Below are 262,628 nucleotides of genomic sequence, written 5' to 3'. Positions count from 1 at the left end.
AAAGTCTATTTTGTCTGATATGAGAATTGCTACTCCAGCTTTCTTTTGGTTTCCATTTGCATGGAATATATTTTACCATCCCCTCACTTTCAGTCTGTATGTGTCTCTAGGTCTGAAGTGGGCCTCTTGTAGACAGCAAGTATATGGGTCTTGTTTTTGTATCTATTCAGCCAGTCTGTGTCTTTCGGTGGGAGCATTTAGTCCGTTTACATTTAAGGTAATTATCGATATGTATGTTCCTATTCCCGTTTTCTTAATTGTTTTGGGTTCGTTATTGTAGGTCTTTTCCTTCTCTTGTGTTTCTTGCCTAGAGGATGATTCTGTGATGGATGCATGTCTTTGTCCTCTGGGCAACTTAATATTTCAAGTAACTGAATACCAGCCTACCTACCTGCCCATCTGCCTGCCCGCCTACTCAAGTCACAGTCCTGCTTTGTCGACTTGCTTATATTGCTGCTGCCACTCCAGTCCTTCTGAAGGTGCTGTGGCCCAAATTGCAGAACCCCGGGTATTCGTGATGGCGATGCCCCTTCCTCTCCCAGCACGTTTGCAGAGGAAACCCATGCCCTTACACAGGGTGACGTGCTGGCAGGGGCTTATCCGGTACAGGCTGGGGCTGGGGGTGGGAAGGGTCTCAGGTTGATCCTGAGGGACCAGATTTGGAGCCAGACATACTGAACCCCGGTCCACACGCAGGGGACAAGATGGCCTCTCTGGTGTGGCCCATTTAGGAAGCTCATGGGGTCTGGTTTTGTGGAAGCTTCCAGGTAGATAGTCTGCCTGGTTAGCTGGTTCTCTTCAGAGAATATGAAATGAGTGCTTTCAAGAGTGGCTCTCAAAGAGAAACCCAACAAGTTCTCTTGTGGCTGTGAAAGTAGCACAGTCACCTTGTATTGTATTGCTCTTTTTGTTTGTTTGTTTGTTTTGTTTTGTTTATTTATCTTTGGCTGTGTTGGGTCTTCGTTGCTGCGCACAGGCTTTCTCTAGTTGCGGCGAGCGGGGGCTACTCTTCGTTGTGGTGCACGGGCTTCTCACTGCGGTGGCTTCTCTTGTTGTGGAGCACGGGCTCTAGGTGCACGGGCTGCAGTAGTTGTAGCTCGTGGACTCTAGAGCGCAGGCTCAGTAGTTGTGGCGCACGGGCTTAGTTGCTCCATGGCATGTGGGATCTTCCCGGACCAGGGCTTGAACCCGTGTCCCCTGCACTGGCAGGCAGATTCTTATCCACTGCGCCACGAGGGAAGCCCTGTATTGCTGTTTTTTAATGATTGTTTGCCGAGTCATGAGTAGGTAGATGTTTTGTCACAAATATGGATGTGTTTGCTGTTTCCAGACTTTGAGCAGTGCAGATGGAGGCAATAAACAGCACTTAGAGAACGATGTGGCCATGTCACAGCAGCGCTCTTGGGAACACTGTGGGACTGCAGGCTCAGGGCTTCCAGCCGAACTAATTCACCCACACATAGTAGCGCTGCTGCTTGAAACTTTCCTACTCACCATGGAGCAAACAAGAAAAAAGTGGTTTGTTTTCATTTTTAAGCACAAATCACTCTTTCTTCCATGTTCTTTTGCCTTCCTGGTTTATTTGAATTGACTAGAAATACCCAGATCCTCACATCGGAGGCTGATCTGCCTTTCCTCTGACTGTCAAGACGGGCAAGCTATGCTTTCTGGCGCACGGAGCCCCTCAGGCAACAAGCCTGGGTGGAAAAATGCGCACTTGGCAAGGAGTGTAAGAGACATTTAGATTGTCCTAGCACTCGTGCCGGGTTGAAACGTAGAGGAGACAGCAGGAGCATCTTTTCTCAGTGCTGCCTCCATGCAGCAGTGACCACCTTCCCAGCCTTTACCTCTGAGGGCGGAGTTAGGGGCCGCCCTCTGCACTCACCATGCTGGGAACCGTGGCCTGGAATCTGGAAAACCAGGGAGCAAAGGGGGCGGGACTGGGAGTGGGGGGACTTGCTAAGTCCAGATGAGATACTGGAGAGTGAAAGGAAGAGCTAAAGCAACTGAGGATGGGGAGGGGTGTGGGGATGAGAGGGTGGGAAACCCACTCGGCTACGATCAGTTTTTCTTTTTTAAAAATTGCAGACAACATCGGAGGCTGCAATGTACAGTCCCTGTGCTAAGGGAGGAGGTATTTGTTCTGGCCAACGTACCGAAACAGCATAGATGTTCTTGACGGGAGGTTGTGGAAGCTTTGCTTCGTTAATTTTACTGCTCCGTCCCAAGAACCCCAAGAAAGAATTTCTGCAAGAAGCTTTCTTCCAGTAATAATGGAAGACAAACAAACAAAAAAAAAAACCCCAAAGAGCAGCAACAGAAACCCAAAGCAGAGAGACGCGTGGGCCCATCCCCTGTGGAGCTGGCCTTAGGAGAGTCTGCCTTTGCGTCTCCATTCCTCCCCATTACCCACATCTTCTCAGTTTGTTTCTTCTTTATAATCTCAGCGTCTAGGCTCCCAGATCGAGTCCCCCCACATGGCCATGTGGCCAAGCCACACAGCCTTAAATTGAGGACTTGTCCCCAAACTCCACGGGGTCAGGAATACATCTCTCACGAACACTCTAAAAACAAGCCTTAGGTGTGAGTATCACTGTGTTCTCAGGCAATGGATAATAAGACCACCCTGCATTTTGGCAAAACTTTGTATTTTTCAATGTACATTTGTGTTCATCTCCGTTGTTCATAAATAGTTCTTCAGTTTTTGAAGGCGTATTGGAGGGCAGACGTTATTCTAATTTCAGAGAGAAGGAAATAGACACAGAAAACCTTAAGTCAATCGCTCAAGGTTATCCAGTTGTGAGTGGTAGAGCTAGAGCTTTCCCTCTGAACAGCAGGCTTTGTATTTTCTTTCTGTGACACTGCCATGCCCTCCCAGTAAAGACTTTTTATCCCAATTTTGAATATAGCAGCACTTTGAGATAAAATTAAAAATGCAACAAAATGTGCATAGACAGAGGGAAAATCGTGCTGAACAGACACCATTCCATCAACCGGTCCATTTAACAATTAAACAGTACAGAACTGCTCTTACAAGCAAGACCCTCTTAAAAGTCTGCCAGAAGTTATAGATAATTTTCTGTTCTAAGGAGGGTTTTTAGCTAGCATGATCGTTTCTCCCCGACCCCTTCCCCAGATAGCTATGGGAGGGATGTTAAAGTTGAGACACATCTGGTTCTTGTCACAATGTCCACAAGATAAACAAGAAGAGTTCCATGAGGGAAAAACTAAAACCTCCAATGCACGAGTGATGATGAATTGCTCCCGGGCCGTAATCAGCCTTTGGGGAGCGTGCTGGAAATGACAGTGTTGCATTTTTCTTCCCCATGGAGTGAGAGGCTGTGTATTTTTAGGCAAGAAATCAGCGTGGGATGCTGGAGGTTTGGCTGCCAGGAACACTCACGATGGAAATTTCTCCGACCTGGGTATAATGAAAGAGAGATGAAGGTCTGCAGGAGGGGAGTCTATTTGCATGCCATCTAAAGAAAATGTCCTTAAGCAGCTTCCTGATTCTTCTGCAGAGGTATCAGGCCTTCGCTCGTGGTTTTGGAAGAGAATTTTTTAATTAGGCCGTAGTCAAAGAATCTGTTAAACAGCATTCTGGAGTGGAATGCTATAATCTAGAAGTTGATGCAGTGAGCAAGGGGGCCCAGACTTGGGGGATAATGGAATGGGCAGAAAAGCAGGGCAGATGGCTGTGGAGGAAACTCTCTTGGGAAAGTAGAAATAAAGTGGAAGTAAAGAAAAAGTAATACTGGTTTCGTTTGCCTCAGCTGAGCTAGTAGAGTGTGGAAAGACCAGGCAAATTTAACAGCATCCCAATCGTTAATGAAGAGAACCAAGCGTAATGCAATTTAAAATAAGAATTATATTGTAAAGCTACTGAGATCTACACGGAGGCACTCCTATCCTGACATCATTCCATTGCTTGTATCAGAATCTGCCTTTTTTCTAGTAGGAAACTATGCATTCCCTATCAATCTCTTTGACTATCAGGAATGTATAAGACCTGGGACAAACTGGCCAATATGCCATTTGGTACCATTTCTATGTATTTTAAATGCATAACTTAGGCCAAATAAGAATAGTTGATATGTGTATGAAAGCAGATTTTGCAATCTACAATACAATGCAAGCTACCATGGATGAATTTTAAGGCTGAATATATATTTAGCTCTTGTTGGTAAATAGACTTAACGAATGACTTGCCTCTTAATTCAATATATTCTGTAAGCCTGTGAATAAAAAGTAACCTGTGCCTAATATGGCTTTGATTTCTGGTCTGCTTGAATCTGGATAGAGCCCCTTGAGTCGTGGAGTTGAAGGGCTGCCCACAATGGGCTACTGGGGAAGGGCAGTGCGTGCCCATTTCTCGTGGTGGCTTCCTCCCCGTTTACGTGGAAGATGGGCATGGCAGGTGCCTCTTGCTTCTACTTGCAAACTAAAAAGTCACTGAAGAACTTTTATGGTTATACCTTGGCCGGATCAGCAGAATCGTAATCTTGACAGATTGACAAAGAACTCTAGGGATCTTTGGGTATTTTCTGATTCTGCTGGTGAGAAGGAGATGAGATTATAAGATCCCATTGGCTGTGTTGAGCCATGATCAACTTCAGGTCAGGACTTCTGATTTGTTCTCTGCATGTCTGAGGTCTAACCGGGTACCCAGTAGTCATGCAGTCAAAGTCGGCCACCTGCCTTTAATCTAAGACCCATTTGGTTTAGTTGAACAAATGAAGGGTCAAAACCTCAAATCACGTATGACTGTGTCCCTACTGTGTGTCAGGTACTTTGATACGCTGTGGGGCTTTTTAAAAAATACAAGACCAGAGTTCTTGCCCTCATTGGATTTACAATCCAGTGAAGAGGAAAAGTCATAATTGCATGAAGCTATAGTTACAATATGAGGTTTAAGGAATATTCTGCAAAACAGTGTGTGACTAACTGTGCAATGAATGGGACAAGTGAGGGTGACAACCAAATATTTAACTATTGGTATGGCGTGTGCCCTGAATTAGTTTAATAAATGACCACACATGTAGTGGCTAAAACAGAAGCACAGTCATCAGCTTCCAGTTCCCGTGGGTCAGGAGTCCTGGCCTGTCTCACCAGGTCCTCTGCTCAGGGCATCACGAGGCTACAATCAGGTGTCAGCCAGACCACATTCTCATTTGGAGGCTCAGCTAGGAAAAGATCTGATTTCCAGCTCATTCTGATGGTTGGTAGAATTCATTTCCTTGTGATTATGGGACTGAGGGCCCATTTCTTGCTGGCTGTGGTTGGGGGGACACTTCCAGCTCCTCGAGGCCCCTCATGGCTCCATGCCACTGACCTTCACCATAGCTGTCTTCACAACATGAACTGTTGGTTTCTTCATGGTCATCAGGAGTCTTGGGCATGACATTCCATCACCTTTGCCCTGTTATTGATTTGAAACAGGTCCCACCCTCACTCATAGGGAGGGAATTATAAAGAGCATGACTCCTGGAGACAGATCACCTTAGACTGTGTCCAAAACAGGCACCAGCCAAATAGAATGGATGCCCTGCTGATCAGAGTAGATACTAGTCATGAACAACCTTGACCAGTGCATTCCAGTGGAACATGAGCTATAAATACAGATAATAAATTTGTAGGAGAAAAGGTCACTTCATGCCAGGGCAAGAACTCTTGACCAGGATAGAGGGGAGAAGGGCCTCGTTCCTTTTCATGATTGTTTTGTGTTAGTGGAGACGTGGAGGAAAGGACTGAATTTTTCCACACCTGCAAGTCAGAAGCTCATTCATCCCAGTCTCTCAGCGCATTTCATCTTGGAACTAAAATGCTCTGTGCAAGTTGCCCGGTCCTGACCATGTGCCCATTAGCAAGGCAAGCACGCTTATTTTCTCTGTTTCTCAGAGAGCTGATTGAGGGGGACTAATTCTCTAAAAAGAACTGGAGGCATAAGTAATGTGTTACTTGCATTGATCACCTATTCTTGCAATTGGCTTCTCTACCTATCTCCCAGACACTACAGCCCTTTACTAACCGTGTCTAATTGGCACAAATGACTTCTTCCAACAAATTGGTAGCAGAGCTGAGACTGAAGGCCTTTGGCGAACCCCACCTCTTGGTCTATGCTCCAGGCAGCCTGTTGGTAAACCTGAGATTCTCCTTCACCCAGACAACAAACCAAAGCAACACAGGCAGAGAGGTCCACAGTAATGGAGGAACCACGCCAGAATCCCCAGGCCTTTCTGAAATTATATGTGAGCCCTGGAGAACATTCTCCTACATACATCTCCAGGTTCTGCTCCAGAAAGTCTACTAGAAACCGGCCACACCCTCCAGACCCCACCTCCCCACATCCAGCATCCCCAGAAATGACCCAGAGCCCCAGTCAGCATCTCCAGCAGTAGGGCTGGGAGATTCCAGGTTGTGTCGGCAGCCCAGTTAGCTCTGTCATCTCCCTATTTGCTCTCAAGGGCAGTAGGCCTGAAGAGCATCTGAAAGTAAGGTGGTGGCCTCGGGAAAAAATAGCAGTCTTGACATTTTGCCTGGCCCCAAGCGCAACTCTGCTCACCCCTGGGGTGATTCGCTCCTGATCTCCTGCCTTTGTTTTTGCTGACCCACCTAAGAATTCTGGACACGTTGCAACTCCAAAATATTTTCATTTCAAGTTTACCTTGTTCCTCTGTTCCTTTGGATTGTAGCATCTTGGTTCATAAATTATGTGAAAATCCAAATGAACTTTTTCACTTGATTCTTTTCCGATAATATTGAGTACCCACTATGTGAACAGTGCTGTGCTAGATACCAAGAATACAAAAGTCTTTAGTAAGAGGCAGAAGCATTTAAGAAGCTTTAAAAATAGTATTTCCTTGCCATTTCACGTTCATGGTGAAAATTCTCAGGAAGTGTGAACGTAACCCGAGTACATAATGAGGCCCATGTGATCCAGTCTCACCACAGTGTAGCACTTAATGAAACAGCCCCAAACCAAAGCGTTAACACGAGTGATTCTGATCTCTACTTGTGTCCCTGAAAGGAGTGGAAAGCCTGTTCATAACCTTCTACACACTGCTTCCTAAATCCAGTCTCCCTCAAGCCCTTCACTCTCCAACAGCTTACCCCCAGCAGCAGCCCCAGTCCTGAGTCTCCACTGTTCCAAAAACCTCCCCTCCATCACCTTGTCATCCGCTGCCTGGTCCTCTCTCCCATTTCTTCACCTCAGTTCTTCTGGGACAACAGTAGAGGGAAAGAATCACTAACGCTCAAACATTAATATATTTTATTGCTGCTGTAGTAAATTCAGAAAATTTTAAGATTCTTCTCACTTTGCTTCTCTCTTTCTGCACCATGTTACTCAGGGTGGTTTTAAAATATGTGTACAAATTCTTAGATTTCCCTCCCCCCTCCCAGGAGCTGGAGCCTGATTTCACTCTCTGAGTGCAAGTTGTAGTGACTCGCTTCTAAGGAACAGAATGTAGTGGAAGTGTCAGTGTGTAACTTCTGAGAATAGGTCTTAAAAGGCACTGTGGCTTCCTTCTTGTTCTCTCTTGGACTGCTCACTCTGGGAAGCCAGCTGCCATGTTGTGAGGACACTTAAGGAGCCTGTTGAGAGGCCCATGGGGGAGGAACTGCGGCTTCCTGCCAACACCAGCACCATGTGAGTGAACCACCTTGGAGGTGGATCTGTCGACCTCAGTCAAGACTTCAGATGACTGCAGACCTGGCCAACATCTTGACTCCAGCCTCATGAGAGGCCCTGTGCCACTGAGCCACTCCTGCATTTCTGACTCACAGAAACTGAGATAATAAGTGTTATTATTTTAAGCTGCTGAGTTTGAGAGTAATTTGTTGTGCAGTAATGAATAACTATATAATGTTTTTATTGGCTTATAGGAATGAGATTGTTGCCAAGTGAGTCCATTAATTTGAGGAAGTTTAATAGCCAACATATACACATGCCACACAGCCCCACACATACATACCACATCACACACACACTACATGCACACACACCACACTATACCACACTCCACCACACACTATGCCACATCAGACACACACACACACACACACACACACACACACATTGTTTAAGGGACAGGTGCCATTTCCACAAATAGTTTATTCTTAGGTTGGTATATGCCTCCTGAGTAAACAGCTTTATTAAAATTAAAAGGAGAAAATATTCAGTTTACCTAAAAAAATCAGGAGAGGTTGCCTAAAGACATATGATCAGAATCTTACCTGTGAATTGAGTGTGGAAGAGGAATGCAATTGCCTTAACTTCCTTAACCACTCCCGAGAAGAATTCTTAGTGACAGTGAGGCTTGTGGGTTGTGGTTGACCCAGAGAAAGATAGCGATGCTCTGAAGACCATCCAGGATACCTCAGAGACATCTTTGTCAACTCTTGGGCTTTGAGGTAAGCCTGTCACTAGCTGCTATGGACTGAATGTTTCCCCCTAAAATTCATATGTTGAAGCCAAATCCCCAATGGGATGATATTTGGAGGTGGGGCTTTTGGGGGGTGATTAGCTCATGAGGGCGGAGCCCTTAAGAATGGCATTAGTGGGCTTCCCTGGTGGCGCAGTGGCTGAGAGTCCGCCTGCCAATGCAGGGGACACGGGTTCGTGCCCTGTTCCGGGAAGATCCCACATGCCGCAGAGCGGCTAGGCCCGTGAGCCATGGCCGCTGGGCCTGCGCGTCCGGAGCCTGTGCTCCACAACAGGATAGGCCACAATAGTGAGAGGCCCATGTACCGCAAAAAGAAAACCAACAAAACAACAACAACAACAACAAAAATGGTATTAGTGCCCTTATAAAAGAGGAGGAGACACGGGATCTCTCCCTCTGCCACATGAGGATATAACAAGAAGACAGCCGTCTGCAAGCCAGGAAGCAGGTCCTCACCAGACACAAATCTGTCAGCACCTTGATCATAGACTTCCCGCCTCCAGAACTGCAAGAAATAAATGTGGTTTAAGCCACCCAGTCTATGGTATTCTGTCCTAGCAGCCTGAACAGACTAAGACACAAGCCCCTGTTCTCTGTCTGAAAGCTGTTCCCATTGAGAAATAGGAAAATGCCGGAATAGCACCTCTATAACTGATAAGGGCCACTTCAGAGACTGTGACTTATCTGCGGGCAAGTGGGCTTCTTAACACTGAACCCCAAAACAGACTGCCATACCTGGTCACAGACTTACAGTTTGGAGGAGCAAGGGACACGCTTGCTCTCTGCAGGCAGACCAGGAGGGAGAGGGTGTGACTGGGTTTAGCACGTCCAATTTCTCATCCTAAGTCACCAATTGCATTCAGACATCTCACCCCCCTTTCCAGGGTGGAGAGAGAAAGCCAACACGCGGGTGCCAGGAATACATGCTCCTGGGCTTCCTCCACGTGGAGGGCAACCTCAGGAGAAGGAAAGCAGCCTTTTCTCTGCCACCATCAACAGCTCAGGATAAGGCAATGTTTCTTGATCCTTGAGTGGATCTGGGGAGCTCAGCTCCCTGTTCCTTAACTCTGTTTGCAAGTCGTCCACAGAGACCAGGGGAACATATTCTTAACCATTTGGAAAAGATCTTTTGGTATAAGATAGACCAGAAGAAAAGGGAAATTTGCCAGCACTGAGGGAGGATCCTCCCTGCAGGTGATGGGAGTAGATATGACTCAGTAAAGCTCTGTTCTCCCCATAATCCCTTTCTCATTTTTATTTGCTATTTTATCAGCTTTTCGCATTGCATAGCACCAAATATAGTGAAATATAATGTCATTCCAGGGTCCTGAAAGAAGAAGCAGGTCAACTTTAATTGTCTTTCAGTAACACAGAAATTCAGAAGAATTTTCTGGCATTCCATATTTTCAGCAAAGTGGAGTATCTGCTCTACTTACTAAAAATGACAATCTCTCCCCACTGTTTCCATCTGCATTTACGTTCTGTGCGTACTGCTGAGGTAGCTTTTTGCCCTGATGTTTACTGCCAATGCATTTGCATTTTCTGTCACAATAAATAACCCAGTAAAACCCTCCAATGAGTAGGTTCTAGCCCTGGCTCTTTCTAAGCATGGAATCACAGACAATGATTTATAGTCGTGATGGCCCAGAGGAAGGGATAAGTGGACATTTGTAAAGGAAAAATAAGTGAATTCAAACAAAAGCTCAATGGCTGTTAGGAAATGAAAGGCGTGGAACTTCTATAACCATTAAAACCGTGAGTGGAGAAGGAGGTCATGGCAGGAGGAAGCTCTCATTCCACGGGCTGTGTCTGTGGGTCACCACTGTTTCCCCAGCACCCAGTAAGTCACGAGCCTGTGAAGCAGACACTCTCATATCCCCACTTCACAGACAAGAGAATGGAGTCACAAAGAGTTTGAGGGCTTCTCTGGGTCACACTGTTAGAGAGTGGCAAAGTCAGGTGACTTGTTCACATTTGTTCAGCGATTAAGACCTGGGTTGAGAACACAATTACATAGTTCACCTCCAGACTAGGGTTAAAAATTCAGGATGCCCAGTTAGATTTGACTTTCAGAGAGCAACAGTGTTTTTAAGCATAAGGATATCCCAAATATTGCATGGGGTATACTTATGCTAAAAAATTATTCTTTGTTTTTCTGAAATTCAAATTTCACAGGTACAGTGTCCTGTACTGTTTTTTTTTTTTTTTTTTTTTTGCGCTATGCGGGCCTCTCACTGTTGTGGCCTCTCCCGTTGCGGAGCACAGGCTCCGGACGCGCAGGCTCAGCAGACATGGCTCACGGGCCCAGCCGCTCCACGGCATGTGGGATCTTCCTGGACCGGGGCACGAACCCGTGTCCCCTGCATCGGCAGGCGGACTCTCAACCACTGCGCCACCAGGGAAGCCCTGTCCTGTACTTTTATTTGCTAAATCTGGCAACCCTAATCCAGAACCCACACTTTTAACCACTGCACTGCACTGCCTTCAAGATGCTCAGCTTCACTGCAGCTGGGGAGAAGGATCCCCCCGTCATTTTAGTTTGTATGTCTGGATAGTTTACGTCATATGTAAATTTTTGCATCTCATCTTCATAACCAATGTGCAGGGTCAATACTAAGAGGAATCTGAGGCCCAAAGAGCTCATGTCTTTTGCCTTAAAATCACACAGAAAATGCTAATTACATCTGTCCCTTACATGGCACTTGCCCAGTGCTGGTGCTCTTTTAAGAGCTTTATACCTATTTTCTCACTTAGTCCTCACAAGTCCTGCAAGACAGTTCCAATCATTATACCCTTTTCATAGATGGAGCAATAGCATCACAGAGAGGTTAAGGAACTTGTCTGGAGTCACACAGCCAGCAGGTGGAAGAGCCTGGCTTTGAACCCAGGAAAATCTGGCATCAAAGAGCATACTCTCATCCACTGTGCTACATTCACGCTTTAATTCACAAATACAAAAAAAGGGCTGTAGCTTTGTAAGTGCCGACTGCTGGTCCACATGTGTTTGACTCCATTCTAAGGAAAGCCTGTGTGTGTAGTATTGGATCGAGGAACACAAAGAGTGCTGCGTGGGGAACATGAAAAGCTGGAGACGTCATCCTTGTCCCCAGTCCTCACCACGGCAAGGACTCCCCTGATCAGCTCTGTCTGATTTTGTAAATAAAGTTTTATTAGAACACAGCCAGGCTCACCATTTATGTATCACCTGTGGCTGCTTTTGTGCTTCAACCACAGAGCTGAATAGTTGTGACAGAGATTCCACGACCAGCAAAGCCTAAAATATTTACTCTCTGGACCTTTATAGAAAATGTTTGTTGGCCTCTGATCTAAAGAACATACACTCGTGATCATCATTTTACATGTGAAGAAACTGAAGCCCTCGAGGGTTAAATAAGTTGTTCAAAGTCAAATAGCTAGTGAGTAGTAGCTCAGCTGCAATTCCAATCCAGAACTGTCTGAATCTCAAGTTTAGACCAAATAGTGCCTTTGATAAGCCAGGCTAGCATTGATGTTAAGCCGTAAGTTGACTTGCACTCCAGTTAAACATGCAAAAAATTAAGCTTCTGTATTTTCCTCTAATTGACTTAATATATTTTTAATGGATTCCACCCCAGGGGTAATGAGTAAACTAAGTGCAGCCCAATCTAGTAAACTCAGTCTAACCCAACAATTTAAATAGTCTCATTAGATCATTCAGGCTGTGGTGAGTCAAACACACAGTTTTACAGATTTCCACCCTCTCGGCTTCTCCTTCAGGAGAGCTTTCAAGGTCCTCATGGCAGTGGGATTGGGGTAGGGAGTGGTCCTCACGTACATGTAGAATTTTCTGGCCTCTGCCCTGCCCTGGTCTGGTCCCTGGCCCTGGGACCACTAAGGTCTGACTGATCCCATCTCTTCTCTCTGAGTGACCTTGCACAGATTCCCTCATCTACAAAATTGTGATCATAATAAAAGATCAGTGGCTTCTTTGTCCCCCTCGCAGGCCTCCCTGCCAGCCCTCTCAGCCTCTGCAACTCTGCTCCCCAAGGTGCATAGACGTTGAGAGCCCACGGGGCCAGAAGCTTCTCCGTCAGGGTCACCATCCCTCCCCTCGCGCCATATTGGAAGAAGCCACTAGGTGAGCTTCTCTTAGACCCTGCAGCCACCACTGGGACGTGTAGAGAAGTGGGTCACTGGCTCTGCTGAGTTGTTGGCCCTCACCTTGACCTTTGCAACACATCCTGCACAGCCAGGACCTTGACTGGTCCTTGGCTTCCCCTGCATCTTTCCCCTTTTCCATAATCTCCCAAAGTAGAAGAAATGGACTGCCCATCTTCTCTGTCTCATACCATGGCTTCTTCTCCTCTGTCTTAAGGTAAAACTCTCTGTTCTAGTCAGCCAAGCTCTAACACGTAATCAAACTAGAGGAATTTAGACAGTGCCTTTTGACAGCGCCTGGCCGTGAAGACTGTTGATTTGCCAAGGAGGTCAAGGAAGGGAGCTTAGAGACTCAAGCTGATGAATGGCCTCTTTCTTCCAGATAGAACCTGTTCTTTTCCTTCCCTGGGACAACTGGGGTTTATTATTATCCCCACTGGAGAAGCACTCCAGCAGACCCACTAGATGGGGATGTTGTAGAAGGGAACAGAGCCCAGATGTCTGGTTGGCCTAGAGGTCTCCAGGGGCCTTCCTAGCTGGGGGCACCTGAGCCAGGCTTTTTGTTATGCCCTCAGGTACCGTGCAAGCCCAGACTGGGGGCTTCTCACAGCAGATACCGCCTCCCACCCCCCGAGAACCTATGTCAGGGGCCACTTGACAGGGTGTTGAGACACATGCTTCCCATCACTCACCACACTCATGCTTTCCCAGCCTTGACAGATGGAATCAGCCACTGGAAACAGCAAAGGTGGGATGAAGAAAAATCTATGAAAATAAATCAATGTTTCTATCAAGGCACCATGAGAAAATGTCTGACTGAAGAGTCATAAAATGTGGGTGGTATGTTTGGAAAAGCCTGTTTTACAAGCCATGCTGGTATTATGTAAGTTGGGGGGTGTCCTCAAAGGAACAGACAAACATCCTCCAGAGGGGCTCAAACAGGTCTCAGTAGAGGCCCATGTGAAGACCGCTTGGAGAAAGCATGCAGTGTAAACTAAGATGATGTAGATAAAGAACAGGCTACCGTTTCAACCATGAGCCACAAATTAAAGTTTAATTATACAGGTGCTACAGGCTGTAGTTTCCAAATTCGGTCCCAGCAATAACTCCCATTTCAGTGTTTGAATCTGGGTGGGCTTATGGCTCACTTGTCCCCAGTGAGGTGCAGCAGAAATGATGCTGTGACTTCCAAGGCTGGATCAGAAAAGATGGGTTCAGTGTCTATGCTGCGTAGTCAATTACCACAAATACAGCAGCTAACCGCAACGCTCATTACGATTGCACACTCCCTGTGGGTCAAAAGTCCAGGCACAGCTTAGCTGGATTCTCTGCTCAGGGTCTCCCAAGGATGAAATCATGGCATTTGGCTCTTGTTCTTGTCTGGAAGCTCAACTAGGGAAGGAGCCCCTTTCCAGCTCCCTTGACATTCTGGCAGAATTTATTTCCTTGGGACTGTCCCATTCGCGGCAGCTGACTTGTTCAAGGCAAGGTCCTAGCTTGCTGGGGCTGCCATAACAAAACACCACAGCATCAGGTGGCTTAAAGAATGCAAATTTATTTCCTCCCAGTTCTGGAGGCTGGAAGTCTGAGATCAAGGTGTTGGCAAGTCTGGATTCTTCTGAGGTTTCCCTCTCTTTGGCTTGCGGGTAGTTGCCTTCTCGCTGGGTCCTCACATGGTCCTTTCTCTGTGTGTGTGCATCCTGGGTGTCTCTTTGTGTGTCCTAACTTCCTTTTCTTATAAAGACACCAGTTGGGTTGGATGAGGGACCGCTCTCATGGTCTCATTTTAACTTAATCACCTCTTTAAAGGCCCTATCTCCAAACAGTCACATTCAGAGATATGGTGGGGTGGGTTAGGACTTCAACATATGAATTTAGAGAGAACACAGTTCAGCCCATAACAGCAAGCAATGGACAGAGACAGTCTCTGCTTCTTGGAGTCCCTCACTTCTGGAAAGGTCTAGGCCTTCTTTTAGAGGGTACATGTGATTAGGTCAGGCCCATTCAGGATCCTCTCCTTTTTTATTAACTCAAAGTCAACTGATTAGTAACCTTAATTGCATCTGAAGAATCCTTACACTTTTCTCATATAACATAACCTAATCATGGGGGCGACAGTCTGTTGCCTTGGCCACATTCTTAGAATCAGGGCACAATTCCTGCTACTTCAAGGCATGGGGATTACACAGGGTGTAGACATTAGGGCACAACAATCATGGGGGCCTCCCTAGGGGATGTCCACCATGTGCACCCTAAAAGGTGTTACAATGTCCGTCTGGTTTGCTGGGATGCTCACCTGGAACTCTGTGCCATCATATGAGGGGTCTGATTGCACTGCGGCCTCCATGCTGTGAGGAAGCTCAAACTACCTCACGTAGACAGACCTTCTGGAGAAACTCGAAGCTTCCATGAAGAGAGACAGATGTCCAGGAGGCCCCCAGCTGCTCCAGCCCCCATCTGACTGCACTGCAGGAGAGACTCCGAGCCCAAACCACCTGGCTGTGCACTTCCCAAATTCCTAGACAACAGAAACAATGCGAGATGATGAAATAATTATTGTTTTAAGCCACTACAATTTGGGGCCTTTCGCTATGTAGCACTAGTGACTAGAACAGCAGGCATTCCAAATGAGAACCTGCCCCTCATAGACGATTCTGGGATGAGTATTATAAGGAATTTATTTATTTGGCAAACCTCCCTTGCCTCCTAACCTCCACATTCCTCAACCCTTTACTATCTGGCACACTCGATGTTTAGTTGTTTTCTTGCTGTGTATTCACCCACCCCCACCCCTAGCTCCTCCCAAAATGTAAATTTCATAATGGCAAACTTTGTCTCATCTGTTAAAGCCTGGCAGGTATGTATGCTCAGTGCAAACTTTATTATTTCAACTCTCAGTGGCTGATCTAACAGCTGGAGGAAGGCCAGGCAAGTAAACAAGTATTCAGAAAAGGTCAGAAGATCAGAAAACCATATAGAAATAGAGCAGAACTGGTCCTTAATGAGCACACAGTTCAATGCCACACTTTATCCTTGAGGAGACGGATGCCCGGAGAAAAGGACTCGAATGACACAGGAGGTTAACGGCAGAGCTGACTCCTAAAGCCAGGTCCCCGATCCTCCTTCCAGGTTCTTCCCACCAGGTCACATTCAAGGTGACTCCACAAGAAGGTGCTGGTATTCAGCCTGCTCATCTGGTCTCCTAGTAGAGTTTGGTCTGAACATGTACGAATTGAAAGACTTTTTTTTTTATTATTTCCTTTTATTTCTCCATTGAAATCCAGTTAGAACTCCATATTGATTTAAAAAAAAAAATACGTGTGGAGGTAGGTTATGATGAATGAATTTCATTTCAGGAGAGCCATGGGGATCGTCTCAGCCTGGGTCCCCAGAAAGCAGGGCCAGAGACAAAAGCTTTGGTTGCAAGGGCATTGTGACCCTCGGGAGGAGGAAGAGACAGGTTGGCCGGTGCTCTGGGGGCTGCTACCCGATCCTACCAGGGACATCTAAGTGGCCGTGTGACCTGAATTTCAGAGCTGCCTGCTGAGGGGATGGAAGTACTTATCCATCAGCTGTCACTCCCCATTGGCCAAGCGTTGCCTTGCAGGCATTCACTGTTGCCCACTTCTGGGTTGGGCAGCCTCTGGGGGTGCCCCGTACGATGGCATCAAGATGTATATGTCCTCCCAAGGAGGATTCCACACGATGTTTCCTGTTGCCCCTTGGGCAAAGCTGGTCAGGGTCTGCCTGGAACTGGTCACTTTAGAAGCAGCTGAAACAAGAGGCAAGGTCCAGAGAGCTTTTGTTTTGTTTTGTTTTGTTTTGTTTTTTGTGGTACGCAGCCCTCTCAATGTTGTGGCCTCTCCCATTGCGGAGCACAGGGTCTAGACATGCAGGCTCAGCGGCCATGGCTCACGGGCCCAGCTGCTCTGCGGCATGTGGGATCTTCCCAGACCAGGGCACGAACCCGTGTCCCCTGCATCGGCAGGCGGACTCTCAACCACTGCGCCACCAGGGAAGCCCCCAGAGAGTTTTAAGGAGCATTCAGGAGGGGTCTGATCCCTAAACCTCAGTTCTTTCCCACGCAGATGGATGTCGGCGTTCAGAAGAGGAAGGTGACTATGAGCCTGTGGCGTTTCCGGCTAATTACATGGCCTGGGTTTCTCATCGTGGAGTTCTCTAGGAAATTCCATCTGCAGCCTCAAACTCATAGAAGTTCAATGTGCCCTTACATTGGGAAAGGACTGAAATAAAATCTCACCTCTGGGAATTTTGAGTTGCCTAAGGTTTCCCACTTCCTTGATGCTGCGGTGGGTGTCATAGTTGTCCCCGGATGGGCCCTGACTATACGGAGGTTAGCAAGCGAGTGGGGACTTATCCTGCCAGGGAAGATGCCACATGAAAATTAACCTGTGCCAACATGGGGCAGTTATCATTTGCTGAGATGATGCTATTTCCAGGCACCAGGCTAAGCACGTAAGAGCTGTTTTCTCATTTAATTCTCATGGCAAACTTTTGAGGTACATATCATTCACATTTTATAAAGTAGCAGGACTACCTACATCATTTGCAAGGCCCAGTGCAAAATGAAAAGGCTGGGCTCCTTGTTCAAAAATTAAGAATTTCAAGATGGTGATAACAGAGCAGGAAACAAAGTGGGGACCCTTCTAATCAGAGTGGGCCCTGTGTGACCACAGCTTGCACGATCCAGAAGATGGTTCTGTAGAAGAGGAAACCAAAGCTCAGAGAGGTTACGTGTCCTGCCTACAGTCACACAGCGGTTTAAGTGTTGCTGCAACAATTTGAATCCATGCTATCTAACTCTATATACATTTCCTTAGGTTGAAGGCAGAGGGCTGAGCTGAAAAGTACACTTCATTTGGAGTCAGAAGGCTGAGGTTTGAGCAACTCCTCACTTGTTAGGTTTCCCTACAAAGGTCTGGTTTTTGCCTTAGTTTCCACATCAGTAACTTCAACTCAAAAAGCCCAGCATCGTGGTAGCCTCTGGGAATGAGATGGGTGGAGACACTAAGAACTGTCTTGCATTTTGTCTGTGTCACAGAAGTCCAAAGGAAGTGCCTGATCTCAAATCGGCCATTCCTGCTGAGGAGTCCAGGGCTCTTGTGTCCTTTCTTGAGGAATTGGAGTTTAATAGAGACTTTGGAGGAGCAGCGCTTTCACCAAGTCACAGCTGCGTATATTGGGCCTCTAGGTCGCAGGTCGTAGGTGCTGACTTGGGATGACTAAGCCAAAAAGGAGCTTACTAAAAGGCTACTGGGGCATAACCCATAGATCCCCTTCTCCAGTTTCTCTGAATTGAAGTCGCCCTTACATCAGTTTGATTGCCAGAGTCTCATGCTGGGAGGGGCCTGAGCATTTTTGTTTTCTGAGTTCTGCTGTGGGGAAGCCCAAGTCTAAATGTCAGAATTTCCCCAGACATACCGAGGATGCGCCAATGTTTGGGAAAAACTGAAAGTGGGATAAATATCCACTGTATTGACTCCAAAAGGTAAAGATGATAATGGGTTAGTCTCACGTTCAGCTCGTGGAAGAGAAACCCAGCTTCAGGGGCCTAACCAAAAGAGGTGTCTGTTCTGCTTACATCACGAAGAGTCCAGGGGTGGTGAGTGCTGGGCTGGTGATGCTGCACAGGGAACCAGTCTCTTTCCTCCTCCCACCATTCTTAGAGTGTGACTGTGAACCTCATGGTTCCAAGAAGGCTGCCTTACCTCTAGACATTGTGTCTGCATTCCAGGCTGGAAAAGGGGTGAAGAGCAATGGTCAAAAGTCACGTGTCAGCCAAATCCCCCTTTTCTCAGGTTAATGATAGCTTTCCCAGATGCCCCATCCAGTAGATTTCCATTTGTACCTTTTGGGCAAGAACTAGGTTACATGGGAAGCTAAGGAAAAGAGTATTTTTAACACAAGGCCATTCCAAACTCAATTAGGATATTATTAGCACAGAGGAAACAGAATACAGATATTTTCTGGGCTGGCCCAGCAGTGTGCCTCAGCAGCTCTGGACACCATTATGGCTCCAAAACCCTCTACAGCATCCCAGTCCATATTGGCAATGCCCAGTAAAAATATAACACAAACCACAAATGCAAGTTATGGGCTACTTTAACATTATCTCATAGCCACATTTTTAAAAGTAAAAAAGAATCCGGTGAAATTGAATTCATGTATCTTATTTACTACAATATTTCCATGGTATTATTATTTCATCATGTAATCAATATTACAAAACATTCATGAGATGCTTCAGGGTTTTTTCCATGCCAAGTCTTCAAAATCCAGTGTGTATTATTTTATACTCACGGCACATCTCAATTCAAACTAGCTTCATTTCAACAGCCCCATAGTCACATGTGGCTGGGAGCTTCCATACTGGACAGTACATGCCTACACTGTAGCAGACAGGTACTCAGCTGGATATTTTAAGAAGTGCAGGGGGTTGGAATGTCATATGACTGAAAATGCACTCGCTGCGCTGGGTGGGCAGAGAAACTGAGGGTCCTGCAAGAATCTTGACATTCACACAATGCCCAGGACGGTCCCAAAGAGGATGAAGAAGTGTCCTGCCCAAGTGCTGAGAGTTCTACTGAGACCCACTGCATGGATGGATTAATTAATTAATGCATGAAAAGTGCTCAGAGCAGTGCCTGACTCATAGTAAGCACTCAATGCAAGTTTATCATTATCATTATTATTATTAGGTAGTCAAGTCTGGACTTCATCTCCCGGCATATAAAACCCTCTATAATCTGATCCCTATTACCTAGAAACTACACACACATGCACACACAATACTCATAATAATATATATGGGTAGTTGCTATATTTACTGTACAAATTATACGTGTGTGTATCTATCTATCTCCATCTCTATCTGTCTACATCTAGCTATCTGTAGGTTCTTCAAATTTCTTTCCATTGGTCCTCAAATCTGTTTTGGGAATAGGAGAGTAAGTATTGTTTATCCCATTGTACAGATGAGAAAACTAAGGCCAGGGAAGTCAAGTTGCTTTCTTAAGCTGATGAGGGCAAAGCCACGACTTCAACTGTCTTTGTGAGACATAATCGTACACCTGGGAGCCATACCAAGACCAAGGCTACAGGCGTCATGGCTGAAGTCAGTGCATCTTTCATTTCCAATGATCTGCCAAGCCCTTCCTTGGGTGACAACCAGAACAGTCCTCCTCACCCTGGCCTCAGGCTCACCACACAGTTTCTCTACTGTCCTAGAAACGAGCTTGGAGCAGGCAACAGAGAAATATCCCAGCGCAATTGCAGCCCCGACAATGACAACTGATGAGGCACAATAGCAGGCTCTGGCCTGTAATCAGTCTCAAATGATACTCAGCTATTTAGGCGTCCATTCTGCTCGCTCCAGAGAGAGTGGGGGGAGAGGCACGCACCCCCCAACCGCAGCTCCTTGCTCATCATTGTGTGCACCGTTGCCGAGAAGGACCCCTTTGTGACAGCACCGCAAATTATAGCCCCAGCCGTCTGGAGTCTCAGCTAGAGCTGATTCTCCTCTTTCCTAAAAGAAAAATCTGTCTTAAGCTTAATTATAGTCTGTCATTACCAGCAATCTTATAATGATCCAAAGTCCCTGGCAAAATGATAATAATAATAAAGAGAGAGAGAGAGAGAGAGAGAGAGAAAATCAATTCGAATATGAGTTGACAAGACCCAGGCAAGTGTGGGGAAGGGAGGTGATGGTGGCATTCTTCATAAACAATTGTGAAATGAGGATCAGAGGTTTAGAATGGTAAATAGTTATTCTGGCACGATTGTCAATTTACCAGGCCAAGGGCTCAGTGGTAACTTTACCCTTCCTGAATATTTAATCTTGTTGCTCCAGAATTCACCTTGTAAAATGTAGGGGCAGCTCCCAAGATAAACTGATGCCCAAAATCAAATGACCTAGATTTAATAGGACAATGCTTGTCAGATCCCAGGAGGATGCATTGAACAGACTAAAAGTGTTCAACGATTGTTCTTGGCATGTTAGCAAGAAGACGCTGAGGTTTATCAGAAGACACCTTTTAAATCAAGTTTTCTTTGTCAGTTTCCATGGACTGGACAATCATTTCCTTTCAGGTACAGCCAATCATTGGGAGCTCCCTCTTGTGGCCATATCAGGAATGGAACTGTATCTCTTTTCCCACCTCCCCACTCATCCCCCAAAAGCAAAACTGAGAAGAGGAATTGCCCCAAGTTGGTGGATCCAGGATTGGATACTGGAGAGGCAGGCTTTCTGGGAGTCTCAGATGTTATGCTAAATCTTCCTAGAGCCCAGATGTCCTCCTGAATCTTTGTGAATCTTTGTGAAATGATGTGAATTTCAAGAGAAATTTCTTTTTCTAACTTCTTCCTTAGTTATTTTTCATAAATTATTTGTAGAAATAAGTATTTTATATTGTATACAAATAACTCCTTAGTTATTTTCCATTTATTGTTCTGTAAGAATCCCTGAAGCATCAAAGAAACCTTTTAAGCCTTTGTGCTCAGAAGCAAGATTTTTGATGTGAATTCAGTTTTCTGGAAGAAACACTAATGCATTGGACATGGGATTCAGTTTGGAACATGGAGCTGACTGTGTTTAGAGAGAGCTGGGTGGGTTCCCCAGTGAGCTCCTCTTCACTGGAAGGGCTGCTGGGTCACAAGAAGAACTCGGCCCCCACCTCCTGCAGCTCCTCATTCACTTACCATTGCACTCTGGTTTCAGGAAGGAAATAATGGCGTGACTTACCCGTCAACCCTGATTTTGAAACCATAGGGAGTCTTCTCAGTTGTGGGAACAAAGTTAAGAAAGAAACAAGTTAGGAATCAATATGTTGCCTATAAAGGAAAACTCTGCTTTTGTCTATGCTTAGTATCATTCTCATTCTCAGGCAGGCTCTCCCCACAAGATAGCAAAGATCACCATCCTGCCAGCTTGGTATCCTCAATGGCAAAAAAAAAAAAAAAAAAAAAAAAGAAGCCTCTTTCCCAACAGTTTCAGCAAAGGTCTGCAGAGGGATCTCATTGGTCTGGCATGGGCCCGTTCCCATCCCTGACCCAATAACTATATCCCAGGATTAAGTCAAGTGTCCACCTCTGGCGTCATGAAAGCAAGACAGAGTCGGGGGCAGGTCCCTAAAGGAGAAGGGAATAATGGGTACCGGGCAAGCAGGAACCACTGATGTTTCCCCCACAGATCTTGAGTGTCTGGCCTAGGGTTTGCCTCATTAGGGATGAGCCTTTTCTAACTAGTGCTCTGGGTTAACTCAAGCCTGGAAAGGAGAAACTGGGAAGTACAGTGACTGTGCTCTGGGGTGCTCCATGGACACTGCCAGATGTCCCCCTCAGTCAAGCATCACTTCCAGATCCCCCTTGGCTCCCAGCCGGCATGAACTGCACAGAGCGCTTGACGATGCTTCTGGTGACGTCCTTTGGACCAGGGCATGGAACCAGCATGGGCTAGAGGATGGCTCCGTGTGGGTAACTGTCCTGGTGATACCTCTCCTCTCATGTCCACCTTCCCCTGCCGCCTATTAGATTACACTTCTACCCTCCAGCCAGTCACCTCTACCCACACAGATGCGCTTCCAGGGCTAAACCGTGCCCAAGCACGGGGGCAACTGCAGGCTGCCTCAGCCAGGACTGCATTGCTCCCGCATTGCTTTTCTTGCCAAGTGGGCCCTGGGATGACTCTGCGGGGCCCAGATATATGAGCAGGATTCCTTTGAGTACAAGGTACTCTTCAAAAGAACTAAACTGACTTAAGGAAAAAGGTAATTTATTGACTCATGCAACTGAAAAATCCAAGGTAGACACAGCTAAACAGAGAGGACTCAAGTGACTGCTGCCACATCCCTTCCCTCCCCACTCGGCCTCTCCTGGTTCTGCTCTCCTCTGCTTGCCTCTTATTCAGTTGCTGCAGAAAAAGCCCCAGCGTGGGCTTTGCTTGGCCGTCCTTGAACCAGTCGCTGTGGCCAGGGAGTGGAATGAGCCGAATGGCCAGTCCTGGGTCCGATGGTCACCCGGATGGAGTGGGGGAGGGGAGGAGGAAGGTTCTCGAGGCCACATAGATTGGGAGTGAAGGAGAGTTGGCTCCTCGAGGAATCATTTGCTGGAAAGTGAGAGGATGGAGGCTGGGCGGGCAAAACCAGCCACGTCCTTCCTATGCCTACGTCGCAGACTCTTCTCTCCCCAGCTGTGGAGGCTCCGCTCCGAAGCTGTGTGCAGTCATCCGTCAGGAGCCCTGTCAGACCCGACCCCTGCTGCTGGGTCCCGCTGTCCCCACCCCAGCCCTGGAAGCCAGGGCCCTTCCAGCGGGCTGCCCACACGGGTGCCAAGTCTGAAGGGCTTCCTCCTGTCACCTTCCTGTTGGTTCATTCATTCATTCAGCAGCTACGACTAAGCTTGATTGGATGCCAGCACTATTCTAAGCACTGGGCCTAGGATTTGAACAAAATGGACAAACATTCGCATTTGGGAAAGAGAGACAAACAAGGAGCACACTCAAGGGAACAAGATCATTCCAGAGGTTGCACTGTTGAGGCAGGTGAGACAGAGATGGAAGGAGGGTCCCCTTGGGCAGGGAGGATGAGGGGGCGTCTCTGACGGCAGCTGAGCTGAGCCCTGAATGAGGGAAGGAGCCAGCCTCACACAAAGCCAGGGAGGGAATATTCCAGACTGAGGAAATGGCGGGAGCAGAGCAAACTCTGTGTATGTTTGAGGAACAGCGCTGCTGGAGCGCGGGGACCACACTGTTTGCAAGATGAGGCAAGTTCACGATGGCTCTGGTGATCATGTGAGGAGTTTGGGCTTTTTCTGAATGCCAGGGAAAGCGACCAGAAGGTTCCAAACAGGGAAGTGGTATGATCAGAGTCACACCCATAGGCCCTGCAGACTGAGGTTCTTGATGTGTCTGTTCTGAGGCCTCAACCTCGACCCCATGCAGACCTCAGTGAAGCGAACACAAATGGAGATTCAGAGATGCTTCACGCCGACTTTGAGTGGACGGTTGAAATAGAGACCCTCAGAATCAGCGTGCCTGGAGTGCCACAGAATTGCCCCAGCTGAGGCCAGGCAGTGCATACGGGAAGACGTGATTCAGTCCTACTCTTGTTCAGCAGACGTTTACTGAGCACCTACTGTGTGCGGGCATTGGTGTGGAGGTGGAGAGGTGACTGGGACACGCTCGCCCACCTACCCTCACCATATGGATACTTAAGAAGTTCAGAAGCCAGCAAGGAGGAAAAAGGGAAGCCCCACTGCGGGAGCCCTTCTAAGAGCTGGGGAAATATATCATTAAATCCTTGGCATAAGCCAGCCCGAAAGACACAGAAATTCCAGCAGTTTCCGTTGCCACAGAGGAGCTGGGAGTAGATGTCAGGTCTGCCTGGCTCCAAGGTGATCACACGTTTGCAACTCGACAAGACCACGTCTCCTGGAATTGCTGCGAGACAAAGCAGTGGGGCTTCCTTTTGTGGAACTCAGGGGATTTTCAGGCCTCTGGGTTCTTGATTGGGGTGGGGTTACACCCTCGTGGAAGTGGGGAGCATGGAGCCAATGACATCCCAGGTTTCTCCCAGGCCCGGGTGTCTCAAACCGCAGACGGCCGATTGGTGGGAAAGGCAGCAGGCACCTGCGGCTCACCTCCGGGAGCAAACTGTCAAAAGCAGTTGTGTACATATGTCCATGCCACTCTCTAACTTTGTCACAGCTTACACTACCAAACGTAAAACAGAGAGCTAGTGGGAAGCAGCCGCATAGCACAGGGAGATGGGCTGGGTGCTTTGTGTCCATCTAGAGGGGTGGGATAGGGAGTGTGGGAGGGAGGGAGATGCGAGAGGGAAGAGATATGGGGTATATGTATATGTATAACTGATTCACTTTGTTATAAAGAAGAAACTAACACACCATTGTAAAGCAATTATACTCCAATAAAGATGTTAAAAAAAAAGCAAAACACTATGACTCACGTATGAACACCAAATCCCAGAATATGATAAGCACCCCGTTAAAGTTCGAGAGAGGCAGTTTAGAGCAACCTAAAGGAATTCTTCAGCCAACAGTGAAAAGCAAATTTATCCACGTCAAGTTACCCCACAAGAAGTAATACAGGCAGAAAATGTAAATATATTTTTTAAATAAATGAATGCTGGAGTTCAAAAAAAAAAAAAAAGCAGTTGTTCCCGAGGCTGACCTAGTTTCCCAGTGGCCGCACACAGATGCTCTCCTTTTCAGGATTTGTTCCAGGTGTTTGTTTATCTGCAGACCACCCTACTTGCTGCTAAAAATACTCCTCCAAAGCAGATGCACAACTGACTGTGACTCTCTGGGAGACAGCCCAGCGTGCAAGCACTGAAGCCTCCCCCTCGGGCCTCTGCACTCAGGGACCACCGGGGAGCAGGGCACGGCCTTCCTGCCTGAAGACAGGCAGCACTGGTCACTCCCATAATCCCAAAGTGAATCCTTCCCTAAGATAGGTGCCTAACGTGCCTTAGGAAGGGCCTCTCTCAGTCTGTGTCTGACTGTGGACAGTGTTATATGGAACTCTTCAGTTGCAGCAGAGAAAACTCAACTCAGACTGAGTTCCACACACACACACACACACACACACACACACACGTGTTGTCTCAATAAGCAAAAATGTCAGGGATGGTTTCAGGCACAGCTGGATCCAGGTGCTCTATGGATCACCAGAATCTGGTCTTTTTCTGGCCTTCTTTCAAGTTCTATTTTCCTCTGGGTTGGCTTCATTCTCAAACAGGTTTACTCCTCATAATGTCAAGATGGCCACCAGTAGCCTCAGGCTTACATCCTTTGCTCCAAGTTGAACCAAATGAGAGCTTCTTTTCTTGGCTAATTTTTTTTTTTTTTTTTTGCGATACGCGGGCCTCTCACTGTTGTGGCCTCTCCCGTTGCGGAGCACAGGCTCCGGACGCGCAGGCCCAGCGGCCATGGCTCACGCGCCTAGTCTCTCCGCGGCATGTGGGATCCTCCCGGACCGGGGCACGAACCCATGTCCCCTGCATCGGTAGGCGGACTCTCAACCACTGCGCCACCAGGGAAGCCCTGATCCTCCTTCTTGATGGGTGTGGGGAAAAACACATTCACCATCTTAATAGCCACATACCATGATGCCAAGGCTGTATTAATTTGCTCTAGTAAAGATACCATATATGGCACATTAGCTGAAACTGGGGCTATTACTTGATTAAATTTGTGCTAGTGTCTTTCCATCCACCATGATCCATCTGATTTTTGCAGGGGCCAGACTGGTAAATTAAATGGGAATCTGATGGGGACCAGGACCCCTGCATCCTTTTAAGTCTTTGAAGATGGCACTGATCTCTCCATACCCCTTCCTCAAAGGACCAGATAGATATAGAGAGAGATTCATATTTATAAATGTCCATATAAAATATGTGTATTATCATGTCTTGGCAGGGCTGAAAAGATGCTGAAATTTTAGGAGCTTCCACTTGGTGTTTACAGACAAGAAACCAAGGTGATGGCTCTGTCAGTTGCTGAGTGTGCCTATTCACATTATACATTTGGAAACCAGAGAAGCTACCAGTGGGTAGTTTCATGGACCCAAAGTCTCACTGTGAAACAGACTTGCCCCAGGACTCCATTTATCACCTGACCCCGTATGTGTATACTAACAGTGATGCTTTTCACCTCTGAGTTTCAGTGTTAAGAGTGACCTTACCAAAAGCCCTTGGAATCTCTGGGTATCCCCCTCCCCCCGGTTACCTGAATTGATGGACATTGACCCTTGAGGAAGGATGACACTGGCTCAGCTGCTGCAGGATCCATCCTTACAAGACTTTTCCTCCAGGCAGCGGGTTCTGGGTCTGAGAAGTGGCTCAGGTCTGGAAACCGGCAGAGGGCCATGACTTTCTACAGTGGTGGCTGACCTCAGTCTTCTCACCCAACTTCAAGCTCTTGATTTTCCATTTTAAACAGTTACCCTTGTTGGCTGCCCATCCAGCACCATGTTCTGTGAGCCAGAAGGAGGCGGTGAAGGTCTGGAGTAGCAGGGGGAAGGTGTGAGAGTGGGGTGTGTGCTGGGGAGAATTGAGGTAACTGATCACTAAAATAATTTGCACTGAGAGCGTGAAGTCGCCTAGATCTGGTTCAGTCCTCACAGGATGGTCATATAGCAAATTCACAAGTTCAGGCTGGAGGATGGAGTCAGAAGCCTGTCAGCAGCCTTTAAACAAAACAGGACAGCTTTAGAAGTCACTTTGAAAGTCTTTACATATGTTAATAGAAGGTCACCAAGAGGGTGTGTTGGGATCATCAGGCCCAGGGCAAGTTCAGAGAAATCCTTGTTATGGGGTCAGGTTGGGTTAACTAGGTTTTGCGTCATTTCCCAAGAACCACTTTTGCTTCTACCTCAGCACCAGGAGAAATGACTCAGCACAGATCCAATTAATTTGGTAGAAGATACATGAAAACCTTGAGATTTATAGTTTGGCTTCTTACTATTCTAACGATGGTGTCCATTTTTTTTCAGAACCACCTCTAGAGTCTAATATATGCATTAAGCTTCCTTCCACCTTCTCGGGTGAAGATTAAAGCAAAGGTTGTTTTCCTCTCTTTTGGGGAGGAGGGCAGGTGTCATTCAACCAAAGTCCCTAGGAGAATTTTATCTTTGTTTCTTCAAAAAGCCTCCTTCAAATGTAACCTAGGAATGGCACTCTCCTCCTTTTCTTTCCACCAGGGGAAGTTGGTCTTATTGTCTCTCAGGCTGGAAGGAGTTACCCTGGCCCACATGGGGCTTCCAGGGCAGACGAAAACCTGGGACAGCACCTTGCTAATCCAGGCAGTGGACAGGAAGTTGCAGCGAGGGAGGCCTGTCAGCCTCAGCTCCGATGGAGTCCCCACCAGATGCGACAGAAGTGGTCTTCATTCCTTTCCCAGCTGTCACCCACTTGTCATCCTCTCCAGAGCAAAGAGCCAGTGGGTGACAACGGGAAGAGGAGCAAGCTTTGTCCCTGGGAGGTGAGCGCTTTACTGGAGGGTCTGCTGGACCTCACGGAGCCACGCAGAAGTATCAGCTATGTCTCCAGTGACATCATGACCGTCTCCTAATAGAAATTCTCAAATCCAACCTTCTTATAAAAGGCATTTACCAGAAGGCAAATACTCTATGAATCCACCTGTATGAGTTACCTAAAGTAGTCAGATTCATAGCAACAGAAAGTTGAGTAGTGGTTACCAGGGCCTGGGGGGAGAAGAAATGAGAAGTTATTGTTTAATGGGTACAGAGCTTCAGTTTTACAAGATGAAAAAATTCTGGGGAGGTTGGGGAGGGATGAATAGGCAGAGGATTTGGGGGGTAGTGAAAATACTCTGCATGATACCCTACTGACTGACACATGTCATCATACGTTCGTCCAAACCATAGAATGTACAACACCAAGAGTGAACAGTGATGTAAACTACAGACTCTAGGTGATCATGGTGTGTCAGTATAGGTTCATTGATTGTAACAAATGTTCCACTTTGGTGAGGGATGTTGACGAGGGAGGCTATGTAGGTCTGGGGGCAGGGGTCTATGGAAATATCTGTATCTTCCCCTGAATTTTACTGCCAACCTAAAGCTGGCTCTAGAAAACTGTCTTAATTTAAAAAAATCCTCCCCCCTGCCCACAAAGTTCTGGAGATCAGTTTTACAACAATGAATACACTTAACATTACTACACACTTAAAAATGTTTCTGATAGTAGATTTTATGTTATGTGTGTTTATCACAATAAAAAAATTTTTTTTAAGTCGTTTAAACTTCACAAACCCAGGTGGCTTCAGTTAACATACATATGCAGAGCGATATGTATGGACAAAGCTGTATGTTCAAGGCACGTCCATCTGCACACACTCCATATGGATGTACACACAGATGTCCCATAATACTTTCAGGAGAGTGGAGTTGTGAGCGCCCCAAAGCCAGATGGAGGAAAATTCTTTGGGACACTGGGAATCAGTGCTCCTGTGTTGGGGGCCATGAGAGCGCGGCGGTCTAGCTGAGCTCAGGGGCTGGAGTAGAGGGAGGTGGGACCCCCTGGAAGAGGATGGCAGAGAGAGAAAGGAAGGGCCTTGCCCTTCGCGGAACCTCTTCGTCCTCTAGGATCTGAGGAGCCACACTTTTTTTTTTAACATCTTTATTGGAGTATAATTGCTTTACAGTGGTGTGTTAGTTTCTGCTGTATAACAGTGAATCAGCTATACACATACATATGTTCCCATATGTCTTCCCTCTTGCGTCTCCCTCCCACCCTCCCTCTCCCACCCCTCTAGGTGGTCACAAAGCACCGAGCTGACCTCCCTGTGCTATGCGGCTGCTTCCCACTAGCTATCTAAACACGCCGATCTCCCTGTGCTATGCCGCGTTTTATTTACAGCGCGGACCCTCGGCAGAGATCCGGAGGATGCATCTGCAGTGTGAGCTTTTGTGAAGACTTGGATTATTAAGATGCAAATTAATGATCATAATGCCTGGCCCTTAAATGGCACCTCTTCCTGAAAGGCCTCAAAGAACTTTCCTATTTACTGATCCACACAAAATGCTGCTTTGTCTAATAACACTGTGAGGTATAAACGGCCACAAACAAATATTAAAGGAAAACATTTTAAATACAGTCACCATCGCAGGTGCGTTTGGGATGGGACATGTATTTGGTCGTATAAATTGTTATCAGCTAGGTTTTCCCTTCTTTTCTCCCTTTTTTTTTTTTTTTTTTTTTTTTTTTTTTTGCGGTACGCGGGCCTCTCACTGTTGTGGCCTCTCCGGTTGCAGAGCACAGGCTCCGGACGCGCAGGCTCAGCGGCCATGGCTCAAGGGCCCAGCAGCTCCGCGGCATGTGGGATCCTCCTGGACCGGGGCACGAACCCGTGTCCCCTGCACCGGCAGGCGGAGTCTGAACCACTGGGCCACGGGGAAGCCCCTTTTATCCCTTTTTAAGCCACCATAAAAACCCAGAGTAAGTTACCATGAAAATCTATAATGATGCTAATTTTGTTGCCATTTCCTGGCTTTCTCCACCAGACTTGAGGCTCTTTAATAGGACTTAACATTTTTTTTTTCCTATTAATAATACCCTTTCTCTTGGGCTCTGCACTTTTGAAGTTGTATTATTATTTCACTCTGTGACTGACTGCGGCATATTTGCTGTTTCAGATCAACTCTTAATGCATGAAAGCACATTCCCAAGGGCCACGCTGTCCACCCTGAAGTTTAAAAGCTTCCCCAAATGAGTGGGGATGCATCATTCTGAATGGAAACGTTGGGGGCAACTTGCCCTGAGACCTCCTTGGGGACAGGCAGATCTGGAGTAGGGGTCCTATGCAAATGATGAAGCATGAGTCTCATCTGTCACTCATCTGCCGTCCTGGTAACCGCCCAGGCACAAGTGGTACCCACACAGGGGGAAATCATCCACTGTGGGCAACAATTTCCTGCACATTCCTGCCCATCTCTCCCCCTCCTCCCCAGCATGGGAACAGCTGCTTTTTCTCCAGAAGGGGTTTCTGAGGGAACACAGATGCTGCTGAGGTGAGGTGTCCAGGGAATCTGAGTCCTTGAAGGCTGGATGTGAGAAACACAGGGAGCATCTAACTAAGAAATGAGAATTCTGTCAACTCCTTGTGGCAACTTTCATCTGGCCCTGCTCTTCAGAGGCTCTGAAGGATCATTATGTGTGCCTTAGACCCACCCCAAATTGAGAAACAAGTTTGTTACCTTAATAAACACATCTAGTTTGGTGGGGGAAAAAAATCTGTTTATTGAATAAATGAATGAGCAAATGAAAAATAAAGGAACAATTTGCATTAAGCCTCACCACAACCCTCAGAGGGGAACACTATCAGTATGCCCATTTTATAGATGAGAAAACTAAGGACCTGAGAGGGTGAGCTCTTGCCAAGATCACAGAGCTGGCTTGCGGCAGAGCTGAGATTCCAATCTTTGTCTTAGACTGGGAAGCTCCACTTTCCCTTCCAACCCTGTGCTCAAGCTTATGGGCCAAATTTCCACCTCCAAGTCCACTTGACTCGGGGACCATCTTGAAGCATTTTTAGGACTTGGCAATCAATAAATGAAAATAGTCAAGTGGCGTGGAGTAACAATAATTAATATTTGTATAGCGCTTACACGGTGTGGGCACTGAGTGCTTGTGTATATTAATTAATTAAATCTTCACAGCCCGCTTCTGAGGGATGGCTAGAATTCACCTTTACATGTGAGGAGACTGAAGACAATAAATGGCTTGTCCGCAAGAGGCAAAGACTGGCTTGGGAGCCGGGCAGTTTAGCTCTGGACCTCGTGCTCACCAACCGTGCTGTTGGATGTAATGGAGGGAGGCGCTCCCGCATCTTCCCTCCGCCCCCTCGTGCGACGGAGGGAGGTGAGGACCAGTCCTGCCTCTTCCCAGCAAGATGAACGCTCTCCCTCTTCACTTTGCCAGGTGAGGAGGAACCACGGCAGAGGAATGGCCCTGACATACACACGGTGCCTTCAGCCACGCACCACTCGCATGAACCCGGCTCTCTGGTCCTCGGCACAGCCCACGGACTCTGCAGCCCATCATTCTGTTCACAATCACCTCTGCCACTCCCTCTGTGGTCCTGCAGGTTTCTAAAGCAACCATCCACCAAAGCCAAGAGCCCCGGGGAGTCCGTGCTTGAATCTCTGATAGCTTCTTGAGGAGAAAAGCTCATCTGTCTCATCCTTCTGCCTCTGTCCTCTTCTCTCAGAAGGATTTGGGTCCTAACAGCAGGATTGACTCTTCTTGCTTGGAGGTGGGGCCTCCCTTTGACCTCGGGGGACTTTCTCAACCTCAGTGCAGACAGGGATGAGAATCTGAATCTTCAATATTCGCCTCGTGTGTTTCCAGAATGTGTGTGAGCCCTTGAGACCAGGCATCACGCCCTGTTTATCTCTTAACCTCAGAACCTAGCACAAAATCTGCCTCACTGAGGTGTCCTATTGACAATAGCTGAATACGTGAATCAATGAATATAGGAGCTCTCAGCAGATTTTGATTACGTCGGTGTCTGGTGAGAGCCCTCTTCCTGGCTTGCAGATGGCTACCTCTCCTTATGTCCCCAAGGTGGTGGAGAACAGAAATCCTGTGTCTCCCCCTCTTTTTATAAGGACATTAATCCCATTCATGAAGGTTCCTAATGACCTAATCAGCTCACAAAGACCCCACCTCCAAACACCATCACATTGGGGATTGGATCTCAACACATGAATCTTGGGGGATCACAAGTGTTCAGTCTGTAGCAGCTGGAGTATGGATCTAGAGAAGCAAATCAAACATTCAGCCCCGTAAGGTGAATTCATTGATAAAAAGCCTCCTACTATTAAAAAGACAAAACAAAACTTTGAAATCCCTTACTCTGATCCTTCCCCCTATTTCACAAGTAAGGAAACTGAGGTAGAAAATCAGGTCTTGAATTGATCCTCATTGCAAACCTAGAACCCTAGCCACCTGATTGCAAATTCCTAATTTGTCTTCAAAATATCCTTCTAGGGCTTCCCTGGTGGCGCAGTGGTTGGGGGTCCGCCTGCCGATGCGGGGGGTGCGGGTTCGTGCCCCGGTGCGGGAGGATCCCGCGTGCTGCGGAGCGACTGAGCCCGTGATCCATGGCCGCTGGGCCTGCGCGTCCGGAGCCTGTGCTCCGCAGCGGGAGAGGCCGCAGCAGTGAGAGGCCCGCGTACCGCAAAAAAAAAAAAAAAAAGAATATCCTTCTAGCTTCTCCTTGGGGACTTACTTCAGAGTCACATGCTCCTCTAAGCATTGGTGTTCGCAACCACTTGCTGATTTTTCGCGATAGGTCTCTTAAATCACCAGCTGTAACTCACTGCCTGGCCACTGTGATGCCTCTGAATTCACAGTTCCAGTTAAAGTCACATCCATGAAGGGGCAGGGAACGAACAGCTCTCCCGTCCCCTCAAACCCCCAAATTGATTTGGCACTCGAAGTCACTGTTATATTTTATACTGAGTCTTCTGAATCAGTTCATTGAATTTTAGCTATAGCTACACAAAATCCTCTCCAGTGAAATGATTTGGCCATATTGCAGATGATTCTGCCATGATCTATCAATGCCACTAACTACCAGCAATAAAGAAAAAAAAAGCCATCCGCCGCGCCTTCTCTTTTCATTATAATGAATTTTCTAAACTCAGAATTGAACCTTGGGAGGCACTTTACTGGCTTTTTAATTTTTAAAAGGTAGCATTTTGTATTTTTATATGAAACCCGTGAGACGGATGGTGGCAAATTTTGAAGATTTCCTATGATGTAGAAAAGTTGCTGGGGAGATTCAGGAAAGCTTGGCTTGTATTTCTTGGGAGGAAAGGACAGACCTGGGGAGGGCTCATTGGAGTCCAGTTTGATTTGAACGCCTGTGATGTAGTGCAGGGCAGGAGGGAGGCATTTGGGAAGCAAAGAGCAGATACGGAAACGCAGCTGGGATTATTTTAATGCATTAGTGCATTGATATAGGGGGGAAGTTGGCATAATGTATCCAATGCTTGTGAATATATATATTATTGTCCTTCTCAGGAACCTGAATTCCAGGTCAGAGAGGAAGCTATTGACAAAGTAGCTTAGGTGGAGGAAGCAGGTGGTATCACAAAGAGGAAATGATTCACAGTTCAGGGAGGAAAAGCTGTGAGTACGTGGAATAAATACATAGGCACTACAAATAATTGTCTGTTAAAAATCAAGTCAGATTCTGAGAATGTATCTGGAGTTAACATAAATAAGATTTTAAAGGCAAATCTTAAGGCTGATAATGAAGTTGGAGTTACTATTAACTTGCCCAAAAAGGTGGCAGAGAGAAAACTCTCACCCGTTACCAGGATAAAGTGGCCACATGTTCACCAGGACTGTGGTCTTTTTAGACAGCCGTTTGATATACATTTTCCTTCCTTAAGGGAAATCGTTTTAGTTAACTGAGATTTTATCCTTTCATTATCTATATAATGAAATATACAATGGCATTTTAACCAATGGAAAGTCAAGCAAAAAGACTTAAAAGAAAAAGAAAAGAAAAAACTTCAGAAATGTTGCAACATTTGCATTACTTTTATAATTAGGGGGGAAAACCCCAAGATTTTTTTTTTTTTTTTTTTTTTTTTTTGCGGTACGCGGCCTCTCCCGTTGCAGAGCACAGGCTCTGGACGCGCAGGCTCAGCGGCCATGGCTCACGGGCCCAGCCGCTCCACAGCATGTGGGATCTTCACGGACCAGGGCACAAACCCGTGTCCCCTGCATAGGCAGGCAGACTCTCAACCACTGTGCCACCAGGGAAGTCCCAAACCCAAGATTTTTTAATTGAAAAAGTGTTATGTTTGAATGATAGGAAATTTGAAGTAAAAAATCAAGTCCTCATTTCTCTTCAACTCAGCTAATGTAGAACCTTCAAGGGCACATATGAAGACAACAGATACTCTGTATTAGTTTAGGTTCTTTGGTTGCAAGCAACAGAAACTGACTTGGTAATTTAACTGAAAGGGATTTACTGGAAGGATACTGGGGACTCACAGAATCTCCAGGAGGCTGGAGAACTAGCCTAAAAATGGGCAGGATTCATCTGGAGAACCAGGCAACAAAACCATGACACCATCTCATAGAGCTGCCTGGTCACTGGGCTGGGAACTAATGCTGTATGATTGTGCCTGCATCTCTTGTTTACAATCCAAAGTCCAAGAAAAGAGTGTGATTGGCCAAGCACAGATCATGTGCCAAGCTCTAACTGTATTAGGTCAGGGACAAAAACGACCCAGCTTCACAGTAAAGCCTCCTAGAATGACCTTTTCAGTGACAATTCCGCAAAAGAAATGTAAGGTGCTTTGGGGCAACCCCAAAACAGCACAGGTCCACTACAGAACCCAAAAGAAAACAGGTTAGAACTTCCCTTTTCTCAAAAATATTTTATCATTCAAATTCTTCTATACTTCCCTTTGGAAAGGGACTTGGCCTTCCTTCGTTTTTGCCTAGAACAATAATTCTCAAGTTGTGATCCCCAGACCAACAGCATCAGCACTACTTGGTGTGTCAGTTTCCCAGGGCTGCTGTTAACAAATTACCACAAACTGAGGTGGCTTAAAGAACAGAGGGTTATTCTCTTACGGTTCTGGAAGCTCAAGTCTGAAATCAAGGTTTTGGCAGAACCATGTCCCCTCTGAAACCTCTAAGGAAAAAAATCCTTCCTTGTCTCTTCCTAGTTTCTGGTGGTTGCTGGCTGTCCTTGGTGTTCCTTGGCTTGCAGATATCACTTCGATCTCTGCCTTCACCATCACATGGCTTTCTCCCTGTGTGTCTCTGTGTCCCTTCTCCTTTTACAAGGACACCAGTCATATTGGATTTAGGTCCCAGCCTAATCTAGTAGGACATCATTATAACTAATTATTACACTTGCAAAGACCCTACTTCCAAATAAGGTCACTTTCTGAAATTCTGGGTGGCTATGAGTTGGGAGTGGGGGCGGTGATGGGACACACTCTTCAACTCTGAAGATCTGGGAAGTGCAAATTCTCAGAAATGCAAATTCTCAGGCCCCACTCTAGACCTACTGAGTCATCAACTTTCTGAGTGGAGCCCAGGAATCTGTGTTTAAACAAGACCTCCAGGGGATTAGAAGAGCCCTCTAAAAGTGTAAGGACCATTGTCCTGGAAGGAGCTGCACGTGCATCTCCCAAATTCAGCATTCATCCACACAGAAAACGTATGGAAAGTTATCATTTTAAGGAGAAGGGAGTGTCTGATGGGAAGGAGAATGAGGTAGTAGGGTAGCAGGGGAGTAGGAATGTGGGGCTTGACTTTGAGTCACGAGTAGACCTGCACTTGAACTCTGACAACATTGCCAATGGTTGTAAGCTACTGTGTATTTACACTTACCAAAAATAACCGCCTTCATAGCCATCATTATCATCATCCACTCAAGTCATATATGGCAGAAAACGAAAGTCATCACATAAAAGCTCTGAAAATTTGTTTATTAAAGTCAAAGGATGGTCCTTTGACCTTGGCAACCGATTTCATTTGTTGAAACTATATTTTTAGTCCTTAATGTTGCTTCTTTCTTCCAAAGAAATGAAGGCTTTTCTTAATAACCAAAAGAAAAAGAAATAATATTCTCTCTTAAGATTTCTGAACTCTTATTCCTCTGATTAGGGCTCTCTGTCGTTTCTCTTTAATGCCAGTAATTGATGTGTGGTATAGACTCATTCTCAGGGGTTGGCGGAATTGAATTTATGTGATGTGGAGGTCTTGGCTATTTCCCTGTGATTAAACTTTTATGCTACTTATCAGTCAATCTATCAGTCAAAAAGAAATTTCAAGCATATTCTCTGTGCTCCAACACTGTGTTAAGTATTTTTGGAAAGGAATAAGAAGGTACGTACAAAAATGTAAAATACCCCTGTTTACACATCACGTCCCCTAACCCCACCCGCACACAGACCTATAATCCTTAAGGAGGCAGTGTAGTATTTAGGAAAGAGTGTGAATTTGGTGTTTGAAGACCTTGGCTGTAGTGCTAACCTCCTCCTTCCTGCTCCGGAACAGCCTGTCAGCAGGGACATTTACTACGCGCTGAATGCCAGGTGTGCCTCCAGATGTCCCTGCCCCCTTCCAGTTAAGCAGAGTCACACGACTAATTCTGGCCAAAAGGTGTGAGCAGAAGGGATGTGTGTCATTTCCAGGCCAGAGCGTTGAGAAGCCAGCGTGTGCCCCTCCAGCTTTTTCCTTCCTCTTCTGCAGCAAGCTCTGAAGACATATATTGAGGCAGTGTGACCAGTACAACCTCTATCAGCCTGAATCTCTGATGACCAAATAGAACAGAGCCTTCTGCTTACTTACAAAGACTGAAAAAGAAATAAGTCATTGTTGGTTAAGCCTCTGAGATATGGGGTTTTGATATGTTATCGTAGCATGGTCTAGTCGATCCTGACCAATAGAGCCTCTGATCTAAATTTGATCAATAGGTTACTCTCCCAGAGCTTTGAGTCTTGAGTGCCTTTATACATGAATGATGCTGAGAGAACATTCATGGCAACCATGATGTGTCCATTAGAGTGTTCCTGCTACAAAACTGATACCACAGCACCCCATGTCCATCAGTCCAGGCTTCTATTTATTCCTGCCCATCTCCCAGCCAGGCTCTCTAGATTTTTGTCAATTCTGAGGGTCTCTTGATATCCGTCCAGTAAGTTCACCTTTGCTTTATTTAGTCAAGGTCTGTTTCTTTTGGCCTTCTAAGGCTCCTCCCCTTGGCTTTGGCACCACTGATCATGGGACTGAAAAGAGGTCCACCTGTGCCCTTGTTGAGACTCAGCACTCCTCTGCTATGAGCACTGCCCACCCCACACCAAAAATGACCTCAGAGACCAAGCCCCAGAAAGAGCCTGAAATTAAAACTGATTACCCTTTACCCCTCAGGAGACCATCAGGACCCATCTCATTACCTCAGACACCGCAAAAGAGTTCCAGCCCCCCAGGCCATCCCTCAATGATCTAATTCCCATACAGCTCTGGGTATTTCCTGATGTGACTCAAGCTGCCAACCTTTCCCAACCTCCAGGTTCTTCCAGCGTGCCTCTCAAACTCATGCATGATCAGCAGCAAAACCCCACTATCCTTAGCCTCTTCCCTTATTAAAGGCTGCCTTACCCAGAGAATGTGGTTTCCCTGAAGCCCTCTGCCATACCACTGGCTTTCTTCTGGAGGCATGGGGTATCTCCTCACTTCTCCTTCTAGACTACTACTTCCCATCCTACCTTGCCTCCCTCTCCTGAAAAGCTTTTTACTCACTGGAAGCACATCTACCCACTACTTTGCTATTGCACTTTCTACCAGCCTCCAAGGCTTACCTCCTCATGCAGTGAAGAGTTCAACTAGCTTGATTCCTTGTATTTTCTCTCTACCACTACTTGTCAGCAGTCTCAGAGGCTTTGGTACTAATGTAGATAGCTCATCCAACACTCTGGCCTCTCAGTTCTATCTTCCAGTCGTCTTTTTTCTCATCCCATCTCAGCTACCCATTCCCAGAATCATGTTGCAGATCTTGACATGATCAATAACTCCACCTCCAAAATCTCTATTTCAAGAATCTCTATCTCTAAATCTCCAATGCCCACTCTCTGATTACCTCCTTCCATCTTTCCAGCTCACCCTCTATCATCCTCACTCCAACCAAAACCTTCATTTCCATTGGCCCTACAAACTCTTCAGTGCCCATCACTTGCCTTGTGTCTCTGCTTCCTTCCTGACCCGTCCCTATTGCCTCTCTCTTGTACATTTCCTCTAGAGAAACATCACAGTGGTGAGCAGCACAGGCTCAGGGGCAGACTGCCAAGTTCAAATCCTGGCTTTGTCACTTACTAGCTGTATGCCCTTAGACAAGTTCCTTAATCCTCTGTGCCTCAGTTCATCATCTACAAAATGGGGAGAAATAATAGTATCTTTGTCATAGGGTTGTTATAAAGATCAAATGGGTTCCAGTATAGAACTTAGAATAGTGTCTGGCACATAGGAGTCACTATATACGTGCATGTTGAATAAATTTTTTAAACTCCTCAGTCATTTTTGGAAAAAAAAAAAGCATCTTATTCCCTCTCTTTTACTCATGTGGCAAAAAGCAACCCCCTGAATTAACCCAATTCTCCATTTACTTCATATATGCACCTTAGCAGGTACAGGTAGCTAGAGAAAAATACACAACCGTATTTTTTTAATTTATGACCACATACCTCATATGGGCCCAGAATCCTATCCCATTCTACAATCAATAAATTCTTTCACTCTACTTTTAAGGCATTCTCCTCTCTCCATGAATCTGTAACACCTCTACCTAACCCTTAGTTGATGGCCTTCTTTCTCCTTTCACTGAGAAACCAAATCAGCTAGAGAAGAACTGTCTTGTAATTTAACCACTATCTCAACCAAGCCATTTGCATCTGCGTCTGCATCTGCCTACTCTTCTGTTTCTAGCCAAACCTTCCTCTTGGGCACTGGATCCCATATCTCTTACCTATTCAAAGATTTGGTTTCTGCAAGTATCTTCTCCTTTCCCTGCAATATAAATTTCTCCCCATCAATGATGTACATTCCCATCAGTGTAAAAACATGCTCTAATATTGCCCATCTTAAAAAAAATTAAAACCTTGCTCATCCACACCCCCTACTGACCCATTTCTCTCCTGCCCTTTTAAGCAAAAGTCTTTGAAAAGGTTGTCTATATTAGCTGCCTCTACTTTCTCGTCAGTTCTTTCCCCACTACTCCACTGAACTTGCTCTTGTCAAGGTTACTCAAGACTTCTGCACTGGCCAAAGCCAATAAGCGAATCTCAGTTCTCATCTTACTTGACCATCATCAGCAACTTGGGTGAGCACTGCCTTATTCTCGAAACACCTTCTTTCCCCCTGGGCATCACTCTCTTTCTTGTTCCTTCTCCTTCACTGGTCACCTCTTTTCTGTTTCTTTGATGGCCCTCCCCTCCCCCTCTTCCTGACCTCTGAAGGTTGAGAATCCCAGGTCCCATTGAATTTCATGGCTTTAAGTGCCAGGTGTACATTGATGACTCCCAGATCTATGTCTTCAGTTCCCCCTGTCCTCTGAATTCTAGAGTCATGTGTCCAGTACTTAACTAAAATCTATATTTTGATTTCTAATAATCACCTTGAACTTAAAATGTCTAAAACAGAACTCTTTATGCTTACTACCCCTTACCCCAAACCTGCTCCTCTTATGTCTTTTCTATTCCAGTAAATGGCGCCATGATTAACACAGCTATTCAGGTCAAAAATTTTGAAATCAACCTTAATTCTGCCCTTTGTCTCAGTTCTATATCCAATCTGTCACAAGCCTTGCTGGGCCTAACTTGAAAATATGCCCAGAATCTGACACCTCCATCACTTCTACTATACTCTCAGCCACCATCATCTCTCCTGGATGACTGAGGAAGGCTCCCTGCTGGTCTCCCTCCTTCCACCTCTACTCCTTTCCTCTAGCCCATTTTCCACACAGCAGCCGGTGTGATCCTTCTAATACATACACCATTTCATGTTACTCTTCTATGAGAACTTCTCATTATATTTGGAACAAAATATAAAGACCTAGCCATGACCTTCAAAGCCCCTGGTAATCTGACTGCATCTCTGTCTCCTTCAATTGCCTACTTAACCTATTGCTCAGTCTTCTTTAGCTACTTTCCCTGCATCTTTGACCTCTTTGACCTTTTTATTAATTCCCAAACACATTGAGTGTATCCCATCCAAAGGCCTTTGTCCTCATGGTTCCCTCTGTCTAGAGCACACCACCCTGCCCCCTTCTTTGCCACGGCTCAGCCTCTCTCTTCATTCAGGTCTTTGTTCAAATGTCGTTTCCTAAGATCATTTTAACTAAAACAGCCTGGTCCCCCAACTCCAGTCAATTTCGGTACTAGGCATTTTCCAGCGATGGCTGCCATAGACTCTGCCCATCAGAAGGTAAAGTCTACCCTTGAGTCTGGGCTGGTCTTGTGACTTGCTTTGACCAATGAAACACAGAAAAGGTGGCAGAGTGCCCGTTCCAGGACTAGCCTTTAAGAGATCTGGAAGCTTCCACTTTTGTTTTCTCAGAGGAAAAAACAAGCTGCTCTGCTGTAAAGAAGATCAAATTGGCCTCCTGAATACCGTGTAGAGAGACAGCACACATAGAGGAGCATCTAGGCAACAAATGTAGGAATACATTCTTGGACCTTTCAGCCTAGTCCACTGCCAGCTGAATATGACCAAGTGATTGACTCCAGCTGATGCTACATGGAGCAAAAAAACCAGCCACCTGAGCCCTTCCCAAATTTCTGACCCACAGAATCATGAAACATAATAAGTCATTGTTTAAAGCCAGTAAATGTTGGGATATTTTGTTACAAAGCGATAGATAACTGAAACACTTTCTAATTCCTCACTCTGTGATAGATTGAGTTTGTCCTCCCCAAATTCATATGTTGAAACCTCTTCCCCAGTGTGATGGTATTAGGAGGTGGGGCTTTTGGAAGGTGATTAGGTCATGAGGGCAGAGTTCTCATGAATGGGATTAGAGCTCTTATAAAAGAGACCCCAGAGAGTTCTTTTGTTCCCTTTCCACCTTATAAGGACACAGGGAGAAGATGGCCATCTATGGACGAGGAATTGGGCTCTCACCAGACACTAAATCTGCCAGCACCTTGATCTTGGACTTCCCAACCTCCAGAACTATGAGAAATAAACTGTGTTATTTATAAGCTGCACAGTCTACAGTATTTTGTTATACCATATGTTTATGTATTTTGTTATAGTAGCCTGAACAGACTGAGACACTGCACTGCTTGTCTTCTTCATAGCAATTATTTCAGTAAGAAATTACACAATTATTACTTTATCTGTCTGTTGTTTATTATCAGGCTCTCCCTCAGAATATAAACTCTTTGAGGAAAAGGGCTTTGTTTTTTTTGTTCACCACAGCATTCCCGGTGCTTGGAACAATCCCTGGTCTATTTCAGGACTCAACAAATATTTGTTGAATAAATGAATATACCAAGAACCTGACTGTAGTGATAACCCTGACAGCTGATGGTTTCTTTTTTCTTTTTTGTATTGCGACTGCCTGACTTAAGCTTTGATTGCCGAGGCATCCACTTCAAAGAGGTGACCGCTTCTAAGACGTGACCTCCAATAACACATTGCCAGCCGTGGACTTGATAGAGAGGTAGGCCACCTCCCCCCACTGAGGTTCCTTTGCTTTAGAGACCTTGACTGGTTTTCATAACTGACCATTTGGGCCGCTTGTTTTTCTTCTCTTCCCATGCTCTAAATTCCCATGCTTATGTTTTAGATTCACCAATAAAGAGTGAGTCTTCAAAACCCTAGGCCACCACCGTTGACCCCAGTAAAGAGTCAGAACCCCAGGCCAACGCTCGCTTTTTCTCTCTCTCTCTTTCTCTCTTTACCCCAGACCTCACTGTGTGGCCCCAGCTGTATACTTTCTAGGTCCTGTAAGTAATAAATCTTTATTTTTTCAGTTTCCTGATGGTTATTGCTGAAGAGCATCTTGCAGTTATAATAAGAACCACAAGGGCTGGTCCAACCACAACACTGGTTATTGACAGCCTGAGATGGACACAGAACGCTGATACATCAGCCTTCCTTTTCCCCAAAATTTATATCCATCTTCATGGAAACATTTTCTTTTAAATCCCTACAGCCAATGACATTTGCCTTTTAAACCAGAGATCTCTATCAGGTTACTATTAAAATATCAGGAATTTTTTTTAGTCCAGAAAAGACATTAAATAGTCTGCAGTGCGTTTTAAGATGACTTGGGCATTAATACCATTCACTGGATAGTGCAGAACAAACCCGTGGGTGGTTTAATGACAAAGTACCACTTAGTCCCCTATTTTCCCAGGATAGACTTCTGGTGCCACCAACCCCTCCCATTTAAATACATACAAGTCCCCACTTACAGGATAAAATATCCGAGCAGGGGCTGATAGCTCCTTACTAATTCCTGAGATCCCACCAATTTTTCCATCAAAACATGAGAACAGTCCCTCTCTGTTAGTCACTGAAGATCCTTTTCTAGTGATTTTCCTCCCTGACTCACCGGCCCTCACCGTGCATGACATCGGACGCTGTCTCATTGGGGAATGCCTTCCTCTGGAATAGGTTTTACTGTGATTTCTTTCATGCCTGGTTGGAACACAGAGTCATAATTAGAATGAGGCTCTTCTCCCAGCTCATTGCTCTGATGCTTCTAAATTGGTTCGCACAACCCTATTTCTTTCTAAATGAACAAGATCTTTGCCTTTCTGATTGTAGACGTGTGAGATTGATCGAGGGTCCCTGCCACTTCCCTCTGATGAACATTTTCCCCCGTGTTTTCAGGTACTCTGCCCCGTACATTTCATTTGGGGAGCCACATTGCTTGGCTGTAATTTAATTTTTCTAAATTTAGTTTGTAGAAGGTTCACGGCCAGTGGAAGGGGATTACAGTTTACCGGGAATCCACATTCGAGCAAAGGAAAGTCCCCTCTGGGGATGCAGATTTATTTACGGGGTTTGGGGGCTCAAATGAGGACCACATAGACTGAGGAGCCACCCTCCCTGCAGCTATGTAACAATCTCAAAATCACACACAAAATCAAACACAACATAAATAAAGTGGCTCGAGTCTTTCCTGAGTGTCTTACCTTAACTTCTTCTGCCTTCTGTCTTGCTGTCCCCTAGATGTCCCCAAAGACCCCCTTCTATCTTCTTGGAAACCTGTAGCTGTTTAAGGAGAAACAACTGCATCTCCTAAGATGCTTCCTGATAACCTTAGAAGCAATCCAGCAATGCGGAAAGTGGAACTACTAAAAGTAGACGTGTTGAAGTAAACTGGCTGGGCTAGAATTCTGTTAGAATACTTAGTCTTTCTGTGCTTTAGTTTCCTTACTTGTAAATCAGAGAGAGTAAGAGTAGCTACCTCATAGGGTTATTATGGGGATTTAAATGAGTTAAGAAATGTCAAGAGGAGAGTGTCTGACATGTAGTCAGTGATTTCTATTTTATATAGATATAGATATGGATGTGGGTATGTGTGTGAGTATCCATACAACGTAGAAAATACTTATTACAAGAAAGGGACACGTACAGTGCTCTCAGAATTCAGAGGCAGGAGACGTTGTTTGCAGATGGAGGGAACCAGGGGGGCTTCCTGGAAGAATGGCAAAGACATTAATGTTCACTCAGTATTACATTTGCTTTACCTACTTTCCCGCTCTTTGGTCAGGGTCACATGAGAAGTCGAGATATGTGTGAAAACGCTGGGCTTATTTGGTCCCTCCTCTCCTGCTGCAGTGAAGGAGAAGGCCACCCATCCCAGATGCTGCAGCTATAAATGGTGGAAAGGCCATCTGCCTGGTACCTGAGGGTTGGCGGGGTGTAGGGATGCCTCCCCCAACCCAAACACTCATACTCAGCCCCCGTAATGGATGTGCAGCACGAGCAAAATAAAAACCTTTTATGTGCTAAGCCATCGGGACTTGGTGCTTAACTTGTCACTCTAGTGCAACCTAATCTGTCTTGACTAAGGTTTTATATATACGCATATATATCCTTATATAATAGATATAAATGTTTATTAACCTTATGCATATAACCTTATACACATAACGTCATACATATATGATGGCGCTGAGCCCAAGAAAAAGAATGGAAACAGGGCAGAGTCCAGCTTATTGGACAAATATTTGTTTGACTGGAAAGAAAAACTGGGGTCAGATCATGGAGGGCCTTAAATTCCAGGCTAAAGAGTTCAGACTTTAATCCATAAGGCAACAGGGAACAATGAAGTCTGTTTCCCGGGATAATTTCATTGGGCTGATAGTAGCAGAGAGAGCTCTTTGAAGTGCAAGAGGCTTTCATGAAGTCCAATAGTTTCAGGTGGTACCTGCTTGGGCCAGAGGTTCCTCCCTTTCCCAAATACTAGACATTTGTTCTGTAAGTCAATACCAAAAAGAATTGGGTTTTATGATCTCTAAGATGGATTTTTTTTTTTTTTTTTTGCAGTATGCGGGCCTCTCACTGTTGTGGCCTCTCCCGTTGCGGAGCACAGGCTCCGGACGCGCAGGCTCAGTGGCCATGGCTCACGGGCCCAGCCACTCCATGGCATGTGGGATCTTCCCGGACCAGGGCACGAACCCGTGTCCCCTGCATCGGCAGGCGGACTCTCAGCCACTGCACCACCAGGGAAGCCCTAAGACAGAAATTTTTTATCATGATTCCTCACCCATCTCCATAAACTCTCCCTGTCCACAGTAGAAGGAACCCTCTTTGCGTTTGCTATCCAAACTGGGACAACATCTCAGTATGACAGCTTCTAGGAAGAGTGACCCCAAACTGTCATGCTTCGCTTCATTGGGTAGGAGCATTGCTGAGTGAACACGTGTCTGGAAATGGAGTGGTCTTTAAATACCTCCCTCCACAACCAAACTTAAAAGGGGACATATTTGTGCCCAAAGTGGGAAACCAAGTTGCTTAAGTACCACCAAGAATCATGATTTTTGTACTTTTTTTCTAGAAACACTAAAACCTATTATATTGGTTAATGTAATCCTAGCTACTATAACCAATAAACCCCAAACTGAGTAATGGCTCAAATATGGTAGACATTTATTTCTTACACAAAATCCCAAAGCGGTGTTCCTGACGGGTAGGGGGACTTCTCTCCACGTAATGATTCAAGAACCCAGGCTCCTTCTAAATTGTGGCTTTGTGATAAACAAGCTGGTTTCCGAGGTCACTGTGCTCATCTGTATCAAGCTAGCAGAAGGGGAAAGACAACGGAGGGTCATACGTGGAGGTTTAGTGGGCCACGCCTTGAAGCGGTACACAGCATTTCTGCTCACGTTACACTGACCAGAACTTAGTAATCGGGTTTCTTCTAACTGCAAAATAGGCAGGTAAATGTCATTGACCTGTGTGTCCAGGAAGGAGAGGAAAGATGTTTGGGGAATAACAGCAGGCTCTGCCACAGCTGGCATTGCTCCCCCCAAGCCCTTTCCTCTTGACTTCTGTCTATTAAAAGAATGAGTTAGTAAACTTCTGGTTTCTCATTCTTTCAACAGACATTTATGGAACACCTACTCTGTTCAAAGCACACGCTTGATGGCTCGGGCAAGGGAGAAGAATGCAAAGAATGTCTTTCAAGGAGTTAATAATCTTTGCAGAGAAGAATGCAACGAATGTCTTTCAAGGAGTCAATAATCTAGTAGAAGGAAAAAACTATATATCTATCTTCTATCTATCTAGCTAGCTAGCTAGCTAGCTCTACCTGTCTATCTGCCTATCTATCTATGTATCCATCTATCTATCTATCAATATCTATGGCATACAATGACAAAAGCTCCAAGAGAGGTTCAGATAGGGCTTTTGGGGCATTCAGAAGAGAAGGCAGATGGAGGAGTCTGTGATGGGAGTGGAATACTACAGGCGAAGCAGAAGCAGGGTCACAGAGGTAGGTGATCAGGGAGTCTTTATGGTAGGAAGTCAGAGATTCAGTTTGACTGCGCTGAAGGGTGTAAGAAGACGAGAGAGCAAGTTTCAGTTGGAAAAGTTTCTTGGGGTCCAAGAATGCCCTCTAATTCTCACTAATCACATACGATCACGTGCATTTCTGAGAGAGGCTACTCAATCACCTATCTTCACAGTTTCTATTTTTTCCCATTTATTTTTCATTAAGCAGGTACCCTGCTTCCTTTGCACTTCAAATAATTATAAAGATGATTATGGAAATGATAGTAGTGGTGGGGCTAATGATTAGGAGGGAGAAGAGATTCTGTAAAATTTCCTAATCTATCCAGAAATCTTTCCGTCTCACTCTAAGAAGAATCCTTGAGATCATCATTCATGAACTGCCGCGGGCCGATTTCCGCTCCCTGGGAGCCCACATGAAAAAAAGTGCAGCAGATTCTGGACTGCTTTTGAGCATCAGCAGAGCAGGGCTGCTTGGCAATCCATTTGGAGAACACAGAGGTCACAAAACGGCACACTCAGGTCAGGTCTGAATGGGACCAAACATCTTCACGTCTGATGGGACTGAAAACCACTGCTGTTGAGACTGGTTTCCTCCACCATCAGCCTTTCAAAAAAGCACCAAAGAGCGCTATGCTAATAAGGGTACTTATTCATTTAAATTAGGCAGGCAGACCAGCTAAGTGCATGACACTGTAGCTACCTGGAAGATGAAGCTTAGCAATAATTCAAGATCATTTCCGTTGACCACACATGTCACCTAACAAAAGGGTGTCTGCTGAAATAGAGTTACAGATGTAGAAGACAAACCTATGGTTACCAGGGGGGAAGGGGGGGAGGGATAAATTGGGAGATTGGGATTGACATATATACACTACTATATATAAAATAGATAACTAATAAGGACCTACTGTATAGCACAGGGAACTCCACTCAATACTCTGTAATGGCCTGTATGGGAAAAGAATCTAAAAAAAAGTGGATATAGGTGTATGTATAACTGATTCACTTTGCTGTACACCTGAAACTAACACAACATTGTAAGTCAACTATATTCCAATTTTAAAAAAGGGTGTTTGCTGCCCAGGCTGCTATGTGTAGAGCAACCTATTCCTCTTGTTCTTTGCCTTCCTTGCCTTCTAGACTCAGTTCAGCTCCCAGACACATTAGGGAATGACAGGAAAACATCTCTATTCTGTGAAGACCATGGCGCATCTGTAGGAGTTTTCTGGGGCTACCACAACAAAGTACCACTAACTGGGGGACTGAAAACCACAGCAATTTATTCTCTCACAGTTTTGGAAGAGTATTCAAAGCAGGAGGAACAAAAATGCCAAGGCGCTGAGGTGGGAGCGTGCTTGGTCAAGGGTGATTGGAGCAGAGAAAGAGAATAAGAGCAGTGAGAGCTGAGGTGAGAGTTCTGCGTTGCTCAGTACTGGTCGGGTTCCCACACGGGCAGTGATAAGGAGTCAGGGAGTTCATTAAGAAAGGGAGAGAAATTCAGGACGTCAAGGCAAAGCCTCCTTTCTTTACACATAGCATCCACTCTGTTGGAATTCCTAGGCATCCTTCCAAACCAGTCTGTGCCCACCTCTCCTGATTCTGCCCCCTCCCCACTTCTCTTCCATCACCTCCTCCTTGCTGGGCATCTGCCCCATCTACACACAGGACACCTCTTGATCTCTTTTATACCAAACCATCCAAGGCACATATGTCTAGAAAAGCACCTAGCATGTTGCTATAGACACATTAAGCACTGAATGGTGTTTCCCTTCTTACCACAGCTGTAGGGATTTTCACTGCAAATCAAATTGGAACTGAGTTTTCAGAGAAGGTCTTCTGTGCAGAGAAGTTTATGAGCAAAGACATAAAGATGTAACAGCATCCTTACAAAGAGCTCTCTTGCTAATGATAAGTCGTAGGCAAGAATGCATTCCTGACATGTTCAGCTTCTCAGACCAGAGATAGAATATGATCAAGGGGGGAAAGGGGGGAGCGGTTCTATGAGGATCTTTGGTTCCATTCTCTTCCAGATGAAATCTGTATTCATGGGGCAAAAGGAAGAAATTCACATAGAGTAAAATAGACCTCATGGATGTCCACAGGTGTATGTGCCCTGACTTTTGTCCAAGCCAAGTCTTAGCTATGGAAAATGTACCTTTTCTATAAAGGATCTAAGGAATCCTAAAGGGCTCCAAGGGGATATAGGAAAGTTTGTGTATGTGAGTGTGTGCATGTGGAGAGAGGAGGGACTGAGTTCTTGTGTGTTGGATCAGGGGACGCATGAGGTTGGGGGAGGCGGGCAGGGAGGTTGGGTCAAGAAAGTTTAACAGACATTTGACTGCTTAGCCAAATATAGAAGCAGTACCTAGAGAATGACGTCATTATACGGGAAGGGGATTGTTTATAAGTGGAACACTTCAGACTAGGAGGTTTCAGCACCTGCTTTAATCAACCTTACTACTACTTTTATGATGATTTACACTTATAGAAGTTTGAGTAGTTTTCTCGAGTTCCTTCCCTTTGCTTATAGTTTGGAATTTTTCCATGTTTTTGGACCCAAATAAATGCAGCTGTTTGCTCTGTGAGAGCTGTGGAAAACATATATTTATGCTGCATTTGTGATATAGAGAATGTTCAATTGAAACTGAATTTGGCGTCTTGCCTTATGTTTCAACTTTTCTTTTAAATAACATAAGGACCTTCATTCATGCAAATAATGCTATTGACTCATCAGCACGGTACAGCGAAAGAACGGGGGTCTGGGCTTAAAAACCGAGTTTCAGTTCTGCTGCATCAGGAATGACCTTTCTGGATGGCAGATTACATTTTCAAAAGATGGCTTCAAAAATCTCACATCCCATGTACTCTTTTACAATGTGTCCTTGACACTCTTCCATCAAGAGGAAGAGTCTATGTCCCTTCCTTTAGAAACCAAATGGGCTGTGACTTCCTTATAACCAATGGAATGTGGCAGAAGTGCCCATACATGACTTGTGAAACTGTGTCATAAAAGGCAGTGCAGCTCCTGCCTGTTCACCAGAGAATTTGTACCTGGAGCCAGGCTGCCATGTAAGAAGTTGACTATCCTAAGGCTGCCATGCTGTGAGGGAGCTAAGCAGTGTGCAGTAGCCACACGTGGGCCCTCCAGTTAAAAGTCCTGGTCTTTGGGTTTCCCTGGTGGCTCAGTGGTTGAGAGTCTGCCTGCCGATGCAGGGGACACGGGTTCGTGCCCCGGTCCGGGAAGATCCCACATGCCGCGGAGCGGCTGGGCCCGTGAGCCACGGCCGCTGAGCCTGCGCGTCCGGAGCCTGTGCTCCGCAACGGGAGAGGCCACAACAGTGAGAGGCCCGTGTACCGCAAAAAAAAAAAAAAAAAAAAAAGTCCTGGTCTTTGAGTTCTTCCAGCCCAGGTGACAGACATATGATTGAAGAAGTCTGCAGATGATACAAACTCCCAGTCATGGAGTAACTCCCAACCTTCAAGTATTTCCAGTTAGGGCTCCAGACATGCAGGAGACAAGCTATCCCTGTCATGCCCTTTCTGAATTCCTGACTCAAATTATCTGTTGGCATAGTATTTTATGCCACTAAATTTGGAAGTAATAGGAATAGAATTGGCATCAATAGAAACAGAAAATTTGGAATCTGGAAATGGGGGCTACTGTAACAAAAAACTAAAATCTGTGGCATTAGCTTTGGGACCCAGTGGCAGATGGGTCCCAGGAGCCCCTTGTGAAGGCAGTTAGGGCAAGCTGGAAGGGCCTCAAGGAGAGCACTGATGAGGGTTTAAAGGAAAATGAGGGACATGTTATCAGAAACTGAAGGAAAGGAGATCCTTGTTATGTAGTGGAAGAATTTCAGCAAAACTGTTCCCTGTGATAATGTATAAAGTAAAAAGTATATCTAGTAAATTGACTTCCAGGCAGCGTACTGAGGGTGCTGCCTGACTTCTTCTAGTTGATGATAACAAAATGAGAGAGGAGTGAGATAGGCTAAAGAATAAATTCTTAAGTTTTCAAGTGTAATTTGGAGACTATATAGAGGTCCCAGAATAGTCTCTTCAGCTAGAAAGTATCTCAAAGTAAGAAGTGGCTTCTGGGACAATATAGATTCAAGATGTGGCTGTAAGATCCTTTGTTTAAATCTCAGAAAGATCTAAGGTGCTACCTCAGAGATTCTTCCAGGAAGATAAAAGTCCTTCTAAGGATCTTACTGTGTATCTTGTAGAACTTCTTCATTAAAAAATAACTTCTAAGAATCTTGAGGGTATTGTCTCACAATAGTCACACAAGGGCCCGAGAGAGAAGGGCCTGACTAAAAGAGATTTGTAAATGTGGTTTTGTCTAATGCAGTACATTACATATTGATACACACATACAAATTATATATTTGATACAAAAAAACCCACGAAGTTTTTTTTTAAACTATGCAACTTTGACTGAAAGGAATAGAGACAGTATAAAATGAAGAGAGGTTTTTTTGACTCCCAATCTTTTAAGGACAAGAAGCAGGCTGAAAAGGCTATTCAAATTCATGCACAGGTCATTCCTTATGGAAAAGGAGGGATAGCTCAGAGGGCAGAACCAAGAGCCACAAAGAAAAACCCAGAGAGTAGAGCTAAGTTCTGATATGAGCCCAGATTTCAGAATTGTTATGGACCAGTGACCACTGATGCCTTCTGTTTTCCCTACTTTTGAATGGGAATGTTGACAGCAGCTATACAACACCTGTCCTACTCTTGTCTGCTGCTTGTATGTGGGAGAGACAACTCATCTCTTTAGTTCATAGATGTACAGTTTAAGAGGATTGGTACTTAAGGAGATTGACTTAAAAACTGTACCTGAGGAGCATCATCCACACTTGGACATGACTTTTCATGACTTTTAAGATGAGATTCTGGACTTATACAACTGATGCAATAATGGGATACGACTTTGTGCATCTTGGGAGAGAGGTGATTCATTTTGCATGGGCAATGGGCATTGCGGCCAGTGGGTGTGGTCACTGTATTTCCACCATGTTTGCTGGAATAGTCATCCTTGCAACTCCACAGCCCCATGTGAGAAATCTCCACCCTGAGGCTGCCGTGCTGTGATAAAGAAAATCTACACAGAGAGATCACATGTAGGCGCTCTGGTCAACAGTCTTAGAGTCCTGTAAGACTCTAAGACTAGAGGACTTAGTCTTAGAGGACTAAGACTCAGGCATGCAAAAGAATGAGCCTTCAGATGATTCCTGACCCACTGTTGAGTCACTCTGCCTTTGAATCTCTCCAGCTGAGACCCCAGGCATCACAGAGGAGAACAAGCTGGCCCTGCTGTGCCCTTTCTGAATCTCTGAACATGGAATCCGTGAACATAGTGACATGTTTTACATCACTAAGTTTGGGATGGTTTGTCTTGCAGCAACACTGACTACTGCAAGAGAGCCCTGACCTCATTTTGTTTTCACATCTGTAATTTGAAGAATTTGGTCTACATGACTTGCAAGATCCTTTTTCAGTTACAAGAACTTGAAAATCTGATCTTATCACTTAAAAGCCTTTGGGTCAGCTTGCTGGCTGTTCCCCTCACCCCAAATCTGTTTTCTTCTTTATGGTCACAAGACCCCTCTGTTATTTCCCAGGCTCCTTTACAGTGGTATGTGACCACGATTCTAAGTTCTCATTGAGGGAACATGAGTAGAATGGATATCTACCACTTCCCTCTCACTTGCTTAGAAAAAAATCACAGGCCCTGGACTTTTTTCCCTTCCCACAAGCTGGAGCACAGTTAGACCAGCAACTCAGCTTCAAACCTGCACTTGAGGATGGTGTCCTAGGTGAAGGAAGAACCATAACATGTAAGGAACCCAGGACCCTGAACAGCTTTGGGAGCAGGGCTGCCTGCCAGCCTGTCATGTGCAGGAGAAATTAAATTCTTTCTTATTCAACCCACCATATATTTGGGTCTCTGTGACTGAAGCTTCACTTTAATCCTAATATACCCTTCAAGGACTCCCAGTGCTTGTGGGACAAATTCCAACTTCCTTAACATGGCTAAGGCTCTGGTCCTCCCTCCAGCCAGATCTCCTGTCACTCACTTCCCTGCTCTTTGGTTAAGCCAACGGCATGAAGTTCTTTTGTTCTCGTGTTGTTGTCTCTGCATGGTTGGCACATCCTCTTGCCTAGCTAACTTTTACACACCCCCAAGGTCTTGCTTTAAATGACACTTAACTTAGATTCCCTATCATGTTCTCTCAAAGCATCCCTGTATTTTTCTTTCACAGCACTTATCACCTTGCTACTTAAATAATCCTCTGTTTGATATTTGCTTCACCATGACATTGTAGACATCATAGGGACAAGGCTCATGTCCTTCTTGTTTCTTGCTCTATTCCCAGTTTCTAAACTGTGCACATAATAGGTACTCAAAGAGTATTTGTTGAATTTTATTGAATGAACTTGTAAGATAGCTGATCAAGTTTTGCAGTTTAGGCTTGTGGTCAGAGAAGTAAGCAAAAGATGAAACTGCCCATATGGGTATCAAGTTACGACCTTGGCTTCATGGTTAATTACGCTCACAAATCAGCTGAGCTCACTCCTACCAGGCTATGGGCCTCCCGAGTTTGCTCTCTAAGGGCCATCTTGACTGTCCTCAGGGATACTTCTGATAATAGAATCTCTCTCTTTAAAAAATTGGTTTATGGATGAAAAAGTCCCAAGTATATAGGATGCTGAGTTTAGCAGAATCTGTATGTAAATTGGTATTTTGCTGGTGATCAATCTTGTGCTAAAAATGGAAAATCAATACAAAAAAGAAAATCTAAGGGGAAAAATAAGTTGTAGACATTTTTGGTCCAATGAGTTTCCCAGTCCGAGGACACTGCATCTGAAACCAAGGTTACTGTCTGTTTCAAAGGCATGTACGAAAGCAGACCAGACCACCCTCTCACATACAGAGAGTAGAACTAAAGCTCTCAGTGACAAAAGAGTTTCAGATAGCACTTCCTGGGAAAGGCCTTTGCAGTAACTCATTGAGACTAAGAAGGGGCTCATTGTACATGAACTGCAGTTCCAGGGTCTCTCGAGCTGCAGAGTTCACTGAATGGCTGAAGGGACAAGTACTAACCTCATGCATCCGGCAGTGATTGCAGAAACAGCCACGAGCCCCAGGACATTGAAATAGCGTGAAAAAGAATAAAAATGAGCAAAGAACACCTCATCTCAGAGCCTGCAACTGGACATCAGAAGGGGTTGGCATAATGGAAAGATATGGACTGCATGGGGAGAAGGGCAAAAGTCGCTGAGTCAGTATCAATTCACACTACTTCTGATTGAAGTAAAGGGGGCCTTGGCAATGGTGAAGCATGGATTGGGGAGCTAGTTGACCTATCCATCATGGACTTTCTCCAGATAATTTATGTAGACACCTAATTAACTTTGTTACACAAAGATGAGGAAGTTGCATTAAAAAAAAAATTGTGTTCCTCCCCCCAAATTCCTATGTTTGAAGTCCTAATCCGCAGTACCTCAGAATGTGACCTTATTTGGAAATAGGGTCATTGCAACTGTAATTAGTTAAGATAGGGTCATACTGGAGTAGGGTGGGCTCCTAATCCAATATGACTGGTGTCCTTGTGAAAAGGAAAATTTTGGACACAGAGACAGACAGGCGTGGAAGGAAGACAATGTGAAGAGACATAGGGAGGGAATGGCCTCCAAAGCCAAGGAGGGAGGCCTGGAACAGATCTTTCCCTAACAGTCCTCGGAAGGAACCAACACGGCTGACTTTGATTTCACACTTCCAGCCTCCAGGTCTGCTAGACAATAAAGCTCTGTTGTTAAAGCCACCCAGTCTGTGGTCCTTTGTTAGAGCAGCCCTAAAATACTAAGATAGTAGCTTAGTACAATAGCAGAGCACGTGGTGCTAGAAGGCATTTAGTCCTGGGTCCACCTCTCACTAGCTGTGTGACTTTGGTCAAGTCATTTAAAAACTCTTTAGAATTCTCAGCTTCTTTTTCTATCAAATGCAGGTAATCAAGAGTGATATTCAAAATACCTAACGGCCCATAAAGCACTCTGTAGAGGCTGCCAATCCCATAAGTGGCCACAGGGCCTCCAGCACATTAGTTCTTGAAGATCCATCCATCCATCCATTCACTCTTGAAGATTCTTGGTTGGATGGGCACCAAGCACTTACCTGCTGAGGCACCAACACAACCACCAAGCTCTGTCTACCCCTTCAGCATGCGGTCAGCTTAGAACAGGGAGACACGCGGGGATGGGAGCCAAGGTGGGGGAGGCATACAGGGCTTCAGACGTGATGGGGGTTCCCCCTTGGCTGTGCCCACCTGGGTCCCTCTTGGTCTGGGGTGTTCAGTGGGGAGGTATAAAGGTCAGTGGTTTATTTCAGGGGCACAGAGCAGCTGTTATTTACCAACTCATATGGAAGTATTTTACAATTTCGACAACTAATAAGGCCTTCCTGGCTTTTACCTACTGAATATCAGGCCTGGGATAATTACAGATAATTATACAGTTTTGTGAAGATCAGACGAGGTGACACACGTCAAGTATTTAGCAAAGTGCCTGGAATATGGTAATTGCTCAATAAATGCTAGTTCACATTATTACTGAGAAGAATGGTATTTAAATAGAGCTCAAAACACACTTATTAAGCACCTGTTATCGTTTGTTGCATAGTAATAGATAACCAGAATCCTGCTCTTCAGGAACCTCAAGCTTCAGGGCATCGTGAAGCAGCCAGGGCATGGGAATTGGAAGTTCTGGACTCTGGCCACAGCTCTGTCCCTAACAAGCTCTGTGACCTTGGGCACAGTGTTTTATCACTCTGGGCCTCTACTTCTTCTCTTGTATAGTAAGGGGTCCAGCTATCTAAGATTCCTTGTCTTTGTAACACTTTATGGTGCTGTAATCTTTCTTCGATGATATTAACAGTACCTTCACTACCCTTTTGTACAGAGTTCCACCCAAATGTAAAATTAGGCTTAATTTCGTGGAGTCATAGACCTTCAAGGTCATCTGGCTTGATCTGCTCATTGTACAGTTAAGTCACAGAGAGATGAAGATACCCCAGCTCCCAGGGTCACTGCTCCAACCCACTGCTCCCTTTTGAAAGTATTTTTTGTCCACTTAAAACTTTCCTTAACCTTGGAAAGGGGTCACTGCTTCTTCTTTTTCAAATGTTCTGGGACTTGATGAGTAAACTCACCAACTCATGCTTCATGGGTCTGTGTCACCTTTGATCTTGCCCTCTCCCAGCTTGCCAAATGGACCTGGTTTTTCTTTTTTGTGTTTTTTTTATTTTTTCAAGTATTTTTTAAACTTTTTTTTATTATGGTAAAATATATATAATATAAAACTTGCCATTTTAACCATTATAAGCATACCAAATGAACCTGGTTTCATGGTTCATTCCCAGTCCCTGAAGATGCTGACTATATGATGTACCATAGTTGAAGGGTCCAATTCTGGAATACTTCTCCATGTTCTGCAGTGTTCAGCTGCTCGGGGAACTCAGCTACTAGACTAGGAGCCTCGAGGCTGGAGTGGGTCTTAGCCTCGTCGTCATCCCCACTGACTAGCTCAGCATTTAGGACAAGCTCAAGAAATGTTTGTCACGTGAATAAACAACCCTGCATGTTAAAGGAGACCCTCCTCAGGCTCACTTGTATCACCTTAAGATTATTTTTCCTGTCTCGTGGGAACAAACAGCGTTAATAAACGGCAATCGTTGTGTCACATGTGGGCATATAAGGGGCATATATGTGCCTCTCTCCCCAGAGGTAAACTGCTCAGTGAAACAGCAGGGGCATGATAGCTCGTAAATGCCCTTGTTGACGGTCTCTCTTTAGACATCATGTTTACTTGCCATGTTGTGTTCCTGTTAGAGAACAAAGAGAAATTTGCCCTTTGGTGACTGAATGAGGTCAAAGCATTATAAACAGTGTCACCAAGGGCTGACAGTTTCTACCCCGTGGATGTAATCCAAGTGAGCAGATCACTGCCATCCTTGGAAACATTTGCTCAAATACACCCACAAACCATGGCTGTGGGCTGTAGGCAAACGCCTCTGTCTGCCCCCAGACCAGCTCAGCACGGCAGCTCGGGACCTCACAACTGTTTGGATAGTGAAAGGAATCCCTGCTTTGGTGGAAAGCAAGAACCAGTGCCAGTAAACTTTCTCTCTAACGGGAATGAAGGGGCTCTAAAACCATTTGGCCTGGCTTTGTATCTTGGTCTCTTGAATTTCTTGTCTCATTGCAACTGCAAGTTGCAGAGTAAGGTCTGGCTCAGAGAAGCTATTCCTAAGCTGTGAAAAGTTCTCTTGGCTGTCAGGGTCACGGCCAAGCCAGAGAGGCTGCTACCCACTGGGAGAGGCACATCATTAGACAAATGCCATGACCTGGTATGAGGGGGAAAGATAGAAATCAACATCCAGCGTTCCGAAGGACAGCCTAATGGACAATAAATATTTGACCAGCTCCATCCATTTGTATGGAATGCCACCTTTTCACCCTCTCTAGCAAATTGTTTTCTTTCTTTCTTTTTTTTCTTTTTCTTTTTTTAACCCCAGGCCCCTGATTCTTCCACAGTACAGGAGGAAAAACACTTGTGTCACTTCACTAGCGAGCTCTGTGCACACAGTTGGTCCTAGATAATGTTAATTCTCTTCTTTGTTTTCCTCCCTTTCATTGGAATAAGCCTGCTCATCTCTACTGGGTAAAAATTCTTCCCCCCACCCTGAGACAAAAATCAGATAAGAAGACAGTGTAGGTGATACTATTTTAGACAGTCATTAGCCTTTTTTTTTTTTTTTTAACTAAGCCTTGCAGAGCGACAGGGTCAGTCCCTCTCTTGGCCTGTAGGAGAGGCCAGTGGCCCCCAAGTCAGACGTTTCTATTTTCAGCTCCCCAAGTCCAGAGAGTGGTAACCTCCACCTGGGTGAAGGCCGAGCTGCTAACCCGCCAGCAGCAGGGCCTGCAGCCGCTCTCTGCATTTCCATTTCCATAAATTTACATCAAATTTGTGCTGAATCATAGCCCCCCATGCAGAAGAAATGAAATACATTATCAATAAGTACAACAAATTTGAGTAATCTGAGAGCAGACTCACTTTCCCTGTCTCTTTTCCATTTAACTGCTTCCTTGGGCTACAGCTCACTCCACTCCCCCCATGGGCCAGGGTTGGATTTACCCCCATCCACTGCTGTGTCCAATGTTTTCCACTCTTCTCTTGTGGGTTGTTTTTTTTTTAATACATATATACATTCTTTTTTATATTCTTTTCCATTATGGCTCATCCCAGGACATTGAATATAGTTCCCTGTGCTATACAGCAGGACCTTGTTGTCTATCCATTCTATATGCAATAGTTTGCATCTACTAACCCCAAACTCCAGTCCATCCCTCCGCCACCCCCCTTGGCAACCACAAATCTGTTCTCTGTGTCTGTGAGTCTCTTTCTGCTTGGTAGGTAGGTTCCTTTGTGCCATATTTCAGATTCCACATAAAAGTGATATCATATGGTATTTGTCTTTCTCTTTCTGACTGACTTCACTTAGTATGATCATCTCTAATTGATTTCTCTAGTTGATTTCTTGGCCTCTTATCCGGAGCGCAAGCCCTGCATCTACCTCTGTCTCTCCTTTTCTTCCTTTTCTTCTCCAGCTCAGGGCCCTTTCCTCCTGACATCTTCCTCCCCCTTGTCGGGACCCTTCCACAGGTAGAGAAAAAAGCTGCCAGTCTGCCTCCGCCGGTCCCCAGCCTCCTGCCCTCAACGCTCCAGTCAATCACGCTCCGCCCCTTCCGGGGATGGCAATTGTGGGTCCACAGGCCATCATCAGCCCCACTCAGTCATTTTGAGCACCTCGGAAGAGATTCAGCGGGGAGTGGAACTTCCTGCCGCCCGCTGCTGCCCGGCTGATTGGCAGCTGGCTGGGCTGGGGGGCAGGGTGGGGAGGAGTAGCATGCAACTGATTGTTTGCTGCTGGGCAGGGAGGGCTTGGTGACAGCACAGAGACGGGCCAGGAGTTCAGGGGGCTAAGAGACAGAGAATGCTCTGAGTCAGGAACCCAGCCAGAATCCCCTGTCTGTCTGTCTGTCTGGTGTGTGGCTGCGGGCCCTGGTAGGGAAATGATGGATGAGGCCCTTTGCAGGGTATCCCCAGGTAGGGGAAAAGAAAGGAAGGGAAGAGGCTTACCTTTTACAGAATTGAGGCCAGTGGCCCAGAGGACCTCAGGTCTCAGGGCTCTGCAGGAGGCCTGACTGCAGTGCACACTGGGACCTGCAGTTCCCTGCCCTGGGTTAAAGTCACGAACAAAGGAAGCCATTTAGCAACCCGGTCATAGGGACTCCTGGCAGGACCTGTCAAAACGGCCCTCCCTTGACAAGAGAAAGAATTGAGGATCTTGGCTCATATGGAGCTAATTAATATATACATTAAACATACACACACACACACACACACACACACACACACACACACACCACTATAAACCACAGTCATTAAGAATCATTTTCTTCCCAGGCTCATCAGATTGGGTTTCCTAATTCAGGCAGGAGAAAAGTGATTGGAGAAATGAATGGCCATAAATATTGCCCCAATTGTACATTTCAGAGACAAGCTGAGCCAAAAATCTCTACTGGAGATTTGCTCAGTTTCCTTTAATGAGAATGCTGACATCCTGGCTTGGGCGGCCAGAATTTGAACTGAAAATGCTGTCTGGAGAAGTTGTATCAAAAGCTTTAGGGCTTTCCCGTGTGTCTGAGGCTGCTGAAACTTAGCCAAAGTTATCTTGCAAGTCGATAGAGAACCCGTAAGGAGAGGCTACGTTTCTAACAATAACTTCAAGCCATCCTTTCTTTCCCAGTCTCTCCAGAGATTTGTTTTGTTTTGTTTTCATCAGTATCTGCTAGTTCAATTTCTTAGATTAAGCTATTTTGGAGTTTCCATATCTAAAACCCTCCCAAACTTTTGAAAGTTTAAAGCATCACTCAAAAGCACCTAAGCACTTTCTTCTAACTACACGTGCAAATAAATATTGATAGAATTGGCCCTGGGGCTCTGAATATATATATAAGAAAAATTGGGTCCCTAGAGATTTGTCAGAGAGTTAAGGGGATGTGAAAATAGAGGCTGAAAACAATGTTTCAACAGTTAGTGTCAGGGTAGCAAATTTAAGACCAGGGCCCCTGGTTTTAAACTGGTCCCATGCAAATGGACTGTGGGATGGAACATTTAATGTACTGCTTTTATCAGAGGTGAGGACAGTTGATGAGCAGTTTTATTTTTTCCTCTGAAAAATGTAAACCACAATAGTATTAGCTTCGTTTCTGTCAGCCTGGGCTGCTGTTGATGAGGTGTCTAGAGGCCTTCTGGTATAGGTGCCTGAAAGCTTAAACTGCGTTTAATTATTATTATTACTCAATGTCAGGCTACATAAATGAAAAGAGATAAAAAAGAATCGTTCACAGCTACATTGCCGTGGTTTGTGATTTCATCACATCTCACAAGCTAAGCAGGTTCGACCTGGCACTTGGGGCATGAAACCTCTAAGGGAAACCCAGGCAACTGGAGGTGCCGTTTCAACTTGAGTTGAAAGTTTCTCCACACACTGGGGAGGGTAGAGCCTTGCCGCTCTTTGATTTTCCTCCCCAGTTTTATTTTTAAACACCTTCATAACTGGCTGACTTACTTCAGAGAAGGAAAGCAAGTAGGTGCAAAAAGTCGTCCAGAGAGTTGTCGCAAAGGTACATGATCCCTCTCGTGAAGGTCCCTTGGCTCCCAACAGCTTGCTGATTGTCCTGCGGCCTGAAATACCAGTGAAGGCTCCAAAGCCACAGCAGTACTGAAAGCCTCAGCTAAACATAGTAACTAGAAGGGGCGGGCTGCTGTCCCACCTGAATGCCAGCCGAGAGCAAGGCGCAGACCTCGAGGCAGTGGAAGGCAGATGGACCAAGTTATGCCCACTCTTCCTAAAGTCTATCTCATTGACAGGTTGGAATGAAACCAGATGGTTTGCCAGAGGGCAATATATTGGCAGACAGTACCTTTCTTCTTAGCATGAGACATCGATCAGGCTGTTAGGAACAAGTGTTTGGTGCTGAGTTAACCCTAGACATTCAACTCAGGGATGACCTTCTTTCCACCCTCTTGGATTACAAAGAATGGATTAGGTGGCCCAGCTGGTCAGAATACCAGAAACATTAGCTGTATTCTAGCCCCTTCTTTTTCTCTTGTTCCCTAGAGCACTTGTTTGCAAAACTTTAATGGTAAGCCTTGCAAATCCTCTAGGACAGGGACCGTGGTCTGCAATGCTATTGAATGTGTTCAGGATTTGTACACAATAGGCACTGAATAAAAGTGCTACCTACTAGACTGGCTCCTTCCTGTAGCCCCTGGTCTGCCAGAATCTGCTGTAGAATCTTCTTTAGATGAGGACCCAACAGGTCATGATGCCAGGGCTTCCAGAGAGAGTTCAGGCCATCCAGGCTCCTCATTAGTGGTGTCACCACTTATATCAGTTATCTATTGCTATATAGTAAACCACCCCAAAACTTAGGGGCTTAAAACGACAACAGCGTATTTAGCACGTGCTCTGTAGGTCAGCAAATTGGGCAAGGGTCAGCTGGGTAGTTCTTCTGCTGACCTCAGCTGGACTAATGCAGGCATCTGTGGCCGCTGGGGGTCAGTGGCCTCACTCACATGTGGCAGTTGGCTGGTTGTTGGCCATGAGTCCTTCATCATCCAGCAAGCTCTTCTGGGCTTGTTTCTATGGTGGTGATCAGAGGTTCCTAAGAGCGTAAGCAAGAATAAGCCCTACTGCACAGGTATTTTACAAGCCTCTTCGTGTAGCACACTTGCAAACATCACGTTAGCCAGAGCAAGTCACATGGCTGAGCCTAGAGTCAAAGACAGTGGGTGCGACATGGGAATTATGGACATCATTTTGCAAACAGCCAATAAAACAAGGCCAACAATAGAATGCAATATTTCCAACTCCCAGGGGTAATACTTCATTTTCAGGTTTCCAAGAGGCTGGGAAGTGTCTCGGGGAGCTAGGAGTCCTAGTTGAGTCTCTGTTTCTCCACCTTTGCTCATAAATGGAGGTAACATCCATCCTGCAGGATCGATTCAGGATCAACAGGGACTAAAACAAATAGATGTTGGTTGCGATGTGTCCACAACTAAAATGGGTTCACAACTTCTCAACCTACATGCTCATCTCTACAGGCAGCACTTCTGCAAGTATGGAAAGCTCACTACTGGTAGTGGTTCAGGACAGGATTTTAGGTGGCTGGGGAAAACCACCTTGAATAATATTGACTCACGTGTGAAGATTCCCCTGTCCTCTGTAATGTAATTCCCTTTTAGCCCTTCCTCTTAGAAGAAAGTCTCAGTTTGATGCTAATATGTCTTCAACACCTCTCTTGACCCATGTTAAGCATCACACGCAGAGCTTTCGGTCCTATTTAGAATTCATTATCGTTTTATTTTCAATGTTTTTATTTATGACAGGTGATGATTTAAGAAATAGAAATAAACATTAGTAGCTTAAAAAACCATGTTAAATATGTAAGAACATGTGGTTCATTCATCCACAGGTTCAGCAAATATTTGTAGGGTACCTACTGTGTGCCAGGCCCTGTACCCAACATTCATCCGAGAGGGAAGCAACCCTCTGCCCAGGTGGGGCTTACATTCTAATGGTGAGAGCCGTGATAGTGGTCAGGGAATGGCTGGCTTTGGGGATTTACTTCTAGTGGGGGACGCGGAGCCGCCTCCCGCCGGGAGAGCAGTAATCCTGCGGTCAGCAGCTCGGCCGCCACGAGCGCGGGGTCCGGGGGCTGCGCGGGGCCCGGGGGCTTCGTGGCGCTCTCCTAGGCCGGCTCGGCTCCGGCTGCGGCCCGGCACCGACCGCGGCTCCTCCTCCCCTTCCTCCCGCGGAGGCTGACGTTGAGTCAACAGCGCGGGCGGCCGCAGGAGGCGGCGGCGCGGCGGCTCGGAGGCGCCGGGCCCTCTCGGGGCCGCGCGGGGCCCGGGTGGAGGAGGCGACGGCGGCGGCGCGGCGGGAGGAGGAGGGCGCAGAGGAGGAGGGTGGCGTCCATGAGGCCGGCCCGTGCCTGGAGGAGGAGGCCATGAACGGCGACCGGACCGAGAGCGACTGGCAGGGGCTGGTGAGCGAGGTGAGGCCGAGGCGCCGGCCGGGCGGGATGGGCCGGACCGAGCGGTCCCCAGCCCCGAGCCCGCGCCCCCCGGGTGGCCGAGCCGGGCGGGGACTCGCGGGGGACGCGCACCCCGCGGCCTCGGCTGGCTGCTCTCATGCGCCCCTCCAGGTGCGCCGTTCCTCCCGCCCTTTGCGGTCTGCCCGGGCGCCACTTTCTTCCAGGCCAGCTGGTGCCAGCCTTTGGGGAGGGGCCTTCCCTCCGGGCAGGGCTGGGCACTGGATTGGCGAGAGGAGAGCGGGGATCCGGGAGTGGGAGCCAAGCCCCACCTGCCTTCTCGGTTGCCGCTGTTTTGGAGCCAAGCGATTGGACGCCCAGTGCTGAAGCGGAAAGGTGGTGCCAGGGGGAAATCCGGGTTCTGGGGCCACGGCCGGGCCAGGTGGAATCACCTGCAGCGGAGCTTTGTGGGGGAGGGGAGTTCCATAGGGTCCTCCGTAGCCTTCGTTCATTCAGTTATTCAATTAAGTCAACACGTTTACCGTGGGCCTTCTGTGTGTAAGGTGGCGCGCCGTTTATCAAAGGAGTGAAACACTGGTGCAGAAGTCATTCGATTTGTGGAAGCAGAGAATACCGTGCCTCCCCCCCCCACCCCCGCCCCCCGGCCCAGCGATTTTGTCAGAAACACCCCTGGGCTCGGCTTTTGGACTCCTATGCTATTCCCTCTTCAGCCCACCCTAAGAATGGTTTGGCCTGGGAGGGGCTGCCTGACTTCTCCAGGTGAGAGAGAGTGCTGGTGTCTCCCCCTCACAGGTAAATTGTTCGTCCTGACTTAACCACCATTTGTGATGGCGTTAGCCACTTACCCAGCTGTGCCGACCACGCCCCGGAAATTCTCCATTCTCTCCCTCCTGAGAACCATCCCCGTCCCCAAGGCCAGCTTGGGCCTCCGTTTTCTTACTTCTATACGCACAATGCAGGGTGTAATGGTTTGCTGGCTTCCTTCCCACGTTGGGTGCTGGAAGGGAAACGTTGTACCGTCTTTCTCCTTTCACCATTTCCTGGGCCTCCAGGTCAGTCTGATAACAGTACTTAATGTCCAGTGTATGCAAAGCGTTGTATTTCTGAAGGGGAATGGGGAATGGACTGTCACAGCTTCTCCCCAAGTTCAGTTTGTTCCCTCTTGATCTGTATGTAATAACTGGACAGTATTATGATATGTTGTCATGCAGCCTGTCCCCATCTCCTCTGTCAGGCTTTATGTTAAGGGACAGATCCTCTGGGGATCTTTTCTCTTGGCTCGTCAAGAATCATACCCAGTGGTCAAGGAGGCTGGAGGTGGTTCTTCATGGAAGTCCAGTGCTGGGCTCTGAAATAGCAGAATGTTCACTACTCCAGCAAATACTTGTCGAATGCCTATTAGGAGTCAGGTACATTGCTCGGTATTTTGGGGTACAATGGCCAGGAAGACAGATGACCCCTTCTGCCCTCAAAGAACTCCTGAAGCATATGGTATAGTGTGGAAGGAGAGTCACACCATAAACACTAAGAGAATCCTAAAGGGTGGACTGGGAAGGATGGGAAACCAAAGAAGGAAGTTCTTATTGGCATGGCTGTCCCTGGACCGAGGGTGCCTCTGTCTTGCCCTGACCACACAGTATTGCAGTCTAATGGTCTCCCCACTAGGCTGTGTATTTTATTTGGCTTTGTCCCAGGTGCCTACACGCTGAGCTCCATACGCAGCAGGTGCTCAAAAAATGCTTGTAGAATAAGTCAAGATCTGGATATGGGTCTTTCCGTAGTTGTCCTGCCTATCCCAGCTCTGTATCTCCAGAGTAATGCTGTCTTGCCTTCAGACATTCATTAAAGCTTAGGACGCAGAGGGCACACAGTTCGGGGCTGTGGGATGTGAAAATGAATGCAAGGCGCTTCCCACCTTCATAAGAGCTAACGGCCATTCCTCAAGTCCATCCTTCATATTTAACATTTACACAGCCTCATACTCACAATGGTATAAGGTAGGAATTATTTCTTATCTTACAGATAAGGAAACTGTGGCCCAAACATGCTAAGGAACTCGCTCAGAGCCTCACATCTGGAGGGGGCAGAAATTGAACCCTGGTGCTTGACTCCAGAGCTTGGGATCATTAGGCCACACTTTGTATCTTTTTTTTTTTTTTTTTTTTTTTTTTTGCGGTACGCGGGCCTCTCACTGTTGTGGCCTCTCCCGTTGCGGAGCACAGGCTCCGGACGCGCAGGCTCAGCGGCCATGGCTCACGGGCCCAGCCGCTCTGCAGCATGTGGGATCTTCCCGGACCGGGGCACGAACCCGTGTCCCCTGCATCGGCAGGCGGACTCTCAACCACTGTGCCACCAGGGAAGCCCCACAGTTTGTATCTTAATCACCAGTTCATCTGTGTGTATCTTCCCCTAGACAGCAGATTCTCAAAGGAGGGGTCTATGTCTTATTCATCTTTGAATCCTCAGCAACTGGATCATTGTTGCTCAGAGGACGATTTACAGATCATCAGAGTCATTTTGGGAGCAAAGAGTAAAAAGAGTCACTTGGCATTTGGGGGAAAAAATACAAGTTTCTGGGTCTCTCCTCAAATCCACAGTAGTGCACTGAATTGTGTTCTTCCCCCCATGGATACATCTAAGTCCTAACGTCCCAGTAGCTATAATAAGCCCTTATTTGGAAACAGGGTCTTTGCAGATATAATCAAGCTAAGGAACTCAAAATGAGATCATCCTGGATTTAGGATGGGCCCTAAATCTAATGATTAGTGTTCTTATGAGAAAGTAGAGATAGATTTGAGACACAGAGATACAAGGGAGAAGCCTATGGGGAAGCAGAGACACACAGAGAGGAAGTCCATGTGAAGAGGCAGAAACTGGAGATGGGCAGCGACAGCCAAGGGATGCCAAGGGCTGCCAGCAGCCACCAGAAGCTGGGAGAGGCTTGGAATAGATTCTCCCTCAGAGCCTGCGGAAGGAACCATTCCTGCTGACACCTTGATTTTGGACTTCTGGCCTCCACAACTGTGAGAGAATACATTTCTGTGTTACAGGCTGCCCAGTTTGTAGTGGTTTGCTGTGGCAACCACAGGAAACGAATTCCCTTACTTCATGAAAGTGCCTGGGGGTGTAGCCCCAAATCTGCTTTTGTTGCAAAGGGAGCTCACCAGGGGATTCCCCTGCACCCTCAAGGTCAGTTGCCTGGGCTTCCGTGGGCGTGGAGAAATCGTGTTGGCCCTAGGCAAGTAGGATTCAAGGAAGAGAATGGTCCGTGGCTAGTGGCGTTTGAAAGTGACTTTGGAAGCCAGTGGAAGGAACTGGGGAAGGCATCACCACACATGTGACCTGGGTCAAATGGGCTCCAGTCTGTTTCTACAGAAGTCCCCGGTTCTACCTCCCACCCTGGGTCCACACTCCATGGCCCTTCCTGCCCAGAGCCCTGTGCTCTCTTTCAATCAGTTTGCTTCCTCGGCTTGCCTCTAGGAAGCAGTTTTCATTTAAATGATCCTATAGAAATCAGTTTTATTTTCACATTTTTAGCGTAACAAGCTGAAATTACAGCCTTCTCTCAGGTCATGAAGTAAACATGGCCATGCGTGTAAAAGGGGTGTGGCTTCTGTTCTATTCTGGAAATTAAATGTCTGGGGAGGGGGAAGCATTCCTCTCATCACCACCTGAGGTGATCTTTCAAATCAGGGGGAAATCTTGAAACGCAGTCGTGCAGACAATCCGTAACTTTATTTCTAAGATAAAAATCCTGGTCATCTCTCAGCCTACTGCCCTGTGATAAACCATGACTAATTCAGTTTCACTACTTGAATTTTGGTGAATTAATTAGATAGCAATCGGTCCTGTATTCCGTGAGCATGCTGTATGCAGTGAGTGACTAGGAGGCAGATATAGAAGATGGTTAAGCCTGGGCCTCTGCCCGAAGTAGAGCCGCTGACATTTGCGGAGGGAAGCTGAACAGGCCTGCAGTCTGAGCCTGTGGATAAGGGCGCAGCTTTCGGTCTTGTTTGTTGACTGAGAACTGAGAGTAAGTCTTGGCTGTACTTCTTTCTCGGTGCAAAACCCAACCCAAGCAGGTTCAGCTCAAAGGGAATTTATCAGCTGATATTGTGGGTTGAATTGTGTCCCCGAAAAGATATATTCAAGTCCTAACGTCCTCCCCCCAATACCTGTGACTATGACCCTATTTGGAAACAGAATCTTGCAGATGTTCTCAAGATGAGGTTATTTGAGTGGGTTCCTAATCCAATGACCAGTGTCCTTATAAGAAGAGGGAAATTAGGCTGCAGAGGTGCACGAAGGGAAGACGATGTGAAGACACAGAGGAAGGAAGGCCGGGTGATGACAGAGGCAGAGATTGGAGTTATGCTACCACAAGCCAAGGAAAGCCAAAGATGGCTGGCAGCTACCAGAAGCTAGGAGGAGGCAAGGAAGGGTCTTCCCCTAGAGTCTTATTAGGGATCCTGGCCCTATGACACTTTGATTTTGAGCCTCTGACCTCCAGGACTATCAGAAATTAATTTCTATTGTTTCAGAAAACAATTTCTATTGTTCTAATAGAAATTAATTTCTATTGTTTCAGGCCACCCAGTTTATGCAGTTTGTTACAGCAGCCTCCAGCAAACTAACACAGCTGCCGTGACTAATCATTCCAAGATAGGGGTGGTGTGGGGCACAGCTGGATTCAGTGCTCAAACAGATGCTTTCTCTCCATCTTAGGCTCTGCTTGGGGCCTGACTTCAGTCTCAGCCTCCCACCCTCTCAAGCTCAAGTCCAGAGGGGAAGACAGAAACTCTTTTGCAGGAGACCCCATAGAACCCCAGGAATCACTCCCTTTGCACCCACTTAGATCCCCCACCTGCCCTGGAGGAAGTTACTCAGGAGCCCGGCGACCTGTCTCAGGCCTGCAGTTGTGCACGGGGCCCTGCCCAGGCCACATGGACTGAGAGTGGGTCGGGGGGTGGGAACGATTGCCAGAAGAAGGGGAATGGGTGTTGAGAGAATCACCGTGCCATGCAACTTCTCCGAGCCTCATTTTTCTCATCTTTAAACAGGATCGTAAAGCACCTACTCGTAGGTGCTCTAATTTGAGGATCCAGGGAAATCATGCTCGTTCGTGTTTTGCTGTCTTCCTGGCAAGCAGTAAATGTTCGGCAAACATTAGTACAGTGAGGGTGGAGCTCAGGGCACAAACTCAGGTGTTCACAAACTGAAAACTTTATTTTGCTCTAACACCTTAATTATGATTACAAACTCCCCTTGTAAGGCGGTGGGGGGGAACGTAATCTGGATTGGAATCGCACCTCTGCCTGAACTTGTATTTGAGTTCGAGGGGTGGTAAGCAGTACTCAGCCACTGGCAGGGGTGATGGGGTAGGGGGCACACAACTGGTCTGGGCTGTTTTTGTTTAGCCACACTCTCCTCATTTCAGTCTAGCATCTGGTCATTGGTCACTGTCAGTCACTGTTGTGTCTGCCCTTGTTCCCCTCTTCTGGCCCTTTGGTGTCTGTACCAGACCCATGCTACTTTGGGTGAATGAAGAACAAGGTGACCTACTGCTACTTCACTACTCTGGGCATGGGGGGCTTTGCTCCCTTGCCCAAGGTGGGGGAATTCAGTCGTGTTCTGCTGTCTCTGAATCACTCCTGAGCTGAGGGAAACTTTGAGAAACCATGGTGCAATTTTCCGCATAGACACACCACACCACACGAGGCTGGGACTGGGGAATTGGGGATTATTTTTTACTTCCTAAGAAAGAAGTGTATATTTTTTAGGGTAAAGTCTAAGCCACTTAACAAAGATACCTACTCCCAAAATATAGTGGTTTCAGTGAGGTAGATATTTAGGTCTCTTTCGTGTCATAGTGTGGTGGTCCAGGCTGGGAGAGCAGCCCTGCTCCATGAGTCATTTAAGAACCCAGGTTTCTCCCATCTTGTTTCTCTACTGTTTCTTAGGGGATGGTCCTCAACTGTATAGTTAAAGCTAGGTTGTTGCCATGTTCTGTCCCAGTCCATGGAAAGGGGAAGGAGAGAAAGGGGAAGTCCAGGGCAAAGGGCTTTTCTTTAATTAGGGATGACTAGAAAGCTATACGTATCACTTCTCGCATCCCATTTGTCTGAGTGTAGTCACACGGCCACATGTAGCTGCAAGAGAGGCTAGGAAATGTCATCTTAAGCTGGGTATGCCCAACTTAAATTTGGGAGGGTTCTATTAAAAAGTTAGAAAGGTATACAGGACAGGAAAAACACAAACTTATAAAGGGAAAAAAAGGATAAATTGGACTTTATCAAAATAAAAAATGTCTGCTCTTTGAAATACTCTGTTAAAAAAAATGAAAAGACAAGCCACAGATGAGAAATTTTGTGCAGAACACATATCTTATATCCAGAATATACAAAGAACTCTCATAAAACAATAGTAAGAAAACAATCTAATTTTAAAAATGGGCAAAAGAGTTAAATAGACACTGCACTAAAGAAGAGATTCAGATGGTAAATAAGCACATGAACAGATACGCAGCATCGTCAGCCGTAAGGAAAATGTAAGTTAAAGCCACAATAAGATGCCACAACGAATCTGTTAGAACGGAAAACAGACACAGAAAGAAAAAATGGGAAAACCAAGTGCTGATAAGGATGCAGAGTGACTGGAAGTCTCCTGCGTTGCTAGAGGAATAAAAAATGGTACAACCACTTTTGAAAACAGTTTTTCAAGTTCTCATAAAGTCAAACCTACACTAAACCCAACAGCCCAGCAATCCTACTCATAGGTGTTGACCCAAGAGAAATGAAGACACGTGTCCACACAAAATCCTGTATGTGAATGTTTATAGCAGTTTTATTTATAATTGCTGAAAACTGGAAACACAACAGTGTCCACTAACTGGCACGTGGATAAATTGCTGCATCCACATCATAGAATCCTGCTTAGCATTAAGATGGAACAGACTACTGATGCATGCAGAAACATGTCAAGTGAAAGCAGGCAGAGACTCAAATGCACTGACTGTAAGATTCCACTTATATGAAATTCTTGAAAAGCCACAACGGAAAGGACAGAAAAACCAATCAGTGGTTGCCAGAGCCTGGACTGAGTGAACAGATTGACTGCAGGGGAACACGAGGGAGCTTTTTAGAGTGATGGACATAGTCTATGCCTTGATTGAGTTGATGGCTACATGATTGTATAAGTTTGTTAAAATCCATAGATCTGTACACCTCAAAAGGGTGATTTTTTTTCTCTACGTAAATTATACCTCAGTAAACTTAAGTCTTTAAAAAGGGGCGGAATGGATATTGAAGACAGTCATCACTATAGAGAGCTTTACTCTTTACCTCTCTGATTCCCCAACTCATCAGGTTTCCGTCAAAACTAGCCACGGCCCCTACATCTCAGACCCACTGTCCTTACTCCACTCTCCTGACACCAGGCTGATAAAGTGTTCATTCTTAGACATTCAATGATAACCAGGCTCTCTTTCCTTGCACTCTGTCTGCCTTTTCCTCAAATTTGGAGATCTTTTCTAGTCTTTTGGAGAGTCATGGGGGAGGGAGTTATGGGGAGACTCTTCTTTGCTCTGGTATCTTCTGGTGAAGGACAAGGCCTTCAAAACTGAAAAGCCAGTCACTTTGCTACCAGTGTTCTGCTGAGCACTCTCTTCCTTGGAGAAGGCAAAATGTCTGGCTTTTAAAAGGGAGAGAGAGGGGCTTCCCTGGTGGAGCAGTGGTTAAGAATCCACCCGCCAATGCAGGGGACGCAGGTTCGAGCTCTGGTCCGGGAAGATCCCACATGCCATGGAGCAACTAAGCCTGTGCACCACAACTACTGAGCCTGTGCTCTAGAGCCCGCGAGCCACAACTGCTGAGTCTGCGTGCCACAACTACTGAAGCCCGTGTGCCTAGAGCCCGTGCTCTGCAACAAGAGAAGCCACTGCAATGAGAAGTCTGCACACCGCAATGAAGGGTAGCCCCCGCTCTCTGCAACTAGAGAAAGCCCGCGCGCAGCAACGAAGGCCCAATGCAGCCAAAAATAAAATAAATAAATTTATTTTAAAAATAAATAAATAAATAAAAAATAAAAGGGAGAGGGATATGTGGAGAGTAACAGGGTAGGAGTTATAGGAATTTGAGGCAAGGTAAATAGAGTACCATTTAATATTTCAAAGCATTATTCACATTCATAATACTAAATGAAAAAAATAGTGCAAAATAATGAACAATATATCTTAGATACATATATAGGCAGTTGGTGAAGGTGAAGAAGTGGGGAAAAGCTTCTTAGAAGAAGTAGAACTGGGTCCCTCCGCTTTGGCTGAAGAGAGCGTGGTGGTGGTGACAGGAAGCAGGCCTGAGCACTGGACTGGTGGTTGGCCTTTGAGGAAATGCTCCAGATAAAGCCTGAAACTAGTGGGTTGAGGTATAGCAGAAATGGCGGTTGGATAGCCAGGGTAGACCAGATGGTGAACAACTTCAAAAGCAAGACAGAAGGGTGTACTCTAATGTAGCTGGTAATAGCCTCTGAAAGTTTTTTTAGCTAGAGTGTAAGTTGATGAAAGTACTTGGGAAAGATTCATTTCCACTGAACTCAGTAATCACCGAGCCTTTGTCATTCACAAGGCACTGTGCCAGGCAGCGGGAATATAAAGACAAATTTGGTAGCTCTCCCAGGAGTCAGGGAAAGACAAGTGAAGATGAGCTACCAGTAATCTAGTCTCTTCTCTGTCACCATCAATATTCCCAATTACCTCTGTTGCACCTGGGTCATACCACTTATCATATGGTTCTTTGATAAACCCTTGACTTCTCTCTCTCTCCACTGGGCCCAAAAGATCTTGAACTCCTTGAGGGTAGGGACCACATGTTATTAATTTGTGACCTTAACGCTTCACACTGTACCTTGCCCTTTGCAGGTACTCAGTGAGTGTCGAATATGTGAATGCTTGACTATTTGAATAAATGAAGTGATAAGGAGTTATGGCATCAGTGGAGAGAGAGAAAAAGGGATGGCTATGAGACAGATTTTAAAGGAAGACCCATACAGGATTTCATAGCCAATTGGATTGGGAAGATGCAATAGCGTGAGTCCAAGATGACCCTCGAAGTGTGGCTGGAGAGTGGTGGTGATGGGTCTGACAGAGGGTTGGGGGTGACTGAGTCTGGTGAGAAGAGGACAAGTTCTGCTTAGAGCTCCGCATTGTTCAGAGTTTCCTAGGAGCGCTTGAACTCTTGCGAGGCAAGCTTAGTGCTTCCTGGGAACATTTTTGATGAGCAGCTATCCTCATAGTGGCAGGCTAATTTTAGAGTAAGTTTATTAAAATTAGCATGTGGGGGAAAGTGAGCACAACTGCTATTTTTAAGTAATGGGATTCATGTTCTCTCCTGTGCAGGGAAATTCGCATATGTGCTTCTAAAATTGACAATTGCTACTCTTATCATGTTAAAAAAATTAATTTAGTGACTTTCACATTGAATAAAATACATTGGCTGAAGATAAGAAGAGGACTTTGGCTAGTCCCTGAATGAAAATGACCGGAGTGAGCAACGTTTCTTACCCACTGCCTGGTTTTCCACCAATAAAACCATAGCGGGGCTTTGGGTGCCTCCTGGCAGAGGACTTTGCTTAGTTGAGAGTCTGCATCTCTTTCTGGTCCTTCAGGTAAAAGGGCACCGGTGGTAGGGGACACCTGGTCCCCAAGGAACGCAAACCTTTGGCAGATTTTTTATTTTGAAGTCTTCTCATTTTCATTTCACTTCTTCTAGGCTACTCTGTTTCCATTACCTTATGGTATTTTTATTGTAATGAACATCTTACGTTTGTTCAAAATATCATATCTTCTTCAAGCCAATATACCTTCTATACGACTAGCCTATTAAACTACCTTAAAAAAGATACTTCACCAGGACCTCTTACTCAGAAGCCTTCAGTGGCTCCCCATTACTGGGTATTCAAGGCCTGCCCCAAGCTGGCCTATCTTTCTAGCCTTACGCCTCGTTTTCCCTCATAAATTGGTTGTTCCAGCCAAACTGATCTGTTCCGCATTCTGGCTTCTACTTTATTATCCTGACCTCATCTGGGTGGGCCTTCCACTTCTTCCCTGACCACAGCCTTCACCAGTCCTTCCAGATGGAATAGACACCAACATCCTTCATAAAATCGTCCATGACCACCCAAGCTTGAAGTGAGCTCTTCCTCCTGTTGCCTTATGTAGTGTAGCTTACAAACCACTCACGTAGAATTTCCATGCTCCCTGAGAAAGGAAAGGACCTTCTCTTTGTGTGGATCTTAACTCCTACACAAATTAGTGAGCTCCTAAGGGGAGGGACCATGACCACCTGTGTTGGGGTAGGAGACAGGAGTTCTAGAATGATGAGGCTTCGCGCTATGACTCAAGAGGTGCAGGACCTGAGTGAGGATACTGAGAGAACATCCCCCAAATGACCTAGTTCTGGCCCATTTGCAGGGCCTCGACTTTGATTTCACATTCTCATTTATGGGAAGAGAATCTTGGACGTGCCACCTATAGTTTACTAGTGACAGACACACAGGTGGGGGGTCAGTGATGTCAGGATGGATCCATCACTGTGATAGGTTGGTCGGTTGGCGTAAAAGAAGAATGAGGCACAGCCCGGAGGTATTTCAGTGGGACAGGTGGATAGCAAAGAAGAAGGTCAACTATGTTGTGTTGTGTTGTGTTGTGTTGCACACAACTATGTTGTATGCATAGCCTTGTGCTTTGCAAGGAAGTTCATTTGGATTGGGGGATTGAGGAAGGTTCTTGATGACGGTAGCACTTGGGCCAGGAAGGTTAGGCAGGACTTCTGCAAGTGGAAATGTAAAGGAAAGGTGTTCTAGGCAGAAGGAGTGGAGATAGCAAAAGTGCATAGATGGCAAAATACAGGGCTTGTTTGGGAAATCCCAGATGTGTTTCTGTGATTGGAGACACACAGTGGGGCATCAGCTGATGATTGTTAGGCTGACCTTGAATGCCCGGTTAGCTGTCTAGAGAGTGCTGGGGTCCTGAGTGGCCTTCATTCTAGAGGCAACTCAAAGGGCATGACTGTACGCTTTGAACAGGGAGAAGCTGCCTGGGGATGAGGGCTGAGCAGGACCCAGGAGGCCCCCTGTACCTGCACCTGTCCCTCTGTGCCCTTGTCCTCCTCCACTCTCAACCCACCTGAGCCTGCCTTCCACCCCACGTTTACTCCTGAAAATGCTCTTGCCAAGGCCGCCCAAGACCAGCCTCCTACTTGCCACATACGGCAGTCTTTCTTCAGTCCTCTACCTACTTGACACCTGGCTGTGCAGCCTCTGACGCTCCGCTGTTCTCCCCCTACACGCTGGGCTTTGCATCCCTCCACAGGGCTACTGGACGTGTCCCCCAGGCACCTCGCACTCGGCGTGCCCTGAACTGAATTTACCCTCCCTCTGTCTTCAGCCCTTCCCATCTCTCTTCCCTTCTTCTATCCCATAGTGAATGACATCACTGTGGAATCTGCCTTGATTCTTCTTCCCAACTTACCCCACACCCATCTAATTATCTACAAAGACCCATATTTTCTGCTTTGGTACAAGTCCTTAATAAGGGCTCTGTGTCACCTTTCCTACTATGCCACCATGGCCCAGGTTCTCATCCACTCTTCCCAGAATATCTGCATAAAGACCCTCTAAGATCTTCTTTATTCCCTGCAGTTACTTGAGTTGTCATTCCAAGCGCTGAAATGATTTACCACTCCTTTGCCTAAAGCCCCCGATGGCTTTCCAGGGCCCACAGAGTGAAAGCCATTCCTCAGGTGGCCTCCAAGGGCCTGCTCTCTCCTCATCTTCAGTAACTCCTCTGTACCCCTTATGCTACCGCCTCCCTCACGCTCTATAGAATTCCTGTTACCAGATCATTCCGTACCCTGAGACATCTCTAAGCCTTTGCTTGTGTCCAAAGATGATCTCCTACTCACACTTCACAGCCCAGCTCAGATGTCATAGCCTCCACTTGGGTTTCCTACCTTTTGTGGGTCTCAAGAGATCGGGACGTGGATGGTATATTTCAGTTGGGAAGCCAGCGTGGGGCCTTGTGAGCAGGTATGGCAACTGGGGTTCCTGAGGATGAGGGGCCTTCAGAGGGGTGGGAGGTCACCAGTGTCTAGCACAGTGCCTGGCACATGATCCTTGGCAGGCACTCGTGGAAGAAAGGAAGGGAAGGAGGGGAGGAATGAAGAGAAGGAAACAAGGAAGGAAAAATGGTTCACCTCGTCATTTTCAACATTCTCTTTGAAGCCAGCCCTACTCACCTGCCAGTGTGCCCCACTTCCAACGTCTCCCTGGGCTGACCATGGCTGTGAAGGAGCATGAGTGTCCACATGGCCTGGCAGATGCCTGGTGTCCCGGGCAGCTTCCGGGTGTCCCGGGCAGCTTCCTTTCTCAGGCAGCAGTGGGTTATGTAAGTCATCAAGCCCCACCACTACATAGCTACACGGTCTTGGCCAAATCACCTTACTTGTCCAGACCTCAGTTTCTCTGGACTTTGTACAATGAAGAAAACAATACCTGCCTTGTGTCTCTCATCTAAGATGAGAATAAAGTGAGATGATGTACGTGAAAGTGTGTTTTAAAGTCCCCCACCCTCTACAGCTGAGGGGGTGGTCCTGTCCTTGCCTAGGCTTTAGGAAGAGGCTTCCCAGGGCTTCAGGGATGGTTCAGCCCAGGGAGGTGATGTGTCAGCTGCCGCTGTCAACATGATGCCATTGAAAATTCATATTGATGAAGAGCAGATTGACGTACCTGCTTGCTCTGCCGTCTGTAGACCCCACGACCAAGGAGATATTGGAGGTGGCAGCGATGGGACTCCCTTTTATTTAAGCCAGTTCCAATTTGCTTTTTAATTTGCTCCAGACTGGTGAATGCTGTCAGGGTCAATCTGTAACCTTTTCTGCTTTCCCAACAGTCTCCAGCTTTGCCAGACCTTCTAATGTGTTTGCAGACTGCTCGATCAATTCCTGGGCAACTTCCATCCCATGGCCTCTTCTGCGCTCACCTTGTTCACCTTGTGACTTTGCACCCTTCTCACTCTCCCTCAGTCCAGTCTCCTGCTGACCACTTTACCTTCCTCATTTGTTGGGGTTTTGAATAAGCCTCGTATTCAGCCGATTTCGGTGCCCGAGACCCAGCACTTGCTCACAAAGAGCCAGCAGTCAGCTCCCCACCCTGGATTCTTGCAGGTGCCTCCTCATCAGCTTCCCTGCCTCCTGCATCTCTTTCTGCCTTTCCTTCCAGTCCATCCCTGCCTGGTCAAGGGTCTGGAAGCAGGACCGTGATCCTGACCTTCCCCCTCCACGGCCCTATTGGCTCTGCCTTTGGCTCGGACTCCACTGTCATTTAAGGCCTTTCTTACTTTCATCCAAACCAAACATTCCAGCCTTATTTTGCGTTTCTCCTTTTCACATGTCCCGTATTCCTGGCAAACAGAACCACTTTGGGGGTCTTTGCTGGAAGCCTGTGTTTCCATGTACCTGGCCTTTGCTCAGGCTGTGCCCTCTGCCAGGAACTCTTGTTCTCTCACTTCTCCTCACCCTTCCTTCAAGGTTTCGTCATGACCACCTTGACCCCCAACGGAAAGGTCTCCTGCCTTCTGCAATCCCAAGCGTCTAGACACACCTCTGTGACCAGCGTCTGCCGGGTTGCCTCACATTGGAATTATTTATGTATGTCTTGCCTCCAGCCTGGAGTTACTCAACGCAGGATGGGTACATTCATTTTTTAAATTTCCCACTGTGCCCAGAACAATGTGCTACATGTAATGAACAAACGTAAAAGAGACGACAACCCCACTGGATTCTCAGCTAATACTTGAATTGAAAAACTGCTGAATTAAAACAAGGACATCTTTTTTTTTTTTTTTTTTTTTTGGTCAGAACAATATTCTTATCTCTTTTTCTCCCCCCAAGTCCCCTTATCTCCATTTGATCTTACAGGCCTTCTGACTCTCAAAATACAGATTGTGATCTTTTAAAGGTAGTTAAGTCAAATCTCCTTTTAATAAGCTCTAAGGGATTTATGAATTTACTAGAAGTCAAGTCCCTCCCACTCTCCCTCCCACCTTCCCTTCTTTTCCTTCCTTTCTTTCAAACTAGAATTTTATTCTATCAGATATATTGCTTGAAAAGAGTCAGGCAGAAGCTGCGGGTGGGAAATCATTTGGTTATAAAGAGCTACTTTCTGTATTGGACTCTGACCTGTACTATAGTGTGTCTGAACAGATGCCAGCCTTTAACTCTGCTCTGGACTAGAATTTAAGTTTGTTCCAAGGTTATTTGCCACCCACGGTTGACTCTCATGCAAAGAAAGTGTGCGATTATTTTTTTTTTTGGTCCCTATGGCCATCTTCTCATCATGAGCTGTAACAAATAAAAATAATTCCTTACACTTGCCTTCCCTCCACTGATATTTAAGAGAATTAACTATGTCCCAGGCACTTTGCTAAAAGTTGGGGTACAAAATGCAACACGATGTTGTCACCCTCCTCTGTATTCCTTAATCAATGTCTTATAACTACTTTACCAGTTAGCATGAGCAGGGGGTAGGGTCTTTATAGATGAAGAGATGGAAATTCAGAGTGTTTACGAAATATTCAGAAATTCAGAGTCCTTTTTTATGGTCACTCAAAAAGAAGCAAGTGTGTGGAGCTAGGCTTTTAAACTTGAAGGTTAGAAGGTTTTCCCTCTGGGAGCCTTGGGTTCAGACCCTCTGTACACTCACGTCAACTGACCTAGCTCTAAACCTAAAAACCTGAGCTGAAAAAGAGGCTTTTTGGGTCTGGTTCCAGACTCCTGCCATGACTTCAATTTCAGTTGGAAGTTGAGCAAAAGTGGTGTCAGGAGACCTGCAGTCGTAACCACATCCCGAAGGACGGGCAGGACACCACCTCTGTGCTGTGGGTGGAAGGCAGGTGTGCCAGGTGACCCAGCCCTGTCCAAGCACTGGCTCCGTGGAAGTGAGGGGCTCCAGCCTTCCACCCCTGCCTGTTCACCCCCATCACAGAGTGTCCTCATCGCAGCAGCGAGTCCCTGCCCTTGATGGCCTGAATCTGTGAACGAGGAAAGGTTGGGGAAGAAAACTGAGTGGCTGAAGGTATTATTGATGCCTAGAGATGATAAAACCTTGAGTCGTGGTGGATGTAACTTGAAATATCCAAGTAATCTTGAGTTCACTGCACCCCTCCACGCCAGATTTGGAAAATATAGATATGTGCTATGGGGGATCACCATTTGTCAGGGATCCAGGCACCTTCTGTCTCTCTACTCTATCACTCCATTCCAAGAGTGAGTACTGCCTATGTTTTCTTCTAGAAGTGTTGTGGTTTCAGGTCTTATACTTAAGTCTTTAATCCATTTTGAATTTATTTTGCATATGGTGAGAGGAAGTAGTCCAGTTTGATTCTTTTGCATGTAGTTGTCCAGTTTCCCCAACACCATTTATTGAACAGGCTGTCTTTTCTCCATTGTAAATTCTTGCCTCCTTTATTATAGATTAACTGTCCATATAAGTGTGGGTTCATTTCTGAGCTGTCTGTTCTGTTCCATTGACCTATGTGTCTGTTTTTGTGCCAGTACCATATAGTTTTGATGATGTAGCTTTGTACTATAGTTTGAAATCACCTTTGTTCTTTCTCAAGATTGTTTTGGCTATTCAGGGTCTTTTGTGTTTCCATACAAATTTTAGAATTGTCTTAGTTCTGTGAAAAATGCCATTAGTATTTTGGTAGGGCTTACATTGAATCTGTAGATTGCTTTGGGTAGTATAGTCATTTTAACAGTGTTAATTCTTCCAATCCATGAACATAGTCTATCTTTCCATCCATTTGTGTTGTCTTCAATTTCTTTCATCAGTGTCTTACAGGTTTCCAAGTACAGTTTTTTTTTACCTCCTTATTTAGATTTATTCCCAGCTATTTTATTAGTTTTGATGGGATTGCAAATGGGATTGCTTTATTAATTTCCTTCTGAAATTTCCTCAATATCAGTTGTTTGGCATATCAGTATATTATTTAGGATTAATTTTAATGTAATAGAAATAACAGTGGTTTAAATAAGATAGAATTATCTGTATTTCTCACTCACATTGTTGAAGGTCAGAGGGAACAAAAAGTGCCCACTGAATTGAGAAGGCATCTGGAGACCAAAAAAAAAAATGAGGCAAACAGCTCCATACAGTCAATGGATCAGTTTATTATAGGGTAATTTACTCACAGGGTGGGATGAGTTAGGGGACAAGGATCTGGAAGCATTCACAGCTGCACCTGCACTGCGTAGGGGCCATGGGGACAGTTTTATAGTTAAAGGGGTATTGGGTTAGGTGCTGGGAAACAGGACGTGCATTTCTAAGTCAAGATTCATGAATGAGTAACTAGTCTCGTGGGCACAAGGAATACGTCAGTGAAGGTTTTCATCATTGTTTGGGGACTAACAGAGCATAGAGGCCACCTGGTCCTAATGATTATTAAACAATATCTATTAACTATCAATACAAAGCCCTTGATGACAAAGAAGTGACTTACTGCACAGTACAGTCCTGGTAGGGTCAGCAAAAGGGCAGGAGAAACTTTAAGGGCCCAAGATTGCCTCAGTTATGCTAACAGCCATACACACACATGTACAATAAATTTGGAGGTAGACAGTTTGGGCTGATATGGCAGCTCACTGTTTGTCAGGGATCCAGGCACCTTCCATTTCTCTGCTCTACTGCTCCATTCCAAGAGTGAGGTTTTCTATCTTGTGGACCATATATTTCAGGATGAGGAAGACATGCAAGGGTGTACCTCTCCCCTTAAGGCAGCAGTCCCCAACGTTTTTTGGCACCAGGGACTGGTTTCGTGGAAGACAGTTTTTCCACGGACAGGGTTGGGGGGAGGATGGGTAGCAGCAGATGAAGCTTCGCTTGCTCGCCCACCACTCACCTCCTGCTCTGCAGTCCGGTTCCTAACAGGTGCGGACCGGTACAGGGGTTGGGGACCCCTCCCTTAAGGAAACTTCCCAGAAGTCCCAAAGGTCACTTCTGCTTCCATCTTACTGACCAGCACTTTATATGTATATAGGGGATCATAGTAGTACCTACCTTGTAGGGTCTCATGGTGAGGACGAATGAGCTAATGTGTGTAAAGTGCCTGGTGCACCGTCACTGATAGAGGAGGGTCTGCCCTCTGTGTTTGACTGACGCTTCCATGGTCATATCTGGGTCTCCAGATCAGGGTCTTCCTCAGCATATCCACTGTCCTCCATATACTTTTAGGTCTCTCTGCCTCTGAAATGTCATCGCCTTTTGGAGCGGTCAGCCCGATCATATATTTAGCAATTAGCAATTTGTTGCTGCTGTCTGTGGTGATGCTGTGATTATCACTGAATTTTCTTTAGTGAAAGAGAAATGCCCAAACTTGGATATTACCTGCATCAGTGATGTCTGTGCATCCTTCTCCAAGGAATATTTTGAGTGTCAGGTCTTAATTCTGTACTAGGAGAAGAGTAATCACTTTATTGTCATTTAAATGCTATCCTGAGGAACGATGATGACAGAGGTAGTGGTGTTGGTGGACCAACTGACTGTCAAGGAAAGCAAGTACAATTATACCCAATACTGCCTTGTGGTCCATTGGTGATTTGTAGCTAGTGAGGATTTTGCCATCTTCCCTGAAAGCCATAATTAACTCAGGTCGCCCACGGGAGCCTTTCACTAACATAATCAACTCATTTGCACAGTTATCAGCCAGAGAAACAGACCTGGACAGAGTCCCCGCCTTAAGAAGCATTTACAATTTAGTCTGGTCTCTGAGATCTCTGGTGATTCGACTCACCAGGATCGCACACCCATCCGTGTTCCAGAATGAAGCCCCACCTCACTTTTTGCTGTGGGGCTGAGTTCTGAGCTGACAGTTCTTGGGGAGGAAAATTTCTCACTAATCAGTACTGCCTGGAGTTGGTGGAAAGGAAGTAAGAACAACAAAGATGAAGTTACTTTGAAGGAGCAAATTAACGGCTTTCAGAAAAATGTGAGCAAGGTGTAGAGAGGGGAAAAAACAGCTCCGAGACACATGCTTCAGCTGGGGACACCTTCATCCTGTAGGCGGAAATTTGGGCCCAAGTGGCCCTTTAGCAATGACTCCACGGTTCTCATCCAGAAAGAACTGCTGGGGGAGCTTAATGAACACGACTGGTTGAAATCTTGGCAGATGGTGGTAAGAGCTCTATTTACTTGGATAATTAAAATGGTGACGGATTTGCATGGCTGATTTCAAGATCTCTAGTTTGCAGATGACTGCCTTCTGGGGCAGACGGGGATGGAACACCTCCTTGCTTTAGAGCATCTGCACCTGACTCAAGTATCAGAGAGAAGGGAGCCAGGGAATAGTCCCACAGAACGCACCATCTTGAGCTGACTCTTCATCTTGAGTACTCTGGCCCTCTTATGGAACTATTCATCCCAGCAGGGAGCTAATATTTTTCAGAGAGGCAAGGTCTGCTGACAAACTTAGGAGTGGAGATTGTTTTCTTTCTTTGAATAGGGCAGACACAGTTCTCTTGATTCTTTTGATACTGTGATAATAAGATTGATGCCCTTAGACTTTATTGAGTGCTTTTTCTTTCTTTTTAACATGCATTGCCTTATAAAATCCTTAGCGTGTTCTGTAAGAGAGGCAGTGCACTGCAACAGAAAGGACATGGGGCAGACTTGTGTTCAAATCCCACCTTTGTCACTTACAGGCTGCACGCCTTTTTTTTTACCCTCTTAGAGCCTCAGATTCTGTATGTGTAAAAGAGGGTAATGACATCTACCTTTTGGAGTTGTGATAAGGATTAATGATTTATATATGTGAAATGATGACTCATCTTTGGGCACTGAGTAGCTTCCATAAATGATGGTGGTTATTGATATCATCATTTATAAAAGAGGAAACTGAAGCGCAGAGTGGGTGCGGGGCTTCCCATGGCCCAGTGGTAGGTGATGGCAGTGAAACCCACATTTCAGTTCTGAATCCCACGTGCCACATTGTTTCTATTAATGGCTCCTTTGTCTGTATCTCCCGAATTCCCTCTTGTTAAAGGATGGTCCAGGAATCAATTCTGGTTCTGCAAATGCCCCCAGTTAGTCCTCTCAGCACCTCATATATAAAGTGAAGACATGGCCACAGGCCCCTCTGCTCCTGGTGTTTCGGGGCAGAGCTGAGAGGTTAAGAGCTGATAGATATACAAGGCGGCGCCTTATTGGGGAATGTTAGGGTTTTTTATGGTTTCTTTTTTGAGACAAGGGGAAGGAGAGCCACAGCATTTTTACAGTTTTGACAGGCAGTTTGACCGAAGTGTTGTCCATGCTTTGCTGGCTTTTTGCTGCCACCCAGCCCACAGGGGGAGCCTTCTGCAACTGAATCGAATTATTATCATATAATGACGTAACCAGCGAATCTATCATTACATTCCATATGTGACTGTTATATGTTATAATGGGTCATTGCATATGTGGGAGTTGGTGACGTGGGCTGTCACCTTCATGCAGCATATCCCAGGCTCTTGGCAACCTGGATGGAAAAGGGAGAGCCTCAGATGCACAGGTAGTTTTTGTGCTCTATCCTGAACACCCAGTCTCTGAAACGAACCAGAGTTGCAAGCTCCACCCTCAGCATCTCGGCCCAAGGCAAGGTCGGATCAGCCTAGCACAGGGGAGAGAGCAAATTCACTCCAGGCAAGGGATGATTTTTAAAAACATATGCTCTCTTCAGCAAATGGGAAGGGGTTTCCTAGCCCACGTACAGCCAACTATAAGGAAACCCAATCTTCTTCCCTTGCTTTTTTCTCATCTTTATCGGCCTGAAAAGAATAAGAATACACTCTTTGGAGAGTGAGAAGATGGGTAGAGGGAGGAAAGGAGAAATAACAGGAGTGAAAGGATTGAAATAGATATTCAGGCAAACCTTCTTACTCAAAACTGCAGTTAACCAAGACTGTCAGTGAATTTCACATACCCCCCAGCTACAGTGGTTCACATTATAAACTCTTCCAATTACCTGAAATCTCACTTAACTTAAATTTCAGCACATCCCCTGGGGCGTTCAAATAATCAAAGTTTGCCTGTCGAAAGTAATACCAGAGAGGGGAAACTGCCGTGGTGACTCTGAGAAAGGTAAATCATAAAAAAAAAAAAAAGAAAAAAAGTCTTCTTAGAGAAGAGCATTAGAATCATTAGGTTACAAACTTGAAATTGCTGAAATGTTATCTAAAAATCACAGAAGCGAATGCAGATTTAGAAGAAGGCTGTGGACTACTCAGGGAGCTGTACAATTGGAGACAGGAGATAGGCATGGACAGGAAAGACTCACACGAAGGCACCAGCGGGTTAGCGGTGCGTGGCTGGGATCGCCGCAGCTGGAGGACTTCAGCCAAGTGGACATCAGCGTATGGTGGGCCCCAAATGGCATGTACGCTGTAGATGCCCAAACTTGGTCTGGTGGAGTTATAAGTATACACACGTGTTATCTGCAGGTCACAGTCCTATATTCTATCTAGAGCAGTGATTCTGCAAGACTTCGAACAATAAAGGTGGTGAATGGAGTATATGCCCAGATGATGTAGGGAAGTGCTCATTTGAAGTGATAAAAATGAGGTTAAATACAAACACCATTTTGCTAATTCTATAGGAGCTATCCTGTGCCCTCTCCATACACATCGAGTTTATATAAAACTGGACGTTTTTCCCCCAAACATGGTGCTAAAATGGAATTTAGAGATTTAAGCTTAATAAAAATTGGTGGCTATCTTGCTAAAAATATATATTATAAATATCTATAAATAAATTTATAGATAATATGTATATAAATATTTTTCAGCTTCATGGAAACTGAAATTCATTTATTTCTCAGATATTGTGTGGGTATTCACTCTGGGTCAGGAGCTGTGCTTGGCTTTGGAGATGCAAAGGTGAATGAGTTGGCTGCAAAGAGACCTCAGTCTGTGGGGAGGCAGGTGGGTGGGCAGGTGACAGTGATGCAGCGTGTGATACTCTAATCAAGGTGTACCCAGAATGCCGTGTGGCCGCCAGCTCTTACTCTGCCTGGGAATGGCAGAGGGCTTCCCAGTCAGGGGCTTGTGAGCTGGGTCCAGGAGCTGACAAGAAAAGAGAGAGGTTAGGGAGAGCGAGTTTGGGGTAGCAGTAAGTGGGCCTTGATAGAACCATAGTGGGCGGGAAAAGTCAGGGAATTGGATTTCAGCCAGACATTGAAGGGCTTTTGTTTGCCTCTCTCCTTAATGGAGATGTTTTTAAAGAAGAGTGGCAGGTCCCAGTTATGGTTTTCAAAGGGACTGGTACCTGGACTAGACAGGTAGGCAGACAAATGATGGTTCCAGCTAGCGATCACTGAGCAGCACAGAGTAGGGGTTCCAGGAATGGAGGGAGTAGCTTTTTGAGGTTGGTGCAGGTCTGTTGATTGTTGAATACTGTTTACCTAGCGCTACTTAGTGGATGGGGGAGGAGGTATCCCTGAATGGGGGAGAGAGGGTAGGGTAGGAAGAGGAAAGTAACAGTAGAAAGCAGAGGGGCACCAGGGGAGGAAACACCTCTCAGAGTAAGAGTGAGTGTGCTGTTGAGAAGTTTCTAAATTATTCCTGAACATGAACCCTTCAGCCACATGTGTTTATCGTCACGCGGAGAAGCCTTTCTGGATTAGCAAGCCATGTTCTTGCAGCAGTTAATGAGAGCTAGCCTGATCCCATCAGTAAAAGCCTCCAAGGACCATGAGTCATTGTTTGACAGAGAGGGTCACTTGGCGGAGAGGTCCCCTCCCTGACGCCCAGGCTACCTTCATCTCTCTCAGCCGTTATCTGGTTGTAAAGCCATCCAAATAGTAATGTAGTATGTCAGATAGTCCTTTAATTATTATGATCTTCCTTGTAGCAATTATGACTTGCTTTATTGCAGATAACAGTAAATGGGTAGATAAAAGCCACTCAGTGGTGAAAACAGTGGGTTTGGGTTCTTGAGAAGCACAAGGCTACCTTCAGGTGTTTGCACGTGGGCATGAATTAACATCCACAAATGAGCTATAAGCTCTGCTTTAAAAATATAATTGAAATGCAATTCAAAAGAGATCTGTTTTTGAGAGGATAATGAAAACATTTCATGATATCTAGTATACATTATTTTACCAAGTTTATTCCGTTCATGTTTCACTGATTACCCATTGTACTTGGTGGTGTCTTCTTTTTTTTCCTTTCTCCAGTTGGTAGGTTTATATACCCCACTGGAGCCATGTAAACTTCACCACTGTATCTGTGTTTCTGTGTATGATGAGTAGAGGCTCAGAGGTTAGTTCAACTAAAACTTGCTATTAAATGCTCACCATTTTTTTTTTTTTTTTTTTTTGCTTGCCACGAGGCTTGTAGGATCTTAGTTCCCTGACCAGGAATTGAACCCGGGCCCTCGGCAGTCAGAGTGCCGAGTCCTAACCACTGGGCCACCAAGGACTTCCCTAAATGCCCACCATTTCTTTTCCACCCTTTATTCATGAAGCACTGGAAGGGGAACCTTAGCAAGGTTGAGAAATAAGCTCAATAGGATGGATCTACCTAGGAGTATGGTCAGGCCACTCAAGATGGCTGTTCTCTTGCTCCCTGTGCATCCCCTGCCCAGCCAGGGCCTGCTTCACCTACACCCTCCTCATAGGACTGACCTTCCTACACACTTGCCCCAGGTCCCAGCCAGTGATTGTTCTTATCAAAGGAGTGGTGAGGGATGTGCTCCTCTGCTGGTTTCCCTGGTAACCGATGAGCCAACCTGACATCAGTTCCCCCTGTAACTGGCAATCTCCCCCTTCCCCCTCGGAGCGAAGCCTGCCGCCAAGTCCTGCCTGCCAGCTGCTGCGCACAGGGTGTCGCTCCAGGACCTTGCTTCAGATGTGTGAGCTCCTGCATCCGTTAAACCACTGATGTCTCTGTTGCTGACTCCGGGTTCTTTCTTTGGTCTTATGGGCCTGTGGGGAGCAGCCCAACACTAGGTTATCGTGGTGAACATTTGCTGTTTTCTCACTTCCTAGCATTCATCTGTCTTTCTCAACAGCACCCCAATTTGGAGGGTATTACCACGGGGTATAATCTGGAGGGACAGGTTGGAGGGATACAGTCTGGGTGTCCTGTCCCCCAGGCAAAGGATGGCACGTGATCAGCATTAGGCCAGTTGGAGAAACACTTGAGCAGAGAGACAAGGAATCTGAAACATAACGGAGTTCATCTCTACCCCATTCAGTAGCCTCTAACCCAAGCTTTCTTGCACTGAGACCTGGTGGTTCCTGGTCCTGCCTCCAGAATCACCTCAGTGCCTACCTGTTTCTAGGTCTACTTCTCTGTCTTCCTGCCAATTCTGTGAGTTCCAGTATCCTTCCAACATGTTCCCATGAGAGAGTGTGAGTTACTGTTGCCTACAACCGAAGGATCCTAACAGATACATGCAGAGAACGGTCTGCTCGGCTACTGATTACCTTTGTGATGAAGGATAAATTGACCTCTTTGAGAGCCTCAGTGTCCTCAGCTCAAAATGGGGCTAATCAAACAACCCGTTTCACAGGGTTAAATAGGATGTTTCAAATAGAGCGTCTGGCACAATTTGGAAAATAGTAATGTTCACTAAATAGCGGCTGCCCCACTTACTCTTATCATCAAATAAAGGTCGTCTTCTCATTATTATTACTCCTAACAGTGTCTAGCACATAGAAGACATTCAAAAAGATACTAATTTGTTTTCTCCCTCCCCTCTCCTGAAAACAAACCCTCCTTTTCCAGGGGAGAGAAGAGTGCAAGTATCCCTGGTCTGTACACTACACATGAACTTGACAAGCTGAATTACACCTTAACTGTAGAGCAAAAATGGAGACCTAAGGAGAACCCAGTGTGTATCCCTTGGTCCCACCCGAGTGACCACAAAGTGCTGCATTTGCCTGTTCAGCTGAGCCCTTTGGAGTGTGGTTGGGCACCCACTCGCCCACTGATGTGATTCTGATGCCAGCTGCTGAGGCTGAGGCTAAACCCATGAGTGCATCTGGTTGCCCGGGTAGCACCCTGCCTGTCCATATTGCATTAGACAAGGTGATAGCAGGCCCCGCATTAAGAAACAGCAAAGCCGGTGCGTTCTTTGTAGGCCCGAGAGTTTGGATCAAAACGCAGGATCCAGAGTTGTGTCTACACAGGGGACCCTGAACCTCAAATCCTTTCCCTCCCCTTGTGAGCTTGGCAACCAATTCTACCCAAACTGTATAGTCCAAGATAATTTCCACCACATGATGTCAGGATGAAACTGTCTTCCTAAAAGGATTCTTAGTGTCACTCCCTTCTTCAGAAACCCTCAGGGCTCCTGCTTGCTGACAGAATAAAATCTGTACTGCTCAGCAACACTTCCAGGCCCTTTCTGACCCAGCCACCATCTATCTCTCCTAGCTTTATCTCACACAGCTTTTATTCCCACCCCTCCACCGAAGCCAGCCCAGCGCGTTGCTCGTTGCTTGCTGTTCTGACAATATGTCTTCCTACTTCTCACCTTTGTGCTTTGCTGTGGCTCTTTCCCTGCCAGCAGTATTGTTTTCTCATCACCACTACCTGTCACAACTCTGTCTATCCCCAAACAAAACACATCCTTCTACCTATTCTTTGGAATCCATTTCAAATGTTCACATCTTGCTCCAACTCTTTGAGTACCTTCTTTGCCAAGCTATGATCACTTGCCTCGTGATAGAAATAGTAGTAATAACAATGAATGTGGATACAGCACTTACTATTTTAAATGTTTTACATATGCAAATTCTTTTAATTCTCACATCTGCCCTGTGAAGATACTATAATTATACCCATTTAATAAATGGGGAAACTGAGGCATGGAGAGGCTAAGTAATTGATAGCTAGTGAGTGGCAAAGCCAAGATTTGAACTCAGGCATTCCAGCTCTTTCTGCCATGCTCCCAACCATTACGCTAAACTCCTTTTCTCTGTGTTCTGGGAGCTTTGTTTTCATCTCTTTATAGAACTTAACATACTATAGTTAGTAAGTATTCATGAATGATCATTTGGCCCCTTACTATCATCTATTATTATCTATTTTATTGTAATAATTATTATGACTATAAAAAAGTACCAGGTACCCTTGTAAGTTTATAGACATTATGTCTCCCCAGCCAGGAATGTGTACCTCAACTTGGTAATGTGAAAATTGTGCTGAACTTGGAATGAGAAGAGTCCTCAGTTTAGGTTTTAACTCTGGGGCCTACTAGCCAGCCTTGGATAAGTCAGTTCACCATTCTGAGTCCCAGTTTCCTCATCTGTAGAATGAGGGGCCTGACTTAGATCATTCCTGAGGTCTTCACTAGCTGTGAGTTTGAGAATCTGTAAAATGGGTACCATACCACGTGTGTCACAGGTATGTTGAAGATGTAGTAAGATTGAATTTTGTCATTCACCAGCTATGCACTATGTGCTGTTTTCAGCACTGGGGATCTGGGATGAAACAGCACAATTCTTGCTGCCATGGAGTGGGACATGTTGAAAGTAAATCAATAATTAGTTATGTGTAACTCAAGGTCAAGTAATAAGTGCTGTGAAGGAAGGTAACACAGTATAAGGGGATTGAGAGTCTGCGTGGTGGCAGAGCTTCCTGAGAAGGAGACATTACAACAGAGATTTGAACGAATCCAGGGAGGAAGCCACACAACCTAAGCAGAGGGAAGTGCAAAGGTCCTGAGGTTGGAATTGGCTTGATGTGGTCAAAGCTAGCAAGGAGGCTAGTGAGGGTGGAGAGCAGTGAGCAAGGGAGAGTGGAAGGACTTTGGATTTTGCTTTAAAGGTGGTGGGAGGCCATGGGGGATTTTGAGCTACCACATGTTGCCATCATTTGAAAAGCATCTTTCTCGTCACTACTTGGAAAATAGACTGTAGGTGGGTAGAAGCAGGAGGTAGAAATAGGAGGCTAAGGCCACAGTCCAGTCAGGAGATAATGGTGGCTTGAAGGAGGGTGACAGTGGTAGAAGTGGGTGAGAAGTATTCGAATTCAATATGTCTTATGAAGGTAGTGCCCATAGGATTTGCTGATGAATTAAATGAGGGCTGGCAAAGAAAGAGAAGAGGCAAGGATGCTTCCAAGGTTTTCATGGAAAACCAAATATGGTGTGTACCACTTATTTACCAAGAGGGAAGTTTCGGGGCGGGGCAGGTCCGAGGGAATATCAAGGGTTCAGTTTAAGATGCCTCTGAGATGTTCAGATAGAGTTACACATTCATAGCAGAGCAAGAGGTACAGATGAGAGGTCTGAGCTGTGATATCAGTTTGGGTGAAATCAGCACAGAGATGAGAGTGTAAGTCATTGGACCGTATGAGATCACATTGTTGCAGGGCTGGGCAGGGGTAGAATTCGAGTTAGCCAAGAGGGCTAGGGCCTGAGTCACAACTTAGACAATTATGGGTTCAAGTGCTCTTTGAAAAATAAAGTGTCTCATGCCCGTGATTCAGCTGATGAAGACCCCAGTGTGGTGAACTGCCCATCAGCCGACACTCGGCTGGCCAGAGCACTTGGGACATGGAGTTGGCTGACCACTGAGCAGGACTCTAGGTGGCCTGTATCTCCTCAGCCGCTCCCCATGGAATATGATTGAAAAGGCCCCAGGAGGGCTGCCTGTCTTCCAAACAGGGTCTCAAAATACTATGAATTAAAATGCATTGCTTTCAGTTACACAATTATCTCCTAGAGTGTCTTGTTAAAAATATAGTTTGACCCAAGAGAGGTAATTTGTGGAATTGCTAATAATTTAATTGGTACCAATATAGAATACTAAAAACAGCCTGGAATTTGTAGTTAAGAGCCCTAGTTTGAGCTGACAGTTGTTAGCTTTTTGACTCTGGGAAAGACAATCTCAGCTATCTTGTCTGTAAAATGGGAAAAGCAGTTTTTGTCACACTTGTATAGTGTTGGCCATCGAACGAGAGAGTCTTTGGGAAAATGTTTTGTAAGTTTTAACTGCTGTAAAAATAATACCTTTAATTTTGAGAACATTTCCAAAGCCAGATTTTAGCATAGTACGTTGGATTTCAAGCTCATGGTAATCTCAGTAAGGTGGGCAGAGCAGGTATTAATTAATCAGAATTGTGCTTCAATCCCAAAGAACTGGTTAATTATTTCTGTTACGTAATGGCTTTTATTCGGGTGCCTTTTATACCTACTCATCTCTCAAAACTCATTTCAAGCATCATCTCCTCTGTGTAGCTTTTCTTTCCTGCCCAATACCTACCCCCCAGCCCCCCTCTTGCCTCTCGTGGTGCCTTTTACTAACTGTTTGTTGAATGAATGAATGAATAAATGTGCAAAGTGGCTTATTATAGAAGAGTCATTTCCAAACTTTTAAAATGGCAGTCCACCATAAATGTGTGAAAACATACATATATGTATCTTTATTCATATACACGTATGCAAAAAGAAAAGTTCCAGGAAGCAATGCTTACCTTTACTGCATGGGAGTCACGCTATTTTCTGTTCTTTATTTTTTAAAGAAAATGAGGGTTGCAGCTGAATTGATTTCACCACCCAGACTAATGTATCGTGACCCACAATTTGGAAGACACTATTATGGAAGATGCTGGCAGCTGGGAACCTTGTTCTTTGCAATTGGGCAAGTCACTTGGGTTATCTGGGAGGTTTCTTTTCCACTCCAGCATTCATGCTAATTCTCAAGAATAAAGGCATTGTGAGGTGATGGGAATAGGCACGTAAGCACTGTGGCAGCTTGAACATTTACTGCATATAACACACTTTTGGTTTTTCCTGGCCTACATGAGGAAGTCAAAATCTAATAAATTCTTAGGTTTTGGACAATTGCTGCTTGAGAAAGATTTGATTTTAGTCACCAGTATGTCTTTGAGACTATACAGAGATTTGCAAGGGTGACTTTCAAATAATAGGCAGGTTCCATATCTGAAATCCTTGGGCCCCAGATATGTTTTAGAGGCAGGAGTTTTGGTGTCTGAAAGGAAATGTAATAAGTGTCCTGTATATCGTGTATCAACCCCAGTAGAGTTCTGGGCAGCAGCTGGAAATCAAACACATTGATTTGTCTTCAGCAAATGTATGAATATTCACAATCAGTGGCATAAATACAGTAAAAACCCTCACATAGGCTGAGGTCACTAACGGGATGCGAACACATTTTCAGTTTTCAAAACTTCGGGGGTTTCAGAAAAACCCATAAGGAATTGTGGAAGTTATATTTTGTTATCCAAGTATCATGTTTTTCCATTTCAAAATCCCCAGGACCATTTATCCCTTTAGGAGACCAAATGCTTGGCTCAGTGCCTAACACATAGAAGGCACCCAGAAAATATTTGTTGAATGAATGATTGAGAGCAGCTACAGCTTATAGAAAATTGTTAGGACCAAGCCACTTTTGAGAAAACAGCCTCTAGTTTTATCCCATGTCATTTAAGTGGATGGAAACCTTGTTGCCTCTACTTGGCTCCCTCAGGAGGAGCAGAGGGGAGAGATGCTCGTGGATTCTTTGTTTATTTTTTCCTTCTTTCTTCAGGCCTTGCATCTAGTTTTAGAAGGGGGTGGGTCAAGAGATTCTAGGTGTAAAAAGTAGCCAAATTTAAAATTCCCTTTTCTTAGCTTCCCTATGCTGAAAATACCAACTAGATGTAGTAACCAATTCCATGAATACTCTGGTTGTCTTTTCACTGAGTGCTTGGTTGGTCAGGAATTGGGGTTCCACAGGCTTGGCTGTACAAAAACCTGGGCTCGAATTCTAGCTCTGCCAAACCCTTGGCATATTACGTAAACTCTTTCAGTCTCACCTTCTCATTTAGAAAATGTACATGATAATAACACAGTAACCCCATTATGGTTTTGTGAGGATTAAAGGAGATTATACATGGAAAGCATTTGCCGTACAACTTTCATTTTTGTTATTAATAGTAATAATAATAGTGATAATGTTATTCCTCTTCATCATTGTGGTAACTCAATAGAAGCACAGAGCAGGGGCAGATATGATCTCTATCAGCCTTCCTACCCTTACACTTTGCTATGGACTGTATTAGTCAGGATGGGCTAAGTTATGCTCTGATAACAAACACCCTCCAAATCTTTGTACCTTAAAAGTACAAAAGTTTATTTCTGGATCACACAAATTTCTCTGTGGACCCAAATGACTCTTCAGGGCAGTTGTCTGCTGTGCCGGTTCCATGATCCAGGTTCTGCTGGTAGTTCATACCTTGACTCTTGAGAGCTTCTACCCTGGAAGTGACTCATGTTCCTTCCAGTCCCTCTCTATTGGATAAAGCAAGATACATGGCTCTGCCTTACTCCAAAGCAATGGGGAAGAATAGTCCTTCCGAGCGCCTGCAAGGAAAGGAGAACTAGAAATACTGGAGAGGGGCACTAATGTTGACCACTCAGACATTTAGCTTTTTCTCACGCTATTGTAAATTGTTATTGCAAACACAGCTTCAGCCCCAGCACCCTTTCCAACCAGGTGGCTGCCCTGAAGCCGCAATGTCTGGAGATTCTGGAACTGCCCCTGCTGCAGGTGATATTTGGAAATCATTGAGCTGGCTCTGCCCTAGACAAGGCAGAGGAAGCAACTTCTAGGTGCTTGAAGTGAGTCATACCTCCTGGCCTGGAGCCCCTCCCCGCAGCGTTCTCCCCAGCACCCCAGTGATATTGGATGGGATGTTAAAATCATGGGTTCCTCAAGTTGGAGGGCACTCTGGGAACCCCACTCATTTTCCAAGTGTGGAAACTGAGGCCCAGGCAGTGTGACTTTGTTTCGTTCCTTGCGTTCTGTGGCTTTACCAGGGTCCCAACAGTTCATGATTAGCCCATTGGTAGACTTATATCTGGACAGAGGCCTCCGGACCCTGCCTGATGATTTTCTGCTGTCCACCCCCTCCATCGTCTACACTTACTCATCCTCCTTTAGAAGCGGACACGTCCCAAGCGCAGTGACTTGGCTTGTCTCGCTTCCTCTTCTATTTCCGGTCCCTTCTAAGGCAGAGGCCGAGTCCATGCATTTGCTGGTTGTCCAGAGCTGCCAACGGAAAAGGATCTTCAACACCTTTTTCTCTCTTTCCAGGCTTTTGCTTGTTTGTTTCCAATTGGAGGGATAGAAAATGGGACAATTTAGCAGTTGCCACCACAGGGACTAAACTGTCACCATTTTAGAATAATAACAAGAAATTCCATCCCATTCTCTGCTAACGCTCCCACTGCCCACCCCCCATACACATCCCAGAGTTTCTATTGATATTTTAATGAGACTCTGCATGTTTAGACTCTTTGGCCAGATGGTAAAATGTAGTCTGTGCTGTACTTGTTCAGACCCCTCTGTGCTCCGACAACCCTGGAATGGCTCTGAGACGGAGCCTTGCCCTGAGCTCCTGAGCTGCCGCGGGCCTATCAGTCCCTCCAGACTATTTTAATTGTTTCTAACTTTTGAGACACCATGAAGCTGGAGGCCTCCAGGGCTTGGGTTTTCAAAGTATAGATGGAGTAAGAATCACCTGTGCCATGTGCTAACTGCAGATTTCTGAGCCAGCCACCAGAGATTCATGATTCAGGCAGTATGGGGGTGAGCTGAGGGTGAGTAGTCTGAGCTGGGACCCAGGAATCTGCATTTTCACAAGCATCCCAGGGTGACGTAGAGCAGGGCTCCTTGTGGATGCTGCCACGCGAGGGCGGCAGGACTACAGGGGAGGTGTCCCGTCTTCAGCCAGAGCAGCGCCCCTTTGAGCTGTTTATAAATGAGGCTTCAGTCTAAGGTTTGTTCTGCTGATCAAAATAAATGACGTAGAGTAACATTTTTGAAATTCACTGTTCTAGACCACACTAAGCAAAAGAAAGAACAGTCCAGCAGTGGCTTTCTAAAGCCCGCCCTTTTCTTGGTGTGGCTTCATCTTCTATACAGAATCAGTTTCTTACCCTTTGATGGAGCTTATAATTGTCCTGTTTTCATGCCCTAAGGAGACCCGAAGAGCAGTGATGCCACTCCTCAAATCCCAGGTCACTGGGTCTTAGCAGAGGACTCTGTGCCTGTTCATCTGCCAGGTGTCTTAGACCCAGAGGGAATGGAGGCCTATTACTGCCCTTTAAGCAGCTTCCAAGGCCCTGTTTGGACCATGCCTTGGGAGAGAAACGGCTTCTCTCTTGGACCGTAAGAGATTGCAGTTCAAGGTCAGGGAACCTGAATTCTACTTTGCCCATAAGTGGTGACCCTTCCCTGGTCCCCTTCAGTAGACTGGATGTGATTCTAATCTTGCCTGCTGTCCTGTACAATGCCTTCGCACTATTGCGATTTTCTTCCCCAAAGTTGGAAGACACGGAATATTTTTGAGGCCTTAGATTTGGATCTGATACATTGAAGGGACAAAGGTGACTGTTTTTGTGCCACCAGTGCCAATAGCACTGCCAACCGAGGCCGCTGATCACAGGCAGAGAACTGAAGGCACAAGGGCAGCTCTGTTAAACTGTGTGTAAATGGTATTTTTTCCTGTGAAATCTCAATACCTCCCTTAGGACATTGCAGTTCAGGTTTTTGGGCTACTCTCCTCTGATATTTACTCGTTGGGGATTTCACTCTTGAGAAATCGCTGTGGCAACAGAACTGTTTGCCTCCACGAAGACGATGTCAAAGTGTTAAAATCCAGGATGTTTTAAGGCAGGATTCCAGCCTCATTACTGCCAGGAATAAGATTCATCCAAGGTGGAAGTGTCCTCTCTTAGAACTCAAATCCGTCTCAGAATGGCTTTTCTTTCCCCTTTGTTTTTGAAGCTAAGCAATTACTTTTTTTTTTTTAAGGAAAAAAAATGTGCTAATGCACAAAACTCTCTTTTTCCCCTTTCATTTATTTGAAATTGAACTTAACAAAGTCAGTTCCAAGCAAGCACTATATATGAGTAATGCTTTTTGTCCATGAAAGAGCATTGACTCAAATGGTATGGGAGTACTGATCCTGTCTCTGCTTTGTGTGGGCATCCGTAATGACAAAGTGCTCGTGTCAGAGTGTATAATGAAACTATAAATTGTTTTCATGAATGCTCTGAATTTGGTCTTTTACGGGGCACATTCAAAAGGTATTTAAGTTCCACATTTCACATATGTGAATAACACCAGATGGTACTATAGATCCAATAAAAGGACGGAATCCCAGTCGGGCTCACACTGGTCCGGGTGGTGGGTGATTGTCAGGTGAGGGTCGGTCGCAGTGTGGGGAGTGGGGAGATGGAGGAACGAAGATATCCCACAACTCTGAGGAAGAATTCCAGCAAGATACACCCAACTTTGGGGGGATAATTCAAAGTGTGACTAAAATACTTAGCTCATAAACTTGGTCTCTGGGTGGTGGGTGTCTGCATTGGAATCATAGGAGAAGGTGCACACCTCTGACCGAATTTATTGAACAAAAATTCTCAGGTGAGAAAATGTCTGCTGGGTTGCATGGGCAGGTACAATCTATTGCAGTAATTTATGGTTCAATTAAATTATCTTTCATTACATTTTTGGTACTTTTTTAAATTATAGAAGCCATATAGGTGTGTTCTATAACATTTAGAAAACACAGAAAAGTATAAAGGATAAAAAAAAATGCAAATAATTTTGCTCCCAAGAGATAATTCTTAGTAGTATATACAATTTTTATTAAATCTTTCCGTGTTGTATCATTTGGTAAAATTTTAATAGAACTTTACATCATCTTACCTGGATATCTAAATCCTTTTTTAAATAAAATTTTGGGTCCAACTATCTATTTATTTAGCTATCTGTGTAATTGTCAAAAAGGATTCTGCTTTTTAACTTATTTATCAATTATTTTTCCTGTCTCAGGTGGCCAAAGTTCATGAATGTCCAAGGCTTTGGTTCTGTCATGAGGGGACTATGTCGGGTGCAGTAGCAGCCTTTAGGCTCACATGTCATTGACTGACAAATGATTCTGGGTATGCAATCTCTTAAAACAAAAAAGGCAACAAAACCGACTCTGCAGGGTGTGTGAACCCCAGCGCAGGTGAGAGGAGGGAGGCCTGTTGACGGTTCTGAGCAGTCGCCTGCCTGTGTTTGTTCTGCAGTACCTGGTGTGTAAAAGAAAGCTGGAGAGTAAGAAGGAAGCCCTGCTGATCCTTTCCAAGGAGCTGGACACATGCCAGCAGGAAAGGGACCAGTACAAACTCATGGCCAATCAGCTTCGAGAGCGCCACCAGTCCCTAAAGAAGAAGTACCGTGAGCTGATTGTACGTATTACGTCACGAAGAGTTCCAAAGTGGAAAAATTAAGACGTGAAAGTCATCACCCTACTTATTCCACGATCCAGTCCCACTTGCTAGTTGATAAGTACATGCTTCCGGATAATTGCTCCGGCGCCCGTGATCTTACACGCATATCTGAATGTGTCTGTGTGTGCCTATTTACTTAAAACTGTATGGAGGTGTTTTTTTTTTTTAAAGAGGATTTGTGTTATAAATCTGCACTAATACAGAAGCCACTAGCTGCATGTGGTTATTTAAATTTCATTTTGAATTAATTAGAATTAAATAAAATTGAACACGGTCTCACTTATCACATCTCATGCCCTCAATCGCCATGGGGGGCTGGTGGCTACCGTATGGGACTGTGTTGATATAGAACATTTCCATGGTGGCTGCTATATTGGACAGTTAGCTGTAGGACATGTCCCTCATTGCAGAGAGTTCTATTGGACAGCTTTATATAAATGTTGTTCTAAAACTTGCTCTTTTCGCTCAGCACTTTATTTTGGACATCTCTCTAGGCCATATATACAGATTTAACTCACTTTTTAAAACAGTGCATAGTAATATTTCCATAATTTTTAAACCTTTCCCTTTCCTGGGCAATTAGATTTTCTCTAGTTTTCATATGGCAGGATTTTTCAGGATGCAAATGTTACTGAAATGGAGGATACCAACTGCATAGCGCTATTTTGCATTCTCACTTAGTTCTTTCTCACGGATGCCATCTCTTTTTTTAAGTGCTGACACTATTGCTTACGTTTAACCGTCTGTGCTGGGGTCATTGAACTGTCCTGGAACACAGAAGTACAGTAGAAAGATTCCTGAGGTTAAAATAATGTTGACTTGTATGTGGGCAGCATCAGATAGAGAAGTACTATTTCCTGAGCATTTATCGTTCACCTGACATATTTATGCATTCCCAGATGGCACACGAGGGAGAGGAATTGAATCCTTTTAAGACAAAAAGTCTGATAGGACTAGAAGTTCTCAGTTAATTTTCTTTTATTTTGAGCATATCCTATCCCCACCCCCCAAATTGTTCTGCCCATAGAGAAAACTCAAGTATGTGTCCATTACTATTCCTCTGGATCTATCTAAAAGAGGAGCTCAACTCAAACCAAGTGAAATACTATTTCTGTTTAGGCTCTGCTCAAAAGTAATTTTGATCAATCCAGTTTATTTATTTGGCTCACACAGGTTTAGAAAATATACAGATTGGTCCTAATTGGAAGTGATTCCTTAGAGGTTTTCCCAAAATGACTCTGGTTCAGTTTATAGTTTAAAATTTTTAAAGTATATTTGAGTTTGGTTCAGCACATTGTTGGTTGCAGGGGGCGGGAGAGGGGAGGGTCTGAATTTAGTTCATAGTTCGGTTCAATTTCTTGAATCTACACGCATCTAATTTTTAAAAAATAAAATGTAACACTGGTTTCTTTGTAGGATGGAGATCCATCACTTCCCCCTGAAAAGAGGAAACAGGTAAGACTTATTCCTGATCTTTGACAACTCTCAGAATGTTCGTACTGATGCCTTTCAACAACTGGGGGATTAGGGAATCCCAAAATGTATAGAGAAATCTTCTAATTTCCCAGAATCATTTTGTATTACTGGGGGGAGTGGGTGCTAGAGAAATACTGCCTACAGAGAGGGCCTAAGGACTGGGCGAAGGAAACACAGTGAAGTCTAACAGAGTGGAAGAGGGCACACCAGTTGACTGTGCTCCCTTTCTTGTTGGGACTCCTTTTAGAAAACCACAAGTTGAGAGCACACTGCTAGAGGACTTTAGCTTACTGTTCTGTGGATGGATGCCGTTCTGCTATTCAGCTCCTGCCGCTTCAGACTTTTAAAAGCCATCTCACTAAAACTCATAAGCCATTTATGTTCTTTTCTCCTAAATGGTAACCAACATCGTTTATTGAGTATCCACTTTCCCCACGGATTTTGGAGGCCCACTTTTAGCAATGGACAAATCCGTGTGTGTGTGTGTGTGTGTGTGTGTCTGTGTGTGTGTGTCTGTGTGTCTGTGTGTGTGTCTTTCTGGACTTTCTGTTCTGTTCCATTGAGCTTCCTGTATTGTCCTGTTTGTACCACATTATTCTGTTTTTTGTTTATAATACTTGTAATAATACCTGTTTGGGCTATTCTCCTTCCCTTTACTCTTTCTTTTCAGATGTTTCTTGTTTCTTTTTTTAGATATAACTGACAAATATTTTATCAAGTCCTCCTCTGATTCCCCCCCCCCAAACCCATCCCTATTGGTATTTTGATTGGGGTTTTGTTAAATGTATAGATCAATATAGGGACAGTTAATACTTTCATAGCATTATGTCCAGGATTATCGTACATCAAATTTTTTAATCCGGTTACATGCATATATATAGATATATTGCCTTTTAACACTTTCCTCAACTTTACAATTGTTCTGTACTGACATACCCTGACTTACAGCCTTTTATGGGCTTGAGGGGAGCCTGGATGATGGTGATATTAGTGCTGTGTGTACCATGTTATGGGAAATGCTCTGCATCAGAACAGGACTTCAAAACTGGTGGATGAAAATAAGGATGCAGGAATTGTTTGCTGTCTTCATAGCTGTAAAGGCTAAGACAACATCCTATTTTTGTTCATCAATCGTATACCTGGCACAGCATATAAACTCCTTGGATTCATTACCTTGTGATTTTTGATGCTGAATAAACAGTAGACGCGCATGCACACATATGCGCGCACACACACACACACACACACACACACACACACACACGACGTTCACCCTTAAATAACAACTCAGTCCTATGGCTATCCTTTCAGTCATTCAGTTCTGCTCACTCCCGCACTCCTTTCCTATTTTATTTGATTATTTTGTAATGCTCCAGGTTTGATTTAAAGTCAAAATTTTCTATGGAGCTAATTGATGTTTTGTTTTTTTTTTCCCTAAACAAAATGACACGGAAAGTTAGCATAAATGTTTAAAAATTGGGATCCTTAATGTGGAATTGCTAATGTTTTTGTTTCTGTGTTTTTGGTGGCTACGAGCCGTCATCTTTGCTGCGATTTTAGAGTTTGTTAGTATTCATGAAGGAGTTTTACAGTGTAAGTGGATTCACGTTCCGTGACTTTATAATAAAAAATTTACATTGACTGAAGAGAATCTGATGAATTCCAGTAAGTCTGTCAAGCTGCATTCTTACAGCTCTAAAAAACAAACAAACAAAACAAGTTCGATGTCCTAAGCGCTGGCTTTGTAGCTTTTAATATGGCATTTGGTTTCTGTCCCTTTAGAATTTAGTGTGGTGGTGTAAGCTTGCTCTGCATTCTTCCTGCCTGGGATGGATGACATTGGACGGGCTGGGGTGCAAGTGACAGAAATTCTAAACTGCTGAATCAATAAAGGAATCGATGCCCTTGCATAACCACAAGTTGAGAGATAGTGGAGGTCTCAGATGCTGTACTGTCATCATGTACTCATTCTCTCCTCTCTACCACACTTAGCAAAGAAAAATACAGGATACCCAGGTGAATCTGAATTTCAGATAGACAATGAATACTTTTTTAGTATAAGAGTATGTACCATGCAATATTCGCAACATACTTATGCTAAAACATTATTGATTATTTATCTGAAATTCACATTGAGCTGGGCATCCTATATTTTATCTGACCACTCTACCGTTATGCCGATTTTAACGTCAGCTTCCTCTTGAACTTAACATCAGCTTTCCTCGGAGCAGGAAAGGCAGGAAACCCAGCCATGGAATGTGAGTCCTTCCCTCCAGTTTCATTGGGCCATTGTAGGACGTACTCCCATTCCTGGTCTACTAACATGCACTGGGAGGGTACTATACATTAATTGGCTTAGATTAATCACCTGGGATAGAAGGGCTTAGGGAGCCAGCAATGACACCCGCCAAACTAATGGTGTGGCCTTGGGAAGATTCCTTTGGGTGTCTGAGACTCAGCTTTCACATCTACAAAGTGGGAATAAATACGGTACCCACCACATAGGGTGGCTGTGAGCAACAGATGAGATAACGTACGCAAGTAGAGTCCTTAGCACAGTGCCTGGCACCGGGTGAGCGTCAATAAATATTTGTCATCTTCTCTTCCTTATCATCCATTTCTTTTTTAATCAATCATATATTAACGTGCTTTTGTCAGGACCCTTTTGGCTACCCTTGGCAGCTTGAAATAGCTTGGGCCAAAGAAGAAGTTCCTGGCTCATAGGACCTCAAAAGGGTTGGGTAAGCAGAAATGCAGCCAGGCCTCAGGACCAGCTACCACCTGGACTCAGGTGCCCCCAGCTCTCTCCTCTGCCCTCAGCATTCTCTGTGTCAGCTGTCATTTCTTTTTCTGGACCTGCTTTCTCTGTAGAATAGGAAACGTGGCTGCTGGTCACATGAGGGCTACAGACCCCACGTCTTTGACCTGTAGGAAAAAGCTGCTCCCTGAATCCCAGGGGAGAGCTCGCCTAGGCCAAGCTCAGGCCAGGGGTCCATTCGAGTCAGCTGGGCATGGCCAGGCATCCTGTAGATACAAGGCTGCTTCTACTGTTGTCATGTTGACGGGGTGCTGGGTAGACCATGTGTTAACCATCTGCCGTACATGCTTTCTTGAGAGAGTCTTGGAATGATAGGTAATAACGACGGCAGCCAGCGTTTCTGAGTGCTCACTCTTGCAGTCTGTCAGACCCTGTGCCCAGCATTGCAATGAGGATGATCGCATTTGATTCCCCCACAACCATGGGAGTCGGCGGTTATTATTATGATTGCCATCAGACAAATGAGGAAATTTAGGCCTATGATGGTCAAGTAAATTACCCAAGGGAAATAACGTAAGTAATTGGTGGAGCCAGAGTTCAAAGTCGTGCAGTCCACTCAGAGCTCATGCTTAGAACTCGCCTTGTAGCTCGGGCGACCAGACCTTCCATTTACTCAGGATCATTGCCATTTTTACCTCTTGTCCTGGCATAATCTGTATTAGTGCTCCCTGTACTCTCCAAAGTGTCTTGGTTTGGATGATAAATAATATAGTCACCTTAATTCTAGTAGGGATGCTATGAGCAGACAATCAACAAAATGATTAAAATATATAGGATGTTAAATGGTAAGCAGTGCAATGGAGAGAAAAATATAGCCCAAAGCCAGGGAGGGAATTCTGGCTTAGTAATGGAAGAAACATCTCGATTAGCAGTGGAGGAAAATAGTTCCAGTATTTGGAAAAATAATCTTACCTGTTTAAAATATATGTTTTCAAATTTTATTTACATATAGTTAGTTTATTTATAAAAGCATGGGGTTGGTTTTTGGATGAGTGAGGGGGAGTGTTAAGATGTCCTCTTCATTAGCTCAGTGTGGGGAAGAAAATGCACCATTGAATTTGCAGGCACTGGTTACAGTGAAACTTTCCATTTAGTCTGAAGCAGACAGCTTTGGCATCCATGTATCCGGTACCGGAAAGGAGAGGCACAGTTACCTTCTTAACTTTTTCATCAGCAGGAACAGGGGTAGAAGCTTGCACCCTGACCTGGTGTCTCCTGTCTTATATCACATGTTTATCCCAAAGGCAAAACAGTAGGTGAAGTATTTACCCCTCCAGCTGCAAAACAGATGTACCTTGTGTAAGCAGAAGGCACTGGAACGAGAACCAGCTGCTGGGGTAACAGGTGGGACCTGGGGGTCAAAAGATCCACATATTGGAAAAGGAAAAGATGCCACATTGAGCATCTTGTTCCCCATCAGCCTTGAAACCGTGGCTTCCTGTTCTTGACCTGAAGGAGGAATTTCTATGGACTCCTCCCCTGTTCATTTCTCAGCTCAGGAGAGATTACAGTCATCACTCTGTTATGGACTGAATGTTTACATCCCCCCAAATTCATATGTTGAAACTCTGGTCCTCAATATGATGGTATCATGAGGTGGGGCCTCTGGGAGGGAGTTAGGATTAGATGAGGTCATGAGGGTGGAGTCCTCACGAGGGGGTTCAGTATCCTTATAAGAGTCACAAGAGAACTTGCTTTCTCTGCTCTGCCCTCTGCTGTGTGAGGACAAAACAAGAAATCTGCAACCTGAAAGAGGGCCCTTCCCAGAACCTAACTGTGCTGGCACCCTGATCTAGAGATTTGCAGCCTCTAGAACTATGAGAAATAAATTTCTGTTGTTTGTAAGCCACCCCGTCTATGGCGTTTTGCTGTAGCAGCTCAAGCTGACTGTAAATGTATTGAGGGTTCTTCTCAAATATAAGTAGAAACAATACCCCATCCTCAGGCTTGGCAGTGCTTTGTGCTTTTCCGAGACTGTGTATGCATGTGTGTATGCACGTATATATCTATGTATGTGTGTCATCTCCCAGCTGTCTTCTGCGGCCACACTGCAAGTTAGGTCTTGCATAAAATCTCAAGGCAGCGTCATGGATGGCAGTAGATAAAAGCTTGGGTTCTGGCATCCAATTTTGTGATTCAAATATAACACTTCCACTTGCTGGCTGGGTGATCTGGGGCAAGGTGTGTTACCTTTCTGAGACTCAATTTCCTCCTCTCCAAAATGAACAACAGCATGAGATATATTCATAAAGTTTTTATTAAGAATCGGTGTGATAATGCTTATAATGCCCATTGCCTTCTACTTAGTGAGCGCTCAATGGGTGTTGGCTGTTTTTTATTTTTCCTGTGACTTGTCCAAGGTCACACAGCAGGTGAATAGAGCAGGCCTAAAAATCCAAATCTGCTCACTTGTAGTTCAGTGTTTTAGTTCAGGGTTTTGTTCCATATTTAACTCTTAGGCTGTTTGAATGGGGAAGAAGCATAATCGACATTTAATCCACCCATTTTGGAAGTTCAAAGGTGAAGTGCTGTATCTGAAGCCCTCTGCTTAGGAGGGGTTGAGAAGCAGAAACTGAGCTAGGAGTCTTTACCCATTAGGCCAGTGTTCTTTCCTGTGGCAGCCAATGTCTGGCCATAATGTCTTCCTGCTCTTTTGTCTCCTCCTTACAGGACAGCCAGAACTTTCATGGTTGTAGTTCTAGAAATATGGTTGTCGATCGAGGCTCTCTTTTAGAATTTAGAATCCTTTTTAAAACAACTCAATTTCCAATGGCAAATCATCCGTTGAAGAAGCTGTGAAGAAATCGTGACAACAGTGATTTCACTAATAGCTTCTCGTGGGATATTGAAATGAAAATTTCTTCTTGATACTCCAGGCAGAACTGTGCACAGAGCACCTCTCTGCACTGCAGTGAGAGATCACCAAAAGATCTCAAACGACCCTTTCAGTATTTTTCTTTTGCAAAACAAGCAATTCCTCCAAAGGAGATAAAGGGGAATTTAAATCATCCTGGGTTAATCTTCTTATAAGTTGGGATTCTTTGGGGTCACAGCAACACATTTTTCCCCATGGAAACTCCTCCTTGAATAAACAATCAAACACATCTCTGTCTTTCCCTGTTTTGATTTCAAGCCGAGGTACCACGGGAGGTATTCCTCCCGGTCCAGGAGGGAGCCTTGGCTTTCTTCCCTTAAAAAGTGATGACTTATTTAGATGGTGACATGCACCAGGATGACAACCCTGGAGAAATCAGAGCACAGAGTGGCCCTTTGTGGGATGGGAGGGAACCTTTTACTTCAATAGAAAAGTCTTCTTGGTCAATCTTATTTTGGTCCCCCGTGACCACAAATCAGAGCCACTTTGTGTATGCATCTCAGTTTGATGCTCAGAACCTAAAACTTCCTTCAAAGATCTCAAGTGCTTTGGGATGTTTCTTTTTATACCACTTCGAACAGTACAACTTCACTGTTACACCAGGGAAGCTGGGAAGAAATCCAGGGTTCAGCCTGCGGGAGTCCTCCCAAATCATAATAACAGTAATTTCATTCTGAGCATTCACACCTCCTGCTCAGAAGCCCTTCGGATCCTTGCAGTGATTTTTGTCAGGAAGGTGAGAGCATCCCCCAACTTAAACACGGAGGGATTTAGGCTCAGTGCATCTAAAGAACTCGGGAACTATTAAGGGAGCCACTAAGTGGCAGACGCGGAGCCATAATGGCCAAGATTAAGCAAACATTTATTTAAATAGCAACCTTCTAAACCTACCGAAGAGCATTTGCCTGTGGGCCTGGAAATGCCTGCATTGGCAAGTGTGTGCTTGGAGACTGTGGGGTGAGAGTAGGCTGCCGAGGGCTCCTTGCACAGCCAAAAACTGTGTGTGGAATGAGTTCTTGGGTGGTTGTTTCTTGTAAATAAGAAAGCTGTCACTGTAGCAGAGGTCATCGCTTGGGCAGTTGCTATGAATAGGGGGCGCTTGCTCAGCAAAGCAAGTTTCACTCTATTACTATTAACACAGAAGTCGCCGTAGACCAAAGCAGCGGGGTAGAAATTGCAATTAAATTTGCTATCAATCACACTGCTCAAGTACACTCCATGTTTTATCAGACATTTTTTTTTCACATATTCTTGCTTAATCGAGTACTTTACCCTATTGAAGGTGTGAGTTTAAAGGATTCAGGGGTCAACACCATGTTGTTGAGGAGCATTTTATAAATCTGGTCTCCTTTTCTCTCTGACACTCTTTTTTTTTTTTTTTCAAAACAAAACAAAACAAACAACAAGCAAAAAACTCTCCTTGAGGAAGTGCCTAGGCCAAGGTTTTACCTGTCTCTCTCATTTTTTTCCCCTCCCATTTTTGCATTGAGTTTTAATATGTCAGCAAGTTGAGAAGGAAGTTATAGGATTTTCCGGTATACATCATTTTTACATTATGATGGAAAATGACTTTTCCATGGCTAGATTACTGAAGTGGTGTATATCTAATAAATTACAAAGATTTCAGGGTGACTTGAGGGATAGTAACTGGAATGTTGCCCCTTTCCCCTCCTGGTGTCTGGGCTGAATTATTTAAGGACTTAGGAGAAAACACACGGCCTTCCCGTTTTACTGCCCTTCCCAGTGTCTGGCTAGTGCAAGGTTTGAAGGTTAATCTTAAACTTTTCATCACTTTCTTTCATTTTATTTTTATCTGTTGGAGAGGAAAAGCTTTTCCTCTACCCTCTTAGGTTCAGTGCATGGAGGCCTGCAAATTTAACTGACAAAAGACAGATTAAAAGGAGAAAAAAGCAAACAATTTCATGAATATTTTACATGCACAGGAGTCCAGAGAGGAGAAGTGAAATTCAAAGAAGTGTTAAGACTTGGGGGCTTACATAGCATTTTAATAAAAGAGAGGGGGTTTGGGCCTTAAGAGATGATAAATTGTGGGAAAGTGACTAGGAGATATATGGGAAACTAATGGAAGATAGGGTTTTATTTTAGTTAGGTTTGTTTATGCAGACTCATCATGGTACCAATGCTCTGTGTCCAGTGATTAGAGTTGCTATTCTCTTCCTGGTACGGAGGGGATGGGACAACTCACAAAGGGAAATGTATGCCCTTATTTTTAGGCTGAAAAGGGGAGGGAAGAATATTCTCTGTATCTTCTGATTCTCAGTTGCCTTCAGATCAAAATAATCCTCATGGTAAAGGAGCATATTTTGGGGTGGCATATTCTGATCTTATCATATCCAACTTTTCATTTCTTACATCAGGGAGGAAAATGGTATATAGTGGATCCTTTTCTCCCCATCTAAAAGATTTAGGGCTGTTTCTTACAACTGGTATCCTGAACTCCCCCTTGCTTGTAAACCAGTCTTCGTTACTTGATCATTGAAAACGGAGTTCCTTCACAGAGACTGTCATTGCCAAATGTGATGTACCATTAAAAAAAATCTCCTCCCACTTCTCTTAAGTTTCAAAAATGTATTGCATCTATAGTATAAATTTGGATGTATTTTGTGACATTCATTCATAAGGGAATTCAAATACAGTGGTAGAGGCAAGATCTAGAGTTTAGGATGCAGCAGGACCTGAAGAAAGGGAGATCCCCTTGTCCCCGTTACTAATCTACCTCAGTGAGAATTTCCACAAAAAGGCAGAGAGGTTGGGGCGAGATGCACATAGTTCTCTCAACTCCCAGATCTCTGCCTTTGCAACAACTGTCAGGACGTGTAGTCTTCATCTGTGTGCAGAGAGAATTTCCCCGAGCCTCAAAGTCCCCACGCCAGGGGCTGGCCTTGGCGGCATACTTCTGCAGACATCCGTCGTGATGGGGGGTTGACTTGATTCTTGACAAAGGAACGTGTGTTGGAATGGACAGCTGTAACGTCCTTTTGGCCTTGAGCCTCCCAGCTATGTTTTCATCAAATCTGTCTTCTCTCCCTTCCCCATCACAGTTTTAACAGATAAACTCCGAGCTAGAAAGAGTGACTTAAGTATATAGATTCTACAATATACTCCAGGATATTCAACATCCCACTGTTATCTGAGAGAAGATGTCAACCTTTTAACGTCAGCCCTGGCTATATCTGAATATTTAAAAGAGGCTTCTTTTGAAACCTTTTCATGTTTTGCCATTTATGCTACCCACCCTGCCCCAGAGATTTAGAGGAAATAATCTCTAGGTTTTGTTTTCCTTCCCTGTGAAATCCTTTCGAGTGTTAGACGGTCTGCCACTTTTTCCCTGACATTTTCTTTACATAGTGCTGCTATTCTAAACTGATGGTCACAGAGTCCTTCTCAATAACACAGAGACAAAACGGTCTACATAGCTGATAAATTATAAGCAGGCGCCGTGTGTTGGCTTGATGGGTGGTTATAGTGAATGTGTGTGAGTCATGGGGGTTTTTTTTGGTCAAAAGATTTATGTGAATTTTTCTCCTCTATTTTGAGTGCTTTGAAATGTACTACTTTTCTTCCTTTTCTTTTCTTTCTTTCTTTCTTTTTCTTTTTTTTTTTTTTTTTTTTTTTTGTTCTTTAAGGTGTATGGCAAGGAACTAGGCACCGTATCAGAATACTCATTTTCTAGTTTTCAAAGTTATTGTTTGGGAGTTGAGGAGGTGGAAGGACTGAATAGAAAAGAATTGTGTGTTGACAAGTAAGCCAGCCTGTGAAATGTGAAAGAAAATTACAGTCACCTGCTTTAAAAGGGGGGTCTCCCTCCCCCTACCCTCCCCCAGGGGGTCACTTTGAAATCTGGGGTAGATTTACAGTGAATCCTCTTGGAGGCGATGTGATTTTAATTAACCATTGCTTTGCAGCTACTGTAGAAATGCTTGAGTTTATTTGGGTAGATTTCTTTTCGGCCAGGCTACAGAGTAAATAATGTTTGACAGTCACATCACTGGGTCTCTGACTCGCTGTCTCCTAAAGCAGCGCTGTCCTTTGCTTCGTGTGTCACTGGGACCTTTGATATATAACACGTGGGTGCCTGCTTTGCTGTAACCTCCAAATACTGGGGAGTATCGCTGGGCTCAGTGCTATTCAGAGTGGGGCCTGAGGACCAGTGCCAGGCTGCAAGCTGCCTTTTCTGGTCCCTACGACAAGATGAGTGCAGAAACTGAGAGGAAGGGCTCAGAAACTTTTATAGCAATCTGACAGTCTGTATGATTTTACGTCAGGTGAATCTAACAAACACTTGGGGCCTTGATGTCTTCTTAAATTTGTTTTCCTAGGAATTGATTTTTATTGTATTTTGCACAAGTACTGATCTGTGACGGATCGGAGGTTGAGGTCTTTCACCACTGATAGTTTGAGTTGTACGGGTTTAGCTCTTGTGGTTACATTGGTGAGCAAATGTCAGGGTCTTCCCACCCACCTGAGGGGCTCAAGCCATTGTTGATTCAAAAAGGGAAGGTTAGGGACGTTTCAGATTTTTTTTTTTTTTTTTTGGTCTTTTGTTAAATTTTTCACTGTTGCTCTTACAAACATTTCTTTCTGAACATCTCTTCCACTGTTTAAGAAAAGCAGCCTCCTGTGAAGGTGAATTTTGCTGTGTCTCCTGCAGATGGGGTACTGAGATGCAGTGTGCAGGTGGCAGCAGGCTCGCGGAGGCCACTTTTAGCCGCCTGCCAGCACCTGCCCCCGGGTGGCTTCTCCCGCCCCACCTCTGAGCCAGTCGCTCCAGCCTGGGGCTTCTGTCCCTGCACCTGGGGGAGGGATTATGCTTGCTGAGCTAATGTCTGGGAAGTGTTCTGGAGTTCCCGGAAGGAAAAGGAGAGGCCGCCCACTTGTCATACCTTGCCGCTAAGGCAGGAGAGCTGCAGGACAGAGGGGAGGGACCAGGAAAAGAAAATTGGGAATTGAATCACCTCTCCACTTCACTGCAGTCCCTGGGGTCCGCCTGCTCTAGTGGCCTTGAACTGCTTTCCAAAATGGACATCTTGTGATGTGAGGGAGAGAAGGAGAGAGGGAAGCCGCTTGCCTTTGCACCTACCTGGAACTTTTTCCGGGATATCCACAAGGCTCACGCTCACTCTCTCTCCTTTCTCAAGTCTTGGTTTAAGACTTGAAGTGTGGCCTTCGCTGTGACGCCTTCCGTGGCCTTTCCCCAGCACACACTGTTTCCTTTACCTGCTGTATCTGTTTCCGTAGTACTTATCATCCAGCTCCTCAGTCATTATTCATTTTGTTGTAATATAATGTAATTAATATAATATCATCTATTAAAATGTAAGTTTACAAGGGCAAGAGGCTTTGTCTGTATGGCTCACTGCTGTATCTCCAGAATCGAAAACAGTGCCTGACACGTAGTAGGCACTCCCTAAATATTTGTTGTGTAGATGAATGGATGAATAAGTGAAGGGGCAGGATGACAAGGGAGCCAGCTGTGTCCAAGGAGCCATTCGGCCAGATCCATCCAACCGTCCACTGAGTGATCGAATTGGAGCCACTGCAAGGGCAGAGTCAAGGGGAGGTGACCAGCATTTAACCAGTGCCTACTGTATACCAAGCACTGTGGTAGGCATCCTAGGTTCATTATTCAATGTAAGTATCAGATTACTACATGAAGTATGTATGGTTAGCTCCAGTTCACAGGTGGGGAAACTCAAGAGGTTAATAATCTTACCCAAGGTCACCCAGCCCAGTAAGTGGCAGAACTGGGACCCAACTTAGTCGATCTGATTCCAAAAAGAAATTTGAACATTTCCAAGAACAGTCAGCGGATCACAGTGCCTCTTGTCTTCTTGCTTTCCTGCCTGTAAAACGGGGATTAATTTTCCTCATCCTTCACCAGATTTTTATCTGATGAGAATGGAAATCTGGGACAGTTGAAACACAACGACTACAAGATATGACTTGAAGGGTGGCTTTGCAAATATGGGGCTGAGAATTAGATCACATTATTGAGTAATGTTCACAAACAAGTGAGTGGAAATCAGAGCTAGATTAAAGCCAGCCAGTGGGGATGAGGGGGGTTTCTGTGCAACGCTGTGTGCCAGGCGCTGGTTTCCGTAGTTTATTATTCCAGATATTTCCCTAAGCTGAGATCACAGCCTCCAGACTCAGCATATTATCTTTCACTTAGATATATTTCTGGAGCATCCACTAGGTGCTTGGGGGAGACCAGTAGAGAGAACAAAGTTCCCTGCCCTTCATGGAACTTCTGTCTTAGTAGGGAGAGAGATAGGAAATAAACAGTAAGTAATAAACATATGTAAACATATGGCAATAAACTGTAAAGTAAATGACATGGTATATTAAGAGATGGTAAGTGCTATGGAAATAAAAAGTAGTGTAGGGGAAAGGGCTTGGGCGTTCCGTGGGGAGGTGGCCAGACTGCAGATTAGATCAAGTGGTCCAGGTGGGCCCCGTCGAAACGGTGCCGTTTGAACGAAGACCTGAAAAAGGCAAGGGAGTGAACAAGAGGTACCCTGGAGGGAGAGCAGTCCAGTCCAGAGAAAAGGCAGAGAGAGCAGCGCTGAGATGGGCTCCTGCCTGGTATATGTGGGGAACAGCCAGGAGGTGAGCTTCGGGGGAGCTGAATGGGGGGCTACCCTGACGGTGGAGACACTGGATATCCCGATGGATGGAATATGGGAGATAAGGCAAAGTGAGGAGTCCAGGATAAGCCAAGGTTTAATCTCTATATTCTTTCACTTGATTCCCTTTTGATTACCTAACATAACTCAGTATTCCCGAAAGCATTAGCATCAGAGTCTTTGGAGATTTAGCCACTATAGTTGTACTCATCTGCAATGTCTCTGGATTTGGGTTCCTTCAGCTATCACATGGAAGGACTCTAAAAGATAACTTTCAAATCCCTGGTGTGACTGTTTCTGAAAGATTCCTTTTTAGGAGTCACATTCCGGATCGCTGGCTTGCTTCCCTCCCTCCTTCTTTCCTCCATTTATTCATCGTGGGTCTTTAAAACATGTGCTGGGACAAGAGCACTTCTTGGAGCAATGTACGTGGAGGCTGAGAAGGGAGAAAACGAGAATCTCTGCCTTTCAATAGCTCATTTCTTCTTGCTGAGGTTAGATAAGAGTGCAATAAGCAAGGTGAGAATTAGAGCAAATTAGCAAAATTCAAATAGTATAGAAGAAGCAGCCGTGGAGGTAAAGTGGAATAGTAAGTTAAAGGCTTGAGTGGAAAAAGCACGTAGATAGTTTGGGAGCATATGCAGGTTCAGGTTCGGGGAACCTGAGAAGGGTGAGAGCGTGGTAAAGGGTGCTTGCGTGGTTCCGGGAAAGGGGCCGAGATGTGTCGATGAAGCTGGACTGAGAAGGGGAGGGGGTGTGGTGGAGAACTGCGCACGGGGGCCAGAGGGATCTGCTCTGAGCAGGAGGAAATCTGAAGGAAGGGCTGACATCATGAAGATGGACTGGAAGGCACTCACCCTGGCTGTTTGGTACTCTAGGAACTAGAACAGGGGAATAAGGAGGTGAGAAAAACAGCCCAGGAGACTGCTGAATTACCTCTGGATCCTGATGTCTGAAATCGTGACACCTCACTGGTCTCTTCTCTGGCTGACAATTTTGATCAAAATTCTGGGCATTAAGGTGGCAAAGAAAAGTTCATTAAACACGATCTATTTGAAGAAAAAAAAAAACTATCCAAACAAGGAAATGAAATTATCCAAACAAGGAAATGAAATTTTTCCTATATTGTGGATCCAAAGTTAGAATTGAACTAAGACTACTTGGAAGAGTTTTTGTGAGGAGCTCTTAAATTAAAAAAAAAAAAACAAAAAAACCCCAACTCCTCCATCACTTGTCTGTGAGCCATTCTGGAAACAAAGAACATCCCCAAATTGAGGTTCACGGCCAACTTATTTCTCTCCATGCAGTTGTAGTGGTGTGATTTGCACACTTGCTGCATTCATACATGTGTTTATTCTAATGGTTCAGCTGGGCTTGGATGATGGCTGCAGTAAGCCTAAGAAAGCCCTGCATTTCTCCACTCCTCCGTTTCTGATTATATTTCATAATGTGTTAATATTTGCAGGCTAATCTTTTTTTTTGAAATCTAACTTTTATTTATTTATTTTTAACATCTTTATTGGAGTATACTTGCTTTACAATGTTGTGTTAGTTTCTGCTATATAACAAAGTGAATCAGCTATACGTATACGTATATCCCCATATACCCTCCCTCTTGCATCTCCCTCCCTCCCACCCTCCCTACCCCACCCCTCTAGGTGGTCACGAAGCACTGAGCTGATCTCCCTATGCTATGCGGCTGCTTCCCACTAGCTATCTATTTTACATTTGGTAGTGCATATATGTCAATGCCACTCTCTCACTCTGTCCCAGCTTACCCTTCCCCCTCCCTGTGTCCTCAAGTCCATTCTCTACGTCTGTGTCTTTATTCCTGTCCTGCCCTTAGGTTTTAGAGAACATTTTTTTTTTTTTTAGATTCCATATATGTGTTAGTATATGGGATTTGTTTTTCTCATTCTGACTTACTTCACTCTGTATGACAGACTCTAGGTCCATCCACCTCACTACAAATAGCTCAATTTCGTTTCTTTTTATGGCTGAGTAATATTCCATTGTATATATGTGCCACATCTTCTTTATCCATTCATCCGATGATGGACACTTAGATTGTTTCCATCTCCGGGCTATTGTAAATAGAGCTGCAATGAACATTTTGGAACATGACTCTTTTTGAATTATGGTTTTCTCAGGGTATATGCCCAGTAGTGGGATTGCTGGGTCATATGGTGGTTCTATTTGTAGTTTTTTAAGGAACCTCCATACTGTTCTCCATAGTGGCTGTACCAATTCACATTCCCACCAGCAATGCAAGAGTGTTCCCTTTTCTCCACACCCTCTCCAGCATTTATTGTTTGTAGATTTTTTGATGATGGCCATTCTGACTGGTGTAGTTTTGATTTACATTTCTCTAATGATTAGTGATGTTGAGCATCCTTTCATGTGTTTGTTGGCAATCTGTATATCTTCTTTTGAGAAATGTCAATTTAGGTCTTCTGCCCATTTTTGGATTTGGTTTTTTGTTTTATCGATATTGAGCTGCATGAGCTGCTTGTCAATTTTGGAGATTAATCCTTTGTCAGTTTGCAGGCTAATCTTGCACAACTATTGAGAGATTCTCAGGACCGAAATAAACGTCTGGGAGAAGAAATTAAAGAACTTCAGCAAAGGCTTGGAGAAGTCCAGGGCGACAATAAGGTACCGTGAATATTTAAAGGCAAAAACCTCTCCTGAGTAATTTTGTGCCAGAGGTTTATGTATGGTGCATCAGAAGAATGTAATGCAGCATTTGCGGAAAAATTTGTTATAGATTTTTACATTTGCAATGAAAATTCACAGTTTAGCATTTCTTATCTTTATTACCTTCCCTTCGCGTGTGTGCCTGCACACGCGTCTGTGTGTGTTTCTGGGTTGCTCTAAAATATTGTCACAACCCATTGTAGAAGTTTCATCATGTTCAGCTTGGTGCTGAATAACATTGTGGTTGAGGGCAAAATAAAACCCAAATGCTATACTTTCTCCTTTCTATACAGATAATGGATTTGTGGCTCATATGATTTGGAATTATTCACATTCGGTTTTGAATTTTAAGTAGTCATCCTACTAATTATGTTCACATAACCAATTTATTTTATTGCTAAATTTGGCAATTTGTATGGAACATTGCTCAAAACCCACTGCTTGGTATTAATCAAACTCCCCTGTTGGCAGCGTTAATTATAAAATATGAACTCATAAACTCCAAATTAATGTGAGCACTGTCTCTCCCAGCTGAAGCTGTGAACAAAAGTACAATTGAGAAAAGGAAGAAAAACTACCGAAGTTCAATTCCATCGCCCCCAAATAATTTCCCATTTTGCCAATAGATTCAATTTCAACTTCTTGCCAGAGCCAGCTTTCCCAACAGGGATGGCCTTTGGAGTTTCACGCAAGCAAACTACATGGCGGGGAGGAGGTGCTTTCTTGGGCAATGTCTTTTGAACGGTACCAAATTCCCTGACAAATGATGGGGATGTTTGTTGTTCCTGGGAGTCACTGGTTATTGGAAGGCGCCATTTTGAAAGATGCTCATTCTTTAAAAAAAAAAAAAAATGTATGGAAGTGTCTGGATTATCTCGAGAACTCTTCCATGACAAAGAGCAGAGAGGATTGTGTGCTTACTGCTGGCTTAAGGGGCTCAATCTAAGGGCGTACTGGTGGGACTTCCCTGGTGGTCCAGCAGTTGAAACTCCACACTTCCACTGCAGGGGGCACGGGTTCGATCCCTGGTCGGGAAACTAGGATCCTGCCTGCCACGAGGTGTGGTCAAAAAGTAAAAAAAAAAATAATAATAAGGGCATACTGGGAAGTCTTCTTTACATAGCCTCTTGTCCACTTAGTCTGCCTTTAAAAAAATTTTTTTAAACCTCTTGGATTTAACATACTATATTTGAAAAATATTTCATGACTATTCTCCGTCATGAAATAGGGAGTGGGCGAGAATGCTAAGAAGGGTGCTAATTAACCCTGGACAAGCTAATCGGGCCTCTCAAAAGGATTTAAGCTCTGTAACCTAGGTATTTGGTCAATAATTAAAGGCCAGGCCTTCTTAGGTGTTATCAAATGGTAGCACCAGGGCAAGGTTTTCTAGAGAGTAAAATCAAGTATGTGCAATCATTTCCTTTTAAACCCATAAAAATACTGCAGGAATTTTGGAGAAGTTATAAATCCAGAAAATACTGAAACATTTTGAGATGTGATTTTTGGAGGCATGATTCTTCTTGACTGATTGTTTTTCTTCTTCTTCTTTTCTTTTCTTTTTTATTTTCTGAGGTACCCGCCCCCCCACCTCCGACTGTCCTAGACACACCTCTGCCTCATCTTTTGGTCACTTTTAATTGTATCGCCTTGTAGGCCTGAGATATTTTAGGAATTGACATTTGCGACTGATATTTCAGGGAAAGAAAAGGAGGGTATGTGTGCGTGCGTGTGTGCGTGAGTGTGACACTGAGCGCAGGTCTGGGGCCGCTTTTGCATCGGCACCATCTGAGCGTCATGATTTGCCTGCATTCTGGGTCTTTATTCCAGTAGCTGGACACATTTATCAAACTTGGTTTTCTCACTCAAGGTTTAGAATTTAGTGACTCATATTCATGGCCTGTGAAGTAATTTTCCTGCCAGCAGATGCAGGCAAGATGGTAAAACGTTCAGTAGACCCTGTATCTCGGTCTCCAGTCCTCTCCTCCTCAAAAAAGACCAACTGCAGTGAGCCCCAGAGACTCTGTTTATTCTCATTTGCATCTAAAGTTATAGGGCTGGTTTATTTTCATCCCCCTGTGAGTCACGGTCATCCTCCCCCCACCTACCCCCAGTCATCAACATTAAGGCCGGATGACTCATTCAGTAATGACACCAGCCATCTTGAGAAACACAGAGGCCTCTCTTGAAGGGTGGCCGTGACTGTGTGGTGGAGAATGGGTTAACCCTTCCTTTGCTCTCTTATTCGACGCGTCACAGCTCCAACCTTTCCATCGCCTTTGGAATCTAGTCCCACCTCCTTACCATGGTGTGCTTGGCCCTCCATTATCTGGCCCCTCCTGATTTTTCCAGCCACATCTGTTGCCATTAGTCACCTCACACTTCATTCCTGCAGGACTAATTTCAGCCCCTCAGCTGAGCCATACTGCAGTTGTGCCTCAGGGCCTTTTGCACCTGCTGTCTGCTCTCTGGAACACTCTTCCCCTTTACTTCCGTAAACTCCCGCTCACCTTTCAGGTCATAGGTCAAATGTAGCCTTCTCCGGCTCTCAGGGGCAGGTCCTGCACACACCCACAGTGCCCTGCTCTTTTCCCTCTGCTTGTACTTGTTTGGCACCCCTCCCCCAAAGGTAAACGCTTTGCAGGCCAAATTCCTGTATCCCTAGGAATTTGCATCTTAGTTCGCGATGCACAGACATTATTTAATAGATCTTTATTGAAGGAATGGAATAGAATAAATGAATGAATGAGTGAATGAATAAAGGGAATGCAAAAAGGTTCAATAAAGAGGAAGAGGAAAAGAAAAAGGAAGAGCACAAGAAAATAGCAGACTGACTGCCCCTGTGGTTGTCATCACTAACTCTCCTTGTGGGGTAAGGAGTAGTTTAGAAACCTGGAGAAAGGAGCTAGAAAAGCAAACTATTCCATCCAAGAAAAAGCAGAAGAAAGCCAAACCTAAGGTGTGAGACCTCAGGAAGCCCCTGGAAAGGTCAGGGGATCCGATGCTGAGCCTTAGTGGATGTGGGGTAAGAGTCCTGCTCCTAGGCTGGCGCAAGCCTGTTAAATTCAATAATACTTAATAATGGATGTTGTGGGATTCCTAACTCCCCCCATTCCGAACAGAAGGGCTTGTGGCATCACTTTATGAGCAACTATTGAAGTGGAAGTTTTTTATCTCCAAGTTGTCATTTTAACTGATGACCCTTAGCCATATTTTGGGAAGCCCAGATTCTAGATGTTAAGAACATTTAAGAAACAAGGTGATAGGAAATTACTTGCCTTGGCTATTTTAAGGTAGACTAATTTTTCCATTTGTTCAGCTAGAGCCTTGTAACCCTACGTGCCATAAAGCATTTTCAAACAGCCTCTTGAAAGATGTGTTACCACCCTGTCTTACAAGCAGCTTAGCACTCACACAGGGTTGGAGGTGGAGGGTGGGATTCCATGATCAACAAACCTATTATCTCTCTGAGAAGCACCCCAAGAATTTCTTGAGGCTTCTGGACAGACACAAAGGCCCAGTTCAAACCAGAGGAGGGGTGGGAAAGGGGCAGCCTAGTAGACACCCTCCCCTTCCTTGCTAATAATAGCTCTGAAAGGTTAAGTGGGGAAGGGAGAACTCACACCTCCACAAATCACCCTGGGGAAAGCTTTTCATGAGGGTGGATTGTCCAGGGTTCTTTGTGTGGCAGTCTGTGAGGAATAAGGACCAATTACGTGGAAAACCCAGGCAATGCTAGGGCCTCAAGTGTGGAGAGCAACCCACCCAGAGAATTACAGCTCCCCTTCTTGCTCCAGAGGTATGCCTGCTTCCTCTTCTGGGCATTAAGAAAAGAGTGGATTTAGGGAAAGGGGACCGGGGGGAAAAGGAGGCCTCTGAGAACTTAAGGATCAGTAAGAGGCAATCCACAAAACCAGCAGAGTACACTTGAATCACAGATATCCAGAGGTGAGCTGGTGAACCAGCTCTTCTGAAGAGGAAGCCTGGCTGGTAGCACTTTACCGATTTCCGTGGTGTAAATACTGATGCCATGGCATTTAAACATCAGGCTAGCAAAGTGAAGTTACTGAACTGGGAGTTAGAAAGCTTGGGACTCCAGAAAGAGCTAGCTCCAGCCTCCCACTGCCAAGTGGTATAATCTAGAATAGTCCAAGAGGTCCATCTTTAGAAACTGCTAGACCCAGGTTTATATTCTAACTCTGCCAGTTATTATCCGTGTGGCCTTGAGCAAGTCAGTTGTCTCTCTAGACCCCAGTTTCCTCATCTGTAGAATGGAAGTAATGATACCTTACATAGAATTGCTGTCAGGTTTCATCATTATTCATCAATACATAATTGGGGACTCACTGTGTGCTGATTAATGTTCAAGGAGCTGTGACTACGTCAGGAATAAGAAAGACAAGGTGCCTGTTCTCACAGAGCTTACAGTCTAGTTGGGGAGACAGAGAATAAGAAAATCAAATACTTAGGTAAGATCATCAGACAGTGGTTAGTGCTGGGAAGAAAAGAAAGCAGGAGATTTAATGGTTGGGAGTGTGTGTGTGCATGCAATATTATGTTTATAAAGGGCGTAGCATAGTAAGCATCCAGTAAGCACCCGTAAAGGGTAAACATTGCTGGTATCTTTAGCACAACCTGGGCCCAGATTGGCCTAGTGTCCTCTTGTATCAGAGTTCCACCAGGAATCTCAAGGTCTTCCTTTCTGTTGATCAACTGTTTCCAGTGAACCCCGGGGGTATGTGCCTCCCAACAGAGACAGAGATTGGGGGTAAGAAGCCTGGCATCTGGCATCTGGATCCCCAAAACTCAGCCCTCCTTATCACCACCCGACTTTATTATTTATCACCACCCCAAACGTCATTGCTTTGGTGTCACGCTCCCAGAAGCTTCCTTGCATTTTGTGTACCCTTGTGGAATAAGCACCTAATAGAACAGGCTGGGAGCAGCATCTCATGTTCCTGCTGGGTTTCCTTGTCTGCTTGCTTTTATCTTTCCTTCATTTTACAGACTATGGCACTTTAAGTGCAGAAGAACAATAATGCAATGCGAAGTACTCAAAAGCAAGGAACTTCAGGTGGACAGTGTCAGGCAGTCACATTTCCTGGGCCCCTGCTGGCCAATTTAAATGTAACTGTTTGCAGTGGCGCATAAACACGGGGTTTTGCCCTTAATAATGAGCTTTATGTTACACCAGCTGAAGGTCTTTAAGTACCTCTGTTTTATCTGGTGTTGCCCCATAAAATGATAGACCCCTTCCGTGAACGTACCTCTATTGATGTGGGACTTCTGGAAGGATTCAGCAAGCAAACCAGTTAAGTCAAAGCCACCAGCTAATTCAGGCAGACCAATGAGCATGCAGGTGACTAACTGAAGTATACTCTCTTAAAAAAAAAAGTGTTCAGCTTGGATGTTTGTAACAGTCCAGGATGAGGGATCAGAGAGCTCTTTGTAAACATTTCCTCTTTATGCTTCAGAGGAGCACGGAGGTGCCCTAGCTTGTGGGAAACCCACATGAAGAGGGCACTCTAATGAAAAGCTCTCTCCTTGGGGCATTATAAAAATTAATTACAAAGAATTAAAGTGAGTGATAAGGGCCCTTTACCTGCTCCAGCCCCATCATATCTTATTCTAACTGGGATCTTGATGGTGAAACACAGGCAATGCTCAGTTCAGCAAGCAGCCAGACTAGTGCACCATTTCCTCATGTTTTATTGTCAGATGAATTAGACAAATGAATTTGGTCTCAGACACCATATTTGAGCTTGTTCTGGCTTATATGAGCACACAGTCCGGGTAGACCAAGCGACCAAAACAGTGTGGTTTTGGACATTCGTCCCCTAGACAATGCACTGTAATTACACTTTGTAGAGAACTGATTCTGAAAGATATCTCTGCCTAAGACTTATTTTATAGTATACCATACCCAAATTACACTAAAATGAAAACAAATTGAAGCACCTTTAAACTGCTTGGTGCGGGCTTCCCTGGTGGCACAGTGGTTGAGAGTCCACCTGCCGTTGCAGGGGACACGGGTTCGTGCCCCAGTCCGGGAAGATCCCCCACGCCGTGGAGTGGCTGGGCCCATGAACCATGGCCGCTAAGCCTGCGCATCCGGAGCCTGTGCTCCGCAATGGGAGAGGCCACAACAGTGAGAGGCCCGCGTACTGCAAAAAAAAAAAAAAAAAAAACTGCTTGGTGCAACTCTCTACACTTGATCTTAGCCAAAAGGCCGAGAAGCGATTGGTGCAACTCTCTAAAGATTGTCGCTCTGGGAGCAATGTGTTCTGAACTATCTGAAGGTAATTCAGGGGCTTCCTAGCTGTGTAACCTTGGGCCAGTTGCTTGACTTCTCTGTGTCTTCAGTTCTCATCTGTACAATGGAGATAACTTGCCTATGGAGGGTAGTTCAGTTCAATTCATTTCAATACATCTTTACTGAAGACTCAACTCTATGGTCTGGGAATAGGGTAGTAAACAAAAACCAATGAGTTCCTGCCTTCATGGAGCTTCTATTCTAGTGGGGACAGATGGGCAGTAAGCAAATAAACAAATTAATATATGACATTGCACAGATTCTGAGAGGCACAGGCTTTCAATTTGAACATCTCTGATGTAGTTATTGGTATCATGTAGTGATGACTGGTATTTTTCAGTCTTTTTGGTCATGCATAGTGGTGGGTCTTAGAGTTGATAGTCTTATATTTGATGAAATACAGTATAATATGTCAGAAGGTGCTAAGTGCTCAACAGGTTACTGCAGGCTAGGGGGCTGTACAGTGCAGCCTGGGCTGCCGGGGATAGGGGAGGGGGGCAACTACTTACACTGGGTGGTCAGGAAGGCATTTCTGTTGACACACCCTTTGCTCAGAGGCCTGAAGGAAGTGAGGTGGGAGGTGGTCAGATAACCGGGGGATGAGGTGCAGAGACCCTGAGTGAGCGAGCTTGGGTGACACAGGCACGACATAGGGGGCCAGCGTGCCTCCTGTGAGGATTAAATACAGGAAGTTATACAGGGCACTTAATGCAGAACACACTCCACAGGGGGGGAGCGCCAGGCAGTGAGTGCTATCGTTGGTGTGGAGAGAGGCCGCAGAGCATGCACTCCAGAGCCCTCGCCTGCCTGGGGTCAGCTCCCGGCCCTGCCATTTCTAAGGTCTGTGACGTGGGCAACTTACTCCAGCTCTCTGTGTCTCTGCTTCTCTTCTGACAACGGGGATTGTAACAGTGCATCACAGAGTGTCTGTTGGACTTACTGGGGCAATGTGCGTAAGCACCTAGGACAGGGCTTGTTGTGTTAAGGGTGAGGGGACACTGCAGCCTCCTGATCTGAGCATGGGCCCCAGGCAAGGAGCCCTGGTTTCAGAGCCCTGCAGCAGCCCCTATGAGCTTCTCCCCTGTGAGGAGGACGGGGCAGTGTCTGCCTCCTGGGGTTGGGAAGCAGCACATGAGAGACTTCCTGTATTTAAGGTGTATCTGAGGACTCCCTGCGGTTAGCCAGACACTGCTATGGGTGCCGGCTATTTCAGCGCGTATGAACAGCCAGGTTCCTGCAGTGGAGCTGACAGGGGGAGGGACAAGCAGATGAACCAGGTGATTTCTAGCAGTATGATGAAGGCAGTGGGGCCCTTGAAGGTGAACGGCTTCAGCGACAGTGTCCAGGGAAGACCTCTCAGAGGAGGTGACATTTGATCTGTGACCTGAAAGAGACAAAAGAAGTGGGTTCTGGATAGACCTGTGGGCAGGCTGCTCAAGGGCAGAGCAAGTGCAAAGGCCCAGAGGCAGGCAGGAGCAGGTTGTGCTTGAGGCACTGAAGGAGAGCCAGTGTGGCCAGCAAACAAGGGAGGTGGTTGGAGGTTGGGTTGGGAGGTGGGCAGGGGCAGCTCATGCATCAGCAGCTCTCATAAGGGCTTTGCAATTTATTCCAAATTTATTCCATTGCAGTGAAAAGCCACTGGAGGTATCGTGTGTAAGGAAAGCATATAGCATATTGTTTGGCCCAAGTTGGGTGCTCGTTAACTGGGAAATATTGACACACGTTAATGAGTGTGTGCATGATAATCTCCAGAGCCTGGGAAGAAGAATATGAAAACTGCTGGGTTTCTTTTTTAAGTGACAAATTCTTTTGTTTAAAGCTAGAACTAGATTTGCCATATAGGTTTAGGAATTTGAACTTTGGTATACACAATAGAGTTGTCTACTTGCAGCCTTTGAAAGCTCTCCCGTCTAATTTTATCAAGGGTATTTCAAAAGGTCAGGGGGCAGTTGGAGAGGATGTGGAAAAAACCAACAGGAAAAGTAAAGAAAAGATAGGCAGGACCTTGTTTATTAAGTCGCCCAGCACAACACTGGCAGATGAATGTTTGATAAATGGCTTTTGGTGTTGACCTCTCCCTAGGCGTGCTATTTGCAGCAGTACACAAGGACCGGGGGTGAGGAAGGGCTAACATCCACTCCTATTAATTCTTGCATCTCATCTTCCCAGTAACTCTGACAGATAGAGAGTCACTGTATAAGAATTATAACCATACCAGCTATAACTGGGGATTGTACTTTTAAAGCTCTTCAGAGAGTGATTATTGCATTGTATCTTCACATTGCAAGGATGGAAACCCCGAGAGCTGGAGTTGTGCAGTGCACAGGCTGGGCAGCCGTACATAGCTGTTCTGTCTACAAGATAGCTTTTATTCTTACTGTAGACTGAATGTGCCCCCACCCCAAATTCGTATGTTGAAACCTGATCCGAAATGTGATGGTATTAGGAGGTGGGGGCTTTGGGAAGTGACTAGGTCATGACAGCAGAGCTCTCATGAATGGGATTAGTGCCCTCATAAAAGAGACCCCAGTAACAATTTTGCCCCCTCTGCCATGTGAGGACACAGTGAGAAGATAGCTGACCATGAACCGGGAAGTGGGCCCTCACTGGACCACGAACCTACCAGTGTCTTGATCTTGGACATCCTAGACTCCAACTGTGAGAAGTAACTGTTTGTTGTTTATAAGCTACTCAGTCTATGGTATTCTGTTATAGCAACCTAAACAGACTAAGACAGGAGTTGGTACTAAGACGTGGGGTGCTGCTATAACAAATACCTAAAATGTGGAAGCAGCTTTGGAACTGGGTAGTGGGTAGTGGCTGGAAGAGTTTTGAGGTTCCTGCTTGAAAAAGCCTGTTGTCCTTCACAGCATTGCTGTGAATGGACCATTAAGGGCAATTCTGGTGAGGACTCAGAAAAAAAAAAAAAAAGAGAGCTGTGGAGAAAGCGTCCACCTTCTTGGAGAATACTTAAGTCATCCTGAACAGAATGTTCGTAGAAATATGGACAGTAAAGGCCATTCTGATGAGGCCTCAGATGGAAATGAGGAACACGTTATTGGATGCTGGGGAAAAGGCCATCCTTGTTATAAAGTGGCAACAATCTGGCTGAACTGTGATCGAGTTCTATTGTTTTATGGAAGGTAGAACTTGTGAGCAATGAAACTGGATATTTAGCTGAGGAAATTTCTAAAAAATGTGTTGAAGGAGCAGGCTGGTTTCTCCTGACTGCTTATAAAATGTGAGACGAGAGAGATGATTTGAAGATGGAATTGTTCAGCAAAAAGGAACCAGAGTTTAAAGATATGGAAAATTCTCAGCCTGTCCATATTGCAAAAAATGAGAACGCAAAGGGTGTTGGCCAAACAGCCATGTGGTAAAGGGATGAGTATGGGTTAGAGGCCGGGCGCTGTTTTTCAGGGCAAGAGAAGAATGACACGGAAGCTAATTTAGAGCCCAGCAAGGCTGCCACTCCCGCTACAGGCCTAGAGTACATGGCTCTGGGGGACAGATTGCCTTCACCTGGGTTAGAATGGAGGGGGCCTCCCGGAGCCCCAGGGCTGAGACCACAGCCCAGTAGAGCTGCATGGCACCAGAGCAGAGCCACTGCAGGGCTGTCCTGCCAAGCCTTGGCGGTGATGTTGCCAGTGGGCCTGGAAGGCAGAGCATCGAGCCAGAGGATTAGTCCTAAGCCTTAACATTTAACGTTGTTTGATCTGTTAGGTTTTGGACTTACTTGAGACCTGTCACCCCTTCCTTCTTTCCTATTTCTGCCTATTTGGAATGGGAATGTCGCTCCTGTGTGTGTCCCACCTTTGTATTTTGGAAGCACATAACTTGCTAGGTTTCACAATTTCACAGGTGGAGAGGAGTTTGCCCCAGGATGCATCTCACCTCGAGTCTCACCCATACCTGAGTTAGATGATATTTAGATGAGGTTTTGGACTTTAGCCTTAAGAGTTGATGCTGGAACCAGTTAATTCTTTGGAGGTTATTGGGGTAGAGTAAATGTATTTCACGTGTAAGAAGAACATGAATTTGGGGGCAATCAAGGGTGGAATGCTATAGACTGTGTCACCTCCCCAAAATTCATATGTTGAAACCTCCTCCCCAGTGTGATGGTATTTGGAGGTGGGAGCCTTTGGGAGGTGATTAGATCATGAAGGTGGAACTCTCATGAATGGGATTAGTGCCCTTATAAAAGGGACCCTAGAGAGCTCTCTCACCCCTTCCTCCATGTGAGGACACAGAAAAAAGACAGCCATCTATGAACTAGGAAGCAGGCTCTCACCAGACACCCAACCTGCTAGCACCTTGATCTTAGACTTCCCAGCGTCTAGAACTATGAGAAATAAATGTTTGTTGTTTATAAGCTATGCAGTCGATGGTAGTCTGTTATAGCAGCCTGAATAGACTAAGGCAATCTCCACTTTCAAAAACACTAAAGTCACTTGGGGCTCAGTGAGGCTAGATGACAGCCAAAGACATGTGACTAGGATCCGCAGATACAGGATCTGAACACAGATTACACCTGGAGAATAATAGCTGCTCCTGCTGCCAGCTGCCTTCCTCCCACTCTCTGTTGGGGAAAATGGATTCAGGCAAATGAAAACAAGAGGAGGGAGAGACTGTTGAGGGCTATGAGGGATGAAGCCCAAGAAGAGATCAAGGAAGAAGCGAGTCATTCCGACTGGGGGGCCTTGGCAGGACCAGAGTTTGAGCAGGGCTTTGGCAGAGGAGTTGGACTCCATCGGCAGGGAGGGGGGAGAGCGCCCAAGAGCCTCTTGTCACATCGTTTTGCAGCCGTGTCCCTCAGCCACATCCCAGCTGCAGCTGCGCCTCATCCATAAGCGGACGATTCACACCCATAATTCATTCATAAATGTTTATTTCCATCTAAATCAGCAAATGGATGCATCTCCTGGTGGCCGTGTGCGCGCCTTCAGGGCACTGATCCACTTCAAGCGTTGGCACAGGGAGGCTAGCCGTGCAGTGTTGATGGCCCCATTGTAGGAAATCAAGCACTCCAAGCAGTTGCTTCATAGAGCTTCCAAGGGGGGAAATCAGCCTCACTGCCTGCAGTCTACAGATAAGGTTGGCTCAGCAGCTCGGCTTCCTCCAGCTTAGAAGAAAGATCGACTTCCCCAGTGGGCATATGTGTGGGGAAACTCACGTGGAGGAGGACACCAATGAGCACAGCAATAATCGTAATAGCAGCTGACATTGATCAAGCACTTTGTATGTTCCAGGGGCTGTGCTAAGTATGGTAGAGAAATCTCATCTTCTCTTACTTGGGACTAGGTTCTAAAGTCAGCGGGTAAGAGGCAAAACCTTGTGTCTAGCAGAAATTCACCTTGACGGTCTCTTAAATTGTCCATGAAGTTCAGGGCAGGTGGCCATGTGTCTCCTGAATAGGAGTCTTATGTATAAATATGAACGGTATGATTTTGTCTAAATGTGTTATCAGTCCCTCCCCCACCTTGCTCTCAGTCTGGGACATTGAAAGCAGGGGTGGGTAGAGCCACCAATTTAAAACATTTTCATTTCTCTCCCATCCCCTCTTCTCCATCTCTCTCTTCCTCCACTTGGTTCTCCCCGTCATCTTTTTGCCAAACACACACATTTGAATTCTCCCAAATTAAATGCTCATTTAATACAACGTCACTCTCTTACTTTGTGTTTAATGTTGGGTAGGGGAAATTGCCCCCTCTACTCCTCTTGATTTCTCTTTTTTTTTTTTTTTTTTGGAGTCCCACACGACATGCAGGATCTTAGTTCCCCAACCAGGGACTGAACCCTGAAGTGGAAGAGCAGAGTCCTAACCACTGGACCAATAGGGAATCCCCCGCTTCTTGATCTCTTGTGGCTGGACATGAGACAGATTAACAGGAGAAAAAGAAACACATTTTAATTCATGCTGGTCCCATAGACATGGGACCTAAGAAGTGCCCAGAGCAGGTAACTTTTATACTTTTTAGACAAAGAAATAATAAATTTGGGAGGAGTTGACAGGACAAAGAAACTTAGGTTCGGGGTGCCCAATTAGTGAAGAATCTAAACCGAGTTTGGGCTTGGGGTAGTAAATTAAAGCAGTAACAGGGTTTGTTTATACTGGTTTCTCACCCAAATCCCCATCTCTGGCGATAAGGGCATCCTTCTATCTCCAGATGCAGGAGGGCACCCTTCACATGAGAGATTTTTTTTTTCCTGCTTTTGGGGTGACAGAAAGGAGGGTCAGAGTGTCCCTCGTGTGTTGGGCATTTCTTAAGTAACTTTAATTCAAAATAATAAATATGCCATTGAGGCACATTTGGGGGCAGCCTACTCTGGGCCCCAACAGTTACAGCAACCTTGGCCAGGAAAAAGCTGTGCTGTTACTGTCGTATTCTTACAGTGAAGGATACTAAGACTCAGAGAAGTTCAGGCATATTCCTGAGATTGCACAGCTCTCGAACTTGGCCCCAGAACACCCCCCCGCCCCCTGGCAGATGGACTCCAGAGCCCATCAGCTGTCAGCTGGGAAGGCAAGAGAACTCTCCCTGGGGCTGCCATCCCTATCGCGATGGCCTCCTTGGGCCTCTTCAGCTGATTGAACTTGAGTGTCAGACCCAACCAGTGATCCAGCTTTTACCAACTTGGGCCTCACTTTTAAAAATAAGTGTTTCATCTAGTCCAGCCCTGAGATTTAATAGCCGATATTGTATGCACATTGAACACCAAATGACTGTTAACATGTTTATTGAAGCTTAACAGGCATCCAGTATATAAAAGATGACTCTCTTATATGGCTGTCAGACCTCAATAAACATGTTTAATAATTAATTGGCATTAAGCAAACATAATTGTGTGATTCTAAATTAAGTGTTCGGCGAAGCGTACTGTGAATGGAAAACCTCAGTGGTGTTTTATTACTTAAAGTTCAGGCTGTCAGTCTGGCTTTTCACATACGAGGAAAAGCGTCCCGCTTTCAAAGCCGTGTTGCAGACCTCCTGTTGCCTCATGCCAAAAGTGGCACAGGCCTTCTTGTTCCTAGACCCTTTCATCTGAGAAATGTTTCTTGCTTGGTTAGCTGTTTGTCTTTCTGTGTACTCACCTGGGGTTCTGAAAGTCCTGAGCCAAGACTGTGATGTGAAAGATGTTTTCACATATCGGCTTTCAGGTAAATTAACCAGTTCTGACATAAACTCCGTTCCTCTCACAGTACAGCCGATTCTTGACATTTGCTATAGTTACCTTCTCTAAAATCACTGCAAACACTGAATTAGGGAATATTGAACCATTGTTCCTAGGGGAAATAGGAGATTAGGTTCCTCTGAGCCTCTGGTCACAATATTTTTGTCACCTGATCAACATAGAACTGTTTTATATGTGTTTCTCTTTAAAGTCACCTTATTTAATTTATATTGTTGTTTCTTTAACATTGAACTCACAGCCAATAGCACCGTAACTCGTGCCTGAAGGAAGCTCATCTAACACACGTATATTCTCTGTAAGGCGCATCATGGCCTCTCGTGCTCAGGAACACGAGACAACACTCCAGCACTGCACAGGAGGGCCATTCTAAATGGCAAAACACCAACAGAAAGCACAAAAATGTGAAAAAAAGTGGCACGAAAGAAACCATGAAAAGGACACTTGTTTACAGTATGAGCTAAAACAAGAAAGCAGAACATTGCCTTGTTCCACTTTAGCTGGGAACGTTCCTGTGGGATGCTTCCCAGTTTTTGCAACTCTGTGTTTATCTGCACATGTCCCCTCATGATGCAAAAGCACCATGAATGCTGATTTCGAGACTACAGATAAATTTGCATTAGGCAAGTATACAAATTCAGAATCCTTGCGCTTTGGAATGGGGATTCCATTAAGCACGGCCATCTGTGTACCTAAGTGCCGTATGTCCCCTGCTAGGCCTTTGTACAAGCTGTTCCACCTGCCTGGAACATTGTGTGCTGATCCTAATGATGCATTTGCTCATAGTAGATGCACAATAAATACACGTCCAGTTCATCTGACTAGTTTTCAAATAAGGACCCCAAATATATGTCATTTGCAGGAATAAAGACACAGACCTACTAGAGAATGGACTTGAGGATATGCGGAGGGGGAAGGGAAAGCTGTGACAAAGCGAGAGAGAGGCATGGACATATATACACTACCAAACGAAAAGGTAGATAGCTAGTGGGAAGCAGCCGCATAGCACAGGGAGATCAGCTCGGTGCTTTGTGACCGCCTGGAGGGGAGGGATAGGGAGGGTGGGAGGGAGGGAGACACAAGAGGGAAGAGACATGGGAACACATGTATATGTATAACTGATTCACTTTGTTATAAAGCAGAAACTAACACACCATTGTAAAGCAATTATACTCCAATAAAGATGTAAAATATATATATGTGTCATTTGAAAATGCTCTTTACTTTTCAGTAGTCATCAGTTCCTGCACAGTTCATTGCTGTTATTTATTATTCCTATATAGTTAATATTCTACCTTGGCTTTTAACTTTCTCACCTGCCCCTAAATCCTCAGGGACTTGAAAAATAAAGCCATTCTCTCTATTGGCAACAAATCCCTTAGGATCCACGCAGGAACGAGGGAGAGCATACCCCAGCAGGTATTCCTGGATGGGTTGGATCTGTGTGGCAGCAAAAAACTGTCCCCAGGATTTCATCCATATATGAAGCCCATCTGCACACACCCTACAGGGAGGTGGAAGAATCAGTCTTGCGACCTCTCTCGAAGAAGCATCAGCAAGCAGTGCTGTAAAGTCAAAAAAGCACTTTTTAATGGCCACCTGCTTGGCACTGAAGGGCATGTAGGGGATGCTCTGGGACCACTGGACCTTCCTGGAGTCTCTAACATAGTTTCCATCATGGCCCTACTGGAAAGTTTGGAGCTGCACATGGAGCTCGGCCCCAGAGACTGGGAAAGCCAAGGGTTCTGCAGGGATGCTTTGGAAAATTACACTTTTAGGACTAGAATTTAGTTCCTAGGGATTTTAAAACATTTAAAAAGTATGTTATGAAAGTCATGTATACTTATTTTAAAAGTTAGAAAACAGAGAACAGATAGCATACACAGTCTTGCATCACCTAAACTTACACACACACATTTAAGGGTTTTAATGTATTTGGTGATTTTTTTCTTTTGTATGTGGGTTCTTAGTATAATTTCAATCATACTGCATATTTTGTTTTCGGCTGTGCCGCACGTCATGTGGGATCTTAGTTCCCCGACCAGTGATCAAACCCGTGCCCCCTGCACCCCCTGTATTGGAAACTCGGAGTCTTAACCACTGGACTGCCAGGAAAGTGCCTTTATTTAAACATTTTTTTAAAATATTTATTTATTTATTTTCTGGTCGCACTGTGTGGCTTGTGGGATCTTAGTTCCCTGACCAGGGGTTGAACCCAGGCCCCCAGCTGTGGAAGCTTGGAGTCTTAACCACTGGACTGGCAGAGAAGTCCCCAAACTGCGTATTCAAGTTAGTTTTCTGCTTTTTTTCCCACTTAGTGTGGCAGCATCCGCATGTCCATGGTACTACATAGTTCATATCAACCTCATTTTAAACAGCTGGAAATTTGCTGTTTGATTGATTGATCAAACAATCAATCAGTTGATTGATTGCATTATCATTTGCTAGCCATTCCACTATTGTTGGACATTGTTTCTATTGTTTTTTTACTCTTTCTATAAATAACAGCACAGTCTACTTTTTTCTTTTTTCCTAAAGCTAGTCCATGTCTGGGATTATTCTTAGCCCAGATTATCAGAAGTAGAGTTACTGGATCATTGGATAGGGACTTTTTTTTTTTTTTTTGCTTTTTAGAACTTTATTTCAACATAACTATGGGTACAGAAATACACTCATATGGGTTAATAGAATGCAATTTAACTTATATTACACAATTTGGACCAAAAACCTGGTACATGGTTTGCTTCAAAAAAAAAAAAATGGGGTTTGCAATCTGGTTTATTTTTCATCTATTACAAATGTATATATATATATAAAAAGATCCTCCATCAAATGCTGCTAAAGCAAACAGCAAGAACCTAGAGAAATTAACCTTTGGTTTGTCTCTGAAAAGTAACAGGTATTGCACTGTAAAACTTTACAAAACTGGAGCAGCAAAACATTGGAATGTTTCAGTGCCAGTTCACAGAGTTCAGTAACTAATGGATGTTGATGAGGGTGAGGAGAGCCTATGTATACATGTGAAAATATAAAAGGTATCCGATCTAGTTAATATTGCATGTAGATCCCGAATCTACTCAAACCAAGATTCAGATAATTTCTTAAATCTGAATTAACACTGTCAGTCCAGTTCATCTGCTGAGGTCAGAAAGGAAACTCTGCACAGTAGCTGTTTTCCTGAGTTGTGCAAAAAAGAAAATTAAGTTTCTTCCCCAGCGTTTTAGTCCAGAACTACAACAAAGTATTTCATCCATTGTCAACATTCATGGGGTGAGAGGCGATGAGGTTACTTAGGCTTAAATCTGAATTAGCACTCAGATGCAAGAGTCGGATAGGGACATCTTTAAGGCTCTTGATAACATAGCCTAATTGTTAAGAATGTGGGAGCATGCCCATCTCAGCAGATACTTCACAACATTGTGTTATCATTTTTTAATCTTTGCTAAGTTTAAAAGAGACACAGAGTTTTTTCCCTCACTATGGCAGGGCTAAACAGGCTATCCCCCTTCAGATGCCCAGGCCTGTGTTCCCGTTAGCCTCATAGGTGTGTGTTTGCACACATGTGTCTGTACATACAATATGGATTAAAAAATTTTTTTTAATTAATGATATTGGCCAGAAATTTCTTTGTCTTGTGCCTTTCTCCAGTATTTCTTGGAAAATCTTAACTTCCAACACTTTCTGCCTGGTATGCTTGGGGTTTCGTTTGGATCTCTTCATTTTAACTCTCTCTCCCTCTCTCTCTTCTTTTTCTACCAATGGAAAATGCAGCTCTTGAGAATGACAATTGCCAAACAGAGGCTGGGAGACGAAGAAATCGGCGTGCGGCACTTTGCAGCCCATGAGCGTGAAGATTTGGTTCAGCAGCTGGAGAGAGCAAGGGAACAGGTTATCGCCAACATCTGTTAGGAGTGGGGGATATGTTTGCACAGCTGAGCGTGACACAGAGAAGAGTAGACTGTGCCCCAGTTTCTCAGAGACTGTGGGGTGCTTGGAACGCGGTTAGAGGAGGAAGGAAGATGCAGTTTGAATGCATTTACTCCCTCTGTTCTCTGCCAAGTTCCCAAGCAGCCTTTTGCATTTCTGTCTTCCAGCAGGTCTGCTCTCTCACTTTGGGTGCCATTGTTCTGAACACAACAAGAAACCTCCCCCATAACCAGGATAGACAGGGAGAGAACAAACATGACAGACTGGCCTTAATTTGCAAGTTTCTGCTGAAATGCTGAGTGGATGCCTTTTAGGCAAAATCTCAACGGGTACCGAGCCCTAGTTAGGGAACAGCTTAGAGAGCCTAGGCTTCGTTTCTCTCCTCTCACTAATTGGTTTTGAAGAGCAGAACATGATTTCTGGGTCTAGAGTGGTTTGAAAAAGTATGTATTTGTAAGACACTGGCTGTTGTTCCCAATATCTGGATTTGCCCTCTCCAAGCCCCTGGCTTTAGGGCAGGCTGCAGTTGGTAAGTGATCAGTTCTGTGTTTCCAAGCTGCTGCAATCCATCTCATCTTGGATATAGTAAGTGTCTGGCCGGAAGTTGTTCCTTGCTTTCAGCTTTTATCATATTCCGATGTGTGGCGCTTACGGTTTTATAGCAGACGCTGGTATTGATAAGCTCTCTAAAAGTCAGTCAGCCAAGTGGAAGGCTCGTCTCTAACCATAAGGCTGATGCCTGCAGAATACCTTGAGTAAGGGCACTTCTCTGGTTTCAGATTGAGTCTCTGGAGCATGACCTGCAGGCCTCTATGGACGAGCTTCAGGATGTTAAAGAAGAGCGGTCTTCCTACCAGGACAAAGTCGAGAGGCTCAACCAGGAGCTAAACCACATCCTGAGCGGCCACGAGAACCGAATCATTGACGTGGATGCCCTGTGTATGGAGAACAGGTAAGTGACCAGTCCCAGGCTCGTACTGGGGTAGGATGCTGGCTCTCCACTTGCCTGCAGGCTGGGAGTTATTTGCAGCCCTGTTTACATTTCAGAAAATAGCCTTACAGTGAAAGGAAAGTCTCAACCCTAAAACAATGATATTAATGTCACACGTTAATTGTAGCAGTAAGAAAAGAAGAACCACATGCTTACATGCCTACATCCATACCCTCTTTCCCCCTGCCCTCCCCGGTTGGGTGAGAAGGGTAGGGAACCAGTGAAAGCTGCTTATTATTGCTATCAAGAAGACAGAAAAGAATAAGAAAATAAATTGAGAAATTCCCTTAGCTGTCTCTTTTCCCAGAGGCAAATTTCAGTGTGTGTATGTGACTAACTTAATGCTGTGTCTGGTATTGCCTCTTGCTGCCTTGCTTCCCAGTGGAATCATCTTAATGAGAATTATGTGAAAACTGTGTTGATATCCCTTAGGGGATCTCTGCAGAGGGCTGTCCTAAAGTGAGGTTTCAGTGATTTGGGCATACTTGACCTTGATCACATCCATTTAAGAAGAGGTCACCAAGGTGCACTTTTTCTGCTTTCGGTGGTGGGAAGGCACTGTAGGTCAAAGGTGGCTCTTTGGGTGTGTGGTTTTCTTTTTATCCTCTCCTACTTGAGTGTATGTTTTTTATTTTGCCTCCAAACTCTTCCTAGTTGTATATATTCTTTTTCAGGTACCTTCAAGAGAGATTAAAGCAACTTCATGAAGAGGTCAACCTCTTGAAATCTAACATTGCCAAATATAAGGTAGAAAATCATGACGGTGACGGTGATGATTCACTATTGTACATCTAAGTGTCATTCTATTTTAATTCCCTTTTATGTGCCAAAGATACTCTAGTGCTTGCCTGCCCTCCCAGATAGTTCAATAAGAGCTTTAACTGAGGAACCAGTAAGAACTAACCCCCAAACGGCAAACACAACAAAAACAGGTTTTGCAAGAGCTGCTTCTGTTATCTGGACAGGGCACACTGAGACCACCAGAATCTGGATGTGACCACTATACAGCCTCGGTCTATATTAAATTAGGTTTCCTATCCAGCTTTTCTATAAAGTGTTCTGTCATCAGATGTTCTTTGTCCCCTAATCATCCATAAGAAAATGATTTCTGAGCAATGAAGAAACAAAGATTGGGAAATCACAATCTAAACGATAATGTTCACGTCACACTAAAAGGACAGAATGTTTAAATTCTCCCCACTGTTATTTAGTCTAATTCCAGTGCCATTCGTTAGATAATATGTTTCTGCAGATGTTAGTTGTAAGTGTTATAATTAGCAAAATCTCCTGGGTTTCTCTGCTTTGAAAATAGATTGATTTCTCTTCCTGAGGGTGAAGTTTTACAGCCGTCTCTATGCTGGGGCAGCCATCTCATATTCCTGGCTTTTGACGTTCACTTTTTTCTCAGAAGTCTCCATGCTGTTCCTCCTTTTCCAATCTGGGGCGGGGGGGCCCCCCTTGAGTTTACACCCATCTATATATACACACACAGCCAAAGAAGAATACAGCTCTTAAAGTTGTATAATTAATACATAATTTAAAAAATGTGTATATGCATTCACTTAACAACATTTATTCAGTTCTTCTATGTGCCAAGCACTGGCTGTGTAGCACATATCAATTTTAATGTAACGGTCTGTTCTAGGAATGACACACATGCACTTCCTTAACCTTGAGTCCATGGCAGATTTCATTAATCAATCATGGCTTTTCTTCCAGTCCAGCCACAGAAACCTTCCAGACACCACTAATGATCTTTTGGCATTGCGCCATGAAAGTAAACCTAGTCTCCATCTCATGTCTGTTTGGAAGGGGTTTCCATAACTAGTGACTTCACACATTAGACTGAGTTCTTGCTTCAGATTTGATTTAATTTAACGAATATGCATTGAGTACCTTCTATATATAGGAGGATATAATTGCTGTAATTCTGCTGGGCACCAACTTAAAAAGAAAAAAACAAAACTCTTTACCAGGTCCATAAAAATCATAACTCTCTGGCAGGGACTCTGAATTTTAAAAGTTGGGCTAGCATTTGGAGTTTGTAAAGAGTTCTCGTGTGCTGGATGGGAGGAGGCATCTACCGGAATTAGGTATTTTTCCATTATTGGCTTTTCTGACAGAGGTTTTTGTTTTCTCCCAATGCTGCTTTAGAATGCTCTTGAGAGACGGAAAAACTCAAAAGGCCAGGGCAAATCCAGCAGCAGTGCTCTGACTGGAGTCCTGTCTGCAAAGCAAGGTAGGGGTCATTTTCTGGGAGGGACCACCTGTGATCACAGAATGCGAGCACTGTGGGTCCACATCTCGTTTTTTGAATTGGGAATGGAAGTGATCCTTAGAGCAGTCACCCCCAAACTTCCACCTGCATCAGGATTGCCTGGAGGGCTTATTAACACACAGATTACTGGGTCCCACCTCAAGAGTTTCTGATTTACTAGGTCTAGGGTGAGTCTGGAGAATAAGCGTTTCTAGAAAGTTCCCAGGTGATGCTGATGCTGGTTCGGGGACCCTGCTTTGAGAGCCGCTGCCTTAGAGGTCTCTCTAATGACTGGACCCCATTTGCATCTATTCCCCTAACTATGCTCCTCTTTCCAGAATGTTTTCCCTTCTGTAATCACCAGGTTAGCATCTCCAAGTGTCCGTTCCATCCTCATTGAGTTTCTCCTTTTCCTGGCCTCTATGATCAGACTAGAAAAGTCTCACAGCTGCTGAAGTCATTTTACCATGGCACATGTGCCTTTTTCAAAGAAGCTTTTATTTTTTTTTATTTTTTATTTTTTTTGCGGTACGCAGGCCTCTCACTGCTGTGGCCTCTCCCGTCGCGGAGCACAGGCTCCGGACGCGCAGGCTCAGCGGCCATGGCTCACGGGCCCAGCCGCTCCGTGGCATGTGGGATCCTCCCGGACCGGGGCACGAACCCGTGTCCCCTGCATCGGCAGGCGGACTCCCAACCACTGCGCCACCAGGGAAGCCCTAAAGAAGCTTTTATTGATTGCAATTTTGTTCCTCCTTCTTGTCGAGTCCAATGAAAAATAATGATCTTCCAGGAACAGTCAGGGGAAATAAATAGCAGAGAGCTTGCTTCTGACACTTAGTATTTGGGAATTCAGTTCTAAACATGATCCTCAAGTGGACCATGCTGGACTGGCCTGTTTGGGGCTTGTTGGCAGTGCAGACCAACAAGGATCATGTGGCAGTCCTCATCAGAGCTACGGGGGATTAAAAAATAATGGTGAATCTCCAGACTACCTAATAATCAAGGCACTTTTCCAAGCAACTTCTTTTTTTTTTTTCACTCAACTAGAAAAGAACACCCTCTATACAAACGTGAAGTAGCCCATCCAAGTATAGCTCTGGATATCCTTGATAGCCTTTGAATGTTGGATGTTTGAATGTTGAGACCCAGTCCTGTCACCGACCTGGGGAATGCTAGCCACACTCAAACACGCTGGCAGGGCCGTCAACCAGGCACAACCTTTCTAGAGAACCATTTGGTTCTGTTATAAAAAGCCTTAAACTGATCCCCTCTGAGCCAACAAGAAATGATTACAGACATGTGCAAGCATTTTGCTTCAAGAAAGTTCTTCCTACGTTAGTTATAATAAAAAACATTGGAAACAACATAATTGTCCAGGAGTAATTAAATAAATTACTGTAGATCTATGCATGGACTACTAAGCAGCCGTTACATTTTATATTTTAGTAGATATTCATGATGAGACATAAGGTTAAGTGAAAAAAGCAGAGCTTTTTCCCATTTTTGGAGAGAAATGTGTGAATTTGTGTGTCTACATATAGGCATATAGGAAATGGTGTTCAAAGATATATAATGAGAGATTTATATTATTTCTTCTTTTTTCTGTCTCATAGGAATACAAGTGGTTGTGGTCTTTTGGGGTTATCTCTTAGTTTCTAAAAACATGCATATACAAAATATACTTTGTGTTCTAAATAATCTCCTACATTATCTTACCACCCACCAAGGGTACTGTGGGAAGCTGTGATATAAAGCCAGGAGCTCAGGACTAGAGCCATTTGCATTTGCATTGCTGTGTGACCTTCAGCTAATGTTTTTAATCCATCAGCACCTTGCTTTTCTGTCCATGAAACGGGAATAAATAACATTTTCCACGTTCTTTTTAAAATTTGAAGCCTCAAATGAGTTAGTCAGCATGAGTGTTTCAAAAGCATAAAATACTGGACAAATGCAAAAAATTATTATCCTTTAAATAAAAGATGTTGCTAAAAGTCCATGAGTACTTCCTCCTTTCTGTTTAACCCTCACACTAGATTTTATTTTTTTTTCACTTTTGACACTTGAAGTGGACCCTTCAGTTACAACACAGTAGCGTGTGGAAGCCGGGAACTGATCCCAGCTTCATTATCCAGGAAGAACTGACATTGGTTTGCATTCCAACGTTCCAGAAGGATTTAAGACTGAGTTGTAAATTTTATATCCCACCCAGTTCAGGATCTGTTATCTGAGGATCACGGGTGCAGCCTCCCAGCCACTCCACAGTCCATTTCTGATCTGAAATCTCTGGCAACAGCCCTGTTGGAGACAATCCATGAGAAAAACATGGTGATCCAGCACCAGAGGCAGACCAACAAGTAGGTGGCTGGACCCTGGGGTGCAGGGCGGGCGGGAGATATGTGAGACAATGACGCTCAGCAGTGGGTGGCAACCAGGTGGTGGGCCTGCCGGCCTTAGGGGAAGAAGAGCCCTTAAATCTGGAGGGAAACTTATTGAGCTAGAACTGTGCTTCTGCATTATGACAGCATCTTGGCTCTCAGCTGGAACCAACATGGAAATAATACTGGTTCTTGCTTATTGAATGCTTCCTCTGAGCCACTCACAGAGTAATGCATATTACCTGGCTGATTTTGATGGTATGCTTGCCCGGGGGATCTTAATCTACTCTCCTCCACATCTTCTCTAGGGGAGGCACCTCCTCGTGCCATTCTAACCTCACAGCACAGCTTTCTTGGGCTCTGAATAGCAGGAACACCCAAGCATCAGCTTTCAGGCAGCTGGGCCTAGAATGGAGTCTCGTGCCACTTTTCCAGATCAGCAAAAAACAATAATTAAAACAGAATGTCTTATTTGGTTACTATAAATATGTTGACTATGTTGGGCAAAATCAAGCAAGTTAAAGTAGCAGGTCAGGACAACAGAAGCAAAATTGGAAGAGTTCAGAGAACGGTGAATAAACAATAAATTAAAGCAAAACACATTGCAAACAGGGCGAGCTTTGAGGACCAGAGACTCATGCAGTCACACATGGCCCAGTGCCCAGAAGGTCCCTGCACTTGGTCTAATCAATGCTTTGCGTCACCATCTCGAAAATCTTAATCTTTTTTGAATAAGGGGGCCCTGAGTTTTCATTTTGCGCTGAGCTCTGCCAATTACGTAGCTGGTCCTGCTTATAAGACCTACATGTGGAAGGAAAATGTAAGCGTGGAATACAGGAGCAAGTGCCCAAGGCTGGGCTTCCAGCACGAACAGGGAGGGGTCAGGGAATCGGGGGCCCGGCGAGGCGGGGTGCAAGGAGAGACGCAACTGGAAAATGATGGAGAGTATTGTAAAAACAAAATAACAAAAAGAGAGGCCGGGAGTAAAGGGAAGATTGAGCAGGAGATTAAGATATATATAAAAGAAGGCAGAGAGCAGTGGAGGGAGTCTGGGCAATCTCAAAGGGATGACAGGGGTAATTTATTGACAGAAGAAGTTCTAAAAATTCCTTTGAAAGAAATCTTAATCAAGGACTGAAACAGCCAGATGCCAAAATGGAGATATGCCTCTGGGGGAGGACGAAGAAACGGGAGTCTCCCCAGAATAGGTACCAGGTCTGTTTTATTCAGGTAGAATCCCCTGCCCCCGGCAGTGTCCCCAGGAGCCTTCTCTGTCCTCACCAGCTCCCTATGAGGCACCCACTGGGGCTCTTTCAAACCTCCTCAGGTCTTCTAAACCCTAGTCTGTTCCCAGCAGGTGACTTCAGCTCCTCTTTTACTGAGAAAACCAAGCCTGCCTGTCCTGAGCCACAAGGCTTACTGCTCCCGCCAAAGCAATGTCTTCCATCCTATCCCTCCAGTCTCCGGGGAGCACACCAACACACTGTCCTGTGGGTCCACACCGTCCTCCCTCCTTTGGGGCCCAGCTCTCCTGTGACCTCCTCTTTCAACCTCTTCAACTTCTGCCCCTCATCCTGCTTCTGCATCTTCACCCAGAAGCCTCCCAGGTCTTCCTGAACCCCCCAAAGTGTTCCCGTGAGCTCCACTCACCTCCAATCTTTGTGAACAAGAGGCCACCTCTACTTCTTCAATAGCCACCCCCTCAAAGTGTGTTCTGGGGGGCACCTGTGTTAGAATTACCTGGAGGGGGTGCTTGTTTAGAAATGCAGATTTAGGGGGGTTTCTGGAGGGAATATCAGGATTCTGGATTTTAGCAAGCCCCCAGTGATGCCACTGGGCAGGAACAAAAGATCACCTCGCTTCAGCACCTCCCAAGCCCTCTTGTGAATTTTCCATAGCAGTCTTCCTTTGGAGGTCACCAGTGCCCCCAAACCCCACTTTCTCACCCTCATTGACTCACTCACATTCAATGAGTCTGAAGTCTGGAGTATCCATCCCTTAGTACATTTTAAATACTTTGAAATGCTTGTGCCCTTTGACCCAGAGGGTCCGCTTCTAGGAATTTATCCTAAAGAAAAGAATCAGAATGATGGCCTAGATTTATACATAAGGTGGTTCACTGTGGATTCATTTATAAGGGTGAAAAAAACGGAAACAACCCAAGTATTTTTAAATTGGAGAATGGTTAAGATTACCGTAAATCCGTAAGGCACAGTACCATGCAGCCATTTAAAGCGTGATTTGAAGAATATTTAATGTGCTCTGCTCACCATCCTAATACCTAGGTTTGACCAACTTCCGCTTCACTCAGGTTGAAGCTGTCCCAGGGCCAGTATGTTTGTCCACTTTGGTCACTGTTCTCTCCCAGTATGTCGGATAGTGCTGGGCCCACAGTGGGTGCTCGTGATTACTTGATGAAGGGATGATTGAATGTCCTCTAACCCTTTGTTCCTGTTCCCTTAATACTCACATGCAAAGAGGCATTAAGTTTTATGGTTTTCATGCATTCATTCACTTATTCAGTATATATTTCCTGAGTGCTTGCCAAGGTCCTTCAGTGTACATCTCCTACCTGCCCCTTCTTCTTCCTTCCCACCAGACCATTACCTTGTCCTTGGGAAGATCCTCCCATCAACCCTCCATCCTCAGACCCCAGCTCACCTCCTCCACTGCTTGCCCGGCCACACTCAGACCCACCTGCCGGCTACAGTGCCGATCACGACACAAGCCTCCACCGAAAAGCCCAGCTGGGTCCCACCGCCTGCCAAACTCAGTATCCCCAAGCTGCTGGCCTGACACTGCCGCCTCTTGTGACAGATTGATTTCCTTATACGTTCCTCCCATACTCCACTGCAACCACACACATCCCCAGGTGCCCTGGGCTCTCGCCCTCTGTTGAGAGAGACAGACATTTTCATTTTGCTGGCTTTATTTTTTTTAATGTACCTTTCCATTTTTAACTACTATTTAATAATTTTGAACCATCTGTTGATTTACGTTTTAAAAGGTTGAGCAACAATATATCTCCAAACTACTTTTATCTCTCAGCCACCCGATGCCCCTGCCTGGAAGAAACCACCATTCCTCCTTTTTCATGTATCCTCTCCAAGGATGCATATATAAGCAAACGCATAGTACATTTATATAGACACACGTAAATGCTCATATATATTTATATAGACATAGATTTTTTTTTTTAGTTTTTTTTTTTTTTTACAAATGGCATCTAGTATTCATCAAAAAAGTTTTTTTCACTGTCTTCCACCTTGCTTTCTTCTCTCATAACAATAGATCTTGAAGATTGCCTCATGTCAGTACATAAAGTACCTAATGTGCCATTCTTAATCCTTGGAGGGTCTTAAGTTTCACACTTTCAATAAATGTTTTATTTGGGGGCATGGAAAGAAACGGATTATGCAACAGATGGAGTGAGGGCTGAGAATAAAATGTGCATTTGGTCTGCTTGCTGTTGTCCCCCATGATTTAGCCTTTTGTACCTAAGATTTAAAAATAGCTTTGTTTGTCTGGAGCATTAGAAGTAGGGATACAGGTGCTCTGTTCTGTAAGAGTGTGCTCCCCCTACTGCTTCTTCACTGCCTGGCCCAGCCCCCCTCTACCCCCCCCCACCCCCCGACGCTGAGAAGGCCCAGTGGGAGCCATCTTGGAGAACTGATGAATAAACCTAGGACTTTATATTTTGAGAGGAAGTTCAATTAATAAGCATTTTGCTTGAGGGACTTCTTGTGAGTTTGCAGTTGTCTAGCTACGGTTAAAGAAGGGGCGGGGTTCACGTGTCTTAGAAACAGGTGGCAAAGCATTAATGAAGAGACAGACGTTAAAGAGTTATGTCTCACAGCACACCACCTTTGGTCCTCCAGCCCTTCCCAGCAAGCCATCACTCTGCCAGTGCTGGGGTGATAGCCGTGGTGGTTAGTACGTGAGGATACGCTGGCCTTTCGCTACCGTCTGTGCTTTGCCTAAAACTCTTCACTGCTCTCCCCACTCCCTGGCCAGTGGTAGTTCAAGGTAGTGGTAGTGGTGGCCAGTGGTAGTTCAAGACCTTGGAAGTTCAAGGTCTTGGAAGCAGCGGGAGCTGTCGGGGATCAGAGCAGAGATTCAAAAGAAGGTCCCGTGGGATGGAGGTAGGGGGGCACGGCTCTCTCCAGTCTGCGGGGGGCCACGGCCACCTCTTCCTCTTTGGGATCGGGCTCCCCCCAGGGCCCTCACTCAGAGATTCTTGCTTGCTGTGTTGTCCAGAGAGCAAGCACAGCGGCACAGTGGTGGCCGGCTCCTGGGTTCGTTCTGTCTTTGCAGATTTCCTGTGATGTTGCTATCATCAGAAACTACTACTGAAAATCTCTCTAGAAGCCTGGCATCTGGAGGATTTTTCTAGACTACTGGGTAGACATATGCTGAAATCTCCCCTATCCTAAAACAAGCCACCGCTAAATAAAAACTTTATTTTAAAATCTCTCCCGTCGTACAAAAAAAAAAAAAAAAAAAAAACTCTCTCAAGCCTGTTTATGCCTCAGGCTACTGCCCTGGCTGTCTCCTTGGATTCCCTGCTAAACTACTTGAAGAGTCATCTATATTCACTGCTTCAACCTTCTCGTAGGCAGCTTTTCCCACCCTGTCACTTGGATTCTGGATTTCACCCCTTCCTCTGTCTTGTAACAGCTCTCTCAAGGGTGGGGCATGTCTTCTTAGTGGCCTTTTTCATCCTGTGTGACCACCTTCTAGAATAAGACGATACTGACCATGCTGCCCCACCGGGAACCTTCTCTCCCCTTCCCCACATGCCCCTGGTGCTCCTCTCCCCTCTCCACCTCTGCCTCTCTGGTCCTTTCTCACCTTCCGCGGGTGGTGCTCTGGCCCTCCCTTCTTCTGACATCTCACATTCTGCTGGGGAGCAGACCCACCCCCAGCGTACACTCTCATCTTCGCTCTCCCAGATCCTCCTGTCTCCCAGTTGTGCAGCTGTCTACCCCGATATCCCGTAGACACCTCCAACTTCTCATCTTCCTCCGTATTATTACTCCATCCCTTTGGCTTCCCTGCATCCCCTCTGCCTCCTTTGAGCCATCGTCCTCACTGCCCAGTACAGCACTCTCCTAACTGGTCTTTCTGCTTCTACTCATCCTCCTTCCAGTTCATTCTCAACGCCACATCAAAACCAGTTTTCCTAAACTTCCTTATGCTGCTTCTCTGCTTACAACCCTTCAATATCTCCTTGTGGCCAATGAAAAAATGTCTCGCCATTCTCCACATGGAGAAGATCATTCATGATCTCGGTCCCTACAAGCCGCTCTGGATTCATCTTTCATTTAATCTTCACAGTCCTCTCCACAGTTCTACTGAAGGACTTGTGTATTTCCAGGCTCAGGTTTTGATTCGGGACCCTCCGCTTACCAGCTGTGTCACCCAGGGCAAGTTAGTTGGCCTCTAATAAACTAGAGGCCTCATCTATTGTCACAAGGGGCTAAGGGAGCTACCTCATCTATTGTCACAAGGGGCTAAGGGAGATAATATTCGTGCAAGGCTTAGAGTAATACCTGGTACAGAACAAGTGATTAATAACTATCAGCTGTTGTTGAAGCCTTCCACTGTACTGTACTTGTGTGTGTCTGTCTGTGTGCATCTGTCTGTCTCCCACCAGAATTTTAGTCCCTAAATGCAGGGACAGGGTCTGCTTCTCTTCAGTGTCCCCTACAGCCTCAGTAATTGTTGGATTGGTTGAACTTCATTGAACAGTCCCTGTTTGTACTTCTACTGTCTCCATCTATGAATACTGCCAGCTATTGAGACTCAGATAACCCCCTTCTCTCTGTGGGCTGCATCACACCACGTTCAGTGGACCACCTGCCATATCTGTTCAGTGTGAGGCCAGTTAGAAGACTCTCTGTCATTTGAAGTATCTTGGGTTATATTTTGCAAGACCAGCTATGGCTGCATCCATATATCAGTTATGAACGGTTTTAAAGAGACCTTGCTTTAGATATGAGAATGCTGGTTTTCTAGTGCCATTAGGGGGTTATTGGTTAAAAGCATGCACTTGGGAGGTAAACTGAGGTATAGGTTAAAAATCCAGACTCATCACCAGCTGAGTCCTACATGAGGTTTTGGTTAAGTTAACTAACTTCCCTGCCTCTGTTTTCTAATGGGAGGAGTCGAGTGTGGTGGGTGAGAACACTGGGGGTTGGGAAAAGACACAGCTTTGAGATGAACTGTGTGTCCTTGGACAAGTTGCTTAACCTCTCTGTTTGTTAGAGTTCACACGTGTAAAAGGAGGATAAAAATACAGTCAACGCTGCAGAGTTTTTGCCAGGTCAGATTTAAAAATGCATATTTAGTAGGTGTTTGGCATAGGCTCTGACTCAGACCTGGGACTCAGGAAAGATTAGTTGCTATTTGTGTTAACTGTAGTGTGGTTGTTATTGTTATTGATGGCATTATTGTTACTGTTGCTACTACCACAACTTCTGCTGGGTCCATTTTATCACCTCCAGCCCTGCATCCGATGCTTATGTCAGGCTAAAGAAGAAAGCAGTCAGCCCTGACAAACTTAGGCAGAGTCCCTGAGAGTAGGTTGTTAGGGACCCCAGCAAATTCACCTCAGTGCATTCCTGGGAGACATGGCTGCGTTATCCAGGACCATCAGAAAAAATGCAGCCAAATGTCTCTGCACCACGCCTTTGAACATTGCCCTGACGGCATCCTTCATTGTCCACAGAAGAGTTAAGCCTTATCTTTTGTTTCCAAGAGGTAGCCACATACAGATGATCTGATCTCGCTAAGAAGCAGGCGTCAACTTGAACACTGCTGTGATTGCATCTCAGACCCATCAGCTGGTGAAAAGGGAGCTCGGATCAGAGGGTCTGAGCAAAATATTGAAAGTGAGATTACGAAAAGAGGTGTTTATTGAGGGGTCAGAGACATGAAAGCAGAACAGACCCAACACATAGAGTGAAAATTGAAAGTAATTGATAGCGACTATGGAGAATTTAAGACTTAAGGAAAAGAAGAAAAGAAAACTCTAAGTACCTAGATGAACAAAACCACATAGAGTCATGTCAAAGAGTTTTCTGTGAACTCAAAGGGAATATTAATTAAGACGCCGCAAGTGAATTCAGGTAAAATAAGGGTGAATTCAAAGCCACATATATATGTGCAGATAATATACATATTCATGTCTCGGTATGTATGTGGGTGTGTGCAGCTGTGTCTGGAATATAAAGAGAGGTAGAAGAACAATTCTGGTGTTCTGGTTTCTCCTGCTGAAAGGATTTGAAACTTGGCTATTAAGGTGATTTCTACGTCATTTTAGCACAGCAATGCCAAGAAAATCCGCCAAAGATAAAGACTGGTTTTTCAATTTCCGGGCCAATGGAAAATGATTGAAGTTTTAGATGACTATCAAATCATTTCCCAGCTATGTTTAATTCTGTGTAGAGTGAAGGAGGGAAAATATATGCCCACATTTATGTCTTTCCATGCATATAGACAAAGTTTGGCTTCCAAGTAAACAGAGTAATCTGTTCAAATACACATTCTAGATCTTATACATCACAGTGAGTCAGAATGGGCACCTTGGAAGGTAATGTAATTATTCTAGTGATTCTGTAATTTCTGAAAAGTTTTTGGTATGCCTATTTTTTAAATTCTCTCCGGAGATCGTTACAAGCCATGAAAAAAAGGAAAGCATTTATTTAATCAAATATATTTATTGAGCACCTACCATCTACCAGACATTATGCTAGATATCAAGGATATGGACGTCTGTAAGCCATAGTTTAGGTCTAAGAAGGCAGATCTTATTATTTTATTACCTCTCAGTAACATTACCAAGCATGTTCTTTCATATTATTTGTTAGACTTGGTTGTTTCTGAAACTCAGATCCACCCTCAAAGAATCAGGGTGTGATACTTGTAAGAGTGTTCAAAATTAAGTGTCATCTTTAGCATTGAGCAAATAGAAATGATGCAAGATGTCTGGGCAATGGTAGAATCATTGTTTGGCTGTGCAGCTACCTTTGTGTGAGAAGATTCACTTGAATGGCAACATTTCAGTAATTTTAAAATCATTTTTAATTATTCACTTTATATTTTCATATGTACTTCCAATAGAGTGTGTGTGTGTGTAGCAAACACACACACACAGTTTTTAGCATATATCTTAAGTCTCAAAACATGTTCTCTCTATTAGGGCACTAGGGGGCTTCCCAAGTATCCTGCTCACAGCCCTGAGAGCTGATGAGATCCATGTTCATTGGTGTCTATTGTCATTCTCTCCCCTTTTCCAGAATCCTAGGGAATCGGGTGGCTGAACTGGAGAAAAAATTAAGAACTCTGGAAGTTTCTGGTTTGTGGAGTCTTCCAGGTAAGTAGAACTTCATGAAAATTTTCTTTTTTTGAAAAAAAAGTTTCTTGTTTTGAAAATTTGCAGAGCAGACTTTACCTTTGTAATGTTCTTTTATTTGATGATCGTTGCTGAGAAATCTACAAGTGTTTTAAACTTAGAAGCCATCATTTTGGAGGAAATCAGAAAAAAATAATAAATATGCAAGGTGAACTATGAAGTTTTGCTAATCTAAATTCTGAAATTGTCATTGTATATGTCTGTATACATTTTATTTTTAACTTTTATGAGTATGGTAAATTGCTCCATTTTTTTCCCTGTAGGTGTCTTATAGAGATGTATTCAATTTAATCATCACCCCTAAAAATGAATATAGGAACTCACAAAAATTTATTCTAGTTAATCATCAGTTCTAAAAATGAATGTACAAACTTACAAAGACTTGTTCAATTTAATCATCAGTCCTAAAAATGAATATAAGAACCAACAATTGTCTATCCCAAATGCACTTTATAACCTCCTTCTCTCTCCGCCCCCCCCCCCCATTCCATTTGTTACATAGATTGAAAATCAAAACTTCCTCTGGAGATTATTTTTTGCAGTTGTACAGGGTGTGAAGAAAGTGATGTTTCACTTTAATTAGCTATATTTACCCATTTGTCCTGGTAAACTACCCCCTCCATGAGACCCCTGTCAGCTATTCTTTCTCTTCACATTCTCCAGAAAGTTACATTTATCATCTCCACCACCTCCTCTTTCCCTGGAAACAACTTTGTACGAATATTTTTAGTTACTTAACCTTTCTGCACAAACCCTTTTCTACCCTTGAATCATATTGGTTGCTTCCTTGTAATGGATGAGAAATTAACATTGCCACGGGGACATGGACAAAACCACATGCTTTCTTAACATAAATCTGATTAGCCACCTTAGATTGCCTGGAAGTGTGTTTCATAAATTGGAGTTTTTAGTAGAGATTCCTTGAACTTGATGTCAAAAGACCTAACAGACCTAATTAGTGGCGGGTGCCATCCTGGGGATTTGAATGATCCATTTTGCACAAGAACATTTTGATGCAGTTAAAACCTTATCTCCTTTGAAGGCTTTTCTTTTATTGCATTGAATTTCAACACAGTCAGGCAAATTTTTCGTTTATTTGTGCAGTCAGATTGCTATTTCTGTTCATGTACTGGAGTTTGGATTTTTTTTTCTCTCTCTCCAAATGACTTAGTGAGATTTCACAATGTTTTATTTCTACAACTTATGTAAAAAGATGGAAGTTGAATAAATGAAAGAATGCTGAGAATTTCCTATCTCTGCTGTTGTTTGGTCTAGGTTAGAATGGCTATTATGCAATAACAGTTGTTTCTTTCCTTTTTTTTTTTTTTTTTTTTTTTTTTTTTTTTTTGCTGCCTGAAGGCCTGAGCTACAATGTTTCCGTAGGATTTGGGAGTATGTTCTATTTGAAATATCTTTGTTTGTGGCTAATAGCAGTGCATTAATATCATCCCTGCATGTAAATAAATAGAAATGCATTCTCTATGTATCCTTGCACTTTTCTGATTAGAACAGCCAATTGAAATAGAGAATTCAATTAGCACAAAGCAAATATTAAATGGTAAAATTAGTTTGGACGGCAGTAACTGAATGGATTTTATGTCCTACCTATGTTTGTTCTAATCTCTGGCCTCCACATAGATACAAAGTGGGAAGACAGAAATAAAGAGCGGCAATTCCCCCTGATCTGACACAGTTTATGTAATGGCGATAGCATTACCCTGGTGCAGTGATGAAGGGGGTTGTAATGAGGTGTCACCTTATGATCATTTTCAAACCATGGTGAGATTGGGGGGTGGGGAGTGGCCTCTTTTAGTGCAAATCAGACCAGTCTCTCCTGTCTGCTCATTTTTCTGTGGTCTCCATTTAACCTTCTGAATAGCGGGGCAAGAGGAAGTATGTTCTTTTTTCCTTCTCTTCTTCCTCTTCCACCTCCTTTTCCTCTTCTTATTCCACTTTTCTCTTCTTTTCTTCCTCTTCCTCTTTCCCCAAGTAAGAGCCAAATCATAGGATTTCAGCCAGCTGGAGGGGATTGAGTCCCAGTGGCTTCAGAGAATTGCTAGCTCTCTCTTATTTACCAGCATCTTGAAAGGATCAGTGGCTCCTCTAATAAGTCAACCTATAATATACTGATACCTTTTTGAGCATCGGCTTTGTGAATTCAGTCCTGTACCAGGCATTCTAGACATGCCCCTCGCCCCCTCCAAGCATCTACAGTCCCACTAGGGAAGTAAGATGAATATGCATCAAACAGTGAAAAGAAAGCACAAAATATTACATAATTAAGTATCAATTAAGTGATAAAGGTGTTAGTGTGTGAGGGAATAATGTGCCAAGTCATCGAATGCTGGACTTAGAAGGACAGATGAGAGCAAAAAGTTCAAGGATGGCAAATGCTTGGTGTATATAACCAACACCATTCTCATGCCAGTGGCAGGCATTGCTAATCAATCACATCACTCCTTGCCGATCTCACATGTGGCCCTAAAAACAGTCTTGCATTTTTGCTTTCCAAGAAGCCACCTCTTGGTCAGAGTAGATATGTGAGAGAAAACATATTTCCCTTTCCTGATCTAGTCTGATCCCCTCATTTTAGATAAGGAAACAGAAGCTCAGGAAATTAGGTCATACCTAAGACCACAGAGGCTGAACTCAGGTGTTCAGATCTTCATTTCAGTGCTCCACCTGCACTGGGGAAGTACAATTCAGAGAAGAGAGACATACACATGGGCTGGGGGTTGTAGAGTGTAGATAAGATCAGCTGGGGATTGGTTCTCAAAGCAAGTTGAATTGGAGAAGAAAAATTCAGAAGCTGGAAGCATCTATCCTGAGACTTTAAAGGACCATTGTGAAGGAGCCCATCACTCATTACTATAAGGCAGAATTACTCTTGGACTTGGAGCATGCTATGATTTTCCTTTGACTCTCCTCTCCCTCCCTCCTCGCTCTCTCAGCCAACAATATATAGCTCTTGATGGTGTCTGATAAAGTTGGGGCAAATGTGTGATCTTGCTGGGAAGTAGACAAGTCTAACAGATGTCACAGCCCACATGGAAAAATCATCTGGAAAGCAGAGTGTACTCCAGACTGTTTAACGGGTCCCTGAGAAGTGGGAGAGGCACGGGGCTATTTTGAGGAAGCCAGGGGGTGGGCTGGTTGGCCATGCCCTTCAGGGAGGAATGACCCTCCACCTTCCTCAGCCCCTACCTGTCAGCCTCATTCTCCCAGCCTTATGCTAGAGTCTGCAGGTGAGAATCATGCTTGGGGGGAGAGGGGGACTGGGGAGATTTCCTGGATGTGCTCATGCTCTGGAAAGAAATACTGAAAGCCAGAAAAAAATCTGGCAAGAGCAGAGCCTGGCTCTTTGAGCTTTTTATTTGAATTCTCTGTTCTCCACTCTCAACATCAGCCTGAGGAGGAAAATGTGCATTTTGAAAGTAACTGGCACATTTTGGAGAAGCGGACGAGGGACGTTGTATTACAGGGAATGAGGAGGGCTTCCAGAAACTCAAACACCAGTTGAATGGAAGGGCCTGTGTGACCTACATTGGTTGTGGTTCACATCTAGTTCGTGGATCTCCCTCACCCCACTCCCCAGTCCCAAGAACCAAAGTGCAACTAGGAGATAGCAGACCATCAGTTTAGAGCTCGATTTAGTCAACACAGATAGAATCCGGGCTTAGTTGGAAACAGTAGAACTGAGAGCCTTCTAAGGAAGGTCTTTGAATTCTTCAAATATTTTGCAAAAACCAAATCTTGGCATTTTACCATCAGATAAGGAAATGATCTCTGCAGGCAGGGATTTAGGGAGGTTTTTAACTTCTCCCCAGCCCCTGCTTTGACTGGAAATGGATGAATGGCGGCTTCTGTTTCCCTTGTCTGCATGCCTGTTGCTCAGATCCCTGGAGAAGTTCTATGTGCTGGTACCAGTGTTTTTGAGGAGCCATTGCGGAGTGGGTAATCCCTGTGGTTGGAAACAGCCACGGAGACATCCTGCCCTGGAGAATTCCTCACAGTAGAAAGGGCCGAGGCTCCCCGCACCATCCACCTGGTGCCTTAGTCACTCGGCTACAGCCAGCTCCCGACTCTGCCCATAATTCTGATTCCTTGGCCACAGGGCAGAGGGGACTTGGAAGGTTTGTTGGGACACAGAGTGCAGAGTGTGCCTCTTCCTGAGTCCCCTTACGGTTAGAGAGCTTCCAGCCTACCTTCTAGAGAAAGATGGGTCAGGAATTGCAGTCCCGTCCCTGACTTGAGGACAGTAACTGTTGCCTTGGTGGAGAGAAACAAAAGAAGCCCACCTGCGGCATCTGCTATGGCTTCATAACGACCATTAGTTCCTCATGGTGTTTCTAGATTTTATCTTTGCAGCACAAAAGAGTCCTGACTGGGTTGACTTCATTCTGAGAGCCTTTTAAAATATCCCAAGGTATAACTCAAATGATTCTCCTTGGGAAACCTCTCCAGACTGTGGTCCTGAAGATTTCGGGACTTTTTCCACTTGAGGCAATAGCTGTGCTGGTGGAGAACTTCAGGGTCAGCTCCTATCAGATTTCTCTTCTGGGATGACCCTCATATAGCGGAAACCAGAGACCAATGGCTGCTAGTAACATACTCCATCTGCCTGTGGCAGCTGCAAGCCCCCATGCCCACCAAGACATCAGGATTTCCAAGAATGCATCAGCCATTTTATGCACAGTTATCAGCTGTGTATGAAGCACCTGCCATACGCCAAACTCTCTACTACAGTCTTGGAAATCAAGTTAATAAGACGTGCATGGCCTACAGGGAGGGTAGTATTATAAACAAGTTGAGGGCTCTGAGGTACAGACCAAGGTTCACCTGGCTATCCAAGGGAGTGGGCATCTTGACCCAAATACCATTCTGTGCTCTGCCAAACCTGAAATTGAGTAGAGTCAGAACTTTAGAGCCTCTGATCTGAGCCCCAGAGATGTTCAAGTGACTTGGCTTCAGATAAGGTCTCATCCAAAGTCAGACAGTTGAGGCTGGAGCATGGGCTGGGCCATGGCCCCCAGGGTCTTTGCTGTTGGCATGGTGGTTCCCACCGAGAGAATCTTCAGGGCTCATGGGCAGGAGTTTGGGATCCAATCCTACCTGCAGGGCTCTCCTCATCACTGGGGCAGCATCACTTCCTGTGTACGTGTCTTGTGTCCATGTGTCTGTGCTCATCAGCTCATGTTTCAAAGCCACGCTTCCCTCATCCTCACCCCCATACCTTGCCATGGCCTCAAAAGTAGAGTTGTAGTGGTTTTCCTTTCCTCCTTCTCTTTGCCTCAGGCTTTCTCTATCCACTCGGGGAGTTCATGTGAATCCATAAAAGGCTTTGGCTGGTGCAGGTTTCTGTGTCCTAAGTAGAGTTTAGCTGTGATCATTTAGGGAACCTGATGCTACCTGCCTTGTGACATACTGATGATTCGATCTAAATGACCAAAGCTAATTAAATCAGAGATACGTGGAGGGCAGTTCTGTCTCCACCATAAAGTAATAATTCAATGTGTGAAATTTATTGAGCGCTGACGAAATGCCTACGTGCTTTACATGAATCAGTTCATTTTATCACTACCACCCCATGAGGTGCTGTTATTCTTCCTTACTTTACAGATGAGGGCTCTGAGGCTCAGAGAGGTTCAGTGACTTGCCCAAGGCCGCCCAGCTAGCAAGCGATGGGGTCCAGGACACAAGCGCTACAGCATGGCTCCAGAGCCTGCGCTCAAAGCACTCTACTGCTGTCGTTATTATTGTTATTGTCTCACCCAGATCAAAGCCACTCAGTTTTTGGCAGACATAGCAGGCTACCCCTTAACGGTGGCATTTGTGGGCAGCCATGTCCTGAGCAGACTCTAGGACTCATAGACGGCTGGCCCTGGACCTTTCTGCCGGGTCCTCGCACTGCAGAGAGGGCAATGCTGGCCCTTTCCCTCCCACAGCACTCCCTACAACTGAAGAAGGTGCCTTGTTCACCCAAACAGCCAGCCCCTTGTGTGGGATGAGTGTGACCGTGACTCCAGTGGTGACATAATATGTCCATTTTCCTCTTTCCATGACAGGAGGCAAAGACACCATACTGTTTGGTGACCCCGCTCTTCCCACCACGCAGAGGTCGAGATCCCCACTGCTCAAGTTCGTCGAGCAGCTCACTGAGAACAAAGCAAGTCCCAAGGATGGTAAGCGGCCCTTGATTTCTTGCTCTTTCTTTGCCTGGCCAAGCCCTCCAGGGGCTTGGAGGACATCAGTCCCTCGCCTTCCTGCAGCTTCTGTGGCACCGTTGGGTCATCCCTCATGTTTCTTCTTGTTGCCTGTGTGGGTTTGTCTCCTTTGGAGCTTCCTGCAGAAGAACAAGCGTCCCTGCACTCTCAGCATGGTGGCATAGAGGTTAAGAGCGAGGGTCAGGATTTGAGCAACCTGGGTTCATATTCCAGCCCCACGTCACACTGGCTGTGAGAACTTGGACTGGTAACCTCAACCTCAGTTTCCCTACCTATAAGACGGTGAGATGTGGTACCAACGTCAGGGAAATCTTGGCACATTGCCTGGCAATGTGGTAAGTGGTCTAGGAATCAGTTGGATGGAGAAAACAATTTCTTTACCAGGCACACTTTCTGGAGGCAGTGTGTTTTGAAGGGGATCAAGGGCCCATTTAAGGTGCCAGATGAAGCAACAGGGTCGAGAACCAGATCTCTTCCCAGGTGGCAGTCTCATTTCCCTGACTAAACTATCTTTCACATCTTTCTGAGTTTTGCTCATCTGCTCCCTCCGCCCCCAGTGTGGTTACCAGCTTCCAAGATGGCCCCAATTGATCTCCACTTCCTGGCAGTTGTGCCCTGTGTAGTCCTCTCCCACACTGTATCAGCGTTGGTCTGTGTGACTGATGGATTACAGCAGAAGTGATGGTATGTGAGTTCTGAGGCCGAGTTACGAAAGACTTGTGGAATCTGCCTTACTGTCTCTACCTGGGATCATTCACTCTGGAGGAAGCTGGCTGCCACGTCCTGAGGATTCTTGAGCAGCCCTACATGATCTTCACATGGCCTGGAACTGAGGCTTCCGGCCATCAGCCACGTGAGTGCGCCATCTTGGAAGCAGATTCTCCAGCCGCAGTCAAGCCTTCAGATGCCAACAGCCCTGTCTAACATTTTGATGACAACCACATTGGAGACCATTCGCAAGAACCACCCGGATAAACTGCTCCCAGGCTCCTGAGTCTTAAGCTGCTAAGTTTTGAGACAATTTGTTAGACAGCATTAGATAACTAATATACCCGGCACACGGGTGTCACGCTTCTTTCCTGGATTTCTACATTTCCTCTCCATCTTCTCTTGCTCAGAGTCATGCCTGCAACCACACCTCTATGAAAATATTTTTGACATTTTTTCCCAGTGGGTCCCCCCTGCAGAGTTACAGTCCCATATTTCCCAAAGCACAAATTTTCCCACCTGCATATTCTGTGGACTTCTCAAGTATGACATCACAACTCTTCCTGCTTCCTCTTTTTGTCACTTAGCTATCCAACAGAGTCATCATCAACCACCGTCCACGTTCCTTCTCCATCCACATCTAGTCTGCTGCTACTCTTTCTTCAGAGTTTCTTGTATCTCCATTTCTTCCACCTCTGGCTTGGCTTGGGCCCTCTTGACCTTCTCGGCAAGGCTTCCATCCTGGTTTTCCTGCCTCCCAGAATCTCCTTACTCCCTTCCCGTCTTCATCCTGCGGCTGTGGGATGAAGCTTCTGGAGCACTGCTTTCCATCAGGGTTGTACTCTGCTCAAAAATCTCAAGTGGCTCCCAACTGTCTCTTGTTAGCTGTTGTATAATAAAACACCCCAAAGCTTAGAACTTCAAGCAACAGCTATGTATTATTTATCCTGAGTCTTTGGATCCGATGGGTGGTTCTGCTAATCCGAGCTGGGTTCAGCAAGGCTCACTCCTGCTTCTGTACAGGTGTGTTTTGAAGCCTAACCAGATCACTCATACTAGTGCATGGAATGGCAAGAAGAGAAGCCTGGACGGGTCTAGGATTTCAACAGAGAGTTTCCCCAAGCACATGCGGGAAGAATTCCTGGAGAGAGCTCCTGACTTGTGGGGTTCCCACACTGGCCAGAAGACAAGGCGGGGACTTTCTAGCCAGCAGCATGGGGCTGTTTGCAAGGCTGGCCTGTGACACACCGTAGCCCACTGTGCAGTCTGGAACATGTCTTGGCTGGAGGTCATCCCATGCCAGCATCCAGTGTCCCCATGGAGATCCAAAGCCCTCTGTCTGCTGTGGCCTGCTGAGCCCCCGGGCAGGCCCAAGCCTGCTAACCTGACATGGAGTCTGAGCCTGGCTTGATTTTCAGAAGGGTAGCGTAAGTAATGGCCTGATTCAAAATGATAGCTTTCAGAGTTCCATCATTAGCTCTCATTGTTCCAACCCTGTCCTTCGCCAGCACGGGTGGCAACAAGGAAGCATTTATGTAACTGCTGTCAGTGTCTGGGATGCCCTCATCACGGCTGCATCTCTGATTAATTCCAACTGAAAGCAGCTCACACTCAGGAAGACAAAGCCCATCAGAGACCCGTTAACAAAAGAAGATGAATGTGCCCTTCGGGCCAATGTTAGGGGGGAGGGAACACATTTTTAGAAGACCAGCAATCCTTTCTACAAAGAGCTACTGTTTTTTTCTTTTAGAGAAAATATTTTTTCTTTCTGCACTATTTGTGTCCTAATGCATTTGTATCAGTTGATTGCCTCATCATTATTGATATGTATATTGTTATTAATAAGTATTAATGATACTAATTCTGTTTGCTAAAGCAGCACGGAATAATTACTATTTGGGGGGTAATAATATTTTCCAATTCTGAGCCAATTCAGAAATCTTTCTTTTATGGAAATGGCAAGGGCTTCCCTGGTGGCGCAGTGGTTGAGGGTCCGCCTGCCGACGCAGGGGACACAGGTTCGTGCCCCGGTCCGGGAAGATCCCACATGCTGCGGAGCGGCTGGGCCCGTGAGCCATGGCCGCTGAGCCTGCGCGTCCGGAGCCTGTGCTCCGCGACGGGAGAGGCCACAACAGTGAGAGGCCCGCGTACCGAAAAAAAAAAAAAAAAAGAAATGGCAATGCTACGTGTCTGTTCTCAAAGGAGAAATAAAACTCCCACAGCTTAAGCGTCAACATTCCAGAATCACAGAGTTAAAGGAAGATTCTGCTCCCACAGCAAATAACCAGAGGTCCTCCTTATTAGCTCAAGAGTTGTGGTATTTTCAGTAACTTTTCTTTGTCTTCTGATCACTACTTGAGTGTACTTTTTAGATATCTTTTGGATAAACAAAAGCGAGAAGAGGATTGGCAAATCCTGCTGTTGAACCATAAGCCAGTCTCAGAGCCTGGTCTCTATATGTTTACGGTCCTGAGACTCTGAAAATCTAGGCTTTCTTGGAAAAAAAAAAAAAAATCCACAATAGGACCAGACAAGAGAATTACAGCCATGTCCATCCCCTTATTGCGACTGTGCCTTGACCTATAATGATGACAGCAGTGTGGCCCCCGTTCCCCTCACCACCCAAAAGTTGAAAAGTTCTACCTGGTAATCTCAGAGGTTTGCCATTTTAAAAAAGATTCATACATTTGGATGTGAGCGGAATGTCATCTAAAAAAATGGCACAAGGCAAAGGACCGGCGAACCAAAAGGCCCCAGTGTAATTTAGACCACCCTCCCTTAGATGTAAATTAAGGTAGAGAAGATTAACCTGACCTACAGTAAAAACAGCGCAAATGGTTTAGGGGTTAGGTTGTTATGGATAAGGTTAATTAATTTTTCAGGGGCACCAGAATATACTATTAAGTGTCCTGGAAGAAGTAATTTCATAAGAGTAATTTCCAGAAGGAGTTTATTCATCTCACGTTGGTGAAAAATTTAGCCGCAGAAAGGACCATAATTTACTCCTTTTGAATAAAGCTTCTTGCACTATGCTGGAAACTGGCTCATTTTGACTCCGTGTTTCCCCGTGTCTCCTGTATAACCACTATAACATTTTTTCATTTGTTAGTATGAAAATTATGTGACTGCTTCCCTGAGCTACCACAGATGTAGCTAAATGATTGTGTGAGTTAGAAATCCTTTTTTCTCAAAGTGCCATTTTAAGAACTTTTAGTAACCTGAACCTGGAACAAATAAATCCAAGGACTGCTTTCATTTATTTATGGATGGTATTGAAATATATGTACAAACATATTCATTTATTCATGCATTCATGTATATGTCTATAGATTCAAACATTTAATAAGCTATTTACTGAGCCCCCCCTTTACTGGCAAAGGTAAAAAATTAATCAGGTAAGATTTTATACTTCAGGTGCGTTTTATAAGCTAATTATACATAAGTAACAATTTAAGGGTTAAAAAAGTAAGAAGTATGAAGTTCCCTTGGAGGTTCAGACACAACCTTGTGGGGATTAGGACAGTGGAAGGATTTAATCAAACAGCCTTCACGGCGGAGGTGGAGGTGGGGCTCACTCTTGAAGCTGGTCATCTTGACGCATCAAGGAATGATGGTCACGGAGGCATCAACCATGTAAGCAAAGACGCAGAGGGCAGGGCTGGGTGCCGTGAAGGGTTCGGTGTGGCTGGAGTATAAGGACACGAGGAGAAGAGTTGGCATGGCAGGTAAATGGATGTTGGGTCACTGAAGGTCTTGAATGTCAGGAGAAGCTAGGGCTTTGTTCTCGGGGTGGTGGCGGCCTTTGGAGGTTTGAGAGCTGGGGAAAGGCATAGTCATATTTGTGTTTCAGCTCTAGTGTGTCTCACACTGTCACGTGCAGCCACATCGCCTGCGATCTTACTAAAATGCAGATTCTGAACCAGTAGGTCTGGGATAGGATACTGCATGTCTAACAAACTGCCAGGTGATGCCACTGCTGCTGGTCCACGGACCCCACTTTTAGTAGCAAAGCCTTAGGGAAGGTTCCTCTCCTGATAGTTGGATTACAGCAGGAGGAGCTGGGGAGCACAGGAACCTATTAGGAACTAACATACGTTATCCTGGCTGAACAGATCTGAAGAGTTACTTTTTTAAAAATCAAGGCTTGCTTTAGTCACTCATTTATATATTCATGAATTTCATTTAAGCACAAGTAATGGTCTCATTTTCAGGTACAATACTTACTGAAGTCAGTGAGCTCTTAGGAAAGTAATACATAGTGGTCCATGACTAAATACAGGCTTTAGAGTATATACAAGATTTGGTCGAATGTCTGTCCCTGGGAAATTTCTATGGTCATTAAAAGGACTTAAGAGAAGGAAAATGGCTTCTTTTGAATGTGAGAAGCAAATCTGTATCAGAACTAGAGGCTTGGGGTGTGGGGACAGCAGTCAAGGTCTGCCTTGACTTCTGAGAACCACAGGGTCTAGTGTTGAACACACATGTCTGGGTGCCAAGAGTTCACTCCCCAAGTGCTTCCCAGGCATGCAGAGCCTCTTTTGCTTGTTAGGTCCGGAAGGGCCATCAGAGAGTCCTGCCCCTCATTTTGTATCTGAAAAAAAGAAGGTCATGCTACCAGAAAACTACTAGAGCTAATCAGTGAATTTGGTAGAGTACCAGGATACAAAATTAGTGCACAGAAATCTCTTGCATTCCTATACACTAATGATGAAAAATCTGAAAGAGAAATTAAGGCAACACTCCCATTTGCCACTGCAACAAAAAGAATAAAATACCTAGGAATAAACCTACCTACGGAGACGAAAGACCTGTATGCAGAAAATTATAAGACACTGATGAAAGAAATTAAAGATGACACAAACAGATGGAGAGATATACTATGTTCTTGGATTGGAAAACTCAACATTGTGAAAATGACTCTACTACCCAAAGCAATCTACGTATTCAATGCAATCTCTATCAAACTACCAATGGCATTTTTCACAGAACTAGAACAAAAAATTTCAAAATTTGTATGGAAACACAAAAGACCCCAAATAGCCAAAGCAATCTTGAGAAAGAAAAATGGAGCAGGAGGAATCAGGCTCCCAGACTTCGGACTATACTGCAAAGCTACAGTAATCAAGACAGTATGGTACTAGCACAAAAACAGAAATACAGATCAATGGAACAGGATAGAAAGCCCAGAGATAAACCCGCACACATATGGTTACCTTATCTTTGACAAAGGAGGCAAGAGAATACAATGGAGAAATGACAGCCTCTTCAATAAGTGATGCTGGGAAAACTGGACAGCTACATGTAAAAGAATGAAATTAGAACACTCGCTAACACCATACACAAAAGTAAACTCAAAATGGATTAAAGACCTAAATGTAAGGCCAGACACTATAAAACTCTTAGAGGAAAACATAGGCAGAACACTCTATGACATAAATCACAGCAAGATCCTTTTTGACCCACCACCTAGAGAAATGGAAATAACAAAAATAAACAAATGGGACCTAATGAAACTTAAAATCTTTTGCACAGCAAAGGAAACCATAAACAAGATGAAAAGACAACCCTCAGAATGGGAGAAAATATTTGCAAACGAAGCAACTGACAAAGGATTAATCTTCAAGATATACAAGCAGCTCAATATCAAAAAAACTAACAACCCAATCCAAAAATGGTCAGAAGACCTAAATAGACATTGCTCCAAAGAAGATATACAGATTGCCAATAAACACATGAAAAGATGCTCAACATCACTAATCACTAGAGAATGCAAATCAAAACTACAATGAGTATCACCTCACACCAGTCAGAATGGCCATCATCAAAAAATCTACAAACAATAAATGCTGGAGAGGGTGTGGAGAAAAGGGAACCCTCTTGCACTGTTGGTGGGAATGTAAATTGATACAGCCACTATGGAGAACAGTATGGAGGTTCCTTAAAAAACTACAAATAGAACTACCATATGACCCAGCAATCTCACTACTGGGCATATACACTGAGAAAACTATAATTCAAAAAGAGTCATGCACCACAATGTTCACTGCAGCTCTATTTACAATAGCCAGGAGATGGAAGCAACCTAAGTGTCCATCCACAGATGAATGGATAAAGAAGATGTGTCACATACATACAATGGAATATTACTCAGCCATAAAAAGAAACAAGACTGAGTTATTTGTAGTGAGGTGGATGGACCTAGAGTCTGTCATACAGAGTGAAGTAAGTCAGAAAGAGAAAAACAAATACTGTATGCTAACACATATATATGGAATCTAAAAAAAAATTAAAGGGTTCTGATGAACCTAAGGGCAGGACAGGAATAAAGACACAGATGTAGAGAATGGACTTGAGGACACGGGGAGGGGGAAGGGTAAGCTGGGACAAAGTGAGAGAATGGCATTGACATATATACACTACCAAATGTAAAATAGATAGCTAGTGGGAAGCAGCTGCATAGCACAGGGAGATCAGCTCAGTGCTTTGCAACCACCTAGAGTGGTGGGATAGGGAGGGTGGGAGGGAGACGCAAGAGGGAGGGAATATGGGGATGTATGTATACGTATAGCTGATTCACTTTGTTATACAGCAGAAACTAACACAACAATGTAAAGCAAGTATACTGCAATAAAGATGTTAAAAAAAGAAGGCCAAACAGGTCATCCTGACCACAAAGCAAGCAAATAGGAAAATGGGGTCTGGATGCTGGCTCTCAGGGCCCCATGCTCTCTCCCATCCCCCTCCAGTTGCAGCTAGAGAATTTCTGTTGTACAGGTTTAGAAAGAACAGTTTAGAGAGGCGGGGTAGGGAGCTTGAAGTTGCTTTTGCATACAGCACTTTATTGAAAGTGAGAAAGCACAAGTGGTCTGCATCAAAGAATGAGGTGCTGATGGAGATGGGGGTGGAGGTGCTCAATCCCTCCCTAACTCTCCTTCTGTTTCCCACACAGAGAGCAGCGAGAACCTCTTTTCATTACTAAAGAGCCCCAGATCTTCCCTGAGCTACAGAACCTACAAACCCTTTGTCCTCAGGTTAAATATTTCATGGGCACAAGGAACCACCATCAGAGAGCGAAGCAGGCGATAACCAGGCGCCTGGAAAGGAGGGGTTACAGACATGGCCCACGTGATCCCTTTCCCTCCATTAATGACACAGGAATCACCAGAGTGGCTGTTTTCTTTTTTGTGGGTCCTGTGTTCCCTTCAGCAGGATTTTCTATGTCGGAGGCCTGGCAGCAGTGGGCCTGAGGTTGGGAGGAGAGGGGAAGTAAGGGCTGACTTCCAGCCAGAGGTTTGACGCTGTCCCTGGTCTGTTTCAGGGGAGGCTCAGAAGCCAGAACGAGATGAAAGTCGTGCCGCTGCCGAGGCGTTGACAGTGCGGGAGGATGCTGGGATTCCCGCCGTTAGCTCCCCAGCAAATCAGAGTCACAGGAACCAACGCAAGCACTTTCATCCCTCATTACCCCAGCTACCTTCTGAGAAAGAAGAAGTAAACAGGCTTGGAAGGGAAATCGTGAAACTGGCAGAGGAGCAGGCAGCTGCCAAACCAGAAGGGGTCACAAGAGAGGGTCCCGTGGAGAGTCGGAGGGACGAGATGGGGCCATCCCCGCCGGACCTGGCCGCCAAGGGGTCGTGCCCCAAACCTTGCCCGGACTCTGCTGAGTCCAGCCAGCGTGCAGCAGAAGCTCCCACCCTGGAAGATGGCAAGGAGAGACCCCCGAGAGTGGAGGTAGAAGGAACACCATGAAAACTTGAAGGGGAACGAGGTCAGGCATGATGACACATTGAAGGCACCCGGGTCGGTAAAGAATTAAGCATCAGAACAGCTCACCGAAGTCACTTTCTCCTAAAACACCTCCAAGTCTGCAAGTGAAAAAGGACACACAGCTCCTGCTGTAAACTGTGAATATCCTGATGATGCCAGCACAGTTCGATTTATTAAATGCGGGTCCTCAAGCTTCTCAGTGTCATCTCTTTCTGCGGAAGCTGCACGCTGTGAACATGGCCAGGCGCGGAATCGTGTCAGCCATATGGCTGGTTTTCGACATCCATCTTTCTGTCAGCACTTGTTTTATTAGAGATAAGATGTTTCTCTATTTGCGGTTAAAGTTGTCGATCAGAATTATGGGAAGGGCTTGAAATGGATGGGGTTTTTAATCAGATTCCGGTCTTTGTAATGATTAGGAGGCTGTAGAATAAGGTGTAATTAAGCACAATGGGTCCAGAGGGCCCCCGGCTCCTCTCCATCACGTCAGGGCCCGGAAGGACCTCCCAGCGTGGGTGTTCTTGGCATCCTGCCCGCAGCGCTGTCTGTAGTGGCACCGACTGGCAGGCGGAAAGGGGCTTAAGTGGGCTCAGAAGGTTAGACTTCCGGTCTGAAATCCACAGCCCCTGTTGAGACCTGTCTGCTGACTACTAGAGCTGAATTTTCCAGCCTGTAATTCTAGAGGATTAATCGACCTGGAGTGACTGGGGAGGGCAGGACAGGGGGGAGTGGGGCGGGCTGTGGATACACAGGGAAGATGGGGTGGACTCCAGTGGTGTTTTGATGTTTTGTTTCTGAGATGAGATGAGAGCCAGAACCTGGGAATGCTGGTTCTCTCCCTTCATCCCAGGCTACATATAGGGTTTTATGGTTTTATGGTCCTGTAGGGTTGGGGCAAGATATAGCTGCTTAGGGGCCAACCCACAATCCCCCCACCACCTGAAACCTCTAGCATCACTCCTCCAACAGAATGCTGCGGCTGCTTCCCCCTGTGCTGCCGGCTACTGGGGTTTTAAAGACAGAGCTCGTGGCCCTAGAGTGGAAAGAAAGGGAAAAACAAAGTAACTCATTACGGCCTTTGTAATGATGGGGAGGGGAGGGGACTAGGGAACCAAGTTCAAGCTCCAAGAGTGGGAAAGCAGAGAGTGGTCACCCCCACCTGCTTCTTTCCTTAGGGATAAAATTAACTCTTCTAGGCGGCATCTGGCGCTGCAGCACTTGAAGCCTCATCAAATGACAGACCTTTCTTTGTGCTGAACGCAGTTCATTTCTCCAGGAAGACCTAAAACTAGATCGCAAAGCTCAGAACATCCCTGAGAACCAGAATGACTCCTTTGAGAGACTCTCCTGCAGGGAAAAGAGAAGTTCCCAAGGTGGGAGAGGTAGAAAATTCCTCAATTCATCCTAGAAATCAGAGGTTTAGACCAGGCTTGGGATCCCAGGTGTGAATCCTGCATGCACGTGGGTGACCAGCTGCCCGCCCCCCGCCCCCAAAACTTCCCTGCCACGTTTATCTCCTGACATCACTCTGCCAGCTGGGTGGGATCCATCAGACTTTGCATGTCTTGCTCTGAAGGAGGGCAAGGTGCAGACCAGAGGGTCCCATCCTCTGCCAAATGCACCCTGGGTGGACCTCCAGCTGCTTTCTTCCCACTCACCTGAGTCCACCCTCATCACCTAGAGGGATGCAGGCACGCCTGAGTCAGAGCACTGTGGCTCCCGGTGAACAGGACATGACATCTACCCCTGCCCGTCAGGCCCCAATGCCCCATTCATCCCTCTATGCTCCAGCCTCTCCCCCTTCCCAGACTCATCCCCTTACCTTTCCCTCCACGGAGGTCGCTTCTGCAGCTGCAAAGTTTGCCCAGGCCAGCAGCCACAGAAATCACTTTCCTGCTGCACCAGGCCTAAACTCTCTGCAAATGTTTAACACTACTGCATAGGACGCCAAAGCCACCAAAGGAAAACACAGCCAGATTTACTACAATGATAATAACAAGAAAAATCTCTCTCCACGGAAGCCTTGGTTTTGACACACGATTGGCCAGGTGCATGTTTTTAGGGCCCATTCATCACCTTCTGGAAAGCAGGGCTTATAATAAACTCCTACACATTCCATCATGGGCAAGAAAACTGCCATGAGTCCCAGAGTATGGGGTTCAGGGCAGGGGGTCATAGGGAGCGATAACATAAGCTCTGTGTATCCAATCAGCCTGTGGGGGGGGTGGGTCTTGTGTTATTAGATGGAATTGGAGCCAATGAGATGATCCTGTCATATTTGTAATCTTGACATTGCCCTGTACATACATGTGACACTGTCCCACCTCTGCTATCCCAACTCAACATGGTTCTTCTGTTCCACAGACATTAAAAAGAGTTTCAGCAATTACTTATGGTTGTCTTTTGTCTTTTTAAGAGTCATTGTGAAAATGTATTTCATTCTGTGCCCTACTCCACCAGATAACCCTGCATCAGTTGGGGTACTCTCAGCTACAGTTCACACTTTAAGAAACTTAAACAATAAAGAAATGAATTATATTTCATAACAAGAACTTAAGAAGTAGGGAATGCCAGGCAGGGCTGGTTCATTCAAGAAAGTTATCAAGGATCTGAGTTTCTGTCTTCCTGCTTTGCCTGCCTCGGTGTCATCTACTCCCTCATGATAACAAGATGGCTGCAACAGCTCCAGCCATCACCTGTTCTCACATCTGTGTCCAAAGGCAGAAGGAAGTTTCTGTGTGTGTGTGTGTGTGTGTGTGTGTGTGTGTGTTTTAAGAGCAGGTAACCCAGTTCTTGTCACATTTCATTGGTCAAAATTGTCACATGTCTATATGACCATGTCACATGTCTATGTCTAAAACAGTCCTTAGCAAGGAAGATGAAATTACTCTGATGGGCTTAGATTCATCAAGATTATCCTCTGAATTGGGGAGGAGACTTGTCCCTGGACATGCAGACTCTAAAAGGGTGAACACTAAAACAAAATCAGATCTTGGGAAGTGTAGCAGAGTGGGGGATAGATTTGAGTAGATTTGAGTAGGCCACCAATAGCATTGTCTCTGAACCCCACATGTCTGTTCTTGTTTTATTTTTTCTTTTAAAAACCAGAATATTGCATTACTGATGAGTGTGGAGTTGAGGGAGGGGTGGTTGTTATTTGTTTGTTTGTTAAGAAAAATGCCATCTCATCTCTCCCATTCCCTGACTTCTTTATTACCTGTCCTATTTTGCAGCTGAAACGTTCCCACCTTTGTTTACCTCTTCAAGTGTATCTGTCCTTCCATTATTTTTCCAGCTCAGTTGCCAGCAGAATGCTGAACAGTCTGGATAAATGAAACCGAGCTGACAGGTCTCTTAATGAAAGCTTGTTTGTACACTCTGCATTTCTTGTGATCGCTCTGTACCTGGGAGCCTTTAGGTGTGGATTTTTACATATGAGTGTTTGTCATTCTTTTAATTAAGGCCTGTGGAAATGGATTGGTTTTTGTAAGCCAGACATTTCTCATCCCTAACTCCTCTTTCCATGCCTCCTCTGCACCTTCCTCTCCCCCTCCCCCTTTCTCCTTCTCCTGGAACAGCCTCTGTCGTTAGGAGGCCCCCGATGGCATTCAGCTCAATCCCTGCTGGAACCTGCTCCCAGTTGGCAGTCTTAAGGAAGCAAAATTCATTTTCCCATCATTTTTCCTCTCTCTGTGCCCTCACTCCCAGACACACACCACCATCATGACTTGAAGCTCTAAAAAAAGAGTTCTAGTATCAGTCATTCATGTGTTGGAGTGAATTTGGGGATGTGTTATTCCTTCTGGGAGCATTTGCACCCCAGCTCACCATCTGAATTGTTCCAAATGCATGTCCAATCTTCTCTCTAAAGAATTTCGAAGACCAGCTACTTGCTCATTGGGGTTACCTTTTCTGTCTCTTTCAAATCACAGCATGCCTTTGCCACTCTTGGTTTCCTCTAAAACCTGTGGCTCTCTCCTGGCTGGTTTATTTCCTGTAGGCCTGTGACTTGATACCTTATTTCTCTTTGAAGAAGGTCTCTATTTGAGTCCCTTCCATCTCTGCCCTCTGCTTTCATTTTGGAAGCCTCCATCTGGAGCAATCTTCCTCCTTAATAATACTGAGGGTACCTTCATAAGGCTCAGTTAGGATGTCAAAAAGCCAAAGGATTCCCCTCAACCCACTACATTAATATATTCCTTGTTTTCCAGATGTCTTTCTGAACAGAGAAAAATTTGAACATTCTACAGATGCAATAGAGAGCGAGGCAGTGAATCTAATTAGAAATAAGCAGAAAAATAAGAAGGACCCATCTCTCGATATTACAGTTGTTCACAGAAACAAAACAAAACAAAACAAGTTGATACAGCCTGAAGGTAATTTAAAACGATAGATATAGATGTGTCGCCTTACATTTCATAACACCTCTTTACCAAATGAGGATTGTTTTTTCGGATTCTTAGGGAAAGTTTGCATAATACTGACAAGTATGATTTTCTGGAATTATATGAGCCCAGGAATATATTTGGGGATCTTGGCAAAGGCCAGTGATAGCCTATTAAATTTAAAACAACGGACTTAAAAAAAACAACAACAGATCAGGTGCTGTTTTGTAATTTGATTTAAACAAAGTAACTTCTATTCAGTTGTAGACCTTGATTTAGTGGATCTATGATCATCATGTATCATAACTGTATCTTTTTTGTTACCTAAAATTAAAATGTAATTATCCTGATGTAGGCGATTAATCATCGGTATTATTTACATTATCCTCCTCCCACCCTCGCCGACGGCCGAGGCTAGGCTGAGCATAGCTTTTAGCATATTGCAGCAACTTATCACTTGCAATCCGTCCCTAAAATTTTTAGATCATATGCTAGTCGTGAAAAATGTGGAGAATGTAAAGATTTTATGCATTCAGTCAAAAACGCCAGATCTAAAATCAGTTAGTTAATTTCCTGCCATCTTTCAAGTTGACCAAAGCACTCACTGATTTGCTCTATTTTCTTACGTTTTTAGTATTTCTGTATATACACGCACTGAAAAGCCCCACTTGGAAGAAAAATTCACTGCAATTCGGAGAAAAAGCTTATCCTAAACATCTAAAGATAGCGTTTCTAATTATTGTCGACATTGTGTTTAAACTGTGCAAACTGGAGCATTATTCTCACTTTACCAGCTGCGTCTAGGTAGAGTCATTACATCAAACGCTTCTAATTTTACAAAAAGAAATCAAAACAAGTGTGTGTTTAAGTCTCAGTGACAAACGCAAACCCTGTGAGTCAAATAGGCAAACTGATTAGCAAGCTGGCTGGGAAGTCAAAACAGCAAATATAAGAAGATTAACAAAATAGATCTGTAAGAGGAGAGGAGTAAAAATAGCCTCCAGGGGCCAAATGGGGTCCTGTGGGCGGGTCTGGTGGCACACATCCGGTTCTGTGCAGGAACCAGATGCCTGCCCTTATGGGCACCAGTCTTTCCTTCATCTTGGCCCCTCCCCCCAAGAGTTGGGATCACAGAATTCATCTCAGCTGGCCTCTTAATGGATGCGGAAATCCTTCTTCCAAACCGAAGAGGTAGCAGCCTTGCCTTTACTTGAATCCTAGTGACACGACACTCACTACCTTTCAAGGTCATCCAATCCATGACTAGGTAGCTATTTTTGACCTTAGCCATTCATTAGCTCCTTAGGCCTTCACGCTATGCTATACACCTCTCATGAGTAACTCTTGATTTAATCTTCACAACAGTCCAATGCGATAGTCTTATTTTACAGATGAGAGAGCTCAGGCCCAGAGAGGTAAAGTGACTTGCCCAGGTCACACAGCTTATAAGTGTGGCTGAGCTGAGGTTCCAAACAGGCCTTTCTACCTCAGCCTAAACTTTCAGCCCCTGTGCTGTATACATTCCTGGCCCTTACAGTGAACGGTAACTTGCCCCTTTATTATTTCCTCTCTTTGTTTCTTGGCTCTGGAGGCCCATAGAATAGTGTATCAATCCCATTCCCATGAATGGACACGACAGAAATGAAGCAGATCTGCGAGGGTATTTCTTCAGTCTGGGGGGTGTCAAGGGTAGTGAAGAGAGAAACTAAAAACAGAAGGTGCTGTGGTCTGAATGTTTGTGTTCCCCCCAAAATTCATATGTTGAAATCCTAACCCCCAAATATGATGGTATTAGAAGGTGAGACCTTTGGTAGGGGGTCCCAAAGTCATGAAGGGGGAGCCCTCGTGAATGAGGTTGCTGCCTTAACAAAGGCTTGAAAGACATCCCTCATCCCTTCTACCACGTGATAACACTGCAAAGAGGTACGGGCTATGAGTCCCAAAGAGGGCTCTCACTGACGATGCTGGCGCCCTGATCTTGGAATCCCAGTCTCCAGAACTGTGAGATAAACTTCTATTGTTTATAAGCTACCCAGTCTCCAGTATTTTGTGACAGCAGCCTGAACAGACCAAGACGGAAGACAAGCGATGAGACGCACCAGCCCCCTTCTGAAAACTAAGTGCAAACTTCCCTTGATGATCCTGAATTAACCTATAATCTGGGCGGCAGAGTCGAAGATGGGGTGTTGGTTTTTATTCCTGTCCATCGTATGTTCCTATGTGATTGCTGCCTTGTTTTCACAACTTTTAATTGCGGGGGTAGGCAAATGCCTCTATGTGAAATCAGGATATTTAAAGACTCAGTTTGCTAATTCCCTTTTCCGTGCTGACCCGTACATTTCAAGTTAATATTTCAAACCATTACTGAACCAAACTTGGTACCGCTCGTCTGACATGCGGTAAAGCCAATCTACGGACACTGCCTCGTGGTGAGGGAAAGTACAGTGTTTATTGCAAGGCACCCAACGTGGGACCAAGCAAGGAGCACGGGCAGCTCATGCTCAGAAGACCCAAAGGCCCTGATAGCTTTCAGGGAAGGGTTAAAGGCAAGGTGAGGGAGAGGGTCACAGGGTGCACAATCAGCTCATGGACATCCTTCTGGTTGGTTGGTGATGAGGACAGGGTGATGTTTCAGGAATCTCAGTCATCAACCTTCTGGTTCCAACCGGTCTGGGGTCTACGTGCCGGTGGTCAGCATGCTGTTAACTTCTTCCACCTGGTGAGGGTTTCAGTATCTGCAAAACAGCTCAAGGATATGGCTCAGGATGTTCTCTATAGCACTTGAGGAGGAACTAAAGGTCCTTGACTTTGTTTTATAACTAGACTATTATTGTCTTGCTTGACTGTTTTCCTTTGTTTCTGCATTTTCTCACTTCTCTGATTAAATTTGCTCTCTGGAACCTGGGGAAGGCCTAGGAGGCTAGAGCTTTTATACAAACTGGTGTGTGTGGGGGGGGGGGGGACACAAGGGGTCTGTCCCTCGGAAGGCCTCGCAGAGTCCTGCTCCGTTTCAAAACCAGTGAGAACCGGTTGGTGGAGCAAATTCACCAGGCAATAGCCTTTCTTCCCACTTGTCGCTTGGGCTCAAGGAAAGGGTTTTAAATAACAAGGTAGTCCTAGTAAGAGGTAAAAATAACCACTGGGGATGGCTTTCTGGCTAAGGTTCAGTTTGACTCACTGCCTTAAGAGTCTGGGAGAAACAGAAGCTGCCTCTGAGGAACCAGGGTGGGAAAGCCACAGCTAGGAAGCGGGTCTACCCCAGGATGGATACTTCAGTAAATGAAAGTGAATACACAAGACTGATCTAGTCTGTGTATAGATTATAATTTTCACAGAGAGAGGCAGAACCTCCATCAAGCCTTAATTAAGACCAACCTGCCTTTGGACCCCACTGCTTCCAACTGCTTTTGTATCAAGAAGTCAAGAAGGGCATTGTCCTGGCTGTGGAGAAAGCTGACAACCTTAGCTACCAACACCAACCTCCCTATAACTTGCCCAGGGACACTGCCTCACTGGCCCTGTCTCCGCCCTCTGGGAAATGGACCTCAGGCTTCCCACAGAGGCAGATGTGAGAGGCCAGTGGGCCCAGTGAGCTGGTGAACCGCTCATGCCAGGCCAGTGGCTCCAGCATCAGAATCGCTGGGAAGCTTGTTGCAAATAGATTTTCTCCTCTCCCTTTGGATTCTACAGCTCTGGCATGTGGCCCAGGAAGCTGTATTTTTTTCCCCATTTCCCTAAGTGATCCTGGTTTCCTCCCTCTTGCGAGCCACACCCCAAAGGCATGATGATCAGTGACTGAGCCTTGCAGCCCACAGAGCTGGGCAGGGGAGAAGGAGAAGTCCTAAGAGGTTTGGGAAACATCTTTGCCATTCCCCAAAAAATAGCTGAGTGGGGAGAGAAGCCTCAAATAAACCAAAACAGTAACCAAGGCCCCCATGCAGTACTGAATTGCTAAGTTTTTAATGCGCAACACGAAGACTGCCGAACAGCCCACAAAGGAGCAGCTCTCTGGGGTGTGGGGTTGGGGGAATAGCTGGAGACACCGGGCAGGGGCGCCAGGCTGCACTGCACATGCTGGGGAGGGGGAGGGGGAGAGGCAACCTCAGGAGGGGTCTCAGACTGCCTAGGAGGAACCTAAAGGGGGTGGGGGTAGGTAGGTTCTTAGGGCATTGAGGGATCTCAGGGCTCACAGGGTGAGGGCAGGGTTGCCAGGGTGGAAGGGGGGGAGTCTGGAAGACCCTCAGGGTAAATGAGGATATTTCAGTATCTCTGGGGGTCCTCCGAGCTCAGGGTGCCCTCTGGATGAAAGGGGGTGTCTCAGTATACATGGTTTGAGACCTCAGGGTGGAGGGGATTTTCGGGGAGATCCTAGCCATGGCAAAAGTGGTACCTCAGAGTAGGGAGTGTCTCTGGGAGCAAAAGGAGAAAAATCAAGATGAGAAGGTGGGGACTTGGGTCACACGGAGGGGATCCTGGGCACTTGGAGAGGTGTCAGGGTGTAGAGGTGTCCCAGGGTTCTTGGAGTGCTGTCAGGCATGGAGGGATCCTGGGATGTGTAGACGGGGTCCTGGGTCACATGGAGGGCATCTTGGGCACTGGGAGGAGAGTCAGGGTGTAGAGGAGATCCTGGGGCACTTGGAGGGGTGTCAGGGTGTAGAAGGGGTCTCAGGGTGCTTGGGAGAGGTGTCACAGAACAGACAGATCCAAGTAGAGGGGGCCCTGGGCCACATGGAGGGAATCTCAGGAGTTTGGAGAGGTGTCAGGCGTAGAGGGGTCTTGGGGTACTCGGAGGGGATCTCAGGCACTTGTAGGGGTGTCAGGGCGTGGAGGGGCTCCCAGGGCACATGGAATGGGTCTGGAGCGTGCAGGGAGCTCTCGGGGCGTCCGGGTGGGGGGCTCAGCTGGCCTTGCACTCGCTCTCTCGCCGCCGCTTCTTGCGCTCCGCGTGCTCCTGTGCCTGGCGCGCCCAGGGCCCCGGCCCGCACAGGCCCACCACGCAGCAGGCGAGCCGGCGGCCCGCGTTGCCGTTCTCCAGGCTGGCCTGGTTGCCACCGCGGCCCAGGTCATCCTCGCCCTCGTGGATCACTACGGCGCGGCCCGCGATCGAGTGCGGGCCGAAGAGCGAGGCGGCCAGGCCGGAGCGGTACTTCCAGATTTGGCCGTCGCGCACCACGAAGTTGCCGAAGTCGCCCGGGTGCTGCGGATGCGGCACGCCCAGCGGGTTGTAGTGCGCGCCGGTGGAGTCGCAGCCCTGGCTCAGGTCCCCGAACTGGTGCACGTGGATGGCGCGGCTGGTGCCGTTGGGCTCGGCCGGGAACCCCTCCAGGTGGAAGAAGGCCTCGAGCAAGGCGCCGGGCCGCAGCTGCCGGAAGAGCACGACGCCGCTCACCCGTGGCTGCGCCGCGTCCAGCGTGGCCGACGGCAGCACGGGGCAGGTGGCGTGCAGCGCGGCGTCCTGGCTTCCGCCCGCCGCCCACCACTGCGTCAGCTGCCGCCAGATCTCCGTCACTTTGGCGTGCATGTCGCGGATCTGCTCCTGAATGCGGGAGCCGGGCTGCTCCATGTCCGGGTCGGCGGAGACTTCCGAGGTGCGGGATGTCAGGAGCAGGTAGGCACAGAGCAGCGCCAGCATGGCCGGAGTCGGGCACCTGCGGGCACCCCCAGGGGGTGGGGGCAGAGCGAGATTTAGTCACTGGAAACCTGGAATCCCAGGGACCCGGTGCCCTTGAATCCAAACGCTGCCTGCCAAGGGGCTTCCTTGCCTAGCGTGCTTTTTGTTCTTTCGGCCCCTGTCTCTTCAGGGCCTGCTGCGTTCCAGGAACTGTGTTAGGTGCTGTGGTTGTAAAGATGGGTGGGACATAATCTCAAGAAACTCAGGAGGGTCTTTCTGAGCCACAGATCTGATCACGGTCCTCCCAAGTCCCATCTCCATTGCGTGGGGAGTCCAGGACAATTGGCCCGGGGTGGGGGGTTGTCTCAGGATACAAGAGCGAGGCTCTCATGGCCCTTTCGATGTCCTCCCTCTCCTTATCTCTGCCTCTCATCTTCTGCTGCTCTCTTTCTGCATCCTCTCTTACACAGGCAGCATAAGGCTCGCTGCTGCGCTCCTTGCACTTGCGGTGCCTTCTCTCTGAAGTGCCCTATCCCTTCTTCTCTGCCATGCTCAGTAGACTAAAGCTAGAAACTCAGTTTTATTCATCGGTGTCCGTAGCATCTGGGCCTGCACTTGGCAGTAGGACATGTTTAATATGTGAAGGTTGAATGAGGAGTTCACTGACAGACAGATGTGTCATCAGATCATTCCAATGCCATCCTGTAACTGAAGATGGAGCCTTGTTCTGGGGAAGGACAGAGTAAGGAGCGCCCATCTCCCTGGGAGACTCCAGGAGGGCTTCCCAGAGGAGGTGACTTTTAAGGGTCTCACAAGACAAGGAGGAGTTTTTCAGCCAAGCCAGGTCAGAAGTCCATTTCAGGCAGGAGGCACAACATGATGTGTTCACAGGCTGTGAAGGGACACAGTTCGTTTTGGGGATGGGGTAATTCAGTGTGGCTGGAACATGGCCTGTGCCACCAGAGAGGAGTCGAGGCTGAAGAGGGAACGCTGAGTCAGGGATGGAAGGGCTGGCTTTTCTGTACTAAGGTGTGTGGTTATTAGCCAGGAGGCTAGTGCTGGTGGAAGTTTTTAAGCAGAAAAGTGAGTGTTGAGATAGTTTTTAGTTCCTTAAGTCTGGCAGGAGAAAGGATGTGGGCTGGATTTGGGGAATAGAGAGGACAGGGGAGAAGGACAAGAAGAAATGGAGACACAGCGGAGAAATAGAGGTAGTCAGAGGGTGATGAGTTAGGAGGCAGCAGCAGCAATCCAGACCAGAAGTGGTGAATGCTATTACCAAGGTGGAGGCAGCATGGATACAGGAGACATTTTGGGTACCACTGGCAGTGGGGAAGAGGAGTTGAGAATGACTGAGTTCCCAGCAGGGGAGACTGGGTGATGGATGGTGGTACCAGGCCCCGAGAAGAAGGGAGAGAGGGCAAGTTCAACCCGAGCCTGCTGAGATGCGAGATCCCAGGTGGGATGTTCAGCAGATGGTTATAAATGGGGCTTCTGGCCTTTGTAAGAGGCAGTGTAACGGGGAGGGGTTCTCAGTGTCGGCTGCACGTCAGATTCTGGTTCTTAAAGTTCAGACGCCCAGGCACCACCCTAAGGGATTCTGATTCAGTGGGCGTGAGTTGCTTTGTTTTGTTTAAAGCTCCATCAGAGGTTCGGGGACCCAACCAGGAATGTTATGGTGAGACACATATACCATATTGCATAACCACAATATCATGGGGGAAGTTACTGACTCTCTCTTAGCTGTAAAACAAGGCTGGTAAGACCACCAAGGGCCACCAGGAGGTGTAAACGAGATATGAGATGCCAGGCTATTTTCACATTTTTCAGTCTGCCCACAGGGATCAATGCTGCCTCCAAAGAGCTGGTCTGAGGGTCAACTGCACTTTCAGAGGGCTTCTCCGACCCCCAAGCAGGTGCCATTTTAAAATTAAATTCTGGGGTTGAGTGTTTATTCTTTCCGTAACCATTACAGGAATGCAGTCCAGTGTGGTGATTAAAAGAATGGATTCCGGAACTCACTGGACCTGAAGCCTGACTCTGCCACTTCACTTACTCTTTAAGAGTTAGCATAATTGTTATTTTGGTTACAGAGTAGCAGAGAAAATGCTGGACTGCAAACTCTAGTTGGGCTCCCCCCTCCTCTCTGAGCCTCAGTTTTCTTATCCGCAAATAGAGATAATAATACTTACCTTGGAGTCTTGCTGTGAGGCTTAAGACACAATTAGAATTGCCAGCATTTACTGAACACACTTGAAGGCACTGTTAAAAGCACTTGGCATGTGTTAATTCATTTAAGTCTCACAAAAACCCTCTGGGGTTTTTGCCCATTGTTATGCCCATTCTAAAGTGCAGGAAACTGAGGCACAGAAAGGCAGGTGTCCTGCCTGTGGTTACACATACAATAATAGCTGAGGCAGGATTTGAAAGGTGTGGTCTGCTCCAAGCCCAAGGTTTAGGCACCACACTGAACAGCTCTCATCAAGGCACTTAGCCCAGAGCCTGCTACATAGAAAATTCCCAGTAAATGGCAGCTCTTAGCTATCAGAGAGAAACTGCAGATAGGGATTTCAGGACCATCAGCTGAAAGATGCTATTGCAGCCCTGGGAGGAGGAGGTGGCCAGGAAAGGCGCCAAGAAGGAGGGACAAGTAGGAGGAGAAGTCCAGAAAGTGACATCAAGGGAACCCCCTCTGTGGCCTGGTTACTACGCTGAAGCCCCAGGGAGTGGGGGTGGGAGTGGAGGAGCATCCCTGAGGCCAGACCTTGGCTTCAAGGTCTCCGTCATCACCCAGCACCCCTCTCCTTCTGAACCGGTCGTGGCCCTCAGGTGGGCTCTGCCGATCGGAAGGTACTTCCTTAAAAACATACAGCAAAGACAGATTGTTTTGGGTGTGTCCACAAAGCTTTCTTTTCCAAGAATGCTTGGGTCATAATGAACACTTGAAGGAGATGTTTTTCTCTTAAAAAGAAAATTCTTCTTAAATCCCAGGTAACCCCTGACTCCTTGGGTCTTATTAAGCTTTTCACTCTAGCCCTCAAGGCCCACCTGCATAAGGCTCACCCTACTGGCTCAGTCTCTCACTCAGTTTGAGCTGTGGACGACCGAGTGGTTTTTGGAGGGCCCACTTGGTCCAGAAGGGAGAACATAGTTATCAGAGACAGGGGACAAAGCAAGCCTCCGGGCCGGTGCCTCCTTCCTGGGTCTGGGTCTGGGAAGACTGCAGCCCCCGCGAAGGCTGCGGTGTGTTCTAATGCCTGGGCGCCCTCCGAGAAGGGGTCCCAGCTGTGCGCCTGAGGCAGCCAGGCCCTCCCTTTGTGCCTCCCCTAAGCAGGTGGCTTTTCCTCACCACCCATGCAGGCAACATCCAGAAACATCCGCCTTCCTCACTCCAGATTTCTTTTTTCTCTAACCCGGAGGACGCTGAGGTCCTCTTGGCCTGGCATTCGCAGATCCGAGAATAGTCAGTTTCTCCTCCCCGGTTGCCCTCCTCACCCCTCTCCCCGCCTCCCCACTCCTCTGCTTTACAGCGGCTGGGCTCTGTCAAGAAGCGTGTTTAGATAGCCAGTGGGAAGCAGCCACCTAGCACAGGGAGATCAGCTCGGTGCTTTGTGACCACCTGGAGGGGTGGGATAGGGAGAGTGGAAGGGAGACGCAAGAGGGAGGAGATAGGGAACATATGTATATGTATAACTGATGCACTTTGTTATAAAGCAGAAACTAACACACCATTGTAAAGCAATTATACTCCAATAAAGATGTTAAAAAATAAAAAGAAGTAGAAGCGTGTTTCTGTCCCACGAAAACGATCATATCCTTCTCCTGGGACAGGCTGGATGCCCCGCCCCAGTTTCAAACTCAGTAAGCACACTCCGAGAAGAACGAAATGAACCTCGACTTCGCACTCACCTTTCCAGCTCTTCCAAGAGAGCTTTCCCTCCTGAGACCTGGGGAGCAGTACCCCGCCAGCCGCCAGCCGGTCGCAGGAACTCGGAGCGGGCTCCTGGGCTGTTTGTGGCCGCGCAGGGCAGCCTCGGGGGGAGTGGTCACCGCGAGGAAAGAAAGTCATTGGGCCGGTTTAGGGAGGGAAGGCGGCTAGGCAGTCCTTGTTGTGGAATTGCCTCACCTCCTCCAGCGCTGTCACCTCCCCCCAGCCCCGCGTTCCCTAGCCAAGTATTCCGTTTCGTGACTTCACTGGTTTGTGCAGACGTAGCAAGTGACCTTCAGGGTGTAGCAGCGGAATAAAAAGTAGACCGAAAATAGCCTGTTTGGAGACGTGTACAATGGTCTCTTTCTTGAGAGGCCCTTTGCTCTCCCCTGATTTCCTCAGCTATTGATTTATTTTTGCTGGATGCATCTAAGATGGAAACGCCCACAAATATGCGTGATGTTTCCTCCAGAACTGTGCGGCCACACCTGTGAGAGGTGAGACGCAGGCGGGGACTCAGGCTGCAGAGTGTCAGCTGTGTCACTTCCTAAGGATGTGCTCCTGGACCAACTCCCTGTGCCCCTGTTTCATCATCTGTAAAATGGGGAGGCGAGGCTAACCCGATGCCCCAAACGTTATCACTCTCATCCTGTTCTCGCTTCCTTATTAAAGTTATGGAAGAGTCTTTTAAAAGAGTGTGGTCTGAGGCACCCATGAGTCTTTCTTCCTTTGCGGCCATGATCTTTTCTCAATCACAGCAGCTCTTTCCAAAAGGAGCTTTTTCCCCCAGAAAAGTCCACATGGGAAAAGGCAGCCTGCCTGTCTGCTTGTCTGCCTGCCAACCTGCCTTCAATAAATGCTTAGTGGGTGCTCGCTCCATTGTGTGCTGGTACCCAAACCTGGGAGGGTCCCTGCCCTTTGGGGTTCATACTCTGAGGAGGGATGGACAGGGTCCCTAAAGACCCAAACATTAGTCCTGGCTGTAGGACAGCGTGTTCAAAATCTAGACTTCCAGGCACCATCGCAGGCTGAGTGAATCGATTACCAGCAAGGACTTTCTGGAATCATCTTTTTAAAAGCTGGTTATTCTGGGGTACAACCATGTTTGGGAACCTCTACTTGGCAGGAAGAAAAACTAAAGATCTTTGTCCCGGGGCAGACATTTCGCAAGATAAGGTGGAGACTTCTGAGAACTCAGAGCCTCCAGCCCTCTGTCCCCGACATCAGTCCTTCTGGTTCACTGGGAACTCGGGCACCATCAGCTCAATCCACGCCTCTCTGCGTTCTGTTGATGGGCATAGGTGCCTTTGACTAATGACTTTTCCAGGTTCCAGATGCTGCCCGCCACTCTGCCCCACCCTGAAACATCTGGTTTCTCTTTGTGACTCTTTCACTCGACTAAAAATATAATCTGTATTTCATTCAGTTCTTGAAGTAATAATTATATCAGTTTGTAACTACTGTATCCGGTGGCACTTTCTTCACTTAACCTAATTTTATTTCTTTTAAGGGCCAAGAAAGATTTCCTCCATTATGGTATTCTAGGATTGATATTAAAGTCCATATTCACTTTCCTTTTTATGGCATTCTAGGGGAAATTTGCTTTTTCTCCCACCCGACCCCACCAACATTCATGGCCCTTTCCTTTGGCAACTGCACGCCAGTTTCCTGCTTGGAAACCACTGCGTTTTCAGTCCATGCAAGTAGTGTTGATTAACCCCTTGCTCCAGAGGTGGGCTCCTGACCAGTCATAACATTGCCTTGGTTCTGGGATAATCCATTCAGAGCCAGTGAGATTCAATGACATTTTTGCTGGGACTGTTGTAAGAGAGGTATCTTCTCTTTCCCAGTGGACTTGAAACTGGAGGAGAAAGAGTGGAGTTATTTCAGCCCCTAAGGGAGAATCTGTCTGAGGATAGGGCCAATGGAGGGAAGTGCAATAAAAGTAGAAATTTGGACCTAATTGCAGTGTTTGAGCCCCTGGATCCAGCTGTACCTGAAACTCTGTTTTCTTTATGTGAGTCAAATATATTCTCTTTTTGCTTAAGTTGTTTGGGTTGCATTTTCTGCACTTGGAAGTGAACACTTTATTTAATGCTTGCAATAATTTTGTGGGATGGGTGTTAATTTGCCCACTTTGTAGATAAGGAAAGGAGGTTCAGAAAGAATAATTATGCTTTCTGAATAATAGGTCAGTTATATTTCAATTAAGAAAAAAAAAAGAAGTAATAGGTCCAAAGTTTCAGAGCTATAAAATGGCAAAGTCAAAATTTAAACTCAAGATTCTCCGATTCCTAATCCTGACCCCTTAATCATTACACTTTATTACCTTCCAGTCCAAAGGGGAGATGAAAGAAAAGTTAGAAACAACAAATGAGTCTACACCTCACAGTTATCTCTGTAACATCAGTGACTGCCTTGCAAACAAGACACCTACACTGACCTCTGTTCTTTCCCCAGTGTTAATGTGTAATACAACAGAAAATCAAGCAAACGTTGTAAATCAGTCATTATTAGGAGATGCATTCAAAAGCACTTCTATCTGTATAGAAGAGATCTCTGCTAGAGAACTTGGTAGTTCTTTTATGCAGGGATATCAATTGTATATAACTTCCTTTTCATTGTGTTCAAAAAACTGATAGGATTAAATTCTACCAGGAAATAAAGTGGTTACCATGAGGAGAAAGCTTTGAAAGCAACAATTACGGTTGCAGGTTGCATCCCTAGAAGGCCAGGTTCTGTGTGATGACAGTTTATCCAACCAGAGTAATTCAGACATACCTGAGAAAACTTCAAGCGTGTCTTGCCTGCCTGAGGTTCTCTCAGAAGCCCCCCAGAGAGTACGAGTGGGACCAGTGACCTGTGTGGTTCAATCTTGGATCCTGTCATTTTGTCCAAACACGTCAGGGTAATATGGAAAAAAGGAGATGCTATTGGCAAGGTGGGCAGGGAGAAAAGAAACATCATTCTTATTAACAGTCATAAAATCATACCATCTCACATGTATTCAGTGCCTCTTGCATGCTGGGCACTTGTAAATAATTTTCATGCACCTTTTCGTTGCATTAATAACACTGCTTTTCAGTGAAGAAGAGAGATTGCATTCTGTGTCCATGCCACATTCTGGGAAATTTCCTTTTCACCGTGAATGTGTCACCCTTCTGTTCAAATGTGCGTGAATCACAAGGTAATGGAAACCAGTCAGAACCAGGAACTTCTCAACTAGTTACACTTGGCTGGCCATGTGAGGAGAAGACCAATTGTAGCACACGAAAGCAATGCCTTTCTGATCAGAAGGTGAGTGTGTGCAAAGTATTCTCTCAGGAAAATATCAAAGTGAAATCCCTCCAAGCTAAGTCCTTCATGAACTCTGACCCTGCCTCTAGTTCCACTTCCTGCCCATACCTGTGAGGGAACACATAGGTCATTCCTGTTTTGCCACATAAAAAAAAAAATAGCAGTATGAATAATTTAAAAGCATACCCAATGAAGCCCTTCTTTCCTCAAAATAATTGCATGGTACATTCCACTTGGGAAAAGAGAAGCATTTTGTCAGCTTACTTTCTAGTCGTATTTATTTTAAAATATTTGTTGACCCAATGGCCATATTGACCCCTCTTCTTGCTGCCTCCCACTATAGAAGCTGGAAAACCAGGCACTAGCTTTCCCTTTCAGCTAGCTGTGGTCATGTCACCCAGATATAGCCAATGAGACATAACCTGATGTGGCTCTGGGGAAGGCTCTTACTTTCATTATAAAAGAGACAGAAATGGTTGGTGCTGCCTCTTTCTCCTTCCTCTTGTCTTGAACATGTTTTTGATGCCTAGCAATGTGGCAGCTCTCTTGGGACTATAGTCAGTGAGAATGAGAACAGAAGCCAACACGCACAGGATGGAGGGGAAAAGAAGGAGAGAACCTAGGTCCTCAAAAACTTCACTGAAAAAATAAATTAAAAAATTAAAAGCTAAAGAGAGGGAAAGTGTCTCACTGAGCACCTTAACCAACACCAGTACAGTTGTAGTTTTCTCGTAATAGGAGAATATAACCTCAATGTGTTCCACTATTAGTGGGTTTCCGTTAGTAGCAGCCAAATTCATGCCAACTGATACAATTATGTGCCGGATTCTGCACTGGGCCTCGTGACTGTGAAGATGTAGAAATCATAGCCTTAGTTCAGGTGGCTTATAATCCATTTGAAGAGACATATATATGAAGGACCATAGATCCTCCCCAGTGTCACTCCCATATTTTACAAATAACGACACAGAGACCCACGGTGCTTAATTGACTTGTCCAGTGTCACACCTATTAGGTGCAGAGGAAGAACTTGAGCCCAGTTCACTGAACCTTCAGATTGGTGACGTTCTACCTCACCAGTTCTGAGGCTTCATAGACCATCTCTTCACCTTTGCCCTGCTGACCTCTTCAGACACACACCCTGAAACCTCACCAGGTTCTGGTGAATATATTCAGGAAAGAAGAAAAACTCTCTGCACTCAGATGGCCAGCCTGGCGCTGTTCCTTTTCTCCACACCTTCAGAACAACCAGACTAACGAAAGAAGATGGACAGAAAACCCCCAGGGAGCTTGTACAAAATACACAAACTTGCAACATGTAGAGAATAGAATCTAGGGGCAGAAGTGATATAACATTCTTTACTCCTAGGATTATAGAAAATTGATGCTGGAAGAAACTGTACAGGAGAGGTCCTCTGACTCAGCCTCTACTTTAGAAAAGGAATTGGGAAGTCTAAATGCTGACAGAATTCAAAAAGCCTCAGATTTGAAGCCCAGGGAGGAAAATAGAGAAGCAGCCACGTGTCTCACTTAGAAAATGAATCCAGTAGGGTTCTGGCCCTTCTTAAGTGACGGTCTCAAATGGAGTGGGTAGCAACTCCCATCACAGCCTCCAAACCACCATCACCCACCAAGGCCACCCAGAGATAAATCCAGGGGGGCAGCAGCATCTGGAAGATTAGATGGTCCTGCGTTAGGGCCCTAATAGTATACTTTGACTTTCATTTCACGGAATTTTGGAGCAATCTTATAAAGCAGTCAGCCTCCTGACGGTTCTTCTGGGCCCAGGCCCAGCTGTGCAGGATCCATCTTGCCCTTCTCGGAGAGAACAGAAGGAGTAGGGTTGGGTCTTAGGACATCCTCCTTACGGTGGTGATGTAATAGGAGCTGTTGGCAGCCCCATCTGGGAACCAAAGCATGGAACTTTTTGAATGTTTCTCCAGCTTTTGTCCATCTTAGCATCAGAAGCTTTTCACACTGGTCTTTCTCCACAAAACTTTGACATCAGAAGCAGGAGTTTATCTCTCGTTGGCCAATTTCCCTCAAAGACAATGCAGAAGAGCTGGGATCTAACTATTGGCTCAACTACTTTATTTTACTTATGGAGACGTGTTTTAATAATCAGAGCATTGTTCTGGTTGGGTATTATTGATCAGAATAAAGTTATCTGCTTATTTGTGAGCATATGTTTATTATATACACATTAGTATAGACTTGACATTGTTTTTAAAATGCATTACTAGGAGAGAATAGCCATTTGTAAAAGAAAATGCCTATGTCTAGGCTGAAACCATCCTCTCTTTTTTGAATTCTAATGCTCGAAGTTATATCATCTCAAAGAGGACTTGAGTATTTACTACAACAGGAATTGAAAACTCCAGCACTTGTGGTAGCCAGACAGGCTGCATCATGAATAAAGTGGGCCAGGTACGTGTTGTCTCCTTTTTGTCTTTAAACATACAACCTTCCTATCTACATTTTGTGTTCATATTCTAGTGGAGATATTTGCCTGAAAAAATATTTCTTTTCTATGAGAAAGACAGCAACAGCCCATTAAAACATGGCAACTCAGCCCCAGTGTCTGGGAAACACTAGAGAAGAGTGGGGACTGGAGAGAACATTCTGAATCTATAGGGAGGCAGCAGCTGCCCAACCAGACATTGCCTATGGGAATGCTACCTATTATTGCCAGATCTCAAGAGAGGCCAGAGATTCACATTTCTATGTGATATTTCTTGTTTTTTAAATGATGGCTCAATAGTGTTATTTACTGCCTGTAAGAGATATACATCAAATATCAAGATACAGATAAATTGGCAGTAAAAGGATGAAAAAAGATTTACCATGCAAACAGTAAGCATAAGATGAGCATGATTATATTAATATCAGACAAAGTAGATGGCAAGACAAAGATGATGGCTGTAGATAACCTCAGCAACTGGACATTTCATGATGATAAAAGGCACATTTATTAGGAAGACAATAATGCTAAATGTTTATATACCCAATAACAAGGCATTAAAATACATTAATAAAAACTTGACTAAAGAGAAAAATAAGTACATAATCATAGTTGGACATTTTTTTAACATACTCTCTTATTAATTGATAGAAGAAATAGACAAAGCAGTTGGCATATAGATTATCTGAACAACACTATCAACCAACATGACTAAAGTTATATTTTCCCAACGATTGCAGAATAAATGTTCTTTTCAAGTTTACATGAAATATTCACCAAGATAGATCATATCCTAGTCTATCCTGGTTTCATTATATTTAAAAAGGTTAAAGCTTTATAGACTATGTTATCTGATTATAATGAAGGAAAAATACAAATCAATAGCGATGAGATATCTAGAAAATCCCCAAATATATGGAAATTAAATAAGGCACACTAAATAATCCATGAGTCAAAGAAGAAACCATAAGGGAAATTAGAACATATTTCCAAGTGAATCGTAATGAAAACAACAGATCAACATTTGTGGAATGCAGCCAAAGCACTTATTAGAGGAAAATATATAACTATATTAGAAAAATAGAAAGGTTTAAATGTTAAGAAGCTAGAAAAATCACAGCAATGTAAGAAGATGGAAAGAAATAATAAAGAACAGAAATCAATGAAATTGCAAGATAAACTTTACAGAAAGTTTAAAAAGCCAAAAGAAGATACTTTGGAAAGATTAATGAAATTGATGAAGTTCTAGTAAGACTAATTAAAAAAAGAGAGAGAGAAATCCTAATTACCAATATAAGAAATGAAAGAGGGCATATCACTTCATATCCTATAGCTATCAACAGGGTAAGTAAATATTCTGAACAAATTTATGTTTATAAATTCAATAACTGAGATAAACTAGAAAAATTCTTGAAAAACACTTCTTACCAAAATTGACACAAGAAAAATAGTTTAAATGGCCCTATACATTTTTAAAAAATTTATTTTGTAATGTAAAAATCCTTTCCACAAAGAAAAGTATAGGCCCACATGGGTTCACTGGTGAATTCTACCAAACGGATATCAAATATTTAAGAAAGAAGTAATACCACACTTACACAATCTCTTTCAGAAAATAGAGAAAATTCTTCTCAATTCGTTTTATGAGACTAGCATAAACCAGAAACCAAAATCCTAACAGACCAATGTTCTTCATGAACATAGAGAAAAATTCCACAGCAAAATATTAGCAAAACAAATCCAGAAAATATATAATATGGAAAATATATCATGACTGAGTAGAATTTAGCTCAGAAATGCAAGATTGGTTTAACACTTGAAAATTTGCTTATGTAATTCACCACATTAACAGAATAAAGGAGAAGAATCACATGATTATCTTGATAATGGAAGAAAAAGTATTTGACAAAATCCAACCCCCATTCATGATAAGAACTCTTATCAACTGAGGAATAGAGGGGAACCTCCTCAATTTCACTAAAGACAGCTATGAAAAACCTACAGGTAACAGTGTACATAATGGAGACATACTGACTGCTTTCCACTTAAGATTGGGAACAAGGCAAGGATACCTGCTCTTCCTACCTCCATTCAGTAATGTACTGGAAGTCATTGCCAGTGCAGTAAGACAAGAAAAAATGCATGGATATTGAGGAGAAAGAAAGTAAACATTATACAAACATTGTGATTGTCTACATAGAAAATCCCAAGGACAATTTTAAAAAAGTAAATAGTAAAAGAATTTAACAAGGTCACATAATACAAAGTCAGTAAAGAAAATTAATTGGATTTTTTATATACTGGCAATAAACAATTGAAAATGAAATAAATACCATTTATAATAGCATTGAGAATAAAATATTCAGTAATAAATTTAGAAAAGATTTTAATACCTCAGCCCTTAAAATGTACAAAAATACAAACTGTTTCTGAGAGATATTAAAGTAGATCTAAATATACAAGTACTTCATATTCATGGGTTATAAAATACAGTATTGTTAAGATGTCAGTTATCTCAGATTCAATGCAATTCTAGTCATAAGCCCAGCAGACTTTCTTGTAGAAATTGAAGAGGTGATTCTACAATGTATGCGGGAAAGCAGAGGATCTAGAATACCTAAAATAATTTTGGGGAAAAAAGTTAGAGGACTTATACTACCTGACTTCAAGACCTATTAGAAAACTCTATTAATAAAGTATAGGAGATAAATCTTTGTGACCTTCAAGTAGGTAAAGTTTGCTTAGTAGAACAAAAAAGCATAAATCATTTAAAACATGGACAAATAGCATTTCATCACAATTAACAATTTTTGCTCTTCAAATGACACCTTTACAAAACTGAAAAGGCAAACCACAGACCAGGAGAAAATATTATAATACACATATCTGTCAAAGGACTTGTATCCAGAATATTTAGAGAATGCTTACAATGAAAAACTAAGAAGAAAGCGAACCCTGTTTTTAAAATGGGATCAAAGAATTTCACCAATGCTTCAGTAAGAATGACCAATAAGCATCTACATCGGTCATCAGGAAAATGCAAAACAAAACCACAATCGAATGTCACTGTACCTCAATATGCTTGGCTATAAAGAAAAAGACTGATGTAAATGTTGACGAGGATGTAGAGTAGCTAGAATTCTCCTACATTATTGGTGAGAGTGTAAAATGGTGAAGCACTTCGGAAGAGACTTCAGAAGTTTCTTATAGGGTGAAACATTCACTTAACATGTGATCCAATAATTTCTTTCCTAGATATTTACTCAAGAGAAATGAGGGGCTTCCCTGGTGGCGCAGTGGTTGAGAGTCCTGCCGATGCAGGGGACTCGGGTTCGTGCCCCGGTCCGGGAAGATCCCACATGCCGCGGAGCGGCTGGGCCCGTGAGCCATGGCCGCTGAGCCTGCGCATCCGGAGGCTGTGCTCCGCAACGGGAGAGGCCACAGCAGTGAGAGGCCCGCGTACCGCAAAAAACAAAAAAAAAGAGAGAGAAATGAGAATGTATGTCCACACAAAGACTTATACAAGACTATGCATAAGAACTTTACTCATAATTGTTCCGCTGGAAACGTCACAAATGTCCATGAGCAGGTGCATAGATCATCTGTGTTATATTTCCATAATCGGATGCTATTCAGAAAGAAGAAGGAATAAACTGCTAGTACACATAACAACATGGATTGATGTCAACAACAGTACCCGGAGTGAAAGAAGCCAGACACAAAATAGTACATATTGTATGATTCTATTGAAATGAATTTCTAGAACAGGTTAACTAATCTATTGTCATAGAAATCAGAACAATGGCTTCCTAGGATGGGCGTTAAGGGGCACTGGGTATGGATGTGTGTCAGAATTAGCTACAAAGAGACGTAAGAGATCTTTCTGGGATGATGGACGTGGGGTGATTGAGATGTTCTATATATTGATATGGGATGCTTACATAAGGGTTTATGTTTGTCAAAGATCATGCATGTTTATTGCTTGTAAATTGTACTTCAATAAATTTGAAAAGCAAAGACATTTGTAAACATCAGCAGAATAACCAGCTGCTGCCTGGATGAGGATGGAATACACTACTGTGTGATAGGCCCACCCCTACCAGGAGCTGGGTCAGCACCACCAGAACCACATGGGGAGAACGAGAAAGACATAGTTCCCCAAAGGAAAACACAGATGCCACTCTGTCAAAATTCTGCACATCTGGCAGGTGGCTCCCGGAACTAGGAATTGTTCTCCCCGACGGATGCCACACTGAGTACCACGGTGGATTACGCACAAGCAGGTTGGTGTTCCGAGGAGAAATGAACTCCTGTGAAGCTGCCTACACATCATGTGATCCTTCACTCAGCTTTCACATCTATTCCCAGTGAGGTGCCAGTTGTTAAAATTCTTAAGAACCTTAGCTCCACACTGAAAAAAAGACCATTTCTAATAAGCATCCATGACTATGTCTTGTTATTAAACAGATTTTGGAATCTCTTTCTTTTCATTTAAACAGAGTTTGGGTTTATTCGATACTACCAGTGAAGGTGGCTTAGTTGGGAGGAAGAGAAGGAAGGAACTGTTTGTTTTTTTTTCAAAGATTCCAATTTTACAAGCGGGCTGTTTGATCCCTTGGGATATTTTAATTACTTCCTGTTATGAGACCAGTCAAATGGGATGAATGAATCAGACCATTCAGTTGGAAGCGGTAAATGTTAGCTGAATGGACAAGAAAACAAGCCCTCTTTTTTTTCAAGTGGCAGCAGAAGAATGTATTCAAACTAATGCTGGCACTAGGCTGGTAGAATCATCATCATTTCGTACTTTGGGACTTTCCGCATTTTGCAAAGCATTTATCCAGCATGTGTGTCGTGGACACTTTTGGTTTGCTATGATTATCAATCCCTGCTTTTCCTTTCTAATAGGCATACATTTTGTCCAAGTATCTAACTCTACCCAACAGGGTTCAGGGGGTCACCGAGGATAGTTCCTGATTAATTTACTTCAACGAGCACATGGGGTTCCCCAAGGATAGTCAGGCAGAGAGATGGAATAATCTGGACTCCTAAGGCTGTGATGGTTCTTCATCTGTGTCTTTTTTACCTCTGGACTTTCTACTCTGTGATTTGTTATATAAGTTAGTGCAAGTCAGGAGTTTCTTTTATATGTAGCCCAAACTAATACAATGTACCATACCCTGTAAGGAATTGCCCTTTCTTCAGGCAATGTCCAATTAAGACTGCTTCTTCCCTAACCTACTCTGGGCACTAGAACCCAGACTATAATTTTGAATCGGATCAACCCAAGAGTACCTGCCAAGAGTGCTTTTGGCTGCAAATATGATAAAAAGTTGCTTAAACATTTAGATGTGTGTCACGTGGAACAAAAAGTTCACAGCTGGTAGGGTGGCTTTACCTTACCTTCGGGCTCGGGGCGTTCACATCTTTCCTTTCTGTCTTCATCAGCAGTGCGTAGACTTCTGACCTCATGCTTGTAGCCTCATTGCTGCAAGTTGGCTTTTATACCTCCAGAGGTGCATCTGATTCAGGAGAAGGGGGGCAGTGACAGCACTGGCAGATTTCCCAGTTGCCTTCAATTTATGTCTCATGGCGAGAAACGTATCACAGGGCATCCCTAGGTTCATGGGAATCTGGCCGAGTAACTGTTCTTAGCCTAACATACCGCTACCCTAACAAAACTGAAGTTTCCTTATTAAGAAGGAAGAGAATGTTTATTAGGTAGGCAGCCCACAATGACTGCAACACTACTTCAGATATTTATCTGTAGTTCTTTAAGAAACTAAGGAGGTTCTTTAATTTGAGATTTTTACAAAGACGGCAAGAAGATTAGCTGAGAAGGACCAAGCTCATTCCATGGAATTAACTACTTATAGTTAACTTAAGCATGAACAAAGAGGACCCAGACTAGGAACAGCAACAAAGTCTTGTATATCCCTCCTTACCTGAGGGGAGTGATGTAAACCTTAACCAGGTGCAACTAAAGGAAATGTTTCACCCAGATCTCCCTTCCTCATCCTCCTGGTTCTGCACCATTCACAGACCTTCTCTGGGTCTCACAATGTTATATGGTCGTTTCCCTCTAGAAGAGCTGGTGGGCACACTGCACTCTCTCTGCCCATCATGGGCATCCGGCGATCCATCTATCCGTCCATTTATTCATTCAATATAAGTTTTCTAAGAATCAAAGGACAGAGTCTTGTCAATAATACTTCTACAACTGTTAGATTCGGTTGAGAGGGATATTCTTTTCTCTGGCTTTGCTGTTTATGTGTTTATGTTATTTTGTTTGCCATCTGGCTCTACAATAGCGTGTTGGGACGTGAGGAAGTAAAAAAGAAAAAAAAATACTTCTAAAACTTTAGCTCTGCTAGTGATGAGGCTACTGCACAGGTCTGTGTAAATGTTCCTTCAATACGCTCACAAAATTCTTTGTTTTGCTTTCTGTCTATCAGAGCTGTATGGCTGTTTTCTGCCTCCCTGCCACTCCCTGTTTGGAGCAAGCTCCAATCTTCACTGAGGGGGTAGGAGCAGGTTTGCTATCTGCCCTGACTTTTGACAGGAACAGAAGAGCTTTCAAGTTGAGGATTACTTGAAAAGTCCCCTTGGAGAGCTATCACTGACTCTAAAACTTAGGGAGACGTCCAGGGCCGCGTAATTAACCAATGACTCTCACCCCTCTCCACCACCAGCCCTTAAGCCCGGGGTTTTGCTATTTAATCCCACGCGGGTATATTAGTGCTCTGATTTTTACACAGTGGGAAAACAAGACCAAGAGCAACTTAGTATTTCTCTCTTAGCTGACGACGAAGTCTGCTGTCTCGTCTCCAAGAATTCCAGTGACTATGATTATTTTGCCAAGAAACGGAGGGAGAACTGCTTCCGTGAGCACACGTGAACACACGTAGAGGATTTTCCCAAATGTGTTAGAAGATACCTTGGAAATGCACAGAGAGGTGCTCAAGAGTGGGTGAGCAGGGACACTGTCAAGGGGAGGGGCAGAGAGGCGGCCTTTGGGTTATCTATTGCCCTGCAGCACGCACCCCAGCAACCCTTTTATCATGTCTCATGGGTGGTTTTGATAGTGGGTTGGCTGGGGATTGGCTGCTGGCAGTTCCTCTACGGGCCTCGCTTGGCTTCTCTCTCGTACTGCTGTCAGTGGGCAGCAAGGCTGGGTATCTGAGCCTCAGGTGTTCTTCCATGTGACTGCCCTTCATGTGTTGACTCATCCTCTAAGGCCTCTCCCTGTGGCCTTGTTTTCCGATTGGGGTACTCCAACTTCTTACTTGGGAGCTCAAGGCATGGCAAAAGGTTCAGGCCTTCTTTTTTTTAACATCTTTATTGGAGTATAATTGCTTTACAATGGTGTGTTCGTTTCTGCTTTATAACAAAGTGAATCAGTTATACATATACATATGTTCCCATATCTCTTCCCTCTTGCGTCTCCCTCCCTCCCACCCTCCCTATCCCACCCCTCTCGGTGGTCACAAAGCACCCAGCTGATCTCCCTGTGCTATGCGGCTGCTTCCCACTAGCTATCTACCTTACGTTTGGCAGGTATATATGTCCATGCCACTCTCTCGCTTTGTCACAGCTTACCCTTCCCTCTCCGCATATCCTCAAGTCCATTCTCTAGTAGGTCTATGTCTTTATTCCTGTCTTACCCCTAGGTTCTTCATGACATTTCTTTTTTCTTAAATTCCATATATATGTGTTAGCATACGGTATTTGTCTTTCTCTTTCTGACTTACTTCACTCTGTAATGCCTGGGCTCAGAATCCTGTAACGTCACTGCCCCCAAATTCCACTGGTCAGAGCAGTCATGGGCCAAACCAGATTCGGTGGAGGCGAATGTCTAATGCTTAGGAGTTTTCATACTTAGACTGTCTCAAGGAAGAGAAGGCCCTGAACAAAACTGGCCTGTTTTTACAGCTTGACTTGTAGCCAGTACCAATGTCCCCCAGCAGATTAGTTGATGAGACAACACTGACTTAAGGGACCTGGCTTGTGAAATAGGGTTATGCAAGATTTTGGAGTCAGGCTCAGAGTCAGAGAAGCTCTTCATAACACACTCATTTCCACTCTAATATGTTTTTAATAATCCTTTCCTTGGTATGAAGATAAACCCTGCTTTAAAGCAATTGAAGGACATGCAGAGCCATGGCCCCATTCTGCTGCGGCCAAGGCAGCCTTCACAATCACCTGTAGGAGCACCCTATTTAAGTAAAATGTGTTGATTATTTTTAACACAACTTAAGCCCCGGGAGACTAATGAGGTGTTAACAGTGTGTGTTAATTATGTGATTTTTGTTGTCCTCATTAAAGTTAAGATTCTCCATCCTATTTGCCACCTGGAATCCCAGAGGAGCCACGTTGCTCTTCTGACCCTGGCATCTTTTAGTTTCCCGCAGTTTGCACAATCACATAAACATATTTTGTTTCCCCTGTGGAGAATCAGATGAGCACAGCTCCCACACTCAGAAGACCTTTGTTACCCCCTTCTTAATTATTATCCGTTTTTAATCACCATTATTAGCGGTTGGATCTTACAGTAATGTCATGGTGCAGGAAGCTAGTGACAGTAGCTCATTTTTCATTGTTTAGAGCTGACTGTCCTTCAACTCAACAGAAAACTGCCAAAGAAGCTGAAAACCAGGAAGAAGGAGAAGCACAAAAATCAGCTTTCATTGCTTTTTGCAGCGCTTTAATTAACCGAGGAATTGTGTTGATTATTTTTAAACTTTTGCAATATATGCTATACCTCTGTCCCGAGTGACAATACATCCCATCCAGAAAAACCTGTTCTCAGGAAGAGATAATCACCTATCCCAGACTCATCTGAAGCAGCAATCAACATCCCTTTCATGACTGTCTGCATCGCTGATGTTCTGGGGGGACTTTATTTGGCAATGGTGTTGGGGGACTATTGTAAGTCCAGGAGGTAATGGAGTCAGGATTTCAGCTGAGGATGTCTTAATGATGGCCTCCTCAGGGTGTATGAAGTTGTAATGAAAATAGAAAGTGCATCTGACTGGCAAATAGCACATTGTGAGTCTTCCTAGTAATTAGAATTGCCTAAAAATGGAATGGGCTGTCACATGAGGTGGTGAGCTCCCGGTCAAAGAATCAGGGATGTTGAAGCGAGGGTTCCTTGTCAGGGGAGGTTAGACTTGATACTCTTTGGGGAGTCTTCCAACTTTCATCTAGATTCTGTGATTGTTGTAGGCCACACAGAGCAGTAGCCTTGACTTCGGAAATTTGCAAGTTGGGTCCCATGATGGAGTGTGATAGAGTAGAAGGTCAGGCAATCCTGGGTTCCAACCCCTGCTCTCTTACTAGGGCTGTGTTATTGCGAGCAAGTTACTTAAACTCTCTGTGCTCTCTAAAATGAGGATCGAAATATATTGCTTCTAAGGCTGTTGTAAGAGTTAGAAACAATACATTTAAAATACAAGATCCAAGGTAAGCACTCAATAAATCACAGCTCTAGTTGCTCTTAGGAGTCTAATTCTTAACTTTTTTATTCATTCTCCACTTCAAGGATGCAATCTTGATTTGTAAAAATGGAAGAAATGGAGGGCTCAGAAAGATATTGGAGAAAGATCAAGCTTGTAGCTGGACTAGTTGAACAATGAAGGGAGAGCAAACCTTCATGCTGAGTCATCAGGTAGGGTCTCCTGAGCATGCAGAAGAAACCTGCAGCCCTGGCCCCTTCCTGGGAAAGGAGATTAGCACTGAGTGCCTGTAGAGTACCAGGAACATCCTCATGTTACCTTAATACTCTATAACATTGTCATACCAACCCTGAGAGGTAGGTCTGATCATCCCCATTTTACAGAGAGAAAATCAAGTCTCAGAGAGGTCATATGCCTAACCTAAGGACATATGGCCATTCCCCCAAACTGCCTCACCCACTCTACCACCAAGTCTCCCAGGTGTTCTGCTGTATCTTCCGTTCACAGGGCAGAGTCAATCCAGATGCCCCGTTGCCCTCTGAAAAGATGTTCCCACCTGATGGGATATGGCGAATTTAGCCCAACCAATGGAAGCCTCTAGAAAGCTAGCATTTGGAGAACTGAGCTAGAATCTGTGTTTATAGACTTTAAATATGATCTGCCACTAACTCGTTCTTTATCTGTTTATCTTGGGCTTTGTAGAGGGGACACATACGTCTGTTAGACCTTTGTATCCCCTTTTGTCCACATGGTTCAAAATTTTGAAGTACAAAAAAGGCATACACGACACAAATGCACATATTTACGAAACAGACTCCCAGACATAAAGAACAGACTTGTGGTTGCCAAGGGGGAGGGGGGTGGGGGAGGGAAGGATGGGGGTTTGGGATTAGTAGATGCAAACTATTCTATATAAGAGGCATAAAAAACAAGGTCCTACTGTATAGCACAGGGAACTATATTCAATATCCTATGAAAAACCATAATGGAAAAGAACATTAAAAAGAGTATATGTGTGTATAACTGAGTCACTTTGCTGTACAGCAGAAATTAACACAACATTATAAATCAACTATATAATTCAATAAAATTATTTTTTAAAAGGCATACAATGAAAAGGCACCCTGATGCCCTATCTCCCAGGTATACAGTTCTCCTTCCCAGAGACGACTAGTTTATACAATGCAGTTTCTATGTATAGTTTCCCAGAGTTTTTTTTTTTTTTTTAACTTGAGATAAAATTCACATATAGCAATTTTAAAGTGTACAATTCAGTGGCATTTAGTGTAGTTACAATGTGCAACCATCACCTCTCTCTAAAACTTTTTCATCCCCCCAGAAACAACAAGAAGCAAAATTAACCATTATGTTCTCACTCCCTGTTTCCCCCTCCCCCTATTCGTAACCACTAATCTGTTTTCCATCTCTATGGATTTGCCTGTTCCGGATCTCTCCTCTAAAAGGAATCATGCAATATATGACCTTTTCTGTCTAGCTTCTTTCACTTATAATGTATTCAAGCTTCATCCAAGTTGTAGCGTGTATCACTACTTCTTTCCTTTTTATGGCTGAATAACATTCTGTTGTATGTATATACCACAATTTATTTATCCATTTATTTGTTGATGAATGACATTTGGGTTGTTTTCACCTATTTGGTTATTATGAATAATGCTGCTATAGTAATTTGTGCACAAGTTTCCACGCAGACATATGTTTTCATCTCTTTGGGGTATATACCTAGGAGTAAAATTGCTGGGTCATACAGTAATACAATAGAATTTAAATATTGAGGAATAAGAGGTTTTTAAACATGCGATTTCCCCTATTTTCACACTGTTGCTAGCATACTAAGCATATTGTGTTACACTTTGCTTTATTTATTTGACAATGGGTTTTGGAGATCTTTTCAGTGGTTTGCTAGTAAATGTTTAACAACTAGGTCTCGTGGGGTAGGGAGTTCCTTGATTGGTAGCATTTACAGATGTCCATGGCATAACTGCCACCATGGTCAGTTTCAAGCTTTGTGAGGTCGCTGACTGCAGAGTTAGGAAGAGAAGCTAATTATCTGCGCTCATGAATTGGTCCAAGCGACCTCCAGCACACAACTGGATCCTTCCCTATCAGAGCATGAAGAGCTGCCTCATTCCCTTTTATGACTGCATAGCAGGTCATTTTAGGATGTACTATAATTTTTTAACCAGTCCTTCATAGTAGACACTTAGGTTGTTTCCAGTCTTTTACTTCCACAATCCAGACTTTAACGGCTAACCTTGTATACGTGTCATTTGCTCATGTGCAAATATAGCAGAGGACATGGTTCCATGACTTTTAAGAACCGCTATGGGAAGAAATTCTCAGAAGACAATTTATTCCTTCACTGGACAGTTTGGGCTGTTGGGAAAAATTCTATGCAAAGAAATTGTCTGTTTTGTCCCATTCTATTTGTGAATAAAATAGATGCCAATTAACTAGCCACTTGCCAGGTCAAATAATTAATGTAAAACTTTGAAATGAAAAGCATGTTTTTCTTCTTAAAGATTGGAATTTGTGTAAATACAAAGTAACATGGTTTATACTTGGTGACCTCAAGCACTCTCACAAGAAAGAGAAAAAGAGAAAGAGAAAAAAATCCATTCCTGGGACACTGTGACCCTGCTCTGGAGTCCATAAGGGTGAGATTTGCGGCAGAGGGAGCCAATCAGGGGATTAGGAAATAGGATAGTTGTAGAGTTTCAGCCTAGCTCTTCCTTAGATTATTTGATCAAGGAACTGGAAGATGGTGTTTCTCAACCATCTCATTGCACTTTAGAATCTTCTGGGAAGCTTTTAAAATCTTAATGTCCAGGCCACAGCCTAGACAAATCAAATTAGACTCTGCAGTTGGGGACGCAGGCACTTGTGTTTTTTAAAACTCCCTCGGTGAGTCCACTGTTCTGTCAAGATTGAGAAGAGAATATGAGCAGGGAATCAAATTAGGGAAATAGGGAAACACGTTTGTATTAGTCAGGGTTCTCCAGAGAAAAACCAACGGGGTGTGTATGTACATAGAAAGAGATTTATTCTAAGGAATTGACTCATGTGACTATGGAGATGGAAAGTGCAAAATCTGCAGAATGGGCCCACAGACGAGAGACCGGAGAAGAGAAGATGCTGCAGTTCAAGTCTAAAGGCCATCTGCTGCTAAATTCTCTCTTGCTTGAGGAGGTTGAGTCTTCTGTTCTATTCAGGCCTTCAACTGACCGGATGAGGGCCACCCACGATATAAAGAGCTATCTGCTTTGCTCAAGGTCCACTGGTGTAAATGTTAATGTCACCCCAAAACACTGTCACAGAAACATTCAGAAGAATGTTTGATCCCATATCTAGACACTGTGGCCCAGCCAAGTTGACATATAAAATTAACTCTCACAATTTAACAGGTGTTAGGGGATACTCAAAAAATTTCATCTTTAGGGTGTAAGGACAAGAGTTCAGCGGTTATTTGAAGGTATATTTCTCTGGTTTGGTTACAAACAGATTCGATTTAAATTCCTTAGCTGCTCCCCCAATTATTGATGCCTTATTAAAAGATTAATTGATGCTTTTGTTAAAAGATTATCAACTTTTTTTGCCAGCAGGAGTGAGTGTTAATTGTGGAAGGAGATTCACTAGAGTGGATGTAAAAACGTTGATCTTAAGTCAGGAACATATTCCTTTAAGAAAATCTGATTCCTTCTGCTCTCTTGAAAGAACCCCAGTATCAAAACCCAGAATTAAAAAGATCAGTGTTGAGAGTTCTATTGGTCTCAGCAGAAAGGAATATGTGGCTTATTGGGAAGATCTAAAAGGGCTTCAGAGCCTTTCTCTGTCACCAGCAATAGAGTTTACTTTCTTCCGTAGTAACTCCCCATGTTTGGAAGTTTAGTTTACTTTAGAATCCAGTTTTTCTAAGCAGCTGACCATCATGTTGCCTGAATATCCCAAGGTCTTTGATTTCAAGTAGGCTTTGAATTGAGTGAGGAATCGGAGGCCTTTGGCCCAGTAGCTTCCATCTGGCTTTGTACCACCCACTCTTGTTCACTCTCCCATTTCAGAGTGCAAACTGGAAATATTCAGCCCAGTGAGAAGATCCAGACCGTGAGGACAACACAGGGAGTCTGAGGACCACACCGAGTATCTCCCAGTGGCCATATGCGACGCTCAGATTCCCAGAGATGGTGGGTTCTGCCAGGAGCCACTTTTAACCTGTGGAACCAGCTGACTGATAAAGCCGGGACTGCTGTGAGTTAGCAGGAAACTGAGTCAACTTCATTGATTTGTAGTAGGAGGGTATGGGTTGAGTTTGTGAAGACCTTGAATGGGGTTTGTTTGAGCAGCTGAGTACGGATGCACACCCGCCCTGCCTACACATACCTACACACAGCACAGGTGTAGAAAGCTACACACGGGCTTTCTTTAGTTGCATCGAGCAGGGGCTACTCTTTGTTGCAGTGCGTGGGTCTCTCATTGCGGTGGCTTCTCTTGTTGTGGAGCGCCGGCTCTAGGCATTCGGGCTTCAGCAGTTGTGCCACGTAGGCTCTAGAGCGCAGGTTCAGCAGTTGTGGCGCACGGGCTTAGTTGCTCCGCGGGATGTGGGATCTTCCCAGACCAGGGCTCGAACCCGTGTCCCCTGCATTGGCAGGTGGATTCTTAACCACTGCACCACCAGGGAAGCCCCAGAGCCTCAGTCTTCTATCTGTACCCTATGAGGAAATGGCCTCGGGGTGAGAGCACCTGTGTTGTGTGTAGGTATGTGTAGGCAGGACTGGTGTGTATCCATACTCAGCTGCTCCGGTTGTTAAAACATTGTAATATTTTCATACTCCTTGGTAAAGAGACACTGACCCAGGCCCCTCTGTTTGCCTCCCTGCTACCAGCTACCCAGCAATACCTCCCAAAGTAGGTTCATACATTCCATTACCATCAAACTCTGTTTCCTCTGTGAGAGAATTAAAAGGAGAAATAGATCAAGTGATGCCACTGAGAAATGGTATAAACCTGTCCAAACAGAATGTGCTTACATTCTATCACCCAAGCAATGTGGAGTCAAAAGCCACCCATGTGTTACAGCTGTATATACTACACCACACCCATCTCCCCACACCCCTCACTTGGGTCAGTACACTACTTATCTGATTTCCTTGCCAGCACCAGAAACATGCCATGTATAGTCTAGGCAATCTCTTTGGTTGCCCATGTAGATGCGAATCTATCCCTAGGTTGTAAATTCCTTGAGGACAAGGTTCATGTCTTAAGCATCTCTGGCTTCCCCTCAGTTCCAGGTTCCATGCCTCACTGTAGACACATTGGAGTTGTTCAGAATCGGTTCATATGTTACATGCGTTCCCTCAAAGGGTAGTTTTGAGCCAGTACTTGCCTCATTCCAATGGCATAAGCCCTCCATTTCCCCTTACTACCCACTTAGGGTCCATCCACGGCAGCTCTGCACCATCTTCACTTATCTCTGCTGTGCAGAGACGGTAAGAAGTGAACTGTCTCATCCTCAGGCCAGCTCCTCATTTTCTTAAATTTCAGTTAAGTTCATTTTCAACATTTCTCTCATTAGGAAACATTACAAATGTGTGTTTTTCAGAATTCTTTTCTTGGTTCTCTTGAGGGAAATTTCATATGGCAGCAGATGTGCTGGGCTGATTGCTGTCAAGGTAACCTATTCACAGACTTGGAGGATTAAGATGTGGACATCTTTGGTGGGGGGGGGGGGGCATTGTTCTGTCTATTACAGGCAGCGAAAGCATTCGATTGTGTCAGAAAGTAAAGAAGTGATCAATAAATAATGGGGACATGTCAAAATGACACCAGGAACCAGCTTGATGGACCTTGTATTAGTCTGCTCTGGTCGCCATAATGAAGTACCCAGACTGGGCGGCTTAAACAACAGAAATTTAGCTTCTCACAGTTCTGGAGGCTAGAAGTCTAAGAGCAAGGTGTTGGCAGGTTGAGTTACTCCTGAGGCCTCTCTTCCTGGCTTGCAGATTGCTGTCTCTTTTCTGTGTCCTCACATGGCCTTTCCTTTGTGTGTGCGCTGAGAGAGAGAGAGAGAGAGAGACATCTCTGGCATCTCCCCCTCATCTGATAAGGACATTAATCCTATCAGATTAGGTCACCCTGATGACCTCATTTAACCATAATTACCTCTTTAAAGACCTTGTTTCCAAATACAGTTCTCATTGGGGGTTAGTGCTTCCACATAGGGATCTTGAGAGTATACAATTCAGTCCGTAAGAGTTCTTCCACTTGTATCATGATCCAGGTTCTAATGTGTGAGCAAAAGCAGATCAAGGAAGCTCTCTGGATGCCACAGTGGGGATGGGACGGGGAGGGGGCAGATGGGTGTGGTGTAGTATATACAGATGTAACACATGGGTGGCTTTTGACTCCACATTTCTTGGGTGACTGAATGTAAGCACATTCTGTTTGGACAGGCTTATACCATTTTTCAGTGACATCACTTGATCTATTTCTCCTTTTAATTCTTTCACAGAAGAAACAGAATTTGATTGTAATGGAATGTATGAACCCGCTTTGGGAGGTACTGAGCCTGCAACTAAGAAGTTAACACTCAGGCTTCCCTGGTGGCACAGTGGTTGAGAGTCCGCCTGCCGATGCAGGGGACATGGGTTCGTGCCCCAGTCTGGGAAGATCCACATGCCGTGGAGCGGCTGGGGCCGTGAGCCATGGACACTGAGCCTGTGCGTCCAGAGCCTGTGCTCCACAACAGGAGAGGCCACAACAGTGAGAGGCCTGTGTACCGCAAAAAAAAAAAAAAGTTAACACTGAGAATTCCCTGGTTGTCCAGTGGTTACAACTCTGTGCTCTCATTGCCAAGGGCCTGGGTTCGATCCCTGGTCAGGGAACTAAAATCCCACAAGCCACGTGGTGCAGCCAAAAAAAGAAAAAAGAAAAAAAAAAGGTAACACCTGTGGGCTTCTGCATGGCCCTAAATTAGATAGTATCATATAAAAGCCTGCAGACCACTGCTCAGTCCAGGGCTGCCTCATGTCCAACCAGTCATCTTCTCAATGCTCCCCATCTCATCCCCAGACCCAGCTTAAAGTGATTCTCATAGCTATACTAATTGTAAACTCTAAGAAAAATGGAACAGAGGTTAAGAAGCAAAAACACGGAATCACTTAGATCTATGTGGTATATGTTGTTTTCTCTCCTTCCACCTTTCCTTCCTATTATAAAATAAATGAAGAAAAATCATCCATAATAACAAAACAGTTACAATAATTTTTGCATTTCTTTCTGATGTTTTCCATATCCTCGTTCCTTGTGTATTGCTCCAATGACAGTATACATTCAATTCTAGATTCTGTCTTTTGTACTTAATCCTAGAGAATTTAATATGTTGTCTGACAGTTTTCAAACATATCTGCAAATTATTTGCCACTCCTCTCTTTAAGAGGTAGTTTCTATGTCTCCACCCCTCTAATCTGGGATGACTTATGACCTCCTTGTAGCCAATAGAATGCAGTAGAAGTAATGCTGCATAACTTGCAAAACTGCTTCAGAAAAGTCTTTTGCCTGGTTCTTTTGGGATGTTAGCTCTAGGGGAAACTGGCAACATGTAAGAAGGCCAAGTATCCTGAGACTGCCATGCTGGAGATCCCACATGTAGACACTCTGATCGACAGCCCAGCTGAGCTTGCAGCTGACAGCCAGCATCAACTCTTAACCGTATGAGTGAGCCGTCTTGGAAATCCAGCACAGTTAAGTCATCAGATGTTTGTAGCCCCAGCTGACATCTTATTGCAACTGCATGAATAACCTCAAGTGAGAACTGCTCAGCTAAGCTCTTTTCAAATTTCTGATGCACAAAATCACGAGCAAAATAAAACTGTTGGTTTAAGCCCCTAAGTTTTTTGAGGCAGTTTTCTACACAACAGTAGTAACAAAAATGAATTTTGGTACCTGGAAATGAGCGGCTGCTCTAACAAAAACCTAAAATGTGTGGCATTGACTTTGACACTGGGCAAGGTGTAAGGGCTGGAAAGGCCTGAGACGTATGTCAGTGAGGACTTAAAGGAATGTGAGGAAAATGTTACAAGAAGCTGAAGGAAAGGAGATGATTGTAATGCAGTGGTGGAAAGTTTAGCAAAACCATCACCTGCAGCGATGTGGAAAGTAGAAAGTACACTCAATGAACTCTATGCTCCAGCTAAGAAAACTTCTAGGCAGAGTGTTTAAGATGCCACATGGCTTCTTTGAGCTGCCTTTAATAAAATGAGGGCAGAGAGATATAAACAGATAAACTGATAAACCAACTATTCAGTTTTCAAGTGGAATTTGGAGGGTATACAAATAGCCCGAGAGAATATTTTTAGCCAGCAAAGGGTTCTTAAAGTAAAAAAAGAGCCCCAGGAAAAAGATTTTCAGGAAGTTGTAGTCACAGGGTAAAAATGAATCCAGAGAAGGTGACTTAAAAACATTCTTTTAAAGATTTCAGAAAGATCCAAGTGGTATCTCATAAACATCATCAACCATATTAAAAATGTCTAAGGATCTTAAGGTCATGCTTTGTAGACGTTACCTCTTAAATAATAGAGCTTCTAGACTCTTAAGGATATTGCCCTTAGCAGTCTTACTGAGAGTCCAAGATAGAGAAGGGTCTGCCTCAAAGACCCTTTGTGAGTTTTGCCTAAGGAAGGAAACTCTAATAAGATTCATAAAGACCCACAAAATTTTCAAGAGAATTATATTGGCAGAAGCAATACCATCTTGAACTGAAAGACAGAAGTAGCACAAATTGAAAAAAGGCCTTTGGATCTCCAACCTTCTGTGGGAAAGAAGCAGAATGTGAAAGCTATCCAGCTGCAAACAAAGACTATTTATTATAGAAAAGGAAGAACTGCCCAAAGCCACCTATAGATTCAATGCAATCTCTATCAAAATTCCAATGGCATTTTTCACATAATAAAAAATAAAATCTTAAAATGTGTATGGAACCACAGAAGATTCCAAATAGCCAAAGCAATCCTGAGAAAGAAAAACAAAGCTGGAAGTCTCACACTTCCTGATTTCAGCCTATACTAAAAAACTATAATAATCAAAACAGTATGGTACTGGCATAAAAATAGACACACAGACCAATGGAACAAAATAGCAAGCCCAGAAATAACCCCTCACATATATGGTCAACTAACACTTGACAGGAAGTCAAGAATACTCAGTGGGGAAAGGATAGTCTCTACAATAAATAATGGTGGGAAAACTGGATAACTACATACAGAAAAAATGAAATTGGACCCCTGTCTTATGCCACTCACAAAAATTAACTCAAAATGGATTAAAGACTTAAACATAAGACCTGAAACCATATAATTCCTAGAAGAAAACAGAGAAAAGCCTCCTTGACATCAGTCTTGGCAATGGTTTTTTGGACATGACACAAAAAGCAGAAGCAACAAAAGCAAAAAACAAGTGGGATTACATCAAACTAAGAAAAATAAATAAATAAGGAGGAACCCTTGTGCACTGTTGGTGGGAATGTGAATTAGTTCAGCACTTTGGAAAACAGTATGAAGGGTCCTCAAAAAATAGAACTACCATATAATCCAGCAATCCACTTCTGAGTATCTATCCAAAGGAAGTGAAAATAAGATATCAAAAAGATAACTGCATTCTGTGTTTATTGCAACATTTTATTCACAATCGCCAAGATATGGAAGCAACCTAAGTGTTCATCAACAGATGAGTGGAAGAAGAATGGATATATAAAGTGGTATATATCTATATATACACACAATAGAATATTATTCAGCCATGAGAAAGAAGGAAATCCTGCCATTTTTGACAACATGGATGGACCTTGAGAGCGTTACACTAAGTGAGATAAGTCAGACAGATAAATGCAAATGTTGTATGATCCCACTTATTTGTGGAATCTAAAAAATCCAAACTCCTAGAAACAGAGAAGAGAAGGGGGTGGGGGAAATTGGGGAGATGTTGGTCAAAAGGTACAAACTTGCAGTTAGAAGATGAGTTCTAGGGATCTAATCGCAGCAGTGTGATTATAGTTAACAATACTGTATTACATAATTGAAAGTTGCTAAGAAAGTAGATCTTAAATGTTCTCACCACAAAAAAGAAATAATAATTATATAACATGATGGATGTGTTAGTTAAGGCTACAGTGGTAATCATATTGCCATATATGTATATCAAATCAACACGTTGTACACCTTAAACTTATACAATGTTATACGTAATTATATTTCAGTAAAAATTTAAAAAAAATTTTGTAAATCACTACAGCTGCCTCCTATTTTTTCTTCTCAAATACGGGTAATAAAAATAATCACCTTCCTTATTTTCCCTCTTTTGGATTATTTCTTTAGAATAAATTTCCAAAAGAAAAATAACCAAGTGAAAGCATATGAACCTTTTCGTAATGGCTAATCCACACTGCCAAATTACTTCCCTAAAAGATAGGACCCATTTTCCACCAAAAACTTATGGGTATAGCAGTTTTATTGCAACTTCACAGCTTTGGGTATTGTAATTTTGGGTATATTTAAAAGCACCACAAATTCAAAAGCTGTTCTTGTGTGTCTATTGTAAAATTCCAATACCCTAATCCTAGAAAGGAATCCATCCTAGTTGTAGCCATAGATCTCCCTCAGCTCAGTCTAACTCAGTTCTTTATTATCTGGTTGATGTTTTCCTTTTTATCCCAACAACATTCTTCTATCGTATTCTGAGCCTCCTTCTAGAAAGCTGGCCAAGAAGAAGGGCTATATCTAGCCCTCTGCATTGCTTACATGTCTCTCAAAAATACCACTGAACTATGGTGACTTTCTAGTCTACCTCTATCCTGCCACCATTCACTGAGAGTTCACTGTGAGGCATATGTATGTTATTTCACTCTTTCCCTCAACTACCTTGCAAGGTAGACTTTATTCCTCTTTTTCAGGTAAGGAGTAGGGATCAGAGTCATTAAGTAACTTACCCAGATCACATGATTTGTAAGTGATAGAGACAGAATTTGAACCCATTCTTTTGTCCACTACGCTTCACTGCTTCACCTGAACTGCCACTCTATTGATTCCTTCCCATTCACCCAGACTTCCTGGAGGGAAGGAAGAGGGCAGTGGAAAATTCCCATTTGCTCCCTTCAAAACTGTCTACTTCCTCCAAACACTCTCCTGATCCGCATTTTTGGACCATCCCAATTTAAAAGTCAATGTCTATGTTTTAACCATGTCTGTTTCACCACATGACAGTGATATTAAGATTCATCTTGATGTATATTTTGTTTAGAAATTTGGGGGAAAAAGTAAAAGTGAGTATGCCTATGTAAATATATGAACATCTTTTCTGAAAAATTTATTTATAAGTCAAGAAATTTTATACTTCTTAAAGTGGGAAGAAAAAAGTATTTTAAGTTATTCTACTTTTCTGCAGTGCTTTGTATTTCTTCTCCTTCCTCAGGATAAGCTGTGATATAAAATACTGAAGCCAAAAGAAGAGGTCTCTGAGAGTTTGGAGAGTGAGCTGTTAAACATGACTTGGCTTCTCTGGAACGGGAGCTCCATGAAAGCGAGGTCTGTGCTTCTTCACTGCTATGTCCCCAGCACCGTTACCAGCAGCTGACACTCAGTAGGCACTCATATCTGTGAATGAATGAATGAGCCACCTGGCTTCCTGCCCAACAGTCTTCTGGTCTCTACAGCCGAGATAACTTGTTACATGACTCAGCAGCTGCCATGGAACTAGTGCTGGACACTTGATACTTAAAGCCTGGCTCCTGGACCAGCACCTGGAAGCTTGTCCAGAAAATCCAGAACCCCAAGCCTCCCCTCCCCAAACCTGATGAATCAGAAACTACATTTTCACAAGACCTCCAAGTGATTCAAAACCACATTAAAATTTCTGAATGACTGTCTAGGCCAGTCTCAAAGTGTGGTCCCTGAAGCATCAACATCAACCTCACCTGAGAGTCTATTAGAACATCTACTGAATCAGAAACTTTGAGGCAATATATGCTTGTAACCTCCAGGAGGTTCTTATATACCGTAACATTTCGAAACCACCGACACAGCCTTACCACTCTGCTCCTAGCTACATTCAAACTTTAGATCTTGGTTGTAGTAACAAACTGTTTTCTTACTTCTTGTAACCAAACCTTTGCTTGAACCCCTCTAATCATGGGGAACGCACTTTCTCTTAAAACTTTACATTTCAGATTTGGATAGCTCTAAAAGTTCTTCATTACCAGTTGTATGTTGTATGATGTATCTCATTCAATTCCAAACGCAATGAATAACCTCATTCTTATGACCCCATCCTAAAAGAGTCCAGAGATATAAATGGGTTTCAGAACATAAGAATAGATCATGTCAAGACCATCCAGGTCTGGAGACAGCTATTCCCTGCACATAGATGCTCAGAAGAAGGGGCATAAGAAAGGTAAAGCCCGTCCAAGTTTCACTGCAAGTGATTCATTCACCTACAGGGCTGCATGTGCCCACTAGGGGTCCTTTTTCTAATTCACCCAGAAGTGTTGGATGAGCCAGCTGTGGTTCTGAGTCTTACTCCTGTGGCGCATGGATGACCATTTTAATGGTTTATACGGTAGGGTACCACAGTCTAAGGTTGGTGCCGTGCAGACAGTTTTAACATGTTCTATGCTGCGCCCATCCACCTTGATTACCGCTGATGGATTATTCTCCTCTGCTCCTTCTAACTGACAGTTGTAGAACTGTTTGCTCTTCTTCTAATTCCCACTCTTTCCTCACTGTTAGTCTGTCACTTGTCAGCTACTTGATCTCTTCTTTAAGGTTTTATTAGTGTATCGTCTTCCATTTCTCTGAGCTCTTACACATGGTTCTGCAAATTCCTTTAAAACTCTTAAACATCTTTCAGCAAACAGATGCCTAAAATACACATAGTTCTTTTATAAATAGGGTGTGTACAGTGAGTTAATTTAAAATAGGAAGCATATATTTGCTATTACAGGTTACAACCTGTAGTACAATTGCTAACCTTAATTTTTTTAAAGAGTAAGTAAACAAAACCTTAGATGTATATATATACATAAGTCATATAGACATCACCTACCCGTCATTTATCAGTGTAGGTACTTATAAATTAACAGCCCTAGTCTTTACAAAGATACATTCATTGGCCGGAATTCTAAGATGCAAACACATTTCCAGGTGACCTGTGGGAAAATATATTTAAGTATTTCACTTAGAGGGGTATGGAATTAAAATGTGTCTATGTGTAACTTCTGCCCATTGATCCTAAATCTGTCACTGGCAACAGAGAGAACAAATGTTATCCTTCCTCCACCTGTCAGCCATTCAGTTCTCTAAAAATAGCTATCATACCTCCCCTTCTCTATTCCACCCTCTTAATTCCTCCTCCATAAACGAAATGCCCTCTCTTCTTCCCATTGTTCCTCACATGGTCAGTTTGCCATCTTTTTTTTTTTTTTAACATCTTTATTGGGGTACAATTGCTTTACAGTGGTGTGTTAGTTTCTGCTTTATAACAAAGTGAGTCAGCTATACATATACATATGTTCCCATATCTCTTCCTTCCTGGTCTCCCTCCCTCCCACCCTCCCTATCCCACCCCTCCAGGCGGTCACAAAACACCCGAGCTGATCTCCCTGTGCTATGCGGCTGCTTCCCACTAGCTATGTACCTTACGTTTGTTAGTGTATATATGTCCATGCCTCTCTCTCGCTTTGTCACAGCTCACCCTTCCCCCTCCCCATATCCTCAAGTCCGTTCTCCAGTAGGTCTGTGTCTTTATTCCTGTCTTACCCCTAGGTTCTTCATGACATTTTTTTTCTTAAATTCCATACATATGCGTTAGCATACGGTATTTGTCTTCCTCTTCTGACTTACTTCACTCTGTATGACAGTCTCTAGGTCTATCCACCTCATTACAAATAGCTCAATTTCGTTTCTTTTTATGGCTGAATAATATTCCATTGTATACATGTGCCACATCTTCTTTATCCATTCATCCGATGATGGGCACTTAGGTTGTTTCCATCTCCGGGCTATTGTAAATAGAGCTGCAATGAACATTGTGGTACATGACTCTTTTTGAATTATGGTTTTCTCAGGGTATATGCCCAGTAGTGGGATTGCTGGGTCATATGGTAGTTCTATTTGTAGTTTTTTAAGGAACGTCCATACTGTTCTCCATAGTGGCTGTACCAATTCACATTCCCACCAGCAGTGCAGGAGTGTTCCCTTTTCTCCACAGTTTGCCATCTTGATTGTTCTCCTCTGAATGTGTTCTTGTTAGTCTATAGCATGCAAAATATATGATGCCAAAATAAGACGTAACTTTGAGTGCTCTGAGAAGCATGGAATAAAGAAGAATTGTCATCTCCCTTGTTTAAGATGATATACCTCTATTAATGCTACTTAATGTCACAGATTGCTTACTTAAGCATTCACATCCTGCTGCTGGCCCTCATGAAACAAAACCCTAGATTGTCATACATGATGTTGATAAGTAAGCCATTGCTACCCAACGTTCCCTTGCATGGATTTCAGTAGGACTTCCTTCTATCATAGCCTCTGTGGCTTTCCTCCCAGCCTTCTGCCCCTCCAGAAAAGACTACCAGCAGCCAAGTCTCTCTTTGCCATGTTCCTAGGCCCTGTCCTAGTTCAGTCTCGTGACAGCTCAGGACAGCCTTTGTAACAATTGCTGGCTGCTTATTCACCAGCAGACTTGAACACATGATTTTTAACAAGAGCAACAAAAATGAAGTGCTATCTACGAGGAAATCTGGTGACAATGATTTGTTATTATTACTGCTATTCCCAGCCCAGATGGTTCTCCAGACGAAATGGATAAAAATTGGATCCTCTTTGTGACTGGTGACAGGTGCAGACTTGGCCCATCCAGTGGGATCTCATCAGACACACAGCACACCACCGCCTCAGGAGCTTCCATAGGCACATGTGTGTTGCAGCAATCTCGAAAACCATCAAGTGAATAACTGGCCTCTTATCCAGAGTCTTTAAAAGATTCCCTTCTGTACATCCTTTGAAAAGCTGTATCAGTCAGGCTCTTTGTTTGCAAGCAACAGAAACAGGGTCTGGCTCACTTGAGCAGGAAAGGTATTTTTTGGATGAACATAGGTGTCCTTCCACAACTGATGACAGGCCAGACAACCAGGCTTGGTACATGATGGGAACCAGGGGAGCCCCAGAAATGTAGGTAGCAGGAGATAATTGAGAATCTTGTCAGAGTGTGTGCTAATGAAGCACAACTTTTTATTTTCTATTTTTGTATCATTTCCACCAAGATTTAAAATTTGAGTCCAAAGAATGTGATGACTCAGCTTGTGTCTTAGGTGTATCTCCTGGCTAGAAAAGGGTGGGGCCTCTGGTTAACAGTCTCAGCAAAGCAGCACACAATAGAGACATAATGACATGAAATTATATTGAAAAGGTGGGATTACCAGAATGACAGGGAGAGAAACTTAACAAATTCTTCCCTCTCCCCACACCAAACAACTGTAAAACTGGACAGAATTGTCAAAAACAACTTTGAGACACTGGAAACTGACCAAAGGCATACCAAAAGATTGAGAAGTGTTTATTCAAGTAAACCTACTGAAACTTGGCTAAGGACAACTGGACTCTATGATGTTTTAGCTTTTGACTGTTCCTATCATCCCTTCAGTTCCATCAGTATAATAGGTCTACAAGGGCAGGGCAAGCTCTAAAAACCAACTGCATTTTTTCCAGAGCAGGTTGATATGATTTGGAGGGAACATGGAAGAAATCCCATGCCTTCAGACATCATGAGAAACAGTACTGATTTTATTAGCAAAGATTGGGGGAAGGTCAATGTCACTGTTAGTCTGAGGTTGTGATATCGGTTGGGGTATTGGTTGGGACATTGGTAGGAGACTAGAAGCATAGCCAGAAATTTGATGAGGACATCAAGGGAACTAGACAGGCATAGTGGGCCTCAATAAGCCCAGATTATTCCTAGAGGTCTCAAAGGCTGTAATGCTCTAGGCTAAGTGCATATTCAGGAGAAACTGGAGAAGACTAGCTATCTACATAGCTAAATACATATCCCTGAAAAAATGTGAAGTTTTGTGTACATGCAGAGAAGACACAAACAAGGTCAGAATAAAGTAAAAGCGAAGGAAATTTATAAACTGCCTGAACTTTAAATGTGTTTCCAAATTCATATAGAGATATATCAGCAAAAGGTGGAAGGCTTACTGGCTCAATGTGCTTGAGCACAACCTCTGATCAATTAGTAACCTGTACTGAACTAAGGGTGAATTGTCGGAAGGCAAGCTTAGAAAGACAAACAAGAACAAAAAAGAAAACTTAGTAAAGACATCAGCTGTCACACACTGAAGTAAAGAGAGACTTTACCAAATAAGTCCAAGCAAGTCAATAAACAAACAAAAGAACAATGATAACAACAACTCCCAGAGAGGGAATGAGAATCCAGAGTTGCTACAATATATTATCTAAAATGTCTAGTTTCCAATAAAAGATTATAAGACATTTGAAGAAACAGGAAAGTGGAAAAATCTCAGGAGAAAAAGCAGTCAATAGAAACTGTCTCTGAGAGGTCCTATAAGACAGTGGACTTAGCAGAAAAAAAACTTCAAAGCAGCTAGTAAAAATATGTTCAAAACTAAAAGAAATTACATTTAAAAATTAAGGGAAAGTATGGTGACAATGACTCATCAAACAGAGAATATCAACAAACAGATAGAAATTATGTTTTGAAAAGAACCAAATGGAAAATTTACAGTTGAAAAGTAAAGTAAGTGAAATGGAGCTTGAATATAAATCAACAAAAATTATAAAATCTGAAGAACAAAAGAAGAAGAAGAAAATTGAACAGAGCCTCAAACAGTGGTAAGACTCCATTGAGCACGCCAACATGCATATAGTGGGAATTTCAGAAGGAGAGAAGTGAGAGAAATGCCATAAAAATATTAGAAGAAATAATAGCAAAAAAAAGTCCCAAATTTGATAAGAAACATGAATCTACAGATTCAAGAAGTTCTATGAACTCCTACTAGTATAAATACAAATAGACCTACATCTAACTACATCATATACACACACCTACAGTCAATTAATCTTCAACAAGGGAGGCAAGAATATACAATGGAGAAAAGAGTCTCTTCAGCAAGTGGTGTCGGGAAAGTTGGACAGCCTCATATAAATCAATGAAGTTAGAACAGTCCCTCACACCATACACAAAAATAAAATCAAAATGGCTTAAAGACTTAAATATAAGACATGACATCATATAACTCCTAGAAGAGAACAAAGGCAAAACATTCTCTGACATAAATCATAGCAATATCCTCTTAGATCAGTCTCCCAAGGCAAAAGAAATAAAAGCAAAAATAAACAAATGGGACCTAATCAAATCTATAAGCTTTTGCACAGCAAAGGAAATCGTAAACAAAATGAAAAGACAACATACAGACTGGGAGAAAATATTTGCAAATGATGCAACCAATGATGGCTTAATTTTCAAAATATGCAAAGAGCTCATACAGCTTAATATCAGAAAAACAAACAATCCAATTAAAAAATGGGCAGAAGATCTAAATAGACATTTCTCCAAAGAAGACATACAGATGGTCAACAGGCACATGAAACGATGCTCATTATTGTTAATTATTAGAGAAATGCAAATCAAAACTACAATGAGGCATCACATCATACTGGTAAGAATGGCCATCATCAAAAAGTCCACAAACAATAAATGCTGGAGAGGGTGTGGAGAAAAGGGAACCCTACTACACTGTCGGTGGGAATGTAAGTTGGTACAGCCATTATGGAGAACAGTATGGAGACTCCTTAAAAAACTAAAAATAGAGTTGCCATATGATCCAGTAATCCCACTCCTGGGCATATATCCAGAAAAGATGAAAAGTCTAATTCATCTGTTGAAAACTAAAAGCAAGCTTGAAAGAAACAAGAGAAAAATGACTCATCACATACAGAGAGACAACAATAAAGTTAACAGCTTACTCCTTATTAGAAACAGTGAAAGCCGAAAGGCAGTGAGAAGACACATTGAAGGTGCTGGGGGAGGTAGGGGGCAGTTCAATAACAAGGAATTAAATTAAAATCCAGCAACAGAAATAAAATCAGGAAATCCATAAATAGTTGGAAATTAAATAACATATTTCAAAATAACCAATGAGTCAAAGAAAAAAAATTACAAGGGAATTTTAAGATATTTTAAAATGAATAAAAATGAAAACACAACATAGCAAAAATTTATGGGATGCAGCTAAAACAGTGCTAATAGGAAAACATATAGTTTTAATGCTTATATTATAAAAGAAGAAAGATCTCAAATCAATAACCTAAGCTTCCACCTTAAGAAACTAAAAAAAAAAAAAAGGAACAGACTAAACCCAAAGCAAACAGAGAAAGGAAATAATAAAAATTATAGTGAACAAAATAGAAAACAAAATAACACTGAAAAAGTAATAGAACCAAAATCTGGTTCTTTGAAAATATTTTTAAAAATTGACAAACTTTTTGCTACATTGACCAAAAAATAAAAGAAGAGAGAGAGAGAAGACAGAAATGACAAAAATCAGAAATGAAAGAGAGGATTCTACTGTAAAGGAATTATAAAGGATTAGTATGAACAATGTTACAGCAACTAACTAGAAAATTTAAATGAAATTGACAAATTTCTAGAAAAATACAATCAAAATGGACTCAAGAAGAAATTTTTAAAATATGAAGACCTATAACAACAACAAAAAATTGAACCAGTAAATAAAAATCTTCTCCTGAACGTGCAAAAATACTCCAGACCCAGATGGCTTCATTAGTGAATTCTATCAAGTATTTAAATAATAAATAATACCAACCCTTCAGAAACCCTTCCAGAAAATACAGAGAGTGGAAACACTTCCCAAATCATTCTATGAAGTCCGTATTACCCTGATGCCAAAGTCAGACAGAGATATAACAAGAAAATAAAACTACAGACTAATATCCTCAGGAATATAGATGCAAAAATCCTCAACAAAATATTAGCTAAATGAATCTAGAAACATGTAAAAAAGAATTATATACCATGACCATGTAGGATTTATCTCAGTAATGCAAGATTGGTTTAACATCTGAACATTAATTAATGTAAAGCACCATATTAAGAGAATAAAGCCACATGATTATCTCAGTAGGTGCAGAAAAAGCATGGTGAAGAAATAAGTCATGGACTGAGAGAAAATATTTGCAAATTGTATATCTGGTAAAAGACTTGTATCCAGAATAAATAACAAAACAAAGAAGACAACAATTCAATTTAAGAATGGGCACAAGATTTGAATAGACATATCACCAAGGAAGATATATCAATCACTGATAAACACATGAAAAAATGCTCAACATCATTAATCATTGGGGAATGCAAATTGAAACCGCAATGAGACACCACGTTGTATCAACTAGAATGGCTATAATCAAAAGACAGACAATAACAAAAGTTAGCAAGGATGTGGGGAAATTAGACCCCTCATACATCGCTGGTGGGAATGTAAAATGTATCCAGCTGCTTTGGAAAACAGCTGGGCAGTTTCTTAAAAAGGTAAATATAAAGTTAGCATAGGACCTAGCTATGCCACTCCCAGGAATCTACCCAAGAGAAATGAAAACATATCCCAACAAAGAGACCTGTTCTTGAAAGGTCATAGCAGTATTATTTATGATAGACAAATATTGGAAATGATCACATGTTCATCAACTGATGAATAGATAAACAAAATGTGGTATATCTATACAATGGAATATAATTCAGCAAAAAAAGAAAAGAAATACTGATACATGCTTGTTGTATAAATGAGCCAAATATGGCCTCTGTGTATTGGCCCCTAGGTTGTTTATGTCTGCAGACTGAGATCCATTAGCAAAAAATCCTGATGAAACTCAATTTCTTATACATCCAATTATTCTAAATATAGTCTAAACAAGCAGATTTTTAGCCAGTTAAACTTCCCTGCTTTGCATGTTCCACTAAACCTCACCCTATATCTGCTAGCAATTGAAAAGATATGCCCTGGGCCAGAAAGACCCCAAGCTGCTGCTGTCCATCTCTCTACCCAGAGACTACCATGCATTGCTGAGTGACATCACCTAGACACACAAGCCCCCTTTATGGTCCAGCTCTCTCTTAGTTCCATTGCTCCCCTCCCCTTCCAGATGGTGGCCCCAGACCCATAAGCATCTGGATGGTCTCATCCTGAAAGGGACTTCCACTTTCATGTAATTCTAAGCACCGCTCAATGAAGCTTGTTGTGTGTTACTGTCCCTCCTGGTCATATCTTTTTCCTTGATCACCCCAAAATCCTTTGAACCCCCTATAATGCTACAACATGGATGAACTTAAAAAACATCCTATGAAATGAAAGAAGCCAGACACAATAGACTATATATTGTACAGTTTCAAATGTTCAGAAAAGGCCATTATGTAAGACAGAAAACAGATTAATATTTGCCTGAGGCTGGGTGTGTGAGTGGGGATTGACTTCAACCAGGCATGAGGTGATGGAAATGCTGCATTGTTGTGAGGGTTCCACAACTCTATAAATTTACTGAAAATCTTAATTGTATGTTTAAAACTGGTGAGATTTGTGATACGTAAATTAGATCTCCTTAGGTTGTTTGAAAATTATGTCTGAGTGCTGATTCCAAAAGAAGGAGGACTCAATGTTGGGTATCAAAACACAGCAGATGCCCAGGGTTCCTTGTTTCTCAAGCTGTCATTGACACCCACTGTCCTTGTTCAGAGTTGGGTGTGTCCAGAGTCATACAGGACCATTGGGAACAACCCTCCTAATCATTCTTGTCACTCATCAATGTAACTTTCCATTCTCTGCCTTTTGGGCACGTGGGATGATTGAACTTTCTGGGCCCCTGTGGTTGATAGAACCTTGTGACTAGGTAGGCCAATCAGTCGTGAGTGGAAGGGAAGTGGGTCACTCCTTGGCTGGGTGTTTGCCCAGAAGATTCCTCTTTACCCTCATGGTGAGTGGCAATGTTCCCTATGACTGAGACTCTGACAGCCCCCAGCCACACTGTGATGGACAAGTCATATGGGTAAAACTAAACCTTTGCTGTGTTATACCCCTGAGATTTAGGGGTTGTTTGTCACCACAGCATAAGTTAGCCTATCCTGACTGATACAATGCAGCCAAACTGGAACTCAGTATTTTTTGCTCCAAATCTGAGCAATACCATTGCCACTAATGATGGTATTACCATTTTATTAATCAACTACAATACACCGTGTGCTGTGCAAGGTACTTGGCATATTTGTAATTCTCAAAGCATCACTTCAGGTAGAAATGTCTTTTCTCATCTTACATCTGAGAAAACTAAACCTCGGCAAGTTGCAATAACCCAAATAAGGAGATATAAGCTATCCGTTGCTAATACTAAACTCATTTACTCACTTATTCCACAAATATTTGCTGTTGCTTGCAAGCATGGTGGGCAAGACAATCACAGTACTTCCTCTCCCAGGCTTGAGATGCTTCAGAATCACCTAGATGCCTCCGCTCTACTGCTAGAGACTGGTTCGGTTGTCTGAGGAGCTGCTTCTGCCATCAGTGTTTCTTAAAGGCTCCCAGGTGATTCTACTGAGCATTAAGGGTGTGAGACACTGGTTTGAAATCCCAAAGACCCAAGCTTTTGACTCCAAACCCCTAATGTCCAGTCTCATCACAAAGCCTCTTGCTTCTGGACCACCTGGACCAGGTTTGACAGGACCAAAGTGATTGGCTGGGTTGCCAGGCTCGCCTCACTTCCTCTCACAGACCTTTGTTTCCTCATCCATCTCCCTCTCTTCATCTGCCTGTGTTACAGCCAAATCTTTGCGCTGAACAAGACTTTAATTAGAAAGATCAATGGTTTTCTAACACTTTTAAGCGCATAATTCCTCTTTTTCCCCCCAACTCTGATGAAATCCCAATATATGATGCAGATATAAGTAAGATCTGAATGGAATAAGAAGATGGGATCCAGAGGTTGTCTTGCCCTCCTTTTGCTCCTTACTTGGGCCCTGTCTCTGGAGTCCCTGGGCTCTGAAGGACATAGTTTTGAACCCATTGATATAGTCCTTCTCCCTTATTCAATAGGCAGAGCGACTGACACCCCCAAGAGGAGAAGGGACTTCCCTGAGGTCCCACAGCTTCCTTAGTGGCAGACTCCAAGGTGGGAACTTAGTTCTCTTCACACTCTTTCCAGTGCTTTTGCCACCATAGCAAGGAGTGTCCCAGGCCATGTTCCCCTTAGCACCAGCATTGTTTCTAGAACCTGAAAATACCCAACCGAAAAATAGCAGCATGTCAGAAAAGGTCTCCTGGAGGAGGAGGGAGTGTCTGAGTTGAGGCTTGAAGAATGAGTTGGCCAAGAGAAGTGGGTAGAATTTGATGACATACTGAAGATCACTCAAAAATCAAAATGGAGTAACCATGGTTCAGGCATCCAAAATAGAGGCGGGTGGCCATGGTGGATGTGGTTTCAGACACATTCCTGCATCACTGAGAACTTGAATTTTCTGAACTGTTATCAAACTCAAGGATACCATCAGTCGTTTTCAAAAACAGTATCTGCTAGCAGCAGCTAGCTACAACCTTGTAGTTTCAAAGCACCCCCCTTCAAAACTATGCAATAATCATTTAGAACCCCAACTAATCCTGACTTAACAAGCACCCTTACTTCTTGCCAGCTCCAACCCTAATTCTTGACAAACAATTTATGTAATCTTGGCGGACGCGGTGGGGTACCTTTATAAGCTTCCCCCATTTTGTAGTCCAGCAGAACACAATTCAAATGCTTCCTTGGATTTGTGCTTCCTGGGCTACAGTCCTAACAAACCCCAGAGAAACCCTTTTTTCCCCTCCATTCTTGGAATTTTTGGTTAACACATTTCATCTTGAGGGAGCTGCATGTGCAAAGATCCTGAGGCAAGAGAGAGAGTGATAACTTCAACAGCTTCAAGTCTGACCACAGGATGAATGATAAAAGATGAAGCTAAGATAGCAACCAGAAACTAGATCATGAATGGAAATGAACACTGAGCTAAGGAGTTTGGGCTTGAACATTGTCTTAAAGGCAGTTAATTACAAATAAACTGCAGTTTCACATGGCTCAAAAATGGATCCTGTTTTTACATGTATGTTCAGGTTCTGAAAGAACAAGAAAGGGCCATGTCCTTAGTTCCACCATGAAAAGCTCATACATATATCACGAAGTACTTTAAAAATAGAATGGGGGCTTCCCTGGTGGCACAGTGGTTGAGAGTCCGCATGCCAATGCAGGGGACACAGGTTCGTGCCCCGGTCCGGGAAGATCCCACATGCCGCGGAGCGGCTGGGCCCGTGAGCCATGGCCGCTGAGCCCGTGTGTCCAGAGCCTGTGCTCCTCAACGGGAGAGGCCACAACAGTGAGAGGCCACAGCAGTGAGAGGCCCGCGTACCGCAAAAAAAAAAAAATAATAGAATGGTCTCCTTTTGAGCAATTCTGTTTATATTTAGGATTAGTAAAACAGAATGAAACTTATGAAATTAGGAAGTGATATCTACTGATGGTTTGGAGTATGGAAAAAGATGAGAGACAAAAGGGTATGATCTGCCCTTAAAATCTGCCAGGAGATGAGAGACTCTGGAACTATGGAGTGCAGAGGATGTGGGTCTGGTCAGTTTCCATCCATTTCAGGCTTAAAGCACAACTGAACAACTTTCTGCCAAGCAGAGGTTGGGACAGTTATACATTATAGAATATCACTCTGGCTCTGGTGAGGAGGATGGTTTAAGTTGATCAGGATTTGACACAGAGAGTCCAGTTAAGCTGCTGTGGTAACACATGTAAGGGAGGACAGTACCAAGGTATTGATGCCTGGGCAGACTGAAAGCCAATAAAGAGGTAATATTGTCAGGGCCTGATGAATGATTCAGCTGGGGAGATGAAAAAGAGGAAGGCATCAGAGATGACTACTGGTACTTCCCTGGTGGCGCAGTGGTTAAGAATCTGCTTGCCAATGCAGGGGACACAGGTTCGATCCCTGGTCCAGGAAGATCCCACATGCAGCAAAGCAACTAACCCCTTGCGCCACAACTACTGAGCCTATGCTCTAGAGCCCGCAAGCCACAACTACTGAGTCTGCGCACCCTAGAGCCCATGTGCCACAACTACTGAGCCCGTGTGCTTCAACTACTGAAACCCACGCCCCTAGATCCCATGCTCTGCAACAAGAGAAGCCACCGCAATGAGAAGCCCGTGCACCGCAACAAAGAGTAGCCCCCGCTCACTACAACTAGAGAAAGCCCACGCACAGCAACGAAGACTCAAAGCAGCCAACATAAATAAAATTAAAAAAAAAAAAGATGAATACCAAGTTTCTCCTTTGTGAAACTTGGGCATCTGGATGGATGGTAATGCCATTCACTAAGACAAGGAACACAGAAGGAAGAATCTGTCTGAATTGGGAAGCTATGGGATCCATCCATCAGTCAGATGCACTTGTCAGCAAATATCAGAAAACTCAATCCCAAATGGTTGAAAAAAATTAGGGTATGTACTATCTCATATTACAAGAAGTATAGAGGCGGGGGTCTTTCTGAGCTGGTTATTTCAGAACCTCAACAAATTTATCAAAAGACCCAGGTTTTTCTGACTCTGCACTGTCATTCTCAGTGTGTCATTCTCAGGCCCCCTCATAGTAGCAAGATTGTCCAGAAGCCCCAGGCATCACACCTTCGCACGCTATGTTAGTTCCCTAGGGTTGTTGTAACTAAGTATCTCAAACCGAGTGGTTTAAGACAACAGAAATTTATTGTCTCACAGTTATAGAGGCCAGAAGTCAGAAAACAAGGTGTCAGCAAGGTTGTTCCTTTTTGAAAGCCCTGTTGAAGAATCTGTTCCACACCTTTAGCTTCTGGCGCTGCAAAATCCCTGGAGTTCCTTGGCTGCATAATTCTAGTCTCTGCCTCGATCGTCACACGGCGTTCTCTCTGTATCTGTGTCCATATTTCCCTCTTTTTATAAGGACACCAGGCATATTGGATCAGGGCCCACCCTACTCCAGTATGACCTCATCTTAACCTCTTACGTCTGCAATGACACCATTCCCAAACAAGGTCACCTTCTGAAGTACCACGGGATAGGACTTCAATATATCTTTTTAACGGGACGCGATCAACCCATAACATACACTAAGGCAGAAAGAGAATGTGATGGTTAATTTTATGTGTCAATTTGACTGGGCCACCAGTTGCCCAGATATTCAGTCAAGCATTATTCTGGGTGTTTCTGTGAAGGTGTTTGGGGATGAGATTCAATGACTAAGGCAGATTGCCCTCCCTAATGTGGGTGAGCCTCATCCAATTAGTTGAAGGCTTGAACAGAGCAAAAAGAGTGACCTTCTCCCCAGGTAAGAGAGAATCCTTCTGCTTGACTGCCTTCAAACTGGGACATCAACTTTTTTCTGGCCTTTGGACTCAGACGGAACCATCAGCTGCTCCAGAATCTTGGGCCCACTGGCTTTCAGACTAGAACTACATCATTGCTTCCTGGTTCTCAGCCCTCAGACTCAGACCGGAACTACACCGTAAGCTCTCCTGGGCCTCCAGCTTGCTGACTTACCATGTCACTTTTGGAACTCACCAGCCTCCGTAATACAGAGCCAAGTACTTATAATACATCTGTCTCTCTCTTTGTCTGTATATACATCCTATTTGTTCTCTGGAGAATCCTAGTAATAAAGGGGACCAGTTCTTCTTGGTATCTGTTTTATCTTTCTTTCTTTCTTTTTTAAGAGTTAAGAAACCTTACTCAGAAGCTCTATTCTCACTGGCCAAATTTGGCGAATGGGACTGCCATGATTGGCTTAGACCAATCTGAATTCATCTAAGTGACTTGGGGAAGATGTGCAAATGTAAGCAGCTCTTTACAGGAAACTGCCCTCAGCAGGAAGCCCCGTTTCCTGTCACTTTAGCAAAGCTATACTGTAACTAACTTTTTTTTTTAGTGAGAGGTACGTGGGCCTCTCACCACCATGGCCTCTCCCATTGCAGAGCACAGGCTCCGGAAGTGCAGGCTCAGCGGCCACAGCTCACGGGCCCAGCTGCTCCGTGGCATGTGGGATCCTCCCGGACCGGGGCACGAACCCGTGTCCCCCGCATCGGCAGGCGGACTCTCAACCACTGCGCCACCAGGGAAGCCCTGTAACTAACTTTTAAACCAGACACCCCCATGCTCTACTCATCGAGGCCCAAGCATACCTTTCAAATCTTTTAATCACACAATACCTTGCCTAACTTGTCAGTTCTTTCAGTAGATCAAAGAAGTAGAAATGAAGAATAAGTTCCTCTTCAGTAATCTCCCGAACAAACTGTGAGACCAAACCGGGTGAACAAGATAACAGCCAAAGAAGATCACAGGCAGCTGAAAAGCCTGCACACAGCCTGCACACAGTGGGGGATGGCAACGACCCTGACCCCCATCTTGATGATTAACTGACCCCCTATCTCAACGACGAACTGAGATTACTCTTCTGTATTCCTTTACAATTTTCTTGGCCGAGCAGAATATTTGGAGGTGATTCTTTGGCATCTCCCCAGATTGCAGGCTTCCTGATTAAAGGCACCTTTTCTTCCGACCGACATTTGTGAGTATTGATTGTGTAAGTGGTGAGCAGTGGGACCCGATTTATTCGGTAACACAAACCAGAACAAAATGAAGACTCCTCCAGCACAGAAGCAGGGGAAAGACTTGTCATGTCAGCTACAGCAGAGAGCAGGAGTCGGGAGGCAAGCAAGCGAGCCTTAGGTCAGGACCCAGGCAGCCACGTGCCAGAATCCAGGAGACACCAGTGAACGCTCCTCGAGGCTCTAGGCCAGCAGGACCTTGTCTTGGGTACCGTGTTGGGGCCAAAACCTGCCCCAGCTAATGAGACTCTGGACTCCATATGTGAGACCTGGAGGAGAAATGAGGAGGTGCCGAAGGCAAGTCCTGTCACCCAGTGGAAACAGGGAGATATTTCCTTGGCCATGGAAATGTCAAGATTTCTAGATGTTGCCCACTTGCGTCACTCCCACAACTCATTCTTACCCTTCAAATGAACCCAAAGATGCTGCTGTTCTCAGCGCCTCCTCTGAAAGGCAGTCACGTTATCTGTCTCTGAAAGGTAGACTGTAAATGTCTGTTATCGCAGAAAATAAGGGCATCTCCACGTGCTGGATGTTGTGAAAGATGGTACCCACCGGTCCCTTCCCTCCAGGAGCTTACACTCTATTCTGGACCCCAAAGCATGAGGCTGTAATTAATATTGTTCGGATTTATAAGTACTTCCTACATGCCGGGCAATGAGCTGAGAACCTAACATGTGTTCTGTGGTTTACTTCTCACGACAACGTAGCAGATAAATACTGTTAGGCCCATTCCATTGTCGGAAGCGGAAGCTCAAAAATATTTCCTGACTTGTTCAAGTTTAGATAAGGACAGGACTTGGGACTCACGCTCAGTTCTGTCTGCCACCAAAGCCTGTGTTCTTGTCCGTAAATCGTGGGACAAATAATACCTATTGGAGTTTGAGAAAGAGAGATGTTTTTCTGGGTGGGGTTGAGGTAAAGAGCAAAGATCTCCTGAAAGGAGAGTAGTTTAAGGAAGCTCACCTTGAACGATGAATAGAATTTATTATTAGCTTTCTTTTTTTTTTTTTTCCAAAGTGAGGTGGTGAGACACAGCAGGGGGCAATGACTCTTCCAAGGTCACTCCACAAGTCGCTAGCCAAGCTTAGCCTGTCACTCAAAGTTCCCAATTCCCGGCTCACTGAATTCAGCGGTTGAAGCAGTTGGGGCAGAGCTTTGTCAAAGACGTCTGGAATAAAACACCCACCTGCAATCTTTCCCCTTCTCCTTTCCCAACTGTGTCCCCTGACACCTCTGCAAACAACCCTCTTATCATCCCTTCCACCGATCCGTAAACTGTCCCAGGAAATGCCAGGATCTGAAAACCACATTGGCCATGAGAGACTCGGTCAACTTCTTTGCCTTCTGGCTGTTCTAAACAAACACAGGGCAGTGCACAAGTTATTAGTAAATACCAAGGCTTCGTTTATTGTATAAAACTTCAATCCAACAAATAAATGAGCCATCAAGTTTGAATTTATGTAGCATTCAAAACACATTAAAGCCATCTGACCATGACAAAGGCCTTTCCTGCTTTGAATGATGAAACCAGCACGGCAGATACCCTTCGGATGAGACATTAAGTGAGGTCCTTTCAGTTTGTCTCTGAGGACTGTCAAGGTGGAAGGCAAAGGTTCTGGCACTCTTTCTAAAGAATCCTTTTGGGAAAATCCCATCTTGGCGAATGCCTCCTTTCTCTAAAGAAGGGGTTGTGAGCCAATAATGGTCAGAACAGAGTCACTCAGCTACGGGTCATCTAGCTGACTGTCACGAAGCCCTTATTTACTTTGAGATATTCCCAGGAAGACATCAAGGAACACACAAGTTCTCATTAAAGGGTGTTGTAGCTGATCACAAAAGGGTCCAGCTGCTGTTGTGGCCTGTCTCAGAGCAGTTTCTTCATCTGCAAATTTGTTAATAATACCTCAAAGGGGGTGGTGAGAAATGAATGAAATAATACAGGAGAGAGTAGTTGATCAATTCCAAAGCCTTTTTCAAATAAAAGGTGTTATTATTAATAATGTGTAAGGATAATAGTTCACCCCCACCTTTTCACTCCATTTTAGTTTTACTTGCTTTTGCTTCAAGCAGTGGACATTGTCTCATTCTGCTGACATTCGTGCTCTTGCTGGAAACTCCTGGGGCCTGCAGCTGCTATTAATGATTGCTATTAATGATTCATGCGGGTTGAGTTCCTTCTGGCCAAAGACCGAGCCTCCATGTAAACAGGGGATTTTCAAGCAGGCATCACCTAGAGACATGGAGAGTCCAGGAGAAATATTTGTGTGGTCTTCTTCCCAATGCACCCAAATGAAGATCAAAGTCAACCTTAAAAGTACCCCCTACAAGAAAACACGCCAAAATAGTAGAACTCCAATGAGTCTGGGTATGAGGAGTTGGAAAGGGAATATTCATTCAACAAACTGATTGGGCACCCACCATGTTCCAGCACTGCATTGGCTGCTGAGTTACAAAGATGAATAAGACACAGGCCCTGCTTTTCAGGCAGTGAGACATAAATAGATGTGCCCAGTAATAGATGTGCTCTGGTTGGAAGCTGTAACCAACCAGCTGTGACTTTCGAAGTCCAGTTCCACTCCCTTTGTTTCCGGGCCTTTGGGGTTAGGACTGCTGTGTGTGTATACGAGTTCTAGGTCACTTTTAGTGCCTCTTTCTTCCACCTGCAGGGCCCTAGGTTATTACCTTCTTAATCTCAGCTTGGGGTGGTTGATCTCTGTGGATGTACCTTAAGGTACATTCCATACAAATCCTCTACTACAAGGAACACTGGGTGATCCAGGAGAGCTAAAAACAGCCAAGGGTTCAAAGAGGACAAAGAAGACAAGGAGGCTGAAGAGAATAAACCCAGTTCCTGGTCTCCAGAGTCTGCACTTTTGTGTAAGAGCTGTGAATAAACACTAATATTGACTAAATTCTTGTGCTATACTGTCAATCTCATTAAATTGTCACAACAACCCTGGGAAACAAATATTCAGTTCCCTGATCTATGGCTCAGAGTAAATATCTTTTCCAAGATCCATAGCTAATAAAGTCAAGATTAGAACTCACATCTCACTGACTTCAAATCTGCCCTCTGAACTGTGCACTGTGCTATCCCCACCCGAGCCCTGGACTCCTTGTTAAAGGACTGATCTTTTGAAAAATATACTTTGAATATTAAAGTTCAGATGAGATGATGGGTGTAAAACTCCTGGTACAATAACTGGACCTACTAAGTGTTGAATATATGAGAGCTACTTCTCCTTCTACTGTTATTATTATCATGCCATGGCAGGAGCTCAGAGAATAGAATCCAGCTCTGACAGAAGGCCTTGGGAGGAGGCCTAGCAGATTATCAGTACACAGAGTAGAGCCCAGGTCCTAAAGAAAAGACAGAACGAGCAATTTCCTGAGGCTGTTTATGGAAAGGCAGAACTTTGTGCTAAGCAACAAGGTTCCAGAGTGTGTGTGTGTCCATCCATCCATCCATCCATCCATCCATCCATCCAACAAAATCTTTCTAAGCGTATCTCATGTGCCTGGCACTGAGTATAAAGTGATGAACAAAACAGATGTCGCTCTGAAGCTCATAGGTGGGGAAGATAGACAACAGTAAACACAGAAGTAAATAAATACGTCGTCACAAATTGAGAAAAACATTATGAATGTGATGTACAGGTGCTAGAGAACAGTGGAGGAGGGACTCTACTGAGAACAGATGGTCAAAGAAGACCTGTCCAAAGAGGTGACATTTAAAACAGACTTGAAGGATAAAAAGAAGGACGGGGTGGGGCAGAGTGCATCAAGACACCCTCGCAGAGCTGCCCGCGAGCCACCTATAGCAAGTCCTTTTGCCATAACAGCTCACCTGCAAACCTTCAACCAAGGTGGGAGTGGAAACTTTTGTGAAAGACTCTCCCTGCATTGTGGGTTCAGAGACAGGGCCCTCTGGTCCTAAAGGTGGCCCCAGGGAAGGTCCTGTGGAGCTGGGATCTCAAAAACAAGGACACCAGTAGGCACAGATGAGTGGCTGTCTAAGTTCTCTCCCAGTTCCTCCTGAGATACATTGAATGAAGGGGTTCAGAGTGCGTCTGGGGAACCTGGTGGGGACAGGCCACCCAGTGAGCTTTAGTCAGTGTTTTCCAAAGCCCCAAAAACAGCACTATTGCTATTTACATTTCAGCGTAAATCAAGCTGCCTTCAGCTAGCGAGGCTGTGTAAACTCGTGTTTAATGTCAGGTTTATATTAATATTTGCATTAACAAGATTGATCGTTTACATAACAACGCATACGTAAAGTCTGGGCTAGGTTTGGGTTTACACACATTTGCATAATGTTTACAGATTGATTGATTAGACAAACTGCGCATAAATCCAGGTCAACTGTTAGTTGTTTGTTTATTTTTCCTGTTGGGACTTTGTAGCCTATATCTTAATAAATGGGTGAAACTGAACCTGAGTCCTCTATTACAACCTTTATAGGAGATTTAGTCATTCTGAAAAGTAATTTTCACTGAAAAAGAGTGAGATGAAATCATTGGGGCTATTTTTCCCTTTAATCTCTAGCACTGAGTAGTAAGAACAGGGATACCGGCTTTAAACTATGCTCTAATGGAGATAAAACCCGGCCGTAGGCAGAAAATCTAGATTCAAGACTACTTCTGGGGCTTCCCTGGTGGCGCAGTGGTTGAGAGTCCGCCTGCCGATGCAGGGGACGCGGGTTCGTGCCCCGGTCCAGGAAGATCCCACATGCCGCGGAGCGGCTGGGCCCGTGAGCCATGGCCGCTGAGCCTGCGCGTCCGGAGCCTGTGCTCCGCAACGGGAGAGGCCACAGCAGTGAGAGGCCCGCGTACTGCAAAAAAAAATGGGTTAAAGGTACAGGGGAAAACAAGAGGAATGGTAGCAAGGAGATGAAGTAGAAGTTCCCATTGAATAAGGTAGCCTAGAATTAAAGAGTGTCAGTCAGCACCTCCTGGGGGACGCATACCACTCTTTTCAAAATACTTTGCACTCTTCAGAAGATTCTTTCTTACTTCAAGTGTGTTGAAGAATTGGCAAGGCTGGTCTTTCTGGGAAGAACCCCAAGGGCAATATTTTAGGGCATTTGAGCTCATGAAGATGATGGACATTGGCAGACTCCCATCCTGGAGCCCATTCAACACCTACCAGTGGGTCTTGGTAGTGTGATTTTTAAGCACCCATAAAGATTAAGCTTTATTGATGGGGAAAACATACTATGTCTTTGGAAGCGGTGCGTGTTTTGTGCAAAGAGAGTATACACGATGTTCCAACTATAGATAACTGACCCAGGAGTCCTCTGGGGCTATCTCAGCTTCGAACATAAACGTCTGAAGAACTCATTAAAAACAGCATGATTGACATCTAAGTTATGTCGCTTATGCCTGCATTTCAGATGCTCCGTTGGGTCAGAGACCAAATTATTTTCACTACGTGGGATGAAAAGATATTTGCAGTTCTTTTTCAGTTTGCTTTGTGCATGTGTGTGTGTGTTGTTGCCTGTTTGTTATTTTTTATCTTCAGTTCATCGAGCTTGAATTCTTTTCTGTACCTTTACATCCCTACACAGGAAAGAGGGGGTGAGTATTGACGTTGACAGTCCCCTGACCTGCTGGGGAGATGTGCAACCTTATATGTAGCACTTGGAGAGGTTATCTCCTACATGCCCTTCCCCTCTACCTAATGTATGTGTGCACATACGTGCGCGTGCGTAACACACATACACACACACACACGTACACACAGAGTTGTATACTAATGCCCCAGACCGCCTGAGCCCAGCCTACCTCTTGCCACTTGCCACCCTCCTCTGTCACTCCTGCCAGGGAGAACATGGGCAGACATCACCGTGTTTTCCTCTCAGCAGCCCTTCTGTTTGGAATAATGTTCCCCTGCCCCTCTCCTCTCTCCTTCACCTCCCCACTCACCCTCTTTCACTGGCTGACCCATAGCCACCCTTCGGATCTCGTTTTCTCAGAGAGGCACCTACTTTAATTAGAACACTGCAATTTTTTTCCGGTCATCCTCCATGTTCAGAGGTGCCCTGGGGTTGCAGGGGCAGCCTCTTCAGCCACAGTGTGGGACCTGGTCAGCCTGGGCAGGGGTGAGACTACAGCACCAGCAAAGGGGTTGCCTCTGTTGATTTCTCTTCCTGAATTGTTCTTTCACTTCAGCCCTGTTTCCTCCATCTTGGTTCAGATCACCATTAATATCCCATGAACTACAACAGCAGCCTTTTTACTGGCCTGCCTTTCATCTCACCCCTGCCCAACCTGGTCAGGAGAAACAGCATCATCCTTACTCTCAGGCTTCTTTCCTGGACTGTGCACTGCATAGGGTCCAGCTCTGGCTCTCCTCAGCTGTGCCCCTCCCCATAAACAAAGGGTCTACCTGCTAAGGTGATGTTCTCACCAAAGCCTGTGGACCCCTACCCCAAGCCCAAATACACAAATAATTCTAGACTGTGGTCCAGACACCCAGGACCCTGCATTCCTGACACTCCAGCCCTGAGCCCCTTCTGGTCCTGCAGAGGACCCCTCTCTGGGTCCATTCTCCTGGAGGCAGAGCTGAGACCAGTGTACACACCACCAGGCCTGGGGGGTCTGCCTGGGAGTGAACTGTGGACAGAGCCAAGTGGGGCAGAGACTGGGGTGAGAAGACATGAGGAACAGGCAGCAGGCAGAGGGTCCCGCTGGTGGGAAGGGCAGGCCTGAGGGCACTCCCCTGCTTTGAACCCTCCAGGACTACTTGCTGCCCTCAGGAAGCCATCCAAACTCCTCAGCATGTGACGTAAGGCCCAGAAGTGTCTCTCCTTTCCATACTTCTCCAGCTTCTGCCACGTCTCCAGGCTTCCCTCTCAAATTGGCAATCCAGAATTACTAAATGATTTGCATACACTTCGCAGATAATTTACCCTATTCTAGCATTATTTCTTTACCTTCTGATCCCCTTCCTCCCCTCTGCTCCTTCAGGGCAAGCACCAGGATCCATCATGCGCTAGTGTCTCCCCAGCACCCAGGACTGGGCTCGGCATATAGCAGGCTCCCGGGAAATATAGGGGGGCGGGGGGGAGGGAAGCAGGGAGTGGCCACAAGAGCTGGGTTTTCTGCCTGTGGGACCATAGCACAGGACCTCTAAGCGGCCCCATCCATGCTGCAAGCTTCCGAGAGTGACACCTGGTATAGGTTTGGGCTGGGAATGGGCAAGAGAAATGACAGAGGTAAAGAGCACATAATAGCACATGTAGCAAGAAATGTTTACATGGAGAAAACAGTGAGAACAAGTCCGTGTTAGAAGTTCCTCCAGATTTGGAAGCCCCAGACCCCGCGCTGGCTCCACCGTGAGCTTGCTGAGTGGACTATAATTCAGGGGTTGCCCTGGGTCTAAATTCTCAAACTCCTTTAAGCTCTAGGTCTAGGACACTGGTGTGTACACAGTGAGTCCTGCATAAGGAATACAGAGAAATGGTTTAGGTTAATTAAAAACACAAACAAAACACATTTTCAGTTATTTTTCCATTTGCTGACACCTTTTTTTTTTTCCATTTTGAGAAGCATGTCCCCAGCATAGCCCAGCATTTAGGCTTTGGCAGACAGGTACACTATTTTAATCCTGGTTCCACCACTTACAATCTGTGTCAGAGGTCAGTGAACTTTTCCTGTAAAGGGACAGATAGGAAATATTTTAGGCTTTGTAAGCCTGAACTTCTCAACTCTACCTTTGTGCAGCAAAAACAGCCACAAACCATGCATATCTGAATGGACATGGTCGTGTCCCAATAAAACTTTATTTACAAAAACAGACAATAAGCTGATTTGGTCCACTAGCCGTAGTTTGCCAACCCCTGTTCTCAGTGATCTCGAGTATATCAAACCTTATCTGAAGAAAAATTGGGAGATATAATACCCACTGTATAGCAATTGGAACAATGTTATACGAAATTACCTTGACATTTTTAATGAACTAAACCACTAGAGAAATGTACACCAGTAGTAGTAACAGTAATGTAAATATGTTATAGTTAGTCCTATTAATAAATCACATGGATTAAGTACCCACTGTAAACGAGGTGCAGTGCTTTCATTATTTTCCTCCATCCTCACCAAAGATCTCGCAAAAAACAGAAAGCGTTACTCTCCAATTGACTGATGAAGAAACTAAGGCTCAGAAACTGGCTCAAAATTTACACAGGTGGCTGGCGGCAGGGCTGAATTCTGACTAAGAGCAGTTTCCACATCCAAAACAGTGGCCTCAAAAAAAGAAGTGGAAATGTGTGAGGGGTTCAAACAATAGATGAATAAATGGGCTCGAATAGATGGGCCCTGGCTGTGTTTAGACAGGAGGGCAGGACCAGGTAATACGCCCTGGCTATCGAATGATGGCCAGCACTTGCCATGGCATCTGGGGCTGGACGCACTTCCCTGGAGGAGAGAGGCTTTTTCTGAGCAGGGTCCCATATTTAAATCCTGAACAAAGCAAGCTACCTATGGTGGGCTCTGCCAGCAGTGGAGGGCTAGCCTTCCCTACAAGGGATTTCCTGAGTCACAAGGCAGCCCTCCAGAAATTTCTGGGCCTGCCTCAGCCCCGAGGGGAGACTGGAGCAGCCGGTACCACTTGAACGCCGAGTCCCCTGCCTGGAGGAGGCCAGATTTAGCAATCTGTGACACACAGCCCGCCTCATCGTGACACCGGTCTCAGGGAGGCAGGCAGCGCGGGCAGACAGAAAAGCATCTGTCGGCATGCCATGCAGACAGGGATGAGAGAGGCCGGGGGAGGATAATGATGGCTTTTGCTTTCCTATAAAGTGCGTGTCAGGAGGAAAGGATTAAGCTACCTGAAGAAATCTCCAGCACTTACGTCAAAGGTGGCTGCAAAGCAATTGCTTTATCTTGCATCTCACCTGCTTCTGAGAGCCCGGCTTGAGGAGGCCTACCCACATCTCCGCTTTGTCCCCAGCAACTCTTTTCAGAAATAGTTTGAGTTGGCGTTAGCCATTCTGCAAAAGAGATTGGAGCTAAAAATAAGCTCATGATAAGGAGGATTCCTCCCCGTCTTTTTCTTTTTTTTTTTTTTAACTTCCAAAGCTCACATCATGTTTCCCAGAGAGAGATGGAGAGCTGATTTTCCCAAAGTTTTACATATTTGTATATGTGTAACAGGCAAAATAAATTTCACTGAGGGTGCGCATGCTACACAGGGACAGGTGGCAGCCGTCTCAAACTCTTTTTTTAATCTCTCTGGAACATTAACTTATGCTCCTGGGGGTCTTGTCATGTGCAAAGAGGAAACACAGACTTCAGAATCATTTACCACTGATCTCCCGTCCTGTACCACCTCCAGTCCCAAACATCTCCAAACCCAGAACCAAGCTGAAAGGCATAGGTTTTTGTCTTCTGTCACACGAATGCAACTTGGTTTTGGGGGTTGCCATGTGACAGATTTTGAGATCTTCTTTGTAATGAATTTGGAAACACAGTATATCATCAGAAAGGTTTCCTCTTCTTTTAGTTCAAGGTATGATACTATGTCTACTCAAACACTGTTTGACAAATGACCTATTTCCCAACAAATAAAATATCACGTCTGAAAAATATAGCCAGGTGCCTAATTTTTGCCATGATGTATTCTTCAACTGCCTTAGAAAATGGATTGCCAGATGAACCCAGAGATATTCGTGTGAGTGCTTGGGACTGGAAACCGGCTTCATTCTCTGTCACTTTCTAGATTTCTGACCTTGGGTGAGTTATGTCCACTCACTTTGACTCTTCATTGGTATCATGGGGGAATAACGCTGACCACACAGAGTTGTCATGAAGGTTAGATGAGATGCTCAAGAAAGGCAGGTAGTAGGAACTAACCTCACTGTCTTATCTGCCAGAACGGCATGAGATATTGTATTAGTCAGGGCTCTCCAGAGAAACAGAAACAATAGGATGTAAATATGTATATATATAGATTCATATATATATAAAGAAAGAGAGAAGAGAGTGAATTTTAAGGAATTGGCTCCGGCAGTTGTGAGGGCTGGCAAGTCCAAAATGTGCAGGGCTGGCTGTCGGGCTGGAAATTCCTGCAGGAGTTATGTTACAGTCTTGAGTCCAAAGATAGTCGGGAAGCAGAGTTTCTTCATCTTTGGGGACCTCAGCCTTTTTCTCTTAAGGGCTTTAACTGATTGGCTGAGGTCCATTCACATTAGGAAGGATAATCTGCTTTACTCAGACTCTTACTGATTTAAATGTTAATCACATCTTTAAACAATTTTTTTTTACAGCAACGTGTAGACGGGTGTTCGACCAAACCCCTGGGCACCATAGCTTAGCCAAGTTGACACGTCAAATTAACCATCACAGGTATGTTATCTCTTACTTCAGGGAACATCATACCTAACCAAGCAGCGAGCATGGAACAAAGCTTAGATTAACACACCATTTATCGAGGCATAACAAGAACACAAAAGGTACAGCAACCCATCACCTGCTTAGCCCCTGCCTCCCAGGACCTATCAAAAGTCAAGAAAGAGGAAGACGCCCCAGTGTGAAGGAAAGCACTCCATGCTCACAGCTGGCCTCGCTCAGAGCTGGCGTCGCCAGTTCTAGCCCCCTCTGCCCCGGGTGAGTGTGTGGCTTTCAGGAAGTTCACTGGATGTCTCTGAACTTCCTCAGCTGCAACTCATAATAAACACATCTGCCCTGCCTACTGCACAGGGCAATTGTGAGAGTAAAATGAGGCAACTGTTGGACGGGGCTTTGTAAGTAAGCCATCAAGAGCCCTAATCTAAGTAATGCATTATCCTACAAGGATGTAATGCTCTGGACATATGGAGTCCAGTTATCTGTACCAAAGTAAATAAAAGGCAACTCTACTAGGTCATAATATTAGCTGATATCATCATTAGTGTTTTCAATTAAAGTTAATCTTCTCACTGTCTTGGGATTTCAAATGGCTTTTTGGGAGGGAATTCAGCAACCAAGTTGTCTGAACACTGACTTTCCTCTGCCTCAATAACTTTTCATAGCATTTGAGCAGAGCTCAAGCATTTGAGCAGCGAGTATTTCATTGCATTTGAGCAGGGCTCGAAGCAACAGGTCTAACAAATGTTTGTTGTGAGTAATTCATTCACTACAGAGATATTTAAGGAGCCCTCACCATGTGCCGGGCACCATGCTGGGTTGGAGGGGGTGGGGACTTTGAGTGCTGAGCCCAGCCATGGCACAGCGTAAGTGCTTGACAAATGCCAGTTATTTATTTTTTGTTCATATCTTACTATGTGACCGTTTTTGAAAAAGAAAGACAGGATTACTGCTTTAAAATATAGACAAAATATAGACAAGTCTGAGCCAACCTTCCTCCCAACCTCGGCGTCTTTTCCAGGCCTGCAGCTCAGCTTCCGTTCAATATCATTCAGGAGCCCAGATGACTGAGGCAATCATTCTTTGGAAAGCTTCACCATCAAAGGAAATTGTCCTGTGTTGTCTCTTAGAACACTTCACACTTCATTGGGAAGCTATAAAAACAATTACCAGGTCATTAGTAAAGGTTATTATTTTTTTTAAGATCCAAAAACATCTCTCCCAGAATGACCTTAGCCAGCCTTTCAGTGAGAGATGGTTGGTGCAGTGAAAAGAGTGAGAGCTTCAGAGTGGAGACTGAGGGTCCCAGCACTGGGTGTTTAACCTTCTCCAAGCCATAGTCCCTTGATGCTATGCTGAAGCTGGGACCCCTTCCCCGTATCATTGGGATGTTTGTGCAGTTGAAATAAAGTGGCTTTGCGAATAACACCCTGAATTACCCTGGGCACTTGGAAAGCACTCTGTAAATGAAACTTCTTCCTTTCCCTGGTTTCACGTTGCCTGTGTCTGAAGTCAGAGGTATGAATGGATAAAGCAGGAAGGATTGAAAGAGACACTGGATCCATCAGGATAGGCTAGGTTGTGCTACAATAACAACATGAAGACCTCAGCAGCTGAAAATCACTGAGTTCAAATTTCTCACTCACACCCCACGTCCATCATGGGTTGACAAGGGAGCTCTGCTCACCAGGGCCACTCATAACCCGACAGAACTTGAAAGATGCGCCATTCTGTTACATGATTCTAAGAACACAGAGGGGCAAAAAGAGAATATGATGAATCGTTTGCTGGCTCTTAAAGTTTCTGCCTGGAAGTTATACACATTAATTCCACTCACGTTTCATTAACTAAAGCAAATTATGTAGCCACAGTTGAGATCAACAGGGTAGGGATACGTCATGCTGCCATGGCATGGACTGGCGGTCTAAGAATGGACCATCGTATAGGAACTTGGACCAAGCCAAAGCCCATCTGCAATAAACAGTAGGTGGAAGTCTGGCAAAAGCTGAGGCTTTGAATATGGTCCATCCTATCACACCAACTCGGGAGAACTTTTTCTTCTGTTCCAGACTCATGTGAGGATCTGATGAATGGTATAGGATCCCTCCCCAGGGAAAAACGTTCACGAAACATAGTGGGAAAAAATTACATGCAATGAACTTATTACATTAGTAATCTATTTACTCCATCTATGTTCAATCTTTAAAAAAAAAATTTCTCTCACTTTTATTTGATTATTCAAAAATTAATGATTCATTCCAGGAAGAAAAATAAGTGCAATAAAACAAAAGTCAACCTTAAATCTTCTCAAAAGTAAATTTCAATTTAAAAAACTTGATGTTTGCCTTGAAATAGACGTTGACACTGTAATATACAGTTTGAAATGGCCTTTGCATGTCGTCTTTGATATCCAGTCAGTTTGATTTTTCCTTTGGAAAATATTAAATGCTAACTCACAGAAGAATCAGCGCCCCTAAAACTTTTTGCCAATTGAGGGAAGACTTGTGCCAAGGAAAAACAGCATCCTCCAAGACAAGGTTTGGATCACAGATCCTAATTTTGGAGGGCAAGTAACAAAATATCTAGGTAAAATGGTTTAGATCCTAAGAATGTATGTTTTTAACCAGGTAATCTGAAAAGAAGGAGTTCCAGTGTTAGTTTAGTAGCTCAACAATGCCAGAATTCTGGGTCAACTTCTCTACAATTCTCTTGGCCTCCCCATCGTGGTCACAAAATGGCTGCAGCAGCTCCAAACAGCACATCTTCATAGGACATTGTATTAAAAGAAATGTAAACAATTCCAGAGGGATGTTGCTATTTGACAGAGGTATCGCTTCAATTTTCTTTATCTGCTCCAAGTCCCAAATAAACTAGGTCAAATCCACAGAGCAAGGAGTTCCTCAAATCTCTCTAACTATATATGGCTTCTTTCACTTGAAAGGTGAATAAGCAACTGTGGAAGATATTTCAACAAAAGAATTTTGTGCTGAGACAGTACAAGTTTCCACACAGTTTGAGCCTTTTAAGATCAAGCCTTCTCATGAAAAATGTCTGCATTGTCCAATGTATTCTCAGGGTGGACAGACATAATTTTGCCACACCATGGCCACTGCAGCTTTTTGGGGGTAGTGGATGGTGGGAGTCCTTATCATGTTCACTGATAAAAATCTGAACAAAGGATATATGTAAGTGTGGACATCACTTTTTTTTTTTTTTTTTTTTTTTTTTTTTTTTGCGGTACCTGGGCCTCTCACTGTTGTGGCCTCTCCCGTTGCAGAGCACAGGCTCCGGACGCACAGGCTCAGCAGCCATGGCTCACGGGCCCAGCCACTCTGCATCACGTGGGATCTTCCCGGACCGGGGCACGAACCCGTGTCCCCTGTATTGGCAGGTGGACTCAACCACTGCGCCACCAGGGAAGCCCAACATCACTTCTTTTCCTTGATATTTTCCAACTTAAGCTGGACCCAACTTAAGAAAGGCAGGAGTGCAGGCTCACAATGACGGGGAATATTGTGGTCCATTCCTATCAGAGGGATGCTCCTGTCGCCAACAGGAAGTCAGGGTAATCTCTAGTGTGTCTATTACCAAGTAACATCCTTCCCATGCTACATTTCTTTGTAGTGAAACCACACATCAAAAATATTTTTACATTTAAAATGAATATGTTATTCTCACAAAGATAATCTACAAAGTGACACCAGAGAAAAGAAAAGACTTATCTTCCCACCAGGAGATCACTCATGGACCACAGGTCAGGAAATCTGCTTGCAAACAATTCCCTTCTTTTCCTAGTGGAACAGAATAGTAAGTGCCACTCTCAGACTTCTAAGAACTAGTTTTCAACCCTTCACTCACCTCTTGCTCAAGGGGTAGATAAATCAGGATTGAGAGAGAGAGTGAGGGTCTCTTTGGATGCACCCAGTGGAGAGGGGAAAGTACAGTCTGCAGTGATGCACATGGGGGTCATGGGTTTGAATCCCAACTTCCCTGCTTTCTACTTCTGCAAACTTTATTCAATCAACTATTCTCTCCAAACTTCAATTTCCTTATCTTAAAAAATGAAAGTCGTCATTACCCTCAGGGGGATTGAGCAGTTAAAAATGACTAAAGTTGGTATTGTGTTAATGACTAAAAGTGACCAAAGAATATCTTATTATCTGAGAGTGACTGGTGAGTTTCCACCCACAGGCAGGGGAAGGACCCTTCTCTTACCCAGGGACCATACTTAATGAGAAGGTGGGAGAATGGCAAAGCTGGTGTATAATTCTATCCCCTAGACTTGTTCACAGTATCTGTTTCCTATAGAAATGCACGTGAGATGTAAGCTGAGTGCCCCCGCCACTCTGGGTATTTTATCCCTCGTTAGAGGCAGCAGTGCAGGGAGAGCAGTCAAGACTCAAATTTGGGGCTTCCCTGGTGGCGCAATCGTTGAGAATCTGCCTGCCAATGCAGGGGACACCGGTTCGAGCCCTGGTCTGGGAAGATACCACATGCCGCGGAGCAACTAGGGCTGTGAGCCACAACTACTGAGCCTACATGTCTGGAGCCTGTGCTCTGCAGCAAGAGAGGCCGCGATAATGAGAGGCCCGCGCACCGCGATGAAGAGTGGCCCAAGCTCACCACAAATAGAGAAAGCCCTCGCACAGAAACGAAGACCCAACACAGCCAAAAATAAATTTTAAAAAAATTAAAAAAAAAAAAAGACTCAAATTTGTAGGCAACTCACATCAGCCCGTCAAACCCACCAGGAGAAAATGTTCTGTCACCCTTTGGTCTCTAGATGATTCAACTTAGCTGTGGCAACAAATGGGATGGGCAAGACAATGTGGAAGGCACCAATACTAGGTTTCTTTATCTTAGTTTAGGCCAGAGGGAGAACCAATAGCCACGTGAAAGTCCAAGCTCACAGCTCCATGTCTTGGGCAAGTCACTCAGCCTCTCGTCTTCTCCCACCCTTTCCATTTACTTTAGCTGCGTGTGGTTTGGCTCCTTATAATGTCACTAGGATGAGCAGAGGAGCACGATTAGCAGGGTGGCCAGGAAAGAAGCTGGTGCCGTCCATTCTTAGCTGAGACCACTAACCCACATGACAGTCTCCAGCTGTGTCCCAAACGCACTTCCTCTCGTTGTCAGATTGTGGTCTTACATATTTTCGCCATATTGCTCATATGTCTTCCTAATCAAACATATTCTTCCATATTCCACTTAGTGAATATACTCATTTCCACATACACAAGCATATGGTTCTTTATGTGTAAAAATGAATATTTGTAGGTGAACCGTCTTATCTATAGGTTTTATATACTTATTATTTAATCCAATAAATGTCCTTCCCCCTGTACAATAGATTAAGATCTTGAATACTAGCCATCTATCTCCCTCTTGTGATAAGACTTCTGATAAATGTTTATCTCCCTTTAAAAGAAACCCGTTTCGGGGCTTCCCTGGTGGCGTAGTGGTTGAGAGTTCGCCTGCCGATGCAGGGGACATGAGTTCGTGCTCCGGTCTGGGAAGATCCCACATGCCGCAGAGTGGCTGGGCCCTTGAGCCATGGCCGCTGAGCCCGCGTGTCCGGAGCCTGTGCTCCGCAACGGGAGAGGCCACAGCAGTGAGAGGCCCGCGCATAGCAAAAAAAAAAAAAAAAAAAAAAAAGAAACCCATTTCTGCATTTTTCCATACACTGATAGTACTTCATGTTTCCTACCTCTCAAGATGTTAAAGAAATTGGATCACACTTCCTGCATTGCCAGGGTCTGTGCAAGTCAAAAGTTGCCAAGGATTCTGTGAATTCCTAGGTGACCTTAGGTTCTTGAGGTCACCTTCAGATTCCATATCTTCTCATGCTGCCTCCGATCTGCTGCCTGGTGTGAAATGAAACTCAGCACCCTTCTCGATTCCCTCTCTGTGGTCACTCACATCAAACATAAGAGAAGGGACTTCCCTGGTGGCACAGTGGTTAAGAATCCTCCTGCCAATGCAGGAGACACGAGTTCGAGCCCTGGTCCAGGAAGATCCCACATGCCGCGGAGCAACTAAGCCCATGCGCCACAACTACTGAGCCTGCACTCTAGAGCCCGCGAGCCACAACTACTGAAGCCCGTGTGCGTAGAGCCCATGCTCCGCAACAAGAGAAGCCACTGTAATGAGAAGCCTGCGCACTGCAGGGAAGGGTTGCCCCCGCTAGCCACAACTAGAGAAAGCCTGCACACAGCAACGAAGACCCAACGCAGCCAAAAATAAATATAAAATAATAAATTTATAAAATAAAAAAAGAGAAAAATATTATCTGAAAATGCAAATTCGTGGCACTTCTCCCACCCCCTCATCCTCGGTTAACAGGGCAAACTCTGACATAATTTACTCTGCATCTTTCTGTCTTATCCTCTCCACCGCCCTTCTTGGCCCCTTGTAGACAGATCTGGGTACTCCTTGGGTGGGGGAGAGATGAAGCATCCAAGGTGGGGATTGCATCAGAAAATGCAGAGCTTTTTCTCAGAGAGAGGGAATAAAAGAATAGAAAAGTGATGAGGAAAACTAGAAACACCCTTTTGGGTCGAGTGTCAGAGAAAGTGGATCCTAAGATGTAGTTATTTATTTAGCAAATGTTGATGTAACTATTCCTGCGTGTCAGGTACCATTTTGAGGGCTTGACAAGTATTAACTCATTTCATTCTCAATGTCATCCTAATAGGTACTATAATCATCCTTATTTTACAGATGAAGAAACAAAGGCACAGAGAGATTAAGTGATTCGCTAAAGATCTCACGGCTTGTAAGTGGCAGAACCAAAATTCAAACTGAGGCTGACTGGCCCTGAGTCCATGCTCTCAGCCCTGCTCTGTAGTCCTCCACATGTGGTTTACTAACTACCTTTCCTTGTACGAGATTACAGCCATTCAAGTAAAGCTTGGAATTAACTATTCGTTTGGGATAGCAGATTGCATTATTTTGTCCATCACATCAGCTTGAGACTGGGCCACATATGGCCCTGGAATGTATTTGGCTTTTAAAGGAGCACCTGGGGTTGGTGGGAGGGATAAATGAGGAGTTTGGGATTAACAGATACACACTACTATGCATAAGATAGCTAAACAACAAGGACCTACTGTATGCCACAGGGAACTATAGTCAATATCTTGTAATAACCTATAATATAATGGAAAAGAACCTGAAAAAATATATATATATATAAAATATATATTGATATATCTGAATCACGTTGCCATACACCTGAAGCTAATACAACATTGTAAATCAACTATACTCCAATAAAAAGTTGCTTGTTCTGAAAAAAAAAAAAGAGCATCTGATTGGTGGGATCTTCTGCAGATGGAGGGGTGTGGTTCACAGAGAGGAGTCCTAACACACCTGGGCATCCTTCTGCCTCCTGCCAGCCTCCCTCCTCCTTCTTCCTTCCCTCTCTCGCCTTCTTACCTCTTTGCTTCAGGATTGCCTTGGGAACTCCAAATTCTTCTCCTTCTATTATACAACCTTTCTCTAGGGTCTTCTCTCCAATACACATGCCCAAATCCATCATTATGCTCAGATGGACAAATTTTACAGAAGTCACTCTCCTTTAGACAATTTTAAAAGTTTGCCTTTGGTTCAATTCTCTTGTTTCTTGGGTTCTGAAAAATGAACCAGAACTCAGTTTTACTAGAGCCTTATCCATAGAGTGCTGACAAAGACAAAGGGAGAATACCCAGAATTATAAAGAAGAAACATGTAGAGTCACCCTTAAGAGTTGCCTTCGAAAATGCTCCCTCCTGACTTTCCTATGTTATCCAGTTTCCCTTCAATTCACTCTTCTGATAAGCAGAATCTAGATGTTGGTGCTTCCAGATATAACTGCTTATTGCTGAATCCCTGAAAAGACAAGGCGGAGAGATTTTTCAAAAATCGGGCTCCTTTGATATCAATGGTGACTTGGGCCCAGTGGAGAATGTTACTTCTTATTGCCAAATTGCAAAAACAGCCTCTTGAGTTTCCAAAAATACCTCCTCGCTGAAGAGTTCTTTGCCTCAGAGAGGAAGGGTGATGGGTCGAAACAGCCACTGAGTAGAAGGCAGGAGGCATTAGTCACACAGGGGAGAAGTTGCAGATACATTTTAAGAGCCACTGCAAACACGGGCCCATATGGTGTCCGGGGGGCACTTTTGTTTTAGCAGATATATCTTGGGATCTTTGAAGGAATGATTGCACTGCCAACTCGTCAATTAATCAACCCTCCCAAGGTCACCAGGGACGCTGTGGATTGGGCCCGGGCAACAGGGGCCTGGAGGAACTGGCTTTAATTAAAGGATTTGTGCAGTAACGGAATCCTCAAATCCTTTGAGCAATGTTGCATGAACTGGGCCTTTCAATCCCTGTGTGCATTTTCCATGGCTGCAAGAAAGTGACAAATATCCTGACCAAGCACTTTGAGGGAGGGTGTCGTTAACCCATTTAGAAACCCCGCTGAAGGACACATGATTTGGAAATACGCCCAAGCAAATGAAAAAGAAAAAAGAACACTGTATTCTCCAGCAGTGGTGAGGACTTCCATTCTCCAGACTCTTGGAATTATTGGAATTATTGGAATTATTGGAATTATTGGAATTAGCCAAACCATGGCTAATATTGGAATTATTAGCCATGGTTTGGATGGATCATTGAAATCTGAGGGTAACAGTCTTGTAGTCTGTAAGGACTAGGGGTCCTCTGGATGGTTGCTGCCCGTAGATGGTTTGGACATGCAGAATGTTCTTGCAGTGCATATCTTGGCTTCTGAAAAAGTCAGTTGCCTCCTTTTGACCAAGGGTGTACCCGCTGGGCCCACTCCACACACAAGCCCCACCTGTGTGGTCCTTGAAGGTATTTTTGTGTGTGTGTGACCTTGATCAGACATTTCTCTGAAGCTGTGCTCATTGCTTTGCTGTCATTTGGCACGTGTGAAATTCACACACATACACACCATACTCTCATGGGTTTTCTAACCTGTGGGCTGCCACACAGAAAATATGGGCTGGAAATAATGCCAATTCCTGGATGGTGATGGGAACTCCAGCTGTCATCTGATTGTTGCACAAACCTCTTACCAAATCCCAGGAAGCTCAAAACTTGTATGATATGACCTGATCACCAGAGTCTCTTCAACGAACTGTAATTTAACTTCCAGGCATTAGTTATTTTACCAGGAACTCTTTAAGGTCATCTTTTTGAGAAATAGCTATCAAATTTTAATATGCTGTTGGATGTCTTATCTAAGTAACCTGCAGGCTGGGTTACTCTCAGAGCTCAGAACTGGGAAAACAGTTCGCTTTCTGTCTTGAGAACCAGACATGTACAGTACATATGTCTTAGTCAGCCCAGGCTGCCATAACAGAATACCACAGGCTGGGTGGCTTAACCAACAGAATTTTATTTCTCATGGTCCTGGAGGCTGGAAGTCTGAGATCAGGGTGCCGCCGTGGTTGGGGTCTGGTGAAACCTCTCTTCCTGGCTTGTGGGTGCCACCTTCTCACTGTGTCCTCACATGGCAGAAAGAGCTCTCTGGTATTTTTCTTATAAGGGCACTAATTCTATCAGGTCAGGGCCCTACCCTTATGACCTCATTTAACCGTAATTACTCCTGTAAAAGTCCCACTACAAATACATCACGTTGGGGGTTAAGGTTTCAACATATAGGCAGAGTGGCACAATTGGTCCATAGCAACACATGTACACAACCCATCCAAGTTTTTTTCTCCCTTAATGCCAGGAATATCATAGCAAAGTTTTGAACTCAATTCCATTAGCCTCTTTAATCTAGATTTTCATTTATAATTTGCTTTGACCTCTTGCCCTCATTACTCAGCTCTTGTTCTTTCATCCTTACAATGATATGGGGTTTTGTTTTATTATTGCTTGTTTACTTCACATGTGTAGATATGTTTTAATGACAAATTTTCCAAATACATTTTGGAAGATGATGGGATATGAGAATGATAAATATAAGAAAAAATTTGTATCATGACACTGTGAGGAAAGACACACTTCAGATATGTTTGTTTGTCTTAGAAATCGGCTTAGATTGTTTCTGAAGGTCTTATCTTGCAGCACCCATGAAACTGAATTTGGGCCTGTTGAAAGGTCCAATAACAGTGGTTGGTAATGCTGAAAAACAGGTGAGCTCTGTTTTCTGCACTTTTCTTCAGGAAAGTTACTCCCAACAAGAGTATTAGGACTTGGTAACTGGATCCTTCATCAACCACTGACTCAATAACTAGCTGTCTTTTGCTTAAAGTCATAGATATTTGACTAGTAACTAGATTCTTCCCTCTTATTCATGCTTCACACTCAATCTCTTATGAGCTCTTAGTAATTCCACCTCCTATCTTTCAAGTATGTATTTTCCTCTTCATCTCCTATCCCTGCTCCTAAGTTTGGGCCTTCACATACACTGTTAAAGTAAACTCTGTAGTAGACATTTTTCATGTTTGGGGCCACCCAGAACCCTTTCTGTATTTGGAAAATGTCCTCACCTTCATAAGACAGAAGCCAAAAACTGGTTTTCCCAGCATCCCTTGCAGCCAGGACACAGACATTAGCTTGGCCTCCAATCAAACATCCACACAATGGACTGACTCAGGAGAGGTGATGCAGTGAAGCAGGTGCCACATGGAATTCACCCTGGCAAAGCTGATGACAGAATCTTCTGGTTTCCAGAGGCAGTGGCCCTGGAAGGTAGGTTCAGCATCTGTGCCCAGGGTTGGGCCCCATGATGGTGGCAGAGAGGTGTCACCACTGCAGCTGTTCCCAAATGTGGTTTGGGCCCGGTTGGTGGTTTCACAACTCTTCTCTAGCTCTCCGAGAAATTCTAGGGCCTGCCTCCTAACCTCTGATAGCCACTCGAGCTAAGTCAAAACTAGCCCAAGTGGTTTTCTGATATTTACATTAAGAACTCTAGGTCAGATGAGATCTTAGTTTTAAATAATAGAATCTGACTCTGACTGACTAAGTAGAAGTTGATTATATGTAGGATATAAAAAATACAACGAGCTAGTGAATAAAACAAACAAACAAAAAAGAAGCAGACTCACAGATATAGAGAACAAGCTAGTGGTTACCAGTAGGGAGAGGGATGGGGGAGGGGCAATAGAAGGGTAAAGGGGGAAAAAGGGTTAATGTGGGATTATATGAAATCATCTGTATGAAACTTTTGAAAATTGTAAAGCACTATAGAATTTAAAAACCTTTCAATCAATAAAAATTAATTAAAATCAAAAAGAAAACACAAAAAGGATATTGACTAACTTGCGCTTTCAGAAAGATGCAGTAGACATTCTTTCTCCCATTCCTTCCACCAAGTACAACTAAAAACACTAGACATTATATGGACAGATGTAAGAAGTCTCTGAAAGAAGGCTGACTGGTTAGGGAAATTGGGATCCCAGGAATGACATACTGATGAGTTCCCTGGGTTTTCTTTTTGCCTGGCGTATCCCAGATTGGGTACTTGAAGAAGTTAGAAATCCAGAAGCACCAATGGATACAGACCAAGAGGCCCTCTGGAAGCCTGTTCTCTCTGTCAAAATGACCAAGACAGGGAAACCAAGCAAGACAGAAAAATTTTACACAATAATCACCCTACCCCAGCCAAACACCACAGGAAGCACTGCAGCCCCACCACTACACCCGCCAGCAAAGGTCCAGAGCCTAGACTCCCACTCTTGCCAGGCTGCAGTGAGATGCCCCAACTTCCCTCCTGGGGTGACATCAGAAAAGACCGAGTAGGGAGCCAGGATTTCATCCCCAGCAGGTAGTCCTATAAGGGAGAGAGGGAAGAAGCCATTCCCTGCAAGGTCTGGCTATGCTTCCTACCCTTGGTTTCTACTAAATTCCTCCTTTTTAATTTAAGCAGTTTGAATAGGTATCCAAGTCTCACAATCAACCATACTCAGGCTCAGACAAACAAAACTCAGCAGGACCCCTGGTATGTGGACATACTCATTGTTCAAAAGATGGTGTTGGTCTCGAACCTGCCTCTTAAAGTATTCCCCACACCTCCGACACAGCCCTCCTTTCTCCAGTGAAATGTCACTTTCTCTAGAAAGTTAGAGAGGGCTTCTCCAGCCCAAGGCTCCAAATCGTGCCTCTCTAAGCGGCCTCTGGTTCCCCTCTGGGGTCCTGATCGCATGTGTAATTGTGACTGTCCTCCACACCAGCCAAGGTCCCCTGGGAAGAGGCAGCATGTTAGTGCAACTTCGCACACCCAGCATGACACAAAGCACAAGACACATAGTAGGTGCTCAATAAATAGCACTTGAATTAACAAGCCTCTGAAACAGGAGCTTAGTCATTCTTCCACGTACCTCCCAAGCTTTTCTTGATGACAGGGGAGGTGATGCAGGCACGGAATGCAGATGCCGGAAGTCAGCCTCTTAACAGTAATACGTCTTCTACTTCCCCTCCCTGCTCCCTGCCGAGCTTGCAAACTCCCAAGAAAGGAGGAACTGGCCCTGATCTCCCTTCCTTACTTAGTCCATTTTCCGATGGAGAGGTCGGGTGAGGAGGTGGCACTTACACACCCATTTTCCGCAGAGGCAGGACCTGCCGGACGGTTGCTCTCTGACAATTTGGCAGCTCCTGCGACCATGTTGGGATGCTTGAGAGTGAACTCTGGCTGACCTGCAGCTGTGAACTTCATTCTGGTGTCAAAACAACCCCCTCCATCTTCCAGAATTCTAAATATCGGTGATTTTTGTCGACCTCCATCATTTTAACTTGGTCACATGAGTGTGTTGCAGTGGCTGTTTTTTTTAAGTGGGGGGAAGATGCTTTTGCACCGAGACCTCTTTTTGGCCTGTTGCTGCCCAGAACAAATGTTGCAATCAAATTACCATCCCCTGGAAATAGCAGCCTAAATGGGAAATGCTGACAACTTCTAACGTGAACTGTGTACATGGCATTGATAGAATACCTAAAATAAGTGAATACAGAAAAAAAGAGAGAGAAAAGCCTGAGGTATGGGTTTCCTTAACACAGCAGAACAGGGTGGCTCTGTGCCTTCTATAAATAAGAGGGAAGGAGATACCGCAGCGCAGGGTGGGAAGTCTTTGCTGACCTCTGCACGGCATTGTGTGCCCCTGGCATTGTTCTGAGTAGTAAACCTGGCTCTAGAATGAGGTCTGCTCATCAGAGAGGTGCCAGGATCTCCCCAGCCATGGCCACGGGACTGTGCCACTCATATCACAAGGAGTGCATGTGATCTTATGTGCATTTATAGAGCTTTGTATCTTATTCTAAGTTCTTTTTGAAAGTGGTGTGACAGGTATTTAACACTGTTTTACAGGTAAGGAAACCAGCAACAAGTGCATGGCTCCTCCATGTCTAGAGCACAAACTTTCTGATTCCCAATCCGATGTTCATTCTACCAAAATCATGCTTGAAAGTTTCAATAATAATGATGATAATAGTAATAACGGCTGACATTTATTGAGCACTCATGATGTGACAGGTACTGAAGTAGGTATTTCAATGCATATTATCCCATTCGTACGAAGTAGGCACTGTTATTATCGACATTTTATGGGTGAAGGAACTGAAGCCCAGAAAGGTTAAGTAACTTGTCCAAGGTCACACAGCTAGGAAGTGGCAGAACTCAGAGCCAGAATTCTCAACCCTTATACATGAGGTCTTGCCAAGTTCAACATTAAGGGAAAGGGTAACGCTGTTTAATTTATGTATTTTATTTAATTTATCCATTTCCTTATTCTAAAAGTGATTTAGTTACATGGTTTAGAAATTAAGGGAGGTTCACTCAATGGACAATTCCAATAAAATTTTGAATTTTACTTCATAGCATAGAGAGGTATATCTGATAAGCATTTACATAAGCAGGAGACAACATTGTAAGTACACTAGAATTACAACCATGAATAAGCATGGGAAAATTAAAAATTGTAAGGACACACACACCAAGATATGATCAGTCATTGTATTGAAGTGATATGATTATGTGAGGATTTTTTTTAATGTTCCCTATTTCTAAATTTTCTGGGTTTATTTTTTCTTTTTGAAAAAATTTAAGGAAATGTGAAAAGGCTCCCCAAAACGTAGCTTGACTTACTGCTTTGAATCTCTGTCATTTTGGGACCCACAGAGAAAAAACAGTCTTATAAAAAAGCAAGAAATGTGGGAGCAGCTCAAGTTTTTCATTTTAATTCTATCAAAACATCAAGGAATTTGTCTTGGTAATACTGGTAAAAACTTGTCCACACTGCCTCTCCAGAGAAAGAGAGAGAAGGGGAGGGGAGCGGGGGTGGGGGGAGAGAAGGGGAGGGGATGGGAGAGAAGGAAAGAAAAAGAGAAAAGGGGGTGAATTTTGTTGCACAGCAGAACCATTAAATTTCATTGTTTTGTTTGGGAACTACTTAACAAGTCCACAAACACTAATCTTGCTGGGCAATTAAAACAGTGTAAGTGTCACTATTCCAATTTTTGACATTTGGTTTGGGTCCTGACAGGGCACACTGAATAATAGAGAAGGAATAGCCCGGTTGAGAACACATGTGTTAATAATCCTGGCACAAGGCTTTAATATTCCTCTAGATATTAGAAAAACTCCGTATAGCTACATATGTGCCATTCCTTTGGCACTTCATCACACGCTGCCTTGAGGCGCCTCGTCTATTGCTGTTTTGTATCGTGTGGTTGTCTTGAATCATTTAAACTTCCATGAGTCCGGATTTGCCGAAGACATGGCATCTTTCCTGAGGGCACCGATTGGGTTCTACTTCCTAGTAACCCAATGTCATATACATCAGAGAAGGTCAACTGCATTTGAATAATAATAATAAACAACAGTAACAATGGCTACCATTTATTGATCACTTACTATGCACTAGGCACTGTGCTTGTGCCAACACTTACTCATTTAATGACAAGCAGTGTGTTAGAGCAGGCTGCCAACCAGACTAAATCCCAAATCTGCAATTTACTGGTTTTGACACATTTCTCAGTCTCCCTGTTTCTTCGTTTCATCCTCGGTAAAATAAGGAAATCATGGTACCTTATTTCTTAAGGTTGTTGCCGAATCCAGTGAGTTCGTATAGGTAGAGTGCTTGCACATGGTGGTCACTCCGTAAACATTAGCCTCGATTATGCTCATTTGATCACCGTGATTGTTCATTTCTACCATGAGAGAACTCTTGCCTCTCCCCACCCAGACTTCTCCCCAAACGTTCCCATCTCCATAGACGGCACCGCCTCCCTCCTCATTGCCCATGTCAGGACACGAGGCTCCATTCTCGAGTTCTTTCTTCTCCCCCAAATCCCAAATCATTTAACAAGTCCTGTCAGCTCTACCTCCATAATACCCTGAATCCTCTCACTGGATTCCATCCGGGGAAGCGTCCTTCTGCGCTGGCCCTGCCTGAGTTAGGAGCCTTCGTCTACCACTTCCTAGGTACGTGATAATGGGCAAAGTACTTGAACGCTCGTTTGGGATAGTAATAGAACTTACATCATAGGGTTGCTGTGAAGACAAAAATCAGATTATCCACGTAAAAGCACTTGAAACAATGCCTGAACATAGAAACCACTCAGGCAATATTATCCACTGTTGTTGTCGTTGTTATTATTATTATGTCCACTGATTCCAGGCCAGTCCAAGCTGCCATCAGCTCTCATTTGAACGGAAGCTACAGCCTCTTAATTAGCCTCCCTTCTTCAATTCTGTCACCACACAGCAGCCAAAGGGACATGGTGACTATGTAAAAAAACCATATCTCTCCACCACTAAGAATCTTACCATGGTTTCCCATTATTCTTGGATAAAAATCCAAACCCTTAGCTCTGGCCTTAGCTCTGGCTCAGTCCACATATGAGGTGACCCTGTATACTCTGACCATAGCTTGTACTGTTAACCTCTTCTTATTATAATCCAGAGACACCAGTCATTTTTTAGTTCCTTGAATATGTCAAGCTTCAGCCTGCCCCAGGGCCTTTGCACTTGCTGTTACCTCTGTCCCCTCCCACCCCCAGAACAATCATTCTGGCCCTTTCATGTATGTGCAGGTCTCCACAGTTCACACGTTCTCTCTTCTGCCAGGATTTCCTTATCCTGTCTGGGATTTCCCCTCCCTCCACACTCTCCAGTCACATCATCTTATTTTCAGTTCTTTATACCCATGTCTGACAATACCTTGTTTGTTTATTTGTTCACTGGCTTATCTTCTGCCTGCCCAACTAGTATATAGCTTGTTCTAGTCACTAGGGTAGCATAACAAATCAGCACAAAACAACCATTTATTAAGCTCACAGACTATGTAGGTAAAGAGGTCAGATAAGGCACAGTGGAGATGGCTGATCTTTCGGGGCCTCAGCGGAAAGACTCAAAGGCCGGAGGCTGGAACGAGTGGGGCTCTTTGGGCATCTTTTTATGTCTCTATGTAATCCCGCCACATGATCCCCCCAGCACTGCAGCAGCGATGTAGCTGGACTGCCTATATGCCAGCTCAGGGATCCCAAGGCACATGTCTCAAGAGAGGGCCAAGAGAATGTTGTCTCACCATCTATGATGTATACTTGAAAGTTATACAGCACCTCTTCCACCACAGTCGTAGGCCTGTCCTGTTTCGAGAAGACAGAGAAATGCCAGCAGTGTCATAATTTGAGAAGAGAATGTGATATTGATATATATCTATACCTAGCTATCTGTCTATATGATGGAATATTACTCAGCCCTAAAAGAGAAAAAGAAAGAAATCCTGCCGTTTTCAACAACACGGATGGACCTGGAGGACATCATACTCAGTGAAATGAGTCAGACACAGAAAGACAAATATTGCATAATCTCACTTATATGTGGAATCTAAAAAAGTCAAACTCATAGAAGCAGAGAGCAGAATGGTGGTTGCCAGGGACTGAGGGGAAGGGGAAATGGGATGACGGTCAAAGGGTACAAAGTTTCAGTTCTGCAAGAGAATAAGTTCTGGATATCCACTATACAGCATATATATATATATATATAAAATATGCCTATAGCTAATAAAACTGTACTATATACTTAAAATTTGCTAAGATCCTATGTTACGTATTTGTACCATAAAAAGATAAATAATAAAGGGGACGGGAGGAAACTTTGGGAAGTGATGGATATATCTATGGCCTGCTGGTGGTGCTGATTTCACAAGTACATACTTATCCCCACACTGATTGCGTTGTATACATTAAATGTGTAGAGCGTTTTCTACGACAATCACACTTCAGTAAAGTAATTTTTTAAAAATAGACATTTATTCATGATTTGGTTTGTTTTCATTGCTTGCAAGGATGTTTGACACAAAATAAAAATAAAGTTAAATTTTAAAAAAAGAAGAGAACATGGGATGGAATATATGGGCACAGCCATCTTCGAAAATACAGGCTGCCCAAGAGCTCCGTGAGAGCAGAGATCTTGTTTTGTTCACATGGTACCCACAGTTCTAGAGCAGTGCCTGGCACACAGCAGGTGCTCAACAAATGTTTGTTGAATCAAGGAATGAAATGCCCTATGATGTAAGTATATTGTCTTCGTTTTACAAATGAAATAATTGAGACCCAGGGAATGGTTCCAGTAGAAACCCAGGTCTGCCTGACTCCAATAGCTGTTTTGTTTTGTTTTTTTAATTAGATTATAGTTGCTTTACAATATTGTGTTAGTTTATACCATACAGCAAGGTGAATCAGGTATACGTATACCTATATCCCCTCTTTTTGATTTCCTTCTCATTTAGGTCACCACAGAGCATTGAGTAGAGTTCCCTGTGCTGTACAGTAGGTTCTCATTAGTTATCTATCTTATACGCAGTATAAATAGTGTATATCTGTCAATCCCAATATCCCAATTCATCCAACAGCTGTTTCTTAACAAATTATACACTCCATTCCCTCCCTAATGTTGACAACTGAAAAAATGAATAAAAGAATAAAGGGTGGAATTATATTTCTTCCTTAGTAAAATTATCCTAATCCTAATATCTCTGGTTAACATTCAGATTCTATCAAGTCTTCCAATTCACCTTCCCAGATTTTCCCAAACTTTTTAGTACTGATTAACACTGGTATGTACCAAGCATCCTTTTTCAATAGGATCCCATAAACTCTGGTCTTAGGGTACCTAAGATTTCTGCTTCCAGGTAACAGGCCCTGGAAATGGTGAAACACAGCTCTCGAAGGACTCCAGTCAAGGTCAGTCAAGCAGTCTTCAAAACTAAAAGCACCTAACGACTTCTTTTATTGTCACTTTCAGAAGCCTGGGCCTTTCTTCTGGCTGGTTTCTGTCTTAGCTGGGGGTGGGTGGCACGTCTGGGTAATGATTCAGAGGAAGAGCGCCACCTACTGATGACCTGCTCCACCTCCAACATCACCATAGCTGAGCTTAGACCTTCCTGTTCATGGTCAGAAGGGTGTACCGGGACCTTCTGAGCAGAACAGTGGAATCTTGCTTTGACTTCTAACTTGGTTTGAAGTAACACTAGGATGGACAAAATCATAGCACACTGAATACAGGGCAGGCCCATGTGGTTCTGACAGGCAGGATGGTAAGTCAAGTAGGACCAGATTCTTTCCAAAATACAGCTTGTATTTTTTCTGGGAAGCCTCTCCACTGAATGTTCCTTTATTAAGCAGAATAATTCTGTAGCATATTTAATACCATTCTAGCAAGGCATTAACTAGGTTATTATTTCCACTAGTGCCTTCACTTCCATTTTCAATGTGCTCCTAAGGAATTCCAATTTATAATATAAGGCAAGAAAGATCAGCTTCAAATAGTTCTTGTATCAACTAGGAGGCCTGTAGCTAGAAAAGGAAGCCATAGCAACTTGACTTAATAGTTTATGATATAACTCTATTTATATGAAATTCTAAGTAGGCAAAACTGACATATAGTGATAGAAATTAGAACAGTTGTTATCTGGGGTAAGGGGTGGGAGGGGGTTAATTACAAAAAGACACAAAGAAGGTCTGTGGGGATGAAAATTTCTATATCTTGGTGGGATTTGGTTACTCAAACGAGCATATTAGTCGAAACCCATTGGATGGTACAAGGAAGATTTGTGCATTTCACTTATATCATTTTTTCCTGGAAAAGAAAAAAATGTAAATAAATAATGAATTCTAGTTAATAACTGGCATGCTGAAGTATTTAGGAATAGAGTTTACTGATGTCTGCAACTTACTTTGAAATCCACTAAGAAATAAAATGGGATGACAGGTGCGTAGAGAGATGGATTGACACGTGAAAAAGCAAATAGGGCAAAATGTTAATGGTTGTAGGATTAAGGTGCTGTATATATGGGTGTTCACTATACATCTCTTTCATCTTTTCTCAATGTTTGAAAATCTCCATAATAAGTAAAAAAATAAATAAAATAAAATAAAAACAGAACAAAGCCTAATGGAAATAATACATGTAGCCACCTTCGGATTGAAATGACTTAAGAAAATATCAAGTTTGGGCTACTTTGGGCTGGAATTAACTCATTTATCTTAGTAAGAAGGACAAATTGGGTAGTTCCGATGTCACCAATTAATTTTTCTGAATGAGAAAATTTCTAAATTTTGAAATTTAATTAAAAGATTTTTAAATTTGGGGTGCCCCCGAGCTTTCTGACACATCCCTGTAGTACTGGTGGGCTCTCAAATTAATCTGATGAGGTCAAGGAAGAGGGTATTGTTTACCAATTACTTGTACCTTTCTGTAACCTCTTGACTAGGCAGAGTGTTTTAAAGAATGGCTGGGGGGCAGCCATTGCACAGGCCTTCTAACCTCCTGGTTAGAGGGAGAAGCAGGAACTGGGATGTGGGAAGCGGAGGGCAGAGAAGAAGGGATGTGTGCAGGGAAGGGAAAACTTTAGGTGGTGTATGTGCAAATGGACAGAGCCTGGAACAGCTCCTGGGATGGACTGCTGATTTCTGAGGTCTCGTGTGGGTGAGATTGCACAGGCCAGGTTCACTCAAAGGGTCCAAAATGAGATGAACACCAAGAAACCACATTGAACTGCTTCCAATAGCCCATTTTAAATTTATATATATAGATTTATATTTATATATAAATCTATATATATATTTAGGTTTAATAAAAGGCAAATTAAAAATAATTAATATTTCATTCTGATTATAAAAATAATAAATAAAACTGAAATAAGATTAAATATCCATTCATAGGGGAAATGTTCAATACACTGTGATACATCTGTACTATAGAAAACTGTGCCATGGTCAATCTTAACGTGTACAGTGTGATACAATTTACATCAAAAAGAAAAGCCCCACACTATTGCTGTGCTTGAGAATGCTGTTACGCAAGTAAATGTACAGGAATCAATATGAAAGGACCCACGAATCAAACTGCTAACTGTGGCTGGGCTGGAAGGGGAGGGAGGGAGGGGTGATGGTACGGATTGGGGTGATGGTTAAAGAGCTTTAAAAGCAACAGCTTTCCTAGAATAGGATATAAATAACATTTGATAAAAATTAAAAGATGTTGAGCATTCTTTCATGTGTTTGTTGGCAATCTGTATATCTTCTTTGGAGAAATGTCTATTTAGGTCTTCTGCCCATTTTTGGATTGGGTTGTTTGCTTTTTTGTTATTGAGCTGCATGAGCTGCTTGTAAATTTTGGAGATTAATCCTTTGTCAGTTGCTTCATTTGCAAATATTTTCTCCCATTCTGAGGGTTGTCTTTTGGTCTTGTTTATGGTGTCCTTTGCTGTGCAAAAGCTTTGAAGTTTCATTAGGTCCCATTTGTTTATTTTTGTTTTTATTTCCATTTCTCTAGGAGGTGGGTCAAAAAGGATCTTGCTGTGATTTATGTCATAGAGTGTTCTGCCTATGTTTTCCTCTACGAGTTTGTTAGTTTCTGGCCTTACATTTAGGTCTTTAATCCATTTTGAGCTTATTTTTGTGTATGGTGTTAGGGAGTGATCTAATCTCATACTTTTACATGTACCTGTCCAGTTTTCCCAGCACCACTTACTCAACATCATTAATCATTAGGGAAATGCAAATCAAAACTACAATGAGATATCATCTCACACCAGTCAGAATGGCCATCATCAAAAAATCTAGAAACAATAAATGCTGGAGAGGGTGTGAAGAAAAGGGAACACTCCTGCACTGCTGGTGGGAATGTGAATTGGTACAGCCACTATGGAGAATAGTATGGAAGTTCCTTAAAAAACTACAAATAGAACTACCATATGACCCAGCAATCCCGCTACTGGGCATATACCCTGAGAAAACCATAATTCAGAAAGAGTCATGTACCAAAATGTTCATTGCAGCTCTATTTACAATAGCCCGGAGATGGAAACAACCTAAGTGCCCATCATTGGATGAATGGATAAAGAAGATGTGGCACATATATACAATGGAATATTACTCAGCCATAAAAAGAAACGAAATTGAGCTATTTGTAATGAGGTGGATAGACCTAGAGTCTGTCATACAGAGTGAAGTAAGTCAGAAAGAGAAAGACAAATACCATATGCTAACACATATATATGGAATCTAAGAAAAAAAATGTCATGAAGAACCTAGGGGTAAGACAGAAATAAAGACACAGACCTACTGGAGAACAGACTTGAGGATATGGGGAGGGGGAAGGGTGAGCTGTGACAAAGTGAGAGAGAGGCATGGACATATATACACTAACAAACGTAAAATAGATAGCTAGTGGGAAGCAGCCGCATAGCACAGGGATATCAACTTGGTGTTTTGTGACCGCCTGGAGGGATGGGATAGGGAGGGTGGCAGGGAGGGAGACGCAAGAGGGAAGAGATATGGGAACATATGTATATGTATAACTGATTCACTTTGTTATAAAGCAGAAACTATCACACCATTGTAAAGCAATTATACCCCAATAAAGATGTTAAAAAAAAAAAGAATGAGGTGGATCTGTTTGCACTGATAGATACAGTGTCTTTTTCCTGCCTTGAAGGGAACTATCAACTGTATTTACCTTTGTGGGCGATGGACAGAGGGAGGAAGCAGATGGAAAACTCCACTATTAACTTTGTACTTCTCTATGCTTTCAATTTTCTAACCATGTTTATATGTTGCTTTTTTTCCCAACAGTTTTCTGAGTGATAAAAGTATGGGTCTCTTTTTGCTCTTTTCTTTAAATTCAACTCTATTTAATATAAACTAATAGGATGTTATTTAAAAGGAAATTACACTAAGTAATATGTGATCAAGGTTGATAATTTTGAAAATAGAGGAAAGTGCAAAGAACAGAATTTAAATCACCAATATTCTCCCTAACAGATATGAAGGTCATTAATAACATTTTGATGGTTTCCTCCAGTATTTTCTCTTATGTCCATTAATATCTATTTTAATAAAATTGAGTTATATTTTACATTTAGTTCTGTACTGTTTCTTTTACTTAATATGATATTATGGGTATTTTCCATGCCATTAAAAATATTTTTTAAACAATGTAATTTGTAACGGTTATTATATAGCAGCTACAAATTATATTGTATAGTACTATACATATACGAACATCCCATACGATATATACATATATAAAATCATAGTTAGGATGCCATTAGTTAAGCACTCATAGTGATCAGGTACTACATAAGGGCTTTACTCATGTTGTCTCATTTCATCCTTCCAAAAGACCCATGGGGTAATGTATCATCCCCGTTTTATAGATGAGGAAGCAGAAGCTCAGCTGGGTTACAGCTAGAACTGACCCACGGTGCCAAAGCTAGTGAGTGGCTAAGCCAGGTCTCAAACTCACATCTATTGTCTTAACTACTATGTTAAACAGCATCTACCACAATTTTTTAACCAATTTCCTATTGCTGGACATAGGATTGCTTTAAAATTTTTACTGTGTTGTATAATCTAGTGATGAATATCCTTGTGCATGCTGCTTTGGCCACATCTCAGAAGTCCTTGCTTAGGCTAAATGCTTCAAAGTGGAATTACCAGGCCACAATGAGAACATCTTTCAGCTTCTTTCAACATATTCCCAGACCCTTTCACATGCTTACTTTGGAGCTGTAGGCAAACCCTTCCAAAAGAAAAGGGTAACGCTGCAGGAACTAAGACCTGCAGCAATCACGGCCCTCCTGGGTTGAGGGCTGAGCTGGAGCCCGCTGACATTGTCTTCTAAATGATGGCACTCAAGTCACACCTGGTGCCTGGAGAGGTGTATTGAATTTCCCTGCAATGCCATTATGCTCCATAAACAGCGAGTCAGGCCCCTATTACAGCAGGTAAGCGCACATCTTGCTACACGCCTCCTCACAAGTTTCTATTATTTCAAATGTCAAATGCACTTTGCCTCAAGCTTTTTCAGCCTTTGATTTTTGAAATCCACGTGCATTTAATTTATTTGTTGGATTTCTATAAGACTTGAGGGGAAATTTAATTCATATACTTCTGGTTCATCTTAACTCATTTGATGGCTTGAAAAGCTTTGTTGGCTCTATTAAATAAGAACTTGTGTGTGTGTGTGTGCAGCTTCTTTCCAGAGACAGGATGCTGAGGAGGGGGGATTCTCATTGAAAAGATCGGTACAAAGCTAGGAAGGTGATCAACTTGGGGAAGGGCAGGTCCCTGGCCATTCTTTTTTGTTTGTTTGTTTTTTGCGGTTCGCGGGCCTCTCACTGTTGTGGTCCCTCCCGTCGTGGAGCACAGGCTCCGGACGCGCAGGCCCAGCGGCCATGGCTCACGGGCCCAGCCGCTCCGCGGCATGTGGGATCTTCCCGGACCGGGGCACGAACCCATGTCTCCTGAATCGGCAGGCGGACTCTCAACCACTGCGCTACCAGGGAAGCCCTGGAGACATTTTTGATTGTCACAACTGGGGCAAAGATGCCTCTACCTACTGGTACCTAAAGGGTAGAGGCCAGGAAAATTGCTGAGCATCCTATATTCATAAGGTACACCCCACAACAAATGGCTCAAAATGTCAATACAATAACAGATCATAGAGAACAACAGATGAGGGGATTTTTCCCCAAGGAGTTTAATTCTGGTCTAATCAAGAAAGCTGGCAGGATTGTATAATCTATGGACTACGGACCAATGACTCCCATTCCGTGCTTTTCTGAATGGGACTGCTTGTTTCCTTGTCCCATCCCTGTTCCATCATAGCACATGGGGTACATGGAGGGTGGCGATAGATAACTTGTCTTTTTAGTTTAAAGATCAGTGGGCATGAAATATTGCATCTGGACTTTGTGGAGATGTTATATATCATCTGGAGACTCAGAACACTGAGCCGGACACAGTAACTGGACTGGACTTTCAATTGTCTCCTTTATGGAGGGGGTCAGTGTATTTTCTGCATGGGAAAAAGTGTATGAAGGCTATTTGGTGATCAGAAGGGCAGATTGCAGCAGAGGTCCTCAAATCCTAGGCAAGATGACATTCCTCAGTCTCCCTTGTGGTTTGGTGTGGCTGTGGACTAACCACTAACCCATAGAGTGGGAGCACATGTCATGCTCAGTACTTCCAGACCTGGCCCCTAAAACCCTCCTGCCAAGCCCTCTCGCCACTCCCACCCCCACCAGGTTGATGCAGAGGAACGTAGGGAACTTGGAAAACAAATGTTGAAGATGGCAGAGCCACAATGTGGGAGGAACCTGGGTCCCTGAAACGCTGTTTGGCAGAGAGTTGTCTACTAATCTGAAATACCTGTTCAGGGATTTATGTGAGCAAGAAATAAACTTCTCTCGTGTTAATCACTGATCTGTTTATCTGTTACAGTCGTTAGCATTACCTTAACTAATACACCTACAGAAGGGAATATGGTTTAAATGAAGCCTGGAACACAGTCCAATTTTCCTAGTACAGCCAATCCCATCCTATCACACAGACACTGTGTGATCAGAGCTCAGAGTAACCCTCAGCACACTTATACTTGCTTGTTCAATGTCTATCTCCCCTAGTAGACTATAAACTTCATTGCAAATGTGTCTGCTGTATCCCTCAAGCCTGACAGAGCGCCTGGCACACTAGCCAGTCAATAACTATATCTTGACTGAATGAATAAAGTATTTCCGTATTCTCTTAAACACCATCTGAGGAAGATTCTAAACCACTCATAATAACAATAGTTAGCATTAATTATGTGCATATGCAGTCAATGTGCTAAGCACTTTGAGTGGATTGTTTCATTTTATTCAATATCCAACCAATGTTTGCTGAGTGCCTAATATATGCCCTTTACTGTTCCAGGCTCTGGGGATTTACCACGTGTACAAAAGGATAAAAATTCCTGTCCTCAAGTTGTTTATATTCTGAAGGATTTAAACACTCACAGCTTTTCCCTTTTATACATGAAAAGCTACATACCTTGTCTGAGGACTAACAGTGGGGAGGGGGGAAGGGCGTGGGACTCCAGAGCCCAGGTATTAACAGGAAGAATGACTAATAGGCAACATCGATGCCTCTCCTGGGGAGATTTGTAAAAGAGAACAAGGTGCTGTCTGTCTGTGTTACTTTGTTACAATGAATCCTATGGCCTCACTTGGGTTCCTATGGTATTAGGAGGTGGTATGTTTGGGAGGTGATTAAGTCAAGAGGGAGAAGTCCTCATGAATGGGATTAGTGCCCTTATAAAAGAGACAGAACCAGGAAGTGGGCCCTCACCAGGCACTGGATTTGCTGGTGCCTTGATTTTGGACTTCCCTGCTTCTAGAACTGTGAGAAATAAATTTCTGTTGTTTATGAGCCACTTAGTCCATGGTCATTTGTTACAGCAGCCTGAAAAGACTAAGACGGAGAGGCAGCTCTGCACTGGCTCAGTTGCACATGTCTTCAAGTAAACCTGGGGAGCCTGGGCAATCGATAGAGCCTCAGTGGTCAGAGGGCAACTCCAAAGTATGGGCTCTTTAAGAAAAATATGGGGCTGCCTTAAAAAGAGGGGAGCCTGGGCTTCCCTGGTGGCTCAGTGGTTGAGAGTCCGCCTGCCAATGCAGGGGACACGGGTTTGTGCCCCAGTCCAGGAAGATCCCACATGCCACGGAGCAGCTGGGCCCGTGAGCCCTGGCCACTGAGCCTGCGCGTCCGGAGCCTGTGCTCCGCAACAGGAGAGGCCACAACAGTGAGAGGCCCGCATACCGCAAAAAAAAAAAAAAAAGAGGGGGGCCTGCTGTTCAAAACCAGTCCCATGGGCCTCTACAAGCCCCTCTGATGGTGCCAGCCTGCTCCCCGGCACTTGACTGTCCCTCCACCAGCTCAGACCCACATCCACATCCCCTGGCTGCCCAGGCTCTGCACTCCTGCTGTGCACTGGAACGGCTGGGCATTTCACCACCACATACACCATAGTCAGGTTACCTCTGAACCAGACGTCCCAGGAGATCAGTTCTGCTTAGAACAGGGAGTGGGGTTGGGTCTGAGAGGTTAAGAGCCTCCGTTGGGAAAGGACTGGAAATCCTCTTCAGGTGAGGATGCCCAACAGGGTCTGGAGAGTGTGGCCAAATCACTGAGACCTCTGGTCCACTCCCCAGGAGCCCTCCAGCCCAGAGGTGACCAGCCACGGTCAGACCTGGCTGAAGCACAGCCCCACTCACTCTAAGTGGGAGTCCTGCTGGGTTGGGGCTGGCAGCTTGACCATGGCTCAGGCTGGGGAAGGCTGGGGAAAGGAGGTGGCTGGCCCAGTGAGGGGGATTACATCATCTTCCAGGGCACCAGAGCTCCCAGAACCCCTTTCTGGCAAAGCATCCGTTATCCTCACAGAATATTCGATTTGGAAGGAACCACAGAGACTAAGCCAACCCCACTGCAACAGCCTCCCCTACAGACTCAATGTCTAATTCACCCTTGGCCATGAGGGGCCTTGGGCTGCAAGACACCATAAGACTTAGGTGGTGCACATTTGAAGAAAAAGAGTACTAACTCAAACACTTTGCATCTTGAAAAGCTTATATCAGTAAAATAACTCCGTGCTTTTCCAAGACTCTGAGCTCTTTGAGTACAGGGAGTGTATTTTACCCTCCTCTGCATCTTCTGGGGAACAGACACCTGCCCTGTACGCAGTGAGTGCTCAATATGCTTGTTGAATTGAATCTAATTGTCCTAAGTAGAGGAAGATGGAGGTTTGGGAGGTGGAAAGATTTTTCATTGTAAGGATTTCTCCCTCCCCAAAATGTGTTTTCCAAATATTATAATATGCTTTTTTTCTCACTACACTTTTTTATTTTTTTACTACTTTTTTCTGGATATTGCTGGGGCTTTGGACTTTGAAGACCTCCACACTGCTCTTACTACCTTAGGCCGGATAACATGTACGGTCCCTGGTCTGCAATTTCAACCTCCATAAAAGGAAGCCATAAACAGGTGCCAGTTGTGACCTTACTGATATGTTGTCAGATGAAACGGGCCGCTATTTGTGAAAGCATCTTGTATACACTGTAAAGCCCTCTATAAAAAGTCTTCTTCTCCTACTTCTATTTCTCTTCTCCCTAACATTAATTGGACATTATTTTGTGACAGAAACTGTGCTTGGCACCTTACAACCATCTTCTCATTTAATTTCATGAAAATCCCACGTTACCTCCATTTTACAAGTCAGGAAACCCAAGCTTAGACAGGCCCAGGGTCATGCCAGGAACACACAGCTAGGAAATGACAAAGCTGGGATTGAAACCAAAGTCTAGCTGCTCCTCTCCCTTATCCTCCTCCCTGCTTTTCTCTTTCCTCCTCTTTTTTTCTACTCTTCCTTCCCTCCTCTTTCCCAACCCCAAGGTAGGGGTGGGAGGGTGGTTAGGAAAGAGATGCTATTGGTAGTCCAACAGTCATGTCCCCATCCCCCTTCTTTGAATTCAGACCCTGATTTTTTTTCAGGTATGGGGTTTCTGCACCTCAGGGGAGGCAGGGTCTCTCCCCAGCTCCAGGGTAAATCTGGATTGTTGGGTTCTAAGCCAATGACAATAATTTTATTTCCTTGCTAATGATTGGTTTTAAGCATGGGCATGTGATTCATTTCTGGCCAATGTGACTTTAAAGGAAGTATTTGAGGAGGTGTCCTTATTGGAAAATAAAAGGTATGCACAAGAGGAACATTGATGTGTAAAGACATGATACCTGAAGCCATGGCAGCCATTTTGTTACAATGAGGAGAATTGCCTTGATACAAAGTGGGAAAAATGAAAGAGATGTGGGTCTTTAATGACATCAGTGAGTTGATGATTTATCCATTCCTGAAGCTGCTGGTATTACACTGGGATTCTCTTCACATTTGTTAAATCATCCTCTTATTGTTTAGGTTGGTTTGATTTGCTTTTCTCTTATTTGTGACCAAAAGTCTAACTCACATATGATTTCCCCTCTTCTCTTCCTCTTTCATGCCTGCCTTCTTGTGTTCTTAAGTGTTAAGAAGTATTGATCGGGGAACTTGATCACATGAGTTTGACACTCTCTCCACTGTTGAAACTGTGCCAGAAATGACAGAGAAAAAGGCAAGGGGGCCTCTGTTCCAAGCTTGCATGGGATCCATAGATGCCTCAAGGTCCACCTTACACTCGGACCAGGCTTCCCACCCACCTGCTTAAGGTGGCTCTACGGAAGAACCAAGGTTATTCCCACACCTAGACATGAGGCCAAGAGGTTGCCGCCCATTGTCTGAAGCAAAAACAACGTTAAAGGAGAAAACGGGAGAGATTCCCCTTTCCTGCCTCATGGGGGATCAAAGATAATGAATATTGTTAATGCCGCAGGAGACCTAAGACATCCAAATTCATTCCCATTATCTTACAGATAAAGACATGAGGCGTGAAGAGAGGAAATGATTGTCCAAGCTCGCACAGTTGGTTAATGTCAGAGGCAGGCCTGCTTTAGGAACTCAGGTTCCTAACTGAGGGCTTCTTCATGACTCCAAGTGCCACTATCCACTGAGATACCTGGTCCCAGATTGCTAAGCATTTCCCACATTGTCCCTGAGTGTGTAAAGGAAATCTTTTTCATTTGGATAAGGTTCAAATTAAGAAGAAGGAAATGAAATCAGGGGTGGGGGAGGGGAGAGAAGGAGCGCGCGCGCGCGCGCGTGTGCGTGCGTGCGTGTGTGTGTGTGTGTGTGTGTGTGTGTGCGCGTGTGTGTGTGTTGCAAAGAGGAAGAGGTGTGAGTGCTCAGGAGAGCTGCAACCAAACGACTTGCCTCCGGCGCTCCCACTACTGGGCTTGCTGGTCACACCAGCTGCGTTTCCCAAAGCCCATCCCTTCCCGGCCTGCCACCGACAAATTGCATTGATTTACGAAACAGACAACTCTGCAATTGCCTGAGTACATTTAATCTTTTCAAATTAAGCCAGCTTCACATTCAGCATACCATATGGAATTCTTTAGGGTGTTTATAAACACGGTTACACTTAAGCCCTCGTCCACTCTGCTTAAACTAGAGCAGAAATAGACCAGAGAGCAAAAAACATACAGATTGAAGGGACAATCTGTCACCAGGCCAACTCCTCTCAGAGTGGAAAAGACTTCAGACATCTGGTCCAGAGGCTGCACCCTGGAGGTCCATGGGCTGATTTCGGCACACAGATGTGTTGAGTTTGGCTCGCTTTCTGTTTCTGAACATTTTTGTGCCAACATTTAAGAGTTGGAAACTTTCACATAAAAATCCAGACTTTCTACATCTTTTGGAAAAAACTGGAAATGTGGCCACACTGAGCCCTCATCCCCACACAACGATCAGCTGAAGACGAATCGTAGTTTCTTCCTGTGCCTGGGGGACCCTTTCTTGTTGGTCATCATTGTCACCACTGCCGATTGTCTTACACCAAATACCTGCATCATTCGCTCTCCATACTTGCCTGACCCTCGTAGGCGTTTGTCTGCCCTCCTTCTCTAAATGAAAACACTCACTTACAGGAGAGGAAACCGAACCTCAGAATCCAGATGTGACTTGCCTAAAATTTCCGGACACTCCAGAGAGAGGTTTGGACTTCCTCAGCCCATAAAGTCGGATGTGGGGAGGTTGGAGGAAGGCAAGCCAATGTTACCTATATTTTGAGAGCATCAGAGCCCACAGATGACTCAGGATTAGATGAGAAGGTGAGATATTGGAGATATTTGATTCATAGCCTGTGGCCGATTGCAGATGTTCATTTATTCATTGCAACAAACATTCATTGCTTTCACAATCTACTTTAGGCTCTGGGGAGACAAAGATACTAAATCTTGATTCCAGTTCTCAAGGAGCTTTCAGACAAGCGGAGAAAAATAGACATGTTAGCACAGGATTCCAACAGTCCTCCTCCCAGCCTCTTTTAGGCAGATCTGCAGGTGGAAGGCAGTACAGCACAGTTGTTAAGTGTGAGATATTAGAAAATGTGTATTGGTCTCTGCCCCTGGTTGCTGGCACAGAGCTCCTGAAACCCTTGTACTTTCCTAAGTGAGAAGAGCATTAGGAGCACCTTTTGTTCTAACATTTGTCTTTGACCGAAGTTCCTGCAACAGTGCTCTTTAAACCCTTGTGATCTGCTGGGTGATAAGAGTGTCTTTTGTTGGAATGAGGTGACTCTGAGTCAGCTCCTGGATGAAGGTTGGGCACCAGTAACAACAAGGCATGATTAGAAGCTTGGAATTTTCAGCCCCTTCCTCCATTCTCTTGAGAAGAGAAAAGGGCTGAAAATGGAGTCAATGATCAGTCATGTGTATGCGATGAATCCTCCATAAAATTCCAGTTGTATGGGGTTCTGAGAGCTTCTATGTTGTTGAACAGGTGGAGATGCGGGGAGAGTGGTGCACCGGAGAGGTCATGGAAGCCGCTCTGCCGCCCCTCCCAACATGCCTTGCCCTACGCATCTCTTCCACCTGGCTGTTCATCTGTATCCTTTATCATATCCTTTTGGAATAAACTGGTAAGCCTAAGTAAATGTTTCCCTGAGTCCTGTAAGCCACTCGAGCAAATTAATCACATCCACGGGGAAAGAAGTCGTGGGAACATCTGATTTGTAGCCAACCAGGACGGAAGTTGTAAGTAACCTAGGGACCTGCTACTTGCAGTTGGCATCTGAAGTGGGGGTCAGTCTCATGGGGCTGAGCCCTGAGCCTGTGGGATCTGACACTGTCTCCAGATAGACAGTGTCAGCATTGAATTAAATTATAGGACACCCAGCTGGTGTCAGAGAATTGCTTGGTGGGGGAAAAACTCACACACGTGTGGTGACCAGAAGTGTCAGAAGTGAAGCGTTTTGGGTGAGTGGTAAAGGAGAAAGACACACAAGAGGTGGACAAGACTGGGTTGTTTTGTTTTGTGGGAGGTTTTGGGTTTTGTTTGGTTTTTTAAACATATTATGGTAACAGGCTGACTTGCAAACTTGGATTCCAATACTGGTCCTGTTCCTTCTTAACTTGGACTAGAAGGTTCCCATCTAAGCCTCAGTTTTCACATCCATGTAAAGTAATTAAATGCCTATGACATGGAGTTCTTGTGCGAAACATTTGGAAATCTCCTTGCGCAGAGTAAGCATTTAGTAATTGGCGAATTCAAGAACTCTTCTTCTAGAATGCTTTTTTTCCCCTCCTCTGCTACTCATTCTTCTTTTCTTTTTTTTCCCCTTTCATCTCTCCCTTTCACTCTAGTTTGTTCTGGACATTGCTTTAAATTTTAAGATTTCCAAATGTTTTCTGGCATCACAAGTCACTATGTGATGGGCAGGACTTCTAATGAGAAGTACCAGTACTTATTAAAATGAACCCATGTGGCCTTGATGTTCAGAAGCAGTGCATTGTTTGTGTTACTTCTTTGAAGGACAGAGAATTACTAAGGAGTGAATCCTTAACTATCTGGTCTCTTATTTGCATGGAGTGTCTCGGTTGATGGTCCTGCTCTGGGGTTCTCACACACAAAACATTTTTCTGGGCCTTGAGCATCCCAGGTTCAAAAGAGAAACAAAGGACCAAGAGCTAGAAAATCTTACATTTTAATCCCAGGACAGATGCTGTTTCACTTGTTGGCCATGGGCAGATTGCCTCCCCCCATCACTTTCCCCATCAGCAGCGCAGAAATCAATTATTTCCTTGCCTCACTTGAGGGCTGAGAGACTTAATTAAGCTTTTGGAAGATGGTTGTTAGTTAACCTAATTCTCTCCGTAAACTGACAACCTTTTGCTTTCCTAATCATACCTCCCAAACTTTCCATAAATTAGTCCCCTTTTCCTAAAGTCAGAATGTAGGATGACTGTTCTTTTTACTGATTCGCTTCTATAAACGGTTTTTAGTGATGTTATTATCCCTTTCCCATAAGCAGGCCCAGGGTAGGAAAATGCTCATGAAGAGAGATCATCTGAGGGGTGACCAAGACCAGAGGTGCTGGGGAGAAAACTGTCTTCTCCAGAAGGGAAGTGTTCCCTTTGCCCTTGAAAATAAAAGTCTTGGGCCCTCTGGTCCTTGTGGGCCATACAGAGAATTGCGGACTAGATTAAACTTGCTTCTTGTGCGCTGGCTTGGATAAAGAGTCCTTCCTGGCATAAGCAAGAGTCCCTGAGGGTTTGGGAGGTACGATTAGGAAAGCAAAGGTTCAGACACAGGTTCACATCTTCGCTCCACTACCTCCTAGCTGAGAGCGCCTGAGCATTTATTTTCTTAATTCATAATCTCTCTGTTTGTAAATGACAAGGATAAAGTCTCCTTCACAGGCTTGTCAAGAGGAAGAAGTGAAGCCACGTGAATTTCCCTTGTAGAGATATGTACATCTGTCCAATTTTTACAGCTAGATTATAAAAAAACCCTTGAGGACAGAGATTGCTCAAGTGTATCTAGCCTTTCTCAACAGGGGTTCCACAAGAGAAACAGAAAATTGTGTGGGTGACTATTTTCTCAATTCTCCTAAGAATAGTACATCACTAGTACCATTTTAGATGCACAGGAGAGAAGTTAATTCATTCCCTACAATGGATGCCTTAGGCCATTAGGTCTTAATTCTTTCCTACAACCTGGTTAAGAAGCGCTAGTAATACTAATCATTGTAAAAGATAAACTCCAAACTTTCAGTGGTTTAATGTCATAGAAGTGTATGTCTAATGGGTGTTCCAAATTGGCAGAAATAAAATAATTCAGAGCTTCCAAGCTCGCCGTGCTCATCTACATTAAAGGAAAAGAGCAGGGAGGAGAGAGGTTTTCTAGTCACATTCAATTAGCTAGACCGCAGGTGCAGGGCACAATGGAGGCTGGGAAACGTAGTCTACCTGTGGAGCCAGGGAAAAGAAGAGAATGCTAGCAGGTCTCTGCCATCTACAAGTATTATCCCCCTGTGTTTAGGCTTTCATATAGTATCATACAGTAGGTGACAGTGTTCAGTAAAAGGCTGTGAAATTTATGCTTGAATGAGTGAATCAGTCATTCATTCATTCAGTTAGTCAATCCTCACACACTTTCTCTATTTATCCTATGTCCTGCTTTCCCTGAACCCTTTCTCCCAGCCAGCTGCCGCAGCAAGACCCAAATAAATTGATCTGTAGCATTAAACAGTATTTGGAAGGAGCACTTGGACTCAACTTCCAAAGCCTTGGATTTCTGTCTCAGTTGGATCAATTACCAGCAGGGTAACCTGGGGTCAGTGGCTGTTTACCTATCATTACAGATAAATATTACATGCTGCTTTGTCTATAGTGGAAACAATGGTTTGTGGCCCAACTCATGGTTTGGGGGAAGACCACGGGCTTAATATAAGCTAAGGTACAGTACTTTGGGAAATGCCATATAAATGTAAACGCTAGCGATATTCATCCATGCTAAGTTATTAGCTGGAAACACTCAAGGCGTTTCTCCTAAAAGGGCATCTGTATTGTAAGAGAAAGCTCTGAACAGATTTCTAGTGGTGAAATATCAGATGCTTCCTTGCAAAACCGTGCTTTCCGCTCAATGTTCCTGTGTCCTACTAGAGGCCTCATAATTTCCATAAATGCCATCCCAGGGGGACCAGAGTACAGGGCTATTGTTTGGATCTGTACTGATGGTGGACTCCAGGATAAGGAAAGATGCGCAAACCTGAGATAGTTAAATTCAAACCAATATGGGACAGGGGAGGAAGGAGAAGAGAGGAGGGGAGGAAGGAGAAGAGAGGAAGGGGGGAGACAGGGTGCCACGCCAACCAGTGTTGTGTGTCTCTAGCAACGCAAGTGAACATCAGTTGGCTCAACTGGATTATTTCTTCCACAGGAAAGGGTTATAGAGAATCAGGGGGAAATTCAAGGTTTGTAGAATCTTGCAAATGGGGCAAAAGAAAAAGCCTTTGTCGTTTGCATGGAAACTAATCTAGGTAAATTCTAAATTAAACTATTCACCACCTGTGGAACAAGAGTTTGAGGGCAACCTGCTGTCTGTCACAAACCTCCTACTTCTAAGGAAGGGAGGGGATACGGTGTTTGAGTAAAGACACTGATTATAGAGCCTAGTAGAGCTGGGTTCTGATTTTTGCTCTACCACTATTTCTAGTATGATTTGGGGAAAACCTCTCTGAATTTTGGAGATAGTCACTCCTATGTCAAAGGTTTGCCATAAAGACTAGCTACAACGAAAGACCTGTTAGCCTGCCTAGCATGTAGTAGGTTTTCAATAAGTGAAGGTTGTTATTATTATTAAAATAGACCAAAGCATCCACTCCCCAGTGATGTAATGATTGACATACTCATTTCTGGATAACAAAGAAGCTGCAAGGGGCTTAAACAGCACTGCCTCTTGGGGGAGAGGGGTCTTTCCTGACCATCCTACCCGGAGTAAACTCTCCCAGTGACTTCGTATTTGGACGTATATTTGTGTACTTGGGTTTTGTCTCTCTTTTCATCCAAAAGTGAGCTCCAAGAGGGCAGAGAGCTTGTCTATCTTGTCCATGGCGGTTCAATGTGGGACACAGCCTAGAATGCCATGTGCTCAAAAAAAGGCTTCCGGAAGGAAGGAGAGAGAAGGAAGCAAGGCTGCCTGAATGATTAGTAAACATTTTAATACTGACAACCCTTGCATCCCACAGAGAGAGCTACATCCTGAAATGCAGATACCCCTGGGAAAGGCAGCCGTTGACTGAAATGTGTTCTGACGTTTAAAGGACTCCTAGGAGATCCCTGCCTGGGAAAGAGTCTCCAGAGAAGGTGGGATGGGAGATGGGGGCAGGGAAAGAGCTTGTGTGGCTGTCACCTGGGCACCTGAATCCAGGTGTGCATGTGGATTAGGAAGAAGCCCTCCCCAACCCAGCCTGCCCATGCAGAACCCAATTTGCATGCATCACCCACGCCCTCAGTGTAGCATCCATCTTCCTTTTCATCAGTGCTTGTGGGGCAGGGGAGGAAAATACCTTTCAAGACCAGACATGAATCTTGCAGTAAACAAGCTTTACTCTGCCCTGTTGTGTGGGTTTTAACCTTTCATAATACCCAAAGGGTGGACTGAAATTCTAAAGTAACGCACTGTAAAGCTTCCATGCTAGGCTGGGGAAACTCTAGCCATGAAAACAAACAAAAAAGCATGAAAGATACCACGAGACTTTTCTCCTATAGCCCCCTTCCCTGTTCTCTTAATCCCTCCTTCCCTCCTGTCTCCCCTCTCTCCCTCTCTCCCTCTCTCCCTCTCTCCTTCCTCCTTCCCTCCTTCTTCCTCCTTCTTCTCTTCTTTCTCCTTCTTCTTCCTCTCTCTCTCTCTGTGAATGATAATTTCATATTAGGTGGGGATGAGGAAGGAAAGGACTTGACATTTACAAAGCACCTGCTATGTGCCGGGCACTCTGCTGGCAACACCTACATGTGTTATTTCATTGAACCATCCTCACAGCCACAGGGTGGTCATTCTCTCCGCTGTGTGACTCTCAGCAGCTAACTTGTCTGAGATCACACAGCTACTCAGACATCTGTCAGACCTCATCAGCTTTACTTCTTAAATATTTTGAATTTCATTCAAACTGAGGACTCTTTTCTCATACATGTATACGCTATGCTCTTTCATCCATTAATATCATTTCCTGTGGAAATAATCGAAGATGTACAGAGAGATGCAAGGAGACCATTGATTACAACATTGTTTTTGGTGGAAAAAAATAACCTAAATGTCCAGTAGTAGGGATTGGCCAACTAAATTACGGGATACCCATGCAGTGGAAGACCTCATAGATATTGTGATTATTTATTGCCACAGAAACGTGTTGCTGATTTATTATTTTGTTTTTGTTTTGTTTTTGTTTTTTGGGGGGGTGGTTTTTTTGCGGTACGCGGGCCTCTCACTGTTGTGGCCTCTCCCGTTGCGGAGCACAGGCTCCAGACGCGCAGGCTCAGCGGCCATGGCTCACGGGCCCAGCCGCTCCGCGGCACGTGGGATCTTCCCGGACCGGGGCACGAACCCGTGTCCCCTGCATCGGCAGGCGGACTCTCAACCACTGTGCCACCAGGGAAGCTGATTTATTATTAAGAGGAGGGGGGAAAACAGGTTTCAAACAATATGTAAAATACAGTTGGGCAAATAAATACACAAGTAAATATATGCATATAAAAATACAAAAAGAATGTAAAAAAGTAGCACTTTATCTCTGAATAGTAAGATTATAGGTAATTTTTATTTTCTTTTGCTTCTGTGTAGTTTTAAATGCTTTTCTATGATGAGCCGGCATCTCCTGAGCAGTTAATTTGCTTTAGTTTTTTCTTCTTAAGAGTAGTTTTTAGAATGATTAGAAAGCTGCTTTCTAAAACATTTTGCTGGAGGACCCAGAATCTGGGAACGTCTATTCTTTTGTACCTACTACTAAAAGGAGAAATAAAAATCTTAGCCAAATACTGGCATTTGGCCAGCATTGTTTCTTTTTTAAATTACATTGTCAGCCGCTGATTAAAATGTAAGCTCCTGAAAACAGAAAACATGTCCTTTTCTCCTCTTTAATCCATGTCCCTTTGCGGTGTTCAGTGAATATTCATGGTTATTTGATTTCTTCCTTTACTCCTTTTGTTTTAGGTTTGGGTTTTGTTTGTTTGTTTGTTTCCTATTTTACACCAGAGGCTTATTCATTTGGACGCTTTTTAATTCTAGTTTGTAAAAAATTGGAAAAGAGAAAAGACTGAAACTTACTTTTTTTCTTTGAATAAAATTTGGGTTCCTTGAGTAAAATGCCCATGTAAGCAAACGAGGTGGGAGGGGTATATTTAACTTCCTTGGGAAAACACTTCTGAACTCTTTAGGACCTCCTTTCGTGCCCAGTTAACTGAAGGACTGATTACAAATGATTATAATCCCCTGGGTCGATTTTGCAGACCTTCTCCTGGCTGCACAGCGTCTCCTCATGGTTTGTGTTACTGGTCAGTATTGAAAGTGACACATCTACTTTGCCTTACAGATAGCGTGGATATTCACTAATTCAGAACCTGTTCAATAATCTGAGTGGGTCTTTCGTATTCTTCTAATTTTCAGATTTTACTGTGTTTTGGAACTGAGTTGATCCCTCTTTAAAATAAAACTGTGCTTTTAAAAATAGAAAAGTTTTTCTTTCACTAAAAAATATAGCTGTACAATTCAGGGTATACATGGAAGTTTTTTTTTACTTTTTTAAAATTTTTATTTATTTATTTTTAATTTTATTTATTTTTTTGGTTGTGTTGGGTCTTCGTTGCTGCGCGTGGGCTTTCTCTAGTTGCGGCGAGTGGGGCTACTCTTCGTTGTGGAGCACAGGCTCTAAGCGTGCAGGCTTCAGTAGTTGTGGCGCGCGGACTTCAGTAGTTGTGGCTCACGGGCTCTAGAGCGTGGGCTTCAGTAGTTGTGGCGCATGGGCTTAGTTGCTCCACGGCATGTGGGATCTTCCCGGACCAGGGCTCGAACCCGTGTCGCCTGTATTGGTAGGCAGATTCTTAACCACTGCGCTACCAGGGAAATCCTGAGGTGCTTCTTTTTTAAGCGCCTGATGAAGGTTCTGAAACCGAAGATTCGGCCTGCTTTGGGAGGAGATTCTCCCTTGCTCAGAATGAAGAGAGCTTACAACAGAAACCAAGGTCAGGGTGGGAGCAACCTCAGGCCAATTTAGAGAAAGCATAGGGATTCAGATGCAGAGCAATTTGAGGTTCTGTTTTGCAGTTTTCCTGAGCAAGAATCTACCCTGGAGATCTCATTCTCATTTCAAGTCACTCCTGAGAAACAGGTCTTACACTGGGTACAATCCAGTAGGAGATTGAGCTCCATGGAGACTCCTGTGGCAGCAGGACCCCAGGCAGGGAGGCTGTGTCGGAGGCATTTCAGCCCCTCACTCCCAATTTCCCAGTACTAGGGTCTGGCTGGAGGACCACCCCAGCCTGGACATGCTGCTTCCTAAGCACCTTTGGAGTGCATCCGCTTCTTTTGCTGCTGTCACCATGTGAGTTCAGGTGACAATAATCTCTTGCCCAGGTTATTGATCAGTTAAAAAAAATCCAATTGTGTCATTGTACTGCTTCAGACCCTTCAAAATGGTTCCCCATGGACCCCAGAATAAAGCCTAGAATCCCTCCCCTGCACCTGCCTAATTCCACAGTTCACCTGCCTCCATCCCTCCCCTTCTCTCACACTTGGGGATCCAGCCAACTGGACTTCGTTTACTCCACAAATACCTCATTCTCGAGAGAGACTTTCTCCTGGCTTTCATGCACA

At 44.4% G+C, this 262,628-nt stretch overlaps 2 protein-coding genes, 1 non-coding gene and 1 pseudogene across 3 annotated transcripts; 1 reads left to right on the top strand and 3 right to left on the bottom strand.

The window, feature by feature from the left end:
- Positions 1-61,605: 61,605 nt before the first annotated feature.
- Positions 61,606-158,018, top strand: CCDC149 (coiled-coil domain containing 149). The gene is given in 14 exon segments (XM_073805124.1): positions 61,606-61,833; positions 94,948-95,109; positions 96,568-96,606; positions 111,515-111,622; positions 128,937-129,053; positions 129,872-130,044; positions 130,758-130,830; positions 132,238-132,322; positions 134,550-134,694; positions 143,016-143,092; positions 144,491-144,523; positions 149,197-149,313; positions 157,382-157,770; positions 157,773-158,018. Coding segments are annotated over 14 exon segments (1,611 nt in total). The 5' UTR covers positions 61,606-61,785; the 3' UTR covers positions 157,818-158,018.
- Positions 84,257-84,329, bottom strand: TRNAQ-CUG (transfer RNA glutamine (anticodon CUG)). The gene has a single exon. It is a non-coding gene; the product is annotated as a tRNA-Gln (tRNA).
- LOC117312483 (U2 spliceosomal RNA) lies at positions 117,732-117,902 on the bottom strand (annotated as a pseudogene).
- An 8,138-nt stretch (positions 158,019-166,156) lies between the features above and the next one.
- Positions 166,157-171,882, bottom strand: SOD3 (superoxide dismutase 3). The gene is made up of 2 exons (XM_019928406.3): positions 171,730-171,882; positions 166,157-167,860 (listed from the first exon to the last, which is right to left on the bottom strand). The coding sequence occupies exon 2, from the start codon at positions 167,842-167,844 to the stop codon at positions 167,110-167,112; it is 735 nt and encodes a 244-aa protein (XP_019783965.2). The 5' UTR covers positions 167,845-167,860; positions 171,730-171,882; the 3' UTR covers positions 166,157-167,109.
- Positions 171,883-262,628: the final 90,746 nt, after the last annotated feature.

This window comes from Tursiops truncatus, chromosome 5 (genome assembly GCF_011762595.2).
Source record: "Tursiops truncatus isolate mTurTru1 chromosome 5, mTurTru1.mat.Y, whole genome shotgun sequence".
Lineage (NCBI taxonomy): Eukaryota > Metazoa > Chordata > Mammalia > Artiodactyla > Delphinidae > Tursiops > Tursiops truncatus.
This window is presented reverse-complemented; position numbering and strand designations above follow the sequence as displayed.

Excerpts from the sequence above, each read along its gene's own strand:
- SOD3 (XM_019928406.3), bottom strand. The coding sequence starts at position 167,844 with ATGCTGGCGCTGCTCTGTGCCTACCTGCTCCTGACATCCCGCACCTCG.